Source organism: Meles meles, chromosome 20 (assembly GCF_922984935.1).
Source record: "Meles meles chromosome 20, mMelMel3.1 paternal haplotype, whole genome shotgun sequence".
Lineage (NCBI taxonomy): Eukaryota > Metazoa > Chordata > Mammalia > Carnivora > Mustelidae > Meles > Meles meles.
In genome coordinates, this window is record NC_060085.1 from 17,908,485 (window position 1) to 18,196,842 (window position 288,358).

The following is a 288,358-nucleotide window of genomic DNA, read 5'->3' on the forward strand; positions in this document are numbered from 1 at the left end:
TATGGGAGGCAGCCAATAGCACCAGGGACAAGTGAGGAGGTAGCCAGTGCAATTAAGCTCAAGGCCGTCAGTGTACCCAAAGATTGGTTACTTAAAGGGGGATTGAGCAAATAAGTAAATATATTGAGGGAACTGAGAGCCAGGTTTCCCACAATATGGCCTGGAGAAGGCTAGAATGAGGCTTGTGGAGATGGACAGGAATTGGAAGTATTGGTGTGAGTACACAGAGAAATAGAGTTGTAAGTTTTTTTTTTTGTTTGTTTTTTTAAAAGATTTATTTATTTGACAGATAGAGATTACAAGTAGGCAGAGAGGCAGGCAGAGAGAGAGAGAGGAGGAAGCAGGCTCCCAGCCAAGCAGAGAGCCCGATGCGGGGCTCGATCCCAGGACCCTGGGATCATGACCTGAGCCGAAGGCAGAGGCCTTAACCCGCTGAGCCACCCAGGCGCCCTAAGTTTTTTTTTTTTTTTAAGATTTTATTTTTTTTATTTATTTGACAGAGAGAGATCACAATAGGGAGAGAGGCAGGCAGAGAGAGAGGAGGAAGCAGGCTCCCTGCCAAGCAGAAAGCCTGATGCGGGACTCGATCCCAGGACCCTGAGATCATGACCTGAGCCAAAGGCAGCGGCTTAAACCACTGAGCCACCCAGGCGTCCTAGAGTTGTAAGTTTAAGTTGTAAGTGTATGTACACACACACGCTTAAATGAGTGTGTGTGTGTACATATACAGTGACAGCTCATTAGCAATGAACACAGCTAGTATCCAGATCTTGGTTTCTATAGACCCTTACTCCGCTAAAGGGAAACAGAGCTCCTTGGGGAAGTGGCTGGTTCCAGGGCTAGGACATAAAACTATAAGATCAGTATGGTTCATCTTATGTTACAAAGTCAAAAGGTACTCAGAGAATGATGGGAACATGTTGAAAGGACAATGTGAAGGGTTTCCCACTGGACAAATCTGAGACAATTTGAGTATCAAGTAACGAGTGACAGTTATGGATCGATTACCCACCGAATAAAATGGGAATCCATGAACACGATGATGATATAAATAAATGAATCAATGGATAAATGGAGAGACAACATTCTCTCTTCCCTATGGGAGAAGACAACTATAAATGCAGAATGATGGGATTAGAAAATCACTATTTGGCAACCATCATGGTAAAAATTGGTTCAGACAAGAATCACCAATAGATTCTGAAGGAGTGGTGAAATCTTTTTGGAGGATTGAGATGTTTACCTGGTTTCAAAGTATCTTCCCATTAGATAGTTACTAATTACAAATTATGTCATAGTGAAGGAAACAGGAGACAACACCTTAACCAAGTGATCAAAATCAATAAGGCCAGTGTTGGGGCAAATCAACATTGCATGTCTCATGGTAAGAACACAGTTCACTTCTGTGACATTCCTGCCAAAATGCTTGACTTACATCTGTAAGGACCTATTTAGAAACTGTCCCTGCCCCCCCTTCCCCCAGGGGATTTACTTGGAAACAAGTCCCGGAAACCAGCTCCAGGTAACAAAGCCCAGATACAAGGGTGGGTCAGGCCAGATGGAAACATCCGATCAATGGGGGGGTTGCATACTGTCTCCTTAGCTACCAAGGAGTAGGGATCCCCGCCCTTTGGGAGCCTTTTGGGCGCCAATCCCAATCAAGGTGTAATAGGCTGGTTCTAATGTCTACTAGGGTAAATTGTAATTCAATTGGTCACCTAGCATCACTGTGGAGTTTCCTGTGTGTGTTACAATCTCATTGGTCACCTGTGCGTGGCCAGGCCCAACCGGATGGTCTTTGCCCTTAAAAGCTAGTCTGTGAAACAGGGAAGGGTCGCCCTCTCTTGTAAGAGGTGCAGCCCCGAACGTTCGGTTAGATTCTTGATGCTTGGCGCGAAATAAAGCTTTGCTTGACCTTCGCTTTTATATCAGTCTCGCTCCTTTAATCACGGACCCATTATTGGGGCATAACGCATCTACTCGTGAGGAAACACCAGACAATCCAAACCAAGAAGCAGTTGGAAAAGTAACTGGCCTGTGCTTTTAAAAACTGTCCGGCTTGTGACAGACAAGGAAAGTCTTAGGGACTGTTCTAGATTGAAGGGGATAAAGGGACCTGACATACATATGCAACATGTGATCCTGTGATCCTGCACGTTATTGGGAGAACTAGCAAAACTGTGAATACGGTTTATGGATTTCATGGTATCAGTGTTAAATTCTGGATTTGGATGGTTACATGTAAAAGATTGCCCTGATTTGTAGGAAATACATACAATTCAAGGGTCATTGGGCATTGAATATGCAACTTACATTCGAAAGAGGAAGAATGTAAAGGAAAGGCAATAAAGACAATAGGGACATTGGTAAAGGGTATACAGGAGGTCTTTGCATTATTCTTTATACACTTCTACTGATGAAATTACTTCAAACTTAAAAAATATGTACTTCAAACTTAAAAAATAGATACAGCTGAAACTACACTCCATGCCTATGACAAGTGTTTGATATCATAGTAAGGACAATAATTTTATAAGGATCAAACCAGATTCATTAATTTGTTCAGGTGCTGGGGCGCCTGGGTGGCTCAGCGGGTTGAGCCTCTGCCTTCCGCTGGGGTCATGATCTAAGGGTCTAGGATCGAGCCCCGCATCAGGCTCTCTGCTCTGTGGGGAGCCTGCTTCCCCCTCTCTTTCTCTGCCTGCCTTTCTGCCTACTTGTGACCTCTGTCTGTCAAATAAATAAAATCTGAAAAAAACATAATTTGTTCAGGTGCTGAGTGTGGTAATGGCTCCCAGAGCATTCCCAGTCTCCTTCTCAGAGCCTACATGGCCTGGGAATCAAATAAAAGCCCAGAAGACACGAACATTCCAACATGAAACATAACGTACACTATCCTCAGAAGGATAGTGGTGACATCACTTCAAGATCCTCTGAGTCTTGGCTGGAATAAACCCGGGAAGAGCCACTCTCTGCAGGGCCTCCCAAAACACAAAGGAACTAAAAAGTCTTTCAAAGGCAGGGTAAAAACTACCCTGGAAAGGTTTCCTTTACCTGATGGAACTTTAGGATGCAGTTTGGATGAAAGTGAAGTTTAGTAGAGAACAATTTTTTAGAAATTGTGCTGGAGTACGATGCACTTACAGAAATGCCTATAAATCGTAAGTGTAGGGCTTGACAGATTATGACAAAGTGGACACGCCTGTGTAACCACTGCCTAACTCATGAACTGGAACCTGGGAATCAGCCCAGAAGCGTCTCTCCATGCCTTCCCCAATCACGACTGCTTCTTAATCTGAGATTGCCATTCTCTCGACTTTCTGCACCAGATATGTTTGACCACTTCGGTAGTACTTTACATTGCTCATTTTTAAAAAGATTTCATTTATTTATTTGAGAGAGAAAGAGCAGGAGGGTGGGATGAGGGGCAGAGGGAGAAGCAGACTCCTCGGTGAGCAGGGAGCATGATGTGGGACTCGATCCCAGGATCCCAGGATCATGACCTGAGCCAAACACAGGTGCTAACCACCTGAGATACCCAGGCGCCCTGCTCAGGGATTTTTAAATTAAATTAAATTTATTTATTTGACAGAGAGAGAGAGAGAGAGATCACAAGTAGGCAGAGAGGCAGGTAGAGAGAGAGGGGGAAGCAGGTTCCCTGCTGAGCAGAGAGTCTGATGTGGGACTCAATCTCAGGACCCTGAGATCATGACCTGAGCCAAAGGCAGAGGCTTAACCCACTGAGCCACCCAGGCGCCCTTTCTGCTCAGGGATTTTAATACTGAATCTTACTTTGGAAATTAGACTTTGGCTTTTTTGCATACAAATACTCCATACCCAAGGTAGAAATTCTTAGTTCACTACTGGTATTTTATTATTCTATTCTATTCTAATTTTATTTTTACTACTGGTTTTAAAATTTTAAGAAATTAGGGTGCCTGAGTGGTTCAGTGGGCTGAGTGACTGACTATTTTACCCCAGGTCATGATCTCAGAGTTGTAAGATCGAGCCCAGCATCAGGTTCCACACTGAGCATGGAGGCTGCTTGAGATTCTCTCTCTTTCCCTCTCACACTCTCCCCAACTCATGTGTGTGCATCCTCTCTCTCTAAAAAAAAAACAACAATAAATAAATTTAATTAAATAAACTTTAACAAAAGGCACAGTTCATTTCTGGAAAGAGCATTTAACAAATGGTGAATTTTGCAGCTCAGCATATACAATGTTGTATACATTGGGACACCTGGGTGGCTCAGTCAGTTAGGTGTCTGCCTTCAGCTCAGGTCATGATACCAGGGTTCTGGGATTGAGTCCCACATCGGACTCCCTGCTCAGCGGGGAGCCCGCTTTTCCCTCTGCCTGCTGCTCTCCCTGCTTGTGCTCTCTCTCCCTCTCTCTCTGACCAATAGATAAATAAAATAAAAAAAAAATAAAAATAAAAGTTCTATCCACTGGTTGGTCAAACCTGAAAGAAAAGATTCCATTAGCCAATTCATCCTGATTCCACAAAGTTATCAGACATCTATGATGGGCTATAATAATAGGTCTTAGCAACACAACGAAATTATGTTCCCAGATGACAGCATCAGATGAAGTTCAAATGGGCCACTGTCTGTTTAAACACAAGTTAAACATAATTGCTGGTTTTAAACTCAGTCCAATTAACCAGATATTCATTGTAGTCCGTAACTATTGACTAGTAGCCACTGCCACTAGAATTATAACATAGTAAAGACAAAAGTAAAGGTGAGATTAGCAAAACTGGGCAACTGGTCAGAGCCGAAGGGTACGCCCTTTATAAATCCCTGTTCATCTCCTGCTTCTTTTTTAAAATTTTATTTATTTTTTTATTGAGATTTTACTAATTTATTTGACAGAGAGGAGAGAGAGTGTGTGCAAGTACGCAGAGTGACAGGAAGAGGGAGAAGCAGGCTCTCCATTGAGCAGGGACCCCGATATGGGACTCCATCTCAGGACCCTAGGACCATGACCCAAGCTGAAGGCAGACACTTATCTGACTGAGCCACCCAGATGCCCCTCAACTTCTGCTTCTTCTAGAAGGACTTAAAACACAGTCCAGTAAGCTTGTGATAAAATAGAAGAGATGAAAGTGAGGAAAAGAATCCTATCTGGTAACATACCTCCCAGACCGTGAACAAGCCCACATGATTTTCCATGGTAACTGTTAGCCAGAAAGAGAACAGCCTTTCAACAATGGCAAAGACATTAATTTGCATAAATCTGGCTGTCCTTAGATCCTATGAAGGCTCTCTAGGTGTATATGTCCTGTCTGATTCATAGCTAAAGAAGCTGTATTCACAAGAACATCTAACGAATTCCCATCAGTTAAGAGGTGCAATCCATAAAGAGGCTGGCCTCCGCACCTGTAGATCTACCAGGCACTTAAATACATTCTTGAGTGACTCCTGGGTCATGATCCCAGGGATCGAGGCCCACATTGGGCTCCCTGCTCAGCAGGGAGGCTGCTTCTCCCTCTCCCTCTGCCTGCTGCTCCCCCTGCTTGTACTTTCTTTCTCTCTGTGTCAAATAAATAAATAAAATCTTTAAAAAAAAACACACACACACAACAAAATACATTCTTGGCAACTATTTTGAGTAGCTGAAATTCTAACTGCTATAAAATTTTAAAAGTGATTTTAGAGGGAGAGAGAGCACACGCACATGCGGAGGGAGAGAGAGAATCCTAAGCAGACTCCCCAGTGAGTGTGGGAGCCCAATGTGCAGCCTGATCTTATGACCCTGCATGACCTTAGCCGAATGAAGAGTCCCATGCTCCATTGACCGAGCCACCCAGGGGCTCCAAATTTTTTTTTTTTTCAATTTGGAAATGATCCTTAGATGAAAGATTGTATGTCAGCTCTAAAAGAAACGCATTCCTGATCCAAGACTATAGCCAAGTCATACAGGGAAACAGATTTGGAAATATATGTTGGGGACCTCTAGTGCTTAATAGAAGAATTACATTTCCTACTCAAAAGACCCAAACAGCCTGGTACCAAAAAAACAAAACAAAACAAAAACAAGGGAAAACCAAGAAAAAAGACCCGACTGGCTGGATAGATAAAATTTCCTTTAAAAAAATTTTTAATTATTTATTCGTCAGAGGGAGAGAGAGAAAGAGCCAGTGAGCACAAGCAGGGGGAGTGGCAGCAGAAGGAGAAGCAGGCTCCCCGCTGAGCAAGGAGCCTAATGTGGGACTTGATCTCAGGACCCTGGGATCATGACGGGAGCCAAAGGCAGCCGCTTAACTGACTGAGCCACCCAGACATCCCTATAAATAAAATTTTCTAACAAAATCCCAAGTTAATTATTGTCTTTATCTTCCTTCTGCAAAAGAACTGACTCCTCTGGAATCAGGGTTGGGCCTGTTTGCCCTAAGGACTGACTCTTTCCCCGTGGGCAGGGATAAAGTCACAAAATGATGTCCCATTGTGGTCAGTGGAAGATGAAAAGGAGTCTTCTGAATCTTTATGAGAACCGCTAAACCCGCTTGCTAGAAACCTGAGGACAGGGCCCACTTTGGAGCTGGAAAGCAGAAAAATGTAAAGAACCTGGGTCCCTGATGACATTACTGAAACCCTGAATCAGTCGACGAGGCTTTGCTGTACTTGAGGATTTCCTGGTATGTGAGACAATGCACGTCTCTACACGCTAAGCCAGGCTGCAGTCAAGGTTTCTCTTTCTGGTTGCTCCAAACATCCCAAATGACACATACCTTTGTATTCTATTTTTACCTAAACTTTTAGTTCCAACCTTTATTTTTACATGCACGCACACAAAAAACCGATTTTAATAGTAGGTAGTAAACCCACTCCTTTCCATTGGGTGTTTTCTTCTGAGAAGCACATTTTCTAGTTCTTTCAGTGAGGGTCACTGGCTAAGACCATCTCTTACTCATTAGGGAACAGAAAATGTATTTACCTTTTCCTCATTCTAGCATGAGTTTAGCTAGATATAGAATTCTTTTTTTAAAAAAAGATTTTATTTATTTGACAGAGAGAGAGAGATCACAAGTAGGCAGAGAGGCAGGCAGAGAGAGAGGGGGAAGCAGGCTCCCTGCTGAGCAGAGAGCCCGATGTGGGTCTCAGTCCCAGGACCCTGAGATCATGACCTGAGCTGAAGGCAGAGGCTTTAATCCACTGAGCCACCCAGGCGTCCCGCAACTTATATTATGCACTTACACTGAAGCCCTTCAACCTAGCCTTCATGTTTATTTTTATTTTTAAAGGTTTTATTTATTTATCAGACAGATGAAGATCACAAGCAGGCAAAGAGACAGGCAGAGAGAGAGGAGGAAGCAGGCCCGATGTGGGGCTCTATCCCAGGACCCTGGGATTATGACCTGAGCTGAAGGCAGAGGCTTAACCCACTGAGCCACCCAGGCTCCCCTAGTCTTCATGTTTTTTTAATTGTTCTTTTTAGTTTTTCTCTTAGAATGAGCTGCTCATTCAGAATACGACATAGGGGCACCTGGGTGGCTCAGTGGGTTAAACCTCTGCCTTCGGCTCAGGTCATGATCTCAGGGTCCTGGGATTGAGCCCCGCATCAGGCTCTCTACTCTCTACCCCACTGTTTCCGTTCCTCTCTCTCTGCCTGCCTTTCTGCCTACTTGTGATCTCTGTCTGTCAAATAAATAAAATTTAAAAAAATTTTAATTTCTAGGATTTCTATCTGGTTCTTTACATATTTATCTGTCACCTTTTCATTTCTGATGACTTTTATTTCATAATTTCTTATTCTTTTAAAATAGGTATCCTTCCTTTATGTCTGGATACTCTAAAATACATACTTTAATGTTATTATCAGTTTTTTTTCATTTTAATTGCAGTGAATTCATCTCCTGATGCTGATTTTTGTTGGCTCTTTCTTTTAGCTAGGTTTGCTCGTATGTTTTGAAAGCTTGATATATAAACATCTCACGAATGGGGATCTTTTCCCCCCATACATGTATCTCCTTCTCTGATGGTTTTGTGATAATCTCTACTCGATCATCCAGGAAATCCAGCCAGAAACAAGTCTTACATTAGTAACTTGAGACTCTGTTCCCACTGTAAATTTTGGGTGACAGGGGAATCCATGCATCAAATGAGGGGGTAACTGGATTTAGGTCTGCATTCAATGTCAAGTCTACTTCCTAAGTCTATAACTTCCTATAAGCTAAGTCTTCAGGTATGGATGGGTTGTAGATTTTTCCAGTCTCTTGTTAACTTTAGGGAGCCCCACCTAAATTCATAAATGCACGCACTAATCAGGGCCCAGTCATCCACATTACATGTGGCACTCGTCCCCACCCACTCAATCATATTACTTTATTGGTTATAAACTTCAGACTACCTCTATTTCTGGATCCACATCCCAGCAAGATTACAGCTCTGTTTCCAGTAAACATAAATGTTTATCTTGTTTTTTAATATGGATATGTCATTTTAAGCTCTTATTAATTTTAACATGTGTTTGAAACAAAGGAGTGGCATCAGAGTGTGGACGAAGCTACCTTGACAAGGAGTCAGTTTCAGGGGCGCCTGGGTGGCTCAGTGGGTTAAGCCTCTGCCCTCGGCTCAGGTCACGATCTCAGTGTCCTGGGACTGAGCCCCACATTGGGATCTCTCTGCTCATCAGGGAGCCTGCTTCCCCCTCCCCCTCTGCCTGCCTCTCTGCCTACTTGTGATCTCTCTCTCTCTATCAAATACATAAGTTAAAAAAAAAAAGTCAGTTTCAAACATGTTTTTAAAAAAGCCCATATTGGGGCATCTGGGTGGCTCAGTCGGTTCAGAGTCTGCCTTCAGCTTGGGTCATGGTCCCAGTGTCCTGGGATGGAGGCTTACATCAGGCTCCCTGCTCAGAAGGGAGTCTGCTTCTCCCTCTGCCTCTGCCTCTTTCTCTCTCTCTGCTTCACATGAGTAAATAAAATCTTAAAAAAAATAATTAAGAAGCCCATCTGTTGTTCCTTTGGCAGTACTATGGTTAACAGTGATGGCTAAAAAGCAGCTTGGGGGGGGGTGCCCAGCTGGCTCAGTGGGTGCAGCACGCTACTCCTGATCTTGGGGTTGTGAGCTGGAGACCCACATTGGACATACAGCCTACTTGGAAAAAAAAAATAAAATCACACAAAAAAGGAGCCTCGGAGCTATACATTCTCCTATGTTAAGCAGTAAATATTTTCTTTTCTTTTTTTTTTTTTAAAGATTTTATTTTATTTATTTGACAGAGAGAGAGAGATCACAAGTAGGCAGAGAGGCAGGCAGAGAGAGAGGAGGAAGCAGGCTCCCTGTGGAGCAGAGAGCCCGACGTGGGGCTCGATCTCAGGACCCTGAGATCATGACCTGAGCCGAAGGCAGCGGCTTAATCCACTGAGCCACCCAGGCGCCCCAGCAGTAAATATTTTCTAAGATTGAGAATAACTGATTTGTACAATTCACTGCATACCAAAAAATGTGATACTCCATTACCCAAATCTCCCTATTTCTGCAGTTTAGGGCCAAAAAATTAGCCTAAGGCTTTGAAAGAAGTACACATATAAATGAAATACATTCATGTTTCAGTGTTGTAGTGATACCAAACACCAAACACAAAGGACAGGGATAAGTTTTCATTTACTCAAAGGAATTTATCTATATTTTAAGCATAATGTAAATGATATTAAGGATTTACTGGCCATCCAAGGTATAAAATTGGTTTTGTGATTGTGCTGAATAAAAACTTAGAGAGATGCACTCTGGTTTAATTACAAATTAAATGGTATGATTTAAAAAATCTGGGGTGGTAGACATTGGGTCACCGTCAGGAACTTCGCAGATGCAGGTCTAGAATTTTACCCAATTTACAAGCTAAACTAGTAGCTATCCTGTTACCATTTCATAGGTGCTGACAGAAGACACGAGACTCCTGGGTCAGACACAAAGGACTTTAACTACAGCAAAAGTGGGGCACCTGGGTGGCTCAGTGGGTTAAAGCCTCTGCCTTCGGCTCAGGTCATGATCCCAGGGTCTTGGAATCAAGCCCCGTATCGGGCACTGTACTCAGTGGGGAGCCTGCCTCCACTTCTCTTTCTCTGTCTGCCTTTCTGCCTACTTGTGATCTGTCTGTCAAATAAATAAATAAAATGTTAAAAAAAAAACAAACACTATAGCAAAAGCAGTAGCCATATCTTCATGTTGGTTTGTAACAGTTCCCTATGCCCCCAAGTTTCCTGGGTGTGATATGAAAGCATTGACCATAGTTGTCTGCTCACATAGTGTTCATTATCAGAGGGGAACACTGAGCTTGGGAGATTCCATTTTTACAGCAAGTAGAAGTTAAGTTTGCCTTTTGTCCAAGGGGAGACAATACTTCATCTCTCAAGGTTTCTTTCTTTTTTTTTTTTTAAGATTTTATTTATTTATTTGACAGACAGAGATCACAAGTAGGGAGAGAGGCAGGCAGAGAGAGAGGGGGCAGCAGGCTCCCCACTAAGCAGAGAGCCCGATGCGGGGCTGGATCCCAGGACCCTGAGATCATGACCTGAGCTGAAGGCAGAAGCTTAATCCACTAAGCCACCCAGGCGCCCCTCCCTCAAGGTTTCTTACTGAAAACAACTCTGAGCAAAAGCCCAGGCGTAGAGCAGGTAGGGTGTTAAACTCTTGGTATAACCAACAAGAAATTGCAGGGACACTAAGGGCCATGGCATAACATACACTATCTCATTACTCTGTATATGTTTGAAATTATTATGGAATTATTATCTAATTATAATAGAGTAAATATACATTTTAAAAAGAATGTACATCTGAGTTTAATATATTTGAAAATGCATGCATGGCTAGCTATCACAGGTGTGTTAATGGCTATCATTATAACCAAATGTCTTTTTCAGGAGCCCTGTATATTCTAAATGCTTTATTTTTATTTTTTCATTACCATAAAAAGAATACATACTTTTGGGCACCCAAAATCCACAATGTAGAAGAGTATAAAGTGAAAACTAAGACTCTGATGTAGCTGCACAGTTAACAGTTCTAATATAGGGGCGCCTGGCTGGCTAGTTCAGTAGAGCGTGTGACTCTTGATCTCTGGGTCAAGAGTTCAAGCCCCATATTGGACATAGAGCTTATGTAAACAAACAAACAAACAGTTCTGAAATATTTTTGCAGAAATGTTCTATGCTTATATAAGATTATGTATAAACACACGGTCTTTTAAACCCACCGAGCCACCCAGGCGCGCAACACATGGTCTTTTTAAAAACACAGTTGGAATTATAAACATACAATCATAAAACATGACTTTCTAAATTCAACATTTCCTGGATAGTTTTCAGCGTTTGCACACTAGACCTAACTCATTCTTTTAAATTGCTGCATTTAATTGATATTATGGACTGATTTGTGTCCCCTCCAAATTCATATGCTGAAACCCTAGCCCCCAATGTGACTGTGTTTAGACACGGCCTTTAGGGAGGTAATTAAGCTTAAATGAGGTCATAAGAGTGGGACTCTAATCTGATAGGACTAATGTCCTTAAGAAAGGAACAGACACCAGAGACCTCTCTCCACCAGCCCAGAGGAAAAGTGATGCGAGGGACAGCAAGAAGGCAACCACCTGCAAGCCGGGAATAAAGGCCTCAGCAGAAAGCAACTCTGATGGCACTTTGACTCTGGCCTTCTAGCCTCCAGAACTATTAGAAAGTAAATTTCTGTTGTTTAAGCTGCTCAGACTGGGGTATTTTATTATGATAGCTGGAAACCAATACAGATACATTCTATTTAATGCAATCAGCCTCTTAATAAGGGATAGGTAGGTTTTAAAAAAAATAAATATTATAAATAATGCAGCACTGAATTTTCTTTTTTTTTTTTTAAAGATTTTATTTGAGAGAGCATGCATGTGTGCACACAACCTGGGGGAGGGGGAGGAGAAGCAGACTCCCCACTGAGCAGAGAGCCGGATGTGGGGCTCCTCAACCCCAGGACCCTGAGATCATGACCTGAGCCAAAGACAGATGCTTAACCAAATGAGCCACCCAGGTGCCCCAGCAATGAATTTTCTTACATGTATATGGGGGTATGGTTAAATAAACTCCTAGAACTGAAATGAGTCAAAGGGTATGAACATTTTAAATCTTATACTGCCAAACTACCCTCTGAATAAGTACTACCAATATACGGTTCCCGCAACAGTGTACGAGTGCTTGTCTCCCAAGTGGAAGGGCCCATCCAGAATTTACTCAGCACCTACTTCTCAACAGTGCCAGATCTTGTGCAAGGTGCTAGGAGACAGTGGTGACAAAGAATTAAGTCCCTGCCCTTGAGGCCTTGACTCTAGGGGAGAAACAAGTGAAAAGTAAGGATAACACAAATAAATACACGAGGCGGTCTAGGAAACTGTCTCTGAGATAATATCTGAGCAGAGACCCAGATGAAGAGAGAAAACAAATCTTACAAATCATGTGAAGGAAGACTGCTAAGTGGGTTCCATAGTTTTAATTACCTTTAAAAAATAAGCAAAGCTGTGGGGCACCTGGGTGGCTCAGCTGGTTGGGCGTCTGACTCTTGATTTCGGCTCAGGTCATGATCTCAGGGCTGTGAGATGGAGCCTGGTGTCGGACTCCTTGCTCAGAGCAGACCTTGCTTGAGATTCTTTCTCTTCCTCTGTTCCTCCCGCTTGTGCTCTCTCTCTAAAATAAATAATATGAATAAATCTTAAAAAAAAAAAAAAGCCAAGTTGCAATTCTACTCCTAGGTATGTACCCCCAAAGTAAAAACAGGCGTTTCAACAAAAACGTGCACACCCGTGTTCACAGCAGTGTTATTCCCAATAGCCAAATAGCCAAAAGGTGGAAACTACCCAAATGCCCAGCAACATATGAATGGACAAACAAAATAGAATATTATTCAACCACAAAAAGAAATGAAGTCCAGGAGGCCTGGCTGGCTCAGTTGGTACAGCATGCAGCTCCCGATCTCAGAGTTGTGAGTTTGAGCCCCATGCTGGGTATAGAGATTACTTAAAAATTAAAAAGAAAAAAGAAATGAAGGACCGACATATGCCACAAAACAGATAAACCTTGAAAACATGATGCTAACTGAAAGAAAGCCAGATATAGAAGGCCACGTTATATGATCTCACTTACATGAAATATCTGGAAGAAGAAAATCCATGGAAACAGAAAGCAGATTAGTGGTTGCCAGGGCCTGTTGCTGGGGAGGGTGGGAGGAGGATGGGGAATGACTGCTTAATGGGTACACATGGGGCTTCCTTTTGGGGTAATGAAAATGTTCTGGAACTCGACAGTACTGAGAGATAGTACTGATGGTTGTACAACATGTACATGTACCAAATGTCACTGAAATGTACACTTTAAAATTGTTAAAATGTCAAATTTTATGTTAGGTGGTATTTTGCCACAATAAAAGTTAATACATTAAAAAAAAAAAAAAAAAAAAAAAAAGCAAGGCTGAACTTTCTCTTCCTAAACCTTAGGGCCATATGCAACGCATTTTTTGGTCACTTCCTTTCATGCCCAATACCCATTTTCTATTGCATTATGGATGTTAAAAAAAAAATTAATTTGTAAGCTCTCTTTGCATATGAAGTAAATGAATTCCCCCACCCTAATAAAAACCAGAGTTTATGGAATTTTCCCTATTTACATAGAGATCTGAACAAGCACCAGTTAACTTTTTTTTTTTTCCTTAAGATTTTATTTATTGGGGCGCCTGGGTGGCTCAGTGGGTTAAAGCCTTTGCCTTCAGCTCAGGTCATGATCCCAGCATCCTGGGATGGAGCCCCACATCGGGCTCTCTGCTCAGCAGGGAGCCTGCTTCCTCCTCTCTCTCTGCCTGCCTCTCTGCCTACTTCTGATCTCTGTCTGTCAAATAAATAAATAAAATCTTTTTAAAAAATGTATCTTGGGGGTTGCCTGGGTGGCTCAGTTGGTTAAGCAACTGCCTCGGGCTCAGTTCATGGTCCCGGAGTCCCAGGATCCAGTCCCACATTGGGCTCCCAGCTCCAGGAGGAGTCTGCTTCTCCCTTTGACGTTCTCCCCTCTCATCCTTTCTCTCACTCTCTCAAAGAAAAAAGAAAAAAAAAATGTATCTTGGGTGCTACCACGTGGGGAAGAAGAAACTGCTAGAGGGCCTTACTGCTAGAGGAAGTGGAGGAGTTCTAGAGAGAGATGTTAGCCAAAAAGTGAAATCTAGGGACCGGATCCAGGAAAATAAGGTAGTGACAAGAAAATGAGCAGGAAACAAGAGGGGAAATATTTGCGAGAGGGGGAAAAAGATACTCATTGGCACTCACCTTATTATAAAGTGGATCACTTTATCAACTTCACTAGATACAACCACTCATTAAGAATAGATCAAGGAAAGTTCCTTCGGAAAGAAAACTGAAAACGGAAAATCTGCAACAAGGAAAAAGCACCATGAATGGTCCACTTGTGCTTCTTTTGCAGGTCTTTCCTGGGCCTTAAGACTTGGGGACCTGCTTTTCTCATTCTGTCAGAACATCTTTTGCAGTAGGGACCACATGTTCATCACTCACATGTTCATCGCTTAATGTTCCCAACAGCATTTCAAACATAATCTGTATGAAGCAGAATCCATCACCTTCTCTGACCGCCCTGTCCCTTCACTACGGTAACAGTGCACAATCCTCCCAGTCCCCTGGCACAGATCTCAGGCACCGCTCCACACACCTATGGCCAGGGATCAGCCTGATGCTTTACCATCACCCTGTCATACCTTTTTCTTGCCTTTTCCGCTCCTGAGCACAGTTGAATTCCTCGATACCTCTCATCTCATTAGTTCCCTTGCTTCTATTTTTCCAGCCAATTCTACCCTAGCACTTTTAGAATAACCTTCTTGAAATCCGATGCTTATGTTACTTTCCTATTTAGAACTGTAAAAATAATGTCTTAGAGTAATTGCATACAAATAAAGTCAACGTCCCCCAGTACAGCGTTCCCAGCTACACTTTCTGGTTCTATTGCCCTTAAAGCCCATACGCATATCCAACCCAATCGTGGGCACACGAAGCTACTGCATATTCTTAGAATTTGCCTTTTGTGCCACTGCCTGTCTTCGCTTCTGTGGTTCCTTCTCCTTCATTTTGCCACTGATTAACTGTTCCTTCCTCTCAACCCTCTAACACTTGATCCCTCCTCTCCAGCATTTATCACTTTCTTTTTGCCTCACATAATGTTTTCATCTTGCCTACCATGCCCAAAGCCCCTCCAGGGAAGTTTGTTGTACCCTCACAACCTGCTTATAACAATTGCTATACAGTTCACTCAAGTATCTGTACAGGGATCATTTCCCACACGCCATAGCACGGCACCATGCCCTGCTCAGAAAAGGTAGTAATTATTTGAATGAGTGGATGATGCTCCACGCTCACCTCCCCCACCCTTCTGGTCTAATGTAGAGAGAAAACAAACAAACAAACAAACAACAAAACAAAACTTGTTGCATATAATTGGATAAAAATGACGGGATATGGTACTAATTCTTCATATATCCTGAAAGGCCACGTCTTAAAAGCATATTCTAGGTCGTTCCTACTTGACCCAGCCTCAGAGGAACCCCAGCTGAGTTCTCCCCTTTAGAAGTTGGATTCCACCAAACTCCCACGAGAGCCTCATCCAGAGGACCTTCGGAGGCCAGCGGGCGGGGACGAGACCTCCAGAGCAGCCCAGCGGCACTCAGACCAGCAAGTGCCGCCTTGTTTTTCCCCAGTGTTGTACAGTTTCCAACGTGCCATCGCGTTGGTCTCCTCCTAACAATGTCGTGAGGCGGAAATTCTCACCTCCCTAAACAGAAGATCGGAGGAGAGCGGGTAGGAGAGGGTAGGAGAACGGAGAGGGTAAGGTAGGGTAGAGTAGGAGAAGAGGCGTGGCAACGGGCTGTGGCCGGGAAGGCGGGTGGAGGTCCGGCGCTCGAGTGGGATTCCGTCCCCGGCTCAGCCCTGACTGGCCGCGGGCCGCGAGGCGGGGGCGCAGAGCTCGCGAGGGCCCTCCTCCTCTCACACTGCCGGATGCTGAGGCGCTGGGAGGGGGCGCCGTGTGGGGCCCTGGCCCCCGCAGTCCAGACCCGTTCCCTCCACCGCCCCAGAGGGGCCCGCGCGCCCACCCCCTCGGCGCCTCTGCCGGAAGTCCCGCCTGCGCCCGCCGCGGCCGCCCCCCATTGGGCCCGGCGCCGGGGTCTCGCCGCGGGTTGGCCGCCCAGCGGCGTGAGCCCTGGGAGGCCACTGCGAGCCCCGGGTGGGGGACCCGCTGGAGACCCGCTCAGACGCGGGGTCGGCGCGGGAGGCGGGGCGGGGAGCGCCGGGGCGGCCGGCGGGACTTCCGCCTCGGGACCCGGAAGGGGCCGCGCCGCCGCTGGTGGGAGTTGTAGTCCGGCCGTGGTTGGGGGGGCCCGCGGCTCATGCGCGGTGCACCGAGGCTTGTTTCACATCTGTAACAACAGGTGAATTGGGCTTTTTATTCTCCCCTTTCGTGTCCCCTTGAGGAGCTTGCCGCGGCCGGGGGTGGTCGGCGCGAGGAGGGGCCCGGGGCCGACCGCCGGCTTGGCGGAGAGTGGGGCGGAGAAGCGGGCGGGCCCGAGGAGCAGGCCGGGCATCCTAGGCCTGCCCGCGAAGCCGGCCCGGCCGAGCCGTGGGCAGCCAGGCCTCGGCCTGCCGTTGCCATGGAGCCTGGGCGGGGGCGGGGGCCAGGCGGGTCCGCTGGGGCGGGCCTGGTAGCCAGGGGCTCCACCGGGACCGCGGGAGAGGCCGCTTCATTGGCGCAACGACGCCTCCGCCTCAGTGGATGCTCCGTTCCCCGAGGCAGGGCCTGGTGGAAGCCCCCGGAGTGCCCCGGGACCTTTGTCTGTCCCCTGTGCCGCCTGGACCGTTCGTCCAAAGGGAGGCCTGGTGCATTCTGGCCCCCCTGGTTTGCCCCTTTTTGCACCGACCTTGTCACTGGGGGAGGCCAAGGGGTGAGGTGTTCTTTGTTTGCTGATGGTGACTTGCCCCATTTCGCAGGGGAAGACCTAATGCATGTTGGGTCCTTTGTTTGCAGTGAACTGGAGTCCCAGGGGTCCTCAGAACCCCCAAGCCCAGAGTATGGCGTCAGCATGCTGTCTAGCTAGTCCTCTTGTAGCAACATTGGTCACCTTAATTGTGATGTTGCAAGACAGAGATTGTCCCACTTTGCAAACCCAGTCTACAGGGGCTTGCCAAACACTGTAGCAGGTGGACTGCAGATGGCCAGGTGCAGACTCTCAAACTGTTTTTGGTTGCAACTTACTGGCCAGGGGGAAAGGAGACATTGTCTGATGGTTTCCCTTGCAGTTTCTTTGAAAGCAATAAAGCCCCTGTCATTGTGGATCTTGACTATAAGAATTTACACTTAAATCTTGGAGTGTTGGAGTTTCCAGGAGGGAGGCCTCTTTTCCTGATAGAGTTTATGATAGTGCTCTTTATTTGCAGAGCTTTTTAAGATGCGGGAAATACATCTTTTGCTGCAATTTTTTTTTTTTTTTTTAAACCTGGTAGGTTGCCCCTTTACCTCCAAAAGATTTATCCTCCAAGCATTTTAACTTATGAAGCCATGGTCCAAAGCTTATCAGTTGGACCCAGCCTGCCCCTGTCAACCTTTATATCACTGTAAAATATTATTTCCAGGAATGAACCATGGGACATTTAGGCAACAGCATAGTATCATGGAAATAAGAAAAATAGTGTCGTATAAGCATGGAAAGCTCTGGAGTCCAGTACCTAAATGGGGATTTTCATTCTGTCCTGAGTCAGCTAAGGGATCTTGGGCAAGTTGTATAACTTTCTCTGGGAAAATCTGCCTCAGTTTCCTTCTCTGGGAAAGAGAGTTTCAACCTCTCTGGGTAGTTTCATAGATTAAGTACTATGAAGTCTATGCTTCCATACTTTGTGAACTATAAAAATGGCATTCAACATTTAGTTGTCATTTTCCTAATCTGTAAGAGCTTCTTTATCTACCTTATGTAGGGTCATAGTAGGGTCATTATGGGATTAGAACTCAGAACTGAAGCGGGTTTTGCTCTGGGCTTGGAGAAAATGCTTTCAGGACTATAAGCCCCTCTTTACCATGACATCTCTTTCTTGGTATCTTACAGGTGCTGGTGTAGGACAGCTCACAATTTGATGGGTCGTGAGTCTGTCATGGTGGGTCCTGGAATGAGGCCAATGCGTCCAGTGTGCGCTTCATGCCATTAACAAAACTTGTTGTTAGAGTTAGTAAATGGATTTCAGTGGTCTGCAGCAACTTTATTTTCCCCGTGGGACCCATCACTTTAGTGACCCAACCTTGTATTTTTTAGGAGGAGGCCCAGCCTCGTGATGAGGAATAGCAAGGAGAGAATTCAGCTCCAGTTCAAAAGCCTACAAAATCTGAGACTGTCACTGCTCGTGTAAGGTAAGTCGACTTAGCCATGCACACAGAACAGTGGCACACCTCATGCTCAGCTACACTGTAAAGCAAAGGCACGTATTAAATCCATTTGTGACTGTCTTGGAAGAAGGGTATCATTTTAAATTAGTCATTATGGAATCTCTCTGTCCTTGAATCATCCCATAGTGACTCTACTTGGAGTTAAGTGGTGTTTCATTATGCAAGAACTCTTGACATAATATTATTTTACTTACCTTTGAATTATTTAAGAGAAACTCCGAATCATAAAAGTTTCCAACATAATTATATTTCAAGGAATGCAACTTTCTTTTCAGTCTCTATGAAATGTTCTAGAGCTCAGTGAAATGTCTTAAAACATCCTATCTTGAATATCATACATAGTTTTTAGACTGATAGAGGCAAAGATAGTGTTATATGAGCGTTGGAGAGGGTTGGGGACTTTTTAAAGGCAGAGCAGTCTGTTTGCAAGCAAATTAATTTACTCTTTCTTAGCAGGAAAGTATTGTCTCTCAAGTAATAATCACTTAGATGGTTTAGATTTTATAGTATTCAGGTTTTTCTTTAAGATTAGAATCTCAAATTGCACCCTTTTTCTTTTAATTTGGAAAGAAGGAGTCTATAGGATGTAACTTCTTAAAGTGAATTGTATCATTGTTGATATTGTATTGAAGTTTTCTCTCTGAGCTACCATATGCTATCGGCTGAAATTTCCGGCATCCCTGGGGGAGAGGAGGCCATCAGGGCAGACCTGCTATGGACCTGAAAGATTCGGCCCCAGGTCAGCCCTCCACCCCCATCTCCCCGCCATTTGAGAATTAGATGGGAAAGCAGTCAGGAGCAGAAATGTAGGCCCTATTAGACTCCTTGTAATGTTGGACATTATCCTGGTTTGCTAAAACATTGTGTAGATGTTTTTAAACTGAGGCCACAAAAGGTTACTATACCAACCCAGGAGTACTACATTCTTAAAAATGTCTATAAGTGAGTTTGAGTGTTTTTTTAAAAACAAAATCGTTAAACCGGAAGTGTTTTTAATCTGTGTGTGTGTGTGGTGTGTGTGTGTGTTTTAAGGTTCTAGGTATACTCCTCAGTTAAAAGAACAAAATGTACCAACATTTTTGCTCAACAGTTGAACTTTAACTTAATATTTGTTATTTAATAAACTCCACTATGAAAAGCTTTTTATTTTGAATTACGAAAGTTACTCCTTGATACAGCCATCAAGTGCCATCCCTGTGGGGCTTTCTGTGAAAGCCCCATAAACTAGTTTGTCCGTAGGGTAGTTATCAGTCCCGCTCGCTGATGCCACATGAGAAAGGGGGTCCATATAGAATTTCCTTTCTTCCCAGAAGTCCCAGGAAAATTGCAAGTATTGCGATGAGGTGGAAGTATGTCTCTCAGGATGAAATGCATCTCGTTCTGTTGAGCGGGGCTCGGGGAGTTTAGGACAGAGAAAAGAAGAAAGCTCTCAGTGAGAAAAAAACAAAGCCATGTAATTACTCTAGAGTGGAGATGGCCCTTCCATCCTTAAGCCTGGGAGCAGCAGTTGGGGCTCAGTAGTGAAGAGCTTCATTTTTCTTGCCTTCTGGACAGCCCTGTCTGTGTTATTGAAGTCTTCTCTTTGGGATCCTGGACCAAGAATTGTAACCATTGCCTCTTGACCCTCCTTCTTAGGATTCCAGCTTTCCCTCCTGGCCAGAAATGTTCAGCCTGGACTCATTCAGAAAAGGTAAGAACATGGCTGTGCTTGGAACCTCATGCCCTCCCTCCCTGTGATGGGCAGCTGTGAGGGCTGTGGAGGTCCTGTACCAGTGTGTAGCCCTTAGACCCTTTCTTTGCATGACTTACCAAAGTCCTTTCTCTGCCTTCCCCTTGCATGGTGCTTATAACCCAAGGCTGGGTCCTTGGCCAAGTCCCTGTGTTCATTTGCTCTCCGCCCCTTGAATATCCTCTCACACATACTCACTGCCCATTGGATTCCCATCTGTTTTTCTAAGCCGGTGTTTTATGACGTTTTCTCCATGAACCGTTCTTGATTCTATCAGCCAAATGCAGTCTCTCGCCTCTCTCTGATTTTCCTCAGCACCGCGTCTGTACCTTCTTGTGCTTAGTCTGTTCTGACCATCGTATCTCTAGACTAGAGGCTCCCGGCACCCAGGGTCTGCTGTGCTCCTTTATCATCTGCGGCACCTGGCACAGCCTTCTGCACAGGGTAGGCCTCAGCAAACGCTGGGGAAGGTGGCTTGAGTCATTGCTATATTGGTGGTCATAGAAACTGTGGCAAGTTTTGGAACCTGTGCTGTCCAGCAGCTGGGGTCAGAGGACTGTGTAAGCAATGGCAGAATTGAGCCTCGGCTGGGCTGTAGGCTAGCATTCATTCCTGCTTGCAGGAAGTCAGCTATAGCTGGGGAAGCCTTCACGGACCACATTCCAGAGGGCTTTGCATGTTTTAGGAGCAGGACTTTCCTCCTCTGAGGGAACAGTGAGTAAAAAAAGCCTGTTATCTCTGTTGATGCTGACTGTAAGACTCCTCTCAGAGCATAATTTACAAATCAGTGAGAACCATTATAGACCTTCCAAAACCTCTGATTCAAAAGCTCCTCCCCTGTCCTCCCAACCCTCCCATCCCCAGCCCCGAGCGGCTCAGTTAGTAGAGCTCAGTCAGTAGCGCATTAAAAAGGTCCTCCCCTATCCTCCCAACACCCTCATCCCCGCCCCCAGGCGGCTCAGTCAGTAGAGCGTTGGACTCTTGATCTCAGGGTTGTGAGTTTGAACCCGATGTTGGGCTCCACAGTGGGTGTGGAGCCTACTGGGAAAAAAAAAAAGAGTCTTCCTCCCACGGGGTCTCCTCTACCACTCGTGTTCCTAGAGGCCCGGAAAACCTTGGCTGAGTGGTGTCCTGTTGAATGGGGTCAGAAGGAGGGCTGGATATACCAGGGCTCAGAACAGCCTCTTCCTGCCTCCTTGTTTCGTTGGTTTGTTTTAATTTTATTTGACAGGAGAGAGCAGAAGCAGGGGAGAGTTGCTGAGAGAGAGAGGGAGAAGCCGGCTCCCCACTGAGCAGGGAGTCTGATTCGGGGCTTGGTCCCAGGACCCTGGAGTCATAACCTGAGCTGAAGGCAGACGCTTAACCAACTGAGCCACCCAGGCGCCCCCTCCTTGTTTGTTTTTAGTCACTCTGTGTATTTTCATAGTGCATGAAAAAATTAATCTCTATCGTCCTGGTTTCATTGATTAACCGACTGGACATAATTGGGTTTGAGATTAGTGTGGACAGCACATTTTGAGCTGAAAATTAAGTACACTTTGTGTTTACTTATTAATCAGCGGGCTTTGTTGTCCGCCCACTTGTGAAAGCTGGATGAAAATAGATTCTCCCATGGCGGGAGTGTCTGAAGGAATAGCGCTGATTTTGTAAAGACACGGAGGTCCCAGTAAAAACCATGATCCTCCTTTTTTTGGTGTTATTTCACTCCCACGTGATAGGGAGATGGTACCAGGTGAGAGGGTTGTGGCAAAATTCCTTCAGAGTGTTTGTAATTTTTCTTTCTAGGCTTGGGATTGATTTGTTCGAGAGACTTTTCACCAGGGGTGACGTTAGCATTCAGTTCCATGGGAGTCAACAGAGCCTCTCTGTGCAAAAGTTCTGGAGCCAGAGGCCTGATTCCCATCACACTTCAGCACCCGTGCTGGCCAAGGCCCGGGGCAGGTGATTGGGCCTCTGTGCCTTCATTTCCTCCTGATGTAAGTGAGCCAGATCCTAGGACCTGCCTCCCACAGTTGTTCTAGCGATCAGAGGAGTTAGTTCAGATAAAGAGCTTAGAAGAGGGCCTGACACCTGGTAAATTCACGGGTCTGTGGTATTAAATAGCTTTAGGACCTAATAATCAGACATAGTCTGATTTGGGGCCTTGCTTTCCACACAGGTAAGTGTTACATTCTTACCAACAACCACTTTATGCTTGAAGTTCTCAGGGAAAACCATTAATCAGAAAGAGTTTATTGCCTTGGATATTTTCCTTCAGGCAAACCTGCCCTTTCTTTTCTGACGGTTAGGCTGAATGCCCTTTCCTGGCTTCTGAAAGCTAGTATCACTTGCGGTTTGCACCATGACCTTGGCAATTGGTCGTGTGTGGCCTCGTGACATTTTCATTGTTGTATAGGACTGTTCTTTATCTCTTATCTAGTTTTTAGGTTTCTTTGCTCCTCATGATGGGATTATGAGCTCCCTAAGGTGTCATGAGTCCTGAGGGGGAATGTCACATGGTATCAAGCTTGAGTCAGACTCTCTGGGGTTCATATCTGGTCCCCATTAGCGCTGGCAAGGTGTTAACTTACCCGATCCTGTTTCCCAGCCCCTGTCTTCAGAGGTATGATGAAGATGAGAGAGAGTACGGGAGGAGCACCTGGCTGTGGTCTGTCTGCAGCCCTCAGTCTTGAGTTGGCAGGCCCTTGATAAATGTGAGTAGTTGGATCTCTCTGGGGTGCAGCCCTGTAGCTGGTGTTTTGCCAGAGAGGGACAGCCTGGCCCAGCATGCAGCGTGCTGTGTGGCTGCACGATTGGAGGAGACAGCTGGGTGTCAGAGAGGCTTTCTTGCACTCTGGGGCTTAGCATCTCAGCGGGTCGGGCCGCTGGCTGCTTCTGAAGGTGAGAGTTGGAGCAGTGCCCTGCAGCTTGGTGGACAGTGGCCCACTGGGTCTGCGGCTGCCGTCTTTTCTCTAATGTAATTCAGCGCAGCTGCCGGTACCGCCCCACTAGCGAGGTCATGAGTGCCTAGTGGCCTGTTGCTGCCTTTGCTGGCTTCTTAGCACAAGTTTCTTGTCTCTTGGAGGCAATGCCATCAGAATCAGGCCACAGAGAGCAAGCTGAGTCCTTTACAGTCAGCACAAAACTTTGGAAAACACTAGATCAACAGCAAGAATGTGCCATTTTCCTCCTCCAGCTCCCTGTTCAGAAGAGGGCTCTGTGATGTGGAATTTTAACAACTCCCCCTCTCCCCCTTGCTGAAAATGCTTTATGAAACAGATAATCATCAGATCACTTACTTCTTTTTTCTCAATCCAGCATCCCTGGAAATGAACGAGAACCCTTCTCAAACAGGACTGGAAAGGTTGAGCTGATCATTTTCCACCTTAGTTTCAAGATAAACCTTGACCCTAGGCACTTTGTTCCAGAAGACCCTACAGGCATTTCTCCTGTATCACTGGATGGGTTTTCTGCAGAATCACACACCTCTCAAGTCATCAGAGGGCCTGTGGGGTACAGCGTAACCTGGTGGCCCGAGTGCGCAAATAGCGGTCACTGGGGGCTGGGAGGAAGCTGTGGACAGCCAAGGCCCGCAGCGCAGCGCAGTGCCAACAGTGTACAGGGCTGGCAATGCCGAGGCCGCATGGGGGACAGCAGGGATCTGAGCCCGTGGGGCTGCCAGTAGGGCGCTTGCACCTGGCGGTGTCGGGGAGGAGGACCTCGCTGCAGTCTCACAACTACTGAAATGCTGAAAAAACTGTAGAGTGAATCCACACGTATCTATCACTTCCATTCCCTACAGGCACTCCGGTTCAAGTTTTAAAAAAATAAGTTGAGGGGTGCTTGGGTGGCTCAGTGGGTTAAGCGTCTGACTCTTGGTTTCAGCCCAGGTCATGATCTCAGGGTCGTGGGATCGAGCCCCATGTTGGGCTCCATTCCGGACATGGAACCTGCTTAAGATTCTCTCTCTCTCCCTCTCCCTTTGCCCCTCCCACCCCTGTTGCATGTGTGTGCTTGCTCTAAAAAAAAAAGTTTATATATATATATATATATATGTATATACACACACACACACACACACACACACACCCATATATGTATACAGATACATATATACATATGCATGTTTGATAGGGTCTTTTGTTTTCTTGTTGAAAATTACAATTCTACTTTTGCTATTTCAGTTCCCTTGCCTTAGGAAAATCACATTTGAACTGAGGGTTCACATGTTTTACTGATATTTCCTCATGTACTGACTGTGTATGAGCCGATTTGCATTATGGAAATGGACATGATGGCAGCCAAGCAGGCTGTTGGGTGTAGTGTGTGTGTGGCTGCCTCGCCCTGCTCCTCTCCTGCCCCGTTTATCATTCTGAAACCAGCGAGGCAAAGAGCAGAGGGCTTGTGTACCTTTTCCCCCAGACCCAGTGATTCAGTGACATCGTCACCACGTAGGTGGCGGTCAGCATGTGAAACCTGACTTCCCTGTACATTCCCACCTTCCCAGGCAACAGTGATGTTCATGCATATCAACATTTTGGAACGTCTTAAAAACATACTGTATATGTCACTGAAAAGTAGTATTTAGTCTCCAAATGAATGGAAGTATTTGGAATAGCAAACCATTGACTTTTATAAAGCGAGAGAAGGCTGGTAAGTGTGGGTCTGGTCTTGGCTTTGGGAGGACCCCAACAGCCAGTTGGGCCTTTTCTTGCCCATTTCTTAGAGGGAAAGAATAGTTTGAGACGTGGCCATCTGGGAACCAACAGCAGACACAGGGATAGCTAAGATACGCAGAAGACGGGATTTTTACACAGTACCGTGGTTTTTCAGTTTTCAGTTATTTTCTTGTTTCATCCTCACTACTCAGGAGTCTAGAAAAGGAAGTGGGATGGATGTTTGACTCACACAAGGTGGCTCAGGGAACAGGGAGAGTTTGAGGGCTGTTTTGAGAGTCAGGAAGGGATCTCTACAAATTTATCGTGTATCCCGTCTATAGTAGACTGTTGCCTTCTTTCTGTGTGGGATTGGTGGCACTGTTTGTCAGCCTGTGACTGGCTGCATGCACCATCCTGCAGCCCTGCCACGCAGAGCTCCTCTCAGATGCTCTGGCATGAGTCTGTCCAGGGGTCTGCGACTGTGAGGGGTAAGAACACGTCACCCTGATGCCCTCTCTCTTTCCCCAGATCGGGCCCAGCACAGGCAGCGTCAGTGCAAACTTCCCCCACCCCGCCTTCCACCCATGTGTGTCAACCCTGCCCCTGGAGGGACCATCTCTCGAGGTAAGGGAGGAGCCTTGCCTCCAGCATCAGCTTGGTGCAGGGTCTGTGGGGAGGCGGGCGGCATGGGAGCCCGGGTGCCAGGGTCACGGTCCTCTGGAAAGCAAGTGAGGCTAGTGGAGCTGTTGGAACCCTCAAGGAGAAATCATCTGGAAAGGTCCGGGCTTTTTTAGGATCCTTGGCCCCTGGCTTAGACCCCGTGGTCTCCTCGGGCTTCCTCGTGTGACCAGGCATACAGCCTAGCCTCAGTCTGGGTGTTCAGCATCAGTGTGGAGAATCTGCAGGGCTTGGATCTTCTAGGTGGTCCCTGGCCCGGGTGGTTCAGGAAGCACAGGGCACCTGTAGCAGGGCCAGAACAGAGCGCCCTTGCCAGGCCCTGGGTCCTCCATCTTGGAGGCCCTGGGATACCTGGTAGATTCTCCCCCTACCTCCCCCCAGCTCCTCAAAGCACTTTACTGACACTAAAATCTGTCTCTCAGTCCATTTGGCAGGGTAGGCTCACCTTTTGACTGGGGAGGATGTCCGAGCACCCAGACAGGTGATAGCTCCCCTCAGGTCCCACTGGTACCCCAGGGGTGGGGCCCATAAGGGGACCCAAGGAAGCATCCCGCCTGTGAGTATCTCCGCCCCTCCCTCAGACTTCGCTCTTTTCCGGGTCTGCTAAGACCAGTGCTCCTGGTGGCTTCTTGTTCGTCCTTTGACAGCTGCCCCCTCTGTCCCGTTGGCTGTCCGTTCACGCCCCGATGCCAGCTGTCTAGCAGAAGAACACTGTTTTAGGTCACAGAGTCTTTGCCTCATGCGGAGACAGCATGTCCACTTTAGGTTCTGTCTGTAAAGTGCTTTGAAGGTCAAGAGCTCAGGACGGGTCGGGCAGCACAGAGCAGCTCAGTTTCTGCTGCCCACGCTGCTGCCCTGCTCCCGCTCAGTTTCCACCCGTGATGCCTTCCCACGGCAGTGGCCCCGACTCCAGACAGCAGCGTAGAAAGAAATACTTGCAGCCCCTCTGACCATTTGACTTAGGTGTTAAAGAAATGCCACCCCCCTACCGTTGCCAAAACAAGAGTTGATTGCCCTTTTTTTTTTCTTTCTTAAAATGCCCTGTAACTCGAAAAGGCTGAACGTTAACATTTCCAACATGGCAGGTGAGTGGCTCTGAGAGTGTCAGCTGTGCTTTGGCTAAGCTTGAAGATGGTTAGGTGGGATGAACCAGGCAGCACGGCTAGGCAGTGCCTCCTTGAGCACATGCAGGGGAGAAGGCTGCTGCACTTGGGGGACAGCGGCTCCTGGTAGGGGACAGTCCCTGCGCTGTCTTCCCTGGGGGGAACACAGACCCTCTGAGCCTGATTGTCTCCTCACATCTGCGCCTCCAGAAGGCACCCATGGGTGTATGCATCTCTGCCTCCTCTCTCTCTCTCTCTCTCTCTCAACCTAAAAAGGGTCTTGCCTCCACTTCTTCATCCCAAAAGCAACAGACTTTTTAGTCCACACATAACTGTTGGGCCTTTCTGCCATGCTTTCTGACTCCCTTGTGACTTCACAGCCTTTAGAAGGAAGTTTGTGTGGCAGAAACAGTGTCTCTGGTGTTCGGATAGGAAAACAGTGCTCACAAAATGGGGCCCACCCGAATAGGTTACAGTGTCCATCAGACTCAGATTGGAATTGGAAAAAACGCTCACCTCCTTTGCCAGTCTCCTCCTACTCTACCGCCAAGCTCTTTACCTCCTAGGTAAAGGATGAGGAAATTCAGAGCCTCTTCTGTCGATCTTTCCCACCTGCCCTGATCTGAGACACAGAGCACCAGAAGGCAGCGTGGGATAACAGAACTTCTGGCAGGATCCTTCGTAGTACTAGTTCTTCCTGTCCATTCCCTCATACACGTGTCCCCTCTTCTCGGTACGGTGGTTTACCTCAAGGGACCTGTGGCTTTACATAGGTGGATGGAAGAGCCCTGCGGATGGGTAGGGCAGTCAGGGTGGCCGTCCGGCTCCTGGGGCTCCCTTTGCCTTTCTTGTCGCCAGCCAAGGGGACCATGTCTAACCATTCTAACCACCCACAAAATCTAACTGTGGTCAAAGGCACTGACAGAATGGTTGACTGAGATGCTCCCTCTCACTTGCCCCCCGGAAGTTTTCCCGTCTGCCCCACGTCTGGACTATCTTGGGCTTCCTCTTGTGGCTTTTTCCTGGGGCCTCTAAAGTTTAGGGTCCTAAAACAGCCTCCTGTGTATTCAGCCGATCCCTCACACTTTAATTTCACACTCTCAGATGTTGTTGTTCAGCGCATTTAATACCAGATGTCGTGCTTGATTCAGAAATGAACAGAGAGATCCCTGAGCCAGTAAAACATTTTTTTCCCCCAAAAGTTTCTTCCTTTTCATAGGCAGAGGAGTCAACTTTCTCTCCCCAAAGAATGGATAGTGGAGGAGAAGTATTTAATGTTGGTGGAAAGGAAGAGGGCATCTCTGAGCCCTTCTAACTTTCTTCAACGTTCTCTAAGGCAGGAGATGGCAAACTTTCTTTAAGGATCACAGAATACATATTCTAGGCTTTCTGGGCCATACGGTTTCTTTTGCAGCTGCTTTGCTCTGCCATTGTGGTGTGAAAGCAGTGATAGATAATATACCAACAGTGAGAATGGCTATGTTCCAATAAAACTTTATAAAAACAGGCAGTGGGTGGATTTGGTCTGCAGGTTGGAGTTTGGCAACCCCTGCTCTGGACCAATGGGCAGAAGATCACAAAACCAGAAGGTTTTTAGACCTGGTGTAAGAGTTTCCCTCATGTCATAAGAGGCAGGGAGGTTTCTGGAAGTGAAATATTTGTTCAAGGTGATACCAGCTGTTAGAGCCCAGATGCAGTAAATGAAATAGGAAAGGGAGTTCAAGGAGCTCCCTGAGAACCAGCTAGTTGGTTGGCATCACATGGTGCTTTTTTTTAAAATACAGAATTTCAAACTTCTGTTTGAAATAATGTTTTCTAAAATAGAGACAATAGTATGGTGAACCCCAAGTACTTAACCCCCTGTTTGACCAGTGAACAACTCATGGCCAGTCTTGATTTGTATCCATCCCTCTACTTTCGCCCCTTTGGGAGCAGATCTAAGAATCAGAGCATCCTGACCTTAGCCTAAGTGGCTGTCAGAACAGAGTGCTGTACTGGGAGCTTGCTGCAGTACCACGATGGGCCCAGGCCCTGCTTTCTGGGGGGTGGGGGAGGTGTCTTTCTGTCTAGGCTTTTGTGTTAGCTCTCAGACACCACCATTTTCAAAATTTGGCCTCAGCCCCTAATGCCATTATCAGGCTTGTTAAGTTTCTAGATTCTTTTGAGGGAATTTGGGCTGCTAACAGTCCTTGAAAACTACCCTGAAGCTGGGTGGATGCCTTGGCTTTTGGCTAATTAGAGTGACACTTGGCCAAAGTCAAAGGCATTGTGGAATCATATTCTTCCCCAAGGGTCTCGCCATCCCAATGTGGATGATCTGGATAGGGGCGTTTGATACGGATGGTGGTGTCCCCTTGTGAGGTCAGATCACTGCTGCCAAGGTCACCTTCCCTTTTGCCCCCTTCGAGCTAAAAGCCCACTGAGGAGGGAATAGAGGAGTGGGAGTTGAAGCTGCCCCATCCTGCCCCAGGTCTGTTGTTCCGGACCTTGGTGGAGAATTCTAGAGAATTCTCTAGAATGCACTATACAGCACTCTGCTGCCTTCCAGACATTCCCATTTTATCCTGACCACAGCCATACCAAATGAGTAGATCAAATATGTCATTTTCCCCACTGATGAAATTGCCCAAGGTTCACAGCTGGCAAGTGACAGAGCTTGGACTAAGCCCAAGCATTAGGACTCATAGCCTGTGCTCTTGCCATAAGCCAACAGTTCTCAGAGCGACGTCCCAGACCAGCAGTCTCATTATCATCTGGAAACTTGTTAAAAATGCAGATTCCTGGGCTCCACTCCAGACCTAATGAATAAGAAACTTTGGGGTGACTCCGAGCATTTGAACAAGCTCTCCAGGAGTCTTCAGAATCAGATCTACAATTATAAAACAAACACACAAACAAAACCCTCCCTCCCAGCATATCCCCAGCTGCACTGCCAACCTCTAACCAAGCCCCTTGTCACTGCCTCAACATGCAGACTCAGTGCGATTCCCAGCTGAGCCAAGTTTCTGTTCCTCAGTGCCATATACCAGGCAGAAGGGGAACGAGCCTGGCTAGAACCCAGCCATAGTAGTTTGGAAATAGCATCCCATTTGGCTTTCAAGCAAGTAAGGAACAGCAGCTTCAGACTCACACTGCTGGACCAGCTCAGTTCTTGGGCACGTTATCCAAGTCTGGTATTTTTCATCTTTGACTCCAGCCCCGGAATTAAAAGTGGTTTGCTTATGTTCAGGAGGTCTTACCTGTCCCAAATCTGGATTCCTCTTCAGGTTTATTTTGTAAGCCTTTAAATGAGATGGGGGTGCCCTGGGTTAGCGGTTATCCTCCCTCTTTGGTCTGGAGTGCAAGCCAGTTTGCCAGAGCACGTGAGAGGTATTTATGAGCAATGGGTGGGACCTAGAGGGAACCTGGAGTTCATCTCCGTGGACGTACGTTGATGGAGCTAAGGCCTGAACTTTTCCCCAAAACTCCCCTTCCATCTTCCTGGCCCCGATTCAGACGACGAGTCTGTGGGTTTGGCTTTGACGGGGCGTGAATTCAGCTGGGGGCCAGCCATCCCAGGCTGCCCACCAGGTGACAAGCCCGGCGTGTGGGAGGAGGCCCCGGCTGAGAGAGAGGGGAACTGGGCGCCGGGACCACGTCCGCTAGCTCCGGTCCCTGGTCCTCCCAGCCGCCAGGCGGCGCGCGGGTTGCTGCTCCCGCCCTCTCGCCCTCCCGCCGCGTCCCTGCCCGGCTCCGGGCCCGCGGGGCCTGGCGGGAGCGCGATGGCGGCCGCCAGGAGGCTCATGGCGCTGGCTGCCGGCGTCTCCCCACGCCTGCGACTCCCGGGCCACCGCGCCACCGGGCGACAGGGACGCTCGCGCGGCCTCTCGTCAGGCTGCGCCCACCCCGATCACACGAAGGAGGCCGCCGAGGCCGAGGCAGGGGTGGCCCCTAGCGGCCCCGGGGAAGGTGACGGAAGCATGGTGAACGGTGAGGGTCGGTCGGCCGGGCCGCGACGCCCTTGGCTGCCGGGGCTGTCAGAGCTGGGAGCACGGGCCGGGTCGGGCCTGGCGGGCTGGGGCCCCTCTCCACTAGTGGCCGAGACCGCTGGCCGTTGGCGGGCCGCAGCGCTGCTGTTGTAAAGCTCAGTGTGGCACAGGCCCAAATGGACCCCGGGCACGGAGGTTCGGGGACAGGAGCGCCCGCACCAGGCAAGAATAGGTGAGAGGCGCGGGACCTCGGGAGCCTGGGGGAAAACATCTACCTACCGCCCAAATGGGTGGTCAGGGGTTGGAGCATCAAGGGTAAGCGCATCCACAGCAGAGTGGTAAAGAGCCCAAAATACACTTGGTACTTCAGGATTTGAGGTAGAGACAGAATGAGTCCCAGCGTTGTGTCTTCCTGAATAGTGCAGGGAATGAGACTGGTCAGAGCATCCCTGCCTATCAGCGGTGGGTAGAGAGCCAACCTCCTCCTGCCCTGTAGAGCTGGAGAGGGGACCAGTGCACATCTGTTGTTGTGCCTGGGGGTCTGGTGGGCTCCTTAACTTTGGGTCCCTCTGTGGGAAGCCCTCTGAGTCTACTTAAATGCCAGTCTTAACTGCTTGAATCTCAGTTGCTTTATAAATTCCTTTTTTTTAATTATTATTTAAGATTCTGCTTATTTGGGGCGCCTGGGTGGCTCAGTGGTTTAAGCCGCTGCCTTCGGCTCAGGTCATGATCTCAGGGTCCTGGGATCGAGTCCCGCATCGGGCTCTCTGCTCGGCAGGGAGCCTGCTTCCCTCTCACTCTCTCTGCCTGCCTCTCTGCCTACTTGTATCTCTCTCTGTCAAATAAATAAATAAAATCTTTAAAAAAAAAAAAAAAGATTCTGCTTATTTATTTGACAAAGAGAGATCACAAATATGCAGAGAGGCAGGCAGGGGGGGGGGGGACCAGGCTTTCCGCTGAGCAGAGAGCCCGATGTGGGGCTCAATCCTGGACCCTGAGATCATGACCTGAGCCGAAGGCAGAGGCTTAACGCACTGAGCCACCCAGGCGCCCCGCTTTATAAATTCTGTAGAGGGAAACAGTCGGGCAGAATCCTCCTTCTTGGCTAGTTGACACAGTCATCTGCTTCAGGGAAACAGTCTCAACCCAGGATTAGAGTTACATCAGAACTCCTGGGGGGAGCTTCGTCAAAATACAGAGGCTTCCCCAACATCACCACCATTCTCAAGTGTCTGATGAGGGACAGGGTGGCCATTGTGGTGAACAATCTCCCTGGTGGATGTATGACCGATGCGGGCAGGGGCACATGTACAAAGGTTCTCTTTTTGGAGCTGGTTTAAAGCCGAATATAACAGCAGAGACTGCGGGTGGTGAATGAAAAGGTTTCCCCATCTCCTCTGCCAGTCTCTGGGCCTGCATCTCTTGAAGGGCCACTTTGGTGCTTTGGGGCCCTTACTTCTGTTTTTAGCTGCTCCCACCAGGCTTCTTCATGGCCTGGCTGAGCCTTGTGTCTGGCACAAGCTGCCTCTGGTTGGATGTCTCACCCATTTGTACTCTGGGATTGATCCAAAGTACAAGTGAAAAAAAGTGAGGTGCTTCTCAGCGTATCTGATGCATCCAGTCTCCACTTGACTCCAGCAGACTTGGGGGAGAAATAGCTTATGCATGTCTCAACTGTGGAGATCCCTGATCGATGTCCCTTCATATAATCTGGCTCTAAGTGGCCCTTTGCAGGATGCTAAAGTGCAAAAAGAGAGCTAGGGCCTGGTATTCAGACTTCGGGACTAACCCTTTTGTGTATTGTTTGTTTTAGGAGGGGCCTTGCATTGTCTTGATCTCCAGTTTGTGTGTGTGGTGGAGTTTTGTTTTGTTTTTTTGTTCAGTACCTTCTTTCAGACAAGGGGGGTTGCCGACTAGGCTTCAGTAGCTGATGTTTTAAATCAGGAGCTTATGGGGAAGAGGATGGAGGCTGGTTCTCCTCTATGGTGTGTGGGTCCCTGGTCCTCCTTCAGGAAATGGTTGTGCAAGTGGGTCTGATTGTGCACGTTTACTGACCCCTGTAAACCTGAAGCCATTCCTCCCTCTACCAAGATGCTCCTGGGTGGTTTGGGGGTCATGAGCCAACATCCTCAGTATCCAGCCCAGGGTTGTCCTGATACAGACCCCATGGAGTTTTTAAAAGAAAAAGAGCAGCTATAATGCTTCTGTTCTTATTTTCTTAGCTTCTAGGGACCTATTAAAAGAGTTCCCACAGCCCAAAAACCTTCTCAACAGTGTAATTGGAAGAGCCCTCGGCATCTCACATGCAAAGGACAAACTGGTCTACGTGCACACGAATGGACCAAAGAAAAAGGTAAGTCACTGGTGACTGGGGGAGGTGTTGGTGTGACTCTCAGGAAGGAGGTTGGCTGCCCTTTTCTCCCCCCGGGTTTCTTGGTCAGGCAGGCCATAGAGTGGGTTTTGTGAATTGAAAATGGTCAGCAGAGACTCTCAAAGCAGAGCGGGGTCTGAAAAACAGCCTCGTTTGGAGAAAGGGAACATGGGAGATGAAGTGAGGAGTTCCTCTCTTGGGTATGCCAGGCCTCTGCACTGACCCCTGGTTCTGGTCCCTGTTGAAGAACTGGGACTGCAGAGGGTCAGAATTGATAAAAATTCCTGTTCCTAGAGTCTCGTAGGTCCTGGGACCCACAGAAGCATGCAGGCAAACCATTCTGAGTGAAGATTTTTAACAATAAAGATGGGTCCCACCTTGCTCTCTGGCTAGAACATGGCACTTTGAAGAAGCAAAACAACTTGAGGTGGGATGAACGGCTTGAGGATGGGAAGGTTGAGCCTCACGGGGGTTAGCCGTGGGCGTGGGCTGCAGCCTGCACTCGGCTCATCTGCCATTAGGCCCCCGCAAATCCCTGTGATCTGTGGCAGCTCTGTGGTCTGCAGAGGCCAGGGGCCTGATTCTCTCTTCTCTTCCCCAGAAAGTCACCCTCCACATAAAATGGCCCAAGAGCGTGGAGGTAGAAGGCTATGGCAGCAAGAAGATCGACGCCGAGCGGCAGGCTGCAGCGGCGGCCTGCCAGCTGTTCAAGGTGACCCTTCCCTGGCAAGAGCCAGGCCGACCTCTGTCCTGGGAAGGCCCTTGCCCTGGGCTCTGATGGGCTCTCTGGTACCAAGTGCCTCTTGGTGGAGGCTCACGGGTGTTCACTCACTCACCTGTTCTCTCCACCTCGTTTTTTTCTTGCTGTGCAGCAAACAAGGGAATACTTGGGTGTTTTGGTTTGGTTTGGATTTTGCCATTGTAGTTACCTACTTTCTGTGGTTTCAGAAAACACAGAGGAGAGCGCTTGATAAATGCTCCCATCGCACAGCACCGTGGATGTACTTCCATTTTGGTTTCTGTTTTTCTTTTCCCATGATTTCACGTGGGTGTTCCTGCACCCACACGGTTTTCTGCTCCTCGGAACAGAAGCACGGTTGTTGCTTCTCTCACTTCCCAGTGGTAGGGCATGGGCTGCTTTCAGGTTCTTGGTTACCCAGTATTTAACTAGCCCTGCAGCGCTGCTCACCAGCCTTCCCGTCCATCCCTAATGGGCTCCCTTTGTGTCTGCGCCAACCTTGAGTCTTGCTTGGGCTCCTCCGTCTTTGTTTCTGCTCCAGTGGGGACAGAGCTGTAGGGCAGTTGTTCCTTCAGATTCTCTCCCACTGAATCCCCAGGCCCTCACTGTCCCCGCCTGCTCCCTGCATCTGAGGAGGAAGGGCCGTCTTCCTCACCGGGGCCCCACACCCCCCCTTCTCTTGTCTTTGTCCCCTTTCTGCCCCTCTACTCCGTCCCCTCTCCCACCCTTTGCTTTTCAGATCCTTCCTCTTCTGACTCTTTTCTCTGGACTTGGCATACACTTACTTCAGTGTCCTGACTCCCTCCCCTTGGCCCTGATTCCACAGTTGCCAGAGAGCAGACAGCGCCCGGTGCTTGTGGTGTGCATTCTCCCTGCTGTGTGTGTGTGTCCCTTGTCCTGCTCACTAGTTGCCTTCTTCCCGCAGTGGCCGACAGATAGCAGTGGTCACCAGGTGACTGTTGAATGACTGGAACAACGCTTTTTCTGGCCAGCCTTTTGGTCCTTGTCTTGCTTGAGTGTTTCGGGCCTGGATGCCTCCTCCCTCCCCTCTCTGGGTCACTACAGGCTCTTCTCCCACCTTCTGTTGACATCTGTTTTCTCGCTACTCCTTTCTCCTGGGGAAATCTTAGCTCTTAGTGGTTTAGCCACCATCTGCTGAATTCCTCAGAAGTCTCCCATCTTGCAGAACAGCTCTACCTTGGGGAGTCTCAGAAGGCTTGAGGGGGGAATCTCAACAGGGGGTTGGGGGGACGGATCCGGACATGGATTTGGCAGCGTCTGGAGACATTTTGGGGGCCACAGCTGGAGGAGTGCTCCTGCTGAGAGGCTGGGGATGCTTCTAAAGGCCCCACGGTGCACAGGGCAACCCCCTCACAGCAAAGAATTAGCTGGCCCCAATGCCAGTAGTGCTGCGGGTGAGAGATTCTTCTCTGACCTGTGAAGGGGCCTCGGTGCAGCAAGTCTTGGTCATGTCCCTCCCCTGCCCTCTCTCTGTCCCTGTCTCTGCTGTGTTCATAGCCTCTCTTTTGTTGATTCGTTTGTTGAATTGTGGTAAGTTACACAAAATAAAAAATTTACCATCTTAACCAATTTTCAGCGAACAGTTGAGTAGTGGTAAGCATTGTGCACCCAGTCTCCAGAACTTTCTCACCTGGCAAAACTGAACTTCCAGAACCATTAAATAGCAAATCCCCTTCCCCTTCCCGTCAGCCCCTGGCAACACTGACCTGCTGCCTGATTCTATGAATTCGACTCCTCTGGGACTTCATAGCCTCATATAAGTGGAATCCTGCAGTATTTGTGTCTTTGTCTCTGGCTTATTGGACTTGCATGGTGTCCTCAGGGTCCATTCATGGAGCTTGTGTCAGAACTGAGGCGCACTCCCTGGTCTGGCCGTGCTGCATTCGGTTTGTGCGCTCACGCGCTGATGGCCACTTTGGTTGTTTCCAGCTCTCAGCTCTTGTGGATAACGCTGCTGCGAGCACGAGTGTACAGTGAGTCTCCTCAGGACACTGCTTTCAATGCCCAGAAATGGAATTGTTGGATCATATGGCAGTTCTCTTCTTAATTCTTGTAAGGAATTGCTGTGCTTATCCCACGGTGGCTGTAGTGTTTCACGTTCCCACCCACAGGGCACAGGTTTGCTCTGTCTGTACCGGTGCTTCGGGATGTGGGTTTTGGCAGCTGTCCTCATGCGTGTCAGGTGGGAGCTCTTAATTTTGACCGGCATTTCCCTAATGCGTACTGATATTACTGATATTAGGCATCTTTTCTTTTCTATCTCTTTTTTAAGGTAAATTCTTAAGTTTTGTGTTAACTGCACAGAGCTTTCTCTGTAGGTAAGAGGTCACATCCTAGTGGGTAGATCTTGGACAGATTAGCTGGAAAGGACAGAATGAGCTGAAGAGAGTGTTTGCTCTTCATATCCCCAGGCCTGGTCCTTGACCGTCGGAAGGAGGTAGCTCTGTCGGTCTTCACAGCTCCCAGAAGCATCTTCGCTCACTGTCCTTCCGTTGCCTTCCCCTTGGGAAACACACAGCTTCAGAGCACAGGGAGCTGCGTTAGAGCCGAACGGAGTCTCCTTCTGAGACATGTGGGGGGAGGGGCCTGCTTTCATCAAGTCTTCCTGCCTTGATGGAGTTGAGAATGAGGCAGAAGTTCTAAAGGGCAGTGTTAAACCAAGTCAGCGATGGATTTGTGGAAAATGAAGTTCCGTAGTCACATACAGTAATTGGTTTTTGAGGGGGAAAAAGTTTCTCCCCCAGATGTACCTAACGCAGGCAGGAGGAGGTGTTGGGGATTTGTGCCCAAATGTGTCATCTCGTGCCGCGCCGCGACCAGCTACAGTTTCGGAGGCCGTGTCGGCATCTTGTGTTTATTCCATTTGTGTCTCTTTGGAGAAACGTGTGACGTTCTTGGCCTGTTGTTGAAGTGGGTGGATGTTAAGCAGGAGTCCTTTCGGTATTCTGGAGTTCACAGCATTTCCGTTCCCCAGCGCCTGCGTTCGGTTCCGCAGCTCCTTCCGCCCCCTGCCCCCGCCAGAGCAGTGTGTGTACGGGCATTGCCGTCCTGCTCGGTGCCCCTTGCCGTGGCACAGAGGTCACTGGGAGCAAAGGCCCGAACAGCTTAGCCAGACTTGAATTGGAATTACGTTCCTTACGTTCATCTGGCTTCTCTGTTTGTGGTTCCTTAGACCCTGGTCGCCTGTGTTTCTGTTCTGCCTCATGGATTTGGAGTTTCCTGTGGGCAGGGACTGGGTCTCGTCTCTCCTGGTGACACGCGGGGGAGCCAGCACGTTGCTTTGTGCATGCTGGAGACTCGGCACGTTTTATTCGGTATTCTCTCTGGAAGAGAATGAAGCTGTAATACATTTTAAAATAAGACATTCTGTATGAACGGCTTTACAAGCATCCCAGGTTATTTTTAGAATACGCTCTCAGCATAGGATTCTTTGGTCAGACCGGAGATAGATCTGTTTTGTAGGGTGGGCTCCATTTCTCCTAACTGCGGTATTCACCTAAGCTTTCTAGATCACTTTGTGAATGTATCAGCTTTCCCATTGCCCGTGGGTTTTTTTTTGTTTTTGTTTTTTTTTTTTCAGTTTTTCTGTCTAATAGATGTAAGAGTTTACCGTGTCATTTTCATGTGTCAGAGCTAGACATTTTATGTGCGCTCTTGATACCCAGTTCTGGCCTGGGGGCTGAGGCGGGTAGATGGGTGCAAAGGTATGGCTCCTGCGTAGGAGACTTACAGTGTAAGGGGGGAGGTTCTGGACAGACTGAGGCGTGAGGATGCCCCCTCACAACACTCCTTCTCCCCCAGGGCTGGGGACTGCTGGGTCCCCGAAACGAGCTGTTTGATGCAGCCAAATACCGCGTGCTAGCCGATCGCTTTGGCTCTCCGGCTGACAGCTGGTGGCGCCCGGAACCCACCATGCCACCTACTTCCTGGCGGCAGCTGAACCCCGAGAGCATTCGGCCAGGGGGCCCTGGGGGCCTGTCCCGCTCCTTGGGCCGGGAGGAAGAGGAGGATGAGGAGGAAGAGCTGGAAGAGGGGACCATTGATGTCACTGACTTCCTGTCCATGACGCAGCAGGACTCCCACACCCCACTCAGGGACTCGAGGTATACCTGGACGTGGGGGATGCAGGGAAGCTGGCTGCACCTTGACATAGGGATGGGGGTGTTCCTTGGGAACCTTGTTCATATCGGTACGTCAGTACATCTGCCATTGTGCTGTGTGGCTGGGCTTCCGCAGAACGGCAGCAGGGACCCTTCCTCCGGGCATACTTGGGTCCCGCTGAGGCCCAGCCACTACTCTGCTTGCCCCTGGGCCCCTACCCCCTGCCCGCAGTTACCTGTCTCGGGGAGCGGAGGGAGCGCCAGTCATGCTTGTGTGTCTGAGAGGATCATAGGCCACGCGACGATGCTGGGCCTGCCATCTTTTCCGTGCCTCTTGCTGCCTGCCACGCCTCTGTGCTGTCCCGGCCCCCTGGGCCTCGGAGCCTGAGGTGAACGGGCCCAGGAAGAGAGAGATTTTTCACCTGAACTTTTGGTCCTCCCAGGGGGGGTTCCTTTGAAATGACAGACGACGACAGTGCTATTAGGGCTCTGACCCAATTTCCGCTTCCCAAGAACCTTCTGGCCAAAGTGATTCAGATAGCAACATCGTCCTCCACAGCTAAGGTGAGTCGGGTCTCCCCGAAGCGCGTGTGGGTGGGGAGCTGGCTTGGTTGTGTCTGCTTGTCCCTGGGACAAGGTAGGAGGGGACCTACAGGTATGTGTGAGCTGTGCCCTTAGCCCGCACATAGGCCAGGCGGGGGGCTCGGGGTCCTTGGACTATAAAGAAGGTGCTACAGCTGGGACAGAGTGGCAGTTGGTGTGGGAACTCGGGGTGGGCTGGCTCCGTGGGAATGGGAGACCCGAGTTCGGTCCGGGGTGGCTGGCAGGAGTGGCATAGGGGTGGCGCTGTCTGGCTGAGGTTAAGTTTCATCTCTGTGGCTGGGGTCCGGGCTTCGGTTAGCACAGCTTCTCCCTGGGGCTAACGGCTTTGTGCACCCCCAGAATGTGCCTGGTTCTGGCTCATGCTGACAGGTTCGACCCACAGCTGCCAACATCCCTGTTTGCTTCAAAGGTGCTGAGAGCACAGTGGGCTTGGAGGGTAGGTGGCGGCCCTGGCCAGACACTATCTTCTGCTTTGAAACCATGGGATGGCTGGACACACCAGCCCTGGGCTAGGGAGCCACAGCCCTATCGGGGCTGGCTTCTGCTGCCCAGTGGCCCATCTCCTGTGGCCAGTATTTGGCACCTGCTGAGATGGGGGTTCATTTTCTATTGCTGGGTTCCTTGGGATTCTGAGAAATGCATTCTCTGCCTTCCTATAGCCATCTCTCTTGCCTTCCATGTAGAACCTCATGCAGTTCCATACTGTGGGCACCAAGACCAAGCTGTCCACCCTCACTCTGCTCTGGCCCTGTCCCATGACCTTTGTCGCCAAAGGACGCCGCAAAGCGGAGGCTGAGAATAAGGCGGCGGCCCTGGCCTGCAAGAAACTGAAGGTGAGTTGGGGCGGTGCGGTCCCTGGCATAATACGTGCGAGGTCTTGGAGCCCCCCTACCCTTGGCAAACTGGTCCAGTTCTCCAGGAAATGGAATCCACTACACCAGGCCTTTGGCCTGAGCACAAAAGCATCTGATGTCCAAGCCTTGCTTGTCAGGCCGTGTGGCTGCTGTTCCCAGGAATATGCTACTCCCTCCGAAGGTGCTTTGCTTGGAGCTCAGCCTTATTGGTCGTGTTGCCAGAACCCAGGTGAAGCAGGGAGGGGACATGGGTGTTGTTTTGAATGGCACAGAGCTGGGGGAATGGTGCCCTTGCTGAGAGGCAGACTTGTTGTCTAGAAAGATCTAGATTACCTGGGCTTTGTGGGCAAAACAGATCATAAGGCGTTATCTCCGTGAGCCCCAAGGTTAGAGGCTTCGGAGTCCAGCTGTGCACAGTGGTGGGAGCCAGCGCTGCCGTGACTGTCCCAGAAGTGGGTGATCTGAACGCACATCAGCACGGTTTTGTGTGCAGGGGAAGAGGGCGAGGAGGCCCTGCTCTTTGCTCTGGTCAGGTAGACCTTTGGTGCATATTGGGCTCTGGGAACCCCATTTTAGCCACAGCTGCTGGTGAGAGGTAGTGAGAGCCAGGAGAATGGAGGAGGGATCAGGGTTCCTGGGGGTGCAGTCCGTTAAGCATCCGACTCTTGGTTTCAGCTCAGGTCATGCTCTCAGGGTCCTGGGATCAAGCCCCGGATGTTGGGCTCAGGGCTCAGCAGGGGGTCTGCTTGAGCGTCTCTCCCTCTGCCCTTCCACCAGCTTGCGTGTGTGCGCTCTCACTCAAAGAGGTGAATGAATGAAACCTCAAAAAAAAAAAAAAAGAGGGAGAGGTACGGTACCTGTGGCTCTGGTGACAGATGGAACTTTGTGGAAGTCTTGCGTCTTAGCTGGATAGACACTGAGGATCAGGAGCCTCGCAGTGTGGGCGTGCCGCAGGAAGGAGCCAGCTCCCAGGTGGCAGCTATTCGGAGAGCGCAGCTGGCTGGCCGCTGGTTAGAGGCCGCGGGCAGACCCGCAGGCCTGGGAGAGGTGGAAGCCCGGGAGCGAGGTGGCTATGTGAGCACCTCCGTGCCCCAGGGACTAGATGCTTGCCCTTGGGGTCGGCCAGGAGTCCAGAGGGAGTTGGTGAGCCCCGTGGGGGTAGTCTTCCTGAAGGAGGGAGTCTTGGGGGGCAAGCAGTCCTGATAGCACAGGGGACAGGAGCACGGGAGTAGGGGAAAGACCGGTTTTGCACACCTGCCTGAGGTGTTGGGACACCTTGGCTTGGGTTTGGCGAGGTGACTTGGGGCATGTGTTTATCAAGTTTTATGAATAGACATTCCTAAGAAATTCTGTCTACGTTTGTATGATGGGGTCACAGGAGGAATGGGTGCCATGTGGAGACAGGGCGGGATGGCAGCTGGACCAGAAAGGTTGCAAGGGGTGGGGTGTGCTTGGGAGGTAGTGAAAACAGGGTGCTGTGAGGCTCTGATGGGGTCAGTAAGGGCCCGGCCCTCCTGGCTTAGAGGTCCGCAGTGGGAATTCATAGAGGTGAGGTTGGGCTGCTCCAGGAGAAGTTTCTGAGGGGCATTTCTCCTGGACATGTCGGGTCTTGTTCTTGGGATGATTTTTAACTAGTTATGTTTTGGGACAGGGTGGAGATTATGTTTTCCAGGTTCCTAATTGCTCTTCTCTGTACAATGTCTGCTAAAACCCAAAATCTCTTAGAGAAACATTTGCTCTGCGTGATTTCACTCAAGCTCCTGAGGAGCCTGTGTGGGCTGGTTCTGGGGTGGCAAGGGCCCAGAGCAAGCCATGCGTGTCCCCTCTGCAGAGCCTGGGCCTGGTGGACCGCAACAACGAGCCGCTCACCCATGCCATGTATAACCTGGCCTCTCTGCGTGAACTGGGTGAGACGCAGCGCCGGCCGTGCACCATCCAGGTGCCTGAGCCCATCCTCCGAAAGATAGAGACCTTCCTGAACCATGTAAGAGAGCCCAGAGAATCCCTCCCCGCCCCTGCCCCTGGCTCCATCCAGCTGCTCCTGACTGAACGCCTCCGGGTGCAGTGGGCATTGCCACCCATCCCTTGTCCCCACTGAGGCTGGAGCCCGGGAGCACCCTGGTCCCAAGCAGCCCAGTCTCGCCCGCGAGTGTCCTCGGGCAGTTGTGCACGGAGTCCCCGCCAGCGGGCTGGGCCACGGCAACCAGCCTAGGTGAACCGTGTGGAGGGGCTCTCGAGTGAATGAGGAAGAAAGTGTCTGTCCTTCACCGCTGTGCTTGCTTCTCCCATCCCTCAGTACCCGGTGGACAGTTCCTGGATCTCCCCGGAGCTCCGGCTGCAGAGTGAGGACGTCTTGCCCCTGGGCAAGGACTCAGGGCCCCTGAGTGACCCTATCACAGGCAAGCCCTACGTGCCCCTGTCAGAAGCAGAGGAGGTACGTCTGAGCCAGAACTTGCTGGAGCTGTGGCGGCGGCGAGGGCCAGTCTGGCAGGAGGCCCCCCAGCTCCCTGTGGACCCACATCGGGACACCATCCTCAATGCCATCGAGCAGCACCCAGTCGTGGTCATCTCTGGGGACACGGGCTGCGGCAAGACCACGCGCATCCCCCAGCTGCTGCTGGAGCGCTACGTGACCGAGGGCCGCGGTGCCCGCTGCAATGTGATCATCACGCAGCCGCGTCGCATCTCCGCTGTGTCCGTGGCACAGCGGGTCAGCCACGAACTGGGCCCCTCCTTGCGCCGGAACGTGGGCTTCCAGGTGCGGTTGGAAAGCAAGCCCCCGGCCCGCGGCGGGGCCCTCCTCTTCTGCACCGTGGGCATCCTGCTGCGGAAGCTGCAGAGCAACCCCAGCCTGGAGGGCGTGAGCCACGTCATTGTGGACGAGGTCCACGAGCGGGACGTGAACACGGACTTCCTGCTGATTCTGCTCAAGGGCCTGCAGCGGCTCAACCCAGCCCTGCGACTTGTGCTCATGAGCGCCACGGGCGATAACGAGCGCTTCTCCCGCTACTTTGGTGGCTGCCCTGTCATCAAGGTGCCGGGCTTCATGTACCCGGTCAAGGAGCACTACTTGGAGGACATCCTGGCCAAGCTAGGCAAGCACCAGTACCCACACCGGCACCGGCACCACGAGGTGAGGGACCCGCCTGCCCCCGCCCGCCCCGGCCTTTCCTCTGGCTTCCCCGCCTCCCTGTCCCTGTGGTGCCGTGGCCTTTGGCGAGGCTGTGCTCCCAAGTCTGTGTCTTGACAGAAACAGAACGGTCAGGGTTCCTGGGCAGGGGGGTAGTGAGGGTTGGGCAGGGGTGACCTGTTGAGTGCCTTGGCCTCGCTGAGTCACAGACCAACTGTGTCCTTGCCCTGGGCCTGTGACTGTGGCCTCTCCCCCCAACCCCCCAGTCTGAGGATGAGTGCGCACTCGACTTGGACCTCGTGACGGATCTGGTTCTGCACATTGATGCCCGAGGGGAGCCAGGTGGGTGCTCTCCCCTCTGCCCTGTGCCCACCCTGACCGCCAGCTGCCGAGAGTGACAGCTCATGCCTGCAGGGCCCCTTTACAGGTGGAATCCTCTGCTTCCTGCCCGGTTGGCAGGAGATCAAAGGAGTACAGCAACGCCTCCAGGAGGCCCTGGGCATGCACGAAAGCAAGTACCTCATCCTGCCAGGTGAGAGCGGGCAAGTGAGGCACGATGGCCCCTGGACGCCGGTCTTGCCCTCTGGCCTGGGGACTCTAACCCAGCGGGGACTCAAGGGGCCTGGGTTTCTGATCAGGCTGCCCTGCTTTTGCTGGCTTTTCCACCTTGAGTGGGCATACACAGTCTTGATTTGGGCCTCAGTTCCATCAAAATGGGATCAAAATCCTTGCCCTGTGGCCTCATCACAGGGAGCAGGAGCTGTGCCCATAACCAGCATGTTCTTGCTGCCCACCAGTGCACTCCAACATCCCCATGATGGACCAGAAGGCCATATTCCAGCAGCCGCCGGTTGGGGTGCGCAAGATTGTGTTGGCCACCAATATCGCGGAGACGTCGATCACAGTCAATGATATTGTGCATGTGGTGGACAGCGGTCTGCACAAGGAGGAGCGCTATGACCTGAAGACCAAGGTGGCACCCATCTCCTGGGCCCAGCCAGCCCCTGGGGGAAGAACTACAAGCCCCCAGCCCAGATCAGCCTTGGACCTGCCGTGTGTGTCCGGAGAAGGCCACACTCGTGGGCTCTCGGTGTCTCTGTTGTGGGAGGGCCGTTGAGGGATTAAGTGAGGTGAAGGCCAGACGAGGGGCAGTGCTGAGGAAGGCCTGTTGGCCTCTGCGTCGCTGCTCACCTGCCCCCTCCCCCAGGTGTCCTGCCTGGAGACTGTGTGGGTGTCACGAGCCAACGTGATCCAGCGCCGGGGCCGGGCGGGCCGCTGCCAGTCAGGCTTTGCCTACCACCTGTTCCCGCGGAGCCGGCTGGAGAAAATGGTCCCTTTCCAAGTGCCGGAGATTCTGCGCACGCCCCTCGAGAACCTGGTGCTACAAGCCAAAATCCACATGCCTGAGAAGACGGTGCGCCAGAGCGGGGGCTGGGCTGGGGCTGGACTTGGTGCGGGGCAGGTGGGATGTGGGGCTCAAGGCCCACATCTGGCTGCTGCTTGCTGTAGGCAGTGGAGTTCCTTTCCAAGGCCGTGGATAGTCCGAACATCAAGGCGGTGGATGAGGCTGTGATCTTGCTCCAGGAGATCGGTGAGTGGGGCCGGGGCGGGCCGGGCAGGGCTGCAGGGTGGCTCTGAGGGCGAGTCTGACCGCAGAGCTGTTGCAGGGGTGCTGGACCAGCGGGAGTACCTGACCACCCTGGGGCAGCGCCTGGCCCACATCTCCACTGACCCCCGGCTGGCCAAGGCCATAGTGCTGGCCGCCATCTTCCGTTGCCTGCACCCGCTGCTGGTGGTCGTTTCCTGCCTCACCCGGGACCCCTTCAGCAGTAGCCTGCAGAACAGGGCGGAGGTGGACAAGGTCAGACCCAGTCCCTCCCCCACCCCGTCCCGAAGCTGCCATCGCCTCCGGCCCTCACCCTGTGGCCTCGGTGTCCCCTCCCGCTCCCTCCCAGGTGAAGGCACTGTTGAGCCATGACAGCGGCAGTGACCACCTGGCCTTTGTGCGGGCCGTCGCCGGCTGGGAGGAGGTGCTGCGCTGGCAGGACCGCAGCTCCCGTGAGAACTATCTGGAGGAAAACCTGCTGTACGCCCCCAGCCTGCGGTTCATCCACGGTCAGTGGCCCTTCCCCCACCCCACCCCCACCTGAGGCCCAGGCCTTGTGGTTCCCCAGCCTTGTGGCTTAGGGGTCACAGGCTTAGCCCACCTTCACCTCCCCAGGACTCATCAAGCAGTTCTCGGAGAACATTTACGAGGCTTTCCTGGTGGGGAAGCCCTCAGACTGCACCCTGGCCTCTGCCCAGTGCAACGAGTACAGCGAAGAGGAGGAGCTGGTGAAGGGTGTGCTGATGGCGGGCCTCTACCCCAACCTCATCCAGGTGCAGCCTCCTTCCCCCCTCCCCCATCAACCCCACCCCCTAGCGCCCTGCTCCTCGCTCAGCCTGCCCGTCTCTCCTTGGATCCTTGCAGGTGAGACAGGGCAAGGTGACCCGGCAGGGCAAATTCAAACCCAACAGCGTCACTTACAGGACCAAATCAGGAAACATCTTGCTGCACAAGTCGACCATTAACAGGTGGGAAGCAGGCGGGGATGGGCGGCTGGCCTGGTCGAGAAGGGTGGGCTCATCCCTGCCTTCTATTCCGTAGAGAGGCCACACGGCTGCGGAGCCGGTGGCTGACGTATTTCATGGCTGTCAAGTCCAATGGCAGTGTCTTCGTCCGGGACTCCTCCCAGGTGCACCCGCTAGCCGTGCTGCTGCTGACCGACGGGGACGTCCACATCCGTGGTGGGTACTCACCTGCCTTCTGCCCCATCGCGGCTTGGGCTGGTCTGCGTCCCCTGGTGGGGAGCCCCCGGCCTGGCTTCACCTCTGTGCTCTCTCTTCCCCCACCCCCACAGACGATGGGCGCCGGGCCACCATCTCCCTGAGCGACAGTGACCTGCTGCGGCTGGAGGGGGACTCGCGCACTGTGCGGCTGCTGCGGGAGCTGCGCCGGGCGCTGGGCCGCATGGTGGAGCGGAGCCTGCGCAGCGAGCTGGCCGCTCTGCCGCCGGGCGTGCAGCAGGAGCACGGGCAGCTGCTGGCGCTGCTGGCGGAGCTGCTGCGTGGGCCCTGCGGCAGCTTCGACGTGCGCAAGACGGCGGATGACTGAGCCCCGTTGTCTGCTGGGGCTGTGTACAGAGTGCAAATGTTTATTTAAAATAAAGTTCTATTTATCCCTTGTGAGCATTGCTCTCCGCGGGGGGCTCCTCTCTCGGGGGCCCGGCACCCACGCTCCTGCTTCTTGCGGGGCCCAGGGCTGCTGCCTTTTCTGGGCCAGGACCTTGGCCTCCTCCCTCAGGGCCAGTGGTCTGCTACGGGCTCTTCGCGAATCTTCACCTCCTGGCCCCGTGAGCAGAACCAGGGAGAAGTTCCACAGGCAGCTTAGGCCACTTGAACCTTAACCTTCCAAGGGCCTTAGATGGTGCAGCGGCCCTTCTGTGAGCTGCGACTTTGCTAAGGTCATCAAGATGGCATGGTACCCAGCAGCCCGTTGAGGCCAGTGGATGCACTAGGGGGCAATGTCAGGGATCCTGGGGCTGAAGACACCAGGATGGACAGAAGAGACGGGGCCTGTGCGGTAGGACATCATGAGCTTTATTGACTCTTGAGATCAGTACAACAGAATCACAGATTGACACAGGCAATGGCTGAGGCAGAAGCAAACTGGAGGTGCAGAAATGCACCCACATGCTGTCAGGGCACCTTCTTGGCCTTGGGGGACTCTTCAAGGGAGCTGGGACCACACCAGCCCACACAGACTGTTCCCCAGGAGGCTCACCTCTCCCAGCCCTTCCCTCAGACTGAGCTGGCAGTCACCTGCCTCAGCATCTGGGCCCCGGGGCTAAAGAGGAGGGCACAGGTACTTTCCGGCCCTGCAGGGCCTACTGCTTCCTCCCCAGCTACCTTACGTCCCTTTCTCCTGCTGACAAAACACGGGTGCCCCGATGTCCTTGGCATATGGCCCTCTAGTGTCTGGCGCGGGGTAAGGCTTTCTCTACCAGCCCCCTGCAGCACGTGCTCGGGGAGCTGCGGATGTGGTGTCCCACCTCCCCGAGGGAAATGCTACCTCCGAAGTGGGAGAACCTGCCGGCCCAGATGCCCTTCCTCTACATGGAGGTCCCATCGGAACCAACATCAAGGACCCTTCCTCCTGGGCTCCAGGAAGGGGGACAGCAGGCACATGGCTGGGTGGGGACGGCGAGGGGCCAAGTCGGGCGGCCTCAAGAGGCAAGTCTGCGCTGCAGGAAATGCTCCTCCAGAGGGGACGCCCTCGGAGACTCCCGGCCATTTCACTACAAACTGTTACATTTTAATCCTTTATTAGAAACCATGCAAACTTTAATACAAAAAAAAAAAAAAAAAAATACAAGTGCAATAAGAATCTTCGTGTCAATACAATTCCCGGGATTTCTCATCATTGCAGCTGTCCCAAGACCGGGCCTAGCTGGGACACCCCTGCACAGGCTGGCCTCACCTCCCCCCTCCCCAGTCAGGCTGTTAGAGGTGGGGGAGATGGCCTGTCTCATGTCTTTTTGAAATTTCCACACCTGATTCCCCAAACCCCACACGAGTCTGGACATCTTGGGCTCCCTGATAACAGGGCTCTAGTGTCCTAGGCCTGCCAGTCTGGAGGATTGTGACCTCCAGAGTCCTTCCCTGTTTCTCCAGCCCCAAACTTGTACCTCCCACTAGATCCCAGGGAATGAGACAGATAGAGATGCCAAAACCAGCCTCTTGGTTAGAAAAGAAAAGCAGCATACACACAAAATACCAGAACAACCAGACCACACTCTGACCAGTCCCTAGTATGCCCTCCCTGCTCACCAGGCCACAGCCCTGCACCTCACCTGCTGTGCCCACACCTTCTCCTGGGCGCCAAGCTGCCCAGGCCAGGGCAGCCCCTGATGCCTGACCTCCGGGCTGGAGGCTTAAGGATCTCCCCTCCCTGTTTCCTTTAACACCTACTGAGGACTTTCATTTAGACATGGCTTCAACCTGCAAAACTCCTCTATCAGTTTTTTAGGTTATTTAAAAAAAAAGAAAAGAAAAGAGAAGAGTGTGTGACAGCAGCGAGGCGGGTATGGGAAGCAGTGAGGACAGTCAGAGCTGACCCCTAACTAGCTTGGGGCAGGGCAGCAAGAGGTGCCTGGCCCCACCTGCACAGTGGGCACCACAGAGGGTCACAGGGAGAGGCAGTGGCTTAGCGGGCTCCGGGGGGTGCAGTCAGCATCCTGCCACCGTGCGGCTGTCCAGCTCCACTCTTCCCTCCAGGTGGGCCCAGTGAGGAGGGTGGGTATGTCAGTTTCTCTTGGGTTTGGTCCGAAAAACCCAAAGAGGAGGTTGGAATCCAGTTCCCCCCCTTCCTAGATCCCATAAGATCCCAAGTTGGCCTCCCCAGCCCATTCACCTCCCAACCTCGTCTGCAGAGCGGTGCGCAATGATGGGACAGGAACAAAGCAAGTAGCGGGCCCAGGACGGGGAGCAGTGGAGGTTTGGGGGTGGGTCTGCGGCTGCCCGGGGCAAGCAGGGCGGGGGAAGGGGGTAGGGCCTGGAGGACTGCCCAGCATCCAAGCCGTGTGGGGTCTAGATCGCAGCCCGGGAGAGGGAGCCAAGGGCCCGGGTGCCTGAGCTGGGGCCGCCAGGGAAGTAGGGGGGGCGGGAGACAATGTCAGCCCCGTGGTCGGTGCGAGCCCTGGCGTTTGCCCGGAACGTCAGCCTGTAGGTCTCAATCTGCAGTGACACGGGAGGAGGGAAGGGAGGGGGGAACAAGGGACACAAGAGGGGGAACACAGGGGACGGAAGACGAGACCAGAATGTCATCATTAGATGCCTGGAAAATAAAAGGTTGCTTGGTTAAAATTTAGGCCACACTCTACTCCAAAAAAAAAAAAAAAAAGTTTCAATTTGCAGCCAGTGGCAGGGCCCCCGGCTGGCCCTCAGGCCAAGCCCAGCCACTTACTTGTCTCCTGGATCTGGCTGTCCAAGGTCTGGGCCTCCCTTTGGTCACCACCCCCTGCCAGGGTGGTGTGGCCACTGAGGCCACTGGCTGAAGTGGGGGCGCCAGCTTCGGGCGCTGGCTCAGGGATGGCCGGCTCCTCCCCAGCGGGGGGGCCCGGACACGGAGGGGCCTCGCTGCCACCGCCCTCAGTCTACAATGAAACAGTGGGGGAGACAGTGCAGGGTCAGTTGGGGAGGAGGTGGGATGGGTGATGGTGGTGGGTTTTACACACAGTCCCCGCCCCACCCCTGCCCCCAGTTGGCCAAAGAATCTAGGCCAGGTACTCCCCACCCCGATCCCCCACCATGAGGCGACTCCTGACCCCGAGGCCCGGCCCAGCGCAGAGCAGCAGCACAGCCCTAGGCCCAGCGTGCAGCCTAGCTAGTGACACACTCCGGGAGACTCCTCCGCGAAGGGCAAGGTTTCCTGAAGTCTTTCTGGGGTGAAAGGTGAGAGGGGCAGGCTTCTCACCCACGATGGCACCAAACCACCATGACAGTGGATCATCAGCAAAAACCCGGGGAACGATCGCTAGTGTGTGGGTCTGCAACTAGCTGGGAAGCAGGGGTGCTGCAGGCCAGCTAGTGAGCTCTGGGAGCCTGAAGTCGGGTTGGAGGGGTGCAGCCTGCCACCTCTGACCCCGTGAACTCTAGACCACTCCCACCGCAGAGGGGCTGCGCAGAGACGCTCTCTCGGAAACTCGGGGGCAACCCTGCCTGTTCACCTTAGCCGTCTCCAGACACGGAGGCCTCTGCTGTGCTGGGCGGCGTCCTGGAGCCTGAGGACATGGGAGGGGTGGCCAGAGAGGTGTGACCCAGGGAAACTTTGGGGCCCCGAGGGCTTCCCAGGAGGAGGATGGCGTGGGCGGTGAACACCCAGTATGAGTAAAGCAGAAAAGGGAAGGCCAGTGGGGAGCTGGAACCCCTGGGCCCCAGAATGCCCAAAAGGGGACAATGAAGACTCCACAGTGGTTTCTGATCACAACAGTGAAGGAGACAGGCCTCTGTATCGGAAAACAATTCCAGAAATAATAAAGGGAGATGAAGTGAATCAAGAACACAGACTTGGGGTCAGAAGGCCCAGGTGCAAACCCTGGTCCAGAGAACCTGCCACGTGGCCTCGGACAAGGGACGACACCTGAGCTAGTGCCCCACGAGGACGGATTCGGGAGTGGCTCCTCACAGGGTCTGGAGGCATGACTGAGAGCCTGTGACAGGGCCAGGACCCCAAATATGGGATCACGCACGGAAGCTGGGACAGAAGCTGGGCTGGGCCAGGTGGGAGGGAAGGCCCACCACAGCTGCTCTTCACCCTCACCCTGCTCCCCTTCCCCTGAGCAGCTGCAGCTCTCCTCAGCAAGCTGCTACTCCGGGGTCCCCCCCGCCCCCGCAACAACACGGAACAGAGGACAACAGCATCTTGGCACAAAGGGTCTCACGGTGCTGTGGAAGGAGGGAGGAAGGGAAGGCGGGAGGGAGGGAGGGAAGGCAGGCAGGAGAGGCCCAGCCAGGCCAGAGAATGGGAAGCCCTGCCCACCTGAGCGCTCTCCCAGAGCCCCAGCCTGGGTGGGCCTGGCGGTTGAAGCCGTGCTACCCTGCTCACTGGCCCAAGCGGAGCCTTGCATGGAGCCCATCCCCACGTGCCTTCTCATGAGGTACACAGGGACAGTCAGGCCACGCAAACCACCCACCTTGTGGGGGAGTAGCGTCCCAGCTCACAGGCCCTTTGGAAATGGCTGAGATGGGTGCAGAAAGGCAGGCCGTGGCTCTCAGGAGAGGCTCTCCCCAGGTGGACAGGGCAGAGGCCGCTGGACCAGGGCCTTTTTACCTCTCCTGCCTTGCTCGGGACTGATGATGAACACGGGGAACACACAACGGCGTGGGGGAACAGGACTCCTGACGATACTGAGGGGCGGTGACAGGCACCCAGCTGCTGGGACCCCTACTCCAGCTGCGCCACCCCACCCACCCCGGCCGGGCAGCGTCCCTGCTGCGGCCCCCGCTGCCCCACTCGCTACCTTCACGGCACCTCCTGCAGGCAGGTGGCCCACATTATCGAGGGATCCCACCTTCGCCTGGGCCTTCTCCTTGAAGTTCAACTTCTGACTTTCAATCTTGACATCTCCTCCACCTGGAACCAAAAAACCACCGGTCACACAGGCCAAACAGGGAGGCTGGAACAGGAATCCTAGCTTGGCCGAGGACCTGCTGCGTGCCCAGTACAGACACCAACGTGACCTGCTCCCAGCGGCTCTGGGGACAATGCAGGAAGGACAGTGACCGTACCTGTCACAGAGGACTCAAAGTGAGGCCGACAATCTGCACCTGGCCAGCGGGATCACCTCCACAGAGAAGCAAATCACCCTCACCTCTGCCAGAGGCCCGAGGCACGGCCTCCAGCCGAACATCTGCAGGTGGCTCGAGGGGGTGAGCTTTTAGGTTCCCTTGGCAGTGCAGTGACTCCCTCTGACTGGGGGGAACAGGGTGCCCCAGGTTCCTTTCAGTCTAGGAACTGTCCCCGTCAGGGTTGGGATCCTGGTTTCACAGCTGCTAGAGCTGATGCTGGAAAAGATGAATGACTTGCCCAAAGTCACCGTTAAGCTGGTGACGGGCAGACAGGACGGAACTGTGGTCTGTCTGAGCCGCTGAACTGAGCTGCACTGTAGTGACAAGAAGGAAAGTGGAAAGCGGCTTCTCTGCAGTGCAGGAAAAGGAGGAGCGGTGGGAGTGGTCTTGGCACTGAGTTTAGAAAGGACAGGCACAGGGTCCCGGGGCCCAGTGCCCTTTCCTGGCTGGGGCATGGAGGTGGCCTGCATACCAGGACAAGGTTCAGAGCTCACAGCCACCGTGTGGCCACAGGATCTGGGCCCAGGCTGCTCTGGTGGGTCCACACTGCTCCAGGGCCTCGCAGCTGGGCTTCCCCCACGCAGCCGTCTCCTCGGCTCACGTCCCAGCTTCTTGCCACGTTCACCAACTCACCCCCACCCTGAAGTCCATCCCATCCCACCCCCCCCCCCCCCCACCGGCAAAATCCGGGCCTCTAGTTGTCAGCAGCCCTAGGGAGGGAGATACCACACAAGAGCAGATTTTCCAGATAAAAAGGGGAAGGTGACATTGAGTTAAGGGCCAAACTTTTCTGATCCTTTTAAACAGGATATGTTCTCTAATGGATGACGACACTTTCTGCTGAGGGAACTGGCCCCGGTGCCTGGCCTCTGGGAAGCCAGACCCAGGGTTGGGGCTGACCGCACCCCCACTGCAGCAGAGACACCCCCAGTCGTGGCCGGTTGCTGAGGTTCCACTGCCTCAGAAAAGCCTAATCCGACAACTCCTTGGGCACCGGGTCCTAGCCCGAGACCCGGGAGGGCCAGGCCCGCGGCAGGTGCTGGAGACAGCGATGCCCGGGCCAACGGCAGCCTTCACGACCTGCTCCTCCTCAGAGGCCCCGAGGTGGTGAGCGCCCAGAGCCCCCTTCCCGACAGGCACTGCACTGCGCAGTTGGCATCACTGCCTCCTGGGCGGGGGCGGCTCCAGGAATCCTGAGGGAATGACCGACGCAGCCGGCCTTGGCAGGACCACAGGCCCCAGGCATGCTGGGATTGGGGTGTAGGAGGCAGCACTCACCAGGTTTGTGCTTGATGTTGGCCTTGGACCCACACTTGGAGGAGACCTTAGAGATGTCCACCTTCTTATTCTGAATCTGAACCTGAGAAACCAATCGCAAGAAGAGCACTGCCTCAGAGAGAGGTTGCATCCCAGGGCCTGCAGCCTCCGCGCCCACCCCGGGCGGACCGAAGCGGTGTTCCCACACACACCGGGCCGCTCCCTCCCCGCCGCAACGGTGCACCTGCTGGGCAGCTCTTCTCCCATTTGTCTGGATCCAAATCTAAAGTGTCCTTTTGTTCCACCTGAAATCTTACCCATTAACCCCTTGCTCAGAGAAAATCTGGAGTAATTTTTCATGTTCTCCTGCCAGTTCTTCTCAGTGCGTGTGTCCCTCCTGGGTGACCACACAGCATCTGTCTAGGATGCGTACTCCTGCTTCATTCATGTTACAGACGTTTTCCCACAAAAGTTGAGAATTGTAAAGAGGGGCCACATATAATAATCTATCCTCAAGATCTTACATAAACCTAACCCATGTCTGATATCGAACATTTGGATTTTTTCTAATTTTTCACCACCGAAACCGTGGCATCAATATGGGCACCGAGGGGGCACGGCTGGTTGGATGCGCCATCTATCTGACTTGCTTTCAGCTTGGGTCATGACCTCAGGGATGTGGGATCGAGCCCCATGTTAGGCTCCACGCTCAGTGGAGTCTGCTTAGGACTTTCTCTCTCCCTCTGTACCCCGACTCCTCTCTCTCCCCACAAAAAAATCTTAAAAAAAAAAAAAAACAACCCACCATGGCAGCAATAAATATCTTTGTGAACAGAAGTGACAATTCTGATGACCCTGTAGGCAGGATGCCCAGAACTTCAGTCACCTGGCCAAAGGTTTAGACTGTATGTAGTAAGGTTCTTAAGCCATGGGACCTAACTGCTTTCTAGAAATGTGACAACGGACATCCACCACCGAGCTGAAGTGTTTGTCTGGCCACATCCCCCTCCCAGCACTGGACATTCCCATTAAAAACAATAACAACGCTCTTCTCGTAAGCAGTTTTGAAGTGATCTCTGAAAATGGCTCTCTGTTCACTTGACCCAGAAAACCCTACAAAATCAGGCAAATCAAGAGGCTCAAACCTTCACGTTCATTTTAAGAACATGTGAAATGGCCCAGGCCATCCAGGGGAGGCATAAGAAAAGGCGCCAAGTATCTGAAAGGAGTCCCTTTGCAGGAGCCACGCCGCCGCCGTCCCCACCATGGAGGAGGGGCGGAGGTGGGATGCAGGCCCAGGCCGAATGGCAGGGCCGGACACAGGGTGGGTGGCCCCAAGACAGTGCTGAATTCTTACTGCCCATGCTTAGAGAGGCAGAGTCATGCTGAACTGAAAGGGTGGGAGTCAGATTCCCTGGTCACAGAGCGAACAGGAGAACAAAGCCACTAAGACGGGGCGTGGAGCTCCGGGGGCTCGGGGCCTGGGTGAGCCCACACGGCGCTCTCCCTGCTGCCCAAGCTGCTCCTGACTGGAGGGGGCAGGCCATTCCTAAACCAGAAGAGGCAGCTGCTCAGAAGAAAACGGGATCCCAAGAGGACCCGAAGAACCAGAACCTGAGGCCCTGAGGACGTTCTGCATAGAAGATGTGCAGATCAAAGTTAAAACAAAAACCACCACCACCACCACCACCAAAACTTTGCTGATTTATACGAGAACACTGCTCAGTTCTGCTGCTCTGCTCGTTGTTCAGGGAACTCACGCTCCCCTGCACGACAGGCCCCTCACCCTCTCTGGGTGCAGAGCCCATGCGAGCAGCCGCGGGTCCACAGCTGCAGCGACAGAGCGCAGCCTCCAGGCTCCATGACGCTTTGGCTACCCTGACTTCCTACTCACCGCTGGGGAGTCATCAAAGGACGACTAGCCTTCTATCTGACAGGAATCCCGCTGGGGTGAGCACTTCGCTACTGGGACTGAGGGCTTGTGTTTCATCTACAGGTGGGCACCGGGTTCTGGGATGAAGATTCCAGGGTCCTGTGAGTGGCCCAGCTGCTCCCCGGTTCTGTGGAAGAGCCCAGCTTTCCACTGCAGTCAAGTCCTCCGGGCAGGGGCCCAGGGAGGCCAGCAGGTGCCGCACCCGGGGTCACATCACCTTCTAGGACCCTCCCCCTCTCATCAGCGTGAGGAAATACGGTTCTGACTGTCCTCCAAGAGCACACGGGCGATGCCGACTGCATGTTCCTACGCCCGCCTACAGCCCAGGGCCGGTCGCAGAGTCATTTCCCGTAACCCTCAGCTTGCGTCAGCCATTGTCACTCGCTGCTCATACTGCCCCCTCGCCTGGCAAGCCCACTGCGTTCTCCTCCCCGTCCCTCAAAGCCCAGCTCAAGGGCCACCTTCCTCAAAGCCTTCCCGGGCTCTAGCTTCACTCCACCTCTTCTTCACATCAGGAAGGGACGTAGCATCAACAGGACACTAAGCGGTTCACGCGTTCAGTCGTCATTTACGAAGGACTTATCACCCTCAAAACGACAGCCTCCACGTTGTCTCCTATTTCCAACAAGGCTGCAATTCTCTTGAAACGAGAACACAGGGAAGTGCTTTTCCAAACGTCTGGCAGCCACCGAACCCAGACAGATGTGTCCTGCAGCAGCGGTGGCAAGCTCATCTCGTGCCAAGCCTGAGACAGCCGCGCGCAGTGACGGGGCTCACTGGCCCGGGTCTAGAGCCCACGCGTTTCCTGAGCCAGCGTTCTGCCACTGAGACCACCACTTGTTTACTTCTTGTCTGGTCCTCAAGTAAACAACAGCTGGTGAGGGGGCAGTTCTGCTTTACAGACATGCTCCAGCCAGCGGACGAAGGAGGAAGGAGCACAGTGCACCCCTACTGAACGCATGGCTCTCGGTACTGGCCACCCGAGAGAGGGAGAGAAAGGATGAGAGAGAGAGAGAGAGAGAGAGAGAGAGAGAGAGAGAGAACCAGAGAGGGAAGCGCAACGTGAAATACCACCACGACTTATGAAAGTCTTGCAAAAATCTGGGGGTGGGGGAGATCAAACCTGAGTCAATGTAAAGGCTATCAAGGGACACAGGAGTACACTAAATGAAACCATGGGGCCGTCATCAGCAGAATCCAGATTCGAGGACAAGCGACTTGGTTTACACATGAAAAATACCCGAAAGGGGCCTGCAGAGTAAAAAGAAACTTAAGACAAGAGACACATCAACCAATCACAGTTTATGGGCCTTACTTGGATCCTGATTCAAATAAGCAAACCTGTTTAACATGTCAGTGGGAGTCCTACCACACGTACGTACACACACACACACACACGTGACGAGTTCTCATCTTTTAAAGTTATAAACTGAGAATCTGCAGACGAACGATGTATCTAAGACTGCGCACAAGGAGGGACACCTGGCTGGCTCGGTGCGACTCCTGATCTCAGGGTCACAGGTCTGAGACCCCCACTGGGTGTAGAGATCACTTAAAGAAAAGGCTGGCCACAAGGATAATAAAGGAAGCTGGGTAAAAGTTTCATCCAGTTCCCCGTAGTGGTTTTTTTCCCATTTTTGTATGTATCTGAAAATTCTCTACAATTTCAAGTTTTAAAAAGTGTAACTGTGTCCCCCTCACTTAATGAGGCCCGCTGCATCTGAGACGAGGCGGCTGGCACGGAGAGGAGGCACAGTCCCTTCCAGATAATCCTCCCCGACTTGCCCCAGCCCCCCGCCCACTAGCCACCACTTGGTGCTTTAGGGAGGCACGTGACGCCTCCCTGACCTAGGACATGTGCCTCTCAGACATGCTGCTCCAGCGGAAGCCACGCCGCCTCTGTGGTCCTCTTGCTGCCCCGCCACCTGCGGAGGCCCCGCACCCCGCTCTAGCTGTTCGCACCATCTGTGCCCCCACGACCCCGGCCTGTGACACTCCGAAGCCCACCGCAGGCAGTGGTAGAGGCTGAGATGACACAGCCACCAGGTCTGTAAGAACCCATCACACAGGTCTCTCCTCAGGAGGGTGAAATGACAGAAAAACGGTCCCAAAATCTTCAATCGGGGGAAAATCTGCTCTGCTCCCTGCCCTCTCGTGTCCTGGCTCCCAACAAGGGGGACGTGTGTACGGGTGGCGGGGGGCTCTGGAGCACTGACTGGGGTCCTACTCCAGGCCTTTCCTCGGGTGTCCGCCTCAGAATCTCTATCCAGGAGGGGACGAGGTTTGTGTGTGACATGGGACACGGCTCAGCCTGCACGGCGGGTCCACACTTTCTCCACTGCACGTGTGTCTGTGCTGGCTTCATGGAGGGGCTGAGGGAAGGAAGGACAGTGCCTCCGTCCAGGCCGTTTACCCTCCTCTTGCCGCCCCCAAACACTGCTCCCAGGCGGCTTCCGGGTGCCTTGCTGTCTAAGGGGGCTTCGCCCCACAATAAAACGTTTACGGGGCGCCTGGGACTCAGTTGGTTCAGCGGCCAGCTCTGACCTGTGGCTCAGGTCATGAGACTGAGCACAGGGTCTGCTTATCCCTGTCCCCCTGTTCTGTCATCATGTGTCTCCCCCAGCTCATGCTCTCTAATAAATCAATAAAATCTTTCAAAAAATGCTTTTAAAAAACTTTTGAAATCATGCTTAAGCAGTGTTGGAAGAGCACAGGAGGTGGCGAACGATGCCTATGTCCTGAGCTCGTGCGCAGACCGCACGCCATACCGAGTGCATTTCTGTCACACACACAGTGACAGATTCCTTCAGACTCTCCTGCCCACCGGTCTTCATCTAGGCCAAAGCCTAAAAGGAAAGCTAAAGCCGGTGCCCACCTGGGGCCCTCATAAGCGGGATCTTTATCACCTGAAGCAGATACTGTCTTTAAACGCTTCACCCACACCAGTGGCTCCTGTCGGGCCAGCGCCGGGGCCAGTTCCCAAGGCAGCCGGCTGCCTCCTCACCCCGGGTGTCCAGGTTGCCATTCCTGCCCAAGCCAGAAGAGCCACCGGTGGGGAAGTGACTCGAAGGAGATGCAGTCAGGGGGCTTGTGTGGAGCAAAAAAGGGATGCCCTGAGACGAAACCTCACAGCAGAGCCTCTGGGGGTGGGGTGGGGGAGTGCTGGTAAGCCACGGGCAGGATGGCACGGCCACTGAAGGGGCAGGAGGGACCGAGCCTGAAAACGAACAGGGCGAGCAGAGCAGCACTCAGGCCAGTTCTGGGCAGGAAGGAGAAGAGCAGAGTGAGCAGGACGGAGCAGGATGGGCTCGCTCCCTCTGCGGTGGGGAGAGAAGCGGGTGAGGAGCGGCGAAGGTGAAGGCCGTTCCACATACCCACCCCTCCAGCGCGTGCTGGACTCACATCTGCCTCTGCACAGTCACGGGGACACGTGCAGAGCGAAGAGGTATTCTTCACGCTAGACCAGGGCCCCCCTGTCAGCCGGAGCCACCTGTGTCCCCCACACAGAGCTCAGGGCTGGCACAGAAGGGCAGCATGATAAAGGAGCGTGTGGATGGAAGAAGGAAGAGGACAAAGAAAAGGAGCGGCTGAGGGAACACGAGAGGAAGGATTCAGAAAGGCGACAAGTCGGGGAAAGAGAGCAGACAGGAAAGAGGGGTGAAAGAATGCCAAGTGGGAGTCACTGGGTTGTTTTATTAAGGGGTTCCCCGACACAGCCAGTCTAAGCACACCGCGACACTGAGGCCTCCCCTCACTCCGCTAGCCTATGTCTGGAAGGAAGCCCCTGGGCCAGGCTGCCATGGCCCTGTCAGTGTGGGCAGGTGGCCCTCTCCCCAGGGTGCCCACGGGCTGTGCCTCAAGACGCCAGCTGTCCAGAGCTCATACTTACATTACCACCTCCAGGGACATGCTTAATATTGTCCTTGGAACCACACTTGGACTGAATATGGCTGTAGCTCACTTTTTTGGAGACTATCTGGACCTGGAGTGTTAGAGAACAGAAAAAAAAACAACACAAAGGGAGAGGGCTGGTTAGAACCGACACGGGGAGTCCACATGTGATCACAGCGGCCAACAGAGTGGGGTTACAGCTCCGGCCCACCTGCAGCAGAACAGCTGTGGAGAAGCACGGGAGAAGGAATCTGAGGGAAGCGGGAGAGGGAGTGAAGACAAGAACAGACAACACGAGGACAGAAGCAGAGATTGCAGAAGGGCTAATGGTCCTCCTTGCTGGTCCTTGGGGCCAGGCTGTGGTTCGAGAGGCCCAGGCAGCAGCAGGCCCCGGATGCCCACCCCGGCACAGCCCCGATCCTTCTCCCACCTGCTCTCTCCCCAAAAGCTGACGCAGTGTCCGGGGACTCCTCTCTGCAAGGGTCCTGCTCATCAGACTGGTCCTCACTGAAGCTTGGCCCTTCCCTTAAAGCTGGGGCTGGGAACTGCGGCAGCCAGACCCCACTCTGGGAAGCAAAGGCTGCTCCGAGAAGCACCGGGCATCTGGCTCACAGGGCACAGATCTGATACAGGAAGGAAGGGACATCATAGCTCAGTTATGAATGCAAATGGACCAGAGGCCACTGGGCCTGCCATGCGGAATCTGGACGCCAGGGGGAGCACACGCCACGTTATCGGCAGCTCCACACTCCAGCAGCCTGTTAGTCTCGGGCCTGGAGAAAGCACAGGACGGGTGAACTTCTGGTCTAGATTTTTTTCAACTAGAGGGTAAAAACACTTCCTTCAATCCTCCACATGCCCGCTCCTGTGCTCTTTGAGTTTCGAGCGCGAAGAGAAGTGGCTCCAAGCAGGGCTGCAGTGATGCATTATGGGGCAGGCGGGGGTGGGTACGGGGACTGGACACAGCACACTGTAGCGCTTCTGAATGGCTCCCCTTGGAATGCAGCCACACAAAGGCCCAGGCTCTAAGGGCTGGAACAAAGAATTCTCTTTGAGCCTTCTGAAAAAGAAACAGTTGCCAGCTTCCTTCCTTCCTTTGCTTCAGAGCCCTTCACAAATGAAGCAGGCCCCAAGCTGAAGAGTTTTCCACACAGTGGAGAAATCGACCACGAGAAATTCCGACCCAAATACCTCACAGTTTTGTGCCTTCTTTACAATGTCAGTGATGAGTAACTGGTTAGCAAACTGTTTCCTAATGAAACCCTGCTTTGAACCAGAGGCCCACAGGACCTCTAGGAGTCACCTAGAAGCCTCACCGATCGTACAGGTTCCTTGGGCTAACACTGCCCACCTTGGGCCCTGAGAGCTGGAGGTTAGGCCCCTCCAGCGGGCCCTGGCTGGAGTGACCACCGACATGCCACAGCTAAGGGAAGAAAGTTCCCACAGCAGGCAGGAGGGGCCTGGTTCCAGGATGTGGAGGCAAAGAGGAAAGAACCTAGAGTTTCTGCTTACCTGTGCAAGCCCTAGGCTGAGTGGGTTTCCAGAGGGAATGACTATCCGAACCTTCAGTGAGGAGAGGACATGGGGAACCAGAGCAAATGAAGCTATCTCCTTAGCATGTTATGTGAGGGGCCTTCTGGGTCACTTTAAAGCACCAGAGCTCCAGGTGCTGGAGAGTAACCAATGCCATGTCTCCCTAAGGCAGGACCTAGGTGCTCGGTGTGCATGTTTCCCTTGCAAACGGGTGGGGTTTCACATCAAGGTCAGTGGGAAGGAAGTGGCTGAAGGTCTTTGGATCCATGTTATCTGGTTGAATAAATATTCCCCAGAGGGTAACGGGCTCCCAACTCCGTTAACTGTCAGGGTTAATACAGGAATTTTTCTGATGGCTGAGTCATCAAACAAAGAGGAGGGAATGCAGGGGCAGTGTAGAAACTAGTTCAGGACAGGAAGAAAGTGCAGAAGGGAAAGTGACTCAGGCTGGAAGAAACAGTTTGTCATCTTTCACCTTCAAGAGGTAAAAGTCTAAATAAAACTCACTTTCCCAGCAGGTGGTTTCTGCGCACTCGCAATGGGACCGGCTGTTTTAGCGACTGCGTTAGGTTCAGGCTTTCGAGCCGGAGCAGATGCCTCTGTTTTTTTCTCTACTTTGGCCTGGATGGAGATAAAGGGAGGGCACATTTCAAACCAAGAGGATAAGAGCCCAAATGCCAAGAAGGGAAGAAAGCTGTAGGGGACTCGAATCCAGGCCAGGCCACCAGGCAGAAGCAGGTCACCCTGTGCTCCTAGGAAAAAACCACCAGTTTCCAGGGTAGACCGGCCAGGGAGGAGGAGCTGCAGTCCAGTCCTGAGACCCAAGGAAGAGCTCAAGATAGCGTTCACAGAGAGAAGGCAGGAAGGAGGGCTGAGTTAGGGATTCTCTTTGGAGTGTGTGTTTTCCAATCAGGATGCTGTCCCACTCAAATGTCTTCACCCCAAGCAAGCTGCCGTTGTCCACAGGAAGCTGCAACTGCGGCTGGGAGTGTCACCCGACTCAGCTATGTTGGAACAGAAAATAATCTGATCACCAGGCCGAGTCACTCAACTCTCCACCAAGACCACCTGCAACTGTTTGCCCACGGAAAGGCTAAAGAGAGTCCAGAAGGGGGAGATGGGTCACAGTCTGGGCACACCAGAGCTGCAGCCTCTTAGTCAAAGCAACTCTCAGGCCCTTTTTCCAGACTAACCTCAGTTTGCCATCACTGTCTTCCCAAAGTACCAGGATTCTGCCTCATTTTGGACCCTGTATTCAATTATTTAAAGGCTCGGGGTTGAAGCAAATTAAACTCTCCTACCCCGTGTGGGAGGGGCGGTGGATTATTGTTAGAGAATGACATAGGAAATGAGAAGGTTCCTGTTCCAAGGACTTGGACTGGGACTTTCGCCACCACCTTTCCATATACCAAAGTCCCGCCGTTGCGAAGAGCTGACCGTTGCTAATTCTGGGATGGATGCCACCAGAAAATCCTGAAGCGTGAAGCGCCAGGGCCTGCCCTGCCATCCTCCGTCACAACCCCCTGTGGCAGCCCTTCTGATTAGGAAAGTGGGAGGCCTGCAACGGCGAGTCCCCCCCAGTCACGGCCACAGCCACAAGAGGACACCCTTTCCTCTTCCAGGAAGAAGCCTCCCCTCCCCACATCAAAGCTTCCACCTCCTACAGGTCCTGCCGCTCAGACAGGGTAGGGTGGGGAGCACGTCTGGTCTCCCACCTTCACAGGGTCTCACAGTCCTCTTCTGCTTGTCTTGTTAAGGGGAAGAACCCTTTTGCCTCCAAACAAAAATGTAAGCCTAAACCCCACAATACAGAACAGGAGCCCCTCTGATGGGGATGGGAAGAAAGAGCCTGCTGCTGGGACCTAGAGCCCAGGTTGAAAGTCCCTGGCACTGAACCCAATGTCCCGACCGCCCTTCTTCTTTGGTGGGAGCCTGGGTCTGATGTGAGGACGCGCTGGAGGATAGCAGGGGCGTGGGTGCGGGGGTGTGTGTGGCAGCGGAAGCAGCAGGGGCCGGCATGCCGAGGATCCCCAGCTCCCTGGACTCACCCGGCCTCCTCCAGGCTGATGCTTGATGTTTTCTGTGGAGCCAACCTTGGAGCGGACATTCTTCAGATCAGGGGCAGAAGCGTTGGTAGACAGGCGGCTCAGCCTCGGGGCAGAGGAGCTGGGCTTGGCTGATGTGGGCTTCTTGTCTGAGGAAGGCGTCCCGGAGGGCCGGGGCGGGATGGGTGTGGGCTTGGCTCGGCTAGAAGCCACCCCTGCCACGGGGGCGGTCCCAGGGATAGTGGTGCTTTTCTTCACGGAGCTGGTGGACGTACTCTTGGAGCGACTCAAGTCAGCTGCAAAGGTAGGAGTGAGCGAGGACACAGGGTCAGGGGGAGAGAGCAAAAGGGAGCCTCAGAGCCGCAGAGAGGCAGGGGTTTATTTTAGGGTTCCACGAAGTAGGGCATGGGGTGTTACCTGGTGTAGACTGTGTAGCTGTCTTCTTCATGTCTGCAGATTTTCCCTCGGTCTTGATGGCTGCACAGACATGCATGTTTTAACACTGAGCGCTTACAAAGTGACTTAGTGAATGGCTCATCCAGTCTTGAGATTCATTCATTGATTCAGCAATGACTGAATGACCCTTTCAGGCCATGGGCTGTGCTAGTCACTGGGACTAAACGAGGAGGAAGTCAGCCAGACTGTGCCCTCTGGAGCATTCACGGCCACCCACTCTGTCTTGTCCTTTTCTACAGGCTTGCCAGTGCCTTCCACATGGCCTCAGAAGTGGGTCATCAGTACACGCCAGTGGAACCGAACCATCTATTTCCTGTCATGTCCGCCCAGGACCATGATGTGCTGAGCGCTGTGAAGTAACTAAGAAAGGAACAGTAAATCCTACCTAGGAATCCCTAAGAATTCCTTTCACTCAAGAATTTTCTGAATATACATACTTGCTAACCTCATGTGGAGACCAAGGATCCACTTTTCGAGGTACCCCATGAAAGAAGAGTGCACAAACAGGGGTGCATGGCTTTCTGTGGCGTTGGCTGGAGCTACTGACCGTGGCAAAGCCAAGGCCCCGCCCTTCTCCCCACTGGCTCCTGCAGGAATGAAGGGTGACAGGACTCACCGGTGGGCCTCCTGGGCACAGGCGTTGGGGGGCTTCGACTGCTTGGCCCAGCTGAGGCAGGACTGGCAGCGGCTGAGGCTTTTGGAACAGTCTGGGTGCTCTTGGAGCCAGGCTTGAGGGCTGGAGCAGAGGCAAGCTTGGACGGCGAGGTCCGTTTCTCAGGAACCTTTGCCTCCGCAGCAGGCTGGTAACAGGGAAGTGGGGATAAGAACTGCAGGTCAGCAAGAGCCCTGGGAAGCTGGCGGACCCCAGAAACCCGGCAACAGTTTACGCTGCTCTGAGATCTAAGTCCTTCAGACAACATGAGAAATGGGCTGTGCAGGGCTCTGTGTCAGCCGGGGTCAGCAAACGGGGAGCCTAACTATCTGGATCCAGCCTGAACCAGTGAGAATGAGCAAACTGGAAAAGGATACTACATCGCGGACGCAGCTTGTCTCAGGATCTAATGTATTTAAATACATTAAATACATCAGTATTTAGTCACTTGACCAAAGGTAAATAAATACAGAATACAAAAAATTAAAGATTAAGTTCAATCAAATTCAGGCATCCCTCTGGCTAAGATGCACCCTGTGAATGCGGGGTTAGGGCTGCAAGTGGCGAGAACACTGGCCCTCGCCAGTTAGATCAGAAGCCTGAGCTCTAACCCCAGTCAGGCCCCCAGCTCACAGTGTGTTCCTGGGCAAATCACAGAGCCTCTCTGGGCTTTACTTCCTCAGCTGGATAAAGGAGATCAAACGGAGGATCTCTGAGGACCAGCTTTGATGCTATGCAGTGTTAGGGGCTGGAGGAGGCAGGCCTGACCACCAGACGGGAGAAGCACTGATGTCCCAGCTGTGACTGAGAGCAAAAGGGAAGAGTCACGCAAGTGCATCTGGGTCACTCTAATTCCTCTTCCAGGGAACATCCTCACTAGTAAGGAAGGGAAGGAATCAATCTAGCCCGGTTTCTATGGAAACAGAAGTACCAGGTTACTCAAGAGAATAAACCAAATCATAGACACAGCGGACCCCGCTTTTACTCCACAAGAAATGGCCACACAGGGCCGTCTGCTGGTGGGGACAAGCACCATACAGCTTAAATGGAAAATCGGTCAAGACGGTGCTCAGAAATGTAAGGGCTGGCATCCAACTAAAGTCAAGTCCTGAAAGTGCAGGGTCATGACCATTTCTACAGATGAAGTCCCTGAGTATGGCAGGAACTGGGTTCAGCTGCCAGCTCTGTTCAGAACAGATCACAGGATTTTATGCAGAGGGATCCCTCCCATCGGCTCTAAAATCTGAGTATAAACCAGACATTCTCCAAGGTCTCCTTCAAATTCTCAAGATTCGGGCTACGATTCAGAATAATCTAGTAGGGTCTTATTTTGCTAGTAATAGCGGTGAGTTGGAAAAAAGATATAAGGGATAGAAAGCTCTAAAAAAATGTGACACCTTTGATTCAGACTTAGGCTCCTGGCTTTGGCGACAGAACCAGCCTGCGTCCGTAACTGCGGTTAGGCTGCTCCTTCTCAATTTAATTCAACTGAGAATTGAATTGAGAATGCAATTCAATCTCCGTTTTCTTCTCTACCAGAATCCTGGATCTACTTATTTTTTCTAAGTAAGTTTCCCCCCCACCTTTGTCTGCTTCTTCAATCTTTCTACCAAAATAAGGATAAAAATAAATTTCATTAGACTTTAGCTTTTAATCAAGCTCCCAAAATATCTTCATCTGTTTCTTATCTAAAAAACAAACAGTGGTAATAACTGGAAGGCAGATCAGCTTTTCAAAAAGGTTAGCTGTTCTCAAAATGCTGTCTGAAAGCTGTAGGGCAGAAGCCATGAAAGAAGAATGTTGACAGAGGCCCTGGACATCAGTGTGAAGAGTCAGTCCCAAGTTCAAATACTGCCTCTGCCACTTACTAGCACTGGACCTTAGGAATGTTATTTCACTGAGCTATAAAATGAGAATACTAATACCCACATCATGGGTTGTTCGGAGAGACAATCAAAGGAATTAGCTTCTATAAAGGAACCAGTAGAGGACACTTTCATGATGATTATTACTGCAGAGTGAAATTTCACTAGACACCGCCCTCCTACACCAGCTTCCATCAGCTCTAGGACTTTGGGTGCCAGGGCTCCAGTCGCCCTTCCTCTGCCCTCTCATGCTAATAGGCTGTCTTCTCACGATCAAGAAAGCAGTCAACTGGGTAAATGAGGAGGGTCAGAGAGCTATATATTTTACCATTCTTAGTCTGTGACAGGATTTCTCAGTTTGTTGGCCAGGTTCCAACCTAGACTACAATTCCTAGGTTCCACCGATTTTCTTTACAAGATTACATGATACACTAACATGATACACTAACATTTTAACATCAGCAACTACTGCCCACCATGAATTTAACCAGTAACACTGAGCTGACTGAAAAGCCCTTCGCAAATGAAACAAGACGTTAAGGAAGGCAGCCACAGACTCCAGCGGCCCTTCTAGAACGATCCTGTTGGAGCGACTTCTCCAAATTGACCAGCTTCTAGGCAGCTATGTGTGGGTGACCTGGGAAACTGAAAACCCGCAGGGGAGCCTACTGAGAGAGGCCCAGTGTCAAAAGCAAAGGAAGTTGTCACATGTTGTTGGAATCTACAGAGGTCTGCTAGAAGACCTTATTCAAAGAAGTAACAGGCAAAACTCACTTCTGCCAGACGATTAAAGAGAACGACAAGGAAGCAAATTTGAGGTATCTGATGTGGGAACTCTACCCAAAAAAAGTATGTGACAGTCTCTGGAGGAGGGCGAACTGGCTAGTAAGTGCGCAAACTGGGGAAGAGTACTACGGGGGAGCTGGGAGAAAGGAAAAGAAGACAAGGCAGATGCAGTATTGCCTCCCAGCAGAGAAAGGAAAGGTACAAAGTCTAAAAGGCCTTCAGATGTTATGGCTGCATCGTGAGCCCCCAAGATTTGCAAGTGACCTTTCTCCCCTTCCCCCAGTTCCACCAGCTTGACTACACTGCCAGGTAGCAATGAGAGCGATAGGACCCTTGCGGGGAGAACGTCTCCCTGGCACAGGGCTTAGGTGGCTACTTACCTTGGGTTTTGCGTCTTTTGCAGGTAAGGTGGAAGGCCTGGCAGTGGCGGCAGCAGGGCGTTTGGGTGGGGCAGCCGGCACTAAGCCTGCAGCGAGGCTCATAGGTTTTTTATTCGACCCACCAAAGGTGGTGGGAGCCGACTGCTTAGGGAGAGGAGTGGGTTGAGTTTTGGCTTTCGATGTTGAAGTCTTTGCAGGTTGAGTGGTGGCCAAAGGCTTTAAGTTGATGTGTTGTTTTGTTTTGTTTTGTTTTGTTTAAAAAGTCAACATCAAACACACAGACAAAAATAAAAACAAATTAAAAAAAAGTATAAATTGCACAATTCAAAGTAAAATTATAAGCAATGAGGATATATGCAACTGAAAAGCAGCATTCTGTTCTTCTGAGCTCGGTAAGGGGTAAAAAGAAGCCGTGAGAAAGATAGAGAAAATTGGGAATTCACTCTTAATGACAACATCGCAAATTCCAGCAGTTCGGTGCCTGAAGATTTGAATTCAGTGACGCTTTAAACAAGCAACTAACTTTTGGTGGCTGCAAAAATTCTATGAAGCAAAGTCATTAGCAAGTGATTAAATGGTCATTATTTGTGCCTTGATGAAGTGTCACTTGTGCTCGCCAATGAGCACCAGTGAAAGTGCCTGAAGCTTTGACCCACCTTAAAAATCGGAGTTCCCTTTTTACAAGCAAAGACTGCAGAATCTATTTCTGAATAGTTCTGCAACATCCCATTATTGCTGCCGTAAAGGGGAGCAGAAATAAGCCCTACAGAACATTTCTACACGTAGTTAAGATCATGGGGTCAAAGACAGAGATTGTAAGGGTTGAGTTAGGCTACTATGGTAAAATAGGAATATAAAATATTTTCTAAGAATGTCCAAAATTGGAGAAGGCCTACTAACAGCTCAGAAAAAAGAAATTTCTTTCATGATTCAAGCAATAATAGCAGAAGATGGGGTTTTAAAAAATGGTAGCCAGAGAAGATAACCCACCACTCTGGTGCCTACCTTTGTTTTCTTCTCTGGGCTTGGTGGGAGCTCCTTGTTTGGAGGGGCGGTGATGTCATTTCCGGTCACACTCCCAGCAGGCCGGCCTTCTTCTGGCTTACTTATTCCTAAGTGGGGGTAAAGTCATGCTAAGCAGATGTTTTTCATACCCATTTAGAAAAAGCAAGTCTTAGGAGAGAGAGACCACTGACTAGCACTGCATTCTGAAGAAAATCCACAGGGCTGTGCTCTGAAATGTGGACAAGACTCCCAAGTTCCTCTCATTGTGACAGGGCCGTTTTAGATTCCAGAGATGCAGGCAGCCAGTCCCTGTGGAGAAGCAACCTAAGTGGGATTTGCACAAATGACCAATGGGAGGCAACAGCCCTTAAAGTTTGGTTTCCCTTCCCTGGAGACCGGCAAAGGGGTTCTGTCACCTAAGCACTAACTCCCAGAGCACATGGGACAAAAACCTCTTCTACCAGAGTTTATCTCTTGGAATAAAGGTTGCTGAAGATGGGACACGAGCCAGAAGATCATCCAATGTCCTCCCCTTACTTCCTTTCCCTGCAAAGCACCACTTTATGGAGGATGTGAGATTAACCTGATCTGGTTCTAGCAGTGACCCAGATTTCCAAGCCCGAGAAGACCCATGAAATCAGACCCAAGGCCAGAAATAAAGTCTATGCCTAAGGCTGGGCCCAGCAGCACCACTGTGGGGAGGTAACTCCAGATTTCAATAGGGCTACACCCGACTGCACTGAAATACCATGAAATTTATAACCTGGGTGTGGCGAAGACCTTTTTGAGTGGCACAAAATTCCAAAGGCACAGAAGATCGGTCTAAGGAAAAATTTTTAAAAAGTCAATGTGGGGGGGGAAAACAAAGTCAGAAAGCAGACAATAAATAGGAAAGAAATTGAACATCATATCAAAGACAAACAGCTTATTGTATAAATTACACCTACAAATCACTAATTCCCACAAAAGCCAACAACCCACTGGAATAATGGCCCAACGATTATGAACACAGCTTCCAGAAGAAGAAATAAAAATCGAAAGTAAGAAAAGGTGCCCAATTTTTTAGAGAAATGATAGCCTCTGCCTTCGGCTCAGGTCATGATCCCAGGGTGCTGGGATGGGTCCCCATTGGGCTCTCTGCTCAGCAGGGAGCCTGCGTCCCCCCCCCCCCCGCTCTTTCTGCCTGCCTCTCTGCCTACTTGTGATCTCACTCTGTCAAATAAATAAATAAAATATTTAAAAAAAAAACAAAAAACAAAAGAAACATGATTTCAGCACCGTGGCAGAAATACCAATGCAATCTTTGCATCTGAAAAAATAAAGCATGGCCAATATGGAACCATCTCTATTAAATGAAGAAAAAGAGTAAGGTGCAGAATAGTAAGATAATACGAAACTAGTAAGAAATACGTCTAGAGAAGGGGGTGGCAAGGTACATTTCTAATGCAAATACACTTCTGCGTGCATTTTAAAAAGGCCTTTGGAAGGAACTTAATGTGTGTACACTTGACCTCGCCTCCCCCACTACCACCTCCTGCAGCAGTACAGCACGCTATTAAAACCAGGACATGGGAATCGGTACAGTCCGCAGAGCTTACTCCCATGTGTTCAGTTCCACGTGCACTCATTCGTGAGATGTGCACACGCACACACACAGTGCCGTGCAATTTCAGCACGTGTAGTTTTACATAACCACTCCTAACAATCAGGACAGATAAGTGTGCCATTACCACAGGGCTCCCTCATGTCACCCATTTAGAGCCATCCCCTCCCCTCCTTTTTTAATCCTTAAATCTCTGGCAACCACTAATCTGCTCTCCATCTCAAGAATATTACATAAATGGAATCACACAGTATGTTCCCTTTTGTGTCTGGCTTCTTTTCACCCAGCGTAATGCTTCTGAGAGGCATCAGTGTTGCTCCACGGATCAGTGGTTCGTTCCCCTTTATTACTGACCATACTGCGTAGTACATCTCCACCACAGTTTCGCTCACTGCCCACCGAGCGCAGCTCCAAACACTGAGGCACAGGATTTTTATGAAGATGGCATCACTGTCAGTACGTGGAAATGCAGTTAATTCTAGCCTGTGACCCTGCTGAAACACTTAGTAGTTCTAGGAGTTTTTTTTTTTTTTCAAAGATTCCTTGGAATTTTCTATATAGACAATCGTGTCATCTGCAAAGAGAGCCAATTGATTTCTTCCTCTCTAATCTAAACACCCTTTTATTCCCTTTTACTTTGTTGCGCTAATCAGAACTTCAAGAATTCAAGTAAGCAGGGATGGTGAGAGCAGGCAATCTTGCCTCTTTCCCAGTGTCACGGGGAAAGCACTCAGTATTTCACTGTTAAGCGTGATGGTATAGAAGGTTTTTTGTAGATAAGGAAGTTGATCAAGTTAAGAACACTCTCCCTCTAACCTTTGATGAGTGTTTTATCATAAATGGGTGTTGGGGTTCTGCTGAATCCATTTCTATGCTTATGAAATTTTAGACTGCTGATATGGACTTACATTGGTTTGGTTTTTGATGGCTGAGCCAGCCATACGTATCTGGAATAACTCCACTAGGCTGTTGTTTGCAATTTTTACATATTGCTGGGTATGATGCTAATATTTGGTATCTAAGTTCATGGGAGACAATAGTCTGTACTGTCTTTGTCTCGTTTTATACAGATCTCATAATATGACTCAGAAGTATTCCTGCCTCTCATATTTTCTGGAAGAGAATGTGTAAAACTGGTGTTAATTATTCTTTAAATATAAGGTAAACCCCTACAGTGAATCCCTCAGGACATTTTTAAATAAAAAATCTAATTTTAGGGGCGCCTGGGTGGCTCAGTGGGTTAAGCCTCTGCCTTCAGCTCAGGTCATGATCCCAGGGTCCTGGGATCGAGCCCCGCGTTGGGCTCTCTGCTCTGCAGGGAGCCTGCTTCCTCCTCTCTCTCTGCCTGCCTCTCTGCCTAGTTGTGATTTCTGTCTGTCAAATAAATAAAAAATATTTTTTAAAAAATCTAATTTTATTAATGATTATTCAGGTTATCTATTTTACCTAGGTTGAGTTTTGGTAATCTATGCTTTTCAAGAAATTTCTTCTAAGCTATTGAATCTGGGGCTGTAAAGGTGCTCCTAGTGTTCACTTTTATCCTTTGAATAGCTGTAGTAATATCCCTATCTATTCCTGTTGTTCGTGGTTTGTGTCTTCTCTCTTTTTAGCTGTCAGTTTTGTTCCAGGTTTACCAGCTGTATTGGGGTTTTGAAGGGTCAGGGGTGGGAGGTTGGGGCCACCTGAGGGTTTTGCCTTCCTGTGGGTTACTTGAGGGGAAAAAAATGATACTTGAACATTTTTGTAAAATCCTGTTTTAACTATTTGCTTCTGAGTGTATGGTTTTCCATTTAGGATGTTTTGCTCTCCCCGCTTTTAAACATGTCTTAGGTATTCCTTTTCATACACGGAGCATCACATCAGATGGTACTGTAATTATTGTTTTGCTCATCAAATACGACTTTTAGAACTCATGAGAAGGACAACCCATTTATATTTACCTCCATTTTTATCCATTCCATTGTTCTCATTGTTCCTTCATTTCTGAAATTCCAAGCCTCCTCCTGTTATGGTATCTTATCTTTTTGGAGAGCTTCCTTTAGCCTTTCTCTAAGGGCAGATCTGCTGGCAACAATGCTCTTGGTTTTCTTCTAAGAATGTAGTTACCTTCCCTTCATTCCTGAAGGACAGTTTTCCCAGATATAAAACTTGCAGTTGACTGTTCTTTGCCTTTAGCACTTGAAAAATGTGCCAATTCCTCCTGGCCTCCAAGGTTTCTGGTAAGAATCACGCTGTCATCTGAACTGCTATTTCCAGCAGCTAATGAGTAATTTCTCTCTGTTTTTTTTTTTAAGATTTTTTTTCTTTGTCTTTAGTTTGCAGAATTTAATTATCATATGTCTTGGCGGAGACTTCCTTGAATTTTTCTCTTTGAGGTTCATTCAGTTTCTTGAATCTGCAGCTTTCGGTGTTCTGACGAATTTGGGAAGTTTTCAGTCATTAGTTCTTCCACTAGCTGTCCAGCCTCACATTCTTTCTCATCTCCTGGGATTCTAATGATATGAATGTTAGATTTTGTGTTACTGTCCCCAAAGTCTCTGAGGAGCTGTAGTATTTTTTCAGTCTATTTTCTCTCTGTTGTTCAGCCAGAATAAACTCTATTGATTTGTATTCAAGTTCACTGATTCTGTTCTCTGACATTTTCAGTGTACTACTGAGCCCATCAGACACGTTCTAGAATTTTTAAAAAAGATTATTTATTTATTTATTTATTTGACAGAGATCACAAGTAGACAGAGAGGCAGGCAGAGAGAGTGAGAGGAGGAAGCAGGCTCCCTGCCGAGCAGAGAGCCCGACGTGGGGCTTGATCCTAGGACCCTGAGATCATGACCTGAGCCGAAGGCAAAGGCTTGACACACTGAGCCACCCAGGTGCCCCTATAATTTGATTATTGTTATTTTTCCTATCCATAATTTCCATTTTGTGTTTTTTTGTAACTTCTATTTCTTTGCTAATACTTTCTAAAAGTTCTCCATTTGTTTCAAGATAATTCATCATTGCTTACTGAAGCAATTTTATAGTGGCTGCTTTAAAAGTCCTAATTTTGTATGTTAGCAGTTAATCATTGTTTAAATTTAGGGTGCATGTTCTGGCTGCAGTTTCAATGACAATTTAGTTTCCAGAGCCCTTGTAATGCAACTCTGGCCTGCTGTGTTCTTCTGGCTGCAGGAGACTGTCACTCAGTCCCTGACGGTACTTCTAACAAGGGCTGAAGGCACATCCCTGGGCCAGGTGGTTTCACTAGGTGGGGGCTGAGTGATGCTGGACCCATAGAATACAGTTTCTCTTGACTTGTTCTCTGGCTGCCTGGTGCTGGCAGACTTTCTGTTTGATTCTGCAGGAACTGCTGGAAGCAAGAAGCACTTACCTGGCCTTTTGCTGCTGGAGATAAGGTTGTAGGAGGTAATGTCCTCCCCCTTCTCTCCCAGACAGAAAGCTAGAAGATACCAGGCCTGTGGGTGTCACTGGCACTGTCACCTGGTGGGGGACCAGGCGTAGATCGTATCGTGATGCTGTCAGGCGTGGAATGGGCAACAGGTAGGCCCTCATGAACATTGTTCAGTGGGACTGAGCCCACTGCTATTGCTGGTTACGGTTAGCAATAGGGCTTCCTCTTTCCTGGTCTTTTGGCAAGAAAAAGTTGGCTTTTAGTTCTTTCTTTTTTCCCTTCTTTTCTCTTTCTTCTTCCTTTTTTTTTTTTTTTTTTTTTTTTTGAGGGGAGAGGCACCTATGCTAGTTGGCACTTCTAGATTGCAGGTACTCCCCAGGGCCCAGACCCAGGTACATGGGGATTAGAAACAAAACCCAGGGAACTCACTGCACACTGTTCTTCCTCAGTCTGCCCTCTCATTTGCACCTTTCAGATTCCTTTTGTAATTGTCTGAATTCTTTTCAGAGTATTTAGCTGTACTCAGAGGAGAGGAGCAAAAAAAAGTCAATCAACTGGTCTTCTCTTGGTAGAAGTTTTCCTAATGTATAGCATTCTGTACTTTTTAATGTTTGAAACCCTATGTATTTTTAGTCAAAACTGAATTTGCTTTGTTTTAAAAATATGGGGGCACCTGGGTGGCTCAGTCAGTTAAGTGTCTAACTTTGGCTCAGGTCATGATCTCAGGGTCCTGGAATCCAGCCCCAAACTGGGCTCCCCGCTCAGTGGGGAGTCTGCCTGTCCCTCTCCCTCTGCCCCAGAGCTCACGCTCCTTCTCTCAAATAAATAAAATCTTTTAAAAAAATATGAAGAAGAAAAAAAGTTTTAAAACCACACAAGGATGCTAATGTCTTTTTCTCCCCTAGAGCAAGCCAAAAGAGTATCTTACCAAATGCGGGACTTACTATCATTAGTGTTTTCAAGAGGCACAGGATTTTTGGTAAACAATGCGAACACAAAGTCACACTGCCTACCATACAAGCATGTTAACATCTCAACCTGTATCATAAGTACTCGTCACCCAGGGAAGAACATGTGACATACACGTAAGCAGAAGCTGCTACGGCCCACCCAGACGGTGCTTCTCACCACGAACCCCCATCAATGTCCCTGTGGTTTCGAAAAAGAATGCTCAAAACAGAAGTCATAACTGATCCACAGAACTTCTCCCTTCAGCTGGATTTTTCCAGTATGTGTGTCTGCTGGGAAACCCAGGCTCAGTGTCAGAGCACCACTTTGACTCCTCTCCGTCACCCTCCACATCCAGTTTTCAAGTCGAGTTGATTAGCTGATTTCACCGGCTACTCCTACATGAATCAAGCTGCTGTCACAAGAATTTCTGCCTTTAGTCATCTGTCCTCCAGTTCATCTTATCCACTGAGAACAGGTGAGTCATCCTAAAGCTGACTCTGGGCCCCTTTATTGTTATAGGCAGCTACCCTTTTTAAAAAGCATCTTAGGGGGGCATCTGAAGCTTGGGTTCTAACCAACTTCCTAGATTTGACCTCCCATTATTTCCGGCCATGTACTTACAGATGACTGGGACATGTTTGTTCAACCCACACTCTTCTCCCAAGAAGCCCCCAGATGAATGAGGTAAACAGAAGGGATGTAAGGTAGCATGAAGTGGGGCACAGAGCCCAAACCATGGCAACCCCATGCCCTGTGCGGACCAGACCAAAGCAGCAAAATGCAAGAGATGGCAGAATAAAAAACAGTTCCCAGAAGGGAAGAGAATGGAACACATGTTTAAGGCGAAGCAGATGTCCTGAGAGGCACACAATGGCTGCAGCCCGGCCACACTTCCTGCAATTGGCTTCCCTGAGACTCCCTATCAATGAACACCTTTTTATAAATTTGAGTTCCTCTGAGTGTGTTTCCGTTCTTTGAAATTAAATAATCCTTACAAGGGTGCCCCATGAATACTGGTCATTGTTCTTTTACCTAATGTGAGCTGTCTGGGCTTCACACCTTTGTTTGCATGAGTTCCTTTGCCTGGAAGGCTTTCCCTTGCAATGTTAGACATTCAAGGCTTCCAAACCACCTCCTCCAGGTAACTGTCATGATTCATTGCTCTCTCACAGTCCCTTTCCCCACCCCAATTAGATCATAACTTGCCTGACAATCTAACGACAATATCCAGTGCCTAGATAGTAACTGGCAGATTGGAAGCACAGGAAGTAAATGAATCTTTGTCTAGTTTTACCTACATGGTGTTTTGCACTTAAGAGTTGGCGCTTAAATATTTTATGAGGTGGGTAGGTCACTGAGGTTTGCAAGTTACTTGATTTTTTTTTTCTACCACCATGAACTTCTGTCAGCGTGAACTAGGATGAACTTGTTTTGAAATAAATGAAACTCTGCACTCATTACCGCCTAGAAGGTCTATGGCATGGAACCGGATTGACCGCAGCAGATCAACAAGAAGATGACACAATCGTATCCACAAGGGGCTTGCAGTTCCGCCCCAGCTAGAAGTAAGCAACAGCATAGTGTACCCGAGTTCTTGTCATCTTGGAGTCGTAAGTCACAGAAGAGATATGCAGCTTCTTTGCCCATCTCCATTAAAAAAAAAAAAAAAAAAGCTTTTCCACTTCCCCTTCCCCTAGAAAACACCACTTCTAATTTTAAGAGAAAATGAGTAAGAAACTTCATGAAAATATACTAAGAGAAATAAATATTAGGCGCAGAGGCTATTTTTGACAGACAACACACGGGGTTTAAATCCCCATTAAGCAGCTTGTGAATCACAGCCCTTTGTGCTCAAACTAGACTCAGAGGAAAACAAGCTTTTGTAGACCACCAACAATAAGCTGGGGGGGGGGGTGCTGGGGGGGAGGTGGCGGACGGGGAAGAGCAGAGCCAGGGAAGGACACAGAAGGCAGCCACAAAGACTGGGACCGTTAGTTGTTTATTAAGCGCAAGTCTCTCCTTTCTCCTTTCCCTTCTCCCCACAAATTCTCCCCACACACATACAGAAAGAGAAGACCAGAAGCAAGATTGGGGCAAACATGAAGAACCGGAAAAGAATATTAAATAGCCAGCTTTAAAAGGCTCTTTTTCCACTTGAACAAAAGTAAAATGTTCTCACAAGCGAAATGGAAAACGGAGCTTGCACCCAGGCTGTGCTACTTAATGAGAGGAGGCTAGAGCTGATACGCCCATTGTGAATCCACACAGTGGCAGATTTTCAAGCAAGGAAATCAATCAGTTGTGACTGGATGATTTAGGGCTCAGGAATCATCTGGTTCAAACCAACAGGGAGCTCAGGGGTGGGAGGATGGGGGATGGGGTGGGCAGGGTGACACTGAGGTCGAGCAAGGGGCTCTATTTCTTCTGCCCGCCACCCTCCGGCCCCGTCGGCCCCCACCCCAGCCCCACGATCCGTCACGCCAGCGGACACTCAGGCTGACCTAGCTAGATTCCCTTCGTTCACTTTCTCGCCTCACTCCCTGCAACCTTCCAACGCGAGGAATTCAGCTTCCCCAGGCACACAGACTCCAGCGGTAACAAGCTGCCTAACGCTCCTGCTGGTAATCTGTCACTTTGGTTTCTTCCTTGCTGTCTGCTTGCTCCCCATGGAGGCAAAATTTAGAAACATACCATCACGTGGGGTCTCTTCACACAGGAACGATGGAGTGCTCTGGGTTGCAGTGACCTCGATTTCTTTCTTCCCCGCCAGAGCCGTCTGTCCTGGCTGTTTCTCACCTCCTTGGCAGACCTGGGGGCACAAATCTGTTCTTGTTTCACTAACATCTTCTAGTCCTTTCTCCTTGCTGCTTACTTCAGGAATCTGCTCCAGCTTTCCATGCAGACACAACCCAGCCGGGCCCAGTTCCTTCTTCCCAGAGCTGCTGCCGCTGCTGTTGCAGAAGGGGGTCAGTTCTTCTCTCTTCTTGGCCACAGGCTCCTCACAGATGAAAGGAGGCATCTCTTCAGGAGACGGGATGGGCAGTTCCCTGGGGATCAGTCCGTAGTTAGCTGTCTGTTCCTCAGCCACCGTCATGGAGCGCCTGACGGCAGGAGCCCCCGCTCTCCTGGGCGCAGGACTTGGCACGAGGCTACTGGTAAGAGGCGGCAGGCCAGAAGAAAGCTCTTCTCGGCCAGGGAGTTCAGGATACTTCTCTGCAAGGTTGACAGCTGGGGGAACCGAGAGGTGAGAACATTCCGACAGGGCCCGGCGCATTGCTTTCTTCTGCTGGGGCACTTGGTCGAGCAAAGCCCCCTCCTCAGGAGAACTCAATCGTTCCAGCTCCTTCTCATGGTCTCGGTCATGAGAGCTGACATTTACACACTCCTGGGGGAACTCCACCATAGTGATCGGTGGAATGGCAGTGGCCGAAGGCTCAGCTGTGGGGGCTGGGCATGCTATAGCCACAGATGGGGAGGACTCACATTCAGGTGGCCCAGACTTATCCTTCGCCACCCCTGTCGCCCGGCAGCCGGCGGTGATGCCATTCTTTCCAAGAGTTGCTTCCCTCGAGCCCTGAGCCACTGCATGGAAGTTGGGGTTCCAAACACTGGTTTCTTGCTCCTTAGCATACTGGGTGGGGATGTCAGCAGCCCCAGGGAAACCCACATCTGGCTGGCTCTTGGTCTCTGGCCCATTCTTCCCTGCCACCGTCCCCTGAACTGTATATGCTTTGTTCTTGTCTGGACCCTCTCCGGGTCCCACATGGAACTCAGCTGTCTTCTGCAGGACCGAGTTCCCCTCCGAGGAACGGCAGGTTTCTGAAATCACATACCTGCTCTCAAGGTGACCCGAGGCTGCCTGATACTCCTTGTCCGGCACTTCAATGCTGAGCTCTTTGTCTAGCTTCCCCTCAAAGAAGCAGAGCTTATTCTGCTCCAGGAAGCTGGCATTCTTCACAAGCCCGTCTTTCAGCTGCCCGTCCATGCTGACATTCAGTCCGATTTCATTCAGTTTGCCCTCTGTCCTCTGCCATTCAAATCCAGCTTGGCTGATTTCTTTTGGGGGGTCCATTCGGCACTCTGCAGGCTTGCCCTTACAGAGCTGGCCGTAAGCGGCAGTGCGAGAGGCAGGCTGCTTGTCTGAGAGCGACATCGTCTCTTCGACTGCTCTCCCCCCTCGCTCCTGGAGCTCTAACACCACCTACGATCACACAGAGCTGGCAGTGACATCACACCAAGTCCCCAGTATTCATGACAAAACCTATCTTTCCCCCCATGCTCCCCTCTCCTCCAGCAGCTGGGTGCTGAATGTATTTACTAGTGTGAAAGAAAGAACGAGAAAGAAAGAGAAAGGAAAGAACCTGCTACTTTCTGCACAATCAAATGCCACTGCCAAACTGAAACTGTAATTTCCTGTTAGCTAGCACTCTGTTTAGATCTGCAATTTACAACACGGTATGGTGCCAATCTGGGTACTGAGGGTAGTAATTACTCCGGCTTTCACTGATACAGATACATGCATACCCACACGTTCACTTATCTGACACTATGCCCACACTTCCCCATTCACCCACTCAAAAAACCGTTTTAAAAATAGGCAAGACTCATTTGCCAGTCCCCAGTCATAACCTCGAGAACAATGATTTCAGAAAATGGCTCAGAATTTCACTTAAAAAAGACCTTAATGTAGTATCAAAATTGGAGGTGTTCATTTCTCGGAGCACGAGTGGGTTTGCTGTCATAGCAACTTATCAAATTCACTTGAAAATTGACAAGTGGAGTCCCCAAAGCCCAGGGAGAGCTTCATCTGTAGCTCTGCACTGTGGCAGAGTTTAATAAACGGCTCCTTCCCGGATTTCAGCAATCAGGGCTTTGGAGATGTATATCCCAGTAAAAGACACTTCTGTGACAACATACCCCCACCCCCACTCCTTGCACTCTGACTCCTGACCCTGCTCCCCTCGGTTCCTTGGAAAAGCGGGGTCCCTCCCTCCTACACCAGCCCTGCTTTTTCCAGCTAGCTGACTGCCATGTGAAAACACAGGGCCAGTGGATTTTCCTCTGACCTCTACAGCATCGGGACTCTGGCAATCTGTGACAGGGTCCAGGGTCCCAATTTAATCTAGCACAGTCCTTTGCTGCGCTGGCCTTTCAGTTTATAAACTGTACATTCAGGACTGAAGAATCCATAAAAGAAAATGCTTGAAAAAGAAAGTTACAGTTAAAGGACAGGCCATATTCTACCTTGAACATAGCTGATTTTCGTTGCTTCCCCTGTGAGTCACCATCATGGGCTAACATAAGATACTATGAAATATTCTATCAAGAATACATGAGACGCCTTGTTCCAAGACAAAGAAAAGTCAAGCTGGATTGTTTTAAAGCCATCTGCCATCAACTGCACTGATCTGGTTATCGTTTTATAATAGTGCTTTTAGAAAAAAAAAAGGGGGCAAGTTAAGATTGTTCTCTTTGATCTATAAAATGTGACAAGATTAGCAAAGCGCAGCCCAGGAAAGTTTCCTTAACTGGAATCCCTGTCTCCAAACGCCCATTCTCTACTACTCATACCACTCACACAGCTTCCCTCGAGTCCCCACCTACAGTGCAGGAACCAACTGTATACGCCTTCTACGGTACCTAACACTAGGCTATATGTTCATGATCAGGAGTGGTGGCGTTGAAATCCTCCCCCCCCCCCAAAAAAAAGTGCATTTCCATTTAACCTCTGTCCTGAACATAAACTAAGCTTCTCGTTCTTCTTGACCTTAAGCAGTTTAGTAGCAATACATGTGAAAGCCAGTGAACATTCACTGGCAAGGAACCAAGGTCATCTTATTCTACCACAAAGCTCCAACCAAGGAAAGGGAAGTGAAGATGCATAATGAAATGAAGGCGGTGCCGAAGGATTACGGATTCTACTAAGTAACTGGGGAAAAACAAAGATGAGAACCTTAGGTACAGAAAGTCTTGGTAACGAAACACAGCTGAATCCTAGCTTTCTTATATACATACACATATGATATAAGTAAGTACATGTATGATGAAAGTTAAGAAAGTCTGGCGGGAGGCTGTTGCTGCAATGCTGTCCAAACAAGCCAGAGGCAAATTTCAGAAGATACCTTAGGCAACAGGTATGCCTCAACAACCCCATCCACTCAGAAACTAGTCACTCCCTGCCCCCAACATGCATGCGCAGTCTCAATTCACTGACACCTTCTATCTTTGGTTTGTGGGAGAAAAATATTAATCTGGTTTTGAGTCAGAAGACCAGGTTTTAAAATCTCTCTGTGCTACTAACAGTTAGGATTCTGAGCACTGCACTTAACTGTTCCTAGCTTCAGTTTCTTCATCCATAAAATGCAGGGAATCTTGAAGGTGGCTTCCGGTCTCTCAGTTTTAACATTCTTACATCTCATGAGAAGGCTGAAATGTGCATCAAGGAATCGTAGGTCTGTTGCTATGTCCAACTCAGAGGGATTTAACTTGGGGCTCCCGTGGCCAGTATGTTCAGTAGACCCCGCCCCTCCCCATGCGAGGGTGCTGCCTGTTGGAAGAGGCATGATGGGGGCCGTAGCAGCATGTCTGACAAGGCAACTCAGCAGTCTGAGTTGGCTGCCATATTCTGGAGGGGCAGAGAGAACCCAGATGAAGAACAAGCATGGAAACTTGTTCCTTAGAGTCCAGTGATTTTTAATTCTAGGCAGATACTCCAAACCCTCTCACTGGCACCAACAACAAACAAAACAAACAAACAAAGCTCAGGCAATAACAAGAGTTGCCAGTCCCTGGTACCGTCAAATCCCACATATCTTGTCTCAGTGACTCAATCTATAAATAGCAAAATGCGAGTCAGCCAAAGACCAGGAGCAGGAACCTGGAGAATGAAGCTGGCCGGTCACAAGGGAGCACATATTCTGGACCGTAGTTCTTACTGCTTATCAGAAATGTGGCAGCCTGAAAGAAGACAATGATGTGGCATCTGGCTATTGGCACCAAGCAGAGGCCTCAGAGTTTATAAGGCTCGAGAGTCAGCTCAAGAGCTGAAGGGGCAATGTGAGGGATCAGTGCCCAAGTGGTATAAGCCCAGACAGGAAGCCCAGAGTACAGGGGCGTGCCCAAGACACCACGTCAGCTAGATGCTCCAGCCTACACACAACAAGCCTGGTGTCACCACAGGGTCTGAGTACAACAGGAGAACATAAGGCATGGTATGGTGATGCCCGCAGAATCCAACCCTTGTGCAGGGGTGAAGTAATATAACATAAAAAACATTTAACACAGAGAATGTACCCACTGATGCTAGCTTAAAAGAAAAAAAAACCAACAAAACACTAAGAAAATGTTTCAGGTACGAAGTAGTTTTACCACTTCCAGCTGGGAATTTGATGTGAAACAATAAAGCGTAAACCCTTACACTGGAGAATTACCGCATGAGGTTCCCTCTGACAAAGGTAGGCAAAAATAAACCACCACCACCAAGAAACACCATACAAACCCCCAATTTCAATAATTAACAGATAGGAGAAAAAGAAAAGCTAGTTAGCTCTCAAATTCGGACGAACTGCCTGAAGAAAATAATATTCTATTCTCCCAATCTCTGAGGACAAGGATCATTTTATTCTACTTTTACATTTTTATTATTGTTTTCTAAGGTTTTTTTTTTTTTTTTTTTTTTTTTTTTTTTAATATTTTATTTATCTGACAGAGAGAAATCACAACTAGGCAGAGAAGCAGGCAGAGAGAGAGGAGGAAGCAGGCTCCCTGCGGAGCAGAGAGCCCGATGCGGGGCTCGATCCCAGGACCCTGGGATCATGACCTGAGCCGAAGGCAGAGGCTTTAACCCACTGAGCCACCCAGGCGCCCCGTTTTCTAAGGTTTTATTTGAATTGCCCGATGCTCATCACAAGTGCCCTCCTTAATGCCGGTCACCTGCATCCCCCATCCCCCCCACCTGCCCTCCCTTCTGGTCACTTGCTCTCTATAGTTAAGAGTCTATTTCTTGGTTTGGCTCTCTTTTCTTCTGTTTGCTCCTTTGTTTTGTTTCTTTAAATGGATAAGGATCATTTCATAAAAACAGTAGTGCAAGGACAATGAACCATGTGCTACAGGACAGGATCAGAATGCTCTAAATCCCCTAACTTCACCTGCTCATTTTACAGAAGAGCGAACAGGATCGAGAGGGGGGAAACAACAGTGGTTTGTCTGAGATCACATGGTGAGTTAATGGAAAAGCCACATGGAAGATGCCTGGTTTTGGACCACCAGTCTTCCACACTGCTAGGCCGAACTTCACCTTGGTCACACTGGATGCATCCCCTTTTCATTGCTTCTGTTTTGTTCAGTGAAGACTAGTAATACAGGCTTTAATTTAAAATGCTCATAATTTACTTCTCTGTGATCAATTCAAAACTTCCAAATTAATATCCATGTGTATACACCTATGTGTTTTGTGGGCAAAGCAAGCCTGAAATAAAGGAGAAAAAGCAGCACTGCGTTTAGTTTTAGTGTCTATACCTTCATCGTGGTCTTGCTTTAATTCTGCAAAGAATGAGGAAGGTGTGAGTAACTTCTTCCTTAGCAATCTTGGGTTATGAGTTTCCATTTTCAAGAGAACTTAATTTTGTTATGTTTTTGTATAGGGCCTCAACACTGTGAGCGTCCCTTCATGGGGCTTCTGAATAGGCAGGCGGGTCCTGCTTCAGTAAGAACAAGGACAGATCCAGAGATGGGGAAGGGGACAGAGTGGCTTATACCAACACATACCGAGGAAGAAATCACGAAGAATAAGAAGTAATGGGTTTTAAGATTCTCAAACGAGACGAATGCTACCTGGATCACAAAGATGGGGGGAAAGCTAGTAAAGAAGAATTAGTAAAATCCGAGGATGGCTCTGTCAGTGCTCTGGTCCAGTTCAGAATTACAGACACAGCTTCACTCCGGAGTTCATGTTCACCCACAGGGCACAGCTGTAGCAAGAACTCAAACATCCCCAGCCACAGTGATACTCTATCAAGTTGGTGGGTGAGGAACTTACATTAAGTCTTAAAAAGGCTGAGCATGTCCAGGCAAAAATAAACGTACTTAGGAACCAGAAGGCTTCAATTCTAGACTCAGCTGCCACTGGAATTCCTTTCCGCTAGGTTCTACTCCTAGGCTTATAGAACTCCCTTCAATGTCACCTCGGTGAAGTCTCCCAGACCTTCACCCCCAAACTGACTCACTGATGTTTTTACATCGTACTTGCTCTACTCCATCTTAGGATTTGGCAACTACACCATGATCGTTTACTTATGTGCTTTTCCTGGGAGCTACTAGAAAGCAATGGGGGTGGCCCAGCAGTTGCATATACATTAAGTTTTCTGTAGTTAAGTTCTCTCAGTGGAAGGATGAATGGACTCCTTTTATATGGACTTTATCATTTGACCTCACCCTTCCCATCATTAAACTCATCTAGAGACGTTCCATTTTGGAAGGTCCTTTGGGTTAAAGACTTTTACATTCCATTCTGAGTCTAAGCAAAGTGCAGAGATTCCCAGTGTCTGGTCAGCTGGTGGCTTCTGAGGCTCGTTCATCAGGCCATATATTGACGTGTCTAGGCTCCAAGCATGCTGGCACAATTGGCAGGTCTCTGACCCCAGCAGATGCACTGGCAGATGTTTTGGGTTTTGCCTGGGCCTTGAGCTAGTACTCAACCTGTTCAGGGCCTTGGTTTTGAAATGTTCCACAACTGGTTTCTCTGCATCTTTCCTATCCGTTACCAAGGCAACGAAGCTACTTTCCAGATTGACCAAATGTTCCCTGTTATTGTCTCCATGAAACAATTTCTAATAAATTATCATTACAACGACAGTCGATGATTCTACTGATTACAATGACTGATGACATTCTTTACTAATAGAACACGAAGGGTACGAAGTTGCAATCTACGTTTCTTACCTGGGAGGAAATGATGTTTGTGTTTATATGCACAAAATTATATGCAGTAACATTTCAAAGCCATATTCTACTGAATTTCAGATACATTTTTTAGTACATGTTTAACTCAAGGAAACTGTGATTCTCCCTAATTAAGTTTCAAAGACCGGGAAGTAAACAGTATCAAAAAACTGAAGTGAGGGGCGCCTGGGTAGCTCAGTTGGTTAAGTGACTCAGCTGGTTAAGTGACTGGCTCAGGTCATGATCTCAGGGTCCTGGGGTCAGTCCTGCACCAGGCTCCCTGCTCAGCGGGGAGCCTGCTTCTCCCTCTGACCCTCCACTTCTTATGCTCTGTCTCGTGCTCTCTCTCATTCTCTCTCTCTCAAATAAATAAATAAAATCTTAAAAACAAACAAACAAACAAAAAAACAACTGAAGGGAGCCACCTAACTTACGTGACTACTGATAAAGATAAATCACAGACTGGGGACCCACAAAATGGAGGCCTGACTCACATCAAAAATCTGAAGTCTAAAACTCTAAGTCTGCACTTAGAGTGCACTTAGAGTGCACTTAGAGTGGGAAACACCTCACTGCCAAGGAAACCCAACATATACCAATCACATCCCTCCAACTCAGCTTTAGAGAATAGAACCCACTGCTAGGCTTGTAAGGAGGTCTCCGCCCTCCTAGTCACGCTACTACGCACCACTACTTGTAATGCTCTAGAAAACGTGCTCTAGCCCCAAATCCCTTGGGCAGAGTGTATCTCTGCTTCTTAGGCACTGTACTTCCCCAATCCATGGACTGTTTTCCTTTAAATAAAGGACATCAAACTCCTTACTAAAATGTATTCTTTTTGTCATTTGACACCGTAAAGCATTAAAATGTTTATAGATGAAAAGTCCCCCAAGAAGTAGGACTTGGAAATTCTAAACCTTTGTTCTTTTAGCATCATACTGACCCTCCAGTGATCTCCATGAAAAAGAAAAGAGAATCATCCAACTACAATAGGCAAACCCATCCACTCCCCTTACCATCTCCTCCACCATAAAGTCTAAGATCTTCCGCTTATGGAGGCAACACATGGGCTCCCAGACCTGTCAAGAGCTTATATTCCTCCTCTCAATCTCACCTCAAACTATTTCACAGATCTCCCCGCTTCCCTACTTGACTTACATACCAGCCACTCCAGAATGTTCGCTACTGCTCAAACATTCCATGCACTTGCACTTCACTTGCACTTCACTATGCCTTTACACAGTCTGTGCCCCAGAATGCTTTACTCGCCTTTGCTCTAAAAACTTCTAGCTCGTATTAAAGAACTTCTCTCACTGGAGTAAATTATCTGTTTGTGTGTCTATCTCCCCACTCTAGAGTCCTTGAGGAGTAGAGAATGTGTCATTAACCCACCTTTAGAATGTGGGAATAATGTTACCTGGTGTATGTTGAATGAATGAATGAATACTAAAAAGTCCAAATCGCGTTGCGTGTCCACTATTTACAGAGCAATAGGCAACATCGGTATGACAATTACATTTCTGTCTAAACTTAAATTGCCATCACTGCTAATCAGTTTTAAAACTAACAATTTCAAACTGCTCGTAGCTGAGATAACCTGCTTCAATATCTTAGGTTAAAATAAAAGGTAAGGACGGGGGGCCCCTGGGTGGCTCAGTCGGTTAATTGTCTGCCTTCAGCTCTGGTCATGATCCCGGGGTCCTGGGATGGAGCCCCTCACAGGTCTCCTTGCTCAGCAGGGAGTCTGCTTCTCCTTCTCCCTTGCCTGCTGCTCCCCCTGCTTGTGGTCTCTCAGTGTCAAATAAATAAAATCTTTTAAAAAAGCGGGGGTGGGTGGGTAAGGGAAATAAAGAGAAATACGATAAAGGGAAGACCTCTTTATTGTCTACTTCGTATTTTATTTTATCCTATTACTTTTTAAGATTTTCTTAAAATTTTATTTGAGAGAGCGAGCGAGCGAGAGAGAGCACAAGTGGGGTGAAGGGCAGAGGGAGAAGCATATAGACTCCCTGCACAGCAGGGAGAGACGGATGTGGGGTTTGATCCTGGGACTCCAGGATCATGAACTGGGCCGAAGGCAGACGCTTAACCAACTAAGCCATGCAGGCAGACCTATTTTTTAAGATTTATTTTTCAGTAATCTCTACACCCAACATGGGGCTCAAACTTAGAACCCCCAGATCAAGAGTTGCATGATCTACCAAACTGAGCTGGCCAGGCACACCTGTCCACTTCATATTTTAAAGAAGTAAATATTTCTGCAACATCAAAATTCAGAAGCTACACTGTTTATCATCTGGTTTCTGAATCTCCCAATGCTATTGTCACCCAGGGATAAAAGTGACTGGTGAAGGAGTGTTAAGGGGAAGAACTTCATCTTAAAGTAGAAAAATTAATATTTGCTGGACTTATTTCAAAGAATATTTACATGCATTGGTTCCAATAAGGCAAATGGTAGCCCCGGATTCTTTGAGGTTTGAAAGAGTTTAAGACAGTGCTGAGCATCCAAAAATGGTAGCAATTTTTAGTTGTATGACATATAGAATTTCCCATTAAATTTCTCTAATATATAGCTATTTTTTAAAAATGCCAGAGAATGAGCAGGTAGGTGGGAAGAAAGCAGCAGAAAAAAGATATTACCAAATAGATACTTCTCCAGTTGTAAAATTGTAGCAAGTTTTAAGATTACAAATGGTTTTTTCATCTGCTGAGCATATTTTATTTATAAAACTGTTAGGATCTGAGGTTTATAAATTACTTCGAGTTTCATGCCAAGAGAACTTCCTACCATAAACTGACATTCCCAGCTGCTGGAGGAAGGGCTCAGGCAAACTAAAGAAAAAGAAATGAAGCCAGGAAAAAAAAAAAAAAAAAAGGCCAGTTTCTAACTATGGCAAATGGAAGGGCCTGTCTACAGGGATCCATGGTGACTGTCACACTGTCCCAGGACAACATGCCAAGTGCACTGTCACTCACAGCTCTACCTGGCAGCCAGGGAAGCAACTGGAGTGAAGTGACAGCACAGACCTGAGTCCAGTAGAGGGTTGTCCTTTCACACCTGCTCTTTCATTCACAAAAAACAGTCCCACGGGAAGTCCTTTTCTGACAAAGTGAGCTTAGATTTCCCAAAGTATCACAATCCTCCCTGCCTAGAATATACTTCAGAATATGTGACAAAATCTTCTGCTAAAGTTTCCGTAAACTTGAGAGTGGCATGAAAACACAACAGGAGAAAAAACAATAAGAGAGTACATAGTTAGCGATATATTTACTTTTCATATTTCCAAAGAGGATAAGACTGGGAAAAGAGAATTCATTTAGGGGCACCTGGGTGACTCAGTCGGTTGAGCAGTGACTCTTTTTTTTTTTTTTAAGATTTTATTCATTTGTCAGACAGAGAGAGCACAAGCAGGGGGAGAAGCAGACTCCCCACTAAACAAGGAACCCAATGTGTGACTTGATCCCAAAATGCTCTATCATGACCTGAGCTGACTGTAGACACTTAACCAACTGAGGCACCCAGGCATCCCGAGTGGCCAACTCTTGATGTTGGCTCAGGTCATGATCTCTGGGTTGTGGGATCAAGCTCTGCATCGGGCTCCACGCTCTGTTTAGAGTCACCTTGTCCCTCTCCCTCTATTCCTCCCCCCCCCCAAAATTAAATGAAAATTAATTCATTTGTAATTTTAAAAATGTCATTAGATGGCATATATACGTAAAGCTCAAAAGTAGCTGCTAGGGAAAACATATGAATAAATCAAACACAGCCTCTGCCTGGAGAATAAAATGCTAGATGAGCCAAAAGACCTAGATCCCAAACCCAAATTAGCTTCTGATTCAAAATTTATGTCCTCATGATGTGTTTCCATTTCTCTACCTAAAAAAGTACTTACTTAGTGCTTAGCTATTAAAATAAAAAAATACGACTGTCAACCTTCATCTGTTTCTTTTCAAGAACCTAAAACTTCTGGAACATTCCTCTGAGGCAAGAATGAGAGAAAAGCACAGGTCTTAGTGTCAGAAAGACTTGGGTTCAAATTCTACCTCTGATATGATACGATCTGCATGAACTTCATGGCGAGAGTCGCCATTTTCTCATCTGTAAAATGGAGAGAAGACTTCATAGCATAGTCCAGCGCCGTGTGTATAAGACTACCTACCTACCTACCACCAACGTAACTAGGCACCTGGTATCCACTCAATAGATGGCACTTGCTATTAGCCACTGGCAGTCTGGGGGCCAGACTGAACAAGGCCAGGTCTAGAAGCAGTCATGGATGAAATCTCAGAGCCTACATGACCAAAGGTGCTTGAGTAGAGGGGCCACACTACCTAGTTCCCTATCGCAAATCACTACACTCCCCATTCCACTCAGCTCCATGCCTCAGAGCCCCAGGCTTGCCTAAAGCTCTGTATCTGCACATTCACCTGCTTCCTATCATCTTGGAAGAAGCCTTACTAGAAATCTGCATGCAAGATCTTCTTACTGGAAGATCTGCATGAAGAAAACATCAAAACACCAGTGAGGGAGGAGGGCATGCAAACCTGACCATGGGAGGTTACTGAACATGGCACAGGACTGTGTGGTTGGATAGAAAACCTCGCCATACAAGACATCACCCCTCCCTAGGATAACTGACACATTTAATGTGATACAAAAGAAAAATGCTGACTGGATTTTTATTTATCTTTTTATAAAACTACACAAGTTAATTCTCAATTTTATAGGTAGTAATAAATAGGCAGAAGAGTCAGGATAACTCTTAAAAGTAGTCATAGGGTGAGGAGTGGGACTAGACCTCTTAGATATGAAAATATACTATTAAGTCACATGGTGCCACTGAAGCCAAAGTGGAAAGACCAGTGAGTCAGAAAACAGCAAAACTCAGAAAACACCTGGGTGGCTGAGATGTTAAGCGTCTGCCTTCGGCTTGGGTTGTGAGCCCAGGGTCCTGGGATCGAGCCTTGCATCAGGCTCCCTGCTTGCCAGAAGTCTGCTTCTCCCTCTCCCACTCCCCTTTCTTGTGTTCCCTCTCTAGCTGTGTCTCTCTGTCAAATAAATAAAATCCTTAAAAAAAAAAAAAAAAAGAAAAAGAAAGAAAGAGAACAGCAAATACATACAGGACTGTAGCGCCTGACAAAGGCGGCACTTTAGCAGGCGACAGATTAGACACATGTTGGGAGATGACCAAGTAATCCTATGTCACATCTCATAAACCACACAAACATACACATCAGCCAATTCTACATCGATCAGAGATCCAAACTGTGAAAAATTAAAAACAGAAGTTATTTTTATAAACTCACAGTAGGGATGGACGGACGCTTAACTGACTGAGCCACCCAGGTGCCCCTAAATGAATTCTCTTTTGCCAGTCTTCTCCTCTTTGGAAATACGGAAGTAAATATACTGCTAACTAATGCTCTTTTACAAACTTGGTGATCCACAAGGAAGTCACCAAGTAAGTAAAACACAAAATATATCTATGCCAAGAAATAAATGTTCACCTATAAGACCAGCAAACATAACAACAACAACAAAAAAACGCACTAGTGGAGAAAGTACAGAAGAGACAGAACGGGCATTTGCCAAGTGTGAGTACATCTCTGCGGCCTCTGTTCGGGTATTTGCTGAGTGTGAGTACCTCTCTTTTGACAGTGTGGCAACACCTGTCAAAATTACCCATCCACAGTCTTCAAACCAGAAAGTCTACTCCAGAGTCCCTTTTTATTACACAGATGTATTAGCAAAAGTATGACATTCTGTCTAAACAAGGACAGTCTATGGACTTTGTTCTAATAAAAGAAAAACTAGGAAACACCTAAATGCCCACTGATAAAGAAGCGGTAAAATACATTAGGGTATATCCACGTGATGAAAAGACTATACAGCAATTAATTAAGAATGAGGCCCCCCCTTCTTTGTACTGATTTGTGAAGACCTTTAAAATAATTGTTAAGTTTACAAAGCAAGGCACACACCAGTATGCATGGTAGGTCTCCTCTGTATAAAATCCACAAATGTGTGTGTCATTCCTTCTTTATGCATAAACTCTCTGGAAGGATATATAAAGACACTGTTAACACTGGGTGCCTGTGGAGAGGGAAATTTGGATGGGGATTGATGGAGGGAGACAGACTTACGTTTAAGTGTACACCTCGTCACCATGGGAATGTACTGATTCAAAATTACCAAAAAAAATTTTTAACTATTAAAAAAAGTATAGACTGTCCTTAGGGGAAACGTGTGATATAATTACAGAGGAAATAGCAACTTCTGCCTGAAATCCACCATTCGCTCCTCAGCCACTCTGCAAGAGCAGCCCTAACAACACAGTCTCTGAGCTTGGCTTGGCCAAGGAAGGGTCCTGAAAGTTCTCAAACTTCTGCTTTGCTTACTCAAGAATCAAAACAAATCCTCTTGCTACATTTTTTGGGAAATATGGAGAAAAATGAAATGGCTAGCGTTCAGAAAGCTTACACGTCACCCTCTGTGTCACTGTTCAAACTGAAGAACCAGTCTAAAAAGTAAAAGTAAAGAACTGGCTAGAACGCTGGAAATCCCAATGAAGGCTGGAAAGCCCTCTCTATGTGACTTCATTTTCTGCCTTGGCAAGAGCGTAGCTAATTGAAGAAAGATAAAAACAGAAAAGATGAGAATGTCTTCTGCAGATAACGACCTCGAGTATCCTCTACTCACACAGCACAGTAATCCTCACTGGGCACAAAATTCATGCAAAGACAAGCTTCACCCAAAACAGGAAGTCCCCATCATGCAGCACATCCACCATTCCCTGACGAAGGCTGTCCAAAACCCTAAGGCCAACTGGTGTTCTTGGTTGCTTTTTTTTTTTTTTTTTTTTTTTTTAAATGTCTGGAGTTAGTAGCTGCATCATGCAAAGTGAGAAACAGCATCATCTGTAGGTGGCAAAACCCCAAAGGCTAAGAAACGGTTTTTGAAGGTTAGGCTCAGGGAAGCCATGATTAGGTGTATACCTTTCAGGAAAAAAAGAAAGAAAACATTTCTAAACCTCGAAGGAATCATTTCTCTTAATCTCATTCCAAGTACTTGACGGAGGAGATCCAAAAAGGGCAAAAACAGGAGGAATCCCACATTGGCCAGTGTTAGACCTGTCCGAGGATGCACACTATGTCTCACGGACAAAGACCGTGCCCCGAACTCCACCCAACATGCAACGGTGGCTAATGGCTGTGAACAAACTGGCAGAAGATGTGGCTGCATTACGGAGAGATCATTTCCCACTTCTAGAAACAGAGTCTGTGCCTAGCAATGCCGGTTGGGAACTGGTTACCATGTCCTCATGTGGGGAAGACCATTTTCACTGACTCTGAAAGCAATTTGGATATTCAGTCCCACCAGCACAAGCTACAAATATATACTGACAAGAAAATAAATCCCACGCATACAGCTAGACCTGAAATGTTTTCTTTCCTCCTGTGAATCCTGACACAAAATAAAGATTAAATCTGGTCGTAAGCTTTACACACAGGAGGCACGTTTTTTGTTTTTTTTTTTTCCAATTAAGAATAGCGGATGGTGACGGGCCTTCTGCTGAACAATTCATTGTTTGAAATTCAACTTCCCCTAAAACTCAAGGTTCAGTGCTGGGTAAAAAGGCATGCAATGTAGCTACCAGCCTCCTCAAGCTGGACACAAGGCATGCCCTTGGCTGCAGAAAACACGTAATTAGCAGTTACACATTTTCATGCCAACACACCAATGATTAAGAAGGATGATTAGAGTCTGGATGAACCAAAGCACAAGCTCTTTGCCTTCCGGACGCAACTCAAAAGCCCCAAGCGCGCACACGTCCCCACCGCGGGGTCATACCGCTGGACTTCTGTTGTCTGGCCCTCTCTCGTTCCTGGACGGTCGACTTTGGCAGAAGTGGAGTAAGGCCTCGGGACTTGGTAGGTCTCATGTAGCCTTTCAGCGGCTCTGCCACTCTGCTCTTATCTTCCTTGTTTCCTTCTCCTGGTGCCTTCCGCTCAGACTTCTCAGTCATTTTGTCAGGGGCCTCCGAGATCTTATCCTTGGGTTCTGGGAGTTCAGGATCCTTGGGAGGAGGCGCTACCAACTTATCCACCGCCGGCGACGGAGTAGCCGCAGCCCTGCCATCTAAGAAATCTGACTGGAATTCTGGTGCGGCCACGGAAATATGTCCGGATTCAGTGATTTCAGAAGCTGGGCTAAGTTCTTCCACTTTCTTCTTTTCACTTGTTGGAGGCAAAAGGGCTCTATCTACCTCCTTATTCAAACTGTCTGGGTCCTTGGAATCTCGACCATCAGCATTTTGGTCCTCAGAGAAACTGGGCTTTTGTGCTTTGTCTCCCAGTAAGTCAGGAATCGGAACTGGAGCAGAACCTTCCTCAGACTCTTTCTTTTTGTTAACTGGGTGTGTTGGAAAATTATTCCTTTCTGCACATGCTTCTAGGACTCTGCCCTCACCTTGTAGGCTCTGGTCTTCTGGCATTCCAGAAAGGCATCTCTCTGCGACCTCTGTGATTTTTTCTATCATTTGCTTAGATGCAGCACTGGGCACTGACTCAGATCCTCCATCTATCCCTGCTTCAGTCTTCAGGGGACCAGCAAGCTCACCTTTATTCTTAAGAGCGTTACCTCCCTGGCTGTTAACGGTGTCTATAGCTGCTGTGAGAGTGAGGGCAACCTCTCCTCCTGTGCTTGCGGAAGGTGTGACAGCAGAGGGGGCCTTGGGTCTTTCCTGAGCTGGGACTCCAGCTCTGCTGCAATTATCTACCACTAATAATTTGGACAACTGGGCTGAAGTGGTCTTCTGCCCACTTTCTGCCAAGGGCTTTGGAAAAGATTCACCCTCCTTTACTACTTGAGAAGCAGGAGCAGGCAGTCCTTCACGGGCTGCTGACTCCAGAGCCTCTGGAGGGGCTGACTTATTCATCAACCCTGGGAGTGTTCTGGGGCAGGTAAATGTGATATTTCTATTTTCGTCCACATAGCCCATTCCTTCAGTTCTGTGGTCCCCTGTGGTTTCCATGGGAACATGTATTTCTGATGCATCTATCGTATTCTCCAGAAGATGCTTCTCGGGAAAACTATTTTTAACCTTTTTACTTTTTCCATCATTGCTCCTTTCATTTGGTTTGTCAGCCACTGCAGTGTGGCCCTTGGCTGCATCTGTCTTATTCTCTGCAGACAGTACTGCAGGGACAAATCCTGCCCCCTGGATTTGGTCTTGGCAGCTCACATCTGTCACCTTGGTAGCTGGTTCAGTAACAGCGGCGTCCTTCACTATGTCTGTCTTGTTCCCACCAAGAGCCCCAAGCTCAAAAGAATTAACCTCATCGTTCCTCCCCTTCTGTTCACCTACTTCCACTGTGGGAAGAGCTGATGTACGTGAGGACAAGGGACCGTGATTTAAGGGGGAAGAGAGTCCTAAGTTCTTGTTTGGATGAGGAGTACTGCCAGCATCTCTATCCTTCCCTACAGAAGGTGGGGTGGGGGTTTCTTCCTTGTTCTCCATTCTAGCAGGCTGTGTGGAATAATTATTTTTGAACTTTTTGTTTTTGCCCTCACTACCCCTTTTTTTAGGCTTTTCAGAAATCCAGGGAGCTGCCTCACTACCCATCCAAGGACACGCTCCTTCCTTGCTCTGGTTACTGACACCCCTATCTACAGCTGCGGCCCCCCTTTCTGTTCTAGCGCCGGAAGTCTGAGTCGTGCCTGACTCATTTCCCCAAGGAATCAACATGTGCGAGGTGCTGGGCCCCCTCGCATCACCCGTCTCCACAGCCTCCCCGCTTACCACTGCCTCTGTGAGACTCACTGTGGTCCCTGGTTGCTTTGGAGAACTCAGTTCCTCCCTCTTCTCCCCAGCAGGCATTCTTTCGGTTTTAGGGGCCGCCTCACTTGGCCCGAGAACAGCTGGGCCATCCTTCCAGCTGTCCGTAAGAAACGGGGGCTCAGATCTTGCTCTTCCCTTCCCAGAACTGGTTCTCACTTTCCCAGAACCTGCCCTTGCCTTCCTGTTTCTGCCATCCCCTGCCGTTCTCTGAGACGGCGGATTCTCCAGCCCATGCCCCTGAACTAACACCTCATCCTGCAACTGCTTAGAAGCCAAGATGCTCATCTCTGGACCTGGCTTGGGAGGAGCTTCCTTTGTTAGTTCTTTAATCTCTCCAGCTCCTTTAATCTCTTTAGTTCCTTCAGTTCCTGTCTGCCTGTCTTTCTGCAATTTAGTCACTTTACTTTCATCATTCGCTTCTGCTGGACTAATTCCTAATGAGGTACCTGATGGCAAAGTGGGCACCGGATTAGGCAGTTCTTTTGCGGCTGTGGGTTTTGAAACCCCACCCATAGCCTCTTGGTACAAGACAGGAGAGCAACCCTCTTTGGGCCTGATCTCCAAAGGAATTTCTATTTTGTCTGCAGAAACTTCTGTCTGGGGTGCTTTCAGAACAGACGAACCTATTGTCCAGTTTTCAACCACGGGACTCTTTAGGTGGGGTGCAGGCTCTGGTTTGCCTTCACCTGGCTGTAGCCATTTCTGGTCCTGGCCCAGTGGTACTGCCTTGTTACCACCGACTTCCACTTCTATTCCGGTCTTGGACTGAGAACTTCCTGCAGTTTTCAGGGATTCTTCCAAAGGACACAAGGGCACGCTGAGACTTTCTGAGACGAAGTTTTCTGCTACCAGTTTGGCAGATCTGGACTCCACTTGACATTCCTTTTTTAAGTTTTCTCTGGATGCCAGTCCATATTCCATGCCTGCAGTGGTAGGCAGGCTGGGGAGAACCCCTGATTTCTGTGGGTCTGCTGCAAAGGGATGACCTTTACGGTCGTCTGCACTGTCGTCATCCCAAGGTCCCCCAGCTCGGGGTTGAGAATACCTTTTTTGCTTTGGTTTCTTCTTTTTTTTCTTCATCATCATTGGTGGGCTCTCTGTATCCCAGGCCTCCCTGCCAAGATCTCGCTTGGGTTCAAGGAAGTCAAGATGAGTAGTTTTCCTTTGGTTCCCAGGCTCACCATAGGTAGACGGACCAGAGACCCAACCTAATTCAGACAAAGAGCAGGGGCCCAGCCCGGTATCGAGAGTCTTCCGTGGAGAAGAGCCTCCTAGCAGCTCAGGAGGGACCCTAGCAGGCCTGGGCCGAGTAGACCTGCGGTCACTGGGTCTGTACACTTGTTTGCCTTGTGTGGGAGGGGTACCTGTAATACATGAAGTCGGCCAAAATTCCAAAAAAAACAAAACAAAACAAAACAAAACCTCCTTGTTATTGTTTCTCTAAGAAAAAAAAAAGTCCATTTACTGACTCAGTTAAGTCTGTTTTCACCAACCCACACTCTAAATCATTTAGGAAAATAGATTTTTCCAAAATATTTCTCATCCTTAACTGGGATTAGCAAATTAACAAAGTTCATCATCTCAGGTAAAGAAAAAAATTCAAACAGTTCTTCTAACTTTCTATAATAAGTAATGCCTATAAATCTCATCTGATACTTATTTGTCATTATTTTTAATAGGTACGTAATTCCCAATTCTCCAACAAGATGATAAACCCCTATCTTTTTTGGTGACATTTGTTAATTAACTGAATGCAATATATAGGATTTTGGACAAAATTTGTAATTCTAAGAGTCTGTCACCAATATTATACTAATTACTTGTCAGGCTAACCAGATCAATTCTGGGAAACAGACCAGGAGGCCAGACTTATGCTACTGGGGGGCGGGAGGGAAGGAAGAAGAAAAGAAAAAAAAGATATTATTTGGCCAAAGAAAAACCCTCATCATTCCAGAATCAAAGCCTCCTACTTTGAAAAGACAAATGTGTTAGACTTTAATGTTCTGTTCCTAAATGTACTTCCTGAAAGACAGAAAAATATACATAATGCCCAGTAGGGTAATGAATTAGAACAATTAGGATAACCACCCTTAGAAAAGTTTCAGGAAACCAACTGCACCAACCTCCTATCTCCAAGTCAATGCAGCACGGATTCAAGATCCTGGGAAAAGTCCCACTAAGACCAGGTCAGGATAGCTCTTGTCACGTCTGACCCAATAAAATGACTTCAGAGAACATTAGAACACTTATATAATACCGTTTGTTATTGTTTTTACTCTCCAGTGTCCTGCAAACCCTACTCTTGATTTAACATCTTGGGTTACTGCTTCTCTCAAAAAAGTGCTAGGCTTTAGTACCCCACAACATTTATAACATTTAATTTGGCAAACCAGCAGCTATCTGGTGCCATCTTTTATACTACTTACTGAATTATTATATAAATCTTTGGTTTCAGAGTTTATGCCTGGCAACTTTCCTTGCTATCCAGGCTATGATACAACAACACAAGGGCAAGGACCAGACTTAACTATCTATGTGCCTTAGCATGGTGAACTTTGTACACAGTAAGGACTTGATAAATCTTTATTGATATGTTGTGTCACTAAAACGACATTTAAAAAGACTAAACTTTATTTAGCTCCTACCTGGGGCTAGACAGTATGTAAGCACTAGAAAATCTCAGTGCCATAAGTCAGGGTCCTTACCCTCAAGTTCATATTCTAATCAGTCATAGAAAAGCAAGCAGAGAATCATTAAGTTGATAAGCTTTGGGTTTACATCAAAAAACATGTCATCTTAAAGTTCACTAAATGACTGAACTCCAGGTTAGAAAGTAACTTGGAGCGGTGCCTCTCCAAACTCAGTGTATTATCAATTATCCAGAGAACCTGCTAAAATGCGTATGAAGGTCTGAGGTAGAATCCAGGATGATGTCTTTCTAACAGACCCCCAAGCAATGCAGGTGCTGCTGGGCCACGAAACACACTGTATCTAGCAAGAGTTTACTAGCAAAGGTTTACAGTATATTTGAACAGCACATTCCTCTTATAGCTGAATAAACAGAGCTACAGGGAAGTTAAGTAACCTGCCCAAGATCACACAGCATAGAACAGTGAACAGTGGAACTGGGTTAAAATTTCGATGTCTTGAGCTGATGTAGCTCTAATTTAAAAATATGTAAACAGCTGACTCTCCGCCTAAACAAGACAAAAATCTGCCTAAGAAAGAGATTGGACTTCATGAGCAATACTAATTACCACCACAAAACCAGGGACTACGTCCACCACCACCACCCCATTGCTCCTAGTTCAAGTGGTTTCAAAGAGTCCGCTGTGCTTCCCTCACTTACCCGAGGTCTCTGAAGGAAGTTCAGAAGGTTGACTACCGAATGGTTTCTTTTGCTCTTGTTTCTCTAACACAGAATCCTCATCTGCTGGCAAGGTGGACTTTTGCCCCACAGCTGTGACTGGTTCTAAACGCAACAGTAAAAACCACACAGGTTTTAGAGGAGTGCTATTTCAGCTCTTTTTCCACCTTTCAGAAGCTGGAGGCAGGAACAGTTTTGGAGGAATGAGGGACATTCCTCCGAGGGCAGCAGAGAAATAGAGTGGCAGCTGGAAGGTGAAGTTGGGAAACTTTTTGTTTTGGTTTAAAAGGGAAAAATAGTATTTGTAGGTTGGTGAGAATGATTCGAAGGACAGGGGAAAAACTGGTGAGTGGCAAGAAAGGAAAAAATGGCCAGGGCATCCTTAAGTAAGGAAGCGGATGTGGGATCTAGGAGCAAAATGGGAGAATGGCCTTAATTAGGAGCAGGGACGGTTTACTTCCAGTAGTGGGAGTGAGGCAGAGACTAGGGATCCAGCAGACAAGTAGGTAAGTGAGGTGGCCAAAGTCTGTGAACAATCCCTTTTACTGTTGGAATTATCATAAGGAAAACGTATCAGCAGAGAAGTAAGGAGGAAGATGCTGGAAACTGGAAGATGACGAAGGTGAGGAAGATGGTCTAGAAGAGCAGCGAGGTGTGTAGACTTGCAAAGTACAGTGTCATTGTCTTTATTTTATCTGGTACGACGTTTGTCCCTCACCTCCCTGGAGAACATACACTGACTGGGAGACAGAAATACTGAGTAAACATAAATCCATACCTGGAGACATGATCAAGGTAGGTGCAGCTGACTGCCCCTCGTCCTTGAGAGATTTTAACTGGGACTCCTCTGTTTCTTCCCATGTCCCTGCAGCATGCACATCCTTAACTGGAGCCGGTGCCACCTCTGTTTCTGAGAGCAATGCGGCAGCCTGGGCTGGACTCACACTGTTGGCCAGAGTCCCCTCTGTCCCAGGGGGTGGAGCCACATCCGAAGCCAGGGATAACTCTGTTTCTGGAGGCACGGGCATATCCTTGACCGGGGTTACTTCTGTTTCTGGGGGCACAGCCACATTCTCGCCCAGGGCCATCTCTGTTTCTGCAGGTGAAAGCATGTCCTTGCCCAGGGCCAACTCCGGTTCTGGGGATGGAGCCACATCCTTCACTGGTGCCTTTTCTGTAGCTGGGTGTGGAGCCATATCCTTGACCGGGGCCACCTCCGTTTCTGGGGGCAGTGCCACATCCTCGGTCAAGATCACCTTGGTTTCTGGAGGCAGCACCATGTCCCCAGTCAGGGCCGCCTCTGTGTCTGGGGACAAGGCCACCTCCTTGGCTGGGGACATTTCTGTAGATGATACAACATCCTTAGCCAGTGCCACTTCTATTTCTGAGAGAGATACCGCACCCTTGGCTGGGGCCATCTCTCTGTCTGTAGGTGGTACCATGCCCTCATCTGGGGACACATCCATTTTTATAGGGCTTACAGGTGGGGCCATCTCTGTTTCTTTGAATGGTAATACATCCTTGGCTGGGGCTACCTCTGCTTCTGTGGGCAGTACCATGTCCTTGGCTAAAGATACATCGGTTTCTGCAGACAATACAGCACCCTTAACTGGGGCTTCTTCTGTTTCTCTGGGTAGTACCATGTCCTTGACTCTATCTGATTTGATAGATGATTCCACGTCCTCAGCCAGTGTCTCATCTGATTTGGTAGATGGTTCCATGTCTTTAGCCAATGCCACCTCTGCTTCTGTGGCTGGCGCCATGTCCTTGGCTGGAGACGTCTCTGTTTCTCTAGATGGTGCCATGTCAGCAGCCTTTAGTCCCATCATGATTTCCACCGCTTCTGTTGGTGCCCTCTCTTCTGCTGATGTCACTTCTACCTCTTTGGCTAGTCCTATAGGAAATAAGTAGGCAACTCAGGACCCATCATGATGCACTCATAGCTCCGCATTCAAAACGTACTTTCGGAGAGCACAGGAGTATCTAGATTTTGTGACCATAAAACCCTAAACATAATTAAAAAGCTATCTAATTAATGTACTTGTGCCTACTCTTTGGTAGGCCCAGTACTGAGAAAAACAGGGTACTGAGAGAATAAAGAGTGGAGGAAGAAAGGAGCAGGAAAAAAAAAAAGCACAGGTTTAAAAACAGCAACAACAGCAACAACACAGGCACACAATTATTTTAAGAACGGGAACCTGCAGGACATCCGGGAAAAAAAACCTCTGAGTCCTAAGTCTGCACTGAATTAAAAAGGGATTTTCTCTGCCCGTGAACTCCAAGTGTTGTATTTCAACCACACCTTCATTCCTTCAGCTGTGGAATCAATAATTTAAGGGATACAAGTATTTGTGATAGTTCTGGAATTTTTATCTGTACTATTCCACACAGCTAAAAATTAAGTCTGATGATTTGGATTGACTAAGATACTGGAACCAGTAAGTGATAAAGACGGGTTCTAGTAACTTACCTGCTGTGGGCTGCAGAGGTTGTGGTATGGCCTCTGGCAAAATGAAGGATTCTGCATATGGAGAGTTTGGGGCTTCCACGGGCCACCCCTGAGGTACGACAGCTGCAGGAGCAAAGGTGTCACAGGGAAATAGACCTGATATTAAAACACAAACAAACAGATTCTTGAAACTGCGTCAGTAATAGGGAGAAAAAAAGTATTTGATATTTACAATCAGCTTTATACATCTGCCTCCAGCTCAGGTCATGATCCCAGGATTCCGGGATTGAGCCCCAGCATCGGGCTCCCTGCCACTCCCCCTGCTCATGGGCACATGTTCTCTCTTTTTCTCTAATAAATAAAATCTTTTTAAAAAATCAGCTTTATATATTGCCATAATGACACAGACCTAAGGACCAATGAAAAACAAGGCAAGAAAGTTTTAAAGTAGAAACTGTTTTTTTTTTTTTTTTGAAACTGTTACCATTCTTCAGGTTTTGGCAAACTGTTAAATGGCTGTCATGCTGTTAGTCAGCATTGATTGGCTACCTTCTACAGTGTATTGTGAAGAGTCCAAATACCAAAGACTGAATGCCAGCACCAATGAATATTACAACTGATACAACGTAACATAGAGTAAGGAACTGTGAGTCTTGATCTCCTTCATCTGTAAAATGAGATCAATGTCTCCCTCTGCAACATTACAACAGTTTCATGAAAATGCTTTATAAATTATTAAAAGCTAGACAAATGTTAAAGGATTATTATTATGCTGTACTCTGTCAGACATAATAGGGGATTTAAAGTCACATGGTCCCTGCCATCAAGAGTATTGCAATTTAGCTAGAGAGCCACGTATCAAATACTGTATAGCATGGACTAAGTACTCCAAGAGTTTAAAAACAACCACGAGGGGGCGCCTGGGTGGCTCAGTGGTTAAAACCTCTGCCTTCAGCTCAGGTCATGATCCCAGGGTCCTAGGATCGAGCCCCGCTTCGGGTTCTCTGCTTGACAGGGAGCCTGCTTGCCCCCTCTCTCTGCCTGCCTCTCTGCCTACTTGTGATCTCTGTCTGTCAAATAAATAAATAAAATCTTAAAAAAAAATAAAAACAAAAACAAACAAACAAACAAAAAAAACAACCACGAGGACCAGAATAGTCACAGAAGGCTTCAGAGGAGAAGCAAGAGCAGGAAGAGAGGAGAGAGTAGTCAATTTCAAGGACGGAGAACACTGCACAAAGGAAGGTATGAAAATGCCAATAGGACCAGAATGTTTCTGTGACTGTGAAATTAGTTGGAGTCAAGCAGATGCTGCATACCAGAGAGGGAAAATAGGATGAGGACAAACAATGGAAAAAGGATCTGGAAAGCCAGAGAAATTTAGACTTGAAGAGCGAAAAAACAGAGTGTCATAAGATCTTAATGAAAATGAGATGATGAATACAGAACAGGGACCTGGTGACCAACACAGCAGGTATATTTGGAATGAATTTAAAAGGGGGCAGCCTAAGTATGAAGTGACAGAGGCTTTATACGGGGGAAGGCAGAGAGAGCACAAAAGAAGAGAAGATGCTGTAAAGAAGTCAAGGGGACTAAATGACTCACTAGCTAGTGAGCTGAAAAGCATTAGGAGACTACAACGCTCAATGCTTCTCTTTGGATGGTACATCTCTAGGGGGAAGGCTGTTAAATGGCTTGAGAAGCATAAATGCAACACATGATTAGCCATGATCTTTACAGATACAAAAGTATAAGCATTGTGGGAAGTGGGACTTATTGATGATAGGTACTGAAGGAAACCTCAATGTCACCCTCAAAATACGGCTCTTTGACATAAAAAACTATTTTGAACTGAAGGCAATTAGGGAGCAGTAAACCTAGAAAAAGCTCCTCACATTCTGCTTAAAGGCAGGATATAAATTCTCCTCTTCCTGGAGACAGACTCTTACGAGCCCAGAGAGGGCAGCGGAGGAAATGTGCAAACAAACCTTACTGTTAGTGCCCTCCCATGCATTTTCTTCCCATAGTCTGCCAGTTATGGACTATGAAAACTACTTTCCTTTGTCTTGTCATTTCTTTACACCTTTACTGCTCTATGTTGAAGATGCTACAGAAACCAAAATTCCGGGGCGCCTGGGTGGCTCAGTGGGTTAAAGCCTCTGCCTTCGGCTCAGGTCATGATCCCAGAGTCCTGGGATCAAGCCCCGCATCGGGCTCTCTGCTCAGCAGGGAGCCTGCTCCCCCCACCCCCCGCCTGCCTCTCTGCCTACTTGTGATCTCTGTCTGTCAAATAAATAAATAAAATATTAAAAAAAAAAAAAAAAAAGAAACCAAAATTCCAAGCTACCGCTTTGAGCCACTTTTCGCCCATACAATAGATGCTGCAGATGTTAATGAAAGGTCTGTCTCCTGTTAATCTGTCTTTTTCTTGGAGGCCCAGCTGAAAACCTAAGATGGGAAGAAGTAAAGTTTCACCTCCCCCACAGTATCCTGGTTACATTCATGTTAAAAGTTACACAAAACCAGGAATAATGATACTACTAATTGAGAACTAAGATCTGTTTAATATTTATGTATGTATTTATTTATTTATTTATTGTTTAATATTTATTAAGTACCATGGGGCGCCTGGGTGGTTCAGTCCTTAAGCCTCTGCCTTCAGCTTGGGTCACGATCTCAGGGTCCTGGGATCGAGCCTTGCATCAGGCTCCTTGCTTGGCCGGGAGCCTGCTTCCCCTCTCCCACCCCGCTGCTTCTGTTCCCTCTCTCACTGTGTCTCTCTCTGTCATATAAATAAATAAATAAAATCTTTAGAAATACATATTTTACTAAGTACTACCAGATGCTATGAGAAGTGCTTTTACAAAGTTATTTAATCGTCACCACATCTTTAAGGTAGGAACCATATTATAGATAAATCAAAGTTTAGAGTGTATACAACGTGCCCAAGGTAATGAGCTAGTAAAATATGGAGACAGAATCTGGCCCTATCATATAGTATTCAAGATCCCACGAGAGGAGGTGAGCAGACCCTGAGCGCCCCAACTGCTGAATTCTCTCCTGAGACCAATCTAGATAAAGCCTTGTTACAGGTAAGGCCAAAAAACATGACTTTGCCTAGTAGTTAACTTCAAAGGTAATGGGTAAAAGGCCACATTAATTGTTGGAGTTAAGCAATAAATCCAGTTGATGACATCATACCATAACTGTCTTGCAGGGGAACATTTCGTTCTGCAAATCCTGAAGTATTGGCTGTTCCACTGGGGAGAAAGAGAAAATCCTCCAGGCCATCATCATGGTGCATCTTAAAGGGATCTGAAAAAAAGAAGAAATTTAAAACTCATTCTCAGTGAATACAACTAAAAAGCCTAGCAATTCCTTATCCAATGATGAATATTGTAATCTAAGTTAAACAAATTGAGATATGTAGCTGAACATGGTAGAGAAGAACTACTTCCTTTGTTATAAGTTAAAATACATCATCTCATATTCTCTAAGATTTGATTATCTGAATCCGCCAACAAATAAACTTAAGGGTACAACTAATGCTCAATTCTATAATATGCTAAGAGGTGAAATTACAGATGTAATTAAACTCCAATATATATTTAGACATTCATTTTAGGCTACTAAGAAAAAAAGAAAAAAAAAAAAGACAGCCAGACAAGTAAAAAAGACATTTCCACCCATTGACATCATGAAGAAAACTACTTTTAAAAAGTTGCTGAGTGGGGGGCACCTGGGTGGCTCAGTGTATTAGATTTCTGCCTTCGGCTCAGGTCGTGATCCTGGGGTCCTGGGTTCAAGCCCTGAGTTGGGCTCCCTGCTCAGCGGGGAGCCTGCTTCCTCCCCACTCTCTCTCTGCCTGCCTCTCTGCCTACTTGTGATCTCTCTGTCAAATAAATAAATAAAATCTTAAAAAAAAAAAAGTTGCTGAGTGAACCAAGGTGAACAGCTGGCATCTTAAGAAGAGAAATAAACTCCAGAATCATGAGTTGCCATTAGTAAAGGCACTCAAAACATCAGGGAAACTCTGTGCCTTCTTACATAAGAAAAAGAGCAGAGCCAGTCAGGCCAAGCAAGAATTCTGCTACTAAAGGACACTTGTTAATGATGAGCCCTGGGTGTTTTATGTAAGTGATCAATCACTAAATTCTACTTCTGAAACAATATTATACCCTCATGTTAACCAACTAGAATTTTTTTAAAAAAGATTTTGTTTATTTGAGAGAGAGCGAGAGCAGAATGAGAGAGAGTATAAGCCGGTGTGGAGGGGCAGAGGGAGAAGAAGCAGGCTCCCCGCTGAGCAGGGAGCCCAACTCAGGGCTTGAACCCAGGACCCTGGGATCACGACCTGAGCTGAAGGCAGACACTCAACTAACTGAGCCACCCAGGTACCCTTTACTAACTAGAATTTAAATAAAAACTGTGCTGTGTCCTCACTACTACTCGCAAGTCTACTTCTATCCTTGAGCAGATGGATCAGCATGTATTCTAATACAAGTAAAGGATAATCAGTCTTTAACTATGGATACTGTTTCCTAATTTATTTAAAGTTGCCTCCTTTCTTTTTGATCTTCAGTCATGAAATGCTGACAAGACATTTCTCACCCTTATGCAGAAATGAAATATTAGGAATGCCATGGTCAGGGTCAGGGTATTCCCTTTCTTACTATCTCTCTCTGTCAAATAAATAAATAAAATCTTTAAATTAAAAAAAAAAAGAATACCATGGTCAACAAGACTTAGAAATGGAATAAATGATTTGTGATTTAATCTTCCTGATATTCTAGGCTGGGAAATTTGTGATCAGCATTGGTTTTATTCTAGGTACTAGGAAGGGGGCCAATAGTATGTTTATTCCCTGCCCATAACAGTGAACCTGCCAGTCCTATAATGAATTCTTCATCAGAGGAAAAAAAAAAAAAAGAATTCTGCTTCTAAGAAGGTCTTCTCAAAATTAGCACTCATCTGAATTACCCTGCAGCCTTAAAGAAACACTGATTGCTAGACCCTAAGAATCTGCATTTCTCAGTAGTTCCTTGATAGATACTAGTGACTCATTCGCTTAAGATGCTTCATTTGTCAGAGGCAAATGCATAAAAACCTAAGCCCTGGGAGAATGTTCATGCCTTTGACTCTGAAGTAGCTGTATCACCCTCTTCTAGTAAGGCATGTCATGATCAAGGGAGACCGTGGCACTGGGAAGTATGAACAAATACAAGGCAAACTGAGAAACTGTTGGGGGTGGAAGAGGTCCCAGTGCTGCTTCTCCAGAACAGCAGAGGAGCTGGGCCATGATAGAGATGAGTACCATTCATTCTTCCTGGTATCGCTTGGTCTGGGGTGGCTGCTGCTTGCTGTGCTTATCACACTTCCACGGAAGGAAAACAGAATGCCGAAAGCATCAAGGAGAGTAACTGTTATATGGGTTTGCACACTAGAATGGGAGACTTGTCACTTGCATGTAAAAATGAATGGTTTCTACCAAGTTCTCGCATTTATTTATTACTTTCTTTCTGGGTGCCTCTAATATGGCAGAGTTTGTGTGCTCTAAAACCCAGAAATGCATAAGGTCAAGGCTGAATACATTTAGCAGAGGGATATTTTAGTTCAAGCCAAAGATCTTCACCTGATAAATATTTAAGCTGAGAACTGAAGGACTGAGTGGTTAAAGGGATGAAGACCTCTTCTCTATCTACATCCCCCCTTAGTGATCTCATCTAATCTCATAGTTTAAAATTCTGCCTATAGGTTAATAACACTCAAATTTGTACTTCCAGCCATCTAGACCTCACCATGGCACTGGGAATTTGACTGGGAATTTGATTTGACTTTCATATCAAATTGCCAATTCTTAATGTATAAAATAAAGCTGAAATGTAACATGTTTCCCAGACCACCCCTCATACAATCTTCCCATCTCTAATGGGATTCTATTTTTTTGGTCAAAAACATTGGAGTTGTCCTTGACTTATCTCTTTCATAAGCATTCCCAATTCATAAGAAAATCCAGCTAATCTGACCTTCAAAATGTCCCCCAGAATTTTCCATACCTCCACTGATTAAGGTGTCTTGCAAGGTTGTAGTCAAGGCACTGGCCAATGCTGTGATCATCAGAAGACTTGACAGGGGCTGGAGAACCTGCCTAACACAATGGCTTCCTTACATGGCTATTGATTAGAGGCCTGTTTCTCCCCTACATGGGCCTCTCCATAGCAGCTGGTTATCCCCAAACTAGTAAACCAAGAATAACCAAGATGGAAGCCACAGTGTCTTTTATAACCTAATCTTAGAAATGACATACCATTATTTCTGCCATCTATTCTACTGGTCACACAGACCAAGCCTGGTATGATGTGGGAGGTTACTACATACAGGTGTGAATATCAGGAGTTGGGGATCACTGGAACCATCTTGCGGGTTGACTACCACACTGGCTTTCAAGACATTATACTCTTCTGAGTTTTCTCCAATCTCAAAACTGGCCATTCCTTTGACGTTACCCTTGCTGGTTCCTCTTCTTCCTGACTTAAATTAGTTTAGTAATTTAAAACTACTCACAAAGAAAATCTCTGGCTAAGATGGCTTTGCTGATGAATTCTACCAAACATTTAAAGAAGAATTAAAACTAATTCTTCATTAAGTCTTCCAGGAAAAACTGAAGCAGGGAGAACACTTCCAAAGTCATTCATTCTCTGGTTGGTATTATCCTAGAATGGTATTACCCTGATATTACTCTGAAACCAAAACTAGACAAAGACATCATAAGGAAACTACAGATCGGCATCTCTTCTAAATATGGATGCCAAAATCTTCAACAAATATGTTTATGAATGTGCCAGAAAATCACACAAATTATACACCATGACCAAATAGGATTTATCCCATGAACGCAAGATTGGTAACCAATAAAATACAAACATATTGGCAGACTAAAAAATAAAACCACATGATCATTGCAACAGATGCAGAAAAAACACAGGATAAAACCCAACACCCTTTCATGATAAATCAAGTACTTGACAAATTAGGAACAGGAGGCATTTTCCTTCATCTGAAAAATGGCATCTACCAAATACCCTCTACTGATGCCATACTTAACAGCCACAGACTGGATCCTTCCCCTCTACCGAAAGTAACAAAAAGAAGGATGTCTGCTCTCACCACTTCCAGTTAACTGTTGTACCAAAGGTTCTAGCCAGGACAATTAGGCAAGAAAAAGAAATAAAAGGGATCAAGATTGGAGATGAGGAACTAAAGCTACAACTGTAAATGACACATCTTACATGTGAAACTCCTAAGAAATATACTAAACAACTACAAGAACTAATGAATTCAGCAAAGTTGGAAGATACAAAGATCAATATATGAAAATCAACTGTATATCTATATTCTCCCAATGAACAACCTACAAATGAAATTAAGAAAACAATTCCATTCACATAATGAAAAAGAATAAAATATTAGGAGTAAATTTTACAAATGGGAGCATAAAAATTTATACTCTGAAAAGTACAAAAATATTGTTAAAAGAAATAAGATATAAATAAATGGAAAAACATTCTATGTTTATGGATTGAAAGACTTAATATTGTAAAGATGGCAAAACTCCTCAATTTGATCTACAGATTCAACGCAGTTCCTATCAGAATCCTAGCTGACTTCTTTAGAGAAACTGAGAAGCAGATTCTAAAATTCATATGGAATCATAAAAGACCCAGCCAGAATAGCTAAAACAATCATTAAACAAAAAATAACCCACAAAGTAGGAACACTCATTATTTCCTAACTGCAAAACTTACCACAAAGCTACAGTAATCATGACAGTATAGTACTGGCATTAGAACAGACATACAGATCCAATGGAAAATAATTAAGAGTTGATTAAAAAAACAAACAAACTATGTATCTATGGTCAACAGATTTCAGCGGATGCCAAGACCATGAAATGGGGAAAGAACAGTCTTCAAAAAAATGCACCTGGGACTACTGGATAGCAACATGCAAAATAATGAATTTGAATCTCTCTACCTCTCTTAACCATCTACAAAAATCAACTTACAATGGATCAAAGACCTCAGTACAAGAGCTAAAATTATAAAATTTTTAGAAGAAAATGTAAGGATCGGACTCAGATGGGTGGCTCAGATGGTTAAGCATCTGCCTTTGGCTCAGGTGATGATTCTGGGGTCCTGAGATCAAGTCCTGCATCAGGCTCCTTCCTCAAGGGCAGCCTGCTTCTCCCTCCCCCTGCCACTCTCCCTGCTTCTTCTCTCTCTAAAAATTAAATAAAATCTTTAAAAAAAAAAAAAAGGGAAGGAAGAAAGAAAGAAAAAAACATGAGGATAAATGTTCATGACCTCAGATTTGGCAGTGGAGTCAAAGCTATGACACTAAAGCATGAAGCATGAGCAGCAAAAGAAAAACAAGATAAACTGGACTTCCTCAAAATCAGAAACTTTTATGCATTATAGGACACTACCAAGAAAATTAGAAGACAATCCACAAAGTGGGAGAAAATATTTGTAAATCATACATCTGATAAGGGTCCAATATATAAAAACTCTTCCAGGACAACAAAAAAGACACACCAATTAAAACTGGGACAAAGGATCTGAATATACAGTTCTCTAAGGAAGATACACAAATAGCCAATAAACATATGAAAAAAGTGAAAAGATAATCAACATCATCAGCCAACAGGAAAATGCAAATGAAAATCATAACAAGATACTACTTCAATATCAATTAGGTTAGGTGTAATTTTTCTAAAGGGAAAACAAGGATTTTCAAGGATGTGGAGGAATTACAAACCTAATCCACTACTGGTGGGACTATAAAATGGTAGAGTTGCTTTGGAAAATACTTGGGTAATTCCTCAAATGATTAAACACTGAGTTATCAAATGATCAGCAATACCCATCTAGGTAAAAACCCAAGGGAAAAAAACCTGTACATGAAGGTTTAAAACAGCATTACTGACAACAGTAAAAAAACCGAAAAACAAAAAACAAACAACCCCCCCCACCACCACTCAAACAACCTATACATTTATCAACAGATGAACAGATAAAGAATATACAGTATATCCATACAGAGAATATTATGAGTTCCTCTGAAAGAATGAAGTACTGATCTGTGCCACAAAACACAAAGATCCTTGAAAACTTGCTGAGTGAAAAAGGTCACAAAAGACCACATATGATTTTATTTACATAAAATGTCCAGAATAGGTATATTAAGAGAGACAGAAAGTAGATTAGTGCTTAGGGCTGGGGTGGATAAGGAGATAGGGAGTGGTATCTAAAGACTACAGGGTTTGTTTCTAAGGTAATAAAAATTGATTCTGGTGATTGCTGTATATATACATGAATATACTAAAAATCCACTGAATTGTACATTTCATTTTTAAAAAAGATTTTATTTATTTGAGAGAGAGAGAGAGTGGGGGTGGGGGTGGGGAGAGGAGTGGAGGGAGAGGGAGAAGTAGACTCCTGCTGAGCAGGGAGACCGACTGGGGGCTTCATCCCAGGACCTCAAAATCATGACCTTGAGCTAAAGGCAGATGCTTAACCCGTTGGTGGAGCCACCCAGGCGCCCCTGAATTGTACATTTTAGTGTGAACTGTATGGTGTGTGAATTATATCTCAATAAAGCTGCTTTTAAAAATTACCATTTATCGAGAACAGCCAATAACTGGGAAATTATAGAATATCAAGTACTAGATTTTTTGGAACCAACTATGAGCACCTGGTAAGTTAGATGGTAAAAAAAGAAGTCACATATGAGTGCAAACCAGAAAACTGAGCTCTCAACCTGGCATGCAGGCACTGATGTTACTCCTCTGAGGTCCTACTGCAATCCAGTTCTGCCACCATTTCCAGCTCGAAGCAACTACATATTATGCTTTTTGTCTCTACAGATTAATTTGGCTTTATAGAAATTAGGTTTGAGTCCTAGTTCTCCCTTCTGTCAAATGAGGATAATATACACTTGCAGAGCTAGGTAAGAAACACAGAAAATATGTGTAAAAAGGCTCTAGCCCCTGTGCCTGACACACATTCAACGAATGGTGCTACTATTACAGTAATAACTCCTTTTGGAAGAATTAAGGTTCCTTTTTTTTTTTTTAAGACTTTATTTATTTGACAGAGAGCGCACAAGCAGGGGAGGGGGAGCACTGAGCAGCGAGCCGGATGTGGGGCTCAATCCCAGGACCCTGGGATCATGACCTGAGCTAAAGGCAGTCGCTTTACCAACTGAACCACCCAGGTGCTCCTGGAAGAACTAAGGTTCTAAAGTACTACTGACTATTTAGTCTTCAAAAATTATGAATTTCAGTTAACCTACTCAAAACAGTCTTCAAAAGGGAGGGACCTGGACAAGCATGTGCCTCAGAAAAAGGGGTCGAGAGGAGAAAGGGTCAACTAAATGTTCAGGGTAAAGGGTTATACTCTGGTTGTGCTTTGCAAGCTATATATAAACTAAAAAGTTTTATCTGAGTGGTGGCTACAAATTTTTCATGATTACGTCATCACTCACATTGAACAGTCACAGGCAAGCCTGCACTTACCAGTCTGGGCAGGATTCACCAACTGTTCTGGTTCAAAGCAAAAGTTTGTATTTTCTGGCCAGCTCTGGATGTTCTGATATCCCTGGTAGGCCATTTTCTCTTCAAGAAATGGAGTTGGAGAACCTTCGAATAGAAACACGAAACCAAAGTTACATGGTATTAATGACTTCTCCTCCACTAGAATTGAGTTCCTACTAGTATCACAGTTAACAAAATATGATAAAATCATACCCACCTAGTGCCTTTCAAGACTTTATTTTTTTTTTCAAATTTTTAAGACAGAAAAACATAATCAAAACTCTGGAAGCATAGCCTGTTACAAAGTTAAAAACACTGCAGGATATCTTCTGGTTACAGTATGTGAAAAGGTTAGTGATGTTTACCCATAAAGAACAAGTATAAAATTTTATAAAATTGTCAACAGCAATCATTTCAAGTCACCAAAATTTTTAAAAACGTCAGAGCTAAATAAAAGGGGAGCTATACTATGTTCATGAACAGAAGACTCAATATTGTTAAGATGGTCATTCTCAAACTGATAAGAGATTCAAGGCAATTACAATTCAAAGTCCCAGGAGAGGGGGCGCCTGGGTGGCTCAGTGGGTTAAGCCTCTGCCTTCAGCTTGGGGTTATGATCTCAGGGTCCTGGATGGAGCCTCAGTCCTGAATTGAGCCTCGCATCAGGCTCTCTGCTCACCAGGGAGGCTGCTTGCCACAGCCCACCCCTACCCCGCCCCCCGCCTGCCTCTCTGCCTCGTGATCTCTATAAAAAAAATAAACAAAATCTTTAAAAAAAAAAAAAAGTCCCAGGAGAATTTTCTGAAGGTGTCAACAAGCTCATTCCATAATTTATATGGAAATGGAAAAAAAAAACAAAAAACAAAAAAACCCAAACCAAAGAATAGCCAAAACAATTTTGAAGAAAAGCACATTAGAGGACTTAAATTACTTGATTTCAAAAGTTATTACACATGTATAATAACCAAGTCAGTGTGGTATGGATGACACATTAGATAAATGGAGCAGAACAGAGTTCAGAAAGAAAACTACGTAGTTGTGGACAACTGGTTTTTACCAGAGGTACCAAGGTAATTCAATGGGGGAAAGGAACATTTTTTTTCAACCAATGATACAGAAACAATTGGTCACTTACCCTTCACCATATGTAAAATCTAACTCCAAATAGATTCAGAACCTAAAACTAAAAACTAAAACTAAAAGAAACTAAAAGAACTTGTAGAAGAAAACAGGAGAAAAAAATCTCTGTGACCCTGGACTAGACAAAGACTTCTTAGAAATGTCATCAAAAGCAGTATCCATGTAAGAAAAAAACTAATGAACTGATGAAATTTAAAACTTTAAAAAAAATTCTGAACTTTTGCTTTTCAAAGATACCATTAAGAAAACGAAGAGAAGCCCAAGACTGGGAGAAAATATTTGCCAATGACAAATCTAATAAAGGACCTGTATGCAGAAGAGATTAAAATCTCTTACAACATAATTATGTTTACAACCGACATTAGGTAAGTTTCGTAAGAAACAAGTTCATTTATCACATTAAGAACAATATTTATAGCTAACTTAAATTACTGGTACATACTGTATGTTCAAAACTGTGTTTAGACATTTAATATGGGGGAAATAGCTACTTCAGTTTTTTTGTTTATTTTTGTTTATACCTGCAATGAACAATGTGTAAGGTCTTAATCTTATTTCCCTTACATCGTACTTGTTCTGATCATACTTATTAAAATGTTATTCTTTGTTGAGTCTAATAATAAAAAAATTAAGACTTGGAAAGAAATCTCTAACAACGCAATTATAAGACAAGCAACTCAATTTTAAATGGGCAAAAGATTTCAATAGACCTTTTCATCAAAGAAAATATACAAATGGGTAATATGCACATGAAAAGCAGCTCATCTTCATTAGTCGTTAGGGAAATGCAAATTGAAATCACTGTGAGATGCCACAGCACTACAGAACCACTAAATCAAAAAGACTGGCAATACTAGGAATTTGTGAGGATGCAGAGAAAAAGGAAATTTCTTTCATTCCTGGAGGGAATGTTAAATGGCACTACTTTAGAAATGAGTTTGATGGTTTCCTTTTCTTTTTTTATGAACAGCTTAATTGAGATATAATTTATCCTTTTAAGTATGTGCAGAATCCGGTGAGTTTCAGTACATTCGCTGAGTTATACAACCACCACCATCTAACTTCAAAGCATTTTTATGACTCCAAAAATCCTATAGCCATTCCCTTTTCCCACCACCTCCTAATAATTACTAACCTACTTTCTGTTTCTGTGGATTTGCCTATTCTAGATGTATCATGTAAATGTCATGAGACAATATGTGGCCTTTTATGACTGGCTTATGTCACTTAGCACAGTATTTCCAAGGTTCACCCACGTTGTGGCATTTGTCAGAATTTCATACCTGTGTGCGGCCAAATAACATACCTTTGCATGGATATACCATAGTTTATATGTTCATCTATCAATGTCTGATTGTTTCCATTTTTGGCTATTTACATAATGCTGCTATGAACATTAAATGTATGTTTTTGTGTGGGCATATGTTTCTAATTCTACTGGGTATATGCCTAAGCGAATTTCTAGGTCATACAGCAACTCTTACATCTAACATTTTGAGGAACTGCCAAACTGTTTTTGCAAAGAGCTTACCCCATTTTACAATCCCAACCAAGAATGTATGAGTTTCAATTTCTCCACATCGTCACAAAACTTGCTGATCTTTTTTATCTTAGCTACACCAGATGTGGGTGTGAAATGTATCCCACTGTGATTTTGATTTGCATTTCCCCAATAACTAGTGATGTTCTGCATATTTTCACTGCTTATCAGTCATTCGCTTTTTTTTTTTTTTTTTTTTTAAAGAAATGTCTATTCAAGAGGTGCCTCGCCGCCTGGGTGGCTCAGTGGGTTAAGCCTCTGCCTTTGGCTCAGGTCATGATCTCAGGGTCCTGGGATCAAGCCCTGCATCAGGCTCTCTGCTCAGTGGGGAGCCTGCTTCCCTCTCTCTGCCCGCCTCTCTGCTTACTTGTGATCTCTGTGGGTGTGTCAAATAAATAAATAAAATCTTAAAAAAAAAAAAAGGGTGTGTCTCGCTGGTATAGTTGGTTAAGCATCCAACTCTTGGTATGGCTTGGGTCATGACCTCAGGGTTGTGAGATAGAGCCCTGCAGAGTCTGCTTGGGATTCTCTCCCTCTCCCTCTGCCTCTCCTGTTCATGTGTGCTCTCGCTCTCTCTCAAACAAATAAACAAATCTCAGGGTGAAAAACAAGAAATGTCTATTCAAATCATTTTATGTATTTTTTTAATTGAGCTCTTTGGGTTTTTTTTTTTTTAGTTATCGAGATGTAAGATTCACTTTCTTTTTTTCTTTTTTTCTTTTTTTTTTAGATTTTATTTATTTATTTGACAGATAGAAATCACAAGTAGGGAGAGAGGCAGGCAGAGAGAGAGAGAGGAGGAAGCAGGCTCCCTGCCAAGCAGAGAGCCTGATGCGGGGCTCGATCCCAGAACCCTGGGATCATGACCTGAGCGAAAGGCAGAGGCTTTAACCCACTGAGTCACCCAGGCGCCCCTCACTTTCTTTTTTTGATTCAAGCACAGTTAACATACAATTTTATTAGTTTCAGGTATACAATACGACGACTCAACAGTTTCATATATTACTCAGCGCTCATCACAGGAAGTATACTAATTTCACCCAGCCCCCCCAACCCACCTTTCCTCTGGCAAGCACCAGTTTGTTCTCCATATTTAAGAAGTTGTTTCTTTTTATATTTGTTTGTTTGTTTCCTAGATTCTACATATGAGTAAAATCGTATCGTATTTGTCTTTCTCTGACTGATTTATTGCATTTAGCATTATGCCCTCTAGATCCAAGAGTCATTTTCTTGATGATATCCTTGGAGCACAAAACATTTTTAATATTGTTAAGTCCAGGGGCGCCTGGGTGGCTCAGTGGGTTAGGCCGCTGCCTTCGGCTCGGGTCATGACCTCAGGGTCCTGGGATCGAGTCCCACGTCGGGCTCTCTGCTCAGCGGGGGCCTGCTTCCCTCTCTCTCTCTGCCTGCCTCTCTGCCTACTTGTGATCTCTCTGTCAAATAAATAAATAAAATCTTTAAAAAAAATATTGTTAAGTCCAATTTTTTAAGAGATTTTATTTTTTAGGCATCTCAATGTAGGGCTCCAACTTACAACTCCGAGACGAAGAGTCATATGCTCTTCTCACTGAGCCAGCCAGGCACTCGGTTGAAGTCCACTTCACCTGCTTTTCTTCTGTCGCTTGTGCTTTGGAGTCCTAAGAAACCACTCACTAATCCAGGTTCATAACAGTCTATGCCCACATCTTCTTCTAGGAGATTTATCATTTTGCCTCTTATATTTAGGTCTGTAATCCATTTTATTTTTTTATGTGGTATGAGGTAGGGGTCCCAACTTCACTCTTTTACATTAGATATCCAGTTTTCGCAGCTGCATTTGTTGCAAAGACTATAGTTGTTCCCCCTTCCTGGTGGGGGGTATGTTCCAAGATCCCCCTCCCCAGTGGACACCTGAAACTACAGATACTACTGAACCCTATGTATATTATACACTATGTTTTTTCCTATTCATACACATCTATGATAGAATTTAATTTCTAAACCAGGCACAACAAGAGATTACAATAGCTAGTAGTGTAACAGAACAATCAGAATATACTGTAAACAGAAGTTATGTGAATGTGGTCTACCAAACTATCTTACTGTATTATAGTCACCCCTCTTGTGATGTTGTGAGATGAAAAAATGTCTGCATGAGATGCAGCGAGGTGAACGACGTCGGCACGTCTATTGTAAACGATGCTGCAATAAACACAGCATGTATCTTTTCAAATTAGTGTTTCTGTTTTCTTTGGATACTCAGTAGTGGAATAACTGGATTGTATGTCATTTCTACTTTTTTTTTTTTTTAAAGATTTATTTTATTTATTTATTACTTATTTGACAGATAGAGATCACAAGTAGACAGACAGGCAGGAAGAGAGAGAGAGAGAGGAAGAAGCAGGCTCCCTGCCGAGCAGAGAGCCCGATGTGGGGCTCGATCCCAGGACCCTGGGATCATGACCTGAGCCGAAGGCAGAGGCTTTAACCCACTGAGCCACCCAGGTGCCCCATCTACTTTTTAATCTTTTGAGGAAACTTCATACTATGTTCCACAGTGGTCGTACAAGGAAGGGTTCCTTTTTTTTCCCACATCCTAGCCAACATTTGTCATTTCTTGTCTTTTCTGTAGACGCCACTTTTAGGCAACAGGCCTGAGCAAAGGAAACTTGAATAAGGCAAAAAGGCACACAAGGACCACGGAGCGGAATGCAAACAGACTCATGAAGCTACCACCTTAAAACAGCATAGGCCCTAACGGACCGATTACAACCAGGCACAAGATTCCCAAGATTCCTAAAAAATGGAAAATCCTATCCTCCTCCCTACTCTCTCACTCCACCCTCACCACTGCCTCAAGACAGTCTCTCCTTTGCTGTCAGGTCCCTGGCTCCCTTGGGGTGTGGTCAATAAACTTCTATCTCTTTTGGTCTGCATTGGATGAACTCTTTCACCACCCAGACTGCCAGCCCCCACTCAACTAGTATGCCCCACATTTGGTGCCCCTCCCACCCGATCGGAGCATCCCACATTTCTGATACTAGTCATTCTAACTGGGGTGAAGTGATACTTCATTGTGGTAGAGAAACAAAAACAAGAACAAAAAACCCATCTTTTTTTTTTTTTTTTTTTAAAGATTTAAGTAATTTCTACACCCAACGTGGGGCCTAAACCTATAACCCTGAGATCAAGAGTTGCATGCTCTCCTGACTGGGCTAGCCAGGTGCCCCCAAACCCAGCTTTTAATCAGAGAAGTGAATGCATTTTCCTTATACATTCTGGGGAAGAAACCTGCATCTCTGGTTTTTAGATGCAGAAGGCACTGGTTATCGTCCCTCCACAGTGGTGCTGCAGCACCGCCCAGAGCAGCTCTCTCAGGAGCAATGCTGAGAAGAGCCAGCCCAGCCAACAGTATTATTAATGAACAAATCTGACAGAGGCTCACTCCCACATCTTCATTCAATGCTACTGACCTAGATTTCCTCCTTAAAACTCCACAGCAAAAGCAGGCAAACTCCCTTGCAGGAACAACAGCCTTCAGAACAAAAAAAAAATTTTTTTCAGCATAACTACAATCTACTCAGAGAATCTATTTCAGTTTTAAAAAAAGGAAAGAAAGAAAGAAAAATGAAATTCTAAACAAGAAGCAATTTACATAATGCAATGGCAACAACCCTAGATACCTTGGTTCTCCTAAAAGATTTTAGAATGGGAAAAAATAGGGGCCAGTTTCTACTGTGAAATTGGAGCACTTAACAGTGAATGCAACTGGTTAAATATTAAAGCACCAACTAATCAAGCAGTAATATCTGTATATCAAAGCCAGAACAAGTCTATCAAATAAGACCCATTCCAACTGTGAAGACAGACCAACAGATTTTAATATAACAGAATATAAAATGTTCATTGATAAGGCTTTAAATTCTACATTGTGAAAACCAAGAAACTACCACTTGTCAAGTTTTAATGTCAAATCAAAGAATATCCAGTTACCTGAAAAGGAGCTGTCAAAATACTCCTCCTTTTAACTACATATATGGGAGAAAGATTTTCTTCATCTTCAACTCCAACAACATGTTGTGACAGACTGAATGCAGAGGCAGATCTGAGTATCCAGCTACCTTCTATTCAACCCGATAGTCAAGACATTTAGAAAAATGTAATACATAGCCCTTCCTACCAACTTTTTGAAACTGTACTTATTAAAAATGTTAATGATCATATTTTAAACTAATAAATATTTTTTAAAAATCAGCTTTAATATCCAATTTGGTAAATACTGGGAGATGTAACCCATATAAACAAAAGCTCTTTGAGGTCCTTAGTAATTTTGTAACCAGCTTTACTGAGGTACAACTGACAAAACAATGAGCTGCATATATTTAAAGTGTATAGTCTGATCAATTTCGAGGGATGCATGCCATCACAAGAGAGTGAACATATCCACCGCCCTGAAAAGTTTCCTAATATTTATGCATTAGGTCACCTTGGTATCAATAGGTTTGAGAACTGATGACTTAAGAAAGTATTTAGAGACAGTCTCCCTCTAGAGAATATTACTATTTTTTAAAAAAGATTTTATTTACTTATTTGAGAAAGAGAGAGAGCACGCGCATGCATGCACAAGTTGGGGAGGGGCAGAGTGAGGACAAGCATACTCCACACTGAACATGGAGCCCCACATGGGGTTTGATCCCAGGACCCCAAGACCATGACCTGAGCTGAAACTAAGAGACAGATGCTTAACTGACTGAGCCACCCAGGCATCCTGAGAATATTGCTATTTATTTGGAGAGAAAACTAAAAGGATAAACAAGGAGAAACAAGAACACTGGGCAGAAAGACTCAGCTTTGGTGAGACCTTAGTTATTAGCTCATTTCATGCCCATGAACTTCAATATCTCACCTATATTATGAAAGGATTATACCAGTATCTGATCTTTTAGCTTCCTTCCAGTTCTAAAATTATATTAGTCCACAACTCTACATACATACTGTAGACTCATGAGTAAGGATCGCCCTTCCTTTCCCCAACACCCCACCAATCACCAAGAAATCCAACAAAGTTCAGGCTTTAACTTAACATTAAAACTTGACAAGTGGCTGTTCCTTTCTCCTTTCCTTTGCTTATCTTTTCTTTCTCCCTCTTTCACTCTCCCTTCTTTCTTTTTTCCTTCCTCCCACCTTTCCTCCTTCCCTCCCTTTGTCTCTTCCTTCCTTCCTCCCTCTCTTTCTTTCTTTAAGATTATTTATTTGTCAGAGAGAGAGACAGACCACAAGTAGGGGGAGCAGTAGGCAGAGGGACAAAGCAGGCTCCCCGCCGAGCACGGGACTCCATGCAGGACTCAATCCCAGGACCCTGAGATTATGACCTAAGCTGAAGGCAGATGCTTAACCATCTGAGCCACCCAGGTGTCCCGACAAGTGGCAGTTTCTTAAAGGTTTTCACAATGTAGAATCTGAAACCTTATCAGTGAACATTTTGTCAGAGAAAGACAAATACCATACGATTTAACTCATACATGGAAATTAAGAAACAAAACAGATGAACATAGCGGAAGACAAGGAAAACCAAAATAAGATAAAAACAGAGAGGGAGGCGAACCGTAAGAGATTCTTAACTACAGGAAACAAACTGAGGACTGCTGGAGGGGGTAGAGTTTAGGAGGATGGGATAACGGGGTGATAGGCATGAAGGAGGGCACCTGATGAAATGAGCACTGGGTGTGATATGCAACTGATGAATCACCAAATTCTACCCTGAAACTAACATATACTATGTGTTAACTAAACAGAATTTAAATTAAAAATTTAAAAAAATTTTTCAGTATTTCTATTTTCTACAAATAGAAAGTGATGAAAAATCTAACTCCTCATATTGTCAGCCAACTCCAATTTTTATAATAAAATAGATTTAAATATTCATATCCAACTATATGAGGATGTCCTTCTCTGTACTAAATAAGCAAAACAACAACAACAAAACCCACAAACCTTCCTGATCTGAAAATTAAACAATCTTTGACATCCTAAGATGGCTGATAGATTTTTTTTTTTAAGAGTTCACAGTTCTAATATTTGAAAACACTGAAGCATTGAAGGTCTTGAGTGGGAAGGAGATGATGACTATATGTTAATGTGTTTCTTTTTGGTTCACTGTAAAACAAACCAGCACACTTGTCTTAGAAATGTCCTAAGAGACCACACAATATGCTTGTTTTGCTTCAACCATAAATCCTGCAGGATGCTTCCCGGAGGGGGCAGAAGTGAAGGACTCTGCTGTGAGGCCAGAGCACATCCTAAGGGAGGAGTGATTTAGTTATAAATGCTACACTGTTTTCAGTTGTTCCTTTTACCTCCCATCACACTCAATTTACTATCATACTGAATGTACATTGTTCCTATAAAAACATGTGTCTCTACACTTGCTTTCTCATTCTTCAAAGAGTTTATTACACATATACTCTCCTCTCTAGCATCCTCCATCCCATCACATAAGCTCTTACTTATGGAAAATAATATTCTTCAACTGCCCTTTCCTCTACCATAAACTTACCTACATGAGTCCATCATTACCTCTTTCCTTCCTATTAATGGGAAGTATAATCCTCTACCTTTATTTTTTTAATTTGGAAAAAAAAATTCTAAACCAGAGAGAATATGAGAAGTACAGGCCACTCTCTTTTCCAAAGATACCACTTATGCAAGTATGTCCTTTCCCATCTCCTTTATCATCAAGTCCTCCAACCACCATGACTTGCTTTATCCCTTCCCTCTTTATTTCTTCTCCTCTGGTTATAAGCACAATTAAATCTCTAGCGTCTTTTTTTTTTTTAAGTAGGCTCCATGCCCAGCACAGAGCCCAATGTGGGATTTGAACTCATGACCCAAGATCAAGACCTGAGTTGAGATCGAGTTGGAGGCTTAACTGACTGAGCCACCCAAGAGCCCCTAAATCCCTAGCATCTTTAAATGACAAACAAAACCCAAATTGTGTTAAAGAAAAAAAAAACTCCCATAGATGAATCTATGGATTAAAAGAAATTTACATTCTAATTTCAAAAAACCAGTTACTACAGGGAGCCTCGGTGGCTCAATTGATTTAGTGTCTGCCAACCTTGGCTCAGATCATGACCCCAGGGTCCTGGGAATCAAGCCCCGCATCAGGCTCTCTGCTCTGTATCAAATCTTCTTCTCTCTCTCCCTCTGTGATTTATCTCATTCTCTCTCTCTCAAATAAATAAAATCTTAAAAACAACAACAACAATAAACCAGCAACCAGTTATTAAAAAACAAATGAGACAACTGGGGAATATCGTGGTGAATGGACATCTGATATTAGCAACTGGTGTGTGTGTGTGAATGGTACTATAATTATGTTTTTAAAAGGAATCAGTTTGGGGTGGCTCAGCTAGTTAAGTGTCTGCCTTTGGCTCGAGTCATGATCTCCTGGGATCAAGCCCTGTGTCAGGCTCTCTGCTCAGCATGGAGTCTGCTTCTCCCTCTCCCTCTGCCTCTCCCCCTGCTTGTGCTCTCTCTGTCTCTCTTTCCCTCTCTTAAGCAAATAAAATCTTAATAGAAAAAAAAAGGAATCATTATTTAGAGAGAAAGACTCTCTCTATCTCAAGAGATAGAATGATACGATGTCTGAGATTTGCTTCAAAAAAATGTCTAGGGTTGGGTAGAGGGAATGAGTACAGAAGAGATGAAATAAGACTGCTGAGGGAAAAATCCAATGAAGAGGCTTCTTCTTCCTCTCCCCCCCCCCCCAGATTTATTTATTTATTTGACAGAGAGAGCACAAGCAGGGGGAATAGCAGTCAGAGGGAAGAGGGAGAAGCAGGCTCCCTGGGGAGCAAGGAGACTGATAGAGAGCTCTATCCCAAGACCCTGGGATCATGACCTAGGTCGAAGGCAGGCACTTAAGAGACTGAGCCACCCAGGTGCCCCTCTAGTCTCTCTCAACATAAAACTTGTTTCTATAATTCTCTGGTTTAAACTCTTCAATGTTTCCTTGTAACCTAGAGATTGCAGGGTAAATCTGTCTTACACAAGATTCTGCACAAGCCAGTCTCAAATAATGTTTCAACATCATTAATTGTCCAGTCCACCTCACGCAGTCCACCTCCCAGCTAATCATACTAGTCCTTCCTCACACCCTTCTACCATTTTATGTAAGCTACTCCACTCATCTAGAACACTTTCCTTAGCTCCCCCCACAGTCTGCCTGCCCAGGGCTTACTCATCCATTCTTTCAGGGTCACGCTCTAGGAAGTAAACCCATGTACCATGCCCTCTTATAAACTCAAGGACCTCTCCCATTGCAACCTATGTGTACACTTAAGCGCCAATACAAACTTGGTCCACGGTTAGCCACAGGAGGATCAGGGCTGTGCCTCCCCACGCAGTATTCCCAGCACCATAAACTATGCTTTGACGGCAAGACAGTGCACAAAAATGGTTTTGTTGAATGAACAAATGATTGCAATTTGCAGGGGGGCAAAAATTTATCTGGAGGTAAAAATACTGGTACTCTGCTGGGTTTTTTCTTAAAGATGCAACCTACAAATTAAGATTCTACTTTTTGCACCACTTTGTTCCACTTTATTATGTTTATTATATTTTTGCTGAATGTTAAAACATTATAATCAGTGGGTAATTTTCTTTTTCTAAATGTTCAGGCCACTAAACAATAGAAATTAACATTAAACTAAATTGGCTCATTCAAAGACTTAAATATGCCTGGTCAGAGTAGGCCAAGACACTTGAGAGTAAAAGGAGCAAATAGTAATAATTAGGTCACAGCCAATAGGCATAATTAACCATGACTGTCATATACCTAGGACAAGATATATAGCAACCCTAATTAAAGGAATATAAAAACTAGGCTCTTCAGACAAAACAGGAATTAAAATATTTGCTTAAAATGTCAATAACTCACAATGAACTCCATCTCTATTTCACATTCTCTTAAACCAGTTATATTTCTGTATTTAAGTTATGGCAGATGTTAAAAAGATTTTGGTTTAAAGGAAGAAAAAAAAGATTTACAAGTACCCATATTCAAAATTCGGCTGTGAGAGACATCACATGTGAACGTTAAACTGCATTCATGTCCACAACCATATTTAAATGATTCTACTCATTTGGCCAATTTCTTCCAGATGACTATGGATAACTGACATTCCAGTTCTAAACTGAAGATGAAAAACCACTTTCCCAAGTAGGGCAAATTATTCATGGGTACTTACTCTTCTCATTACAGAATTTTATTTGGAACACTGAAACACAAATGAATCAAAGAGGAAGTCAATGTCCAAACATATCATTCTCTTCCTGTTTCTCGTTCCCTCAGATTCTGAAGGATTTTTTCACTCTGATCAAGTCTGTCAGGAGAAAAGGTCTGTGGGAGGGCCTGGTCTCCCATTGCTTTCGCACCCCTTCCTTCTCCTGGCACACAGCTGGACATGTGATGAGATCGTCCACCCTGAGGCCGCACAGAGAGGCATTCACTCAGGCAGAAGTTTAGGTTTCAAACCCTGGTCCTCTCACTCGAAGTTGCTCTCACAGGCAACTTTCCTTCCTACACTGCCTCACATCCTGTTACCAGACAAGGGATACCAGATGAAATGATCTTCCAGGATCCTCCTAGAACGGACAAATCTCTAATTCCTTGGTTTACTAATGGTTAATAAAAGGGTATCACTGCAAGCACCTGTTGCTATAGCCTTCTCTTTACTCCACAAATGCAAGAAAAACACAAGTGTTGTTCTTTGCAGTCACTGGGCATAACCATGGCCCACTATTTAGAAAAGTGTGTTAACAGTGCATGTGAACACACACCAAGTCTTCAGAAGAGGGGTCCACTGGTGCCCTAAAAGGTGATCAATTTTCTTTCAACCGAATGAAGTAAGGTAACTTTTAACTCAATCATTCAGAATTTCATATTTATCCATTTCAGTTGGTTGACCAAGTCAAACTGCAGGGATTTTTTTTTAACTAAGATGAATGAATCAAACATAACAAAGATATCGATAATTTTATTCTCATTCATTCAAATACAAAGTTAAACACCTAGACTACGTGCCAGATTCCAGTTCTTTTCTCTCTTCTTGATCCTGTGGTGCTCCAGTGGTATGGGAGACACTCAATGGTGCTCACCCCCACAAGTTTCGGTGGCACTCCACACATGGCTTTATGTGAGTTCTGCTGTCACCCCAGGTAGCTTCCTAGTACAGCCAGCCAGGGCGGCTTTCTAGAAAGTTCTGTTGGTTGCCCAGAAAGTGGCATTCCTCCTTGCCAGGCTCAGCCTGTGGCATCTCAGGATCTTCTCCACACTCCAGTGGAGTACAGACAGCTGTACCTTCTTCAAAGAGGTCTGAATCTCAAGCTTGGGTAGGCTCTCTTCCAAACGCATCCCTTTCTTACATACTCTCTGTCAGGCACAAGACGTAGTTAACTATTACCCTGTATCTGCTATTTCTATATTCTTCAGAGCTCTTTCTGCCCCTTAAATTTCTTACTAGTTACTAATGCTTTATTTTAACTTTCCCTTTTCCAAACTACTTTGTTTCTGTTTCTTAACTGGACCCTGACACCGAACTGGTACCAAGAGTCAGGCAATCCAAGAACATAAACTTCCAAACATGGAATACGGTGGCTGGTTTAGTCAGGCCTTTGGGTTTTACGTGCAGCGCTAGTAAGAACCTTGTCAATGGGGAACAGTACAGAGAAGGGGAACAGAATGCTAGGGACCCAGGGCCCGCTGCAGCAACACAACTAATTAAGCTCTCTGTGATCGCTGAAGCGCAAACTGAAGCAAGTAGCCGGGGATCCCAAGCACATTCAGGCAATGATGCGGCCTACAACAGCTGCAATACAAGTGAATTCTCTCCACAGAACACACGCAGTGCTTACTGAAACGCGGTGACAAACTCAGGTCTCTCAAGCTCTGAGAGTCAGTCTGAGAACCAGCGAGTTTACATCACAGACTCAAATAATCTCTTATTTCCTATTAGCCAAGGCTACTACTGTTAAGGAAAATCAAACAAAAAAGTTCAATACAAAAACTGGAACTCACAGTCTCACCTAGTGTCTCGTGTGCAGTCAGGACACAGACTGGAAGGGAAGAGAATAATGACACTTGGAATGGAGACATCTGGTTATATCCAGATAAGAGTGATCATCCTGAAACCCATGTCACTTGGAGCCTAGCCTTCCAGTGAAGGAGCCTGCCCTCTGATGTTTGAGGGTGCTGGTCTTTCTGATTCAAAACCCCAAGAAAAGTTCAGCTGGGGCAGAGGCCTTGAAAGGGGATGCTCATCTTCCTCACAGCCTACCACAACTACCCTCTGTTGCCTCTGGACCTGTAACTATGGTCAAATCTCAACATGCTCTAGGGTAGGGCTTGGCAAGCTACAGTCCATGGGCCAAACGTGCCCTACCATCTGTTTTCGTACATGGCCTGTGAATAATTTTTACATTTTTAAAAAACAAAACTTCATTTTTAAGAATAGTTTTAGGCTCCCAGCAAAATTGAACAGAAAATACTGAGATTTCCTATAAACCCCTCCCGTATACAGCAACCCCCACCACCATCAACATCCCCCAGAACCTGGGTACATTTCCTACAATCCACGAACCTACACTGACACATCATTATCACCCAAAGTCCACAGGGTTTTTACATTTTTAAATGGTTTAAAAATATAAAAGGAAAATTTTCTGACATGTAAAAATTATTTTAAAGTTCACATTTCAGTGTCCATGAATAAAGTTTTACTGGAACATAGCCTGTTCGCTTGTTTATGTATTATCTATAGCTGTTTTTGTGCTATAGTGGCAGAGCTCAGTATCTGTGACAGAGACTGTATGGACTGCAAAACCTAAAATACTTAAATATGGACCTTTGTAGATAAGTGTGCACCAACCCAGATCGAGGAGGACAGGTATACACTATGATCCTGAAGAAAACAGCCTGTGCACCCCCCCCCAAAAAAAGTATGATTCTGATAATAAAACCAGGGGAACATGTGTAAGAATAGATTCTAAGGATGTCTGACCACAGAAGTAGGATCTAGTTCTATGTTGGGCTTAATATATTGGTACGGGTTCACTCACTAGAGATTCCAAATTTAATGTGTTAGCTTATGCAGCTCAAAGTAGCTCTAAGCAGCTCATTCAGTTGGCTGACTGAAATGTGGACTCAAAAGTGAACTACATTTAATGAGGTAGAGATGCCAAAGCTTCCCCAGCAAGATGTAAAAGAGAGAATCCAAAGGCTTAGGGAGATAAAAGTGTTAGAACAGATTTTTCATGCATGACCTAAGCCACACAAGAAGGCCCAGAAGAAACTCCTTTAACTAAGGGAATTAAGAAACATATTGGGGCGCCTGGGTGGCTCAGCGGGTTAAAGTCTGCCTTCAGCTCAGGCCATGATCTCAGGGTCCTGGGATCGAGCCATACCATCGGGCTCTCTGCTCAGCAGGGAGCCTGCTTCCCCCTCTCTCTGCCTGCCTCTCTGCCTACTTGTGATCTGTCAAATAAATAAAAATCTTTTTTAAAAAGTGTTAAAACATATATATGTATTAGTGGGGGTGCCTCGGTGGATCAGTCAGTTAAGTCAGGTCATAATGTGGGTCGGGAGGCTGTCTTGGGATTGAGCCCCACATGGGGCTCCCTGCTCAGTGGGAAATCTGCTTCTTCCTCTCCCTCTGCCCCTCCCCCTCCATGCTCGCTGGCTCTATCAAATAAAATCTTAAAAAAGATTCTCCCCCTCCCCGCTCATGTGCATGCACTCTCTCAAACAACAACAAGAAGAACCCAAAACACTAGTGAAGGAGCACCCGCATCCTTGAGAAGCTCTGTGGTTACTCTCCTTTGTAGTATGTACCTGTCCCCCTAGACCTGTGTTGGCAAACTTTATCTGTAAAGGGCCAGGTGTAAATGTTCTATGCTTTGCAAGCCATACACTCTCTGTCATAACCCCTAGGTATGACCATGAAGGATGTCTCACTGAAGAGGGTTTCCTGATTCCAATAAGGAGCATGGGATCTTAAGACTAGCAGAAGCCAACTGGCAGTACTTACCAGTCAGAGACAAGTGGCTACTACACCTACCATAAAAAGCAGTCAGGTTATAGTGGTAATCAGAATGCCTCGGCCCACCAGGATTTAGTGGTACTAAACTGATCACAGCATTCCACAGGCAGCCTACTAAAACATGGATTGATCTATATAATTGGGAAAAAAAACTCTACCTCAGGTGGTAAAAAACCACTTCTGAAAAGTCATAACCTCTCAGAAAACCTTAAGGACGAATCCTGCAGTTCCCACAAGTTCAAATTGTCAATCTTTCTCCAAGCTTCCTCAATAAACCATTTACTAGAGTGAATGGATAAGAGAAAAGGAAATACCCAGACTTTTCAGGGATTACTAATTCCTGGGGGCCCAAAATGCCACTTACCAGTCAAAGGGAGAGCTTCTGGTAGTCAGGCTACAGTGGAGCGCTTAGCTCAAGTCCAACTCACAATGGACCCAGTTGTTCCATGGGCCCACTTTGTGGCTATTTCCTTAGCTCCTGGAAAAGTAACTGGGAACAGACATACTTGGCAACTGGCAGAACTCCCACACTGGCTTCCTTGACACACACAGTACCAACTGGCTAACTCAACTGACAAAAGTCGTAACAGGGAGGGCTAAGTGGGAATCCCCTAGGACTTCTCTTCCCTAACACAATACTAAACCAGAAGAAACCCCCCAACCCCCAAGAGAATTAAAGACAATAATGCCACAATCAAAGACTTGGAAAAAACAAAGGCAGTGATATCTATCACATCCACAGTTAACTCACCAGTCTGGCCTGGACAGAGGTCAGAAGGATCTTGAAGAATGACTAAACTCTATCCTAAACTTAACTGGAGGTTATTCCATCTGGCAGCTGATGCCCCTGATGTAGCATCTTTAGTGGAGCAAATCAACATGGTCCTGGTGCATGGTACATGGCTACTGACCTGGTTAATGTCTTTTTCCCAATACCAACTTGCAAGGACCACCAGAAGCACTTGGCTTTTACCTGCCTTTTACATGCCTGTGAGCTTTGCTGCAGATCTACATCAACTGACCTTAGAACAGCCCAGAGACGCTGAACCTCAAGGCATTCCAAAAAATATCACGCTAGCCCACCATACTGACATTATGCTAAATGGGTCTGATGCATAGGAAGAAGCAAATACAGATGCTTTAGTAAGATTTATGCAAATTAAGAGGATGCGAGATAAACCACAAAAATTCAAGGGCCCTTCAAAAGATTTCCCTTCCAAAGTAAATGATGAGTTGCAACAACTCATATCACCAACAATGAAAAAAGAGGTACATTGCGTAAGCGGCCTTTTTGGACTTTGTAGTCAACAAATACCACATCTGAGTGTCCTTCCTTAATCCATCTACCAAGTACCTAAAAGGCTAACAGTTCAGGTGAGGGCCAGAGCAAGAAAAGACTCTGCAGCAAGTCTGGGCTGCAAAGCCAGTTTGCCATTTGCACCTTATGAGCCAGTAGATCCAAAGATATTTGAAGTGTCCACGGCCAACGGGGTTGCTGAATCACAGCCCAAACTTCTAGAATTTTTGAGAAAATCTATACTCTCTCCTGCAGACAACTAGTCACCTTTTCAGAAATGGCTTCGGGGGACGCCTGGGTGGCTCAGTTGGTTAGGCGGCTGCCTTCGGCTCAGGTCATGATCCCAGCGTCCTGGGATTGAGTCCCACATCGGGCTCCGTGCTCGGCAGGGAGCCTGCTTCTCTCTCTGTCTCTGTCTGCCACTCTGTCTGCCTGTGCTCGCTCTTGCTCTCTCTCTCTGACAAATAAATAAATAAAAATCTTTAAAAAAAAAAAAAAAAGAAATGGCTTCGGGCTTCCTACTGGGTGTAGGTATAGAATACATGCCTAAGCATGGGCATGTAACCAAGTAACGAAGTAACCAAGCTTCTTACCATGAACCAGATGTTGTCTAACCCACCTAGGCATAAATCTGGGCATATGCACTACCAATCTATCATCAAGAGGAAATGATATGTGAGACACTAAATTCAAGCAGGTCCGAAGTTATGAGTAAGCTGCGTGAGCAGCTAGCTCGGAGACCTGATGCAACACCGACTCCTGTCACGTTGCCTCTTCTCCCCAAACCCAAGCCAACAGCCTCCTAAGAGTTTCATTCAGATTCGCTAAATAAAGAAGAGAAACCAAAATCTGGTTTATACATGGGTCTACAAAATATGCTGGTGCAGGCAGAGCACACAGACTCACTTAAAGGTAACCCTGAAAGACAGCGGCAGAACTCTGAGCAGTACATTGACTGTCCCCTCTGCCTGGAGTGGGATGGTCAGAGCACAGATTTAGACTGATTATAAACACTTATTAAGGCTTTTGTTGATTGTGTAATGACTTAGAGGGACATGGTGACAAGGAAATCTGGGGAAAATACAGGTGGACAAAACTCTCACAATGAGCACAGACTAAAATATTTGTGCCCCATGTGAATTACTGAATTAATAAAAAGCAGGCACTGTGGAGGAAGCTGTTCATAACCCCAGTCAACAAAATGACATACCCACGTCTATCAGTCAACCTCTTTACCCGAGCCACGGAAGTGCTTCCTCAGTGGACCCATGAAAAACTGGCCATGCTGGCAAGGATGGAAGTTACGCATGGGCTTAACACCATGGACTTCCCTTAAACAAGGCTGACCTGGTTAAAACTACTGCCAAGTGTGTAATCTGGCAATGGTATAGGCCAACACTAAGCCTCCCAACGTGGCACAACTCCCAGGGAGACTTGCTACCTGTAGCCAAGCTGATTATACCGAACACCTTCCATCATGGAGAAGGGGAAGAGATTTGTCCTTACTGGAATAAACATGTATTCTGGATATAGATTTGCCTTCTCTGCCTACAATGCTTCTGCCAGCACCACCACCCGTGGACTCACAATATGCCTGATCCACTAACACAACATTCCATAAAGATTACCTCTGATCAAGAATGCCATTTCACAGCAAAATTAAAAATTGGGTTCATGCCTGTGGAATTAACTGGTATTATTACACTCCATCACCTAGAATGGCTGGCCTAATTACAAGATGGAATTGCTTACTGAAGACTCAGTTACACTTTTAGATCAAAGACATCCTTAAAAAAAATGGGGTATTACTTTGACTGCTTTGGATTGAAGACTGTTACAGGCCAGATAATATGTGGGTCTAGGAATCAAGGGGAATCATTGTTATATCCAATAACCCACTCATAGAATTTTTGCTTCCACTCCTGACAACTGTGAGATGTCCTAACCTGAAGTTCTTAATACCATAGGAGGAAATGTAACTGCCAGCATACACACTAACAGCTCAACTGAATTAGAAAATTAAGATTCCATTCACAGACCTGTACCCCTGGAGATAAAAATACATTATATGTTTATTAAAAAAAAAAATTTGGAAGGGGAGGCGAACCATAAGAGACTATGGACTCTGAAAAACAACCGGAGGATTTTGAAGGGTCAGGGGTGGGAGGTTGGGGGAACAGGTGGTGGGTAATAGGGAGGGCACGTTTTGCATGGAGCACTGGGTGTTGTGCAAAAACAATGAATACTGTTACGCTGAAAAAATAAATAAAATGGACTCTGAAAAACAACCTGAGGGTTTTGAAGGGTCAGGGGTGGGAGGCTGGGGGAACAGGTGGTGGGTGATGGGGAGGGCACGTTTTGCATGGAGCACTGGGTGTTGTGCAAAAAGAATGAATACTGTTACGCTGAAAAAATTAATAAAAAGGGAAAAAGAAAAAAAAAAAAAAAGAAAGAAAATTAAGATTCCCACCTGGCCATTTGGGACTCTTTATTCCACTGAACCAAAGACAGAAAGGGGGGTTCCTCTACTGGCTGGGAAAACTGAGCCTGATTATCCAAGGGAAATTGGATTGCTACTACAAAATGAAAGGAAGGAAGACTATGTCTGGAACCCAGAGGATTCACTGAAGTACCTCTAATACTTCTATGTTCATAATGAAGTTAATAGAAAACTAGAGCTCCTCCCAAAAAGGCCGAACTACTAAGCAAATCAAAGTCTGGTTCATTTCATGAGGTAAAGAACTTCAACCAGCTGAGATTCGGGGTGACTGCAAAGGAAACAGGAATAGGAGACAAAGATATCAGGGGCCTGAGTGGTCAGTTAAGTGTCTTTTGGTTTCAGCTCAGGTCATGATCTCAGAGTTGTGGCACTGAGCCCTGTGTCGGGACTCCCAAGCTCAGTGGGGACTCTGTTTGTGATTCTCTCTCTCTACCTCTCCCCCCACACTCTCTCTCCCTCTCAAATAACTGAGATCTTTTTTTTTAAAGACACAGATATCAATTATGTTCTCATGACTAATTACAGAAATGAGACCGTGATGGCTTTGCATATTTTCTCTTTGTTCTATTTTGTGTTTATTTGTATAGCCCAACCATTTTTCTTCTACTCTTCTTCCTTCTTCCCATTATAAGTTGCCAAAGGTTAACTTTGCAATCAGCCTCCTGACAACAGAAATACTCAGTGAACCGTGATTTGAGGGGTGAATAACATGTCCAGTAATGGAGACAGTGACTATAGCAACTAAGCATACTCTTACTTGGGAAAAGGATGAGAGCTTCTCCATCATGAGAGAGAGTTCTATTTTGTTATGTGGAAATGTAAGAGTTGTTCTGTTGATATATGAGAGCTCAAATGTTTGTAGGAAAGTACGTGTGGAAGCTAAGTGGCCAAAGGAGCATACTGTCCCAGGTAACCAACCTGCTGCCTCTTACACTCAGATCTTCCCTTTACTGCCTTGCTTGTGATACTGGAGCTGGACCCTGTAAATGCTTCTCCTCTATCAGTTGGCATATTAGCTTAGCAGAGAGTGCTAGAGGAAGGGGCTTCTCTTCCTGTTTCCTGTGTGCTTTTCCATCTCTTACTCCCATGGTGCTCTGCTGGTGTTTTAGTGGGCACTCACGTGGGCATCTTCCCAAGCAAGTTCCACCCATGACCCAAAGGGGGCCATCTGGTGATTCAGCATGAATTCACCTCCATGTATAGTTTCCCGACCTTGGCTTACATCAACTCAACAAAACATCTTTACCATCCACCAAAGACACCTAAGGTAGGAAACTAGCTTTAGGGGAGAAGAGCACTATTCCAAATCTTTCCTTGTGTATTCTGCCTGGGTCCTGGAGGTAGTAACTGTTCCCTTTATCTGCTATTTATGTATTCTTAGAGTTTCCTTTACCCTTTAGAAGTTAATTCCCTGTTTAAATTACTGTGTGGTCTGTCTCCTGACTAGACCCACACTGATCACAGATATTGAAAGAGTTAAAAAACTGTGAGATGGGGGGGCGCCTGGGTGGCTCAGTGGGTTAAGCCGCTGCCTTCGGCTCAGGTCATGATCTCAGGGTCCTGGGATCGAGCCCCGCATCGGGCTCTCTGCTCAGCGGAGAGCCTGCTTCCCTTCCTCTCTCTCTCTGCCTGCCTCTCTGCCTACTTGTGATATCTCTCTGTCAAATAAATAAATAAAATCTTTAAAAAAAAAAACAAAAAACTGTGAGATGCCTAAGAAAAAAATGGGGAAACGAATGATATTTAAACCAAAGAAAATAAATCGGAAGGCACATGTTAACTTCTAATTAAAACACCATCGTGTGCATGAAAGAACATACTGTATCTTTCTGTTCAGCACCAATAACAGCAGCAGCTGTTTCAACAACAGAAAAACCTAAGACTAGAAATATTAACTGATATTAACCAGAAAGCAGACCTCTTTCATGAAGACCTGTAAGGGATCGAACATCAATACTTACATTTCCAATTTGCACAGCTTTGTGTCTTCTCTGATTTCAAATTTCTGAAAACCTACCAGAGATCCAGTCATGCCAGGTTTTTGCAGACTAAGTCCTAAGTTAATTTTCTCACAAGAAACAAAAGCCCTTCCTTCAGTTTGCCTGGAATTGGTTTAAAGAGTCACCTTCAGTTTTGTTCTCTAGAAATAGAGCATCTCCAAAGACACAATGGACACCAGACATGTTCTAGTTACAACCAATTAAAATATTGTTATGTAATCATTTAAATAGGAAAGAGGGCTGATGGCCAGAGAGCGATTTATTGGCCGAACCACTTCCTGGGTTGGACCTGTAAGGGCTTTCGATGTGGTGATCATCATCCTCATATCCTCTTACATTTATTAACCCCTTCGACCGTGTTACAAAGTACCGAAATTATTTTCTCTCTGTTAACCCAAACAATTCTTTTATTACTAGCTCGCCTTTTACAGAGGAGGAAACTTCAGCTCGAGGAGGGCTAATAACTTGCCCAAGAGACCCAAGCTTATGGGGGTAGATCTATGCCTGCTCTTCCCACAGCCTCCTCAAATCTAAACAAATCGGTAGGAGGGACTGGTCCCCAGAAAGACATGTACTGATACCTGACAAAAATTACTACAATTGTATGTACCCTTGCTCTTTGATGTCTTTTCCCATGAAACCTAAAACAAACAGAAAGAACCACCTGCTCAGAGAAAGACGCTGGTTAAGAGAAAAGGAGGAAGCATGATCAAAATGCTGGCGGCACATCGCAATATATAAAATTTAAGTCGGGTCCTGGTTCTCTTTATACACGAAAGAGCAAGGTGGCCCACTGCTCTTCTCAGCATTAAACACAACAGCCATTACAGTCTAGACAGAAGCTTGTGATTTTTTTCAGTAACAGAGAGAGATCATAGCACAAGGTTTTATTATTACAAGTATTTTTCTCAATGTTGGTGACAGTGTTTTAGCCATGAAAATGAATTAGGTAAAGAGGAAGGCAGAAAGTCATTGTAAATCTAACATTGTTAGGGATATGGGAGTAACGCCAGAGCAAATGGGCTAAATAACACACATGCAAAAGACAGGAGAGGCTACATCTGTATCCTGGATAAATTAAAAAATTACCTGCTACATCTCTTAAATGCTACAGAAACACAGCAAGGGATGCTACGGGGGGAAGCCTGATATCCTTAAGAATGAGCAGGAAATATGTAATGACAGAAATACCCCTCTGGGGTAGGAAAAGAAAAAATGAAAGAAGATGGGATTGGGAGAGAGACAAACCATAAAAGACCCAATCTCAAAAAACAGACTGAGGGTTGCTGGGGGGAGGGGGGTCGGGAGAGGGTGGTGGGGTTATTATGGACATCGGGGAGTGTGTATGTGCCATGGTGAGTGCTGTGAAATGTGTAAACCTGGCGATTCACAGACCTGTACCCCTGGGGATAAAAATACATTATATGTTTATAAAAAAATTTTTAAATTAAAAAAAAAAAAAGGAAAAAAAAACGCAATGAGATACCATCTCATACCTGTCAGGATGGCTAAAATGAACAACCTACGAAACAAGGGTGTTGGCAAGGATGTGGAGAAAAGGGAACACTCTTGTACTGTTGGTGGGAATGTAAACTGGTACAGCCACTCTGGAAAACAGTATGGAGGTTCCTCAAAATGTTAAAAACAGAACAACTATCCTATGATCCAGCAATTGCATTATTACACATTATCCAAAGAATACAAAAATACAGATTTAAAGGGGTATACACAACCCAATGTTTATAGTAGCATTATCAACAATAACCAAACTATGGAGAGAGAGCCCAAGGTCCATTGCATGATGAGTGGATAAGATGTGGTATGTGTGTGTGTGTGTGTGTGAGATGGAATATGACTCAGGCATCAGAAAAATGAAATCTTGTCATTTGCAATGACATGGACAGAACTAGAGTGTACTATGTTAAGTTAAATAAGTCAGCCAGAGAAAGACAAATACCATATAATCTCTCTCATATGCGAATTAAAGAAAGAAAACAGATGAACATATGGGAAGGGGGAAAAGAAGGAAATAAGAGAGGGAGACAAGCCATAAGAGACTCTTTAACAATCAAGAACAAACTAGAGGTTGATGGAGGAAGAGGGTGGGAGATGGGCTAGATGGATGATAGTATTACAGAGGGCATTTGTTATGATGAGCACTGGGTGATATATGCAAGTGATGAATCACTGAATTCTACTCTGAAAACCAATACTGCACTGTATGTTAACTACCTAAAATTGAGATTAAAAAATAGTAAAAATTAAAAAAAGAAAGATATATCCCTCTGCTCTCTGCTTTCGTCAGTGCCTCGGTGGGTACACCTTCCCCGTGCCCCCGTCACCTACTTTACATCCTTCCAACCCCTCCATCTTAGTAGAAATATCATTGCCAACTTGGTACAGACTTTCTCAGCGCCACATTTCTTTCCTTCAGGACTTTTTTTTTTTTTTAATTATACATTCAACAAGATGATTCATTCAATTGCTACTGAGCACATACTATGGTGCCAAACGCTGTTCTAGGTGCTGGGCCATGGCAGTGACCAAAACAGAAACCCTATCCCTGTCATAATATTTATCCTCTAGTGGGGAAAGTCAGACAATAAGCAAGACAAATCATTAAGCTGTATAAATTATAAAGTGACAAGTCCCGTGGGGAAACAGAAAGCAGAGAAGTTGAGAGAGAAAAATGGAAGGGGTGTAATTTTTGATAGACTAGAGAAGGCCTCGCTGCTAGAGAGTGAACTATGAGTCTATCTGAGGGAAGAACAATCCAGAGAAAACAGCCAGGGCCGAGAGCCCAAGGTAAAGGCCCACCTGGCTTGTTCAGTAACAGCAGCAAGAACACCAAGGGAACAAAGCTAGCAAAGCCCTCATGGAGGGCTGACAGGAGTATTACACAGCCTTGCGGCCACTGGTAAGAACTTTCGCTTTTACATTAAGATGGGAACTCACTGGCGAGATTTGAAGCAAATGAGTAACGTGATCTATATACAGGACCCCTCTGGATGCTGTTGAGAACACACTGGAGGGAGCCAACAAATGGAGGTGGGAGACTAATGGTAGGTTATTACAACAGTCAGGTGAGAGGAGGTGGGTCCAATCAGGGAAAGAGCAGTGGGGGTGGTGAGAAGTGGTCAGGTTCCAGGTCGATTTTTCTGACAAATTAGGTGTGGGGTCCAAAATAAAGAGATAAGGGAAGCCAAATGTTTAGGCTGAGCAACTGGAAGAACATTCTATTTCCATTTAATGAATGGAGAAGCAGGTTTTGATTTTGTTTGTTGTTTTGATTTGGGGGCGGGGAGGGGGGTGGAACCGGTTCAGTTTAGGACACCTCAGCTTAAGATGTCAACTTCATATCCAAATGGAGATTTCAAATTCTAATTTCAAATTTCCCTAGTTCTCATCCAAACCTCCTCATGGAATTTAACTGTTACTACACATCTGTTCTTACCAAATGTTCCCTATAACTCTTCAGCATTTAACTGTTTACATATTTGCGTACTTCTCTCTGCAACTGGACAAACTAGAACAAATCCACGAGACAGCTAATATATAAAGTATTACTTTAATTCTAAATAGGTCTGTCGTGTACACGATGGTTAATTTGAAAATCATCTTTTTTATTGAGCTAGCTTATTTTTATCATTTAAAATTTTTACCATTTTTAGGTGTACAGTTCAGTAGCGTTAAGGACATTCACAAGGTTGTGCAAACGGCACTGCCATCCATCTCCAGAACTTGTCTTATCTTGCAAAACTTAAAACTCTGTCCCAGCTTTCTGTGTCTCTGAATCTGACTATATACGGAACCTCATCTAAGAGTAATCATGTAAGTGAATCAGTATTTGTTCTTTTGAAACTGGCTTCTTTTAGTATAATGTCTTCAAGGTGCATCCACGATTGAGCATGTATTAGAATTTTCTTCCTTTTTAAAGGCTGAACATCACTCCTCTGTATGTATATATCACATCTGATTTATCCATCCATCCATGAGTAGGCATAGGAGTTGCTTCCACCTTTGGCTACTGTGAGGAATATTGCTGCGAACACCGGTGTATAAATAAGTTCAAGTCTCCGCTTTCAATTCTTTGGGGTATATATCCAGAAGTGGGATTGCTGGATCATTCAGTAATTCTGTTCCTAATTTCGTGTAAAACTACCAATTCGCATCCTATGGTGGTTGCACTATTTTACATTCCCGCCAATCATGCACAATGATTCCAGTTTCTCCACATCCCTACCAACACTTGTTATTTTCTGTTCGTCTGCAGTGTTTGGAGAACAGCCATCCTCGTGGACGTGTAGTGTTATCTCACTGTGGTTCTGAATAACATTTCCCTAATGAGCAGTGATGCTGAGCATCTTCTCACGTGCCTATTGCTATTTGCAGATTTTCTGTGGGGAACTGTCAATTCCAGTACGTGGCATATTTTTAATCTAGTTAGTTGTTTTTATGTTGTTGAGCTGTAGGAATATTTTATATATTCTGGAAATTAATCCCTTATTCAGACATGTTTCGTGAATATTTTCTCCCATTCTATGGGTTGCCTTCTACTAGTGTCCTCTGATATACACAAGTTTCTGAGTTTATCTATTTTAACTTGTGGCCTATGTTTTGGGGTCATATCCAAGAAATTACTGCCAAATCCAATGTCAGGAAGCTTTTGCCCTACGTTTTCTTCTAAGAGTTTTATAATTTTGGCTCTTATGCTTAGGTCTTTGATCCCTTTTGAGCTATTTTTTGCATATGGTGTAAAGTAAGGATCCAATGTCATTCTTTTGTGTGTGGATATGCAGTTGTCCTAACACCATTTGTTGAAAAGACTATCTTTTCCCCCACTGAATGGTCTTAGCACTCTTGTCTATAATCATTTGACCCAATTTGCAAGGGTCTAAAATCATTTGACCATATTTGCAAGGATTAATTTCGGGGCTCGCTATTCAATTCCTTGGTCTATAGGTCTATCTTCATCCTAGAACCATACCATTTTGATTTCTGTAGTAGCACTGTAATTAAGTTCTGAAATCAGAAGTGTGAAACCTCTAACTTTCTTCTTTTTTAAGATTGTTCTGGCTACTTAGGGTCCTTTGAGATTCCATATGAATTTTAGGATAGATTTTTCCTATTTCTATGAAAAAAAAAAACCAAAGGAAGTGGTTGGATTTTGAAATAAAAAAATCATCTTTTGAAAAAGCATTTTCATCTTCCTGCCAGTGATTGACATTTTGCTACTGCTTTGGAAGCTCCTAGAAGCTCGTAGTTGTAGTAATCATTTGTTTACATCCTTTTATCCAAACCTTGGAATTTTTTTCAAAAGGAGTGAATCTGTGAGCAATATAAAAACCATGTAAGAGTTAATTATATTATTCGAATTTCTCCTTTAAAACATTAGAGCCCTAAAATACATGAATAAAAAAAATAATCAAACTGAGAAATAAGACAGTTCAACAATAATTATTAGAGGCTTCAATACCCCACTTCCAATAATTAATAGGACTAGACAGAATACCAATAAGGAATAGAGGGCCTAAACGACATTATCAACCAGCCAGACCTAACAGACATTTTATAGCACATTCCATGCAACAGCAGCAGAATATACATTCTTCTCAAGTACACACAGAACATTTTCTAGGACAGACCATATGTTACGCCATAAAACAAGCCTGAATATATTTAAAAGGACTGAAATCATAACGAAGTATGTTCTACAACAACAATGGAATGAAATTAGGAAATGATAACAGGAGACAATTTGTAAAATTCATAAATATGTGGAAATTAACAACACTTAAATTATCAATAGATCAAAAAAAACACAAGGAAATTAGAAAATACTTTAAGATGAATGAAAATGGGGGCACCTGGGTGGCTCAGTGGGTTAAGCCTCTGCCTTAGGCTCAGGTCATGATCTCAGGGTCCTGGGATCAAGCCCTGAATAGGGCTCTCTGCTCAGCAGGGAGCCCGCTTCCCGCTCCCCACCCCCTGCCTGCCTCTCTGCCTAATTGTGATCACTCTCTCTGTCAAATAAATAAATTAAATCTTTAAAAAAAAAAGAATGAAAATGAAAACATAACCCACCCAAACTTATGAGATGCAGCTAACGCTGTGCTTAGAAGGAAACTTATATCTGTAAATCCCTACATTAAAGGCGGGGGGGGTAAAAAAAAAATCACAAGTCAATAAAATAACTTTCCACTTTAAGAAACCAGAAGAAGACCAAACTAAACCCAAAGCAAGCAGAAGAAAGGGAATAATGAGAGTGAGAATAAATGAAATAGAAAAGAGAAAAATAGAGTAAACTCAATAAAACCAAAAGCTGATCCTTAGAAAATACCAACAAAATTGACAAATATTTAATTGGACTTATCAGGAAAAAGAGCTAGGGCTCAAATTAAAAATAAACTAAAAAATGAAAGAGGAGATGTCAACACCAAACCTTATAGAAATAAAAGGGTTTATGAGAGAGAATTACAAATAATGGTATGTCAACAAATTACAAGAAGAAATGGGCAAATTCCTAAAAAGGCAGGAACTACTAAAACTCATTCAAAAAGGAAAACATTAGGAATGGGAAATTCCAGAACTAACTTTTGTGATTAGTTCTATAGTTTCTAACAATTAGGCTTTGGAAATTAGTTCCGTGATAGGTGGAATTCTTTCAAATTTCTCTCTATAGAATACAAGAACCTCATTCCTCATAATAAGGCAAAAGCAGATGAATTTTTTGTTTACTTAACCTCTTGGTTAGTTGGACACCTCTTGTGCCCAATCCTCCATGAAAGTCCATCTTTCACTCCACCTGCAACAGCGGCATTCAGCTGTATGTCAGTGTGATCTGACTGTTGGCTGCCTCATGCCATCCCTGGTCCCAGAGATGAGGCATCTGCAGTCTGCCATGGCCAAAGTGCAAACCCAGAAGCACAACCATCAACCAAGAGATGGCACAGGATGAAGGCCACTTTGTCCACAGAAGTGACAAAGTAATACCTCATCGTACTGGCTTTTCCTCTTTTCCAATTTCACTCTTCCTGTCCCCTGCTCTTTATTTCATGGGATCACTTCTCAAACTGAACTACCTACCTACATACAAAGCTCTTGCCTCGGCCTGGATTTTCTCCCAGAGAGTTAGTGCCTAAAAAAGGTTTGAAAACAGGAACGGGCCCTGAAAGGTCCGGTCCTTCCAACTGCCTCTGTGACACATGGTTAGCACTCATAAGACCCACTGTGATATGACATACTGTGATAGAGAGGGCACAGGCCTCAAAAGCCTAGGTTCAGTTTTGAGCTCTATTATTAACCTAACTTCAAATTCTTCAAATGAAAAATGGATATACTATTACACATTCCAAAAGAGTTTACAAACTCTAATGTGTTATACAAATAAGTTATCCTTATTATTCTTAAGATGTATCAGAAAAACCTGTTCAAGTCTACATTCAGGTGAAAATACAAGATCAAGTTACAGAAGCTGTGTGGGAATATTAGTTCTTTTAATAAAATTCCTCTGGTCTCTGACAGAGATGGCTATATCTATAATGCTTAATTTCTTTTAGAAAGGAGAATGTATTCATATATTACTTAAGAAATCACAAATAAAAAGGAAAAATATTCTGTATCTACATATGCCTTTTGGCATAAGTGGAGTTTCATTCCATAAAGAAAAGCAAATCATACTAAGTTATGGTTTAAAATCTTGGGGTTTAAGCCCCTGGGGGTACTCAGTCAGTTAAGCATCCGCCTTCAGCTCAGGTTGTGATCCCAAGGTCCTGGGATTGAGTCTTGCATTGGGCTCCCTGCTCAGCAGAGAGTCTGCTTCTCCCTCTCCCTCTGCCCCTCTCATCCCTGCTCATGTCTCTCTCTGTCTTAAATGAATAAAATATTTCTTAAATTTAAAAATAAGTAAAAATAAAAAGCGTATCAGAATAATGGATTCACTCAAAGCTCAGAAGAAGCTGTCGTCTTATTCAATACCAAGCTCCAGTAGAAACTGGAATCAAAGGTCTCACTGTACAATTAAATGCTCAGTGTATGAGCTGGTTTTCAAGGGAGTCCTATATATTCTAGAAGGGAATGTAACATGTTGTGTTAATGGGTATATATGGAATTTTCTGATTAGTTCTACATTTTTACCAGAAAACCATGAAAAACAACAACAAAAAACTTCAAGAAACATAAGGTTTCATATTTTATTCATGTGTCTCCAATATGCAACTCCTATCTGGAATATGAAAGAAAGAAACCAAACCTTTGTTTTCAGGATTTGGGGAGAACGGAGGAAAGGATGTCTTGCTGTGTCCACATCTAGGAACACAGTGTGCAGCTTTATGTTCAGGCTTCATTTATAAGTTAAATGCCAACTTAGATGTTGATTATAATAGCTGCTCAGAAACGCTATTATTTTCCTGCTAAGATTTCACATTTTTTGTTTCTCAGATTTTTTTTTTTTTTTTTGAGATTTTGTTTATTTATTTGACAGAGAGAGCACAAGCAGGGGGAGTGGAAAAGGGAGAAGTAGGCTCCTCTTTGAGCAAGGAGCCTGATGCAGGGCTCAATCCCAGGACCCTGGGATCCTGACCTGAGCTGAAGGCAGACACTTAACTGACTGAGGCACCCAGGTGTCTCTCTCAGAATTTTTCTAATGCTAAATTCCTTGTACCTTATCTGATGTTACAGGAGACACTGATCAAACACATAGGATCTCATTTGTGTCTTGACATTGTGACAAGGCAGTTTTACCATTTCCCTGCAGGTATGACCTGAGGGATTGATAGCACGTCACATTCAGAACTGTTGTCACAATAAAAAGCCACCTTATCTGTTCACAATGGAAACCACCAGTAACACTTGAGGCACTTAGTATACTGCATCCAGCTTAGCCTCCATGGTAGCACAGATGTTTACACCACCAATAGTTTGTGGTTAAGTCTTGTTAAGCCTTCACTGTACTGGAAACAGCATCAATATAAAATTGAGGATAATGCACTCTTACACATTACTTAGAAATGAAGTTGATATTCTGTACCTGTGTCTTTGTTCAAATCCCTCTCTAGCCTCCCGTCTCCATTCACCATATTATCAGGTCAACAAGAGGGAAGAATCCAATGGTACCCAGGTTTCATCTTTTTCTCCCCCCCTCTTTTTTAAAAGATTTCATTTATTTATTTTGAGAAAGGGCGGGGGGGGGGGGGGGACAAGCGGGAGGAGGGAGAGAATCCTCAAGCAGATTCCCAACTGAGCCCAGAGTCAGATGCGGAGCTGTCTCACAACCCGTGAGACCATGACCTAAGCTGCAACCAAGACTCAGGCATGTTATTGATCAACTGAGCCAGCCAGGCACCCGTCATCTCACTTTCATCAAAATGAATATACTAAAATCCGAGAATTGTCTCCATCTCACCAAAAGCCTTAATACTAGTGTACTTAGAAGAAAGTTAGTGAGGTTTCTGAATTATTATTTATATTTTGAAATTCTGGTGCTTAAAACCTAAGAAGAGATTGTGTTAAGCCCTCTTAATAAAAGAAAACCTAAGAGGGTGCCTGGCTGGCTCAGCTGGTAGAGCCTGTGACTTGATGATGGGGTTGTGAGCTCGAGTCCCACATTGCGTATAGAGATTACTTACAAACAAAATTTTCAAAAAGACACCTCAGAACATTAAAGTGAGTTTTCTTAATAAAAAGAAATGTCTTGCCAAGCTAAAAAAGTTATTTATGCCATGCAAATTACCTTACACATAGAACCTTTTCAATGTCTCAATTCGGTCAATATACTGCATTTCAAATCTACGTACTGTAAAGAAATACTAAACCAGAGTGGGTGGGGAATTGGGCATTTGGTTGAATTCTTCCCAGCTGCAGCATAACAAAGTTACAAAATAAAATGTCATTGAATGTTAACAGTTTCGATTGATAATTCAGGACGTATTTTAGGAAGATCATGAACATGAATTTGAACTAAACATACATGTAATATTAGAAGGCATCTAACAGTAATTGATATGCCATGAAACTCTTTTGGGTTAACGGCATACTGCCACTCTGCCAACTGTTTTTCTCACCAGATGTTATAAAATATCAGTCATTTCGGCTTGTGGACAAAAAGGAGTTGCTCTGAGGATCAAAAATGACACTGTAAGTGAAAACGAAAATTCCTGGCAAAAACTAAAAAGTCCACACAATTATGAAATTATTATGGGTAGGATTGGAAGTTTAGTTAGAACAAGAACTCATTCTTCAAGAGTCTTTATTTGCCAAACTTATGTCTTAGTCACTTTATACTTCAATAATTAAGACTCCAACCAAAATCCAGTCTGTAAGGTGTTAATGTAAGATGTTTATTAGTGTAATTTATTCAGCACAATGATCACATTAAAATGTCCCAATATACAAACTGTTAAAGTCTGAAGTCACAAAAAATATAAACTCAGGTGCATGAACGAAGTTATATAAAATATTATTTGTAAACAATATTCTACATCTTCAACATTGGGCCGAAAAAGGAAAAAAAAGAGAGAAAGAGAGAGACTATATATAATAAATATCGTATTTCAACAGAGCAACCCTGATCAGTCTGGTAACCTCACACTTGGGTGTGACCACGATGGCAACACAGCATTTCCTTACAGCACTGGCTGCTTTATACAAAGCTATATGCAAAATAAAATGAAACATCCTAGTGAAACAGACAGAGCTAACAATATATACCACATTTTAGCTGGCTAGTAGTAGAAAATTTCAATTCCATTAAAAAAATTAAAAAAACAAAAGTCAAGCAAAAACAAAGCAAAACAGAAATAAAAGTGAAATAAATCAATGTAATAATGGAGTGTGTGTCCCTTTGACCACTGCCAGAGCAGAGCTGCACCCAGGTTTCTCCAAATACCTGCTACTTAGACAAACTGTAGAGACCGGTTAGAGGTGATAGAAAAAATGTCAACCATGATCCTTAAAAAGTTAGCACTACCAGTTTGAAAATTTCCCTAGCCAAAAAACTAAAGCCAAACCAACCAACCACACACAAAGAACCAAGAAACATACTGAACAACTGCACACCAAAGGGAAAATGCTATGTTCTATTTGATGGGTGCTCTCCCGTAGTAAGAGTTTTCATATTTTATCAACTGCTTAGAAGGGAAACATCAGCATTTCCCTCTAAAATGTGCCTCCTCTGGGAATCTTCTCTCCAAGAACTCACAGGAGGAATTCTTGGCAGCATGGCCCCTGCTTATGATCAGAAGAGGGAATGAATGCTTCCTAAATTCCAGAAGTCACAGGGACTCAGTTTAAACTTCCATAATATTCTGATTTTTCCATCTCAAAAGCAGTCTTATGTCAGAGGATCTAAAATAATGTACATCTCAAAATCTCCCTCAGAATACACTGCCAATTATTTAATTTGAAACAATAACTTGGTGATTGTGATAACCTCCACAATCAGTAAGAGCATAGAAAATTCAAGAGTACATCACATTCTGGATCTTAAACCAGAACTCCTTTAAGATTTCAAAACATGGTCCAGGTTTTATATTCTATTTCTCAAAATCCAATCAAAGCTTATTGTCTGAAAATTTCTGCAGTACTTCTTCCAAATGGTTCTTCCAGGTTTTTTAGCTCTTAGTGTGGGAAAAGGAGGAGTGAGAATGAAAAAGTCCCAATGGGACAACCCTCAGAATACACGGAGTATAAATGCTAATGTTCATGGTAAAGGTCTTCCCATGTGACCCACCAATCCCACTGGTATGCTGCTCCAGAGAGCAAAGGGATCCTGGACACTACCTGAACCGAGTGTGAGTCAATCTGATAACCATTTCATTAGGAAACAGATAAGCTGGTTGTGGTTCTTCAGTGCACTGCAGTGTACTTTCATTCTCATGTTTTTATGCAAGAGGTTGTTTTCTATCTGTATCAATATCCCAGTAGTCTGACAATACAGGGTTGCATTTTCTTTAACTTCTCAGTTCTTGTTTTGATAGCTCGTGATCATGTTATGAAAGTAACTTTGCTTATAAAATTTCATAGACAATAAAAGGTTGTCAGATTTTCAAAAGAATCCAAGACTCTAGACAAATAAACCTTAATTTCGTCATAGAAACCATTTCAGCCCAACTTGCAAATAACAAAATAAGGTTTAATTTGAGGAAATGCTTTTCAAAGTTTAATCAGAGCTACTCTAAATGAGAAAACTTTAAATTAAAATTGCTATCGTCATCCAGATTTTAGTAAGCTGGAGAGATACATAAGTAGCCTGAAAGATTACCCTTCCCTAAAAGCAAGCTCACAGAGGCAGAGGAGGGGGAGGAAAGCAGAGGGTCGACTGCAGTACTGGTGGACTCAATCCCTTTATGAAAGCACACATTCTCATTTGGTGTTACGAGATCCTGATTCATTATGAAGATCTGAAAACCAAATGGAAAAGGCCAACTCAAAATGTTTAAAGAAAAGAAAAAACGCGAGATTGAATTAAATGATAAAATGGATTTTAAAAGAGAACAAGAAATAAAAGACCTTGGACGACCTTTATAAAATACTAAAAATTAAAAATAATTCATCTTGTACTTTGTGCTCACAAAGGGAAAGGAGGTTCCATCAAGCCCTGCAGAGCACAAAAGGAAGCAGGTGGTTTGCTCAGGCATCAGCAGAAAGGCCCCGAAGAACTACCCTCCGCCTCTTCTACACCGTATCCAGGAAGGAAAAGCAAAGCTCTGCAAAATGCTGAAGGTTTTAGAAGTGTAACGGTGCTTAGGAAAGATCACTGGTCTGGTGTTGCAGCAGCCCCAGTGTGGAGAGACACGTTAGGCTTCTAGGAGGAGAAAAATAGAAAGGGAGGAAGAAGTAGGAAGGGGAAGGAAAGGGCAGAAAAGCACAGGTCATTAGTAAACAGCAAGTTCAACATAGCAAGATGCTCATAAACCCTTTATAAGCTATCAGTGGAGCTGGTCTGCAATTAGGACTACAGACATCCTGAATGAAACAGAAATGGGAATTTTCAAAATGGCAATAAGCTACGTGCTCTAGTTTAGTAATGGCCAAATTAGAATGAGGTCACAACATGCTCCAGAAACATGCATTCTCTGTCCCCTCCCCACTCCTTCCCATCCCCAGTGAAACATGCATATTTTCAAGTAGCCAAATTCAGAATGTGAACATCTTGCCATATGCAAACTATATTCTACCTGTTGCCATAATGTCATTGGGTAGTTCATAAATATCTGGGTTCTTGCCACCAGGGGACTAACAGTCTTGAAACAGTAAGGGCCAGGCTGTATGTTTTTCCTGTTCTTCTTTTCTCTGTGCTCCAAGAGTTGGCAGTGGGAAGCAATTACTACACAAAGTCTCTTCCGGTCATACCTGACATCTTGCTGGAAAAATCTACCCTAGTTTTGATAGCTATTTCCTTTCTGGATGAAAAAGGCATCCACTCTTCCAACTGGCTAATCAAGTCAATGCCCTTCCAGCCTTTCCTTTCCCTGGCATTGCCTCCTTGTTAAAGAAAACTGAACTTACTCATTTTTTTTTTTAAAGTTCATGTTCAAGCTTCTCCTTTAATCACAGGGACATTTCCATAAATGTATCCTTAAAACTATTCTACACAGATGATGTTGCTTTCAAAGCAGGCACAGGAACAGTCAATAATACAACAAAGATTATCAAAGAAATACAAAAAATTCAGTTCACAAAACTGGAAGATGAGGCGGCACTTCTGGCTGCTTTTACCTTATAGAGTCTCTGAGTCATGAGCTGCTAATAAGGATGTTAATGTCACTGGGCAAAACTAACATTCACAACAAATGGAAACCAGCCATCAGTCAATCAGAGGTCCAAAGATATATACAACATTTCCGAAGGTCAGAGAATAAAGAATAAATCCTGGAGTAATTGCTGTTGCTAACAGAGGCTTTCTGGGAGCCTTAAAAACTGAGCAATCATACGGTGGCTCAAGGAAAGTCTTCTCCAGGCTGAGGCAGGCTTACGCGAGAAACACAGACACAATCCTATCTAGTGCTCGCCTCCAGTGCAGTAGTGTGAATCAATGTAATGCCCCAGTTAAGAGCACGCTCCGCACCAGAGAACAATTTACTTGGCTGTTAAGATGTCTGTTCATTTGGGTCAACTGTGTCAGCCTGATCACAACTGCAAAATAAGTGCAGTTATTTACAGAAATACACGCTGACTCCCCTGTCAGCTACCTAACAGAAGATTTGCATAGTACAACATTCCTGTGACCTCACTACTGCTTCGAGAACTCTGCTCAAGACAAATACACTGGGGGTCAGGGGTAATGAGGTGCTAGTTACAAGGTGGGAAGCCACAGGGGCTCAGGGCTCGCTGATGGGAGTATCAAAGCCCTAGTTAATGGGCTAGGCATTAAAGTTAAAGACAGATTTCAGAAGTAACAGTTAACGGGGGAAAAGAATAAAAGACTGAGGGCAAAATCAAACGGGAAGAACTTTTAATCTGTAGGGTCCCTAACACTGAGCCATGCATGGAAAGCAAGCTAAGTGCAGGAGAGAAGAGCCTGTATAAAGAGCCACAGTGTCAAAGGCCTCCAATGTAACATAGTCTAATGATGATTAGTCTGCATCTATAAGTGTATTTTTAAGTTTGATCCAGCTCTTGGGTGGTGTAATTACAACAAATACTCAAGAAACAGCAAAGGAAATTCATTCATTCTTTCTGCTGTTGGACATGTTACATGGCAGAGGACCCTGGACTTGAATACATCCAACAAGAACAATACCCTTAGAAATAGTTCAAGTGATTCACGGCCATGTTCCTTAAAGGACCTCATCAAGGTGTTTACTGTGACTGTTTCAGAACCACATCTGGGGAATCCTGGGAACCACTTACCCGTAGTTTCATTCCCTTCTATTCCATGGTCACCATTGGCTAGCCCTGTTGGCTTGGAGGGAGTACCTGCAACAACCACAAAGAGTAATTACCATGGTGACAGCAACAGGAAAAACAGCTTCAACGCTATGTAACCAGGTGGAATTTGTGCCTCTTCATGGCATGAGCCTAAAGCAGGTAAAAATCTGTCCAAAATGTAAAGAGCCAATAAAAGGAAATCAAGAAACAGAACAGAATTGAGTCATTCAATTTTGCGACCCTCCCTTTTCCTTCCCCCTCCTCTCTTCCTCTGTGAAGAACCCTTCTTAATAAGCAAGCTGAAATCTTTTCTGTTCCGTAAACTGTTGAAGATCACCATTATATTCCACTCCAAAACCGTTTCAAAGCACCATAGGTTTTGTATCTGTGATTCAAATCCAAAACTACAAGGGCACAGGGCCATAAAACAATTGCCACATCAAAAGTCCAGGGTTTCGGGGCGCCTGGGTGGCTCAGCGGGTTAAGCCTCTGTCTTCGGCCCAGGTCATGATCTCAGGGTCCTGGGATCGAGTCCCGCACCGGGCTCTCTGCTCAGTGGGGAGCCTGCTTCCCCTCTCTCTGCCTACTTGTGATCTTTGTCTGTCAAATAAATAAATAAAATCTTTAAAAAAAAAAAAAAAAGTCCAGGGTTTCATCCTTACTCCTCCTGAGGGTGAGAATTACCTGGTCACCAGGATCACCTCTGGAAGCAGAGAACTGTTTTTGTTTTTCTTTTAATCTTAGTTGTTCTAATATAGTTGTGTCTCATTCCCTAATGACTAAAGATATTGAGCATCTTTGCATGTTTATTTGCCATCCCTTTCTTTAGTGAATTGAATGGTCAATTTTTTTCATCGTTTTTATTTGGGTTGGTTTTTTTCTTATTATTTAGTCCTTACATATTCTGAATACCAACCCTTCATCAGATGAATTCTGCAAATATTTCCTCCCAGCCTATGACTTGCATTTTCATTCTCTTAGCTGTGTCTTTGCAGAGCAAAAGTTTAAATTCTGATAAACACTAATTTTTCACTTTTTCCCTCATGCTTTTTTTATGTTTTCAGTGAAGTATCTAAGAAATCCCTGTCTAGGGCCACTTGGGTGGCCCAGTCAGTTGTGTGACTGACTCTTGATTTCAGCTCAGGTCTTGATCTCAGGGTTGTTAAGTTCGAGCCCCACGCTGGCCCTGTGCTGAGAGTAGAGCCTACTTAGAAATTTAAAAACTTAAAAAAACTTTGTCTAACCCCAAGGTCACAGGATTTTCTCCTATGTTTTCCTCTAGAACTCTGTAAGTTCTCAAATTTAGGTTTCTATTGAGGTCTATGATACATGATAAATTTCGTGTATGACAGAAAATAGGGGTCTAGATTTGTATTTTTGCATATGGACATCTAATCATTCCTGTATCATTTGTTGAAAAGACTATCTTTATTCACGTTAACTGCCTTTGCACCTTTGATGAAAAATCAATTTACCATACCATGTGTGGATCTATTTCTGGACTCTCTCTCTTCTATTCCACCAGCCTGTATGTAAGTCTCTTCATTTTTCCAGTACTATACCACCTTGATTACTGAATCTGTATAGTCTTTAACAGAGATCATGACAGTCCTCTTAATTGGGTGTTTTCCAAAACTGCTTTGGTTGTTCTAGGATATAAAACCTTTGGTTGTTCTAGGATATACAACCTTTTCTTAAAGGCTCTGGCTAGAACATTTCAGCAACCGATCTAGCCCTGCCATCAGCTTGCCAACCCAAGTTTCCCAACTGTCACTGTCACGAACCTAACAGAGATATTTTTCATAAGACAAGTAAAAATCTAGAATATATGCTATAAAAATATAAAATGCAAGATTTTACTTTGAAAGATAAGAAACTACACTGTCCAACCTATTGACTCCTACAAATCCAAAGCAGAAATCTTTCATTTAAACTCACAAAAGATCTTTGATTCTGTTATCTCAGATAACAAAGGATCGGCTATAGAGAACAACCTGAAGAACAAGGCAGACTTAAAGGAGAATATGAATTACCTCCAAGAAAAAGGAATATAGGACTGAAAGAGAATAGACTTCTATTAAATACCCACTATGCACAATGCTAGGGCTTCACGTATTCTGTTTTACTTCTCCAGAGAGATGCCAAAAGTTCTATCCCATATTTATGCCAAATATGGGACAGAACATGTTTGGCATAAATTTGCTTTTACTCCCACAAAGTAAGCTTATAAAATTTTTTCTTCCTAGCTCAAGAAAGAATACATATTTTAAAAATCTGCCTCATTTTAAAATGCAGATTGTAAAAAAATAAAATGCAGATTACAGGAAAATGCAAATCATAAAAAATACCATCTTCTGGTCATGAGAATGATAAAATCTTTTTAAAATTTAATAATAGCCACTGTCAGCAACTGTGTAAGAAAATAGGTAATCTCATTATACCATTGGAGGAATAAAAATTGGAACATCCATTTTATGAGACAACTTGGCAGTCTATCAAATTCTGAAATACTTAACTTGACAATCCATTTTAGGTGTGTAGTTCAGAGAAAGACATAAAAGTACAGGGGCGCCTAGGTGGCTCAGTGGGTTAAGCCACTGCCTTCGGCTCAGGTCATGATCTCAGGGTCCTGGGATCGAGTCCCGCTTCGGGCTCTCTGCTCAGCAGGGAGCCTGCTTCCCTCTCTCTCTCTCTGCCTGCCTCTCTGTCTACTTGTGATATCTCTCTCTCTCTGTCAAATAAATAAATAATAAAATCTTAAAAAAAAAAAGACATAAAAGTACACAAAAATGAAAGTTAATGAGATGTTTATTATAGCATTGTTTAAATGCCCATTGACAGATATCACTAAATTGTGAAATAATATGTCATTTTAAAAGAAATAAGGTAGCTTTTCATGTGCTGAAATGGGAAGATTAAGGAAAAAAAAAAAAAAAGCATGGGGCACCTCGGTGGCTCAGTGGGTTAAAGCCTCTGCCTTCCGCTCATGTCATGATCCCAGAGACCTGGGATCAAGCCCTGCATCCAGTTCTCTGCTCAGCGGGGAGCCTGCTTCCCTTCCTCTCTCTTTGCTCACCTCTCTGCCTACTTGTGATCTGTCTGTCAAATAAATAAATCAAATCTTAAAAAAAAAAGAAAAGCAAATATGGCATAACAGCATTATAAAACACACAAACAGAACACATGCGCATGCACACACAAATAATCAGGAAAAAAAAAAGGGAAAGAATATGTACCAAACGCCACTGATGGGGGACCAGAGATAGGGATAACAAGGAAAACTTTCATAGACACGAGGTCCTATTTTAATTGAGCACCTTAAAGAATTACTTAAGAGCAAGGATGCCTGACTGGCTCAATCAGTAAAGCATGTGACTCAGTCTGAGTTTAAGCCCCACAATGGGTGTAGAGCTTACTTAATAAAAGCAGTAAGGGTGCCTGGGTGGCTCAGTCAGTTAGGTGTCCAACTCTTGGGTTTTGGCTCAGGTCATGATCTCATGGGTGGTGGGACGGAGCCCCAAGTCGGGCTCCATGCTCAGCGTGGAGTCAGCTTGTCCCTCTCTCTCTGCTTCTCCCCAGCTCATGTGCTTATGCTCCTTCTCTCTCTCTCTCTCTCTCTCTCTCAAGTAAGTAAATAAAATCTTTAAAAAAAAAGGTCAGGAAAGATGGCTTAAAAGAATAAAGAAATAAAAGACCTAGAAATCCAACACCAGAAACTACAAGGAATATTCTAGAAAATGAAAGCAAATGGGATCATAATGAAGAAGAAACCACAGCCCAAAGAAGGTACAGAAAAGCAGGACGGCAAGGTGCTCTATGCTTATAGACAGCAGGGATGATGGGGGCTCCATTAAAAGCTGTCAGTCCCCATTCCCCCTTACACTTTCCTTCTCTCACCCCTCAAGTCTGCCTTGTGCCGACCCCAGATGGAATGGTGAGCCCTCACACCCCACCTGGCAGCACAGTTATATCCCTGTCAGAGGCAAGTGGGAGATCTCAAACAGACAGTACTGCCAAATAACAGAGGAAAACTATTACCAAAAAAGTAAGACATCACATTCAAAGAAAATAAATATGACTCAGGGAAACAATGTTGATACAGCAAATAGGAGACTTAAAAAAAAAAAAAAAAAAAAACTACCTGATTTCCCTCAGAAGGATAAAAGAAACAGATTCATGAAACGAAAGCAAGCCCCCCAACAAAGTGAATTGCCTACTGACTAACAAGTCCTCTTCCAAGTTAAACAGTTGCCAGTTCTTCGCTTTCATCAAAACTGAAAGAGGTTATAATGTAGTTGCTTTCTGATAGGACACTGAAAATAATTTTTTTAAAGACTTTTTATTGGGCGCCTGGGTGGCTCAGTTGTTTAAGCGACTGCTTTCAGCTCAGGTCATGATCCTGGAGTCCTGCGATCGAGTCCCGCATCGGGCTCCCTACTCAGCAGGGAGCCTGCTTCCCCCTCCTCCTCTGCCTGCCTCTCTGCCTACCCGTGATCCCTTTCTCTCTGTCAAATAAATAAATAAAATCTTAAAAAAAAAAAGACTTTTTATTTTATTATTTGACAGACAAGAGATCCCAAGCAGGCAGAGAGAGAAGAGGAAGCAGGCTCCGCGATCGAGTCCCGCATCGGGCTCCCTACTCAGCAGGGAGCCTGCTTCCCCCTCCTCCTCTGCCTGCCTCTCTGCCTACCCGTGATCCCTTTCTCTCTGTCAAATAAATAAATAAAATCTTAAAAAAAAAAGACTTTTTATTTTATTATTTGACAGACAAGAGATCCCAAGCAGGCAGAGAGAGAAGAGGAAGCAGGCTCCCTGCTTAGCAGAGAGCCCGATGCAGGGTTCGATCCCAGGACCCTGGCTAAAGCAGACACTTTAACCCACTGAGCCACCCAGGCGCCCCTCTAATTGAAAATAAATTCTAATAATATTGACGTATAGAATTTTTTTTTTTAAGATTTTATTTATTTGACACAGAGAGACACAGCAAGAGAGGGAACACAAACAGGGGGAGTAGGAGAAGAAGAAGCAGGCCTCCCGCCAGGCAGAAAGTCTGATGCAGGGCTCAATCCCAGGACCCTGAGATCAGGACCTGAGCTGAAGGCAGACGCTTAACAACTGAGCCACCCAGGCACCCCTGACTTATGGAATTCTTAACATATAACTCAAAGAATGGAGGACACTGCCATAATAAGACTTCCATTCCCACATACTTAGCTATGTGAATAAAATTTTCTGGCTATTATGTCTATTAAAACAATAGGAAGAGGAGGGCGCCTGGGTGGCTCAGTGGTTAAGTGTCTGCCTTCGGCTCAGGTCACGATCCCAGGGTCCTGGCTTCTAGCCCCACATCCGGCACCCTGCTCAGTGGGAAGCCTGCTTCTCCCTCTCCCATTCCCCCTGCTTGTGTTCCCTCTCTCGCTGTTTCTTTCTGTCAAATAAATAAAATAATTAAAAAAAAAAAAAAAACAATGCAAGAGGAGCGCTTGGGTGGCTCAGTTGGTTGAGCATCTGACTCTTGATTTCAGCTTAGGTCATGATCTCAGGGTCACGGGTTTGAACCCCATGTCAGGCTCCATGCTCAGAGAGTCTGCTTGAGATTCTCTGTCACCTTCTGCTCCCTTCCCTGTCTGCATGCACTCCTTCTAAAATCAATCAATCAATCAATCAATCTTGAAAAAAAAATAGGAATAGAAATTGTTAAATTCTCTCTCACCCTAGCAAAAAATAATGTTCTACAGATTCATGATCTGAGAAAAATATTAGTCCCCATCATCAAGAAAAACATTTCCAATCAAATTCAACTTTTATGGTTAGTTATGATTTACCAAAAATTATAATATATGTGACCAACTGGGTGCTACTAGTAACTGTGATCATAAGTCATCTTCAGGACCAAGTAAATACCTAAAGCCTTATGGTTATAGCAATTTTTTAAAATTAAAATTTAAGCTTATATACACATTCTGTTATAAAAATACAGTAACGGGGCACCTGGGTGGCTCAGTTGTTAACGTCTGCCTTTGGGTCAGTCATGATCCCAAGGTCCTGGGATCTAGCCCCACATCAGGCTCCCTGCTTGGTGGGAAGCCTGTTTCTCCCTCTTCCACTCCCCCTGCCTGTGTTCCCTCTCTCGCTCTGTGTGTGTGTGTGTGTGTGTGTGTGTGTGTGTGTGTGTGTGTCTGTCTGTCTCTGTCAAATAAATAAATAAATAAATAAATATCTTAATTTAAAAAAACAGTAACAATCAAGAAAGACCTTTCAAGTATAAAAATGTATTCTACTAAGATAAAAGTCTATGACAGACACAGAGAAGTAAGAGTTCAAGGAATCAAAAGAAGGATTTACATTTCCAATGATAAAGAACAGCTTGCTCATGCATTTTTTAAAATAGATGATGATGAGAATCAAAATGCTATATATTTAGAAGCATTTGGATACACTGAACAGAGTGGTGTAGCTTATTTTTATGTGGCAAAAGTAAAACACTTGGAAAATGACAGCTTTACAACTACCACCTCTAGCCAAAGCTTTAAATACCATCAACCTCCAGATTGGTATCTCCAGCCCAGAACTCTCCTCTGAACCCCAGACTCTTTATCTCGCTACCTACTGCTCTTCTCCACTTCAGTATCTTCTCTGCTGTCAAGTAACTCACACTTGATAATTCCCCAAATTCCCTGAATTTCTTACATTACCCTCAAAATCTACTCTTTCTGGAGCCTTCCCAATCTCCAACGATGGCCATTCCTTCCTTTCGGCTGCTCATGCTAAAACCCCTGCAGCCATCCAGGACTCATCCGTAGTCATGCAAAGTAGCAATCACGGCATGGGCTACTGTACCACGGGAGGGGGGTCCAGACAGAACCAGACATGTAGTAGATCCATCTTTTTCAAAGGAGCAAGAAAAAAAAGAAGTAAATGAGATGGGCAGCCGGTTGAGATCGGATTTTCTTACGGAAGGGAAAAATTACAGTATGTTTGATGCTGCTGATCCAGATAAAACAGAGGAACTGCTGATGCAGGAGACAGAAGAGACAACTGTAGCAGCTCCTGGAGCGAGAGCACAGCTCACCTGAACAAGAGCAAGAGCAGAGTAAAGGGCAAGGGGACAGCGGGTTAGGAGGGGATGCAGCAGGGGGACTGCGCAGAAGTTCTCTTCTGACTGAGTCTATTGGTTTTCTGTTGTAAAAGTCATTGGCTGAGAATATAAACAGGAGAGCAAGTGCTGGAGGTTGGAACAGAAAGAAGATGTGAGAGTTGTCTAGGAAAGTGGAAAACTACAAATTCATATGAATTCGTAGCAAAGTGCTCAGGTTCAAAGTTCAAGTTCTTTATACAAATGAAATAATGCTCTCATTTCCATTTCCTAAAGATAGTACTTGCATGTCTAATAATTTTGCCTTGAGTTAAATAAGTGAATCTTTAGTTCTGAAAAACAGAATCTGTAAGACATTAAATTAAGCAGAAAGTATGCATCCATGAAGATAATTTCACAGAAAGAATGCCGGGTTTAAAATCAGGAGACAATGGGGCTCCTGGGTGACTCAGTGGGTTAATCCTCTGCTTTGGCTCCGGTCATGATCTCAGGGTCCTGGGATCCAGCCCACATTGGGCTCCCAGCTCAGCAGGGGGCCTGCTTCCCCCTCCCTCTCTGCCTGCCTCTCAGCCTACTTGTGATCTCTCTCTCTCTGTCAAAAAAAAAAATAAATAAAATCTCTAAAATAAAAAAAAGGGGGGGTGCGGGGTGGCTCAGTGAGTTAAGTCTCTGCCTTTGGCTCAGGTCAAAATCTCAGGGTTCTGGGATCGAGCCCCTCATCGGGCTCTCTGCTCAGCAGGGAGCCTGCATCCCCCCCCCCCCCCCCGCCTGTCTCTCTGCCTACTTGTAATTTCTTTCTCTGTCAAGTAAATAAATAAAAATCTGGGGTGCCTGGGTGGCTCAGTGGGTTAAAGCCTCTGCCTTCGTTCAGCTCAGGTCATGATCCCAGGGTCCTGGGATAGAGCCCACATCGGGCTCTCTGCTCAGCAGGGAGTCTGCTTCCTCTCTCTCTCTCTCTCTCTGCCTGACTTTCTGCCTACTTGTAATCTGTCTCTGTCAAATAAATAAATAAAATCTTTAAAAACAAATAAATAAAAAATAAAATCGAGACACCTGGGTACAGTTGTGGTCTGTCACTGTTAACCAAATGATCAAATGCAACTCCCTTGTGCTTTCTAACCCTTAACAGCCTCCCCTGGAAAATGGGATAATATCTACTTCCCATGCTTATCATGAGGACTAATAATACTGCAGGCAGTACCGTGCCAATCGTAGTGTTAAGAAAACGTTAACAACTATTCTTATTCTTGTTGTTATTAACCACAGATACATCAGCTCAAGACTGATTGATCTGCAGACCAACTATAGATTAACTGGAGACTGATCACTAAACTTTAAAGTAAACTTGGGGGGCGCCTCAGTGGCTCAGTGGGTTAAAACCTTTGCCTTCGGCTCAGGTCATGATCCCAGAGTCCTGGGATCAAGCCCCACATCTGGCTCTCTGCTCAGCGGGAGCCTGCTTCCTCCTCTCTCTCTCTCATTCTGTCTGCCTGCCTCTCTGCCTACTTGTGATCTTTGTCTGTCAAAAAAAAAAACCAAAAAAACTTTAAAGCTTTAAAGTAAACTCGGGAGAATAATGAAATTAATTTACTTTTGCCTTCTATAAAAAAAAATCTAGCTTAAGTGACATTACTAGACTAAGTAATAATTATGACTCTAAGAAAGAAGCAACTCACCAGAAGAAAATAAAAGCCAAACAAGGAGGTCAGAAGAAAATAAAAGAGAGACTGAGATTCTACCATACTTATGACACCTAACAATCTTTAAAAAAAAAAAAAAAAATCCAAGCCCAGGAGAGAATGAAAACAAACAAAAAATCCAAAACAAATAAAACATTACAACATAAAAACAACAGGTTTTATTTTTAAGTTCTTTTTTTTTTTTTTTAAAGATTTATTTATTTGAGAGAGAGAGAGAGAGAGAAAAGAGCAGGACAGGCAGAGGGCAGACTTGAGCAGACTGTGCTGAGCATGGAGCCCAGGCTTACCACCCTGACATCAGGACTTGAGCTGAAACCAAAAGTCAAATGCTCAACCGACTGCACCACCCAGGGGCCCCAATAATTAGGCTGTAAAGTAGGAAAGAGGTTCATGGTACATTACTGGGTAAGTCCTAATTCAAAAGATACTACACTCCCTTCTTTCTCTAATTCCCCTAGAGGGATACCCATTTCATGAAATGAGAACATTCTCAGCTAAACACCTATAGCACTGAAAAAAAACCACAACTAATCATGCTCTGAGAAATAAAGATATTAGAATTCACTGTTTTGTTTAATCTCTTCTTTCACAGGTGATTTCTGAGTCCCACAGCGGGCAAACAAACCAGTCTGGCAGAGGTTAGTAGCAAGAAGCTGAGAGGGCATGTATGCTGTGAGGAAAACAGCCACAGTGAGTCACTTTGGGCAAAATGGGGGGGGAATTCAGCATGATCTCAGTGCAAGGGCACCTTCCAGTGCAGAAGTCAGGCCTGTTCCAACACTGCCCTCTGGTGGCCAATAAAGTTGGCTGCGATGATCTGTGATAGAAGGTGCAGCAGCCGAACAAGAGGAAACTGCATATCTAGTTATCAACCTTTCTAGCACTCATTTCGGCCCTTTCTCCTAGATCAATGTTTCTCATCTTGGGTACATCAAAGTCACCTGCAAGAGCTTGTTAAAACAGAGACTGCTGAGCTCCATACCCAGAGTTTCTGATTCCATGTGGGCCCAAGTGAAAGGATACTGCTGATCCAAGGACCACACTGGGAGAACCACTGTCCTATGTTAATACATTTTACAGAAACAAGCTGTTAGCCATGAAAACCTCCTGGAATGAGGGGAGAGGGTATTCTCCCACTCCCACAAGGAGAACTATCTAAGCACAGAGTTCAGAAAATTTAAGTGACTTGTTCACAGATTTGCCAACTATTTGTGTCTAAGCACCGACAAAATGCTAGATGCTCATTCAAACATCTATGACAATGTTTTGAATGAACAAAAGTCACAAAAGTATTATTGTTTTGTTATTTACATATAAAAGAAAGCTGTCTTTTGTCTCCCTGGACTAGAAAATAAAGTCATAAAGAGCTAACCATGAACAATGATTAGGTAGATAACATTTCCGAAGAAGAAAAAAAAAATCAATAGATACATACGAAAAAGTATTTTGAGAACTGTTTCCCAAGGTGACAGGCATTTCTGAAGTAGTATGACACCAGTTTTATTTCCAGGTATTTGGCTATTTAGATGTTTTATGGGGACAATAAGATAAAAATACTCATGGTAAAATGGAAAAGAGTATAGCATACCCACAAAAAAAAAGGCCTAAAAACAATGACAAACTCAGTAGCAACAAGCCTTTCAGAAATCACTATTTCCAGGTCTGGAGCAGACATTGTACAGGAAAAGTAGGGAGCAACTTTTCCTACTCTGTGTTAAGTGTCCTAAGGCACCTGCTTGCTTATCCCTCATTTTTAAGTTGAGGGCAATTAGGGTGGGCATGTGAGAATTCAAAGAGAAACACCACTATCCTAAGAGTTCTGTTACATGTAATGCATTCAACTGCCCTCTATATGCTAGATGCAGGAAGTGGTTGATCCATTTCCACCGGCCAGCCTACGTGAGCCTGCTGCAAAATCACATCCAGAGCTCCACAAATAATTTACTGAATCTCATCCAATAACAAAATCAAACTTAAAGTTGGACACACAGTAAAACATGAAAATAATGAAGTCTAGGGCCCTTCCATCACTTCTGAAAAAGTATTCAGAAGAAAAAACACCTTATTTAGAACATTCTCCAAGCAAAACACAAACATGGAACCTATCATTTGGGCAAAACCGATCAGTCTGATAATCTATAAGAATCAGACTCACAGTAGGGAAGCCCCCATTCACTGAGAGCTCACTCACTACCCCAGATCTCTTCAAGACCAAAGAAATCCCATTCCTTTCTTCTTCAATGTCCCCAGCTGCCTCTCCTTCCCCCACTTATTCTTAAACAAACCTACAAATAAGGTTGTATGAAAAAAATCAGAAACTTATAATTTAGTTCTAGTCTAGTTATAAATTTTATATTGTTCTTTTTGAACAAGTCAATTAGTAAATGCATGTGTACAAAACCCAACTGATCCAAAGGGAGATACGGTAAAAATAAGGCTCCCTCTCACCCCTACACTCCAGCCAGCTGCTACTTCCTGGAGTAACCACTGTTACCAATTCAAGAGTAATCTCCCTGAGTTAATGAACTCTTAATTATAGTATTTAATTATAGGTTGTTCACATATTAAAAATATTAGGAGAGATTTAGTATTTCTTATAAGCAAAATAGTTTCTAAAAACACTTTCCTCCTCTGGGGTTAAATTAATGGTACACAGGTCAAGTCACCCAAGATGAAGCATAAGAAAATCTGCGGCCACATCATTATCCTCACCCACTTAAGCTGAGTCCCAGGTGGCGGAAGCACTGCTAAAGGAAAAGAGAAAACGAAATCCAAAGCAAGACACAACCTCCAGGAGACAGGGAGGTCAGCACTGGCTGTCCTGTGTCAGCGCATGTGAAGGAGAGACACAGGGTGTAACACCGGCAGGTAAGAAGAATTCAACTAAAAAGTTTAATGACAGGCTAAAGGCTAAGTGAAGGGTTGCATGAGAGTATAGGGTCCCTGGCATCCACAGACACAAGAGGAGTTCACACCCACTGCACAGATTTACCAGATGCTCACAAGACCACAAGCAGAGTGGGAAAGTCTCCTTTTGCAGACTTCGGAGAGAGCCACCACTAGAGGAAAGGTGTGCAGCCCTTCTACCCTACACAAACAAAAGCTGAGCTGCGGTGGGGGGGGGGGGGGGGTCAAACCAACAGCCCCAGGGCCTGGGGAAACACCCACTGGAGCTGGGGAAAGAGTTAAGAAAATATCCTTTTACCCTAGGGGAGGAGCAGTAAATCCAACCCAGGATCCTGCAGGATACCATTAGAAGACCCTCCCATTGTAAGAGGCGTATTATGGAGACAGACTCCAACCATGCAGAGGATTAAGCCTAAACCAGGACCAAAAACCACAGATAACAAAACTCCTGTATACTTCCAAGCTAGCACTTCCTGATAAGGGAGGGTCTAGCACGTGGAGAAATACCCTTCAAGGGCACAGGTGCACAGGGAGATCAAAAGCTAAGAGTGGCACAAGAACATTCAGAGAAACCTTTCAGCACCACACTCCCCACTCTAAGCACAAGGAAGAGAGGAATCCGAAGCCAGTACTGCACTGAGGACAATCACAGTAACAACAAAACTCAAATCTAACTCAGCCCTAGCCTAAATGGACTCAACCCTTGATATTATCTAGTTGAAAAAAAAAAAAAAAAAAAAGACATGCCCACTTCTAGGCATAAATATTTTATCTCAGTCACTACTGTTTTACATGTGAAGTCCAGCATTCACTCAAAAATTAAGAGACACACAAAACGTGCCAAAAAACAAAAACAAAAAAAACCCACCGTCAAGAGACAAAACGATCAAACTGAGAAAATAACCCAGATATTCAAGTTTAGCAGACAAGAGTTTTAAAGTAATTATGAATACTGTTAAAGTCTATAGTGGAAAAGATCAAAATATGCATGAACAGATGAGGGACTTTAGCAGAGAAATGGAAGAGACTGTAAGAAAGAGTCCAACAGAAATGCTAGAGATGAGGGCGCCTGGGTGGCTCAGTGGGTTAAGCCGCTGCCTTCCGCTCAGGTCATGATCTCAGGGTCCTGGGATTGAGTCCCGCATTGGGCTCTCTGCTCGGTGGGGAGCCTGCTTCCCTTCCTCTCTCTCTGCCTGCCTCTCTATCTACTTGTGATCTCTCTCTGTCAATTAAATAAATAAAATCTTTTAAAAAAAAAAGAAAAAGAAATGCTAGAGATTAAAACCAGAAAAGATACTCAAGACTGAGGGCTCCACATTAGATTCAACAGAACCAGGCAGGAAGAAAAATCAGAGAACTTGAAAACAGGTCAAAAGAAAGAACCCAAATGAAACAGAGAGAACAAAGGGGGGGGGGGGGCGCAGAGAGCATCCAAGAGCTATGAGGCAATACCCAAAAATCTAATGAAACTGTCATGGAATCCCAGGTGGAAAGAGAATAAGGCAAAGAAATACTTTTAAAGATAACAATCCAAAAATTTCCAAACTTCACAAACCACATCAAAGCACAGATCAAGCTCAGAGAGCCCAAGAAGGACAAATACCAAGATTCTACCTAAACATACCATATTCCATATTCCAACTGCCAAAAACCTAAGATAAAGATAAAATTCTGAAGGCGGCCAGAGCAGGGAAAAGGAACAAAGATCAAGATTACAACAGACTCGGGCGCTTGGGTGGCTCAGCCAGTTGAGTGTCTGCCTTTGGCTCAGTTCATGATCTCGGGGTCCTGGGACCAAGCCCCATGTTGGACTCCCTGCTCAGGGGAGAGTCTGCTTCTCCTTTTGCCCCTCACCCTTCCCATGCTCTCTCTCTCTCTCAAATTATTAAATAAAATCTTAAATTAAAAAAAAAGATTATAACAGACTTCTCATCACAAACTATCCACGTGGGAAGACTAACTTTCCTAAATGAAAGAAAAAAGTCACAAAGAATATACACCTTGGAAAGGTATCTTTCAAAACTGAATGCTAGTTTTTCATAAACCAAAGCTGAAATAACTCACTGCTAAAACACCTGTGCTGTAAGAAATGTTAGAAGAGGGATGCTTGGGTGGCTCAGTTGGCTAAGCGGCTGCCTTCGGCTCAGGTCATGATCCCAGCATCTTGGGATAGAGTCCCACATTGGGCTCCTCGCTTGGCGGGGAAGCCTGCTTCTGCCTCTGCCTCTGCCTGCCATTCTGCCTGCCTGTGCTTGCTCTCTCACTCTCTCTCTCTCACAAATAAATAAATTAAATCTTAAAAAAAGAAAAAAGAAATGTTAAAAGAATTCTTTCAGACATTAGAAGTATGGTACTAGTCAGAAATCTGGGTCTACACAAAGAAATAGAGTGCCCAAGATGATAAAAATTAGAGAGACTGTAAAACATTATTTCCCAAATTTTTAAACTAAAAGGTAACTGATAATCTAAAGCAAAAAGATAAAAATGTAGGTTATTAACATTATTAAATTAGGTATATGACAGCAAGACAAAAAATGAGAGGAACTGGACATTTACTGTTTTGGATGGACTCTTACACTATACATGAAGTTGTACAATATCACTGGAAGGCAAAGTGGAAAAAATAGATGATACACACTGTAAACAAAAAGTCAAAAATAAAATATTTTTTTAATTTAAAGATTTTATTCATTTATTTAGAGAGAGAGAGAGCAAGAGGAGCAAGAAAATGGGCAAAGAGGGAGGGAGTGGGGGAGGGAGAGAATCCCAAGCAAACTCCATGCCAAGTGCAGAGCCCCATACGGGCCTGATCCCATGACCCTGAGATCAAGACCCAAGTGGAAACCAAGAGTCAGATGCCCAACTGACTGAGCCACCCAGGTGTCCCAAATATAAAACAAATTTTAAAGGAAATATACATAATAAGCCAATACTGAAGTTAAAAACAAAAACATTAAAAAAACTGAATTAATCCAAAAGCAGATAGATAAAGACAATAAAGAACAGATGGAAGAAATAGCAACTAGCAAAATGACAGATTTAAATCCAATCATATGAATAATCACATTAATTATAGTCTAAAATACCAGTGAAAAGACAGGTCTTCAGACTGGTCAGAAAAGCAAGACCCATTTATACTGTGTCTACAAGAAACCCACTTTATTAAATATTAATAAAGAAATGCACTGAAAGTAAAAGGATATGGACAGATACACCATGTCAACACTAAACAAAAGGAAGCTCTGGCAGCTGTGTTAATAGGACGAAAATGAGACTTCAGAACAAACAGTATTACCAAAAATAATGGGCTACTACATAACAGTAACAGGGTCGATTCATGAAGAAGTGTTAACAATCATGGGTGAAGGGGATTAAGAGCACACCTACCCTGATGGACACTGAGTAATACATGGAAGTGCTGAATCACTCTATCGTACACCTGAAACTAGTATGACCCTGTATGTCAACTACACCGTTCTGTGCACCTGAGAACAGATCTTCAAAATACAGGAAATAAAAATTGGCAGAGTAGAAAGGAGAAAGAAACAAATCCAGAAAATTCTGTGGAGACCTCAATGTCTCTCCCTCTGAGAAATCATTACAAGTAGATATAAAGTCAGTAAGGATACAGAAAACCTAAACACCACTATCAGCCAACTAGACTCAACTGACACAGAAGGAGCATTCCGTACAGTAACAGCGTCATGTTACTTCCAGTACGCACAGAACACTGCCCATGGGGGCGCCTGGGTGACTCAGTGGGTTAAGCCTCTGCCTTTGGCTCAGGTCATGATCTCAGGGTCCTGGGATGGAGCCCCGCATCAAGGCTCTCTGCTCAGCGGAGAATCTGCTTCCCCCTCTCTCTGCCAGCCTCTCTGACTATTGTGATCTCTGTCTGTCAAATAAATAAAATAAAATCTTAAAAAAAAAAGAACACTGCCCATGACAGGCCATATTCTAGACCATAAAACAAAACATGACAAGCTAGAATGAACTGAAATTTCAAAGGATGTCTTCTGACCACAAAAGAATTCAACTAAAAATCAATTATAGAAAGATATCTGGAAAATCTCCAAATATTGAGAAACTAACATATTTCTCAATAACCATGGCTCATGGGGCACCTGGGGTGGCTCAGTGGGTTAAAGCCTCTGCCTTCGGCTCAGGTCGTGATCTCAGGGTCCTGGGATCAAGCCCCACATTGGGCTCTCTGCTCCGCAGGGAGCCTGCTTCCTCCTCTCTCTCTCTCTGCCTGCCTCTCTGCCTATTTGTGATCTCTCTCTATGTCGAATAAATAAATAAAATCTTAAAAAAAAACAACAACCATGGCTTAGGGGTGCTTGGGTGGGTTAGTGGGTTAAGCCTCTGCCTTCGGCTCAGGTCATGATCTCAGGGCCCTGGAATCGAGCCCCACATCAGGCTCTCTGCTCAGCAGGGAGCCTGCTTCCCCCTCTCTCTCTGCCTACTTGTGATCTCTCTCTCTGTCAAATAAATAAATAAAAATCTTAAAAAATAAAATAACCATGGCTCAAAAGGAATTCAGAAGGGAAACTGGAAAATATTTTGAATTGAGTAAGAATTATAACACTCCAAAATCTGTGGGGCACCTAAAAAACCACGATTAGAGGGAAATTTGTAACATTTTAAGTGGTTGCCAGAGGTAGGAGGTAGAGGGTGGGCAAAATGGGTGAAGGCAGACAAAAGGTACAAATTTCCAGTTGTAAAATAAGTCAGTCCTGGGGATAAAATGTATGGCAAGGCAACTACAGTTAATAACATTGTATTGTATACTTCAAAGTTGTTGGAGAGTAGATCTTAAAAATTCTCATCACAAGGAACAAAAACTTGTAATTATGGGGCACCTGGGTGGCTCAGTGGGTCAGGCTTCTGCCTTCAGCTCAGGTCATGATCTCAGGTTTTGGGATCGAGCCCCGCATCGGGCTCTCTGCTTGGCAGGGAGCCTGCTTCCCCCTCTCTCTGCCTGCCTCTCTGCCTACTTGTGATCTCTCTGTCAAATAAATAAAAAAATTAAAAAATTTGTAATTATGTGTGATGAAATGTTAATTAGACATGTTGTGGTGGTTATCTAACAAGACACAAAATAGGAAGTCATTATGTTGTATGCTTTAAACTAATATAATATTTTGTGTCAATGATGAAAAGAAGAAATGTTTCAAATCAATGATCTAAGGTGCCACCTTATAAAAAACAGAAAAAGCAAATCAACTCAAAGCAGGCAGCAGGAAGGAAATATTAAATATGGACAGAAATTGAAAATAGAAAAATAGGGGGAAAAATCTATGAGACCAAAAGCTGGATCTTTAAAAACATCAGTAATCGATAAACCTCTATCCAGACTCATCAAAAAGAGAGAGACACAAATTACCAATATAATAATGAAAGAGGGGGCATAAAATAGATCCTACTGACATTAAAAGAATCAGGTAAGAGTACAATTTTATCTCCATTCATTTGACAACTTAGAGGAAATGTGCCAATTCCTGAAAGATACAAACTACCAAAGCTTACTTAAGACGAAATAGATAACCTGAATAGTTCTACATCTCTTAAAGAAATTGAATTCCTAATAAAAAACCTGACCAAGAAAATTCCAGGCCCAGATGGGTTCAGGGACCAAGTCTATCCAACATTAAAGACAGAAACATCAATTCGACACAAACTATGCCAGAAAACAGACCAGGAGGGAACATTCCCCAATTCATTTTATGATGCTGCATGACCTCAATTCTAAAATCAAAGGCATCGCAAGAAAACTACAGACCAATATCCCAAATAAACATAAATGCAAAAATCCTCAATGAAAGAGTAGCAAATCTGGTCCAGCAACATATAAAAGCAGCAAACCTCTTTTAAAAGATTTAATCCACGGTTTAATCCTGACCTAGAATTACTCCCAAAGACAAAAAGTGGTACCTGATTCCATTCCAAATTCAGTCTTGATGTAAACGTAGAATTTTACATATCTGACTGTTACAAAGTCACGGTCAAAGTAAAGGCAGAGCAGATAGTTTAATTTAGGAAATTAGGCAGATTATATAATAGTTGAGACTTTATAGAAGAACCTTTAGATTAAAAGTTATCTACAGTTTCATGAACACATACTCAACTAAGGGGTAATGAACCTACATCTTTTTTTGAATTTCTGTTAGAAACCAAAAAGAAAGTGACTATCTTATGCTAAAGAACTCAATTCAGTTTACTCACAGTTTTTAAGATTATGACCCAAGGCATAATCCCTAATCTGCTTTCTCAGCAGCTTGGCTTAACTACTTACCTTCAACCTGGCTAGTATCTGAGCATGGTTTTTTCTTTGACTCTGAATTCCCGGTTTTCTCATCAACATCCAAGAGAGGAATATAGTCCGTTTTTCCAACAGTTTCTCCCACAACATCATCAAAGGCCTCTGCCTCCAGCGTGGCAATAAAGTCCCGTTTTATCTCTTCCTCAATTTCTGGAGGTGGCTCTGTTAATGCATCTGCAAGACTGAGGTCAGCCATTTTGCACCACTGCAACTGCCTGGTTAAGGGGGAAAAAATATTTCATAAGATGAGCACTGTGCAAAGGGAAACACATTCCTAAAAACGCTTTTCAGTTGTTCTAAACAAAAAAGGAAATAAAATCTAAATCTAGAAGAGGCTCTCTCATTTCACACATTAGAAAATTAAAGCTCAGTTGACAGTCTTACCCAAAGTAAACACTATCTCACATCTCTCCCAAGTAAACAGAGCAAGAGCCATTTTGTCCTTTCCATTAATAAAAAAAAATTATAAAGAAAAAAAAATCAATTTATCCAAAGTTACAGCCAATAAGATTCAAATCAGGTCTTTTGATTTCAAGTCTTATAAACTTATCAACTATCTCATCCATCTTCATTTCCAAATCACATCCCAGAATATTTCTTAAAAGAATATACAAAAGTAGGTCAGATTACATTATATTCCCATTTAAAAAAAGGTTACATTACTATCAGGAGAACGAAGTCAACTTTCTTGACAAAAGACTTATTTTGTTGAGGTTAAATAATGCTTCTTCATGAATTTCTTGTGGATAGCTCCGTTAACCAAACTATACCTAGCCCTGTTGGCATGAAAAATACGGACATGTTCCCTGATTAGCTAGGGGTGGCAGCCCCTCTGTGTGGTCATGTGCATCACCATCTCTTCAGAACATGAGGCTCTCCAATTTTAAACACAACCTGAAGTTAAGAAGCATAGCCCACTACAGGCAAAACTGCAGGTGACTAGCCCAGAAATAGTGTAGTAAAAATGCCAAAGGGCCTGCAATAAATTGAGCTCCCGATACATATATAGCACAGTGGGCAATAAAAAAAGTATTTCGGGTACTGTGTCTGCTTTCAAAAGGTCTAACTTAATAGGGACTCCAAGAGACTCAGAAAGGTAAGTGAACATAGGAGCTTTCTTAAGCAGGCCAAGGTAAATCAAAGAGAAATCCTTAGCTGCATAGGGGCACATGGGTGGCTCAATCAGTGAGTCTCCGTTCCACTCTTGATTTTGCTTCAGCTTGTGATCTTGGGGTCCTGGGATGGAGCCCAAGTTAGGTCGGCTTGGGGGTTCTGTCACTTTCTCTGCTGCTCCCCCCCACCCCATATGTACAGCAGTGGGCACATGTACGCTCTCTCTCTCTCTCATATGAATAAATCGATCTTTAAAAAAAAAAAGATTTTACTTATGTATTTGACAGTGATCACATGTAGGGAGAGAGGCAGGTGCAGGGGGAGAGGAGGTGAAAGCAGGCTCCCTGCTGAGGAGGGAGCCCGATGCAGGGCTCGATTCCAGGACCCCGAGATCATGACCTGAGCCGAAGGCAGAGGCTTAACCCACTGAACCACCCAGGTGCCTCTAAATCAATCTTTAAAAAAAAAAAAAAAAAAAAAAACCAACTAAACTAAAAAAGAACGAAAGAAATTCTTAGCTGCATAGTATGACAGCTACTGCTTCTATCTGCCTAGAAATGTATTCTTCCTTATCTCCCCCGATATTCACTAACAGCCACCCCAGTGGTGGTGGACACATGACCAGGAAGAAGATGGTTGGAAAAGGAGTATCTCATAATGGAAGACCCACCAAGCGGCAGCTGTTCAGTTGCCCTGGTTGTCTTCTTTCTCGAGTCGAAGCGAGCAACCTTCCATCTTTCTTTCTCCTAATTTAGTCAATCTACTGCTTGCAAGCAAAGAATCTCAACTAATACACAGTCTTTCCTCAACCCAAATTTTTAAAAGCCAGAATCTACTATGATTCGAGCCATGTTTAAAGGCTCTCCTTTAAAACTGTCCTCCACTGTCTACCTCTCTCCAGCTAAATTTATTAAGGAAAAAGAGATACACACCAAGGTGTACAGTGACTCTATCTTCAACTTTGTCTCCACACACGAGTTCCTATCATAGTCATCAGTACGGAGCAGCACACATACAACCCATTTACTACACATGAATATGGATGGGCACTCCTACTCTATATGCCACCCAGGCCACTTTACATGTAAAGTATGATCGTCTCTCCAGATCCTGCCAGCAAAAATGCTGAAAGATGACTCATTAAAGAACTTTTTAAAAGCCTGACAAATTTAATGTCAATAAGTTCCATAAAAAGTAACTGCCTTTCGGGGCGCCTGGGTGGCTCAGTGGGTTAAGCCGCTGCCTTCGGCTCAGGTCATGATCCCAGGGTCCTGGGATCGAGTCCCGCATCGGGCTCTCTGCTTGGCGGGGAGCCTGCTTCCTCCTCTCTCTCTCTCTGCTTGCCTCTCTGCCTACTTGTGATCTCTCTCTGTCAAATAAATAAATAAAAATCTTTAAAAAAAAAAAAAAAAAGTAACTGCCTTTCCCTTTTTTATGATAACTATTATTACCAGTTAGCATTTGAAACCTATTATGAACCAAAAATAATAAAGGATGGCTATAATTAAACAGTTTCAAGGTCAAAGAACATTTTTGTACATTTGTACCATCCCTAACAGTAGCTCTATTTTTTTCCATAATACAACCTAGGACACCTTTTCCATGTAATCCACTCAAACTCCCTAATTTAGGACACAGGTAAAAATACAGATGGAACCAACAATACCTTTCCAATGTCATTTACCTGAGTGCATATTCTCTAAGGGCAGCTCTTTATCCACTGCAATTTTTCCCTCTTCACCCCCACCCCAACCTCCCAAACCACTTCCTGGGCCGACATGCAGTTCATGGACTATGAATAGTGGCTTAAATTCAGCCTAAGAAGGTAAAATTGATAGAAAATTAGACAGCTGGAAAGCAGGAAGGTAATTTGGCTCTGAGTGCATCTAGCCAACCAGCCAGCAACTGTATCTCAACACAGCTTAGATATTCCTTTCTTGTCACTCCATATAAATAGAAATATGATTTACACACACACACACACACACACACACACACACAATTTACTTATGAAAAATGAAAGTACTGGCTTTTATCCAGGAAGCCCCAGTTTTTAATAAATTAAACAGATGATTCAATTTTATAGTTATTCTATTCTAAAATATATACAAGTATAATAAATTAAGTAAGTGTTCCACAGGTTTGTTAAACCGGTTTTGCCACTGTTTTGGAATAGATTTTAATGAATTCATGGCTGAATTTCATCCCACACTTACGGAACCATTTAAGGTCACTTAATATTCAGTTATGCCTTAAAATGATGAGTTACATAATTTATGGACAGAAGGGTATGGCACAATGTTATTCTCAAATCTGGATATTCAGGAAGATCCAAAAATGTACCCTTGTGAATAAGGACTACCTACTAAAAAGAAATGATCTCTTCTTGACTATTTATACTATACCTTTTTTTTCTTTTCCAATAAAAATAAGCATTTATTATCCTCCATTACAGGAGTCCCAAAAGAAGGCAGTATCATGGCTGATCAATTCAGTAACTCAATGACTTTCAAGGGCCCAGGTTCTTTTCATCTTCTTCTTTTTTAATTTTTAAAATTTTTATTAACATATAATGTATTATTAGCCCCAGGGGTACAGGTCTGTGAATCGCCAGGTTTACACACTTCACAGCACTCACCATAGCACATACCCTCCCCAATGTCCATAACCCCACCACCTTTTCCCTCCCCTCTCCCCTTTGTTTTGTGAGACTAAGAGTCTCTTATGGTTTGTCTCCCTCCCCACCCTATCTTGTTTCATTTATTCTTTTCCTGCCCCTCAAACCCCCCACGTTGCATCTCCACTTCCTCGTATCAGGGAGAACATATGATAGTTGTCTTTCTCTGATTGACTTATTTCGCTAAGCATAATACCCTCTAGTTCCATCCACGTCGTCGCATATAGTATACCTTTCTTATTTGTATAAAGTTTTCCTTTAAAAGGCTTTGTTTCTGGGAGGCAAAAAAAAAAAAAAAAAAAAAAAAAAAAAGAGCTAGGTACAGAAGTTTCTATGCCTCACTGAGGCACCAGTTTAATCTAAAGCCTCCAGTGAGTCACGTTCAGGAGCTGAGTTCCCAAATCTGTAAAATGAGAGTGGTATGTTAAATGATTCCTGAGGCTGATTATTCTATAAGCTGCTTATAATTTAGATTCATCACTTAAATTAGAAATAAATTGCACACAGAATCTCAATGTGCATGCCTGACTTATATGTCAAGTACTCCCAATTATAACTGGGTGCAGATTTATTAAAAGGCAAAAGCTTTTTGGCAAAGGGAGAGACTAAAAACAAACTCATCACTGCACAGTGCCCTGCTTGAGCAAATCTGACTGGAGCTTAAGAAACTCCACCCAGTTCTGGCTACCATCAAAGGAGACTTGACACCACTCTGCCAAAAAATAAGCTCCATATTATTTAACCAGGCACCAAGAGAACACAGTTTTCAAGCATATCGCTTTGGACATCTGATCTTTCATTCTGACTACATGCCTGAAGTGAAACTATCTGCTGAGAAGAGTTTTGAAAATATGTAAATGAAGACAAGAAGAAATGACATGACAAGATGATGAAGCACAGAACAGAATTTTGGGCTCTTGACTAGCCTCTGACTATTAATAGGCATGTACTCACGCGGAGTAAATAAGATATGATGAGCTCACAAAGCATCTCCTCTGTTGTATGGTTTACTTTAGATTACACACTCTGGAATTAGTTACCGAACAATTTTCTACGTCTATAGAGACTGGTGTTCGCAATTAATTTAAATACACAGAAGTATGGGCAACTTCTCAAGGTCCCAAAATTCCTCTTAAAAATATTAAGTCAGGGGCGCCTGGTTAGCTCAGCTGTTAGGCATCTATCTGCCTTTGGCTCAGGTCATGATCCTGGGGTACTAAGATTAAGCCCCGCATCAGGCTCCCTGCTCCATGGGAAGCCTGGTTCTCCCTCTCCCTCTCCTCTTGCTTGTGTTCCCTCTCTCGCTGTGTCTCCCTCTGTCAAATAAATAAATAAAATCTTAAAAAAAAAAAAAAAAGAAAGAAAAGAAAATGTTAGGTCAGTCTTACCTATAGTCAGTTAGTCACTCACTCCAGATCTGTGTTCATTGTGTCTGATAAGAAATTACCATTAGTGATCTAGTCTGCAAATGGCCTGTTGCTGCCTTTGTCCTCCGGGATCTACTTCCTTTGCCCTGGCCCCTCTGCCCTCCCAAAGGTGCTGCTTTGAAGCTAAAGTGGAGCAAGAAAACTTATGATGAAAAAGAGAAACAGAAGCCTAGTTCCCACCAACATAGTGAGACACTTTTCACAGCCACTGTCACATTTTCATTTCACTGTCACTTTCGCCAAATCTGTACCAAGTTATTTGTGGTGGTCAGCATTCTCTTTTTAAAAGTGTAGAATCCTGTTTCACAATTTCAAAGGGGGTAAAGGGACTTACATCCCAGAAGGCCCATCATTCCACCTTAGTGTGAGTTCAGTTCTTAGCAAGTTAACTTTCCTCTTAATCCCAGAGATCAATTCCATGGAAAGTATCTGAGTTTTTGGTTTTAGTGTGAAAAGGGAGAATACTAATTTAGCAACACAGAACATTTCAGGGAACAAAGCAGATCTGGATAAGGTATAAAGTAGAGAGAGGATATGTGGTCCCAGAGGTCCTAGGATGTCAAAGAAAGGAAAGTAATACAATGTCAAAGGCAAGTTCTTTTAAAATACTACCTCCTGTTAGTTTTAGAAGAAAAAAATTTTCTTCACAGTCACCTGAACTAGTTGAGAAACAAAACTATTGTTTATAATATTGTATCTAAGGGAAATGCTTCTGAGTTCCAAATAAACAATTTAGTAAATAAACATTTAATTGGGGCACCTGGGTGGCTCAGTGGGTTAAAGCCTCTGCCTTCCACTCAGGTCATGATCCCAGGGTTCTGGGATCGAGCCCCACATCAGGCTCTCTGCTCGGCAGGGACCCTGCTTCCTCCTCTCTCTGCCTGCCTCTCTGTCTGCTTGTGATCTCTACCTGTCAAATAAATAAATAAAATCTTTTTTAAAAAACATTTAATAATAACTCTGAAAATGGCAGAAGACTGGGGCGCCTGGGTGGCTCAGAGGGTGAAGCCTCTGCCTTCGGCTCAGGTCATGATCCCAGGTTCCTGGGATCGAGCCCCTCATCGGGCTCTCTGTTCAGCGGGAAGCCTGCTTCCCCCCTCTCTCTGCCTGCCTCTCTGCCTACTTGTGATCTCTCTCTGTCAAATAAAAAAAATTAAAAAAAAAAAAAAAAGGCAGAAGACTGCTCATAATGTTCCGCTTAAATTTTCTCCATGATTAATATTCTATCAGTTTTGGGGGGTGAGCGGAGGTGGGGGGGAATTATGGACAAGATATAGAACTAAAGAGATCCGTGGGGCTCATATTTTCTTCCTTTTTTTTTTGGCATGACTGATGTAAATGGCAGAGAATTCTGAGGCCACACTAAGCTGCTATCCCAGGACATTAGTGAAAGTGCTGGGACCAAAATGAAGTGCTTGTTCCTCAGGCTTGGAAGAAACCCAGGATCCCAGCCAGTTCCAGAGACCATTTATAATCTGACATGTTGGTGGTATAGCCTGCATCATAAAGATTTCATATTCAACATGAGATTTTAAGTTTGCCTAGTGAACTTTCAGTTACTAAATGGGGACTCTATTCCTCAGATCAGTTTTTTGCTTTTTTGTTGTTGTTCTTGTTTTTAAGATTTTATTTATTTATTTGAGAAGGAGATGAGAATGGGAGAGAGCGTCAGAGGGAGAAGCAGGCTCCCTGCTGAGCAGGGATCCGGACTCGGGACTCAATCCCAGGATGCTGGGATCATGACCCGAGGTGAAGGCAGATGCTTAACCAACTGAGCCACCCAGGCACCCCCTCAGATTGGTTTTAATGAAGTCCTTTCAGAGGTCTATTACATAGCAAGCTGACCCTTATTTGTCTGGTGTCTGTGTTCTGCTTTCAATTTATTTAACTAGAAAACTAGTTTGATTTATACTTTCAATCAGAATGGTATTTCATTCAAAGTAAAACCAATTTCTACTTGTTGTAAAAAACCAATTTTTATTCCCCATACAGCTGATTCCTGTATGGGAATCAGCTACCATCTTTTTTTTTTTTAAGATTTTATTTGTTTGTGGGGCGCCTGGGTGGCTCAGTGGGTTAAGCCGCTGCCTTCAGCTCAGGTCATGATCTCAGGGTCTGGGATCGAGTCCCACATCGGGCTCTCTGCTCAGCAGAGAGCCTGCTTCCCTTCCTCTCTCTCTGCCTATTTCTCTCTGTCAAATAAATAAATAAAATCTTTAAAAAAAAAAAGATTTTATTTGTTTGTTTGACAGAGAAAGAGAGATCACAGGTAGGCAGAGAGGCATGCAGAGGGTGGGGGAAGCAGGCTCCCCGCCGAGCAGAGAGCCCGATGAGGGTCTCAATCCCAGGACCCTGAGATCATGACCTGAGCCAAAGGTAGAGGCTTAACCCACTGAGCCACCCAGGCGCCCCATCAGCTACCATCTTACAGAGCCCACAAACACATGTGATCCCTGAGGCTAATCAGAATTTCTCCTGCTCTTCCCCAGAACCAGAAAGACAAAGGCATAGCTCAGCAATGTCTTGACTATCTTAGCAATAAGCCCCAAACCCCTGCAGAATATATTGTTTCCACCCCCAGGTACCTCCCTACACACTTCAAGGACAACAGCTGTACTATTATGAACGGATGGTATTTGCAGGCTCCACAGGGTTCCGTTCAGAACCACCACTTGTCCTGTTCATCACAGGATTGCAACAGGAGAAAGCCCTTGATTACTAGAATAGCTGAGGCCATTGCCCAGTGACATTCCTGTATGGAAGAGCATGTGATTTTACTTCCATGTCGTCCCCAAAACAAAGAGTTCCTTTTCCCTATGCGATTTTAGGGAACTCTGTCCTCGAAACATACAAACACTGCACACACATGCACACACATATTCACATACATAAAACTTTGCAGCCCGAGCCTCAGTGCCTAGCTTGCATACTTACAGGAACTATGCAGGCAGTCTGTGTTCAGTCCTGACCGATTGCATTTTGGACCTCTAAACAGGCACCTGCCTGCCACATTTCTGTCCCAGTAAATTTAAACCTATTTCTCCAAGAAGAATCATCTACACCAGATACCTCCCACTGTTAGCCATGTGATCCACTCAGCGTGATGTCTGCTGAAGTCTGGTAATAGGCGCCAAACAAGAGGCGACAATGACACAGCACTTAAGTTTCTGCTCTAACCATCCTTAAGAGCAACTCTTCAATTTTATTCCAATTAAAAAAAAAAAGTGAATCTTAGGATGATTCTCAATACCTATTGCCCCCGAATTGTGGGGGAAAGATAGTTTTTTTTTTTTTTTTAATGTTACTATTCAGGGACACCTGGGTGGCTCAATTAAGCATCTGCCTTCAGCTCAGATCATGATCCCAGGGTCCTGGGATCGAGTCCCACGTCAGGCTCCTTGCCCAGCATGGAGCCTGTTTCTCCCTGTGCCTGCCACTCCCCATGTTCCTGCTCTCTCTCTCTCCTCTCTCCAACAAATAAATAAATCTTAAAAAAAAAAAAAAAAGTTACTATTCATCCCACTTATCCTTCCTCAGTCTAATTAAGAACCAAACACATTCAGAGTTTCCCTACGCCTACCCAAAAATTATTTCTGAACACATAAGATCTCTAAAGGCTTTTATAAAAACACCAGTTCAAATAATCTAGATTCCAATTCCCTCACTTTAACAGCCGACAAAAAAAGGAACCAGAAGAAACAAGTCATTTATAAATAAAACTAGACTGAGGATCAGGCTAAGGGGAGACCCAGCAAACACCAGAAACACAAGCAGAGTGTAAAAGAATTGACAGAATCTTGGAATTTTATAGTTTCTGTTTTATCTGACACAATGACATCACTATACTTCCAAATCTATTTTTTTGCCTTACCTTTTCTTCTTAAAGTATAACGCAATTGGGAGGAGTCCTAAAGATCAGCGGGAAAAAAATCTCAGCTGATTTAAAAGGACCCCAACCCCTATTAGGAAAAAGAACACTCCAAACTCCTTTGTGTGATATCCAGGTCACATAATCCTATAGGACCCAGACCTAGGACCTACCACAGCCATCAGCAGTTTGCCCTGGAGGCGCTCCCTGTACTTTAGTGAACACAGGACCAGCTGCCATCTTATGAGCCCATCACCGACATTATCACCACACGGCCTTGCTCATACTGCTCTCCACACGACACATCCTCTTCACTCCTTCCTCACTTGCCAGAGTCTTGAAATCAACTATCATCAACCATCAGCTTTTCTGTGATTTCATTCTGAAATCTGTTCTCCCGGCACCATTGAGAACTAACAGCTCACCTGTATTTCTATAGTAACAGTACAGTTTGATCTGTACTGTAGTTCGTTGTAGGTACCAGTGGCTCCTATAACTGCTAGATCCCAAAGGGGAAGGACCGTGTCTAAGCAATGTGTGTATCTTCTCTTAGTCAATTACTTTACATAGAAGATGGCTAAAACAACAAAAACCAACAAAACAAAGGGGTTAGCTGAACAGAATTCTAAGATGGTATGACCAAAGTTAATAAAAAGTAGGAACACCTTTGTGGCTCCATAGGTTCTTTGCCTTCACCTAGCTAAAGTCCTAGGATCAAGTCCCAAGTTGGGCTCCTTGCTCAGAGGGGAGCCTGATTCTCCTTCTGCCTGCCACTCTCCCTGCTTGTGTACACGCTCTAGCTCTCTCTCTTTCACCAATAAATTTTTTAAAATCTTAAGAAAAAAAAAAAAAAGTAGGTCTGGGGCGCCTGAGTGGCTCAGTGGGTTAAGCATCAACTCTTGATCTCAGCTCAGGTCTAGATTTCAGGGTCATGAGTTCAAGCCCCGCAGTGGGTTCCACACTGGGCATGGAGCCTGCTTTAAGAACAAACAAACAAACAAAAAAACCAACAGAAAACAAGTAGGTCTAATTTGAAAATTAATCAGAGGTGCTAAAACAACAAAAAATTCTTCAGAACTAGAAAAAGAATAAATATATTCAAGGCTGAAGGGTCACCATTAACTAGCATACACGCCTCATTTCTTCTTTCCAAACATAGCTTTATGCCGGAGCAATCAAGTGTCTGCAATCATGAAAAGAAAGCCAACAAGGAGTACCCATACTAGCCAGCTCTCCATGCTGGTCATCTTATCATTATTAGGCAGGCAGTAAAAATAGCCCTCTGCTTTTAGAAAAGCACAACAACATGATGCAATATGGTCGAAACAAATAGCATTTAGTTGAAGAGATAAGCTACCACCATCATGTTAGTTAGCATCACTGTATAAAACATATTTTGTAGTTATTAAAATGTGAAATCTCCATCGTACCAGCTCACATCTATCTGCCAAGTAGTAAATATACTGTGTAATTTTAAGATTACCTGGTGTTGGGGAAACTGGGTGAAGGGAAAAAGTATTCACACTTCATCAGCACCCAGCTCTTGAGAACTGTGTAAGAAAAAAAATCTCTCCATCGAGCCAAGTGAAGTGTCTCTCTTAAGCTCAGAGCCAGAGCGTGCTCTATTTTATTGTTTAAGATGTCAGTGAACATAAAGGAAAATGAAAGACTGAATTAAGAGGAGAATGAGGATCTGTGCTGATAATTCTGTAATTATTTATCACACACACAAACACAATGTGTGTCTCCTCCAGAGTCCCACTGGACTCGGGAGTTCCTAGATGGCAGGGACACATCTTTTTCACCTTTTAACCTGGGCATCTAGTACAGTAGTGACACCTGGTCGGATCTCAGCTGCACATTCATCCTGCTGAGTGTGTTCTATTCCATATCATGACACAGCCTTCTCTCGCTGGACTTGACACTGCCTAGCTCAAGGACCCTTCTGGCTCTTCCACTGTGGGTCCTGGGCACAGAATCAGCATTGGGGTAGAGCAGCCCTGCTCTTCTGAGCAGGAGAGAAGAAAGCACAAACTCTACAGGAGTAGTTAGCAGGCGTTTTGTATAAAGACCTTAGTGGTGGTAGTAAATGACTTGCCTTTAACATAAAAGTGCCTTATGGATACTTTCAAATAAGGAAAGGGGGTAAAAAAAAAAGGGGGGGTGCCTAGAAGTAAAAATAATAACACTAAGTGAAAACTGAACAAGCAAAGTGAAAATCAAAGGAATCTTTCACGTTAATAATTAACATCACTTTTAACATTTTACCTGAAACAGAAGTAAAGATCTGAGTCAAAGTGAAATGTCACTGGATCAGAATCATTCAGGGACTGAGGGGGGCATTTTCAGTTTTTAAGTGTTGATTCTGAAGGGCACCCATGATTGAGAGCTACTGAATTAATCAACAACCTACTTGAAGACAAAGTTCATTGAAATGAAACATAAGACAGAATTTGTAACACTTAACACTAGAAAGAGATCAAATTCTCCCTTTTTGAGAAGGTGGGTGCTTATTAGATAGAGTTTTTTAGAAGTAGAGCCTGACAGGGATTCTATACAAGCGATTTACAGAGGGAGTGCCTTCAGGAGCAATCTGTAAGGGAGGGAAGAGCAGCAAAACTACTGTTTCAGCTAAAGGTTAGCCTAAACCTCCTGTCTGGGAAGCTATAAAGCACAAGGGAGCCAGGTTTTTGCAACCCTCATCAGGCAGTCACTGGCTGAGAGCCACGTGAAGGGAAGGGACGTAATCCCAGACATCCCTAGGAGAGGTGGCTCCTACATGCTACGGCCCTTCCTAACACTCATAGCAGTTGGGGGTTAGTGTGTGTGTGTCTGTGAGAGAGAGAGACTCTAAGCAAAAAATCCACTGGCAGAAATAAAGTGACAAAAAAAAAAAAAAAAGAAAGTGACAAGTTCAATTTGCTATGACTTACCAGTATTTTTTCATTGACCAATATTAATTACTAACCTTGTGTGAACCTAGCAACATGGCTATTTTAAAAACATAACATTTCATCCAAAACAAAAATAATTTGTTTATTTGTATAAAAGGCATAAATTTGTTTATTTGTATAAAAGGCATATACATCCCTATGTTTACTGCAGCATTATTTCTAACAGCCGGATATGGAAGCATTCCAAGAGGCGAACAACAGCTGAATGGATAAGAAGATGTCATACATACACATATACACATGCACGCACACACACAAAATTTCGTTATTACTCAGCCATAAAAAAGGATGAGCTCTTGCCATCTGCAACAACATGGATGGACCTAGAGGGCATTAGGTTAAGTGAAATAAGTCAGACAGAGAAAGACAAATACTGTATGATTTCACTTTTATGTGGAATCCAAAAACAAAATAAAACAACAACAAAAACATAGAAAGAGACCTATAAATTCAGAGAACAAACCCATGCTTGCCAGGGGAGAGGGAGATAGAAGGGATAGAGAGACTCTGTTAGGAACATACAAGATTAATATTTAATACTGGTAAATGGGTGAAGGGGAAGGGGAGTGGGTTTCCATGCTTCCAGGCTGGAATACAGGCTTCCAGATATGATATGAGTAAGTCATGGGAGTAAAAGGCACAGCATAGGGAATATAGTCAATAATGTCGTAACAGCACCATATGGGGACAGATGGTAACTACACTTGTGGTGAGCACAGCATAATGTAAAAACTGGTCCAATCATTAGTTGTACAGCCAAAACTAATGTGACATTGTGTATCAACTGTACTTCACTAAAAATTAAACACAAACATAAAGCTGCCGTTAATGAGGAGAAACAGATGGGTCCTCCTTCACAGGGGGATACTGCAATACACCTCCCTCAGTAATTGACACACTGTGTAGACAAAAATCAGTAAGGACATATAATGTCTGAACAACTCAATATACAAGTTTCAGCTACTGGGACTACAGAGTACACTGGAAAGAAACTTTTCTGGCACACACAGGACATTTCATTTGTAAAATAAACGTATGGGGGCGCCTGGGTGGCTCAGTGGTTTGGGCCGCTGCCTTCGGCTCGGGTCGTGATCTCAGGGTCCTGGGATCGAGTCCCGCATCGGGCTCTCTGCTCGGCGGGGAGCCTGCTTCCCTCTCACTCTCTCTGCCTGCCTCTCTGCCTACTTGTGATCTCTCTCTGTCAAATAAATAAATAAAATCTTAAAAAAAAAATTTCTTTAAACGTATGCTAGGACATCAGACAAATCTCAAATCTTAAAAATCATTATTGTAAGAGAACAAACTGGTAGTTACCAGAGAGGAGCTGAGTGGAGGGATGGGTGAGAAAGGTGATAGGGACGAAGGAGTGCACCTGTTGTGATGAGCACCAGGTGTTGCGTGTAAGTGTTAAATCACTCTACTGCACACTTGAAACTAATATCACACTGTGTTAACTAACTGGAATTTAAATAAAAACTTTATATAAAAAATCATTATTGTACAATATACATTTAGGAAACATCATAAATAAGTTAGAGATAAAAACTTGAATTTTTCAAAAATTTATTAGGAAATTTTAAAACACATGGCAAATAACTCATCAAAATAGAAATGAAAAAAACACTTAGAACTGAATAATAGCAAAAATACTACATACCAAAGCTTGTGGAATATACTTAAAGAGAGAATTTGAGGAAGTCTCCAGCCTTAAGTGCTTTTATTAGAAAAAGAAGGATATAAGTAAGTTAGTTAAGATCCATCTTTAAAAAAAAAAAAATCCATCTTAAAGAGTTAGGTAAAAATAAATCTGAAGAACACCAAAGGAAGGAAATAAAATCTTGAACCAAAAAAAGGCGCAAAGAAAGAAAAGAGAAGATCAGCAAAGCAGAAGTCCTCTTTGAGGAGTAATAAAGTTAACAAACCTCTGCTAAGACTGACCAAAAAAGAAGAGAGGGCATAAATGAACAATTTTAGGAAGGAAAAGAATAACACTACAAATGTGGCAGAGGAAAAAGAGATTATCAACAATTATGCCAACAAATATGAAAAATCAGATGAAAAAGACCAGTTCCAGGGCGCTTGGCTGCCTCAGTCGGTGGAGCATAGGACTCTTGATCTTGGGATTGTGAGTTTGAGCCCCCCAGTGGGTGAAAGATTACTTTAAAAAAAAAAAAAAAAAAAAACTTTAAAAAATGACCAGTTTCTAAAAGAGAATATATTACAATAATTGATCCAAAATTTTATAATAAACAGAAAACCTAAATAGTCCCAAATCAATTAAAGAATTGAAACAATTATTTTTAAGTCTTACACACACACACACACACACACACACACAGATTTTATAGGAGTTCTAACCAATATTCAAAGTGCAGGTAACTCCAATCTAACCCAAATTCTAGAAAATAGAAGATTTCTCACCAAATCATTTTATGAGGTTAACAGAAGTATAATGCACTGATTAGAGGCCCACATTCCAGCCAGACTGCCAGAGTTTCAAAGTTGGTTTCTACCACTTAGTATCTATGTGACCCGCAAGTTTCTTCACCTTTTTGCTTCAGTTTCCTCAAATGTTAATTGGGGTAACAGTGTTAACTACTCTCTGGATCTGTTAATATAGAAAATAGGGCGTGGAACACTGTATGTGTTTTACATATTTGGTATTGTTTATATGATTATTGATAATATGGACCTGCTACAAAACCAGACAAGAAGAACCCAATAACGGGAAATTAATAAGCCAAAATAAACTTACAAACTTATTTCAGGGGTCAGCAAACATTTTCTGTACAGAGACAGAAACTAAACTATTTAAATTCTGTGGTCCATGCACTTTGTCACAAATACAGGCGGTACTTGCTTTGCATGGTTCTAACATGCACAAATTTCAGTTACCACGATTTAGTTAAATAACATCACTCCCCAATAACATGGTTCAAGTTTCAGTCACCATGGTATATTAACCGCGAGTAATCGCATGAAGTACAAAATCTGCTGTTACCTCTTCAGTCTACAAAAATCACTATATAAATAACAGGTGCACATGGAGATCAATTACCTATCCCATTACTTTTTTTTTCTTTAAGATTTTGTTCAGTTATTTTAGAGGGGAGGGAGAGGAAGTGGGAAAGGGAGAGAGACAATTCCAAGCAGACTCCCCACTGAGCGAGGAGCCCCCAGGCAGGGCTCAATCTCACAACCCTGAGATCATGACCAAGATCAAGAGTCAGAGGCTTAACCCAGGTACGCTTCACATCACTTCTTCAAAGCCTGTTGGTGACTGGTCACTGAGCATCTGTTATTCAGTTCCTACATAAATGGTGGTGTTGCCTCCTCATCTCCCAATGATAAACCCATGTGGTATTTTACAAAAAACAAAAATGAATAATTGAAAGAGGGAACTGGCCTACAAAAATGAATGTGCAGCAAAGATCAAAAAGTAGTAATTCAAAGTGCAATTCAAATCAAACGTAAATGTAGTCACAGAAAAAATAGCTCACTGGGGGAATGCTGACACTACCACCATTCAAAAGAGTGTCTGGATATGCTGCCAGAGAACTGTGAGGGTAAGCTTATCTCCACAAATGAGGACAATAGTTTGGTGAAAAAAATGAAAATGCCTTAGAGGAGGTGATGCTGGCAAGAAGTCGCACATCAGAAGAACTCTGACGGGGCACCCAGGTGGCTCAGTGGGTTAAAGCCTCTGCCTTTGGCTCAGGTCATGATCTCAGGGTCCTGGAATCGAGTCCCACATCAGGCTCTTCCCTCGGCAGGGAGCCTGCTTCCTCCTCTCTCTCTCTCTGCCTGCCTCTCTGCCTACTTGTGATCTCTCTCTGTCAAATAAATAAATAAAATCTTTAAAAAAAAAAAAAAGAACAACAACAACAACTTTGACAATACTCTGTGGCAATGAAAACACAAAGGATAAAATGTTGGAAGCTGATCTAAATTTAGAAAGGAGTAGAAAAGACACAGAAAAGATGCCCACTCCACATCACAAATTATATGGTAAGAAGAAGCCTGATACTGTTCAAATTATTCCTGGTAGGTTTTTTCCAAAGAAATAAAACGTTTCAATTCTCCATGTTTTTAATGTTTTGAATTACAGTGTACTAAATATTAACTTTACCCTAAGAGATCTTTTAAAGTTTTTAAAGATCACAAAACAATCATAATTTTTCCAACTGATTATTAACTTTGCTTTGCCTGCATGGCCATTTTTACAGTCCTGAACTACTGTGCAAAGCAAAAACTGCCTGGACTCAACCCTGCCATTATAGTATGAAAGCTCCCACAGACAACACACAAATGAATGAGTGTGTCTGGGTTACAATAAACTTTATTTGTAGACACTGAAATTTCAATAGGGTACATCACCTGTCATGAAATGTTTTTCTCCTTTTGATTTTCTGTCAATTATTTTAAAATGTGGAAAACATTCTTAGTTCATAAATTTTTAAAAAAGATTTGTTTATCCATTAGAGAGAGAGACAGAGAGAACACAAGCAGTGGGGAGGAGCAAAGGGACAGGGACAAGGAGACTCCCGGCTGAGGAGAAGCCCAATTCAGGGCTTGACCTCAAGGATCCTGACATCACAACCTGAGCCAAGACACGCGCTTAATCAACTGAGCCACCCAGGCGCCTCCTCTCTCTCTCTCTCTCCCTGCCTCTCAGCCTACTTGTGATCTCTCTCTCCCTCCCTCTCTCTCCATCAAATAAATAAATAAATAAATAAATAAATAAATAAATAAATAAATAAATCTTTTTAAAAAATTAGTAAATGAGGGACACCTGGGTGGCTCAGTTGGTTAAGCGGCTGCCTTCGGCTCGGGTTATGATCCCAGAGTCCTGGAATCAAGTTCCGCATCAGGCTCCTTGCTCAGCGGGGAGCCTGCTTCTCCCTCTGCCTCTGCCTGCCACTCTGTCTACCTGTGCTCACTCTCTCTGACAAATAAAATCTTTAGGGGCACCTGGGTGGCTCAGTGGTTAAGCCGCTGCCTTCGGCTCAGGTCATGATCTCAGGGTCCTGAGATTGAGCCCCGCATCGGGCTCTCTGCTCAGCGGGGAGCCTGCTTCCCCCCTCTCTCCCTACTTGTGATCTCTCTCTCTCTGTCAAATAAATTTAAATAAATAAATAAATAAATAAATAAAATCTTAAAAAAAAAAAGTAAATGAATTTAATTAGCAAGATTGTTGAACTCCAGGCAAATTATTAAAACACAACTGTATTTCCACATGCTAGCAAAAACAATTGGAAGATTTTTTTAAAATATCACATACAGTGGCATTTTCTTCAAAACTTGTAAGAATAACTTTAACAAAAGATATCCTGAGGGTGCCTGGGTGGCTCAGTTAGTTAAGCAGCTGCCTCAGGCTGAGATCATCTGAGCCCCACACAGGGTTCCCTGCTTAGTGGGGAGTCTGCTTCTCCCTCTATCTTTCCCACCTGCTTCTGATCTCTCTTTCTCTCTCAAATGAATAAAATCTTTTTAAAACTAAAAAATTAAAATTAAAAAAGATATCCTAATTGCTACACAGAAAACAACAAATTGAGAGAAATTAAACATTTAAATAAATGGGGGATATATCATGATCATGTACTACAGACTGGGAGACTCAATATTTCAAAGATGTCAATTATCCCCAAACTGATCTACAGATTGAACCTTTACAAGCAAAATCTCAGTAGGTTTTCTCTTTTTAATTCAAACTGATAAATGGATTCTAAATTCTATACAAAAATGCAAGCACCTAAGACAGTCTTAGAGAACTTAGAAGACCTTAAGCTACTAGATATCAAAACGTACTGCTGGATTAAACCATATGAAATTGCCAAAAGTGATAACCTACAAATATGACAACTTCATATGTTTCAACTAATATTTATAAATATTAAATTGAAGACATTAAGGTGCTGATACAACCACCAAGAAAGAGGCCAATACAAGTGAACAGTTTCAAAGCAGAACCACTATACATCGTTAATTTATAACAAATGTGACACTTGCAGGGCAGTAGGTAAAGAACTGTTTTTTTTCAATAAATGGTGCTGGGTCAACTGGATATCTAATTATAGGGGAAGATATATTCTTGAGTTCAATCCCACACAATGCACAAAAATCAATTCCAGGTAGATAATAGGCCTAAATGTGAAAAATAAGATAATGAAGCTTCTAGAAGATAACAGGGAAAATATCTTCATGACAGTGGGAGTAAGTCAAGATTTCCTAAACAGGTCACACAAATCACTAACCATAAGGTATTAAAAATAATTAATTAAAATTATTAATTAGACTACATTAAAGTAAGAAAATTTGTGTTCATCCAAATATCCCATTAAAAGAATGAAAGGCAACCCATGGGTTGAAGAAGATATTTGCAATACATAAAAACAACTCATATATAAAGATTATATAAAGAAATCCTACAAACAAAAAAAAAAGGGGCGCCTGGGTGGCTCAGTTGGTTAAGCCACTGCCTTCAGCTCAGGTCATGATCCTGGGGTCCTGGGATCGAGTCCCGCATCCGGCTCCTTGCTCGGCAGGGAGCCTGCTTCCTCCTCTCTCTCTGCCTGCCTCTCTGCCTGCTTGTGTGTATCCTCCTCTGACAAATAAATAAAATCTTTAAAAAAAAAAAAAGAGGGCGTCTGGGTGGCTCAGTGGGTAAGCCGCTGCCTTCGGCTAGGGTCATGATCTCAGGATCCTGGGACTGGGTCCCACATTGGGCTCTCTGCTCAGCGGAGAGCCTGCTTCCCTTCCTCTCTCTCTGCCTGCCTCTCTTGTGATTTCTCTCTGTCAAATAAATAAATAAATAAATCTAAAAAAGAAAGAAAAGGCAGGGGTGCCTGGGTGCTCAGTCAGTTGAGCATCAATTCTTGATTTCAACTCAGGTCATGATCTAGAGGTCATGAGATCAAGCCCCATGTAGGACTCTGGGATCAGCACGGAGTCCACTTGAGATTCTCTCACCCTCTCCCTTTGCCCTTCCCCCTGCTTTGACCTTCTCTCTCTCTAACAAATAAAATCTTAAAAGAGAAAAAAAAGTCACCTTTTACAGGAGACTATCCAAATAGTGCTTACTTTAATCACAAGGAAAGGTAAATTAAAACTACACTGAGATCCAATAAATAGATATTTCAATAACAGAACTGCTAAAATAAAAAAGACAATATCAAGTGTTAGGAAGGATGAGCAGCAACTGGACCTCTCATACACTGGTATAAATTGGTATACTCATTGTAGACAACAGTATGTTGTTTATAAGGTAGAATTTGTACAAATCCTCTGACTCAGGCCTTCCACTTCTAATTATCTCTGATAAACTCTTACATCCTTTTATAAAAATGTCAAAGCAGCATTATTCATAAAAAGGATCTATAACAACCCAAAGATACATCAACAGAGAATGGATTAAATTTTATATTAATGAAATACAGCATTGAAAATGAATTTACTATAGATATACACACAGACATGGATGAATTTCAATAATACGGTGCTTAAAAAAATCATACATTTATACTCAAACTATTAAAAATAACACGAGAGTTGCCTGGGTGGCGCAACTGGTTAAGCATCAGACTCTTGATTTCAGCTCAGGTCATGATCTCAGGGTTGTGAAATTGAGCCCTACACAGGCCTCCATGCTCAGCATGGAGTCTGCTTAAGATGCCCTCTCCCTCGCCCTCTCCCTCTGCCCTCCCACTCATACTCTCTCTCCCTCCAAAATAAATAAATAAATCTTTAAAAAAAAAAAAAACAACACAAGGAAAGGCACAAACATCATGTCAGTGATACTCTGAGGGGAAGAAAAACTCAATAGGGAAGGGACAAATAGGGGCTTAGGAAAGTCCAATTTTGTAAGGTGGCTGGTAGAATCATGGATATTTATCTTTTTATTCTTTATTTTTTTATTCTTTTTATTCTTTAAATTTCACATATATATTGTTTTACATACAGAAAGATGCATAAAAAGTACCAGAACAAAAAAAGGGGGAGGATGGGGGAGACAGGGATAATGGAAAGAGCAGGGGGACAAGGATGTGAGGGGAAAAAAGAGAAAAACATAAAGAAAATTCCCCAAATAGTACCTACCAAATTATAAGAAATAGATTGGCTTATGATTTCTAATAGTAACACTAGACACTGGAAAGCAATGGAAAGATGCTTCTAAAATGGAGAGAAATTACTTTGAACCTAGTTTTATACCCAACCCATCTACCAAGTGAGGACCAAAATGGGAAATTCAAACATGCAATAAATCTAAAAAGTTTATTTTTTTAAATACTCTTGCTGAAAATTAACTTTCAATGCAGACAGCAAGAAAATGATAAATGAACACATCATCACAGGAAGACCACAGTATCCAAGTAATAGGACAATTAACCTGTAAGAGAAATGAAAAGAAATTCCAGGATGATGGTTAACACACTAGATCCAGAGACAACTCTGTACAAAATTAACCTTTCCACAAATAGTATGATTCTAAAAGCTGAACAACCTTAAATACCTGTTTTGGCACATATTTTTCTGCCATCAAGGGAAAAAAAGGCAAAAAATAGGCAGGGATGGGGCACCTGGCTGGCTCCGTCAGAAGAGCATATGGCTCTTGATCTCAGGGTTGTGGTTCAAGCCCCACACTGCATATAGAGATTACATAAAAATGAAATATTTTAAACACAACTGTTCAAAATCTGTGGGACACAGCAAAGGCAGTCCTGAGAGGAAAATATATAGCGGTACAAGCCTTTCTCAAGAAACAAGAAAGGTCTCGAGTACACAACCTAACCCTACACCTAAAGGAGCTAGAGAAAGAACAGCAAAGAAAGCCTAAACCCAGCGGGAGAAAAGAAATAATAAAGATCAGAGCAGAAATCAATGAAACAGAAACCACAAAAACAGTAGAACAAATCAATGATACTAGGAGCTGTTTCTTGAAAGAATTAGGAAGATTGATAAACCCCTGGCCAGACTTACCAAAAAGAAAAGAGAAAAGAGGGTGCCTGGGTGGCTCAGTGGGTTAAAGCCTCTGCCTTCGGCTCAGGTCATGATCCCAGGGTTCTGGGATTGAGCCCCACATTGGGCTCTCTGCTCTGCGGACAGCCTGCTTCCTCCTCTCTCTCTCTGCCTGCCTCTCTGCCTACTTGTGATCTTTGCTGTCAAATAAATAAATAAAATCTTTAAAAAAAAAAAAAGAAAAGAGAAAAGAAAGGACCCAAATAAATAGAATCATGAATGAAAGAGGAGAGATCACAACCAACACCAAAAAAATACAAGCAATTATAAGAACATATTATGATCAACTATATGCCAGCAAATTTGACAATCTCGAAGAAATGAATCCATTCCTAGAGATGTATAAACAACCAAAACTGAACCAGGAAGAACAGAAAATCTGAACAGACCCATAACCAGTAAGGACATCGAAGCAGTCACCAAAAATCTCCCAACAAACAAGAGCCCAGGGCCAGACAGCTTCCCAGGGGAATTCTAGCAAACATTTAAAGAAGAATTAATACCTATTCTCCTGAAATTGTTCCAAAAAATAGAAATGGAAGGCAAACTTCCAAACTCATTTTATGAGGCCAGCATTACCTTGATCCCAAAACCAAAGAGCCATCAAAAAAGAGAATTACAGACCAATATCCCTGATGAACACAGAAGCGAAAATTCCCACCAAAATACTAGCCAATAGGATCCAACAGTACATTAAAAGGATTATTCACCACGACCAAGTAGGATTTATTCCAGGGCTGCAATGTTGGTTCAGCATCTGCAAATCAATCAATGTGATACAATACATTAATAAAAGAAAGAACAAGAGCCATATACTATTCTCAATAGTTGCAGAAAAAGCATCTGACAAAGTACAAGATCCATTCTTGATCAAAACTCTTCAAAGTGTAGGGACAGAAGGTACATACCTCAATATCATCAAAGCCATCTATGAAAAACCCACAGTGAATATCATTCTCAATGGAGAAAAACAGAGAGCTTTTCCACTAAGGTCAGGAACACAGCAGGGATGTCCATTATCATCACTGCTATTCAACATAGTACTAGAAGTCCTAGCCTCAGCAATCAGACAACAAAAAGAAATTAAAGGCATCCAAATCGGCAAAGAAGAAGTCAAACTATCACTCTTTGCAGATGATATGATACTTTATGTGGAAAACCCAAAAGTCTACTCCAAATCTGCTAAAACTTGTACAGGAATTCAGTAAAGTGTCAGGATATAAAATCAATGCACAGAAATCAGTTGCATTTCTACATACCAACAACAAGACAGAAGAAAGAGAAGTTAAGGAGTCAATTCCATTTACAACTGCACCCAAAACCATAGGATACCTAGGAATAAACCTAACCAAAGAGGCAAAGAATCTGTAGGCAGAAAACTATAAAGTACTCATGAAAGAAACTGAGGAAGACACAAAGAAATGGAAAAATGTTCCATGCTCATGGATTGGAAGAAGAAATATTGTGAAAATGTCTATGCTACCTAAAGCAATCTACACGTTTAATGCAATCCCTATCAAAATACCATCAATTTTTTCCAAAGAAATGGAACAAATAATCCCAAAATTTACATAGAGCCAGAAGAGACCTCCAATAGCCAGAAGAATGTTGAAAAATAAAGCCAAAATTGGTGGCATCAAAATTCCAGACTTCAAGCTCTATTACAAAGCTGTCATCATCAAGACAGTATGGTACTGACACAAAAACAAACATACAGATCAATGGCACAGAACAGAGAGCCCAGAAATAGACCCTCAACTCTATGGTCAACTAATCTTTGACAAAGCAGGAAAGAATGTCCAATGGAAAAAAGGTAAGTCTCTTCAACAAATGGTACTGGGAAAATTGGACAGCCACATGCAGAAAAATGAAACTGGACAATTTCCTTACACCACACACAAAAATAGACTCCAAATGGATGAAGAACCTCAATGTGAGAAAGGAATCCATCAAAATCCTTGAGGAGAACACAGGCAACAACCTCTTGGACCTCAGCTAGAGCAACTTCTTCCTAGAAACATCACCCAAGGCAAGGGAAACAAGGGCAAAAATGGGACTTCATCAGGATCAAATGCTTTTGCACAGCAAAAGAAACAATCAACAAAGCCAAAAGACAACTGACAGAATGGGAGAAGGTATTTGCAAATGACACATCAGATAAAGGGCTAGTATCCAAAATCTATAAAGAACTTATCAAACTTAACACCCAAAGAACAAATAATCCAATCAGGAAATGGGCAAAGGACATGAACAGACATTTCTGCAAAGAAGACATCCAGATGGCCAACAGACACATGAAAAAGTGCTCCACATCACTCATCATCAGGGAAATACAAATCAAAACCACAATGAGATACCACCTCACACTAGTCAAAATGGCTAAAATTAACAAGTCAGGAAACGACAGATGCTGGCGAGGATGCAGAGAAAGGGGAACCCTCCTACACTGTTGGTCGGAATGCAAGCTGGTGCAGCTGGTCTGGAAAACAGCATGGAGGTTCCTCAAAAAGTTGAAAATAGAGCTACCCTACAACCCAGCAATTGTACTACTGGGTATTTACCCTAAAGATACAAATGTGTGATCTGAAGGTGCACATACAGTCAAGTTTTATAGTAGCAATGTCCACAACAGCCAAACTATGGAAAAGAACCTAGACGCCCATCGACAGATGAATGGATAAAGAAGATATGGTATAAACATACAATGGAATACTATGCAGCCATCAAAAGAAATGAAATCTTGCCATTTGCAATGATGTGGATGGAACTAGAGGGTATTATGCTGAGCGAAATAAGTCAATCAGAGAAAGACAATTATCATATGATCTCCCTGATATGACGAATTTGAGAGGCAATGTGGCGGGTTTGGGGGGGGGAGGAAAAAATGAAACAAGATGGGACTGGGAGGGAGACAAACCATAAGAGACTCTTTATCTCACAAAACAAACTGAGGGTTGCCAGGGGAGGGGGATAGGAAGAGGGTGGCTGGGTTATGGACACTGGGCAGGGTGTGTGCTATGGTGAGTGCTATGAAGTGTGTAAGCCTGACGATTCACAGGCCTGTACCCCTGGGGCTAATAATAAGTTATATGTTAATAAATTTTCTTTTTTAAATAAAATAAAATCTTTTTTAAAAAACGTAGGTGGGGGGGGGTGCGGTGCACCTGGGTGGTTTAGTCATTAAGCATCTGCCTTCAGCTCGGGTCATGATCCCAGAGTCCTGGGATCAAGCCCTGCTTCAGGACCCCTGCTTAGTGGGGAGTCTGCTTCTCTCACTCCCCTTGCTCATGCTCTCTCTCTCTCTCTCTCAAATAAATAATATCTTTAAAAAATAATAAAATAACTAAAATAATAAAATAACTAAAACCACCACGTGTTTAAAAAAATAGGCGGGGCTATTACCGCAGGGGGACTACACAAAAAGTACTGATTCAGGGGCACCTGGGTGGCTCAGTGGGTTAAGCTGCTGCCTTCGGCTCGGGTCATGATCTCAGGGTCTTGGGATCGAGTCCCACATGGGGCTCTCTGCTCAGCAGGGAGCCTGCTTCCCTCTCTCTCTCTCTCTGCCTGCCTCTCTGCCTACTTGTGATCTCTCTGTGAAATAAATAAAATCTTTAAAAAAAAAAAAAGTACTGATTCAAATATAACGCAAATGGAGCCATAGCATTATCTGGAGCTAATTATTTTAAGAAAAGAATGAATTTAATACTTAGGTTTAGAACATTCTCATCAGATTTGCTGACACAGGATGGATCTATGAAGAATGGTATGTTTTATACTTAGGTACAAAAGGTATATATAATATCACAGAAAGAAAAAAGGAGGGAGAGTAGACAGGGATAACTCTCAAGTAGCAGCTGAAATCAACTGAAAAGACTTTTGCTGACTCTCCAAATTTAACCTTAAGTGGGCAGAAGAGAAAAAGAACTTTGCCTCCTCATTGGAATGTGCTTCTCTATTGGCCTGCAAGTCTGCATGTGCTGACCTTTAAGAGACAGTGTAAGGTTTGTCTGTTCTCCCTTCTGCTAGTGGGTTGACAGACTGAACATGGGAGGACAATGACTTGGTTGCTCTGATGTTGGCTGTATTCAATATTCTACTGTGTTTCTTGAACACTGGGAGATTTTTGCCATAAATGCATTTTTAATCCTTAAAAAAATAAGCAAGGCAAAATGAGATAAGAGAGTTTAAACCAAAAATGAAATTAAAAAAGAAACAACATGATAGTACCATCTTGGGGCAGGGGGAGCTGTTTTAAACATAACCACCACCAAAGAGTTTACAAACCAAAATTGCAAAGACTGGGGCGCCTGGGTGGCTCAGTGGATTAAAGACTCTGCCTTCGGCTCAGGTCATGATCCCAGGGTCCTGGGATCCAGCCCCGCATGGGGCTCTCTGCTCAGCAGGGAGCCTGCTTCCCTCTCTCTCTCTGCCTGCCTCTCTGCCTACTTGTGATTTATCTCTCTGTCAAATAAATAAATAAAAATCTTTAAAAAATAATAAAAAATAAATGGAAAAAAATTGCAAAGACTTTCAAACTATACTTCTAAGAAATCTGGAAGTAAATTCTGAGTAATCAAAGGTACAAAAAGTAACATGTAGGGGCACCTTGGTGGCTCAGTCAGTTAAGTGTCCTGCTATTGATTGCAGCTCAGGTCGTGATCTCAGGGTTCTGAGATTGAGTCTCGAGTCAGACTCTGTGCTGGGCATGGATGGAGCCTGCTTAAGATTCTCTCTCTCTGCCAAGCCCACCAGCCCCCCCGCTTTAAAAAAAAAAAAAAGTGACATGCAATAGGGAATACAGAAGACAGAATTAAAGACAGTACAAGCTAAGTAAGTGTGGCAGAGATGTGCTCAGTGCTCATCAGTCTTGTTTCTTCTTCCTGGGTACTGTTCCTTCTTCCTGGCTACTCACAGAGACATTTTCTACCATGCTTACAGTTTCAAGTTGAGACCAAAGACTGGGTTCTAGTCAATGAAGTGACACCCTAAGTAATATGCTACCCCAAAACATTAAGAAGATCCTCCTTACTGGTGCTTTTTGTTGTCAACCAAATAAATACAGAGGATGCATCGGAAGATTCCAAGACACCAAATGGAAAAATATGGAATTCTTCAATCATCAAATGAAGCAAGAATACTGTATTGAGCCTCTAAAATGCTACATAGGTTAAAGTAGATAGCATTAATTACCCCCAACACAGGGATCTTACACTTCTAACCTCCTCGTTTTACAAATAAGCAAACTAATGAACAAAATAACTTTCTAAAAATTGTACTTGTTGGTAGAATACAATGTCTCCTGACATTCCATCAGGAACTTTTACCCAGTAAAAGATTTCCATGCTAAATTTTGAATATTATTATACAAATATTTGCTACAAGACTACAAAAAGGCAGCAAGACAGTTTCTCATATAAAAATGAGGAACCTTAAAATTTCTACAAAAATGCTTATGAAAATCTCAGAAGTATCCATCCCAAATACTGTGATTGACACTCTCTCACATTCTGACTTGTATCAGCAAAATTTGGCTGAGGTTATTTAAAACTTTATATAGCACAAGAGAGTAATAAATTATATAAAACTAGATATAATAATTTGTTATTCTACCCTCATTTTGTAAGGAGTATTTTAAAAGTATTATACTATCCATCTAAGCATATCATGTGAAAATGGTATCTGTTGCCATTTCTATGGAGAGTGCTGGGCATTAGGCCCGTGGTCAAATACATAGCTTCTGATTACACCTTTATTAATGCAGGAGAAGAAGGGGGAAAAAAAAATCCACCAAGCTTTTAACAACTCAAGTCAATGGGGCACCTGGATGGCTCAGTTGGTAAAGGGTCCCAGGATCCTGGGATCCCCATATTGGGCTCCCTGCTCAGCGGGGAGTCTGCTTCTCCCTCTCCCACTCTCTCTGCCTATGCTCGCTCTCTTTGTGTCACATAAATAAGTAAAATCTTTAAAAACAAAACAAAACAAAACATTCAAGTTAGATTAAAATTCATCACTGAGAGATCACCTGGCCTCTCTTTATCTCAGCCATGACCTAAATATTTTAAGGTCTCTGGCAAGTCACCTCATTTTATTTATAAAAAGAATTATCCAGGAAGTCCTTTGGAGCCTTTCATTTTCACTATGATTTGACTCTGGTCAGGTCCACAAAATGTACTGAATATTTATTAGGTGGAACCAAAAAAAAATTGTTGGCATTTGACTTTTTTACCAATAAAATCTACATTTTCGTATAGCTTAATCTAATACTAAGTACTAATCTAATACTTGATCTAATACTAATACTAAGTGCCACGTGCTGTCATTTTAAAAAAATACTAATTTTTTTAGGTAGACACTTTTTTAGAAGAAAAACTTGTATGCTGATTTAGGGGTTCCTAAACTGTTGTTGTTAGACATTTTACACATTTTACAGATTCTCTTCTCCTGAGTACTTGCAGCTCTGTGCTATTTACAAAGAAACTACACAAATTCAGTTAATTAATATATTGGATCAGAATACTAATTCAGATGTTTAGGCCAAAACTGCTGCAGTTACAGTGTAAACATAAATCCTACTTATTCTATCAGTTTTGACTTCTTCTTAAAGATTTAGGATTAGGGGCGCCTGGGTAGCTCAGTGGGTTAAGCCTCTGCCTTCGGCTCAGGTCATGATCCGGGGGTCCTGGGATCGAGCCCCGCATCGGGCTCTCTGCTCAGCAGGGAGCCTGCTTCCCCCTCTCTCTCTGCCTGCCTCTGTGCCTACTTGTGATCTCTGTCAAATAAATAAAAATCTTTAAAAAAAAATTTTTTTTTAAGATTTAGGATTAAGGGGCACCTGGGTGGCTCAGTGGGTTAAAGCCTCTACCTTCGGCTCAGGTCCTAATCTCAGGGTCCTGGGATCGAGCCCCACATCGGGCTCTCTGCTCAGCAGGGAGCCTGCTTCCTCCTCTCCCTCTGCCTGCTTCTCTGCCTACTTGTGATCTCTGCCTGTCAAATAAATAAATAAAATTAAAAAAAAAAAAAGATTTAGGATTAAGGGGGCACCTGGGTGGCTCAGTCATTAAGCGTCTGCCTTTGGCTCAGGTCGTGATCCTAGGGTCCTGGGACTGGGCCCCGCATCAGGCCACCTGCTCCACGGGAAGCCTGCTTCTCCCTCTCCCCCACTTCCCCTGCTTGTGTTCCCTCTCTCGCTATGTCTCTCTCTGTCAAATGAATAAACTAAAAATAAAATAAAATAAAATAAAATAAAAAGATTTAGGATTAAGTTTGCATTTGACTTCCAGAGCATTCATTACATTACTTATAGTCAGCCATTCCCATGAAAGCTTAATTGTGAACCCTCTTAGAATGTCCCAATCAAACACAAAGTTTTCCCTAAAAATTTTCACCATCGCTTCTTGGCCTTTTGACTAAAATCAAGTAAAAACTTTCACCATCCATACAAAACAGGAATTTAGATCAGACCCCAAGATATAGGTCTGTTTCTCACTAAATCCCTTCCACCAACACACTATTCCGAAGACAATGCCCAGAACCCAATCAACATACTTTTATACAATCACTTAAGTTCATCTAAGTATATCTAATGAATACCATTAACTTGTATTCTTAAGAGCATATGAAAAATTAGGGTGAAGTATGGAAGTGCTGAATTACTACTACACTGTAAACCTGAAACTAATTTAACACTGTATGTTAACTAACTGGAATTTAAAAGAGGGGGGGCACCTGGGTGGCTCAGTTAGTTAAGCATCTGCCCTTGGCTCAGGTCATGATCCCAGAGTTCTGGGATCGAGTCCCACATTGGGCTGCTTGCTCAGCCGGGAGTCTGCTTCTCCCTCTGCCTGCCCCTCCCCCTGCTTGTGCTTTCTCTCTCACACACACAAATAAATAAATAAAATCTTTTTTTTTAAGATTTTATTTATTTATTTGACAGAGAGAGATCACAAGTAGGCAGAGAGGCAGGCAGAGGGAGAGGGGGAAGCAGGCTCCCCACTAGGCAGAGAGCCTGACACGGGGCTCTATCCCAAGACCCTGAGGCTGGAATGAAAGGCAGAGGCTTAACTCACTGAGCCACCCAGGCGCCCCATAAATAAATAAAATCTTAAAAAAAAAAAACAAAAAAAAAACCAGGGGCACCTGGATGGTTCAGTGGGTTAAAGCCTCTGCCTTCAGCTCGGTCATGATCCCAGGGTCTGGGGATCAAGCCCTGCATCGGGCTCTCTGCTCAGCAGGGAGTCAGTCAGCTTCCTCCTCCTCTCTCCTCCCTGCCTCTCTGCCTACTTGTGATCTCTGTCTGTCAAATAAATAAACAAAAATCTTAAAAAAAAAAAAAAAACTTAAAACATGTATGTAAAGGGGCGCCTGGGTGGTTCAGTGGTTTAAGCCGCTGCCTTCGGCTCAGGTCATGATCTCAGGGTCCTGGGATCGAGTCCCACATCGGGCTCTCTGCTCGGCGGGGAGCCTGCTTCCCTCTCACTCTCTCTGCCTGCCTCTCTGCCTACTTATGATCTCTCTCTGTCAAATAAATAAATAAAATCTTTAAAAAAAAAAAAACATGTATGTAAAAATTTATTTCCCATCTTATTTTTCTAGAAGAATTTTAAATCTTCAAAATAAAACCACCTTCTGGGTAAAATGCAGTCTGAAGTCAAAGTCAGAGAAAACCGTCTTATCTCTGTAGACTAAACGCTAAAACATAGTTTTTCAGATTTCAGTTTTGCTCTTAGAGTAAGTGGTGTTAGTCTTCCTGCAATCTTATGCAAATACATACATCGTTATTTCCATATACTAGTGCCACTGATTAGCTTTAACTAAAAAGGAAACGAATCAAACTATAAAAATGATTATGTCTACCATAATTATGAAAATACTGTCCATTGTCAGCTTTACTGTTTCCTCTCATCACAACTACCCCAAAGCCCCACTAATCAATATAGCTTTCATTGTATTACAATCAATTACCATTTACTTGAAGAAACAGAAATATAAAAATGCACCATCGAGGGTGCCTGGGTGGCTCAGTGGGTTAAGCCTCTGCGTTCAGCTCAGGTCATGATCAGGGTCCTGGGATCGAGTCCTGCATCAGGCTCTCTGCTTGGCAGGGAGCCTGCTTCCTCCTCTCTATCTCTCTGCTTGCCTCTCTGCCTACTTGTGATCTCTCTCTGTCAAATAAATAAAATCTTTTTTTAAAAAATGCACCATCGATTAATATGTGCGAATCCAGACTGGGGAGGCAGCAAGTATGCCAAAAATTCAGGTAAGCAGGAAGACTCCTCTGTTGCCTACAGGAGGCTACCTTTGGAGAAAGTGTAACATCTCCTCTATTACTAAGGCACTTAGACTAATAAAATTTCCTGATATCCTGGAATTATGAATGGTCAGTTTCATAGTTCAAGTGAAATACATGCATAATATATAAAACAATAAAGAGTAAGGGAGGGAACCTTAAACTATCCAGTTTACTCTCAGACTTTTAGAACTAGGAAAGTGAGATCCAAAGAGGTCTCCCCTGCCTAAAGGCATCTGGCTAATTAGTGGCAAAGCCATAAGGTCAGAAACAAAGTCTGCCAACTCCCACCCAGCCCAAAGTTCCCTCCCCAGGGTGAGTACTCCCTGAGCCTGCAAGAAGAGTTCATAAAGTCGCAACGCTAGGTCTAACAAGGCCTTCCATGTGCTGGCCTACAGATTGCTTTGGGAAATCTGTGCCAACATCTCAAAAATCAGGAATTTTTGCATGAAGTACACACTTACATCTTCTTTAAAAGAAAAAAAAATCATACGATCAGAAAACCAAAATGCGTTCACACTCAGCAATAATATACTGGAGCTGAGAAATAAAATGCCCTCCGTAAACATCCGCTACTCAGTGTGCTCAGCATGATCTGTTATTTCAAGCCAGCTTCGCTCCTTCCCCTTCACTGCCAGGATGCTGTAGGAGATTAAGAGACTCCTGAACTAGAGCTATTTAAGCCATCATCAATTCTAAACAGTTCCTAATGGTGGTAGGATTTTTGCTACGTTTTAGTGGCTGGGTGTAACTAAATCACAAAGTCACTAGATAGGAAAGATGGGAGAGGGAGAGAAAACTGGAAAAAAAAAAAACAAAAACCCAAAACAAAAAACAAACCTACACTATGAGCACAAGCAGAACTCAATTCATACACCTAAAAGGTCTTACTTTCCTAAGAAACAATAACCACTAACTCCTCTTTCAAGTTGTAGTCAATGACAATGAAAAGCTCCACTCTGACACATCTGCTATAAGGAAAGAGCAAGAATGCATGCTCGTGGGCGCCTGGGTGGCTCAGCTGGTGAAGCATCTGCCTTTGGTTTGGGCCATGATCCCAGGACCCTGCTCGGTGGGAAGCCTGATTCTCCCTCTCCATTTCCCCTCTGGCCCTCCCCTCCACTTTGCTTTCTCTCTAAGCTCTGCTCTCTCAAATAAATAAATAATTTTTTTAAAAAATCCATACTCCTATTTCCTAAAACAGTCATTTTGCTGGTTTAAGATCCTATGTATTTTAGCTACAAACCACTAATATATGCCATTTTACATGGTATTTTAAGATTTACTACCACAGTTGCCCCTTAAACAACTTGGGGGTTAGGGGGACCAACCCACACATAGTAAAAAATCCATATATAACTCCCGACTCCCCCAAAATTACTTACTAATTACCTACTGTTACCCAGAAACCTTACTGCTAACATAGTTGATTAACTCATACTTTGCATGTTATATATATTATGTATTATAGTCTTACAATAAACTAAAGAAAATGTTAAGAAAAATCATAAGGAAGAGAAAATACATTCACAGTATTGTCCTGTATTTATCCAATAAAAACTGCAGTTAAGTGGACCAGGACAGTTCAGGCCTCTGTTGTTCACGGGTCAACTCTATTAGCTTTCCTCCCAGTTGCCCTTAATAATTTTTTTAAAGATTTTTAAAATTTATTTACTTGACAGAGATCACAAGTAGGCAGAGAGGCAGGCAGAGAGAGAGGAAGCAGACTCCCTGCTGAGCAGAGAGCCTGATGCCAATCCCCTGAGATCATGACCTGAGCCAAAGGCTGAGGCTTTAACCCCCTGAGCCACCCAGGTGCCCCATTTTTTTTTCTTTTTTAAGATTTTATTTATTTGTCTGAGACAGAGCAGGAGCAAGACAGAGCCAGCACCAGCTGGGGGTGGGCAGAGGGAGAGGGAGAAGCAGACTCTCTGCTGAGCAGGGAGCCTAACACAGACACAGGGCTCAATCTGAGCCAAAGCCAGGATCATGACCTGAGCCAAAGGCTCAACCACTCAACTAAGCCACCCAGGTCCCCCTCTTTTTCTTTTTTTAATCAAGGTAAAATCTACAGAAGACACAATTAACCACTTTAAAGTGTGCCATTCTGGGGCATCCACCTCTCTCTAGTTTCAAAATGTCTTTAATATTTTTAACTAGAGATGCACTACACCAAATGTAGAAGAGCCACTGTGTTTTCAATTAATTCATCACATCTCAAGAAAGGCCTAAACTCACGTTCCAAACCTAAGTGTATCCTGAGCCTCTCTATCATTCAAATCTCTTTCTACACGTGGCAAGCCAGAGTGAGTAGGTACTGTGCCAAGCATCTTTCACCTTGTACCTATCAGTAGTATTCTATCAGAAAACCCACACTCCTGCCCTGAACATAACCACAAAGTCAGGCCTATTGTGAGCTTAGCCTACCCAGCCAGCTTTTGTTCCAACAAATACTTCAGACATTGCAAACTACTTAGGAAGGAATGATCTCATCCTACTGACCCAACAGCCAACTTTATCAAAAAGCTTTTTGTTACAAGCTGTGATAACCCAGGAAACCAGATCTATTTTTGTTTGAGCAAGGAAAAGGGAAAGAAATCTTAGGGGATAAAACAGCTCACATACTGACCATTAAAAAAAAATCACTTATTCTACAGAATTTTCCCCTTTCTTTGGTGTCTGACCACAAGTGAACAAAGAGAAAGACTTTCAGAATTGTCTAATGCCAGGGAAAAAAGTCATTATTACAGCAATCAAAAAGTAAAACTTCATATTCTGCTCCAAAAAATGAACCTACCTTGGGCCCAATTTATATAAAGAAAAAAGTTTCCTTCTCCACTTATATTCTAGATCACTTCATTTATATTAATTCAATTGCTATGTTAAATGTTTCTAGTACATAAGTACATTATTATCTCTATTTAAAATTATGCACCTGGGTAGCTCAGTCAGTTAAGCATCCAGATCTTGGTTTGGGTTCAGGTCATGATCACGGAATCGTGGGATCAAGCCCCATGTTCGGCTCTGCATTGGGCATGAAGCCTGCTAAAGATTCTCTGCCCCTCTCCTTCTGCCCCTCCCTGCCCTTGCGTGGTGCATGCTCTTTCTCCCCCACCTAAAAAAACAATAATTATATAAAAAATGAGGACACCAAGATACTTAGATGGTAAGTAACCTGCCTCAGGTTACTCAGTAAAGTGGAAGACCCCAACTCTTAATTAGTGTCTCTCACAGCAATTTTTATTATTTTTTTTAAGATTTTATTTATTTATTTATTTGACAAAGAGAGTGAGTGCATGAACACAGACAAGTGGAGAGGCAGGCAGAGGGAGAAGGAGAGGCAGGCTCCCTGCAGGGTAGGGAGCCCGATGTAGGGCTCCATCCCAGGACCACCGGATCATGACCAGAGTTGAAGGCAGCCTGCTTAACCAACTGAGCCAGGCACCCCTCACAGCAATTTTCATAGTAAGCTCTAGGCAGAGCTAAAAGAGCATGAAAATGCAGAGGCAATTTAAGTACCGTCTCCCACCACCTCCACCTCCTAGTACCCACCCCAACTCCCAGCCCCTACAACAGATAAAAGGACATCTCCCAAACTGAGAAGTATAGTCAGAGAGTAGGAATGGGGAAATGAGCAGGCTAGTATACAGGCAAATATAAGGACTTCTTGGCCTTTGACAAGGCCTATCTCGATGTTCTAGATAGGGAATGTTGGCACAAAAAAAGATATGGGGGAAAGGAGGTACTTAGAAAAGCAAAATCTTACTACTGCTGTACTATTTTCCAAGGATCTGGAGAGCATAAGCAATCTAGTCACTCACAGTATTCTCTGCTGGGGGAAAACAGATTTTGTCTAGCTGTCCTAGAATTTAGTTCAAACAGTCCAAATTACCCTTGCTCTGAATCCATGCTCACCTAGCATCCTCCTCATTTAAAACAAGCCAAGCGGCAGCACCTGGGTAGCTCAGTGGGTTAAGCCTCTGCTTTCCGCTCAGGTCCTGATCTTAGGGTTGGGGCTCTCTGCTCAGCGGGTAGCCTGCTTCCACCTTTCTCTCTGCCTGCCTCTCTGCCTACTTGTGATCTCTGTCGAATAAATAAATAAAATCTTAAAACAAACAAACAAACAAACAAAAAAAAAAACAAGCCAAGATAGGGGCTGGGGAAGAAGAAGAAAAATATCAGGAAAATGTAGCATCCTAATCACTCAAAGTCAGTCTCATCTGAAAAGTCAGTACCTTAAGTTAAAAACTGTAACCTAGATCCTGAAGGCTGGTAACCAATCGGCTTCTCCCACCAAGACTGCTACTGACCTGATCCCCAAAATGTGGTATCTTTCAACATCTACCAAAAAATTACAACTGCTTTTGCATTAGCATTCACTGTCTATTAATTTTATTCCTCCTATTTTTTTTTAAGATTTATTTGAGAAAGAGAGAGCATGTGAGCAGGGGGAGGAGTAGAGGGAGAGGGAGGGACTCCCCAGCAGACTCCCTGCTGAGTTGGAAGCCCTACACAGCGCCCTACAGCAGGCAGGGCCCAATCCCATGGCCCTAAGATTAAGACCTGAGCCAAAATCAAGAATCAGACACTTAACTGACGGAGCCACCCAGGCACCCCAATTCCCCCTATTTTTTAGTCTTAAAACCAGTTGTCATTGATCATTTTCTGTATTACTGCTGCCCTAAAAAGACATAGATGTGCCTCCTCTCTGCTTAGCTCCAAGCAAGCATCCCGCTGCCTATGGAGCTATGGCTGAATGCTTTAACAACAGGGTTCACACCTCAGACCCCTGCCCGAGCAGTGCTTTCTGCTTAGGTGGTCAATAATCAGTCTCTGCTCTAAAACACGCAGGAAACACAAAACTGATCAGGAGCACTGTTTAGAGTGAGAGCTTCCTAAATTTGCATGTGTCAGTGTGCACGGGAGAACCAGAAGACCGAAGGCGGCTGATATAAACAAAGGAAACTAGAGCAGAGGATGATAAAGAACAAACACTAAGGTAATCTCTTCTGGTTTGTGCACCAGCTATCTGACATCTAAAGGTGAATGCTGTCCTGCACTAAGATAAAACAGAAAGATGACTCTACCGCCTACAGAGGTGAAGACTAAATGAGATTACTGGCCTGTAGCCTGAAAAGTATTCTGAAAACAAAAGTAGATGTGGAGTTTGCATAAAGCCTTCCCTGCCCGCCCCCTTCTCAAGTATACCTCCCCACTGTCTTGGACATTTAGTGGTTCCAAATACATTCAGTGAAGACAGTAATACAACCACCAACATGAAATAAAATATCTGAAAAGGAGGGGCACCTGGCTGGCTCAGTTGGTAGAGTGTACAACTCTTGATCTCAGGGTTCTGAGTTTAGGCCCCACTTTGGACAAGGAGCCTACTTTAAAAAAAGAAAAGGAAAAGCAAAAGCAAAAGAAAAAGAAAAAACGAAATGCAATGGCCAAATAACTTAAACCACGTTCTTTAAATTAAAAAAAAAAAAAATCTGAAAAGGAAACAGGTAAACTCCAGTAAACAAAGTTCTGAGGAAAGGAAAGAAAGAATGCCTTCAGGAAGAGGAAAGGCTGTTAAAAGAGTTACAGAACCTCCTTTTCAACTCCTGGTGCAGGAGCTCCACCAGGATGAGTGGGTAACATATGAGTAAAAATGGGTAAGTATCTCCATACACCAAATCACATATTTACATCGAATCTTCCTCTTCAATTCTAAAGTAATGCTCTCTTGCATAATAACTAAAACATCAATTTTTTCACCTTTTCCAGACCATCCTCACTACCTCCATCTCTGTGAAAACCTCCTGACTTCCAGAGCCCTCCATGTGTTACATGCTTCCAGCACACCACTGACAAACTATTACTTATATGCCTACTATCCTTTATAAACTGTGACTCAAGAGCAAGGGTTTTCAGTGATCTCTGGGCACCAGCATCAGTTCCAGGAGCATGGCAGATACCAAACAATGTAAAGTAAAATAGCTTGTACATTTTTCTTCCCTCTCCCCCTTTTTTAAAGATTTATTTATTTGAGCAGGAGAGACAGAGGGAGAAGGAGAGAGACTCTCCAGCAGACTCCCATTGAGCTTGGTGCAGCCCCTGACCCCGAGATCACAACCTGAGCTGAAACCAAGAGTCAGAGGCTCAACCGACTGAGCCGCCCACATGCCCCTATGTTGTACATTTTTCACATTCTGAGGTCTTCAATTTTTCTGTTTTGATCAAGACCCCTAGGTAAAAAATTCACTTTCTATAATGACCCATATTCATCCACATACACAAACAAATGAAACAAGTTTCACGAATCAATATTAATCTTTACTATGTAAAATGTACTGATATCTTGTTTGTTAGCTTTTTTAAGAGCTGCCTATGAGCCACAATTTGAAAATTTCAACTCTGGCAAAAAAAAAAAAATCTGGAGGCAGACAATTAAAAGCAGTTTTCAAACTGTAATGGGGGTCATCGCTGGGAAGCTGGTTTACAATAAATTACAGAGTCCTATTCCCAGAATCTGATTTGTTAGGTCTGGGTAGAAGGCCCAGAATCTGCATTTCAAATGACCCTCAATGGTTCTGATGAAGATGATTAAAACTGTAACTTATCAGAAACATGCCTACACTAAGCTACAGGTTAACCAGGGTATGTGTAAGGGGCTCCTACTTTGCTAATAGGTATACCGATTTTTAATCTGAAAGCTGTCTGGCTCAACAATGCTTTTATAGACTTCCTCTAATACAACTTGGTAAACCACTAAAATCTAAAACTGTTCCTCTTAACTACAGCTCTTGACACCACGAAAACAAAAGAATGATATGAATGAAAGGCATTTTTGTTGCCAAGTCATTTGCTTATAACTGAAAGGGCTTTTGAAAATCAGTCACATTTACCATACAACTGGCATATTTAGTCATCAGTTTGGAACTCCTAAGTACAATTGGCCTATAGCTCAAAGGCGATCAACTAATAGCTCAAAGTCTGACCACAAACTGTTTGAAAGCCAAGGATGAAATAAAGCTTTCGTAAGAGCACCCTACTATACAAGCCTCCACTTCTTGTAATTACAAGCCAGTAAGAAGACCTTTGATTCCTCAAAGTTTTAACTTCAACAAAGTCAGTATTAGAAGAACACAAAACACTTGCAATCAACAATCCAAACAAAAATTAAGAAAACAAATCCACTTACAACAGCATCAAAAATAACTTACAAATAATTTAACAAGAGAAGTGTAAAGCTTATACTCGGAAAAAAAAAAAAAAAAACCACTGGTGAAAGAAATTAAAGATCTAAACAAATGGAAAGACATCCCAAGTTCATGGGTAAGAAGACTTATGGCAAATATTACCGAAACTCATGTACAGATTCAACTCAATCCCTTTCAAAATCCCAGCTGGCTTCTTTGCAGAAACTGACAGGCTAATGCTAAAATTTATACTGAAATTCAAAGGACTAAGAATAGCCAAAACAATCTTGAAATTAGAAGGATAACTCTGGAGGACTCACAGGTCTCATTCTGAAATTTACTACAAAGTTGCAATGACCAAGACAATGTGATACTAGTGTAAGCACTGACATAAAGATCAACAGAACAGAATAGAAAGTTCGAAAGTAAATTTTCACTTTTACAGCCAATTAATTTCTAACAAATGCCAATATAACTCTACAGAGAAAGAAAAATCTTTTCAACAAACTGTGCTGGGACAGCTGGATATTCACATGCAAAAAAGTAAAGTTGGACCTCCTAACTCACTTCATACACAAAAATTAACTCAAAACAAGGAAAGCTACAAACTAAAACTTAGAGAAAAATACTGATACAAATCTTCATGACCTTGGATTTGTCAACGGTTTCTTAAATATGACACCAAAAATGCATGCAACAAATGTAGATAAATTAAACTTCATCAAAATTTAAAACTTCTCTGGGGTGCCAGGGTGGCTCAGTTGGTTAAGCATCTGCCTTTAGGTCAGGTCATGATCCCTGGGTCCTGGAATCGAATCCTGCATCCAGCTCCTTGCTCAGTGGGGAGCCTGCTTCTCCTTTCCCTCTACCTGCCGCTCCCCTTGCTTGAGGTCAGCTCTGTCAAATAAATAAAATTTTAAATAAAAAAAAAAATTTAAAGCCTTTCTGTTTCAAAGGACACCATCAAGAAAATGAAAAGACAACATACAGAATGGGAGAAAATATAGTCGACACTTAAAAACAGAAGTCTGAACTGTATAGGTCCACTATACATGAATTTTTTGATACTATACAGTACTGTTGTGTTTTCTCTTATGATTTTAATATATTCTTTACTCTAGCTTACTTTAAGAATATAATAACACATATAACATACAAAATATGTGTTTATCTTGTTTATGTTATCAGTAAGGCTTCTAGTCAGCAGTAGGCTATTAACAGTTAAAGCTGGGGGAGTGAAAAGTTCTATGTGAATCTTCCTCAGCACTCTTGACCCCTGCACTGTTCAAGGGTCAACTGTATCTATAAGTCATATATCTGATAAGGGACTTATACAGAGAATATGTAAAAAACCTCTTACAAATCAATAATAAAAAGACAAAATAATCTAATTTTTTTTAAAGATTTTATTTATTTATTTGACAGAGAGAGATCGCAAGTAGGCAGAGAGAGAGAGATAGAGGAGAAAGCAGGCTCCCTGCTGAGCAGAGAGCCCGATGCGGGGCTCGATCCCAGGACACTGGGATCATGACCTGAGCCGAAGGCAGAGACTTTAACCCACTAAGCCACCCAGGCGCCCCCAAATAATCTAATTTTAAAATGGGCAAATAGGGGCACCTGGATGGCTCAATTGGTTAAGCATCGGCCTTTGGCTCAGGTCATGATCCCAGGGTCCTGGGATGGAGCTCAGGCTCCCTGCTCAGCAGGGAATCTGCTTCTTCCTCTCCCTCTACTCCTCATCTGCCCCCAGTCATGTTCTCCCTCACGTAAATAAACAAATAAAATAAAAATAAAAATAAATAAAATGGGCAAATGATTTGATTTCCATATCACACAAATAGCCAATAAGCAATTAGTCATCAGGAAAATGAAACTTAAAACCACAATGAGGTGCTACTTCATATCTCAGAATGATTATAATCAAAAGGACAGATACTAATAACGATGTTTACAAAGATTTGGAGAAATTGGAACCCTCATATACTGCTAATGGAAATGTAAAATGGTGTAGCCATTCTGGAAAACAGTATGGACACCAATATCCCACAAAAGGTTACAGAGTTACCATATGACCCAGGAATTCCACTCCAAAGTATAAACCCAAGAGAAAAAAAAAATAGGTCCACACAAAAGCTTGAACACAAATGTTCACAGCACAATTATTCACAATAGCTAAAAATTAGAAAGTCACCATGAGGCAGATGGCAGGTTCACCTGTCAGTAGAGCAGGTTCTTGAACTCAGAGTTATGAATTCCAGCCCCACCTCAGGTGCAGAAATTACTTAAAAAGCTTAAAACAAAATGCAGAAACAACCCAAACGTCCATCAACAGATAAATGAATAAGAAAAATGTAGTATATCTATACATCAGAATATTAAGTATCCATAGAAAGAAATGGAATACTAATATAAACTACAAGGTTTACTTAGAAACAGTGTTAAGTGAGTCACAAAACACCACATACACTACCATTACATTTATATGAAATGTCCAGAATAGGTAAATCTACAGTGAAAGAAATATCAATTGTTGCCAAAGGTTTGGGGGGTGGGAGAGTTTGTGAAAGAATTAGGGGCTAACGAGTGTGAGGTTCACTTTTGGGAGTGATGAAAACGTTCTAAATTTGACTGTGGTAATGGTTACACATATATTTGAATATCCAAAAACCACTGAATTCTACACTTAATGCGACTCTTGAGGTTGTGAGTTTGAGCCCCATGTTGGATGTAGAAATTACTAAAGAAAAATAAAATAAAATCTTGAGGCTCCTGGATGGCTCAGCTGGTTAAGCAACCAACTCTTGATTTCAGCTCAGGTCGTGAGAGCTACAGGGATCCACAATGGGCATGGAACCTGCTTACAATTCTCCCTCTCTTAAGAAAAAAGGAAAAATTTTTTTTAATTAAATAAATAAATAAATATAACATTTTTTTAAAAAAATAAAAAATAAAACCACTGATTTCTACAGTATTAGCTGCCTTCTTCTCATCGTATAACTAAGATACAGAATGGGCATCTTTTCTACGCCATGGCAAATTGTCCTACTCCTTTCTAAATTTAGATCAGCTTCCAGAATTTTATCCTTTATGCTTTTAATGCCACAAAGTACCTTCAGAGTTCTTTTAAGGTGAAATGCTAGCATCACTTCCCCCGGGACATCTTCATCTGTTTCGTCAAACCACTTCTTCATTTACTCTGAGAAGTTCACCTTCACTTCCCCCAGCTGCCTATCCAGAATCTTTGAACGGCAGCAGCATCATTCCCACAGTGAGCTATTTTTTCTATAACTCCATTTATGATCAATTTGGACTTCCAGTGTTATTCTTTTTTAGTTGTTTTTTGCACTTTCATCTTTGTTGGCCAGTCCCTCTTTCAACTCTCCATTTTTGTAAAATACTAACGTGAGTTTATCATTGAGAGATGAGAAGACACCACAACCACGCACTTGGCTGTCTGTGCACACACTGAATAACAGATGTGCACTGACCAGTCATCAACAGGCTTTGAAAGAGGTGAGGGGTGCCTGGTTGGTGAAGTCAGTAAAGTCATGATCTTGGGGTCATGAGTTTGTGCTCCACACTGGGTGTGGAGCCCACCTCTAAAAAAAATAATTTTTTTAAAAAGATTTTATTTACTTATTTGACAGAGAGCACAAGCAGGCAGAGAGGCAGGCGGGGGGGGGGGGGGCGGCGCGGAGAGGAAAATAGTTTTATTACAAATAATACTCAAAGGGGCGCCTGGTGGCTCAGTGGGTTAAAGCCTCTGCCTTCAGCTCAGGTCATGATCCCAGGGTCCTGGGATCGAGCCCCACATCGGGTTTTCTGCTTGGTGGAGAGCCTGATTTCCTCCTTCTCTCTCTGCCTGCCTCTCTGCCTACTTGTGATCTCTCTCTGTCAAATAAGTAAATAAAATCTTTAAAAAAAAAAAAAATAACAAATAAGAAAAAAAGAAAAAATCAGGAGTGCTGGCTAAGCATCTGACTTCAGATCAGGTCATGATCTCAGGGTCCTGGGATCAAGCCCCATGTCTGGTCTTAATTTATCACAAACTTTTTAAAAAATACTCACACATGTCAAATTCTAGAAAAATTTTTGAAAATTAGAAAACTCCACATGTGTAACTTTTTTGTGGGTGATGCAGAGAGGAAAGGAAAAGAATCTCAAGCAGGCTCCACGCCCAGCACAGAGCCTGATGATATACAGGGCTCAATCCCCCAACCCTGAGATCATGACCTGAGCCAAAATCAAGAGTCAGACACTTAACCACCAACTGAGCCACCCAGGCACCCCCACATTTGTAACCTGTTTTGTTTTTGTTAAAGATTTATTTATTTATGTTAGCAGGGGAGGGGCAGGAGAGGGAGAGAGAATCTTAAGAACACTCCCTGCTGAGCACTGAACTGGACATTGCTTGATCCCTCGATCCCATGACCCTGAATAACCACGGGAGCAGAAACTAAAAATCCAATGCTTAACCGACTGCACCATCCAGGTGCCCCTATAACTGTTTTTAAAAACAGGGGTGCCTGGGTGGCTCAGCTGGTTGGGCAACTGCCTTCAGGTCAGGTCATGATCCTGGAGTCCTGGGATGGAGTTCCGCATCAGGCTCCCTGCTCAGCGGGGAGTCTGCTTCTCCCTTGGACCATCTCCCCTATCATGCTCTCTCTCCCTCTCTCTCAAATAAATAAATAAATAAATAAAATCTTAAAAAAAAAAAAAAAGGTTTAGGGGTGCCTGACTGGCACTCATGTGAGTATTGATCTCAAGGTCATGAGCTCAAGCCCCACATTAGGCATACACCTTTCATACATACATATATAAATGTGGGCTTAACTGCAAAATTCACTTCAATAAATCACTCTTTTCCCTATAAGAAATAAGTTACAGTATTCACCAATTACACATCTAACTTTTCTCAATAATGCTATAAAATTTAAAAGAGGTAACTTTTACATTTTCTTTAATCCCTCGAATTGCCAAATATAATACAAGACAAAAGTTGACAAACATGGAGAAAAGAATGGAGGAATGAGGGAAGGGGGTAAAAAAACATCTTGGAGCCACTGTCAGTCTTACTGAATAGCATCACCTCTGAAAACCACAAGATTTCAAACACATGCACATATCCTCTGCCAGTGAACCATACCACAGCCAGTCTCCAATTTCACTTAAAGGGCTGTTAAGACTTTTTTTTTTTTTTTTTAAGATTTTATTTATTTAGTCAGAGAGAGAGAGAGAGTGCATAAGCAGGGGAGTGGGAGAGGGGGAAGCAGGCTTCCCACTGAGCAGGGAGTCTGATGCGGAACTCAATCCCAGGACCCTGGGATAATGATCTGGGCCAAAGGCAGACGCTTAATGACAGAGCCACCCAGGCATCCCTGTTAAGACTTTTAAAAGTGATTTCCATTAAAACAATTTCTTTGAAATAATAAAGTCAGATTCTCATGCACATTCTTTTATGTGATCATTAATTTTGGTGAGGGAGAGGAATTAAGGGAGGAAGAACAGTCAATACAGTTATGTGGAGTCTACCAATCCAGACATTCATCAATCATGAATAACTAAACTGGGGCGCCTGGGGCGCTCAGTTATTAACCGTCTGCCTTTGGCTCAGGTCATGATTCCAGGGTCCTGGGATCACACCCCGCACTGGGCTCCCTGCTCAGCGGGAAGCCTGGTTCTCCCTCTCCCACTCCCCTGCTTGTGTTCCTTCTCTCGCTGTGTCTCTCTCTGTCAAACAAATAAATAAAACCTAAACAAAACAAAACAAAACAAAACAAAAAAACAATAAATCACACATCTTGCTCACTGAACAAATATGTACCAAATGAGACTCTGGGCCAGTATCCACTTCTCTCACTGAATACATACATTATACTACACTAAACTAAGTCTCTTAGGTGCCTAAGGTTCACTTCTCTATCTGTGAATGCTCAATAAATTCAAAGATTTGATATAAATTTAAATCTGTCATGTGAAATAATATCTTACTGCCAATGTGAGGGCTAAAAATTTGATCTTGCAATTGTTAAATCGAACTCTCTTCCAAACCAGAGTTTCTCAATTCCTGTATTACTGACATGTTAAGCCAGGTAACTCTTTGAAGTAGGGCCTGTCCTGTGCATCATAAGATGTTTAGCAGCATCCCTGTGCTCTATCCACAGATGCCAAGAGCACTCTCCCAGCTGGGAAAATGAAAAATATCTCCAAACAATGTCAAAAGTCCCCTAGAAGGGCAAGATCTTATCTCTATCCGAGCCCCACTGAGAACTACTACTATAAACCATCATTTGACAAACTTTTTTTATTCCGATTCTACACTTCACACCTGCTAGGATGAATACAGTCAAAAAAACAGGTAACAAGTGTTGGCAAAATGTGGAGAAACTGGAACCCTAAAATACTGCCAAAGGGGACTGAAAAACGGTACAGCCACTTCAGAAAATAATATGGCAGTTCCTCAAAAGATTACACATAGTTATCACATGATCCAGAAATTCTATCCAAGATAAATGAAAACAAATGTCCACATAAAAACATATACTAGAATGTTCATAACAACATTATTCATAACAGCCAAAAAGTGGAAACAACCCAAATGTCCATCAACCTACAAATGGATAAACAAATATAGATCTATCCATACAACAGAATACGACGTATCCATAAAAGTAATGAACTACTGATACATCCTACAACACAGATGAAATGTGAAAACATGCTAAGTGAAAGAAGCCAGTCACAAAGACCACATATTGTATGATTTCATTTATATGAAATGTCCAGGAACAGACAAATCTATAGAAATACAAAGTTCCTTAGGGCTAAGGGGAGGGGGAGAGAAAAAAGGACTGCCAAGAGGGCAGAGTTTGGGGGGAGAGTTTATCTCTTAAATTGTGGTGATGGATGCTTTATCCTGTGAAAATACTAAACCCCACTAAAATGTATACTCTTAAAAAAAACTTTTTAAGATTGTTTTATCAAAAAAAAAAAAAAAAAGATTGTTTTATCCACACATGGGAGAGCAAGAGAAAGTGGGGAGGAGGAGCAGAGGGAGAGGGACAGTGAGAGAGAAATTCTAAGTGGACTCCTCAAAACTTAACACAGTCTCAATCTCACAACCCTAAAATCCCAACCTTTCTTGAGAAACCAAGAGTCAGATGCTTCACCAACTGCACCACCTAGGCGCCCTGAAAAAAAAATTTTTTCAGGGCGCCTGGGTGGCTCAGTGGTTTGGGCTGCTGCCTTCGGCTCGGGTCATGGTCTCGGGGTCCTGGGATCGAGTCCCGCATCGGGCTCTCTGCTTGGCGGGGAGCCTGCTTCCCTCTCGCTCTCTCTGCCTGCCTCTCTGCCTGTGATCTCTCTCTGTCATAAATAAAAAAATAAAAAATAAAAAAAATAAAAAAATAAAAATCTTTAAAGCAAACTCTGCCCTCAATGTGGGCTTGAACTCACAACCCCAAGATAAAAAGTCACATGCTCTACCAACTGAGCCAGCCAGGTGCCCCTAGAATATATTTTTTAAATGGATGAATTAATTGTACAGTATGTGAATTATATTTCAATAATCTGTTTTTAAAAACTCAGATTCTGGACTTTATAAAAAAAAATTTTTTAAGTTTATTTAAAAGTAATCTCTATACCCAATGTGGGACTCAAACTCATCACCCAGAGACCAAGAACCACATGCTCTTCCAACTGAGCTAGCCAGGCGCCCCTCTTTTTTCTTTACAGTTTTTTTAGAATGCCAAAATTATTTAGAAAGACCCTACAGGGGCGCCTGGGTGGCTCAGTGGGTTAAAGCCTCTGCCTTCAGCTCAGGTCACCATCCCAGGGTCCTGGGATTGAGCCCCAGCTGGGCTCTCTGCTCAGCAGAGAGCCTGCTTCCCCCTCTCTCTCTCTGCCTGTCTCTCTGTCTACTTGTGATCTCTGTCAAATAAATAAATAAAATCTTTAAAAAAATAAAAAATAAATATAAAGACCCTCCAGGTTATCCCAATGAAGCTGGTCTGGGACACTTAGGGTCCATTGCCAGACAGTGATGAACATCCTAAACCACAAGCTGCGAGACCGGCAGAGCAGAGAGGGCTTGCTCAGCACTTATCAATGGCTAACTTTTTCCCCTTAATTTATTTATTTATTTTTAACTAATCTCTATACCCAACATGGGGCTTAAAATCATAACCCCAAGATCAGGAGTCTCATGCTCTTCCTACCGGGCCAGCCAGGCACCCCTCAATTGTTAACTCTAGTAAAAGAATATGAAAACTAGAAATTTGTTATTTTTCCCTGCTTCTTCTAAATTAATTTTTTTCGAGTACAGCTGATATACAATGTTACATTAGCTTCGGGTGTACAATTCAATGATCTGACAAGTTTATACATTCTGCTATGTTCACCACAATAAATTTTTTTATAGCATTACTTACCACTTTTGCAAAGAAAATAGAAAATATAGTTATAATTGTTTTAAAGATATAATCAATAACATAATTCATCGTTCCATGTTAAGTCGAAAGAACAGCTACCTAAGCAAATGACACATGCATATTCCTGTTTCAAGAAATACAAACTAAAAATAACTCCAAATATTATACACAGAACTTTTAGATCTATGTTAATTTTTTTTTAAGATTTTATTTATTCATTTGAGAGGGAGACAGTACATGCAGAGGGAGGGGAGAGAAGCAGAGGGAGAAGCAGACTATCTGCTGAGCACAAAGCCCGACCTGGGGCCCAATCCCAGACCCCAGTATCATGACCTGAGCTGAAGGCAGACACTTAACTATCTGAGTCACCTAGGCGCTCCTGATCTATGTTCATCTGTAAAGTGATTTAATAATTATTGGTTTTGATTTGACTTACAACCGAAGGTACTGACATCGTGCTAAGAAAAAAATTATACAAAGTAAGAAAAAAATGAAATTGGGTAATAATTTTTTAGTAGACCTGTTACATGAATCTGGATAGTTAATACTAAAATCCCAAATCTATGAAATCTAAGCTCCCCAATAAATCTGAACATGTGGAAATATACCGCACAGCAATTAGAATAAGCTGTACTACGGAAAAAGATTTAAGTCATCCTGGCTTATGTTTTGCTGTTCCAGCAAAAAACTAATGCTAGGGTTCACTGAAACAAACACTGCCAGTATCTCCTATTTCCTCCAAGAACAAACAAGAAAGCCATTATTATCTCTGATTTTCTCCTACAAAGTATAATGACCCTTCATGATATTATGGAAAACATGAACAAGAATTTTCATGAAAATAGCATTTGTAAAGACATGTGGATACTTTTTAAACTTTAAAATCTAAACACCTACCCAAACACCCAGAATTTCTGAAACTAATGGCTAAATCTAGTCTACTTCAGACTTCTTCAGTAAAAAAGCAGTGCCTCAACACTGAGATTCACATGAAACAGTACCTCCTTTATTTGTACAGGAACTCTCAAGCACTTACCTTAGGAAAGTAATAGATGCTAATTATCTTGTGAATATACACATTACAACCTAATCGATACCACAAAAAATGGTATTATACAAAAGTATTTATTAACAAGAAATGATGCTTGTAATATACTTAAGTGGAAATTTCTTTCTTTTTTTGGGAAAATTTCTTAAATAGTATAAACAGTTCTTATTTTAAAGATTTTATTTATTCGTCAGAGAGAGATTGCCAAGCAAGGAGCCTGATGAGGAACTTAATTCCAGGACCCGGGGAACATGACCTGAACGGAAGGCAGACACATAACCAACTGAGCCACCCAGGCATCCCTACAGTTCTTGTTTTATTAAGAAAAATGTGTATGTATACATATCCACAGAAAATAGCTAGGAAAAAATGTTTATCAAAGTGTTATTCTCTTCTGTACTTTTTGTATATTCTACATTAAATATTAACTTATGAATAGAAAAATAAATGTCACTTTAAAACAAATATGGGGTACCTGACAGGCTCAGTGGGTGGAGGGTACAACTCTTGATCTCAGGATTGTGAGTTTGAGCCCTACATTGGGCACAGAGATTACTTAAAAATAAAATATTTTTAAAAAAAGAAAGAAAAAAACCAACTACATAAAAACTCTTCTGCTTTTGGGAAGATAGAAAAGATTTACTTTTCCCTATTCCTCCCATTAGGTATACCTAACATTATATATAAAACAAACAGATTCTGAAAGGTGAAGAGAAGAAAGCAAAACAGCTACGGAACTTAGGAACCAAGGAATAATACAGTGACAAGTTTTCTTTTTTGGGTTTTCTTTTTCCTTATTTATCTCGGAATTAGGACTGACGAAGCTGGCAAACCAGAAAACAGAATGCAGGCAAGAAAAACTCCAATAAAATCCTGCTCTCTTTTAACCAAAGAACCAGTAAAGGGCCAGCCTAGCAAGACAAAACTTAGACAATAGCCACCCCACAGCAGCCAAACATCATAGAAAATACTATAGCTCAACACCAGGGATTCACCCTCTCCAGGCTAGAATGAAGCACTTAACATCCCCTTCAGAATGGAGTCAGAGATGGCCAAGGAGGGGAGCCAGGACTTTAATCCCTGCAGACCCATAAAATAAGGCAACTGCGTTGTCAGTGAAGAGCAGGGATTTCTACCATATTGTGTCAATATAAATGGCATCTCTTTAAAAACTAAACATACAACTGCCATATGAGCCAGCAACTGCACTTCTAGGCAAAATGCCAAACTTTTCCAGAATGACTGTACCATTTACATTAATGGTTTCAAAGTCAATACCCTGGTTGTAATACTGTTTTGCAAACTATTACAAGGGGCGGGGCTGGGTAAAGGGTACAAAAGATCTCTCTGTATTGTTTTCTTACAACTGCATGTGAATCTGTAATTATCTCTTAGTGTAAAAAAAAAATAATAGAATTTAAAAAACAGAATTGAGGGGCGCCTGGGTGGCTCAGTGGGGTAAGCCTCTGCCTTCCGCTCAGGTCATGATCTCAGGGTCCTGGGATCCTCTCTGCTCAGCAGGGAGCCTGTTTCCCCCTCTCTCTGCCTGCCTGCCTCTCTGCCTACTTATGATCTGTCTTGCAAATAAATAAATAAAATCTTAAAAACAAAACAAAACAGAATTGAGGGGCATCTGGCTGGCTCAGTGGAGCACGTGACTCTTGATCTCAAGGTTATGACTGCAAGTCCCACATTGGATGTAGAGATCAAAAATAAAATCTTTAAAAAACCAGAATAGAGAAATTATATTAAAAACTGATCAATATATTAAATATTTGAACTTAAAGCTGGACTATAAATTACTAATCCTTATATACTTAGTATCTTAACCAAAACCTAGGACATATAAAAAAGTCAACGAATACTTAATAAATTAGATTAAATAATATAATCAGCATTTCAAAATTATAAGATGCTTAAAAACCTAGCAGTTTCAGGGTGCCTGAGTGGCACAGTCTGTTAAGCACTGGACTCTAGGTTTTGGCTAAGGTCATGATCTCAAGGTCATAAGATCAAGCCCTGTGTCGCACTCCATGCTCAGCGCAGCATCTGCTTAGGACTTTCTCTCCCTCCTACTCCAATTCCCCCACCAGCTTTCTCTATCTCACACACAAATAAGTAAATAAATCTTAAAAACAAAACCAAAAACCTAGCAGTTTCATTTCACTGGCTTGAAACCAAGCAACATCTTAAAACTCAAGTACAAAAAGCTGCCTTCAAAAAAATAAGGTATCCTGGAGTTTTTTCACAAAGAGAACAGTGACTCATTCTTAGACTATAATGAGCTAGAAAGATATTACCTCATCATTTCAGCTAGTTTATTGCTGTCTTGTTAAAAAGCAAGCAAGCAAACATGCAAGCAAGCAAGCTTGTAGGGCTTACAAGTGCTATGTATATAATGTGAAAATCTGCATAAAACAGATTCTTTAGAAATGGAGAAGCAAACATAAATACAATGTATACCCACCCACTTCCAAATGTTTTTTAGGCCAAAAATCTTATTCGACTTGCCTAACTTTGATCAGTATATCTGATTTTAAGAGTCTGGCTGAATGGAATGATGTGTCTTCAACAGAATTTCCTAAAGACTAGCTGTCACAGGGCGCCTGGGTGGCTCAGCTGGTTAAGGGTCTGTCTTCATCTCAGGTCATGATCCCAGGGTCGTGCCTCTGCTCAGGGGAGAGTCTACTTCTCCTTCTCCCTGCCACTCTGCCTGCTTATTATGCTCTCTCTCTCTGTCAAATGAATAAATAAAATCTTTTAAAAAAATTTTTTTAAATAATTAACTGTCACAATTGGTTACCAATTCCACCAAATAATCCCTTTTATCTGACAAAACTGTCATTCAATAACCAGTCTCTTTTATTTTACCAGAAAGACCTACATAATTCATTAATTAAAAAGAAAAAAATGGGGGCACCTGCTGGCTCAGTCAGTACATGCAACTTTTTTTTTTTTAAGATTTTATTTATTTATTTGACAGAGATCACAAGTAGGCAGAGAGGCAGAGGCAGGCAGGGAGAGAGGGGGAAGCAGGCTTGCGGCTTTGCAGAGAGCCCGATGTGGGGCTCGATCCCAGGACCCTGGGATCATGACCTGAGCCGAAGGCAGAGGCTTTAACCCACTGAGCCACCCAGGCACCCCAGACATGCAACTTTTGATCTCAGAGTTGTGGGTTCAATTCCCACATTGGGTGCAGAGATTACCCAAAAAAATAAAATCTTTAGAAGTGGCTGAGTGGCTCAGTTTGTTGAGCATCCGGCTCTTGACTTTGGCTCAGGTCATGACCTTTGGGTCTTCAGATCGAGCCCCGAATTGGGATCCCGCTCAGCAAGGAGTCTGCTCAAGATTCTTTCCCTCTCCCTCTGCCCCTCACCCTGCTCTCTCTCTCTCTCTAATAGATAAATATTGTAAAATCAAATAAAATCTTAAAAAAAAAAAGAAAAAGAAAAAAATGTATATGGGGACCTGTATTCACTTTGTTTAAAACAAACAAAACAGCTGTGTTTTTTGACTTAAGTTCCCCTGCATGGTACCTGATCTGAAAATCTAGGAGCTTACTTTAAGCAGCCTTGGTGATTAATAATGGAAGTGAAAGTTAGCTTAACAGCCAATCAACAGACTCCATGACTGAATAATAAAAGTAAAAGTACAGAGCTATGAGCCAAAACTACATGAACTAACTAGATAATGATAAAAACCCCGCATGATATCAACTTTAGTACAACAGCAAGCCATGCTTATTTTGATCCTTTAAAGTCCGTAAGTCTATGGACATAAGTGTTAATTACTTCAAAATCAAAATACTCTTCTCTTAAACCTCTGGTCTTTAAAATTCCAATCACAAAGGGACACCCAGCTGGCTCAACTGGAGGAGCATGCAACTCTTGATCTCGGGGTCGTAAGTTCAAGGCCCACATGAGATGTAGAGATTACCTAAATATAAAAATCTTAAAAAAAAATTCCAATCATATAACTTTTAATATACATAGGTTCAGCAATTGTCAGTCTGCAGTCGAACCCTGCAAACAATACATAGTTCCATCATCAAAAAGTACCTGGATCAGTCACTCATACATTTACTAATACATTTCCTTTGGACCACTATAACAGAAGGCAAGGTATTATGCTGACCTTTCTTGCCTACTAAAAAGTCTTATCATTTGTGCTCATGAGTGATAAAACTGCTACAGAATAAAACCTAGAGAACCAACCAAACTACTGAAGATTAAAAGAAACTACAGAAATTAAAAGATCATAAGAATAATGGACCATAGAACTAAATATAAAACACAAAATTAATAATACTCCTGAAAGATAACTTAGGAGAAAAGGTAGGTGACCTTGAGTTTGACAATGACTTCTTAAGGAAGAACACCAAAAACATGATACATTAAAAAAAAAAAAAATTGTACATTGGGACTTTACTAAAATTAAAACTTCTTATTTGCAGAATATACTTGTTAAGAGAATGAAAGGACAAGCCACAGACTGGAAAAAAGTATTTGCAAAACACATGTCTGATAAAGGACCGGTACCCAAAATGTACAAAGAACTCTTAAAACTCAACAGTAAGAAAAAGAGACTGGGGGCACCTGGGTGGCTCAGTGGGTTAAACATCTGCCTTTGGCTCAGGTCATGTTCCCAGAGTCCCGAGATCGAGGCCCTCAGCGCTCCCTGCTCTTGCTCTGTATTTGTTTCTCTCTCTCTCTCAAATAAATGAATAAAATCTTAAAAATAAATAAATAAATAAATAAATAAGGAGACTGGCAAAAGATGTGAAAAAAACACCTCACCTAAGAAGCTATATAGTGGCAAATAAGAGTATGAAAAGATGCTCCACATCACACTTCATTAGGGAACTGCAAATTAAAATGAGATACCGGGCACCTCGGTGGCTCAGTGGGTTAAAGCCTCTGCCTTCGGCTCGGGTCATGATTTCAGGGTGCTGGGATCGAGGCCCGCATCGGGCTCTCTGCTCCGCGGGGAGCCTGCTTCCTCCTCTCTCTCTCTCTCTCTCTCTCTCTCTACCTGCCTGTGTACCTGTGATCTCTGTCTGTCAAATAAATAAATAAAATCTTTAAAATAAATATAAATGAATAAATAAATAAAATGAGATACCACTATTCATCTACTAGAATGGCCAAAATCCAGAATACTGACAACACCAAATGCAGACAAGGACGTGACACACCAAGAACTCTCACTCAGGGCTGGTGAGAATGCTAAATGGTACAGCTGGAAGACAGTCTGGCAGCTTCTTACAAAACCAAACATACCATTATCATTATCATCCAGTCCAGCAATTGTGCTCTTTGGTATTTACCCAAAGGAGCTGAAAACGAACTAATGCACTCTGAACCTTCAGAATCTCCATTACAAGACCGTGATTTATACATACACTAAAATCTGAGAACCCCTAATCTAGAGCTTCAGTTCAAGGGCCACACAGGACAAACAGGACAGAAATCAGGGCTCTCCCAAGGTTGTCTTTCTTATATAGAGACACCCCACTATACCTCTCAAGGTGAACCAGCTCTAAACCAAAGCCCAAATTTCCCACAACCACAGGAGATAATACAAAAGCCTGCCTTAGTGGCAAAAGGACCAAAAATTCCTGAGAAATTATGGCCATGGAATACCCCTCTTGTGCACTGGCACCCAAAGTTCTCCTAATCTGAATAAACCAAGGACCCTCAAATTATAAACATAGTTTGGGATAATCAACAACTAGTTATGCTATAGAATTCTTGAGGGAAATGAACACCAAGGCTAAGGGCACAACAGCAACAATGTAAGCCAGAAGACAGTGGAATGATAAAGTCAATGTGCTGAAAGAAAAGAAAACATACCACTCTATACCCAGAAAAAGTGTTCTTCAAGGATGAGAGTAAAATACACATACACAAACCCAGAAGCTTTTTCTAAGGACAGGGTCTTTTTTTTTTTTTTTTTTTTTAAGATTGTATTTATTTATTTGACAGACAGAGATCACAAGCAGGCAGAGAGGCAGGCAGAGAGAGAAAGGAGGGGAAGTAGGCTCCCTACTAAGCAGAGAGCCCAAAGCAGGGCTTGATCCCAGGAGCCTGGGATCATGACCTGAGCCGAAGACAGAGGCTTTAATGCACTGAGCCACCCAGGCGCCCCAAGGGACGGAGTCTTTGCTGTCAGATTCTTTATTTTTTTCAAGTAATCTCCACACTCAATGTGGGGATTCCAACTCACAACCCCAAGATCAAAAGTCACATGTTCTATCCTCTGAGCCAGCCAGGCATCCCTTTGGGTTAAATTCTTAAAGGGATCTGTACCCAATACCAAGAACAACTTATCAAAATCTTGAGGATCACTGAACCTAACCACCTTCTCAGTATCTCTACAACACCGCTCAGGCTCTACTTTAACATGAATAGTCATAGGAAACTCTCTGTCATCTAAGAAGTTCCACTCCATTTTTCTCTTTAACTTCTACTTGATGGTACTAGTTATGCCAAAGCAACAAAATACTAAAACTAATCTCTCTCTCACTTGCCAGATCTTGATGTATTTGATAAAAGTTGGCCCCACCTGTTTCTTCACCAAGTGAAAATCTCTAATTCCTTAAACAGTGCCTCAAGTCACCTAATTTTTCTTTTCTTTTTTTTTTTTTTTAATATTTTAGTTACTTATTTGACAGAGAGAAAGAGACAGCAAGAAAGGGAACACAAGCAGGGGGACAGAAAGAGGGAGAAGCAGGCTTCTTGCAGTGCAGTGAGCCCAACATGGGATCCCTGGACTCTGGGATCATGACCTGAGCCAAAGGCAGATGCTTAATGACTGAGTCACCCTGGTGTCCCTCAAGTCACCTAATTTCTACTTTCATCACAGTCTAGACTGTTCTCCTCTGGAAAGGCTCTCAATTGTGCATGTCTCTGAAAATGCGTTTTGAAAACACAATACTGAAAATACAAAGTTATTATGTTCCACTCTAAGAGTGCTTATATTTTCAATCCTAAGAATCTATCATCTTTACCCTTCTGACTGATAACACCATCTCCCCATTACTGTCTCAAAGGCAATAAAGAAGCATGAGGAGAACTGTTTTAAAGAATAGATAGGGGGCTCCTGAGTGGCTCTCAGTCAGTTAAGCAGCTGCCTTCCGCTTGGGTCACGATCCCAAAATCCCAGATGGTGCCCTGCATCAGACTCCCTGCTCAGCAGGCAGTCGGCTTCCTCTCTCCAACTGCCTCTCCCCATCTTCCACCCTACCCCACCCACCACTCCCCCTGCTCTCTCTCAAATAAATAAAATCTTTTTAAAAAAAGAATAATGGGAGTGCCTGGGTGGCTCAGTGAGCCTCTGCCTTCAGCTCAGGTCATGATCTCAGGGTCCTGGGATCGAGCCCCGCATCAGGCTCTCTGCTCAGCAGGGAGTCTGCTTCCTCCTCTCTCTCTCTGCCTACTTGTGAACTCTCTCTGTCAAATAAATACATAAAATCTTTAAAAAAAAAAAGAAAGAAAAAGAATAAATGGTAACTATCTAGCTCTAATTAAAATTAATAAAAAGACCTGAATCCTTGGGCATGAGTCAATCTAACAAAGCACCTTTAAACTACATAAAAGGTAGAGTCAAAATTTGTAGAGCATTTACAGTCTGTATCATGGTAACACTATTAAAAGTCAGTGTGTCCTCTCTTCCATTTTACAACTTACTTTAAAAAAATCATCTGCAGCACTTATCTGCTATACACCTAGAAGATACATAAATATCTGTGGTATTAAACTGAACACAGTAAAAAGAATACTTGAAATTAAAGTTCAAATCCAAGAGGCGCCTGGGTGGTGCAATTAAGAGTCAAGACTCTTGGTTTTTGCACAGGTTGTGATTTAAGGGTTGTGAGATAGAGCCCTGTGTGAGGCTCCACACTCAGCACAGAGTCTGCTTGAGTTTCTCCCTCTCCCTCTCCCCCTTTGCCCCAAAATAAATAAATAAATCTTTTTTTTTTAAATCAGGTAGCAGTGATAATGTGATGACTTAGTAAATATACTAAAAACCTATGAAAGTGTGAATTTTATGTTGTGTAAAGTATATCTCAATACATCTGCTTTTTAAAAAAGAATCTATCAGGGGCGCCTGGGTGGCTCAGTGGGTTAAAGCCTCTGCCTTTGGCTCAGGTCATGATGCCAGGGTCCTGGGATCGAGCCCCACATCAGGCTCTCTGCTCAGCAGGGAGCCTGTTTCCCTTCCTCTCTCTCTGCCTGCCTCTCTGCCTACTTGTGATCTCTGTATGTCAAATAAATAAATAAAATCTTAAAAAAAAATAATCTATCATAATACCTGAAATATAAACAAGATCCTTATGTATAAAAATAACCCAAGATGAAAAAAAAGTCTATATGAAATAACAAAGGAAAACTAAGTAAATCAAACCCCATCCATATGATGCAACATTATGCAGTCATTAAAGATTAAACAGCTTTTAAGGCAGCTAGGTGGCCCAGTCGGTTAAGCCTCCAACTTTTTTTTTGTAACTTTTTTTTAAAGATTTTTATGTATTTATTTGACAGAGAGATCACAAGTAGGCAGAGAGGCAGACAGAGAGAGAGAGAGAGGAGGAAGCAGGCTCCCTGCAGAGCAGAGAGCGGGACGCGGGACTCCATCCCAGGACCCTGAGATCATGACCTGAGCCAAAGGCAGAGGCTTAACCCGCTGAACCACCCAGGCACCCAGCCTCCAACTCTTGATTTTAGCTCAGGTCGTGATCTCAGGGTTCTGAGATCTAGACCTGCACTGGACTCTGCGCGAAGCGGGGAGTCTACTTGGGATTCTATCTCCCTCTCTCTGCCCCTCCCCAAGCACTTGCTCACTGGAGTGTGCTTGCTCTCTTGCTCTTGCTCAAAAATAAGTAAATCTTTTTAAAAAAGGGTAAATAGCTTTTACTAACACAGGAAATCACATGACCTTAAGTTTTTAAAAAGTAACAGAGATAATTATTTATTAGCAGAAATATCTAAGTAAAAAATGTGTACACCTAGAAAAAAAGACTGTAAGGCAATATGCCCAGTTGTTAAAGTGGTTACCTCTGGGAGACAGTGTTCAAATGATTACTTTTGCCTTGATATTTTTCTGTATTTTCCAAATTTCCCGTTTTCCTCATAGAACAAGTAACAATAAAAGATCATTTAGAAAAAGAACAATGTGTGGTCTTTAAGAAAACACATGAAAAACTTCTAATTTCATGTTCACTATCGCTTTTTTCAGACTTTTAGTATGTCCAGGGATCGCTTCTATACAGATCAGCATTCTCTGATGAGCTGAACTAGTTCACCTGCTCCCCCCAGCCCTCAATCTGAGTAACACAAACTGCTAAACAGGAGGGTTCAGCAATGTTCTTCATCCTTATCTTGTCAAGAAAAACCTGAAACTGGTAGAACACAGTCTCCTTCAGAACCAAAATGCTGTAATATATATTTTTAATTATTTATTTATTTGAGAGAGAGATCAACAAGCAGGGTGAGGGGCAGAGGGAGAAGCAGGCTCTCCACTAAGCAGGAAGCCAGACATGGGTCTTGATCCTGGTACTCTGGGATCACAACGCCAGCTGAAGGCAGATGCCTAACCGACTAAACCATCCAGGCACCTCCAAAATTAAGTAATATATTGACATCAGTACTATAATGCAGGTCCATATCGTATTACTCACAAGCTTAAATGACATTCTCTTATGAACTCCAACACATTTAATGATTTTTCTTAGAATGGAAATTAAGAATAAGGCAGGCATCCTGCTGGAACAAATCAGACCTCTTGGAGATTTAAAGTTTACAAGAAATACATGGGCAACTGAAAAACGTTAAATACCATCACCAACATGCAAGTAGTAAAATTCAGCATATTAAAAGTTCTACATGACAAATGACTCAGTTTTTTCAATATAAAAATTACAAAGAGAAAAACATATGAAGATACTTAAAGGAGACTAAAGAGAGGCACCTGGGTGGCTCAGTGGGTTAAGTGTGTGCCTTTGGCTCAGGTCATAATCTCAGGGTCCTGGGACCAAGCCCCACATCAGGCTCCCTGCTCAGAAAGGAGTCTGCTTGTCTCTCTCTCCCTCACTCCATTTATGCTCTCTCTCTTGCAAATGAATAAAATCTTTAAAAATTGAAAAAACAGGGGCGCCTGAGTGGCTCAGTGGGTTAAAGCCTCTGCCTTTGGCTCAGGTCATGATCTCAGGGTCCTGGGATCGAGCCCTGCATTGGGCTCTCTGCTCAGCGGGGAGCCTGCTTCCCCCTCTCTCTCTGCCTGCCTCTCTGCCTACTTGTGATCTCTCTCTGTCAAATAAATAAATAAAATCTTTAAAAATAAATAAAAGGAGATTGAAGAGACCTATCTACCAAATGACAACCTTGTTTGCACCCTATTTGAATTGACAGCTATAAAAAAATCCCCAAAACAGAAAACTTTTGATATTAACTGGCTACTTTTATATTTAAAGGTTCTCCAGTGATTGTGATTATACTTAAAACAGAAGTACTATCTTTTAAGACACATCCCACGATATTTACAGATGATATGGTGTCTTGGATCTTCTTCAAAACCCAGTATAGAATGGTTGAGGAATAAGAGAGGATACAGATGAATCAAAACTGGTCATGGCAGGATGTCTGGGTGGCTAAGTCAGTTAAGCATTTGTCTTTGGCTTGGGTCATGATCCCAGGATCCTGAGATCAAGTCCCGCTTTGGGCTCTCTGCTCAGTGGGGAACCTGCTTCACCCTCTGCCTGCTGCTCCCCCGTTTGTGTGCTCTGACAACAAATAAATAGAATCTTTTTTTTAAGATTTTATTTATTTATTTGACAGAAATCACAAGTAGGTAGAGAGGCAGGCAAAGAGGAAGGAAGCAGGCTCCCTGCTGAGCAGAGAGCCCTATATGAGGCTCATTACCAGGACCCTGGGATCTTGACCTGAGCTGAAGGCAGAGGCTTTAACCCACTGAGCCACCTAGGTGCCCCTAAATAAACAAAATCTTAAAAAATGAAAATAAAAATAAAAAGACCCCCTGATCTTCCCACTAAGGGAAAGTGACCTTGCCTAAAACAATCCTCTAAAAAAAAAAAAAAAATTGGTCACGGATTGATAATTATTAAAGACAAGTGTTCTTGGGGTGCCTGGATGGCTCAGTCAGTTATACATCTGATTCCTGACTTCAGGTCAGATCATGACCTCAAGGCTGTGAGATCAAGACCTGCATTGGGCTCTACAGTGCCTACAGAGCCTACTTAAGATTCTCTCTCCCTCTGCCCCTCTCCTCTCCCTACCACACACACGTGCATATTCTCTCTCAAAAAATAAAAATAAAAAAATGAAGAGAAGTGTTGAGTACTTGGGGTTCATTTCATTAAACTAATCTCAACTTCTGTGAAGGATCTGAAATTTTACATTTTTTTTAAGATTTCATTTATTTATTTGACAGAGGGATAGAGAGCACAAGTAGGCAGAGCAGCAGACAGAGGAAGAGGGGGAAGCAGGCTCTCTGCTGAGCAGGGAGCCCGATGCAGAGCTTGATCCCAGGACCCTGGATCATGACCTGAGTTGAAGGCAGCTGCTTAACTGACTGTGCCACCCAGGCACCCTGTGAAATTTTTCATTTTAGTAAAGTTTCCTACAAAAAACAGGAGGTATACAAAAATTACTATTATGAAATCAAACTCACAATTGATAGGGCAATGCAACTGCGGGATGTTTGAGAAATAGGGACTTCAGTAATGACCTAAAGGTTTCCCTTTAAATAGGCGAAGTTATAGAAGGACACTACCAGATCACATCTTAGAGCTGAACTAAGTAGGACAGACTTAATAATACAGGTATATCTTATACCGCTCTATTTTGCTACTAGTGCTAAGAAACGGATTATAGGAGCAATTACATACTCTTGGTTTCCTCAACCACATAGCCATGCAGCTTATGGCTACTTTCAGACATTTCTAATCTGGCCTAGCCAACTAGCTATCTTGACTGCTGACGACACTAAATTTTTAATAGCAGATACAGAAATTTTCAAAGACCCCAGAATTTACATGAATTATTCACCACTACTACTTTTGCCACAGCCAATCTTCTACACTGAGAATCCATTCTTCAAGAAGTCATTTTAATAATATCAGTTTGCTACACCTCCTCTTTCTGAAGAACAGGATGCTTTTAAAAAGCATTTCTTCATGTCTACTAAAGAAAGAAAGAATAGTAAAAAAATAACAGGTCAGATCCTGCCCTTTGACAGCCAATGTTTTGCATCCCTTGTCTCTCTGTGATTTAGTGATAAGGAGGAAAATGAAAATGAATGAACTTAAGTTTACACACGAAATAATGTGAACACAAAATTAACAACCAACATAGCCAAATGCATCTTAAGTACTCCTATGTTCATCAAAGAACTATTCTTGAATAAGGACAGAACACATTTCCCTAGAGAACATATAAAATCAAATTAAGGTTCCTATTCCAACACACACCATTCTGAGTTCCAGTAACAAAGGGTAATTAGAGGTAAGTGTACAGAGGACACATAGAAGTAAGATGCTTGGGGCGCCTGGGTGGCTCAGTGGATTAAGCCGCTGCCTTCGGCTCAGGTCATGATCTCAGGGTCTTGGGATCGAGCCCCGCATCAGGTTCTCTGCTCCGCAGCGAGCCTGCTTCCTCCTCTCTCTCTGTCTGCCTCTCTATCCACTTGTGATCTCTCTCTCTCTGTCAAATAAATAAATAAAATCTTTAAAAAAAAAAAAAGAAGTAAGATGCTTGAACTTTTTTGGACCTTAGGAAACATTTTATAATAGGTAAAATATTCTTTTGTTTAAAAAAAGATTATTTATTTATTTATTTATTTGAGAGAGAAAGAGAGCGAGCGAGCAGGAGAGGGGAGAAGGTCAGAGGGAGAAGCAGACTCCCCATGGAGCTGGGAGGCCGATATGGGACTCAGTCCCAGGACTCCGGGATCATGACCTGAGTCAAAGGCAGTCGTTTACCCAACTGAGCCACCCAGGCGCCCCTAGGTAAAATATTCTTAACAATACTCCACTTTCCCTCTGCGCCATTTTCTGTGACATTATGCTACAATGAATTCCACTACAATGGCATTTTTATACCAGTGTTAACTGAATATACATTTGGTAACAGAGAAATCACCTGTCACCCAAAGAAACATTCATACCCCAGTACAAACTATTCCAAGGAAAATATGATCTACCTATAAGAAGAGGAGTAAGGGCTCTCTTGAATCTTCCCAGTGTACTTCTATTCCTCACACAGAACATGGATTAACCCAAATGAACATCTGATCAAGAATTTCAGACAGTCTTAAAAAAAAAAAAAAAAAAGAACAATCTCAGGCAGTTTAACAAAAAAAGAGCTTAGAGAGCAGTTACTTTAGGAAGCAACATTTTTCTTAAGGGTCTCTAACTTCTTTTTTTTTTTTTTTAAAGAATTTATTTATTTATTTGACAGAGAGAGATCACAAGTAGGCAGAGAGGCAGGTAGAGAGAAGGAGGAAGCAGGCTCCCTGCCGAGCAGAGAGTCCGATTCGGGGCTCGATCCAAGAACCCTGAGACTACGACCTTAGCCGAAGGCAGAGGCTTAACCCACTGAGCCACCCAGGTGCCCCAAGGGTCTCTAACTTCTATTACCAATCACCACTATCCACAATCTCTCCTAAATTTTTCATTCTATAAATTAACAAATCTTAAAAAAAAAAAAAAACAAAAACAAAAAACTAGCTGTGCCTTCAGAGTTCAAGATGTAAAATATTTTAGGGGCACCTGGCTGGCTCAGTCAGTAGAGCATGTGACTTTTTCAAGATTTTATTTATTTATTTGAGAGAGAGGGTGCATGAGCTCTCTAAATGCAGGGAAAGGGGCAGAAGGAGAGGGAGAGAATCTCAAGCAGACTCCCTGATGAGCTCAGCCCAATGCTGGGATCATTCTCAGCACCCTGAGATCATGACCTGAGCTGAAATCAAGAATCCAATGCTTAAATGACTGAGCAATGCAGGTGCCTGAGAGCATGCGATTCTTGATCTTGGGGTGGTGAGTTCAGGTCCCATGTTGGGCATAGAGATTAAAACAATCTTTTTTTAAAAATGATATAAAATATTTAATTATAATTTTGTACATAAACTATAGCAGAAAACCAGAGCCAAAATCTTTGGAAATACTAAGGTAATAAAAGTCAGAAGTAAGGAGAAAATAAAGTATTAAGTTTTACCTCTAATTTATCTCTAATTACATATAAGATCTGATCTTGGCACTCTCTTGGCGAATGTTTTCTTAATGAACTCGTCAAAATAGAGGAAGAACATATCTAAATTATAGACACAGGAAGGGTACCAAGGCACGTGATAATAGAATCAGGATTCAAAAAGCCTCCTTTGGAACAATGGACAGAAACTGGACTTACAGAAAGAAAACAGGAGCATAAACAAGTCCAACACATAGAATCAGAAAATCAACCAATCAAGAATAAAGACGTGGGTTAACAGCAACTCTAAGGAAAAATACCTAGAAGGGAGCTTTTACTACCAGACAAGTATAAACCAACACTGAAAAGTGGATATGGAAAGAAAGAAAAAAATTATTTCAAAGCAGAAGGGGTAGAAACTAAGTGGAAAGGGGTCATTCTGAATTCCTTAATCACTTCCTTTCCAGGGCCTAATACAATATCTGGATCAGACCACATCTGACAGAATGACAAACTGTAGCATGTCCACAAGAGATGCCCAACATAGTAAAAGGTTTAGAAAGCACATTTCCTAAGAGGTGGCTGGGGGAAAAAACTGTTTAGTCTGGAAAAAACTTACATGGGACAAAAAAATTCCAGAAAAGAAATGACTCCTGCTGTCAACGCTGTCAAAGTTTAAAAAAACAAAACAAAACTCTAAAAACCAGAAACTTCTTTAATTAAAAGGAGCAATCCCACCAACAAGGGACAAAGGCTGACTTATTAGTCAAGATACTTGAGAGAGATGGCTTTGCTTGGGATCAAGCTAGCCCTGGGAGTGAGAACAGCTCATCCATTCCAGCTGCAGTCACTCACTTCCTGTTTGGCCAAGGGCAAATGACATCACCTCTCCACTGAGGCTGAAAAACAGTCATTTAAAATACCAATATTATAGGAGTATAATTTAAATTAGGTAACAACTGCAAACTGCTTTGGAAATGGACTTTATTGTGATAATGAAAACTCCATTTTCCTACCTTAAACATACACTGAGGTTGAACAGTTAAGTAAATCTATTATGAATAACTAGAGCCAAGTTTCTGTCAGGGAAAAAAAGTTACAAATAAGCAAGGAGAGGAACCCTAGAATGAACCTGTGGTACTGGACTAGAGTCAGAGAGACCAGTACGACCGCATCATATTTATATACTGATAGATACGGAAATAAACATACATGTGTGTGTACCTGGGTCAGTATACATGTACGTATATGGATACTGTAAGCAGTATACATATATGTAGTTCCTAGGTCTGCCCTAAGACATCTAGAAGCAGTGATAACCCAGCAGCAGTGAGTACATCCAGTTCATTTAGAAACCAGATCTGGGTTTCTAAATATTTTTCTCCGATAAAAGAACCCAGGGCTCCTTGGAAAAATGGCTGATTTTTGTGGGGGCTGGGGCAGGGAAAATCCAAGATGAGACTGGAGCATCATGCAGCACCAAAAAAAGAAAAAGAGGACATATAGAAAGAACTTAAGTACCAGGGGCGCCTGTGTGGCTCAGTGGGTTAAAGCCTCTGCCTTCAGCTCAGGTCACGGTCTCAGGGTCCTGGGCTCGAGCCCCACATCAGGCTCTCTGCTCTGCAGGGAGCCTGCTTCCCCCCTCTCTCTCTGCCTGCCTCTCTGACTACTTGTGATCTCTATCTCTGTCAAATAAATAAATAAAATCTTAAAAAAAAAAGAAAAAGAAAACGAACTTAGGTACCAAATGGCCAAAGCCAGAAGAATATGAGCAACAAAGCATGGTATCTGGATTACAACCCAAAAGAAAAAGTATTCACGAATCCATACCGATACAAATGAGTAAGTAAATAAACTGCGGGGGGGGGGGGGGGTGGTCGTGTACATATCTTCCCTTCAGAAGAATTCCAAATAATGTAGAAGGAATGAGGGAAACAGAAAATCACCACTACAATTACACGGTAAATGCCACTGCAGCCAAATTTCACCGATGAATGCTAAAATTCGTGGATGAAACTTAGATCTTTGGGTAGCCTCACAGAACCTCCCCCAAATATTTATTCATTACTGTGGGTGATTCTAACACAGGTTCACAAATTCTTTGATACTCATCCCTTGAAGAGGTAGAGCTTACTTCCCTTCCTCCAGAAATGGGCTTGACCTGGCGACTCATTTCTAGCTTCTAACAAATGAAGTAAGGAAATGGAAAAATAGTCACTTCAGTGACACCAGACAGATACCTTAATCAAGTTATCAAAGTTAACATCAGTAATAAGTCACATTGCTATCAGGTATCCCCTGAAATGCAGAATGACATGACAAGAAGAACATACCATCTCTGTGGTACTCCTCCCCGAAATTCAGGCTTCAGACTGAATCAAAACAAAATACCAGAAAACCCAATTAAAACCCAAATAACTGACTGCTACTTTTCAAAGGTGTCAAGGAGAGAAAGGCAAGGAGAGACTCAGAAACTGTCACAGATTGTTGGAAACTAGGGAAACAGGACACCTAAATGTAATGTGGTATCCTGGATCAGATCCTGTAATAGAAAAAGGGTATCACTGGGGAAAAACTAGGGAAATGAGAGGAGAGCCTATATTTTAGCTAAAATAATATTAAACTAATATTGATGTCTTAATTTTAATAAATGTCTCACTACGGAAGATGTTAAATTTAAGGAAAGCTAGATAAAGATTATATGAACGTTCTGTACTATCTTGACAGTCTTCTATAAATCTAAAATTATTTCAAAATAAAATATTTTTTAAACTGCCTTATTGTAAAGTCAGAAAGAGGGAAAGTAATACATTTTTTTTAAAGATTTTATTTATTTATTTGACAGACAGAGATCACAAGTAGGCAGAGCGGCAGGCAGAGATAGAGGAGGAAGCAGGCTCCCTGCCAAGCAGAGAGCCCGACGCAGGGCTCCATCCCAGGACCCTGGGATCATGACCTGAGCCGAAGGCAGAGGCTTTAACCCACTGAGCCACCCAGGCGCCCCGAAAGTAATACATTTTAAAAGAAATTTAAATACATGCAAACCAATAAGATAGGTTTTATGGTGAGAAGATTAACATTTTCAAGTGCCTGGGAGGTACAGTAGGTTTAAGTGTCAAGACTCCAGGTTTCGGCTCAGGTTGTGATCTCAGGGTCGTGAGAAAGAGCTGCGCAGAGTCCCACCTGGGATTCTCTCTCTTGCTCCCCCTCCCGCCCTCACCCCTACAGGGGCACATGCTCTCTCTCTCTCTCAATTAATTAATTAATTAATTCCCTCCCCCCCCACCGGGGCACCTGGGTGGCTGGCTCAGTTGTTGGGTGTCTGCCTTCTGCTCGGGTCACGATCCTGGGGTCCTGGGATTGAGCCCAGAATCAGGATCCCTGCTCAGCAGGAAACCTGCTTCTCCCTTTCCCACTCCTCCTGCTTGTGTTCCCTCTCTCACTGTGTCACTCTCTGTCAAATAAATAGATAAAATCTTAAAAATATATACATATATTAAAAAGAAAAGGAAGATTAACTTTTCTACTGTATAAACAAACACCAAAGTAAACTGGATTGACTTTCAAGCTCAAAAATTTAATGACATACAGGGCGCTGGGGTGGTGCCCTCGGTTAAGCCTCGGACTCTTAGTTTTGGCCCAGGCTGTGATCTCAGGGTGGTGAGACTGAGCCCTGGATCCCTTGGCACTCAGCTAGGAGTCTGCTTAAAACACTCTCTCTCCCTCTCCCTCTGCACCCCCACCCCATGCACGCACTTGCACGCGCTCTCTCTCTCAAAAATAAATTAATCAAAATTTAATGACATACAAAACAATTCCCATTAGGTCTGTGTCGAGAGATTAGCCCAGCAAGCTCTAAAAAGGTAGTGAATATGATCCCTCATATATCAGTTTGCTTTAACCCCTTTCTTGACATAATTGTCCTCAACACATTCCTAGCAGTAAGTCTACAGAAACCTGGTTCTAAAAGTGCCATTTAGAAGAACAAAGTGAAATCAGTGATATTTACTCAGTTTCCTTTTCAAATTGACCAAATCAAATGAACCACCAGATGACTTCCATTAGGTCAAAATGTTCCTCAGATTTTCTTGCTTTTTAAGGAAAAATAAAATCTACACATCAACTAACCATGCTTAGTATTTAAAAAAAGAAAAAGGGGGGCACCTGGCTGGTTCATTTGGTGGACCGAACATGCAACTCTTGATCTCAGGGTCCTGAGTTTGAGCCCCATGTTGGGGGTAGAGATTATCTAAAAACAGTAGTTAACAGTAAGTTTAAAAAGAAGGGAAAAAAAGAAAGAGGAGGAGAAGAAGGAAGAGAAAGAGGAGGAGGAAGATGCCCTAAATATGAAGGGTCAACAGCAAAAATTTCAAGAGACAAAGATGGATCAATTGGGAAAAAGAACAAAATAGGAAATCAGGAAGAACAAACTGACTAAAGCTAAGTCACCTATCTTGACAGGGATGAGAGGTTCAAATCACACAAACACACCCCCCCCTTTACACAAGGGGACACTCACTTCCACAAACACCCCCACCCTATAACCAAAATTAAAACCACAAGGTAGTATCTTTCCCAGATCTCAATCCATTTCAAGCAAGCTTGGGAAACCTGTCCTACTCTCCCCTGAACACCAGAGTATGCAATTAATAAAAAGTTTTCATATCCTCAAGAAAAATAAAAAATAGAGCTAAGCCACCTGGACATAAGAATCCAGGTGCTTCCTTCATCGTCAGCGAACAATGGAAAATGACTTTTTAATATGTAACGTAAACTTACTTGTAAATGTGAGAAATTTAACACAGGTTAAATAGGCTGAAATGGTAAGTATTGGAAGAGATGACTTAAAAAAACAACAACGACACTGAGACAGGGTGGGAAAATGTTTTTAGAATCTTCCCAGCACTGTCACCCATTAATGTATTTATTCACACAATGGGAAAAGAAGGGCAACTCACTAGGATTCAGTAACTTGATTAAAACATCCCTTAAGAACATCCAGGGTCCTTAGTTCCCATTCTATAATCAATTGCCTTTTTATTACTGATTTGGCTGCCCAGAAACAAACGAGGTGTCCTAGTCAGTGGATAATTAATTCCAATTGTGTACATGGCATTTTATACTTTCGGTGTAAATAAACTCGTATCTGGTTTATCAGTCTCTGGTGAGATTACTTTGCATGAATAAATTCTCAAGCGCTTGAGTCACCCTTGCATGAACCAAAAATTTCATGTATCTAAACTAGTGGGGGGTCGGGGGGAATCCAGAGAGACCTTGACTTGGATGCCAGTTCTGCCACATAACTATCCGTGTGAGTCCTTATTCCCATCAGTCTCAATTTCCCCATCTGTAAACAAATACCTACGGCTAGTGCCTAGAAGATGGCAAGTGCTCACAAGGTGATAACTTTATTATTTTTAAGCCAAACTGGAGAGGAAGACTACCACTGATACAGGAACATCTCACTTGAAAAGGAGTAGTCTAGAACATCAAACCAACACACTGCAAAGACACCCCCTGAAGAGAGAGGTCCAATCTCAGAGAGGTGAGAGGAGCAAAATTAAAAAGTTGCAAGTAAAGTAAATACCTGCTGCACTGCACAGCTCTCTCTTAGCAACTCCAATGTTGTCTACCAAACACCCAGCCGGTAATAGTTAGAGCATGACAACTGTTCACTCTAAATCCATGTGCTCAGCTTGGATTCAGGACTGATTTATAAAAATAGCTGTTGTTGCTGCTCTTTCAATCTCTTTGAGCTGATGACTGGGCAGTGTTACCCTATAGGCCTAGAGCAGCTGTATTCCCTCACCACACCCATTTCTCTGCCTACCCAGCTGAGCTGACGGTACCCCCCTCCCATCTCTGCAGCATACTATTCTCCCTCTTCCTGGGCTGAGTGAGCAAATTACAAGCCCAAATATCCCCTGATGCAATGCCACAACCATCCCTGGGAAAGAGCAGAGGCAGTTGCCAAAAGTGCAGCAGCAGGGAAACGGGCGGGAGACACACACACACACACACACACACACATTCACACACAGAGCAAGAAACACTGCAATGCTATGCAGCCCGGGAGAGCGAATCGAGAGGCCCTGGGGAGCAATAGTGTAACCGAACCAGAGGAGGGAAAGGAGAAAGGGAGTTTCCAGGAGAGAGCTGGGTAACACTAACATTCCCGAGAAGCACCTTTCACGCCGGGTCTGGGTGCTAAAACACAAACCTAAGCGTAATGACTGCCTCCTCCCTAAAGTAGCAAAAGCATTTAATTTACACGTTCCTGGGTGGAAGCAAAAAACCAAAAAACCAAAATCAACGTCCCCCCTCCCCCGGGGTAATTTCACCAAAAAAGAGCTCAAGCAACACCAGCGGAGAACCTGGTCCAAGTGCTAAATCACCAATCTCGGTTCTGGGTAACGTTTCCAACTGCCCCCTCCCGGTCCCAGTCCCAATCCTCCCATCCCCACCCTTGCTGCGACGGCTTTGCCCTCCCGCAGCCAGACACACGCTAGTCCCCCAGCAGTGCGGGAGGGGACGAGCGCAGAGAGCCCAGGCTGGGGCCCGGTTCTCCAGACCGCCCCTCAGCCCCGCCCGTAACCCCAGACTGGCCACTCTTTCTAGCTCACATCAACCCCACCTCAACTGACCCCCGAAGTCTCACGGACCTTTAAGTTTTTCTACGTCCCCGAACCCCACCCAGGGCCCCAGACCCCAGCCGATCCTCGTTCCGCGAGCGCAACCCCATCCTGAGCCCAAAGCATGCCGCTCGGCCCCACGCTCCAGACGCCCGAAACCCCGGTCCTCTCAGCCCGGTCCGCCCCGAGGCGCCCCCAGATCGCTCCTCGAAGGCTCGGAAGATCACGCCCGCAGGCCCCCAGCCCGGCCGCCCCCGCGTCCCGCAGGCCCGCGGCCACCGCCCTTCCCAGCCTCGGGCGGGCCCTGCGGGGTCCCGGGCGGCCGCGGGGCGCGGCTCGGGCAGCCCCCGGGACAGTGGGGAGGCCGCCCCTCAGATCGGGCCCCGCCTGTCGCCGCACCTACCCGCCGCCGCTGCGCCGGAGCCGAAGCCGGAGGGAGCCGGGAGACGGCCGGGAGGAGCCGGGAGGAGCCGGGAGAAGTCGGGAGGAGCCGGAGCCACCGAGCAAGTCCGTGGGGCGGGGCACAGGGAGGCGGCCGCTTCCTCGTCGCCCTCTTGAGGGCCGGCGCGAGGGAGGGGCGCCGCCACCGCCTATCCCGCGGGCGCCGCTGCTCCGACCAATAAACGCGGCGAGGGGGCGGGCGGAGGCCTGAGGCAAGCCAATGGGCGTCGGCCCCGCCGCCTCGACCTCGCAGTGGTAGCGGCGCGAGCGGAGGGCCGTTGGGGGCGAGGTACGCATGGGGGCTTCTGACTCCCGCCTCCCGCCGGCTAGCGCCCGGGCGGCCGGCGGGTAGACCGACCGCCGCCGGGGATTTGTAGTGGACGTTGCTTCCTTTCAGAACTTGGGTGCCTGGAGCGGGGAGGAAGTGAGCGGCCGGGTACACGCGGCCGGGCCCCGGGTCTCCCCGCCTGCGGGGCCTGCGGGCTCTGTGATGTAACCTGGGCGGGGCGCGGGGCGGGGCCTAGGGCGCGGGCCAGCTGGTCGCGGGAAGGAGTTGTGGGGGGACGGGGACGCGGGTGTTGGGGCCCCTCCAGGGCTGCGCTGCCACCAGCCACAAGCGACGTGGCTGTTTCAAGTTGAAATGTGCTGTAGGTGTAGAGTACACATCGGATTTCCAGACTTAGCACCAAAAAATAGATCTCATTCATAATTTTATTTTGATTATAAACTGGACAGTTGATAGCAAAATTGGTTATTACCGTTTTAGATCGATTTGATTAAAGAAAACACATTTAAAATAGTTTCATGGTGTTTTTTTGTTTTGTTGTTTGACTTTTAAAATGTGGCCACTAGGAAACTTAAAATTGCTGTTTGGGTCACGTTATACGTTTGCTAGCTAGCAGTGGTCCAGAAGGAAAAGTGATGGCTCACGCCTACTGAGTACTTATTATATTCTAGGCACTCTCGTTTAAGTGTGTGACACCTAATAACTCCTTTCGCTGTCACAAGGATGCTCTACAATTGGTGTTAATTTCCCATTCTCATTTTACAGATGAGAAACAAACCCAGAAGTTTGGTAATTTACCTAATGACCCGCAAGCCAGCAATCAGAGTGGTGCTTTAACTCAGGCAGCCAAGCCTTGGGGCCATGTAGTCAACCCCTAAAGCTGGCTGATTACCTGCTCTAGAAAGAACACTGAACTTGCTCGAAAGCCCTGCTTGGAAGTCAGCGCTGCTACTTTGTGTGTCACCGTGGGGAAGTTCAGCTTCAGCTGCCTTAGTAAAAGTGAGATAATGCAGTCACTGGCCTCTGTCATAGTCCCTATTAGGGTTACCTGGAAGTAGCAGAATGAGGTAGTTAAACTTGGACTCTGGACCCTGAGTCCCTGTGTACAAATCTGGGGACTGCTACTTACAAGTTATGTGAGCTTGCGGGAGATATTTCATCTCTCTGCTCCTCATTTTCCTCAACTGTAAAGTGGAGAGTAGTGGCACCTAGTTTATTAGGGTTGTTAGGTGGGTCATATGTGTTGATATATATAAAGTGCTTAGATTGGTGCCTAACATTTAGAGTACTGCTCATAATGACTATGAAGGAGTACATATGGCCTATACAAATACAGAGGAATGAGGAGTAGAAGGATAAGTGGAAAAGGCATAGTTCTATGAATTTGGAGCCCTGGAAAGAACTTCAGGCCAGTCACAGAGAACTGAAATGACTGATCTAGGTCACAGACCAATTCATAACGCAGGTGTTGTGGGACCAAACTCAAAAGATTTTCCCCTCTCTCACACACAGACTCCAAGGCAGGGGAACTGCCATTGCAAGCTTGAATTCTTTCATCCAACAGACACTGAATGAGTACCAGCACATCAGGAAGGACCGCACGATGACAGTCACTTAGTAAAAAGTAAATAAAATGGACTTCCTATCCTAATGAATTAGCATTACTTCATACATTACTTACACAGCTTTTTGTCCAAACGGGAACCTAGCTGTTGTAAGGGAAACATACAGGTGGGAAATAAAAAGTTACTCTGATCCTTGCTGCCTAGAGTAACCAGCCCCAGTGTCTGTCCCAGGCTTCAAGAGTGGAATTAGCTTTGCGTTCCTTAGAAGTCAGATGACTAGGAAAATTAAAAACTGTTAGAATATTGGGGCGCCTGGGTGGCTCAGTGGGTTAAGCCTCTGCCTTCAGCTCAGGTCATGATCTCAGGGTCCTGGGATCGAGTCCCACAGATCTGCTCAGCAGGGAGCCTGCTTCCCCTCTCTCTCTGCCTGTCTCTCTGCCTACTTGTGATCTCTCTCTGTCAAATAAATAAATAAAATCTTTTAAAAAAATGTTAGAATATTCCATTCCTTCTTTAATAAAGTCACCATGTTATGTGTATCACGTATCCCAAGATAGTCACTCGAGAATCATTCTCAATTATTCACCCCTTCTCCCCATCTCAGGCCTTCCAGATGCTCCTTCTGCCTCAGAAACATCTCCACCAACACTGATGCTGTTCTGGTTCAGTCCCTTTTCTCTTTTCTGCATACTGCCACAGCCACCTCCAAGCCCTCCCTCCCGCCTGTTTCAGTCCCAGTTACACAACCTACATACCACCCTCTCCAGTTCATACACTCCTCCTGCACACCTCCTACATGCCTCTCTGGTACAGCACTCACCACATATGTGGAATCATTCATGTAAACGTGGATCTGCCCTAATAGATTGTTTCTCAAGGTACAGTCCCTTCTGTTTCCCCACCTCCAATGGGTAAGAACACTTCCTAAGTGGAAAGCATAGAATGCCAGCAACAGAGTTGGAAAGGATCTTAGCAAACATCCAGTTCCATGTCTAAGGATATATTTTTGAGGTTCTACAAGTTCATAATAAGGCATTTTAGGGTGATCTAGTGAATTTTTTATACATGAAAAGTGTGCTTTATATTTATTCATCCAAATTTTGACCAAGGACCAGGACATAGACAGGAGCAGAACCCAGTGACTTACCATAGAGATTTCCCTCCAGTTTTAACAGAAACTTCTTCAGTGACTTCCCATTGCATTAAAATCCTTGGTTTTCAAGACCCTGTGCAATGATGCTGTCTCTGCAGCTCCCCTCATCCTCTGCCTTCATCTCACTATGCACAGCATCATCTGCCTTCCTTGTTTCTTGAACTGTCCCTTCTCAGGACCTTCCTCATACCACACTGCCTATTCCAATGTGTAGCTAATGTGATTTTCTGCGTAGGAAGTTGGGGGAGAGCTACAAACTATTAGAATTAATAAGAGTTCAGCAAGGATATTCCATATAAAGGTAATATACAAGAAGGAATAGCATTTCTATATACCAATAATCATCTATAAAATATGATAGGAAAAAATAAAATCAATATGGTACCTAGGAATTAACCTTAACAAGAGAGTTGTAAGACTTCTATGGATAAGCATTATAGGGGTGCTGGGTGACTCAGTCAGTTAAGTTTCTGCCTTTGGCTCAGGTTATGATGCCAGGATCCTGGGATCGAGCCCCACATTGCACTGGGCTCCCTGCTCAGTGGGGGAGCCTCCTTCTCCCTCTCCCTCTGCCACTCCTACTGCCTGTGCTCTCTTGTTCTCTCTCTGTCAAATAAATAAATAAAATATTTTTTAAAAAAAGAAAAACATTATAAAATTTGACTAATTTTATTTTATTTTATTTTTTTGAGAGAGAAAGAACACAGAGGCAAGGGGCAGAGGGAAAGGAAGAGAATCCTAAGCAGACTCAACATACAGCACGGAGCCCAATGTGAGGCTCAATCTCACAACCACGAGGTCATGACCGGAGCCGAAATCAAGAGTTGGATGCTTAAGTGACTGAGCCACTCAGTCACCCCAAAAATTGACAAAGTTAGAAGGAAATACATTTATGGGGGCGCCTGGGTGGCTCAATCATTAAGCATCTGCCTTCGGCTCCGGTCATAATCCCAGGGCCCTGGGATCGAGCCCTGCATCGGGGGTCCCTACTCAGCGGGAAGCCTGATTGTCTCTCTCCCACTCCCCCTGCTTGTGTTCCCTCTCTTGCTGTATCTCTCTCTGTCAAATAAATAAATAAAATCTTTAAAAGAAAGAAAATACAGGGGCACCTGGGTGGCTCAGTGGGTTAAATCCTCTGCCTTCAGCGCAGGTCATGATCCCAGGGTCCTGGAATCAAGCCCTACATCCAGTTCTCTGCTTCCTCCTCTCTCTCTGCCTGCCTCTCTGCCTGCTTGTGATCTCCTTCTGTCAAATAAATAAATAAAATCTTTAAAAAAAAAAAAAAAGGAAAGAAAATACATTCACGGAGCTATCTTGATGCTCTCAAGGTAGGAATTTCTAGCTGAAATTTCCTGGTACCAACACTTGTCAGATAAATACACAACTTTAACATACCAATTATTATCATAATTTATGACATTTATGTAAGAATTCCATGGGGAGAGGGAAGTAAAAGTACATGGATTGGAATTTGAATAGAATAGGATCATAGAATTAAGAGCCAGAAGATCTTTCGGGTCATTAAGCCCAAAACTTTTTCAAGTGAGGTAATTGAGACATGATAAAGACCCACAAGAAAGTGGCAGGACCCAGACTTGAGCCTATTTTCCGATCTTCAGGCAGGAGCTTGTTGCACCCACCCCTTCTTTCATCTTTAAAATGGTGTAACATATGGAGCCCCTAGGTGGTTCAGTTGGTTAGGCGTCTCGGGTGGTGATCGCAGGATCCTGGGATGAAGCCCCGATTCGGGCTCTCTGCTCAGTGAGAAGCCTACTTCTCCCTCTCCCTCTCCCTCTGCTACTCTTCCTACTTGTGTTCTCTCTTTCTCAGTCAAATAAATAAAATAAGATAAATAAAATAAAATAAAATGGTGTAGCCTAGGGATGCCCGGCTGGCTCAGTCAGAGGAGCATGTGACTCTTGATCTCAAGTTTGTAAGTTCAAGCCCCATGTTGGGTGTAGAGATTACTTTAAAAAATAAAATAATAAACAAACAAATAAATAAAATGGTGTCGTGTAGTGGTGCAGCAGACATCTGCTGCTAACTAAAGCTCCCGGCAACCTCCTACTTTAGTACCTGGACACTTAAAATACTTACCTACCCTGACTCTCTTGCAGTTGGGATGGCTTTGTGCCTCACTGGATGGAGCTTTCAAGTTAAGTCTTTATAAAAAAACAAACTCAGGGGCTCCTGAGTGGCTCAGTGGGTTGAGTGTTCGAGTTTTTATCTTAGCTCAGGTCTTGATCTCAGGGTCAGGAGTTCAAGCCCAGCGTGGAGCCTACTTTAAAAAAAAAGAAAAAAAAAAGGAAAGACAAACTCAGCTGCATAGAATACAGACACAAGGTATAGAGGTGATGCAGGCCATCTTAAGACAGTAAGGACAAAAGTCATGGGCTAAGGGTGAGGAGTAGGAAGATAGGAGGAGACTAGGTCCTTAGCATCCTTTAGCAGCTACACTAATCTGATTGTCCCCCTCTGGACCTCCTGTAAAGTGAGAAAAGTAACCCCTATCTCTTAAAGCTGTCATTAGTTAATAAATCTCCGTTGGTGTAAGCCACCATTAGTCTCTCTTACATGCTGCCATATACAATCTGAGCTGGCACATACAGTAAAAGCCCTGGACTATAAGTTCAGAAACCCCATTACAGCCCCCACTCTGCCATGAACAAGCTGTGTGCCCTTGGGCAAGCCATTGCCCTCTCTGGGCCTCAGGTTCCTCATCTTTATCAAGGGAAGTAGAATAAGATGGTCTTTTCAACTCTCACAGTGATTTCATCCATTGTACATGCTACGTAATATGCAATGTGGGACTTTCTTTCCTTCAGAACAAGACTACTTCTTTCAAGGTTTGCTAAGTGTTTCCTTGTTCCAGTAACCACAGGACTAGTTACAAAGACCTGTCCCTTTCAAGTGAATGTGATGAAATATACACTTCTGGGGCATTTCCTATACACAAATTCCCCCAGTAGGTCCCTATTACCTTTTCCTTTGGCTAGTTTCATTCACCCATCCCTAGAGGGAGCTCAAAGGGGATTCTACTCTAAAACTAATGGAACTCGGCTCCTGGGTGGATCAATTACTAAAGCAGCTGCCTTCCGCTCAGGTCATGATCTCAGGGTCCTGGGATGGAGCCCTGCATCTCATCACATCAGGCTCACTGCTCAGCGGGGTGTCTGCTTCTCCCTCTGCCCTGCCCCTGCTCATGTGCTCGCTCTCTGTCTCTTAGATAAAAAATAAAATCTTAAAAAAATAAAATAAAATAAAACTAATGGAGCACTATGCCCACCTCTGACCTAAACATGCTATGTAATTTCTCTTCTTGGGGCCTCAAACTCATGGTTTGTTAAATGAGAGGGTTGCAGACCCTCAAAGGGCCCTTCAAGCTCCAGAATTCTGAGACTAAATTACACCTTCTAAATTTCATCTCGCTTTGGGATAGTGCTTCCCTAGTTGCTAAGGGCTTTGCTGTCTGGCATTGTAGATTAACCTTTCTGTAACTCTAAGATAGGCAGGGCTTACATTATCATCCGTATTTTGAAGTTGAGGAAACAGATTCAGAGATGTGGAGTGATACGCCCAAGAGCACACAATTAGTAAGTGGCAGATCTGGAACTAAAAACCACAACCTTTGATTCCTTGCTCCGTAGTCTTCCCACTACATCTTGATTTTTGAAATTTTTTCTCTTTCCCTGTTCTCTCCAGGATCCACTTCCTGGCTGCAAATTACAACTGCTCTTGGCAATGACCCCAAGACTACTCACAGTAATGACCTCAGTTGCCGGCACTTGGCAGTCTCTCCAGATACCTGCCTTCTTCCATCCTCTGTCCTGATCCCTCAGTCCCAATAACACCTTCTGGTTACTTCCCAACTGACTCCAAGCATCCCATCCCATCTAGGGCTCCACTGGATACATCGATGTCTTGAACCACAGTCTGACCCTTTGTAACTCAATGTACTTGAGGCAGCTCTCACTTTGGTTCCGTTATTCTTCTTTACCTCAGTCTTCACTCCATCCAACCTCTTGTTCATCATCTAAACTCCCTAAAGAGAGGGGTACATGGTAAAAGAAGGTGGGAACTGGACAGTCCTTTGAGATCTTCCAGTCCAAAGGCCACGCAGAAACTGTAAGTGAGAAAGCTGATTGGTTATAATCTAAAAGAGTTGGGGGGGCACCTGCGTGGTCAGTGGGTTGACCATCAGACTCTTGGTTTCAGCTAAGGTCATGATCTCAGCGGTCATGGGTTAGAGCCCCGGGTCAGGGTCTCTGCTGCCCCTCCCCCAATTCTCCTCAAATAAAATATCTAAACAATTAATTAATTAAAATAAACCATAGTGGGGCGCCTGGGTGGCTCAGTGGGTTAAGCCTCTGCCTTTGGCTCGGGTCATGATCTCAGGGTCCTGGGATGGAGCCCCGCATTGGGCTCTCTGCTCGGCAGGGAGCCTGCTTCCCCCTCTCTGTCTGCTTACCTCTCTGCCTACTTGTGATCTCTCTCTCTGTCAAATAAATAAATAAATAAAATCTTAAAAACAAAAACAAAAAACCATCGTGTAGGACAAATACATCTGTGGACTGGTGGCTCTTGAGTTGCCAACTTGCAACCTCTGCTCTGGTCCAAACCCATCACCTCACTGATAAGGAGGCTGACGTTATACAGCAGATCAGTGGGAGACAGGGAGGCAGGACCCAGATCTCGGACCTATTCAGAGCTCACCATCATCCCTCAGAAGCTAGAAAGCAACTCTGCCTGCTTTCACAAGCCTCTGGTGAGAACCTGGTCTGGGGAAGATGTTCTGACAGGGGACAAAGATGAAGGGACTGTTTTAGAAGACGCCTGCCTTAGCTCCTTGGCACTTTTTCACTTAGCTTGGGATCACACATTTGGCAGCTTGGGACAGACGAACCTACTTAGGAAAGAGATGCTCACATCCATGGAGGTCTTGTGGGCACAGTCACACTGACCAGGATTCCAGAGACTTTGCAGGGGAGCATTTTCTAAACCTTTTGTTTGGAAATCATTTCAAACGTGTTGAAAATATGCAAGGATAAAAATAGTACCTATCACTTTCATATATCCTTTACCAAGATTCACCTCTTCTCAAAGCTTTGTCCTGTGGCTGTAAGTACTGCACACACACCAAACACAGATATTTTTGGAGCCATTAGAGTGTAGATCACATACATGGTAGCTTTTGACCCCTAAATACTTCAGTGTGTGTTCCTAATAATAAAAATCTATCTTATAGCTACAATACAGATATCAACTCAGTAAAATTTAAACGGACCCTGAGGTGTCTGGGTGACTCAGTTGATTAAGCATCTGCCTTCGGCTCAGGTCACAATCCCAGGGGCCTGGGATGGAGTCCTGAGCTCCCCGCCAACCCAGACCTTGTTGGGCTCCCTGCTCAGCAGGGAGCCTGCTTCTCCCTCTGCCCCTCCCATCTGACTCATGTTTGCTCACTCTCTCAAATAAATAAATAAATAAATAAAATCTTAAAAAAAAATTTAAACTTGACTCAGGAGTTTGACCTCATCTACCATACATATTCCAATTTTGTCACTTGACTCAATTATGGTTTTTTTTTTTCTCCTCCTGAACAGGATCCAGAGTGAGATCGAATAACACATTCAGCTGTTATGTCTCTTTAGTTTCCATTAATGTGAAACATCTTCACAGCCTCTGTGTGTGTGTGCGTGTGTGTGTGTGTGTGTGTATGTTTTATGACATTAACACTTTTGAAGAATACAGCCTTTTTTTTTTTTTTCAGCCTTTTTTTTTTTTTAAGACTATATCTCCTTTGGGCATCTGATGTTTTCTCATGGTTAGATTCAGCCTAGAATACTGCGGAAGTGAGAGTGTGTCCTTCTCAGGACATCATACCAGGAGGCATGGGGTGTCCATCTGCCCCTCACTAGTGACGTGAATTTTAACCAACGAGTCATGGTGTTTTCTGATTTTTCCAGTGCATTGTTACCGTATTTTCCCCTTGGAACTAATAAGCAGTCTGTGGAGAGACACTTGAAACACGCTGACATCCTGCCTCTCGTCAAAATTGTCCCTTAGATTTCACAACCATTCATGAGTCTTGCCTAAACCAGTCTCCACTGCGATGGTTGCACAGGGGTAGACTCTCCAGTCCACTTGTTTGTCCACATTTACCCGCTGACACTCAGCATTTTGAGGTAAACTGTATGCTTCCCATCTGGAAACTGCAGTGCAGGCCTCTGTCAAGGGATGTGAGTTCTGGAGTTCCACCAGAAAATGTATTCATGATTAACGGGAATAGAGGGAAGGGAGAGAGCCTACCTTGCCTCGTCTTTGGGAGTAGACAAAGGGTGAACTGCGACAGTCCCTCCCAGGGTTCCAGCTAAAGGAGCTGAGACGTTCAGAGAAGCAAAACAGTATAAAAGGAATATGCTTCCCACAGTGTCACTTTCTAATTCTGTCTCTTCCCCTTACCTATGTTGTGACCTCCAACAGCTCACCTAGATTCTCTTGGCCTGTTTCTTAAACTTGTAATGTGGAAGAATTCTTAGCTCAGAGGCTCATTAGAAGATTGAAAGAAGCAATGCTCATATGTTACTGGGCCCGTAGTGTGCTAAATGGGAGGTGCATGTTATACAGAAGATGAGAAAATTACGTCATGCTTGAGTTATGTTTCATTTCAACAAATGTCTACGGAGAACCCATGATGTACCAAGGCACTGGGCTTGGAGCTAGAGACTAAATGAATCAGCCCTCAAAAAGCTCACAAGCCAGAGAAAGAAAAAGACAAATTTAATTCTACCACTGGGTATGTAGCCAAGAAAATTAAAACAGGGGCACCTGGATGGCTTAGTTGTTTAAGTGTCTGCTTCAGCTCAGGTCATGATCCAAGGGTTCGAGTCCCATATTGGGCTCCCTGCTCAGTGAGGAGCCTGCTTCTCCCTCTCCCTCTGCCTGTCGCTCTGCCTACTTATGCTCTCTATCTCTCTGTCACATAAATAAATAAAATCTTTGATAAAAATTTAAAAAGGGGGGGCACCCTTGTGGCTCAGTCATTAAGCGTCTGCCTTCAGCTCAGGTCATTCATGATCCCAGGGTCCTGGGATCAAGCCCCATGTCCGGCTCCCTGCTCAATGGGGAGCCTGCTTCTTCCTCTCCCACTCCCCCTGCTTGTGTCCCCTCTCTTACTGTCTCTTTCTCTCTGTGTCAAATAAATAAAATCTTTAAAAATGAAATATAATAATTTAAAAAGAAAGAAAAAAGAAAATGAAAACATACATCTATACAGAATGTTCATAGCAACAATATTCTTTTTTTTTAAATGGTAGCTGACAATGGGCAACTCTATTCTTTTTTTTTTTAACATCTTAATTTTATTTTATTTTTTTTTCAGTGTTCCAAGATTCATTGTTTATGCACCACACCCAGTGCTCCATGTGCCCTCCATAATACCCACCACCAAGTTCACCCATTCCCCCACCCCTCTCCCCTCCAAAACCCTGTTTGTTTCTCAGAGTCCATAGTCTCTCATGCTTCATCTCCCCCTCCAAGTTCCCCCAATTCACTTTTCCTTTCCTTCTCCTAATGTCCTCCATGTTATTCCTTATGCTCCACAAGCAAGTGAAACCATATGATAATTTACTCTCTGCTTGACTTATTTCACTCAGCATAATCTCCTCCAGTCCCGTCCATGTTGACACAAAAGTTGGGTATTCATCCTTTCTGATGGCTGCGTAATATTCCATTGTAATATGGACCACATCTTCTTTACCCATTCATCGGTTGAAGGACATATCAGCTCTTCCCATAGTTTGGTGATTGTGGCCACTGCTGCTATGAACATTGGGGTAGAGATGGCCCTTCTTTTCAGTACATTCGTATCTTTGGGATAAATACCCAGTTATGCAATTGCAGGGTCATAGGGTAGCTCTATTTTTAATTTTTTGAGGAATCTCCACACCATTTTCCAAAGTGGCTGCACCAATTCCCACCAACAGTGTAAGAGGGTTCCCCTTTCTCCACATCCTCTCCAACACACATTGTTTACTGTCTTGTTAATTTTGGCCATCCTAACTGGTGTAAGGTGGTATCTCAATGTGGTTTTGATTTGAATCTCCCTGATGGCTAGTGGTGATGAACATTTTTTCATGTGTCTGTTAGCCATTTGTATGTCTTCTTTGGAGAAGTGTCTGTTCATGTCTTCTGCCCATTTTTGGACATGATTATCTGGTTTTGGGGTGTTGGGTTTGAGGAGTTCCTTATAGATCTTGGATATCAGCCCTTTGTCTGTAGTGTCATTTGCGAATATCTTCTCCCATTACATGGGTTGCCTCTTTGTTTTATGGACTGTTTCCTTTGCTGGGCAACTCTATTCTTAATAACTATAAATAGGAAACAGCCCAGACATCTATCAACAGATGAGTAGATCAACGAAAATTACAGTCCATCCATACAATGGAATACTACTCAGCAATAAAAAGGAACAAACAACTGCTTTTATGTAACGGGGCTGAATTTCAAAACCATGCTGAGTGGAAGAAGCCTTACGTAAAAGTACGCACTATGTGATTTCATTTATATGAAGCTCTAAAATAGGAAAAACCATCAGAAGAGTGGTTGCCTGAGGTGGAGGCAGGGAGGAGTTTGCTGGAGAGCGATTTGTGTGATGATAATGTTCTATATGTTAATACCGGTTGGGTTGAACAGGTATTGCACTTGTCCAAATTCAGCAAATGTACACTTAACATTTGTGCATTTCATTGTATTCAGATTTCATATCAAAATAGAAAGGGACTATTGGGGTGCCTGTGTGGCTCAGTGGGCTGAGCGTCCAACTCTGGATTTTGGCTCAGGACATGATCTCAGGGACTCTCGAAATGGAGCCCTGCCTGGGGCTCTGCACTTGGTGTGGAGTCTGCTTGGGATTCTCTCCATCTGTCCCTGCCCCCACTCGCTCATGCTCTCCCTCTCTCTCTCAAATAAAAATTTTAAATATTTTTTTATTAATTTGAGAGAGAGAGCACAAGCAGGGGGAGCAGCAGAGAGAGAAGGAGAAGTAGACTCCCCACTGAGCAGAGAGCCTGATGCGGGGCTCGATCCCAGGACCCTGAGATCATGATCTGAGCCGAAGGCAGATGCTTAACCCACTGAGCCACCCACATGCCCCTAAAATCTTTTTAAAAAAATAGAAAAAAAAACTGTAAAAAATATTGAACTCTGATTAATAGTATACATCTAGAAGTATTTCAAGAGAAGTGTACTAGTATCTAGAATTTATTTTGACATGTATCCAAAAACATGGATTAGTGATAGATGGAGAGCAGCATAGAAAGACAAATAGATACATAATAAAAACAAGCTTGATAAAGTGTTAACAGTAGAAATAAGATGCTAGAGAAATGGCTGTTCACTGTAAAATACTCTCAGCTTTGCTGTACATTGGAACTGTTTCATGATAAAGTGTTGGGGTGAGGGAGGAGACAAGTCCAACTTTGAGAAATAGTACGATAGAGAAACTGTTTCTGCTGGGGATAGATGGTAGCAGGGGTCAAGTGTAGTCTCTTAGAGGAGGAGTCCTAGGAAATGAGCCTGAAAGAGAAGATTTTAAAGGCAGAGGAAAGAAAGGGGAAGGAGGCCATGGTATTCCAGTAGGAAAAACAGGGCACTGGGAAAATGCAAGGCCCCTTTGGGAAGCTTTAAGGCAGGAAAGGAGCTTCGGGGACCGAGGGGCCGGAGAGGGGGCCAAGGCATTGGACTGTGCCCAAACTGGGACAGCCTTGAAAGACAGACAAGGGCATCTGGTTTTGCCACTGGAAACAATGGGGAGCCACCGAATTGGACAGGCATGTACACGTGCATCTGTGCTTGTGTGTGTGCGTGTGTGTGTGTGTGTGTGTGTGTGTGTGTAAGACTTTGTCATCTGACAGCCAGAGTAAAGGAAGGCCAGGGACAGAGCCCTCAGTGGGGAGAACAGCAGAGTAAGTGGTCCAAGGTTTCTACTGGAAACCTTAGCCAGTTGACAAGGAGGGCAATTTTTGTGACAGAAAAATGGTTAAGAGGTGAACTTCCCAGAGATCAGACGTCTTTAAGTGAGTCAGGAAGATAATTCAGTCTGTCCTAATTCCCAGCTCTCTGGGAACTTTGATCTCCCTCAAGACTTCCTTTTCCCTTTGAAGCAGTAGGCTGTCCGGTGACCTGCCCTCTGACCCTCAGCCATAGCCCAGAAGACGCAGCTCACCCTCCAGCGAGAACGCACTGGAAGTTGGAACTCCTCGTCTGGAAATTTGGGTGGTGCTGGCCTGCTTGTCCTCTATGGTTCCTTCCAGCTGCAAGATGCCTCTTTCCTGGTCTTCTCTCAACCAGCCCCCCAGGCTCTCAAACGTTCATTTTCCAGCTCCCTGGTGGTCAGTCTGGTGACAAGGAGTCAGTTTTCAAAAAGTGCATTTTCCCTTTGACTTGCAGATGTCTTTCTGATCACACCCCCATTGTCTTACCGGTACTTTTTGTCTCCTTCCTCCCTGTCACTGTCACTGCAGCGTCCAGCTCCAGCTCCCGGCTGATCTGGGAAGAGCCCTGCTAGCAAAATTGGGGTCTCTGAGCTTCAGGGGCTGAATGGGTGAAAGGCTGACCATTCCCACCTCCCTGAGGCCTGCTCCACCTCAGGTCCCCAGCTTCTCTCCTCCACGCCTTCCTTCCATGTCCCGAAGTCCACAGGGGATGCATAGTGACTCACCTGGATCGTCACAGCCCTTCTTTGCCCAGCAGCAGACTGTGTGGTGGTCCTCACACCAGCCCTGCAAGGACAGGACAGAAATGTGCCATTTTCTCAGCCCTCAGGGTTCTGAGAGATTCCAGCAGGCCCTGAAGAGCCTGCCCCGGGGTCCAGGTGTACCCACAGGAAGATGAGGGGAAGAGAGGGTTGCAGCAAATGGAAAAGGCCCAGAGGTGGTCCCCTCCCCCACCCCCCACCCCCGGGTACCATCAGAGTTCCCCAGACTCTCCCATTCACTGAGCAAATCCTGAAACTTGCCGTGAGGGTCAGCTGTTAAGGGGAGAAGGAGAGCGGTGGGGAAGGGTCTTCCAGACTCTCCCAGACAGAGTCAAGGAGCAAAGAAATGGCGAGGCACCTGCGGGGCCAGCCCATCCTGAGAAGCAGGGAAGACTTGAAAGAGGGGGAAGGACCTTTGACGGGGGAAATGACCAGAATTGCACATGCTCTTCTCCAGGGGGCATCACAGTTTCCTCAGGGGAAAATCCGGAGCCATCTAAAAAGCTGTGCACACACAGACAGTGGCCTCAGAAGGTCTCAGCAGGTATGGGACGGAGACAGCGCCTGCTGCCCTGGTCGCTGGGGATCCCTCCAGGCTGGCCCCTATGTGCATAAGCTTCTGTGGGGGTCCCCAAAACCAGGCCTGCAGGCTCAGTAAAAGCACTGGGAGAACACAGCTCAGAGGCCACCCCCAGGAGGCTTCCCCTGACTCTCCAGGGGGAAAAGAGCTTTCACATCCTTGGGCTATCTTCCCAGCAGACTGCGAGTGCTTCCTGCCTGGGGCTGAGCCACGTCTGAGTTCTCCGTGGCCAGCGGTGCTGTGTCTTCACTGCGTTGTTCATTTTTACTACCTCAGCTTTCTGTCACCGGGCTCAGGGCCTGCTGAGTAGATAAGACCAGGCAGGACTGCGGCTTCCCCCAAAGAGGCTGGGGTACCTCAGGGTCCCACTTGGCCCTGAGAAACCCTGAGTTGTGAGCAGACAAATCTTCCCACCATCACCATGGCTGTTTAAAATACAACCAAAAATGCATTTGCGATTTTTTCCTTTTCTTTCTTTCTTCCTTTTCTTTTCTTTTTTTTTTTTTTCAATTTTTTCCTTTTCACGGGTAGAGCCTGATTCCCCTCCCTTTGCCTGTGGGACAGACTTGGTGACTTGCTTCTAATGCATACAACGTGGCAGAAGGGAGTCTCTGACTGGGAGGTCAAGCAAAGAAAAGGTTCTAGAGTTTCCTCCTGGCTCCTTCCTCCAGGACGGCTCATTCTAGGCGAGGTCAGTCACTATATCCTTAGGAGGCCTGAGCAGCCCCGTGGAGAAGCCCCTGTGGGGAGGAAGCGAGTTCTCTCACCAAAGCCAGCACCAGCCCGCCAGGCATGCCAGTGAGCCCGTGCACTGGGGGGACCCCCAGCCTCAGTCAGGCCTTCAGATGACCAGCAACACATTTGTAGGGCTTGAGACCGCAAGCCAGAACCGACTAGCCAAACCACGCTCGAATTCCTGATCCGCAGAAACTGAGAGATAATAAATGTTTCTTATGGAATCAAGCCACCAAATTTGGAGGCAATTTGTTGCACAGCAGTGGATAACGAGGACATTATCCTTCTCCCCACTGCCTCTCTCCAAGCTCCCTCTGAGGCAGCCAAACTCCACCACTCACTGTTCAAAGCAATATGTTGGGTTTTTGGTTTTTTTTTCAAAGCAATATGTTTTGACTGAGGATCTTCTGTGTGCCAGGCCTGGCCGGACACTGGGGATGTTGGCACTGAGCTGGCTAGACCAGCGTGGGCTTTGTCCTCAGAAGCTTAAGGGGTCACACACTCCAGACATTCACAGATCTGCTTTGACCCATGCTGTGCCCTCCATCCAGAAAGCTCGCCCCTGCCCACCCCTTAAACAACATTCTGAACGTTCTTGATCTACTTTTCTCCTTCAGCGCTGAACCCAAATGTTGTCTCCTCCATGAAGGTCTTCTGATTGCCCGCAGGATGTTACGTTTCTCATCTCTGAACTCCTGTAACGCTTTCCTTTTCTTTCTTTCTTTTTTTTTTAAGAGAATCTTTTTTTAAAAAATTTACTTATTTATTTGACAAACAGAGATCACAAGTAGGCAGAGGGGGAAGCAGAGAGAGAGAGAGGAGGAAGCAGGCTCCCCGCTGAGCAGAGAGCCCCATGTGGGGCTCAATCCCAGGACCCTGGGACCATGACCTGAGCCAAAGGCAGAGGCTTTAACTCACCGAGCCACCCAGGCGCCCCGAACTCCTGTAATGCTTTAATTCAACTCTAGTTTGGCCACTTCATATCTTCTATGTGATTGTGTTTATAACCTCCCCTATTAGCTGCTTGAGGTGGGGCCTTATTCATATCTGTATTTGCCGCATAACCAGGGCTCAGAGTGCCATGTGCGTAGTCAGCATGCAAGAAATGTACATTATGCACATGAACATGTGAATGGCTCGTTGGTAGCTGAAGGCCAGCAGAGAAAAACAAACGCAATGCTAGGAAGTTGGGGGAGGGAGGTGCCTACCACTGGGAGAAAGAGCAGGAAGTGTCTACTGGACCCTATTAGATTCTAATAATATCCACCGTATAACACCTCTATGATCCAGCAACTCTTCCCCTAGGCACACACTTAAGAGAAATAGATGCATGTGTCCAAAAAAAAGATTTGTACGAAATGTTCAGAGGAGCACCCAGCTGGTTCAGTCAGAAAAGCATGCAACCCTTGATCTCGGGGTTGTGAGTTCAAGCCTCACGTTGGTTGAAGAGATTACTTGAAAAAAAAAAAAACACCTCACAAAAATATTCAGAGCATCTTCATGCATGACAAGCAAAAACGAGAACTAACCTAAAAATCCACAAAGGAATAATACACGAACTGTGGTCTAGTTATAAAGGGAACACTGCCCGGCTGTAAAAAAATAATTTACTACCGGTACACGCACTATCCTGGGTCAGTCTCACAAATACCGTATTGAGCGAAAGAAGCGGGACACAAAAATGTTGATAAACACAGTAGTTAGTGATTCCATTTACATAGCATTCAGAACCGGCAGAACTAACCTATGGTGAGAGAAGTTAGAACAAGGATTACCTCTGGGGGAGGTCATTGCCTAGGGCGGAGGAGCTGGAGGGAATTTTCTGGGGTGCTAACCTTCTTGATCTAGATAGTGTTTAAGTGGATGTATACGCAGGTAAAATGAATTTTCCCGTGCACATATTGTGTTTTTCTGTGTGTAAATTGTACCTTAATGAAACAAAACGAATAAAACGTTGGTAACCCTGTGATTAGCCTGAAACAAGGCAACTAAGGGACCCCATGAAAAACTGCGGTGCTGGCTCCTTTTCCTGCTTCCGTTCTTGCTAGGACTACCCTCTCCCCACTCCCCGCCACACACACATGCCTTATAGAGCCCATAACATAGGTCGGCCTTGTAAAGGTCAAGGATGTAATGATTTTTTTGGAGCCTTCAAGCACGTTAGATAACATCTAAGGAGTGGATGGGAGGGGTCGTCAGGAGCCAAGACCACTGACTCATCAAAACCCCTGGCTCCAGGACGTAAATTGGTTAGGGAGGACCTAAACACTCCTCTTTGTTCCTGGATTAGTGCGAAGACCTGTGCACCAAACACTGTCTTCAATAAAAACCCCAAGCCTGGGGCGCCTGGCTGGCTCAGCCAGAAGTGCATATGGCTCTTTTTTTACCTAAGATTTTATTTTATTTTTTTTAAATATTTATTTATTTGACAGACAGAGATTACAAGTAGGCAGGGAGGCAGGCAGAGAGAGAGAGGAGGAAGCAGGCTCCCCACTGAGCAGAGAGCCCGATGTGGGGCTCGATCCCAGAACCCTGGGATCATGACCTGAGCCGAACGCAGAGGCTTTAACCCACTGAGCCACCCAGGCGCCCCGAAGATTTTATTTTTAAAGAATCTGTACACCCATTGTGGTGGGGCTCGAACTTACAACCCAAGATCAAGATCTCATATTCTATCAACTGAACCAGCCAGGCACCCCAAGCATGCAACTCTTGATCTCGGGGTTGTGAATTTGAGACCCAAGTTGGGTGTAGAGATTACTATAAAAACAAACTTAAAAACAACAAGAAACCCCAAACCCAAGCGAAGACAGGGCTCACTTTACTTCCCAAGTCTCCCAGGTGCTCTGTCTGTATGGAGACTCTCTCTCTACGTCTTCAATTAACTCTCCTCTCACTTCCTCTTGGCTCAAGTTTGATTTCCATCCTGTGAGAAGCCTGTGAGAACGACCCTTTTGGCTGGTCCAGAGGGACCCCAGGCACAAAAGGATAAAATTTTTTTTCTGGGTCCTTAGACCCAAGCAGCTTACATCAACCTTGGTGCTCCTTACTAGAGATCCACAATACACACATGCTAAGTAAATCAATCAAAGCATATCAACCAATAGACCTCATCCTGTGTTCTCAGCCTTCTGACTCTGCCACCAATTCCAGTGTGCTTTCTCCCCACACTATCAAGCCATTCTCAGACACCAACTGGGTGTCCTACAATTCTGTTCACCTTCAGACACCGTTCGCAAGTGCAGATTGTAATCTGCTCTTCTGACTGACTAGCTGTAGATTGGAGGTTCCAAATATCTCTCCCTTGGGTTCAATTAATTTGCTAATGCGGCTCATGGAACTCTGAGAAACATTTTACTTCCTAGATTACCGGTTTGTTATAAAAGGATCTAACTCAGGAACAGGTGGAGGGAAGAGATATACAGGGTATATGGAAAGGGGCTCAGAGCTTCTAGGCTCTCTCTGGGGGTACCACTCTCCCAGCATCTCCACATGTTCAACAACCTGGAAGCTCTTCAAACCCCATCCTTTTATTGGGTCTTTATGGAAGCTTCATGACAGAGGCACAACGGATTAAATCACGGGCCACTGGCCATTGAGTCAACCTCTCACCCCTCTCCTCATTTCTGATGTCAGGGGGTGGGACTCAACGGTCCAGCCTTCTAATCGCCTGGTTAGTTTTCCGGGCACCCAGCCCCCATTCTTTTTTTTTTTTTTTTAATATTTTATTTACTTATTTGACAGACAGAGATCACAGAGAAGCAGGCAGAAAGAGAGGAGGAAGCAGGCTCCCCACTGAGCAGAGAACCCGAAGCGGGGCTCGATCCCAGAGTCCTGGGATCATGACCTGAGCCGAAGACAGAGGCTTTAACCCACTGAGCCACCCAGGCGCCCCCCCAGCCCCCATTCTTATGTGCTTCCCCAAGGCACTTCATTAACATAAACTCAGGTGTGGTTGACCATGGTTTGTTGTGAATACCAAGATACCTTACAGTTCTTATCTGTTAGGAAATTCCAGAGTCTTTTTTTTTTTTTTAAAGATTTTATTTATTTTTTTGACAGAAAGAGAGAGAGATCACAAACAGGCAGAGCAGCAAGCAGGGTGGGGTGGGTGGGGGGAAGCATGCTCCCTGCTGAGCAGAGAGCCTGATTCGGGGCTCCATTCCAGGACCCTGAGATCATGACCTAAACTGAAGGCAGAGGCTTAACCCACTGAGCCATCCAGACACCCCAAATTCCAGCATCTTAAGAGCTCTATGCCAGGAGTGGGGATGGAGACCATATATGTATTTATTATAAATCGTAATATCACTGTGCAAAATCTCATAAGAGGTAGGATTTCAGACAAGTATAGAGCAGCATTCTACTTGCCAGACTTACCTGATGAAGTAATAGCTTATTTTCCCGAGGGTTCTTGGTAGAGTTTGGTTTCAAGCATTAAGCTCTGGTGTAGTGAGTTTGGCGTTGGACTCTTGCTTTCGCTCAGGTCTTGATCTCAGGGTTGTGAGATCGAACCCCCGTCAGGCTCCGCCCTCAGGCTCAGTGCAGGGTCTACCTGAGTTTCTTTTCTTTTTTTTTTTTTTTAAAGATTTTATTTATTTAAAAAAAATAAAAATAAATAAACAAATATTTTATTTATTTATCTGACAGACAGAGATCCTAGGTAGGCAGAGAGACAGGCAGAGAGAGAGGAAGGGAAGCAGGCTCCCAGCTGAGTAGAGATCCTGATGCGGGGCCCCTTCCCAGGACCCTGGGATCATGACCTGAGCCAAAGGCAGAGGCTTTAACCCACTGAGCCACTCAGGTGCCTCTACTTGAGTTTCTTTCTCCCTCTCCCTTTGCCCCTCACCCCCAGCACATGCTCTCCCCTTAAATAATAAATAAATTAAAATTTAAAAATATACCTAACATAAAATTTATCATTTTAATCTTCTATAAGTGTATACAGCTCAATGACATGAAGTACATTCACAGTTCCGTGCAGCCAGCACCACCGTTCCATTCGACTCATCTCTAGAACTTCTTCATTATCCTATATTGAAAGTCTGTATCCATTGAACAAGAGCTCCGCATTCCTCCCTGCCCCTCCCCTGCCCCCCAGCTCCTGGTAATCACTGTTCTACTTTCTGTCTGTATGAATTTGACTACTCCAGATACCTCGTGTAAGTAGAATCAAGCAGTATTTGTCCTTTTGTGCCTGGCTTATTTCACTCAGCATATTGTCTTCAAGGTTCATCCACGTTGTTAACTCGTGTCAGACTTGCATTTCTTTTTAAGGACTTTAATGGCTAATCCCCCAACTCCACCCCACTGCCCCCACTCAATTACATCAAAATGTATTTAACACTTTTTATCAAAATTAATGGTTTTGTTTTTTGGTAAGATTTTTACTTATTTATTTGACAGAGAAGAGAGATCACAAGTAGGCAGAGAGGCAGACAGAGAGAGAGGGGAAGCAGGCTCCCCACCAAGCAGACAGCCCGATGTGGGACTCGATCCCAGGACCCTGAGATCATGACCTACTTAGGCTTAACCTACTGAGCCGCCCAGGCGCCCCTGAATGGTTTTGTTTTTAAGATTTTACTTATTTGTCAGAGAGAGAAAGCACAAGCCAGGGGAGTAGCAGGCAGAGAGAGAAGCAGACTCTCTGCTGAGCAAGGAGCCAGACGTGGAGCTCGTGGGGCTCGATCCCAGGACCCCAGGACCCCAGGACCCCAGGATCGCGACGCAAGCCAAAGGCAGGCGTTTAGCCAACTGAGCCACCCATCAATGGGACTTTGGCTTCTGAGCCTCCAGCCTAACTTGAGCTTTCCTTGATGCGTCAGCGTTGACATTCCGAATCCTTCTTCAGTCACTTGCCTCAGTTTCTCTCTATAATGAAAGCGCTCACATGGGTCTTCTTCATGGCTGTGACTATGGCTTTTGTCTTCCTGAAGTCTTGGGCCCTGACTCCATCTCTTCCTTGGGCAGGAGTGGGTGGACTGTGTGTTCTCTAGATAGTATAGGTTTTGGTCCACACTCTCTCTTGGCCTGGGAGGTCCATCATACGGGGCAGATAAGCACCATACAATGAATACGGACAACGATATTGTATTCTAATCATGTAATGTGATAAATATCATGACAAGGGCGTGGGGTGTTCTGATTGGATGGGCAGGGCCACCAAACGTGAGGTGCCCCAGCTGGGTGGAGGCCAGCAGCATGGGCGGTGAAAGAATGCACCCAGGGCAGAACAAAAGAGACAGAAGTTACTGAATCCGCCACAAGGGCAGGATGAGACGCGCGTGTGTAGGACAGCAGGAGAGAGGCTGCCTGCCACGAGGCAGTGGGGAGGGGCCACAGTTAAAGCGCAGAGTGATGGAATATGGGGACTTATGGAATTTTCCCCTTTTTTGGTAATCTCAGAAACTGCTTGTTTGTAATGGGTCCGGTAGGGTTCTTTCGAGGTGGGTCACTTAATGAGTCTGTTTGCATTCACCTGGGAGGTTGCTGTGGGCCCCTTTGCCTCCATCTACAATGAGCAATTGTGTTATGACGTATAAATGTATTAAAATAATACACTGCGCACCTTCAACTTACACAATGTTACGCATCCAATTTACTCAATAAAATTAATAATTAATTAAAATTAACTTCATTCCAAATAAGGGGCAGTTAAATCAGAGGAGGCAAACCCAGGCAGTCTGACACCACATCTGACTCTTTAATCATGACAAGCCACTCCCTGCCCTGCTCAAGCTGGTTGGGTGAAAGCCACCTCCTGGCATTTCTCCTGGCACACAGCTCCCCAGAACCCAGCCAGAGATCAGCACTGATGTCAGTGGGGAACCCCGGGCAGTTGGCACTCGGGTCCAGGATCCAGCCTGCAGAAAGGGTCATGGCAGCCTGACTTCGCTCTCCAGGGCACCCAGGGGAGAAAAACGCTGCCTGGAGGCGTAGTTAACTGCCTATGTGAGGAGGGAAGCCCCTGCCCCCAGAGAAGTTGGCTGTGATCCCACAGGCGTCTTACCAGCTTCTGCACCCGCCCGTCCCAGACCTGAGACCCACGGGTGTGCTCCACACCCTTCCTTAAAAGCACCGGACAGAAGGATGATGTTCTCCCTTCCAAAGTCACCTTGTATCTGGGCTCTAGCCCTGGCTCCTTTTTTATGATCTGCAATGCCCCTAGACGATGTGTGAAAGGTGGCAGTACGCCCTTGGCAAATGGAAGCAAGGGTCCTCCTCATCATCATCGTGTTTGAGCTCAGCTGGAGGGGAGAGTAGGTCGATCAAGACAGCTTGTGGGTTTTGTCATCCACAACATGCAAAATGCAAAAAAGCCTGATGGAAAGAACACAACAGGCAGGAGCCAAAGGCTGTTCGTTTCCAGGCTGCAGGTGGACCCAGGACGCAGGTCACGGCGACCAGCCCCATTCTCAGCCGTCAGAAGCAGCTCTTGCCCAGGTCACTTGCTCAAGCTGGGGACCCACCTGCTCTATTTATTTATTTATTTTTATTATTTTATTTTATTATTTTTTTAAAAGATTTTATTTATTTATTTGACAGAGAGAGAGATCACAAGTAGGCAGAGAGGCAGGCAGAGAGAAAGGAGGAAGCAGGCTCCCTGCAGAGCAGAGAGCCCAATGCGGGGCTCGATCCCAGGACCCTGAGATCATGACCTGAGCCGAAGGCAGCGGCTTAATCCACTGAACCACCCAGGCGCCCCTATTTTATTATTTTTTAAAAGATTTTATTTATTTATCTGACACAGAGAGAGAGAGAGAGAGGCAATGAGAGAGGGAACACAAGCAGAGGGAGTGGGAGAGAGAGAAGCAAGCTTCCCAGCTAAGCAGGGAGCCCGATTCAGGGCTCAATCCCAGGATCCTGGGATCATGACCTGAGTAGAAGGCAGATGCTTAACGACTGAGCCACCCAGGTGCCCCTACTATTATTATTTATTTATTTATTTGACAGAGAGATCACAAGTAGGCAGAGAGGCAGGCAGAGAGGGTGGGGGGAAATAGGCTCCCTGCTGAGCAGAGAGCCCGATGCGGGGCTCAATCCCAGGAGCCTGGGATCATGACCTGAGCCGAAGGCAGAGGCTTTAACCTACCGAGCCACCCAGGGGCCCCTATTATTATTTTTTTTAAGTAAGCTGTACACCCGACATAGGGCTTGAATTCATGACCCAGAGATCAAGAGTCGCATGCTTCAGCTACTGAGTCAGCCAGCAACCCCCTTCCCCGCCCGACCTGCTCACGTTAGAGGATCCTGCTCACGTTTGTTCAGCCAACAAGCAAGACAAATGCTCACACTTTGTTCCAAGATAGATCCTGAGGGGGTTGTGTTTATTTTTTTTTTTTATTTTTTTTTTAAAGATTTTATTTATTTATTTGACAGAGAGAGAGATCACAAGTAGGCAGAGAGGCAGACAGAGAGAGTGAGAGGGAAGCAGGCTCCCCGCGGAGCAGAGAGCCCGATGCGGGGCTCGATCCCACGACCCTGAGATCATGACCCGAGCCGAAGGCAGCGGCTTAATCCACTGAGCCACCCAGGCGCCCCATGGGGGGGGTTGTGTTTAATATGATTCCTCTGACTCCTCCCTGGGCCCCTGGGCCCTGGGCGGGGTGGGGGTTGGGGGTGGGGGGCTGTGCGATTCTTGCTCATTCATCAAGAAGGAAGTGAGGAGCAAATAATTTGGGGCCCGAGCATCTGGCATAAGCATGGCTTTGTCACTTACCAGCAGGGGATCTGGAGCAAGTCGGTCCAATTCCATGAACCCCAAACGGCTCATCTATCAACCAAGCAGGTGTACACCCTCCATCTCACAGGGTCTGTGAGACAGTCACAGAGATACCACATGAAAGTACTTGGTCAACGATGAAAATACACAAATGAGAGGGATTTTCATTACGAAATAGCTCCATGGCCAGTTCTGCAGGCTGGTATTGGCTCCGTCCTTACTCAGGCTAAGTCCCTTCCCCTCTTGGCCTGTTTGAATAGTTGGGCTAGAAAACCCCTTGTTGGATCAAGGCTGACGGTCAATGGTGACCGTGGTGGGAAAAGCTAGGGTTGTGAATTTTGTGTGGGAGGGCCAGGCAAGGCGAATGGACAGCAGCCACCCACGCTGAATGACCAAAAGAGGTGACAAAGGGACACGCCCCTCCTCTAACACGTAAAGCATCGAGTCAGGCTTCTGGCTCCTCTGGGTTTTAGCAGGGAGGCTGGGCTGGTCCACCTCAGTTTCCTGAGCGGCTCCAGGACACAGCCTAGTCCCTGAGAAGCAGGCCAAAGAAGGCCACTCGGAGCAGGTCTGGAGTTTGCAGGACAGGCAGACATTACGTCATTCGCGCATCTGGAAAGCAGAGACCCGCCCTCCCCAGGCCCTAGCGGCTGTCCTCCTTTCTGACCAGGATCTCTGAGTTCTACTCCCTGTGTGTCCTCCGTCCTTCACATTCCGGGCTCCCAAGGACCTGAGAGCTAGGACCTCCTGGGCTTCTGTCCAAGCAGCTTGTTCTGAATTTCCCCACCCTCTAGTCCCCTGGGAGTAAACAATCTAATGTTAAACAAAGCCGGCTGCTTCAGCCTTGAGGAAAAAATACTGGGCATGGAGAGTGCTAGGGTTATTGTTTATTTCTTTGTACCCACGCTCTGTTCCAAGATAGAACCTGAGGGGGCTGTATTTATTGTAAGTCTCTGTCCCCTCTCTGGGCCTTTGGACACTGGGAATCTTGGTCACGTTCACAAGGTCAGTGGGGGAGACGGAGCAGCCATGTTTCAGGTCAGAGACTTGAGTGTTAGATCATCCCAGCTCTGCCCCCTTATTCTCGGACAAGTCTCTCAGCCCGTCTGAACCTTTGTTTCTTTGTGCACAAAATGGGGCACGGTTGATAATAACACGGACATCACCGGGATGCTGTGAGGATGGAATGACTCAGGGCTTGTCAGGGAACTGTGTACAGGGAGCACTCAACATAGAGACCCACCTGCTGTCCGCTTCCCTTGCATCAGACCCTGGTCATCACCACCCTGGAGGCTTGTTCAAGCTCTAATTGCTGGCCTTCACCACCAGAGAGCATCTGATTAAGCAGTTCTGGGCCCAGGTCCGAGATGTGCATTTTTTTTTAAGATTTTATTTATTTATTTGAGAGAGAGAGAGTGAGAGAGAGCCTGAGAGGGGAGAAGGTCAGAGGGAGAAGCAGACTCCCCATGGAGCTTGGAGCCCTATGTGGGACTCGATCCCGGGACTCCAGGAACAATGACCTGAGCCAAACACAATCGCCTAACCAACTGAGCCACCCAGGCACCCAAGATGTGCATTTCTAACAACCACCCCCCCGGGGGGGGGGGCTGCTGCTGTGGGTGGCCCAGAGGCCACACTTTGAGAATCACCGCGTTAGACAAAGTCTGCACAGCTCTCCTCTCCTCTGTGAGGAGGAGGTGGAGGGACTGTGCCCTCTACTCCCAGCCTGGCAAGCAGGGAACCTCTGGGATGAACCTGGGAGAAGCAAAGGACTTCAGGTATTTGATGACATAGAACTGACACACCATAACTCTCACCCATTCTAAGTGCAGCATTTGATGAGTGTCCGTAAATTTACAGAATTGTGCAACCATCTCCACAATCCAGTTTTAGAACATTCTCACCACCCCCAGAACGTTCCCTCGGGCCCATCTGTGGTCAGTCCCCAAGCCCACCCCAAGCTCTAAGCCACCACTGGTCGGCTCTCCGTCTCTAAGTTTTGCCTTTTCTAGAAATATCACATACATGGACTCACACATATGTGGTCTTTTGCATTTGGGTCTTGCAGTCAGCCGCACGTTTTGGAGGTCCGTGCGTGTGTCAGGAAATCAACCCCTTCTACCGCCGAGTAGAGTTCCTTCGTGGGGGGGTCTCACAGGTGGTTTACCCACTCATCAGTGATGGATGCCGGAGTTGTTTTGCTGTCTTGTGACTGACGCAGCTGTGAACATTCGTGTGCATGCCCTCCAGTGGATATGCGTTTTCTTTCTTTTTTTTTAAAATTTTTTAATTTTTTTTTAATTTTAAAATTTTTTTAATTTTTAATTTTTTAAAAGATTTATTTATTTGAGAAAGAGCGAGAACGCACAGCGGGAGGGGAGGGGCTGAGGAGAGGGACGAGTCGACTCCTTGATGAGCACAGAGCCCCACACTTGTCTCCATCCCAGGATCCTGGGATCATGATCTAAGCCGAAGGCAGATGCTCAACCCACTGAGCCACCCTAGTGCCCCTGGACATGTGTTTTCAAATGCTGTTTTTATTTTTTTTTATTTTTTATTTTTTTTAAAGATTTTATTTATTTATTTGACAGAGAGAGAGATCACAAGTAGGCAGAGAGGCAGGCAGAGAGAGAGGAGGAAGCAGGCTCCCCGCGGAGCAGAGAGCCCGATGCGGGGCTCGATCCCAGGACCCTGAGATCATGACCTGAGCGGAAGGCAGCGGCTTAATCCACTGAGCCACCCAGGCGCCCCTCAAATGCTGTTTTTAAAGGTAAACGATGATTCCCCCAGACTCTTCCCCACTCCTCAGCGTGTCTGCAGCCAATGCCATTGGAGGCACGAAGCAAGGGATTGATTCCAAAGGGCTAATGGGAGAATCTAGCCTCTTCCACCAGAAGCTAAGCAGCTGAGATCAGACTCGGACCCCTCCCCAGGCCCTTCCCCCCTGAAGCCTCCATTACCCACTGACATTGCCCTCCCCCTCCCTCATACCCCAAAAATTATGCCACAACTGAGATCTGGCGATTAAAGGATTTCTGCCTTTCAGTTAAATTAAAACGCTCCAAGCCTCTGGCAGGGAAGAGAATTAAAACAGGATTGACCTATATCTCTTGAAAGTCCTGGGCCCTCTCATCCCTCCTGAGCATCCCTAGGCCTGGGATGTCCCCTGGGGATGAGATCCAAAATTCTGGTCCAAAAGTAGCATCCTGTATGCACGGCGGTCGGGGCAAACTGAGGCCCCAAACACTGGTCTTCTATCCCAGAGCCCCCCAAATCTTTTTGGCTATTCAGCTCCCCTGACTCGGTAGACTTCATGTCTAAAGCACTTAGCCTCTGTTACTTATGTCTCAGAGACATCCCAGCTGCTGTACAGGAAAGTCTTTTTCCTGCTACACTTCCAACCTCTTCCATCTGCCCCTCAGTGCCACACAGCACCAAGGCTACTACCCTGAGCACATAATCTGTCCCTCTCGGGGGCCTGGGAGAGATCAATAGAGCAAAGGCTCTTGAGTGGCCTTTGCCCTGAGCCCGTTCCAGGAAATCTCTCCTGTGTCCAGACAGTTTTTGGGCTCAAATCCTAGGCCAAGCCATTTGGTAGAGAGGGTTCTGAACTCCAAGTCCAAAGATCTGGGTTTGCATCCCTGGGCAGGCTTGTGACAGCAGGGACTTCAGGCCCTTTACCTAGGGTGGGGGTGATGCTTTGTCTCCTGCCTGTCTTCAGGGACAGCTGAGATACCAGGAAGAGATGGGGGAGGTACCTGCCATGAAACTCATATGGTAGAGACCCCTCATCTGAGGGATTCAGAGAATGGGAAAACTTTACTCCCAGCATCAGTGAGGTTAGAAACAAGGACCCTTTCAGGGAAACGGTCTCTCAGGAACTGCCATCCTTGGCTGGCTCCCCTGGTCTGCCAAGTCAAACACTGGCCCTGGGCCAGGAGTTAAAGATGTGCATTGAAGTGATGGTCAAAGTTACATTTTTATGTAGGAGTGAAAGCTTGGGGGACTTAGTGAAAGGTTGGGGGAAACTGTTGGGAAATGCCTGGGCATTTACTATGCTGTGGAAAAGATCATAGCAAGTGGGACAAGAATAAAGGCCTGGACTGTGAATCCCAGCCTTGCCACCTACTAGCTGTGTGACCTCAGGCAAGTTACTTAACATCTCTGGGCCTCAGTATCCTCATCTATAAAATGGAAATGGGCATCTTCCAAGGTTACTGTGAAAATTAAGTGAAAGAATCTATGTGAAGTTCTTAATTTTGTGCCAAAAGTGACATTTTTCTTCGAGTTTTCTTTTTTTTTAAAGATTTTATTTATTTATTTGAGACAGAGAAAGAGAATGTGTATAAGAGAGAGCAAGAGCGGAGGGAAGGGGCAGAGGGAGAGGGAGAAGCAGATTTTCCACTGAGCAGGGAGCCCGATGCGGGCTTGATCCCAGGACCCTGAGATCATGACATGAACCCAAGGCAGATGCTTAACCTGCAGAGCCACCCAGGTGCCCCACATTTTCTTTTTAATAAAGCATTTCCCGAGTGCCTGCTACGCATCTGATCCTCTAGTTGTGTGTTCATATGTCCATTCAGTAGAAATTTTCAAGGGCCAATAATGTGCTAGAATTTATGAAATACTCTACTAAAAAAAGAAAGTGGGGCACCTGGGTGGCTCAGTCGGTTAAGCGTCTGCCTTGGGCTCACGTCATGATCCCAGGGTCTGGGATTGAGCCCCATGTTGGGCTGTCCACTCAGCAGAAAGTCTGCTTCTCCCTCTCTCTCTTCCCATCTCCCCTGCTCACTCTCAGTCTTGCTCTCTCAAATAAATAAATAACATCTTTAAAAATATATATTATTAAAAAAAAAAGAAAGAAAGAAAGTGAAGGAGCACCTGGGTAGCTCAGTTGGTTGAATGTCCAACTCTTGGTTTCTGCTCAGGTCATGATCTCAGGGTCCTGAGATTGAGGGTCCTGAGATCAAGCCCCGCGTCGGGCCCCACCCTGGGCATGGAACCTGCTTAAACAGTTCCTCTCTACCCCTCCCCCTTCCCTAACGAAAGAGAAAGAGGAGTTTGAAAAGGATGAAGTGACAATTAAAAAAACAAAGTGAGGATTTATATGGCGCTGGACCGTTTTCAGAGCTCTTTTACACACACCGCCTTGTTTTACCCTCCCACATCCTTCAAGGTGAGGATGAGGAAACAGAGGCTCTGGGGATGTGGCAATTTGCCTAAGATACCGACGAAAACGTGCGACAACAGCCTTAAACTCAGGTCTTCAGATATTAAATCCAGTTGACTTTACAGGGCACCCCACTGCCAGAAGGACAGGGCAATTAATACATGAGTAAGACGGGACCCCTCCCTGCCAGTCTCCACCACTGATGCTCTCCCAGAACCCCGGACACCTCCCCTCATTTAGTATCTTCCGGGGTGCCCTATTATATTTACCTGCCGTGACTCATCTCCATATTCCAGGAGACTTCACCGAATGAGGTATCATATTCAGTGGACAATGCTTGAGTCCATCAGGTTCTTAGTTGCCAACAAGGGCCCAGGTCGTGGGTGGTTTCTGGGGGGGCACCAGTTTTGGGGGGAGTCCTCAAGTCCGACCTTGAGCATTCCAACCAACAGGGCCCTGCCTGAGCTGTGGGTTCCAGGGAACAATCCGGATTCCCCAGCTCTGACACCCTGGAAAGTACATAAGCCCGCTCCCCACCTCGGTTTCTCTAGGGGAAAACTACTGAGCCTAGGGAAGAGCCAGAGAAACAAGAAAAAAATGAGAGAAATGGCAGGATTAGGATAAATGCAAAATAATTGCATGGACAAGCCCGGGAGAGAGCAGAGGGAGAGGTGATTGATGTTACCCAGCGGAGTCTGAGAGAGCTGGTGTGTGTGTGTTGGGGGGGGGTGGACTGGCAGGAGTCCCCCCACAAAGCACGGGAGGGAAAGGTATTTTGTACGAGGGCACAGCACATTCAGGGAGAAAATTCTTCGAGCAGGCAAGCTGCTGAGGAATGCTGACCTGTTGGCTGGCTGGACGAGAGGCAGGAAGCAGGCAGGAAAGGCCAGTGGGGCAAAACGGGAACAGGAGACCTGGCTGTGACCTTCAGACAGGGGCCAAACGGCTTGGGACATTGAGCAGCTTTGCATGTGAAAGGGAAATTGGCATTTGTGCAGAGAAATAAATCTGTGTAGGTGGAGGGCCAACTCTGCTCCCTATGGCTTCCTGAGAACATTTTCTGTCACGCCCTGTGCCCATTTTACAGATGGGGGACGAGACATAGCAGGGGGTTTTCTACAGCAGTGGCTCTGGGTGAGCAGAGAGCTGGACAGAAGGGACCTTGGCAGAGCCAAACCACCCCCTTGAGGGTGAGGACCCCCTCTCATGGAAGGAAGCAAGTCCGAGTTGATTAAAGAATTCTCTCTGGGGTGCCCGGCTGGCCCAGTCAGTGCAGCGTGCAACTCTTGATCTCGGGGTGGCATGTCTGAGTCCCACGGTGAGTGTAGAGATTATATAAAAATTAAAAAAAAAAAAATTCTCTCTTCTGATCTTAAGATCTGAAACCTGGGTCCCCTCTCTGGGCCACCACAGCACCACCCTCAACATCTTAAACATCAGTCCCCAGACCGAGGCTCTTCGGTGATGGGGTCCACGGACCTGACGCTAGACAGACGCTTAGTGATAGCTGTCGGAGGAAGTGTCCTGTAAATAATGCTTTTGGAGGTCTCCTAGCTCTGGCCAACACCTTCAGGAAGTAATTCCCAGGCTCTCTGGTTCACCAAAGTCATGCAGAAAGGGAGGACCGCCATGCACTTCTGCAATGCTGCCCAGGGCCAGAGTGCTCCCTCCCCAGTCAGGCGAGTCAGGGAGGGAAGGCTTCCAGGAGTAGGAGAGGCCCAGCCCAGTGACCCACTGGGGGAAGGGGACCTGGGCTCAGGAGTGAGGACAGAGGCTGGTGGAGGCCACGTGGGGAAAGAATGTCAGCTTCTCACCTGCGGGGCCGTGTTTCCCCATCTGTGAAAAGCAGAGTCTCATACCTGCCTCAGCAGGCTTCTCCCAGGTGGTGGGTGTCTGGAGAGGGTGGAGGAGGGAAAGAAACCAGCCCTGCCTGAGCCAGCATATGGACCAGGTCCTCTGCTGGGCGGGCCACTCCGTACCTCCTTGCTACATGTCAGCCTCAGCTGGTTCTTTGTGGTGAGTCACGGGCCCTCCGTGCCTGCTTCCCCCTCGACCAAATGGGCTCCATAAGGACATTGACCTCCCAGGGTTTCATGACGTCTCGGTGTGAGGTGATTTTGGTTGCTATCTTGATCTTGTCTGCTGTTTTGTTGTTTTTTTTTTAAGATTATTTATTTATTTATTTGACAGTAGGCGGAGAGAGAGAGAGAGAGAGAGGAAGCAGGCTCCTGGCTGAGCAGAGAGCCTGATGTGGGACTCGATCCCAGGACCCCGGGATCATGACCTGAGCCGAAGGCAGAGGTTTTAACCCACTGAGCCACCCAGGCACCCCTTGTTTGCTGTTTTTGCAGCTCGGTAGAGGATAAGAGATGAACCAGACGCTGAATCTGCTGTAACTTACGTGTTGGGCTCCTAATACTCACACCTGGAACTTTTGAGCCCTTATAGGGACTGTTCTGAGTTCCTTGTATGTATCAAGTCATTTGAATTCCCAAACTGCCCTGCTAGCATCGAGTCTTGTAGGTCAGAAATCTGAAGCTCCCTTCCCCCGCTCCCTTATTCGCTCAGTTGCCCACTGAATCCTGTGCTCGCTAGGCGCTCAGTAGCCTGGCATTGGGTCAGCCCACACTTGTCAACACACCCAGCCCTTCTGGGCCAGCCAGGTGTCTGGGCAGGCCTTGGAGCTCCCTGTCGCCGCACCCTGTCTCAGCCCCACCTGGCCACCTTCCCTGCCCCGCTGGGTAGCTCAGCAGCTGCCAAGGCTTGTCATTCTTCCCCCTGTGTGCCCAATTGTTTGGGTGCCGGCAAATGCCAGGCAGGTAGGGAGCCGCAGCTCTCCCGCCGGCCCAGCTGCCCTCACCCTCAAGGTACAGGGTAGGCGTGGGGCACGGAGCAGGGGAGAGACAGGGTGTCTCCCAGGCTCAGGAGTGCTGAGACTGGACAGCAGCTGAATCATAGTGTTAACTCATCTAGAACTGGAACCCGGGAGAACAAATGCCTGTACGTGTCCATCTGGATCCAAGGAGAGACATGGCGTCCTTGAAACTGATAAGAGAGATGTCCTTCACCCAGGAGTGGGGACAACTGATCTCGCTCTTCAACCTAGAATTCAACGGGTCCCAACTTCTCCCCGGATTCTGAACCATGCAGGACCCATCAGGAACCAGGGAAAGAGGGGACAGCAAAACTTTCCAGCATAAATTAGGAAATTAAGTCTCATGGGAATTCAGCAACTTCCCAGTTGCCCGGGGTGGGGTGGGGGGTCCCTGAGCTCAAGAAGGTGAAGGCCAAACACAGAACTGAAGGCCAAGAGGGGTGGTCTGTCCCAGTCCTCAGGGAGCCAGTCAACCCCCACCTTGGCCCTTCCCACCACCCTGGGCGGCCTTGTGTTGGAGGAAGGAAATGTCCTATGTAAAAGTACTTCTAACAGAAAAAGAAGACAAAAATAGGTAAAGAATGCTATGAAGGACCTTGAAAATAACCTACCATCCATTCGAGGAGCCCTGTGTTCCTTGGTGGGGTGGGCTCAGCATGTTGCAGAAAGGGGACAGGGGCTCAGGCCTTAGGGAAGTTTCTCTCCTCCAGACCCTCTTCTGTGGGCCCCTTTCCTCATGGCCCTGCACACCTGGGGTACAGGTCCCTGGCTGCTTTCTCACCCTGGTGTTCCTGGAACTGCACCTGTCCCTTGACCTGCGTGTCCCTTTCACCTCCCTGTGGCCAGAGACCATGCCTTGACCGTGAGGCGGGGGTGGCTAGTGGCAGAGGTAAGAGGGCCTCAGAGGCTGGGCCCTCACTTTCCTGTTTGGGCAGCAGAAGCAATCACCAGGATGAAGCCTGCAAAATCCAGTATGAAGCTTTGTCCCAGTCACTCAACCCAAAGCTCCTCACTGAGGGCTCCTGGAAACGTCGCCTTCCCACTCTGCACCAGTCCGGTGTTGTCCGCAAGCACACTCAGCTTCGTGCATCAGAGCAAGTGGCTTCAACGAGGAGAAAGTCAGGAATGGCCCTGGACTTGGAACATGCTGGTTGTTAGCTCAGGAACCAGAAACAACGCACCCATCTTGCTGAGCCGGCATGTTCTCATCTGGGAAATGGGGGTAAATCTCACTCGATGAGACTCAAGTGAGACTGGCCCCATAGAAATCAGCAGCCCCAAAGTCAGCCCTCAGGAACTTAATTAAGTCTCATGAGAGTCTCCACGGAGAAAAGGCTTCTTGGGCATGGAGTTTGGAAAAAAACTGTATCTTCTCCTAAAATGTATGTTGGCAGGTCAAGGATTCTGGGAAGACCTGCCATAAAGAAACCAGGTGGAAATTCTTTAAATCAGGGTTTCCCAGACTTGCCCCAGAAATCATTTGTTTGTTTTTAAAAAGCATTCCATGGGGTGGTGTTCTGAGTGTCCTTTCGGCAAATGTTAGATGGCCGTGGGGTTTGGAGAATGGCCGCGAGTCCACCTTTGAGAGGGGAGCGCTCAACTTAGGAGGAGGGTGGCGGCCGCCTAGAGCTTAGTTAGGTGCGACTTCCACCTGCTCCTGCCCTGCGGGCGGAAGTGGATCTGACATTGACATGATGAAGGACACTTTGCACTGATTAAAGCGGTGAAGGCTTCCGCTCGGGTCATGGTCCCAGGGTCCTGGGATCGAGCCCGGCATCAGGCTCTCTGCTCAGCAGGGAGCCTGCTTCCCCCTCTCTCTCTGCCTGCCTCTCTGCCTACTTGTGATCGCTATCTGTCAAATAAATAAATAAAATCTTTAAAAAAATAATAAAGTGGTGAAGGCTCAGGGCGCCTCGCAGGCTGAGTCGGAAGAGCATGCAATGCTTGACCTTGGGGTCATGAGTTCGAGCCCTGCGTTGGGTGTAGAGATTATAAAAAATTTAAAAAAGACATTTTAAAAACGTTAAAGGCTCTACCACGTGATTGGCAATCACTTCTAGGAACTCATCCTAAGTAAGTCCTTGTGTTTAATGTATGCACAAGAACTTCAGCTGAGGCATCACTTGGAGAGAGAAAGAAAGAAGAAAGAAGGCATCCACCTCCAAGGTAATGACTGTCCGACAAGGTAATGACTGTCCTAACCTGTGTGCTTCAATGAAAATGCAAATCCCACTTACATAAAAAAGAACCTTTTCTTCCTCTGTGTATGTACACAAATACACAACATAATATATATGCCTTGTTTTGATGTTTATGAATGACGCTTCGGTGAACATTCTCGTATCTAGATCTCATGTAGCTACTACTTATATAGGATAAATTTCTAGAAGTGACGTTGTGTCAAAAAAACATTTTAAGGGGAATATACACAAACACAGAAAAATAAAGATAAATGTAGATATATGTCTGCATATATTTCCTTATGTACGCATATATGTGTACATATATGTATCTATGAATACACGTGTCTAAATACGGGGACACACACCCTTACCCATGTATCATGTGTATTTATATTCTCTATACATTTATAGATGCATAGAAAAGGGTCTAGAAAGGTGCATGGCCAAGTTCACAGGGGCAAGCTCGTCAGAGGGGTGGGGGACCAGGAAAAAGGGAAGGGGGAGAATAGTGAGACGTAGATGCTTTTCCATAGTTTTTGTTACCGTGAACATGCATGACTTTGGAAATTTTGGGAAAACTTTGGTTTTAAATTGGGGGGAAGAGCCCCTGAAAGTAGGCTGCAGATGATGGCTTTTGCTACGTAGCCAAGTTGAAGCCTTTGGTTTCCTGAAAACCTCAAGATCTGGGTGTTTGTTATGAATACAAGCACTACATGGCTGCTGGATCCTCGATTCACTGGCCTGTGGTTTCAAATAAAATCACTTTTTTTTTTTTGCTTGTTTATATTTAAAAAATACCGGAGATCACAATAATGCGTAACATACCACTTAATAGAAAGACGTCAGAGCTATGTTCCTTAACCTGCCCGGTCTTCTCTCTGGAATAATAACCTCTCTGGAGTAATAACCTCCAGTGGACAGGTTGGTGCAGATTCTTGGGAGGATTTTATTATTGTTGTTTATTATTATTATTTCTTAAAAAAATGTTTTTATTAGGTAAGCTCTACACCCAACGTGGGATTTGAACTCATGACCCCCAAGATCAAGAGTGGCATGCCCTCTTGCATTACTGACCTTCTTTCTGGGATTCTTGCCCATGCTTTGTAAGTATATCCTTTATTTTTATTTTTTATTTTTTTAAAGATTTTACTTATTTATTTGACAGAGAGAGATCACAAGCAGTCAGAGAGGCAGGCAGAGAGAGCGGGGAAGCAGGCTCCCCACTGAGCAGAGAGCCCGATGCGGGGCTCTATCCCAGGACCCTGAGACCATGACCCGAGCCAAATGTAGAGGCTTAACCCACTGAGCCACCCAGGCACCCTGGAAGTATATCCTTTAGAAGTTCATCCAGTCCTGTTCTCTTGGTGTGGACCTTGTTATTTTTGTTTATCGGTCTTTCTTTTTATTTTACACTCACTCATGCAAGGTGGCTCGGCTGGTTGGACTGTCCTGATTGAGAGAGATTTTCTGCATTTCGGGGGAGCGTTCTGTAAACTTCAGTCTCTGCCTGCTGCCGGTAAGTGGCCATTAAGCTGTCCCTGTGGAAGGACTCAGGCCTTCTAGGCGACCCACGCTCAAGATCCTATATCTTTGCCATTCTGCCCACATTGTGTGCCCAGCTGTGGATTTCTCATTTGCTCTGCTAAGGATTTATGAGTTTCTTGATTTTGTGTATTCAAGGTTTTCATCAGGCAGCCTTTTTTTTTTTTTTTTTTAAATCGCCTTTCCAGGGGCGCCTGGGTGGTTTAGTCCGTTAAGCGTCTGCCTTTGGCTCAGGCCATGATCCCAGGGTCCTGGGATCGAGGCCCACAACTGGCTCCCTGCTCAGTGGGAAGCCTGTTTCTCCCTCTCCCTCTCCCACTGCTTGTGTTCCCTCTCTCACTCAGTCTCTTTCTGTCAAATAAATAAAATCTTAAAAAAAAAAAAATCACCTTTGTCTATTCTCTTATCCTTCCCTTCTGGGACCCAAATTTGATGAAGTTCGACCTCATTATGTTCTGTTTCTCTCTCTTTCCCCCTCTTTAGGCTCTCAAGTAGGCAGAGAGGCAGGCAGAGAGGCAGGCAGAGAGAGGGGGAGAAGTGGAGGGAAGCAGGCTCCCTGATGAGCAGAGACCCCGATGTGGGGCTTGATCCCAGGACCCTGAGACCATGACCTGAGCTGAGGGCAGAGTCTTTAACCCACTGAGCCACCCAGGCGCCCCTAGGCTCGCTTGATACGTACTACCGATATATACCTTACTGTTGCATTCTAAGTAATTCCTTAACATACTTCTCCAGTGAATTCTCTTCAGTTGGGTCTAATCTGTATTTAACCCATCAATTGAGGTTTAGATTTCAATAATTATTCAGTTTTATAACAATAATGAGTTCTGGATGTTAATTCAGAAAACTCCTAGTTATACAGCCTCCAGACACGCGGATTTAATCCATGTGTTTGTTTCCAGAGTAAGTTCGTAACTTTTAGGGTATCATTTGAATTTGCTTCAGGGACAGTTCTCCTCTCCAGCCTCTAAGACAATACGCATGCCTATGTTTAAACAACCATTTCAAAATAAACAATGATAGCACAGTGATTGTGAAAACAAGTTAAAAGCAAAAACAAAAATCTATTTGGTTTAAATTTTATTTATGTATTTATGTATTTATGTATTTATTGGTTTAAATTTTAAAACATGAAACAGAGTACAAACAGCAAGTGTTTTTTGTTTTTGTTTTTTAAAGGAGAATCTATTCCCACCATGGAGCCCAGTGCCGGGCTTGAATTCAGGTCGTGGAGATCAAGATCTGAGCTGAGATCGAGTCAGAGGCTTAACTGACTGAGCCATTCAGGTGCCCAGAGGGTAATGTGGTTTTTTTTTGTTTGTTTTTTTCCAAAGGGTAATGTTTTTGATGGTGCAAGTCGTACTTTATACTGAACTATTTTACTGAACCTGCATATTGGTCTAAAATGGAAATTTATTTTCTCATTGTTGGTCTTTTTATTTATTATTATTATTATTATTATTTTTAAGATTTTATTTATTTATTTGACAGACAGAGATCACAAGTAGGTAGAGAGGCAGGCAAAGAGAGAGAGGAGGAAGCAGGCTCCCTGCTGAGCAGAGAGCCCGATGGAGGGCTCAATCCCAGGACCCTGAGATCATGACCTGAGCTGAAGGCAGAGGCTTTAACCCACTTGAGCCACCCAGGCGCCCCCTTTTTATTTATTATTTAATGGTTGGTATACTCTAACATTATTCATTATCGCAATAGGCCAATATGTAAATGTAAGTTTAAAAAAATATATGAATGTAATTAAAAATTATCAACCCACCATCTTTCCCTTCGTTGTAGTAATACTTTTATTTTTATTATAAACGTTTTTGCTGGCTTGCTTAAAGTTCAAGAAAACAGTAGAAGAAGAAGAAGTAGTAGCAGTAGTTCTGTGTAAAAAGAAGGCATTCCTCGGAGGTGTCAGCATGACATGTGTGAGGACATGTATCCAGGGATGGCACAGGAGTCCTGGGTTGGAGGGACGGGATTGTTGCCCAGGCTCATCCTATTTGGACGAGAGCTGTATGACCCAGAGAAGTTAAGTGTTTTACTCAGGGCCACACAGCTAATTAGGAGTGAAGTCAGAATTGGAATGTAAGCTTTATTTCTTGATTAGAGCCTAGCAATTGCTCGGGACCATCCAAGGGGGAAGGATTTAGGCATAGAAAAGACTGAGATGATTCCCACCCTGTGTCATCCAAAATAAACCCAACAAAAGGGCACCTGGCAGGCTCAGTAGTTGAAGTGTGTGACTCTTGATCTCAGTGTTATGAGCTCCAGCCCCACGTTGGGTGTAGAGATTACTTACAGATTGTAAAATCTTTTAAGAAAGAAAGATGGAAGAAAGAAAGAAAGAAAGAGGTGCTTGGGTGGCTCAGTCATTTAAGCGACTGCCTTCAGCTCAGGTCATGATCTCAGGGTCCTGGCATCGAGCCCCACACTGGGCTCCCTACTCAGTGACAAGTCTGCTTCTTCCTCTCCCTCTGTGATCTCTCTCACTCTCTCTCAGATAAATAAAAATCTTTAAAAAAAATAAATAAATAAAAGAGGGGCGCCTGGGTGGCTCAGTGGGTTAAAGCCTCTGCCTTCAGCTCAGGTCATGATCTCAGGGTCCTGGGATCCAGCCCTCCATCCCGCTCTCTGCTCAGCAGGGAGCCTGCTTCCTCCCCTCTCTCTGCCTGCCTCTCTACCTAGTTGTGATTTCTCTCTGTCAAATAAATAAAATATTAAAAAAAAAAAAAAGGAAAGAAAAAAGAGAATGAAAGAAACCCAACATAGATCTGGTGTCTTTCCACGAGGACCACTTTACTGTATTTATTAAAAATGTACACTGGGGTACCTGGGTGGCTCAGTTAGTTAAGCAACTGCCTTCGTCTCAGGTCATGATCCCAGGGTCCGGGGATCGAGTCCCGCATCAGGCTCCTTGCTCAGTTTTGTCTGTCAAATAAATAAATAAAACCTTAAAAAAAAAAGTTAAAAAAATATATATATACACTAATGGCAAGGCACCTGGCTGGCTAACTCCGTAGAGTATGCAACTCTTGATCTCAGGGTTGTACGTTCCAACCCCATGGTGGGTGTTGAGATTAAAACAAAACAAACGAAAAACAAAACAAAAAACCCCAAACACTGATGGGGGCATCTGGCTGGCTCAGTTGTAGCACACGTGACTCAATCTCAGGGTCTTGAGTTCAAACCTACATTGGGCGTGGAGCCCACTTGAAAGAAAGAAGTAAAAATAAATGACTAATTTTATAAAATATATATACACTGATAACCCAGCCTCATCCATCCTTTTTCTTCCTCTTTCGGTGTTCCTGCTTTGTGGTACGCGAAGCCCATGCTTGTACTACGCCTTTGGGAACTGCGGCCTGAACAAGGAAGAACAGCGCCCTTGCAACACTCGGGGCAGGCAAAATACCTTTAAATACAGCCGGAAGCCCGGGTGGCGTGGGGAGCTCCTGCAGAGACCCCAGCTCCTCCCAGTTACTGGTTCCGGGGAAGAGAAGCTGGAAGGTCTTGGTCTGGGAGGCTAAACTGGGGCACTATCGCCACCTGGTGGCATAGGCCGGCCATGGCCGTGTTCGTGGCCGCAAGCCCCGCGGGCGAAGTGAGAACAAAGGATGCCCGTGGGTGGAGGCCTCAGACTGGGCTATCTGCCTCTGCCGGAAGAGCTGACCCGCCCTGGCCATCGCTGGAAGGGGCTGCCTCCTGGTGAGGGTGAGCTCCCTGACCCGGGAGTGTGCAAGCAGGGAGCCCTAGGCCGAACTTGACACGACCTGCAGGCATGATCACTTGCAAATCTGAGTGGCCAAGGTCTTAAAAGATTAGAATCATCAAGGTCATCCGGACTTCCAACTCTCCCGCTAGGTCACAGTCACACGGAGGCTGAGAACAGGCCGGGATCCCCCCGCTCGGTGGTGAAGCTGTTTCTGCGTCCCTCCTAGGCGCTCCTCCGCCTCCATCCTAGTGTGGGCAGACTTTGTTCAACCAAGGTCGTGGGGCGCGTTGCAGCCCCAGCCGGCAGAGCTTTCCCTTATCTCTCGGGCCTTCCCGCGGAATGGCCCGTGGCTCCTCCCTTCCCGGTCCCGTCCCTGTCCCTGCCATCCTGCCCTTCGGCCTCTCACTGCTTCCCTAGGGCCCTCGGCGCCCCTCCCGCTCCGCCCCCGTCCCCCGCGGGGGACCTCTCGCGTACACCAATGCCATTTGGGTGCTTGGGACAAGTTGCTGCCACCACCCTGGATATTTCTCCAAGACCGTTCCTCAAGTTCATCCCTCGACCACCCAGGCTTCTGGACAGACGGCTGCCCACATCCGCCCTGTCCACGCAGGAGCCGAACCAGCAAGTCCTCACCTCTTAAACTTCTTTTGAAATAATTTCATACTTACAGAGAAGTTGCAAAAGCAGTACAAAGAACTCTCTTAGACCGTTTATCAAGAGTCACTGATTTGGGGGGGCACCTAGCTGGGTCAGCGGGTAGAGCTTGCAACTCTTGATCTCCAGGTTGTGAGCTCCAGCCCCACGGTTGGGCCTAGAGTTTACTTCAAAAAGAAAAAAGCCTTTGATTTTCCACACTTGCCCCCGCCCCACCCCCTGCCTTTTTTTTTTTTTTTTTTTTTAAGATTTTACTTATTTACCTGAGAGAGAGAGAGAGAGAGAGAGAGGACAGGCACAGGCAGAGGCAGAGAGAGAAGCAGGCTACCCCGTGAGCAAGGAGCCTGATGCAGGACTCGATCCCAGAACTCTGGGACCACGATCTGAGCCAAAGGCAGCTGCTTAACAAACTGAGCCACCCAGGTATCCCTCACACTTGTCCAATTTGCTTTCTCTCCTCTGTATCTCTTACACACACACATTTACATCTTTTTGTTATTATTAAACCACTTGGAAGTAAATTACATCACAGTCCTTTACTTTTTTTTTTTTTTTTTTTTTTTAAGAGAGAGCAAGCCTGGGTGTGGAGGGGAGAATTCTGAGCAGCCTCCTATATCCAGTGAGGGGCCTGACACTGGGTTTGATCTCAGGACCCTGAAATCATGACATGAGCCAAAATCAAGAGTCTGGTGCTTAAGTGACTGAGCCACCCAGATCCCCCCCGCCTTTTTAAAGTACGCTCCACACCCAAGTTGTGGTTTGAACTCAGAACCTTGAGATCAAGAGTCGCGTGCTCTCCTGACTGAGTCAGCCGGGCACTCTCCTGTCAAAGTCCTTAACCTTGAATGCAGTGTTATTTCCTGAGAATAAGGATATCCTTAGATACTTACCGAAATCAGGAACTTTAACCCTGAGGCAATCTTTCAACCTTGGTCAACAGTCCATATTGCAATTTTGTGAATTTTCCCAAAAATGTCCTTTACAGCACTTTCTTTTTGTTTTGGTCCAGGATCCCATATTTCATTTAGTTGTCGGGTCTCTTGAGTCTCCTTTAATCTGGAACGGTTCCTCAGCCCCTCTGCCCTGTGTGACACTAACATTTATGAAGAATCTAGGCCGGCAGCTTTATAAAGTTCCTCAAGGCAGACACTTCCTTTCCTCTTATATTTTTTGCTCTAAGTGCCAGCGATCTACTCAGTTCCTCAGGCTTCGCCTCTTGGGTGGTATGCTTCCTTCTGTCCTTCTTGAGCACTATTGGCTCTACACCTGTCTTGATCCCAGCTTCTCCTCCCCGGAAGTGTTACTCCCATGCGCTCCTGGTCTTGAAGGGACTATTTCTCCCACTAGTTGGTGAGCTCCTTGAGAAGAGCCTGCCTGTTACACATCACCTCATCCTAGGGGTCTACCTAGCACAACTGAAATGTCTTTTGAAGGAGCATGTGAAAGAAATAGCTCTTCTTCCATGGCTGCCCTTCTTCCCAGTAGATCTGAAGTGGGTACTGGGGCATCCAAAGACCCGAGTTACAGAATGTTGGGACAGGGGTAGCCACAGCGCAACATCAACTTCAAATGCCCTTTGTTACTTGTGAGGAAAGGCACCGGGGAGTGAAAAGTGATTTACTGGAGGTTCCTTGGCTGGAGAGGTGTGGCCCTTGAGTCATCGCTGGCTCATGCTTTGCTCTTTCTGGAGTCAAGTGGCCTTATGTGGTTCCGTGTGAGAAACAGGGTCATAGAAACCAAAGTGAGGGGGCGCCTGGGTGGCTCAGTGGGTTAAAGCCTCTCTCTTTGGGTCATGTCATGGTCCCGGGGTCCTGGGATCGGGCCCCGCATCCGGCTCTCTGCTCGGAGGGGAGACTGCCTCTCCTCGCTCTGTGCCTGCCTCTCTGCCTGCTTGTGATTTCTGTCTGTCAAATAAATAAATAAAATCTTAAAACAAAGCGAGGGTTGTCTAGGTGGCTCAGTCAGTTGCGTGCATCCAGCTCTTGGTTTGGGCTCTGGTCGTGATCTCAGAATCGTGGGATCAAGCCTTGCATCGGGCTGGGCGCTCAGCAGAGTCAGCTTGGGATTCTCTCTCCCAGCCTCTCTGCCCTTCCCCACGTGCATGCACACTCTCAAATAAATAAAATCTTAAGAAGTGAGATGCAGAAGAAGGTGCACAAAATGGAGACATTTATGCAGTTTTACAATATGAAAAGCAGTTCTGTATCTCGTTGCTTAGGAAGCAATCACAATGCCAATGGTAGCAGTTACCTTGCGGGGAATGGGTGGGACTGGACAGTTGACCATTAAGCTCGAATTCAAAAACCCCAAGCTCGAGTCACATGCTCTACCGACTGAGCCAGCAGGGTAACCCTGAACTTAAACATTTTTTTACTGAAACCAAGGGATTATGGTTTGCATACAACAGTTGCCCCAAATCTTTTTTGGTGAGCTGTCTTAAGATTCTCAGGGAACTAGCTCTCAACCAAATTTCCAAGCAAGGCTCCAAGGGCAGGGTACATTCTAGAAACAGAACTCTGCCTGTTATTGGAGCATAAGATGAACATAGGGTAAGGCTGGCTTTGTGTTTTAGCACATGGGCTAGAGTTCAAGTTTAATTTTATAGGCAACAAGGAGCCATTAAACTCTCCAGTGAGAATGGGCTGACCTAATTAGACATTTAGCAAGTTGATTATGGCAACAACAAGCTAAGCCAAAAAGCCAGTGGGCTTTTGCAATAATCCAGAGAAGTGTTACTTGCTCAGAGTAAATTTAAAGAGCAAAGTCAGGGAGGAGTGAGGAAGAGAAGACTGGCTCTGAGTAGATGTTGTAGAAGCTTTCTAATGGGCAGAAAAGTGGTTCATTATTCTTTTCGGAGTTTTCCATGGTTAAAAAAAAAGCCAATTTCTTGTCAAGATCATATACACTCACATGACATGTGAATCAAATCCTTATTATAAGAATGGATACTTGGGATAAAGTTTTCATAATGAACTAGAAAGATACAGTCCTCTCAAATAATTTGGGGTAAGATGGGTTCAAGGAAAGTAGTAAAGTCTGGAAACAAATATTAAAGCCTTTTTTTTTTTAAATTTTATTTTTTTTGACAGAGAGACAGCGAGACTGAACACAAGCAGGGGGAGTGGGAAAGGGAGAAGCAGGCTTCCTTTCAAGCAGGGAGCCCAATGTGCGGCTCGATCCCAGGACCCCAGGATCATGACCTGAGCTGAAGACAGACACCTAACCGACTGAGCCACCCAGGAGCCTGGTTTGGGTAAGCTTTTGATATCCCTATTTCATCTTGCAAATCAATCTGAATGCCAAGTTTCTAGAGTCAGGGTAGTAACTGGTGGTCATTCCGGCCATCCCTGGGACCATGCTACATAGGAGCCCTTGGGCCTCTTGAGGAAAGAGCCCCCCCCCCCCCCAATGGTTTTAGTCAAGTAGGGTCCCAGAACCTTAAAGGGAAACACAATTCTCTTAAATCTATCAAGAACTAGGCAGAGTATGGGTTCAGGATTGTTTTTATTTTCAGAGCCTGCAACAGTTGGTCACCCATGCGAGCTAAGCTGGTACAGTCCGAAGGCCATCCCGCCTCCCTTTCCAGGCATCCAACCAACAGAATCCCTACCAACAAGATTAGAGACCAATTGAGAAGCGTCTCAATCTGTGGTGAGAGGGGAAGAGGCCTTTCTCTTTCTTCCTGTTCCCCTCCTCCCCCACTGACTTTTTTCTAACAAGATTGTGTTATAGCCAAATATAACTCAAACCCATAACAACAGCAACAAACCATCTTCTGTACCACTGCTTCCCTCCCTACCTCCGGAGGAGGAAGGGAAGTAAAAGGGGAGACTGGCTCTTGTGTTTAAGAAAAAGTTGGCTACACCCCAGTGGAACAAAGATGGCGACGAGGCTGGTGCCTGTGTGGCGAGGGGACGAGCAGGAACCAAACAGGCCTGTCCAGAATCAACCAAGTCAGCCCCAGCTGACTTGAGACTGTTCCTTTGAGACCCCCATTTCCACAGGGCTAGATGAGGGGGCAACTAGTGACGATCCATCACTCCTTGTCCCTCAAATTCAAACATGATAAACTCAGAAAGTTTTACTTTCAAAATCCACCACGCTGCCTCCTGAGAACCACATTCGGTATCGTCATCTGTATGCACCCATGCCCCTCTCCTAATGCCCAGGACTTCCAGTCCCTCTCTTCACCCTTGGGTGGCCCAGCCAACACTGATTTGATACTCCCTGACTCATACAATGACTATTTTTAGAAAATCAAAAGCTATTCAAGAGTATCAGTAACAGAAGACACTCAGTGTACACTCCCCTCCCCTATCCCGCAGAGCCCCCCCGCCCTGCCCCCCCCCACTACTCTAGGACACCTACACTACCACATTCCAACGATGACCTGGGGGTGGCCCAATGGAAGCTGCCTGAAGTGCTTTCCTGACTGGGACTCCTATACCAGCCAGTGTCACAGGGAACCAGGGTGAGCAAGAGCAGGGTCACCCCCCCAACACACACATTGATCTCAGTGGCCTTCGAGGTAGGTCTGGGAGGTTTAGCTTATGTCCTGTAGTCAAGTCTGAGTCCAGTGCTCACTCCTACTGGTACCTCAGTCCTTGGCTTTAAATAGCAGCAGCCCCAGTACCACAGTGCCTCCTGGGGGTGACAGAGCTCCTACGTCTGTCCCTCGACACAAGTTTGCCTCTTCTCGCCCATCTTTTTTTTTTTTTTTTTTAAAAGCAGAGGTAGTCCCTGGGATGATAAAACCCTACCCAGAATGGCAGTATTATGACTTAAAGAAGCAGTTAAATAAAAGTCTCCAGGAGTTTAAAAAAAAATATTAAAGTGATTGATGAAGTTGAATAAATTAAAGATACGGGTTATCCCACTGAGACCGTTCCCTTCCCAGGCTGTCTTTGGTATCTGGCCAGCAGCATTTCTGCTTCCGTGACTTCTCTCTCACTCTCCGACGCCTCCCCTCCGGAGAGGACAGTGCCCCGTAAGGCCCCAGGTGGTCTGTCCAGCGGCAGGGGGTGGGCGGGGGGGGGGGGGTGAGAAGTCAGAACTTCCTGACTCTGTGCTCCGAACGGTGCTGTGGCCAGTGACAGCCTTGGCAGCCAGTCCCGAGGCAGAAGAACGTCTTACAGAAACAGAAGAGGCTCCCAGCCCGGGAGCGCAGAGGCAGGGGTAAGGCAAACCAGCCCCGGTCCTCTCTCCGCACATTGCGCATACGGCTGGCCCCTTCGCTCACGTTTCTCTGCAGCAAAGAGGGAAGGGGGGGAGGCACGGAGGGAAGCTCAGGCTGCTGTTGTCCGGCGTGGCCACCCTCACAGCTTCTTCAGACGGCTGTACATCTCCCTTTTGCTCTTCTCCCCTGCCCAGGTCCGGCTCTTGGTGCGGAACTTCTTCAGGTCTTCTTTGAAGTCCTCGTGGTGCATGGGGCGGTAGCTGGGGGGCTCACAGTGAGACTGCAGATGGGAGAGTGCGAGATGAGGGGCCCCGCCTCACGGCTCCCCCCACGTGCAAGGCTGGGTGCAGCGCCCACTAGGCAGTACGTTCCAGGGCCCTTCTCCGTGCAGGGCAGCTCCCCAGACGAGACCACAGCCATGCCCACCAGACAGATCGGACCATCTAAGCTGGATAAGGGGGCACTACGCCCTCCAGAGACTCCTCCTTACCTGGCATTTCAGGAAGAACTCCTTGTACCCGCCCTTCAGGACATACAGCTCGGGATAGTGGAGTTTGGGATACTCATTACCAAGCCGATCTCTCTCTCTCACGTATCGGCACCTGCGAAGAAGGCAGGCCAAAGCGAGGTGAGCCACGCAGCAAGCGCAGCGGTGCGGTGCGAACACTCCTCACACAGCTTCCCAGTCTCCCGGTCACTCGTGCAAACAGTGTTGAGCTGTGCGTTCCCAGCCGCCCGTGATCTTTAGGAAGAGTTCACAGGTGGTGGGAGGGAGACAGTCTCTCCCCAACGGTCCTTTCTCTGAGTTAAACAGCCTTACCGTCTGGCCCCTGCCCAGCGTCCTCCCTGCCCCCACCGGCAGCCCACACGAGTGACAGCTTCTGAGCCAGCTCCCCACTGCAGTCTCTGCTCCTGGCACATCCACAGCCTGGGTCCCTCCCTTACTTCCTGTGTAAGCCGGCTGCCTTCTTCCTGCAGCTTTTAAAGAGGCTGAGCTGGCTTCTGCCTCAGGGCACCTCCTTGCCCCCCTCTGCTTGGACTGAATTCTGAGTATCTTACTAATGCCCTCACCCGGCCGTGGCTCCTGAGCTCCCAATCCCTGGTACCAAAGCCGAAGTCCTCCCAGGGGCCCACAGCATGGTACCCCACCCCCGCGGCTCTCCCCCTCTCCCCACTCCGGCCACTCCTGCCGCCTTGCTGTCCTCCAACATGCTGGGGGCACCCACCTCTCATCTTACTTGTCTCCGAAGCACCTTCTAACACACTGAGTAGCTGACTTATTTTTTATCGTTTGTCTTTTCTGCCCACCCAGAAACGCAAGCTCCGTGAAGGCCAAGAGTTTTTGCTCTCCTATGTTTTGCTGTTCCCTGCAGTGCCCAGAACACCTTCTAGCAGGCGAGAGGCCACAGGAACTGTGGAGTGAAGGAGTAATCCACTCGTGAAGAACAGGAGTCCTCGCTGAAATCCTACCTCTTCCTGTGACCAGTTTTGTGCCAAGTGCAGGCCAAGTCCCTGTCCTTGGGAGGGAGGTGGGGAGACAAATTCCTGCTGCCGGTGCACGTGGGCCAGCGAGGCAAAACAGCAGCGCTGCTGAAGTCAGGTGAAGCACATGCAGGCAAAGGGCCGTTTTTTTGTTTTGTTTTAAGTTTGTTTGTTTTGTTTTAAGTTTTTTTTTTTTTTTTTTTTTTATATAGGGGCATCTGGGCAGCTCAGTCAGTTAAGCATCTGCCTTCGACTCAGGTCATGATCTCAGGGTTCTGGGATCAAGCCCTGCATGGGGCTCCCTGCTCAGCGGGGAATTTGCTTCTCCCTCCTCCTCCTCCCCTCTCCGGCACATGCTCTCTCTCTCAAATAAATAAATTAAAAAACAATTTTTTTAAAAGGAGATTTGAGTGTGTGTGTGGTGTTGGGGGCGGGGTGGCGGCAGAGGGAGGGAGGTAATCTCAAGCAGACTGCCTGCTGAGCACAGAGCCCAAAGCTGGGGGCCATGACTTGAGCCAAAAGGAAGAGTTGGGACTTTTAACGGACTGCACCCCCCAGGTGTCCCCATGTGGCCTGATTTTGAACTGGTTCAAAATGAAAAGGCTGCGTAAGAATCTAGGCCTGTGGGCCTATGAAAAGATTACCTTGGCCCATCCCGGTCAAAGCTGCACCCTGCCCTGCCCCAGCCCCCACCCCCCTCTCCAGCTGTCCCCCTGTTCTCCCAGCACAGACCACACTAGCATCTGAGACAGGGCCAGGCTGGAGAAGGCCCAAAGCCCTTGGCAACAGAAACTGCTAGGTCAAACCTATAAAAAGCCACACTCAAGGAAGCTGTTCATCAAATCAAATGACTGTTTAATAGATAAGAATTTGGGAAAACATCTGCTACACATGAATTTGAACTTTCACAAAGCCAACATTTGCATGCATGCAGGCGAGGGTATGGAAATGATTCAGGAGGTGTGATAGGGTGCTGAGTGTGCCGACGTCTGCCCCAAGCGCAAGCCATCCCCGGCCACATCCCCCCAGTTACCGCGGGCCCGCGCCCCAGAGCCCAGCGGCACGCAACACTCACATGCGAGGACCTCGCTCAGAAGAGAACTCGCAGTGGAACACGACAATGACGCGCTTGCCATCCGTAGGCACGATGGGCTTCTTGAGTAAGAAGTCCTCAACCTCCTCCTCCATGTGCAAGTTCACCGCACCCTGTGGAGGCACCAGAGACTCCTGGCACCCGTACGCATCACACTTGCCAGTAAGGATTCTGGGAGAGTCATCTTTAATTGGGTACCTCATATTCTGTTATGACTACGGTGGACATGACTGGTATTTGTGAATTCGGGACTTTTGAAAGCCACTGAGACAGTGGCAAACACGTACTGAATGTACTCCTTTACTGTGTATTTCAACACTATTTTATTGGTTAAAAGATTAAGCTGGCACAACCAGTCACTTTCGTCCTGGGAAACTGTGTCACAACACCCGCCCTCCATCCTGCGGCTTAATTCCATCACAGACTTAGAGGCATCACTAAGCCTGGTATAGATGGAGATACGTCCCTAGAGACTGGCTTCTGGTCAGGAGCTGTGGCATGCTCAGGCCTGGCTTAGCAATCAGTGGGTACCACCTAGAAATGCCCTGGATGGTGCCGGTGTGAGGCCTAGGACAGCGAGCATCTGTGGCAGTGTGGTGAGCAGTGCAGGCCAGGCAACGTTCTTCAGTGCCCCAGGAATCAAGGCCTCCTTCAAAAATTCTCATAACCAGGATGCGAGCTAATAAGCAGCCAGGTGTCACACACCGCCCCCCCTTTATTTTACTTTTTACTTATTTTTTAAGTAGGCTCCATGCCCAGTGTGGAGCCCTATTCAGGGCTTGAACTCACAATCCTAGGATCAAGACCTGAGCTGGGATCAAGAGTTGGAGGACGCTTAACTAAGCCACCCACACACCCTGACCATCCTGCCACCTTTTAAAAAATCACATCCGTGGGGCGCCTGGGTGGTTCAGTCTTAAGTGTCTGCCTTCAGCTCAGGTCATGATCCCAGGGTCCTGGGACTGAGGCGAGCACCTGGCTCCCTGCTCAGCGGGGAGTCTATTGCTCTCTCTCACTCTTGTTGTCTCTCAAATAAATAAATAAAATCTTAAATAAATAAATAAATAAAATCACAGATCCTGTCAGGGCTCCTTCTATGCCTCCCACAACAGCAGGGCTCACCAGCAAGTCTCAGGAACATACCTTGATGTGGCCTCCCTCATATTCATATGGGTATCGGCAGTCAATGATGACAAATTCTTTAATGAGGTTGGCAAACTTGCCGTTTAAAACAGATGCCATCTGTGGACAGAAAGCCCAGGAGAATCAACTTGGGCTGCCAGGAACAACTAGATGCAAATACCCCATGGATGGCAGGATCCAAAAAGACGACTTACAATTTCTGGAGAGATGTATTTTAAATCCTGATGCTTCCCAGCAACTGTATGAAAGAGATAACCCTTGGAGGGGAAAAAAAAAAAAAAGATACTTAGTAAATCTCAAAAGGCCTATAAATGCAACATTTACACTGCTAGCCTGCCTGGTAAGAGGCAGCTTTATACACAAACCTTAATAGTACAGGCAGGTTACTCATCTAGGCTGTCAACATCCTGACATCGCATGTTTGCTCATACCTAAAAGGCTATTATCCTCATTCTCATGTGTAAAGCTGGGCACCCTATCCGAGGTTAGCTAGCTCGTAAGCCAGACAGATGTAAATACAGAAACCTCAGGTCATTTCCTTCCCCCTCCTTGTCAGGAACCTTCATCTCAGTAGCCAGATTGGCAGGAGCATGGTGCTGGGCATTGGAGATGGGAAAAATGAGACCTGGCCTGGCCTTGAGGGGAAAGACAGGCACATCAGCAAGTACTCATTAGGGCAATTGGCTGAATCAAGAGCTCACCCGTCCCCACGGCCATTTGTAAGGTCATTAAGACAAATATAACTAACAGCTTCAATTCAAATGGAAGGTTCCATCAACGAGGACACACCCAGTCTCTGCTTGCTCTTCCCTTCAGATAGAATTGTCTCCTATTTTTAATCCCCTTCCAGGTCCCTATTCCTTCAAAACTCACCTGGCTGAAATGTGAAATATGGCCCAGACCCGTACCTTCCCCGATCTTCTAGCTGCAACAACCCGTCTTCATTTCTCCCAGTCTGCTTACACTACCCCTGACGTTCACTTCCATCTACCGTGCAGTCCACGGTTCACGGCATAGCAAGTCTTACTGCCCACATGAGAAGTGTTTTGAGGGAAGGGACTGGGTCTCATACTGGAATTTTTGCTTAATACGTAACAGTAAGTTACATAACAGTAAGTTACGTATCAAGTGCTTCAACAAATGCTAGCTACACTAACAATAAATTGATCTGGTAGCCTTCCCGTCCTTGTGGCTGAACCAGCTGCTACCTTCTCTGTCCCACCCTCGTATTTCACCACAGCCCGAAGGCTGCCAAGTCCTCCGCTCAGCAAATCTGTCTGTATCAGGCCATCAGATCTTCCTCCGCACTTCCCTGAGGGCCTTCCCCCTCAAAGACCAGGCTTCTCTGGACCACAGAGAAATGTGTCAACTTGGGATTTTCTAAGATAACCTTTTGATACACAGTCATATAGTGAGGGTTTATTCTTGCTTCTTTGTACTTCACTGCATTACTATTTTTATAATCAGAAACACAGTTCCCAAGGAGCCTGGCCTTTGGGTTGGAGTTGAGGTGGCTGGTTGGTGGCTTCCTACTTTGTCTGATCAGTACCGGTAAGGTTGACAGTGCCAGAGAGAGCAAGATACATCAGATCATGAGACTGTTTCCTTACCTTTAAAAACTTCAAACTGTGTCCCCTTGGGGGCACTGCAAGAGCCACCCCAGGGAGGGAGAAAGGCTGAGGGGGATTCTAGGAAACACCCCAAAGTCCAAATCACATAGCCAGAGCTCCTTGCGTCTGTTTAGAATTACCTTGGAGAAGTCTCCTATAAGGTCCCTTGGGTCATTATCCAAAATGTTCTCAATGGTGCCCTTTGGGGAAGATGCCAAGGATAAAGACTGATGTAGAAGCTGTAACAAATCAAAGGTGGAAAATGAGCCCAGGGTTCCGAATAGGACTTTTGAAAACATTCACCTAGAACATGTCACCAGGAGAGTGACATGTAAATGTCTATATTTAGCAAATAAAATATTTTCCTCTTTTGACTGAATCTAGAATGAAAAAGAGAATGTGGGTCACTGACTAGGTCTATTATTTCAGTGTCTAACTCAAATGTTCTGAAACTAAGTTTTTTTCTTCCCTTTATAAATTTTTAAAAATTTTAAAAAGATTTATTTGAGAGAGAGAGGGCATGTGCACACAATCTGGAGAAATAGCAGGCAGAGGGAGAGGGAGAAGCAGGTTCCCCACCGCACAGAGCCCCGTGTGGGGCTTGATCCCAGAGCCCTGGGATCATGATCTGGAAGGAAGGCAGCCACTTAACTGAACCACCCAGGCACCCCTCCCTACTTTTTTTAAAAAAGGAGAATTAAAATTAAGGCTAAGTCTAAATAAGTATTTTTTAGTTCTCTCCAACCGAGAAACTCTATAGAGGTACAATGAGCGTTCCTAAAGGATACTGTGGTCTAAATACTATTTTCCACTAAAAGAAACCAGGGTTTGAGGGTGCCTGGCTGGTCAGTCAGTGGAGGTGTGACTCTTGATCTCAGTGTTGTAAGTTGGAGCCCCATGTAGAGTGTAGAGATTACTTAAAAATAAAATCTTAAAAAAAAAAAAAAAAAAAAAAGGAAAAAAGAAAATAAAAGAAAGAGGCCTTTTTAAAGAAGCGATTGACTCCAGGTTGGGACAAGAAATGTACAAGATAAACCTGGAATGCCTTCTGATAGTAGCAAAGAAGTTACCAGACTAGTCAGGCCATGTGAAAAGGGCTAGTCATGGGGAAGTAAGGATTTCTTAAGCAGGACACAAAAAGCACTAAACAGAGATAAGACTGATTAACTGAAATACATTTAAAAATCAAGAAATTCTGTTCATCAAAAGAACAGTATTAAGAGAAAAGGCAAGCCAGAGTGGGAAGATATGTCATTTTTCAATACTACACAGCAATAAAAAAAAAAAGGCGGGGTAGGGGGAGGAGACCCAACCGTGGATATACAACGACTCTCACAAAAACAATGCTGAACAAGAAAATCCAGATATTAACGCATACAGTAGGACCCCAAGGATAGAAGGTTCGAACACAGGCAAAACTTGACCTCAGCAACAGAGCTCAGTGTTACTGAGGGGAAGCAGAGGAGGGCAGCTGCCAGGGCTCTTGCTTGGTCATAATTGGGTGTTTATGGGGGATGTTCACTTCAAAGAGATCCAGCATTCATTTTGTCTTTCCCAAGGGTGACCAAAGAGTTTGATGCGCCGAAGTTTCTCTTTGTGGGTGGTGCCTGGGTGGCTCAGTGGGTTAAAGCCTCCGCCTTCAGCTCAGGTCAGTCCTGGGATCAAGTCCCGCATCAGGCTCTCTGCTCAGCAGGGAGCAGGGAGCCTGCTTCCTCCTCTCTCTCTCTGCCTGCCTCTCTGCCTACTTGTGATCTGTCAGATAAATAAATAAACAAAATCTTTAAACAAAAAAAGAAGTTTCTTTTTGTGGGAACATTCTGCCAATAAAGGAAAAATGACAGAACTGCAGGACCAGTTTCTGAAACTTTTGTTAAATGAAACCTAGGCAATAATCACCAATGGCTGCCCAGTAGCGGGCCGCCTGATCAAAGTAAACAAATGACCCAGGAAATGCCAAAGAAATGGAACCACAATCCGATTAACCCTTCCCAGAGTTTAGGTGTACGGGCCATCCAGAGGATAGAAGACAAAGTCAGAATATCCCATAGGACTGGGAACTTCTCCAGGACAACTGGCCTGAGTTCTTCAACCAATAAATCTCAAGAAAGAAACAAAAAGATGGAGCACAGGGGCCCAAATAATAAGAACCTAGCACCAACTGCAATGCACAGACCTTTTATCAACCCAGATTTGAACAAATAAACTGGAAACGCATTTAGGGAACAATTACAAACGACACTGGGGCATCTGGGTGGCTTCATCCGTTAAGTGTCTGACCTGATTTCAGCTCAGATCATAATCTCAGGGTCGTGAGACCCAGCCCCCACGTCAGGCTCCTTGCTGGAGCCTGCCTAAGATTATCTCTTCCTCTCCCTCTGTCCCCTACCCTTTCTCTCTTAAAAATAACTAACTAACTAACTTAGAAATGATATTAAGAAAATAAAAAAGAGGGGCGCCTGGGTGGCTCAGTGGATTAAGCCGCTGCCTTCCGCTCAGGTCATGATCTCAGGGTCCTGGGATCGAGCCCCGCATCGGGCTCTCTGCTCCGCGGGGAGCCTGCTTCCTCCTCTCTCTCTGCCTGCCTCTCTGCCTACTTGTGATCTCTCTCTCTCTGTCAAATAAATAAATAAAATCTTAAAAAAAAAAAAAAATCTTTAAAAAAGAAAATAAAAAAGATAAATCCCTAGTATAGCAAGAGTATTGACAGACATAGAAACTAGAAGCCTTCTGGAAGGCAATTTGTTGGCATGTATAAAATGCAAAGAATCATAAATGTTCCTGCCCTTTAGTCTAGAATTCCGTTTCTTTTTTTGAGGGGGTGGTACAGAAGGAGAGGGAGAGAGACTCTTAAGCAGGTACCATGCGCACTGCAGAGCCCAACATGGGGGCTTTACCTCACGACTCTGAGATCACGACCTGGGCTGACATTAAGAGTCAGGCGCTTAACCAACTGAGCCACCAAGGTACCCCTAGAATTCCACTTTTAATAAGAAAAAGTAAAATGCAAGGTGCCTGGGTGGTTCCATTGTTAAGCACCTGCCTTAGGCTTGGGTCATCATCCCTGGGCCATAGGATCGAGCCCCGAATCAGGCTCCCTGATTGGCGGGAAGCCTGCTTCTTTCTCTCCCAATCTCCCTGCTTGTATTCCCTCTCTCGCTGAAATTAAAAAAAAATAAATAAATGAATAAATAAATAAAATCTGGGCGCCTGGGTGGCTCAGTGGGTTAAGCCGCTGCCTTCAGCTCAGGTCGTGATCTCAGGGTCCTGGGATCGAGTCCCACATTGGGCTCTCTGCTCAGCAGGGAGCCTGCTTCCCTTTCTCTCTCTCTCTGCCTGCCTCTCTATCTACTTGTGATCTCTCCCTGTCAAATAAATAAATAAAATCTTTAAAATAAATAAATAAATAAATAAATAAATAAATAAAATCTCTGTCAAATAAATAAATAAATCTTAAAAAAAAAAAAAAAGTAAAATGCTCATCAAGTATTAGGTAACCAAAGCCAATTATAAAATAGGAGACAGCAGGCCTAGGTATTTTTAATGGTGTCATCTAGCTGATTTTTTTTTTTTTTAAAGATTTTTATGTATTTATTTGAGAGTAAGAGAGAGAGCACAAGCTGGGGGGGGGGGGAGAGGCAGGAGAGGGAAGAGCAAACTCCCTGCTGAGCAGAGAACCTGATGTGGGGCTCAATCCCAGACCTATAGGTGTTCCCACCCATAGAAAGTTCATGATATATTATTAATAGAGAAAGTTCCAAAGTAACAGGAAAACAAACCATAACAAACTACGAGCAAACTGAGACGTTAGAGAATTCGATATGCTGAACTTGACATCAAAGAAGATACATATTGTTTGGAGCATAGGTAAACTTTTATAAAAATTAAACTTTTAGGGGCACCTGGATGGCTCAGTGGGTTAAGCAACTGCCTTTGGCTTGGGTCACAATCTCAGGGTCCTGGGATGGAGCCCTGCATCGGGCTCTCTGCTCAGCAGGGAGCCTGCTTCCCCGCCATCCCTGCCTGCCTCTCTGCCTATTGTGATCTCGCTCTCTCTGTTAAATAAATAAATAAATAAATAAAATCTTAAAAAAAAAAAAAAAAAATCAACTTTTATTAGGCCATGATAGGTCTGAATTAAAAGGAAACAATGGAACCAGAACACTTAGAAAATACTGAAAAACACTACACTGTTGTGAAACAAACTTAAAATAGCAGGTAATTTGTAGATCCAAACAGACCAGGAGACAGTGATGTAGCAAACTCAAAGTAGTAAGAAACCATAAGGAAAGTCTGTTCTCCCTAGCCAAAGGGAGAAGAAGGGCCGCCTATCAAGAGAGAAAACTGGACAATACCACCACTGTAGGCAACTCCAAGGGAAAACTGATGGCCCGACAACAGGCCCGGTCAGCAAGCAGGGAGCTAACTTGTTCAGCCCTTGTCCAGCTGTGATGAAGTGCCCAGTCTCCATTCCACTGGAACGGTGTCAGCAGAGCCCCTGTGGGGACCCTGAACCCCAACTCCTGCCCAACAATAATGAGGCTTTCCCCCATTCAGTGTGTCAAGGGAGGCTGTGTTGGGGGAACCTGAACTTTCACCCCTATCATCCCCGCAGTATAACAGGCCTAAAACAGAACATTGACAGAGACCTGAGTCTTATAATACCCTAACTACACAGGATAGGATAGAAAGATCACTTGCCATAGCAAAAACCAGGAGGATCTCAACTTGAATAGGAAAAGACAATCTACCGAACCCACCACGGCGACTCGGATGCTAGAATTATGTGGCGAGGATTTCAAAGCAGCCATCCTAAAAATGCTTCAATAGCCAATTGCTTTTGAGCCAACATGCTTGAAACACATGGAAAACAGTAAGTCTTGGCAAAGAAAAGGAACCAAACAGAAACTTCAGAATTGAAAAATACAGTATCATGCTCCTTGAACGAAGAGGCACCTGCCAGACCAACCTCCTGGGGCTTCTCTGGACTGGCTGTCTCCTCGGGACCGGTCCCAGTCATGTTCTTTCTCCGCTTTGTATTTGCGGGCAGGTGCTCCTCTTGAAATCGGTCTGGTCTTTTTAACACTGACCGGGTGATGGAGCTACACGTGGACGAAGAGTCAAACAGCTTGCATCGACTGCCCTACGGAGGAAACGAGAGACCCATCTTCCATTAAAACATGCTCACTTGAGGGGCAGCTGGGTGGCTCAGTTGGTTAGGCAGCCAACTCTGGGTTTCAGCTCAGGTCATGGTCTCAGGGTCCTGGAATCGACCAGAGTCACACTCCGTATGGACCCTGAGCATGGAGACTCCTGAGCACGGAGTCTGCTTCAGGATTCTCTCCCCCTCTGCCTCTCCCTCCCCAGTTGCTGGAGCTCTCCCTAAAATAAATAAATCTTAAAACCCAAACCAAACAAAAACCCCTGTTCATTTGGGATGGTAAAGAAGATGGGTCAAGGGTTTTCGGGAGGAAACAGACACCGTCCCTTCCTCTAGTCCCAGGGACTCCTGGAGGACCTGGCACACAGTAGCCACTGAGTACCTGATGCCCACCGAACATGTGCACAGCTGACAGGATACGGAGATAAGAAGACAATCAGCTCTCCAAAGCTGTCTACACAGAGTTCCAAAGGTCAAATCACTGTTACCTTCCCCTGGGAACACATTTTTGGTTTGCCTCCTCCCCACTGTTTAATAACCGGCACCTTGCTCTCAACCAGTTTTAATACCCCACCTAAATCCAGAAAAGGTATGAAGTTGCTAGATCATGCTAGAAAACAGGGCCAATGAGGTGTTAAGATAGGGCTAAGGGTGTACGTTTGTAAGGAACAGGGGTGCACAGAGGAGCAAGTGCCTTTGAAATTGTGGCCAAAAGTCCTCTCGAGGGGCATCTGGGTGGCTCAGTGGCTTGAGCCTCTGCCTTCGGCTCAGGTCATGATTTCAGGGTCCTGGGATCAAGCCCCGCATCGGGCTCTCTGCTCAGTGGGGAGCCTGCTTCCCCCTCTCTCTGTCTGCCTCTCTGCCTACTTGTGATCTCTGTCTGTCAAATAAATAAATAAATAAATAAATCTTTATTTAAAAAAAAAAAAAAAAAAAAAAAAAGAGTCCTCTCAACCTGGTCTTTCTAAGACTGATTTCCCAGAGTCCTGGGGCAGCCACTCTAACCAATGGTAGGGGCAGTCTAAACTCATGTGTCTGTTCGTGACTCAGTGTACCCTCGCTTGGCTTTTCCTTCCATGCAGAATCTACTTTCATATCCCAGTAAACCACTCCTTTTCAAGTTCATACTACAATTGCGATGCATCCTTGAAATGTTCCGGTTAATCCTTGGCAGAGTGTGCCACTCCCAAACCAACTTTCCCAGAGACCAAGACTATTCCTAAAAAATCTATTCCATATTAATGGAATGTTTTCTGAAAAGCGAGACCAGAGTTGTTTTTTGTTTGTTTGTTTTTTAACCTAGAAGAGCTGAAAGCA

The 288,358-nt window shown here is 44.9% G+C and overlaps 3 protein-coding genes across 20 annotated transcripts in view; 1 reads left to right on the forward strand and 2 right to left on the reverse strand.

Moving 5' to 3' along the window:
* Positions 1 to 16,330: 16,330 nt before the first annotated feature.
* On the forward strand, positions 16,331 to 45,614 carry DHX30 (DExH-box helicase 30). Of its 6 annotated transcripts, none has more exons than XM_045990877.1 (24): positions 16,331 to 16,462; positions 18,332 to 18,426; positions 19,095 to 19,201; positions 20,098 to 20,152; positions 25,357 to 25,452; positions 26,563 to 26,591; positions 32,800 to 32,930; positions 33,550 to 33,660; positions 37,510 to 37,811; positions 38,252 to 38,372; positions 39,095 to 39,244; positions 41,097 to 41,249; positions 41,562 to 42,398; positions 42,662 to 42,737; positions 42,823 to 42,927; positions 43,193 to 43,368; positions 43,603 to 43,809; positions 43,905 to 43,986; positions 44,063 to 44,256; positions 44,351 to 44,510; positions 44,617 to 44,774; positions 44,866 to 44,969; positions 45,043 to 45,182; positions 45,296 to 45,614. In XM_045990877.1, the coding sequence occupies exons 3-24, from the start codon at positions 19,177 to 19,179 to the stop codon at positions 45,547 to 45,549; spliced, it is 3,666 nt and encodes a 1,221-aa protein (XP_045846833.1). In that variant the 5' UTR covers positions 16,331 to 16,462; positions 18,332 to 18,426; positions 19,095 to 19,176; the 3' UTR covers positions 45,550 to 45,614. The 6 variants fall into 6 exon arrangements, with proteins under 6 accessions (XP_045846833.1, XP_045846836.1, XP_045846835.1 ...); XM_045990878.1 differs by lacking the exon at positions 16,331 to 16,462 and adding an exon at positions 18,228 to 18,244; XM_045990880.1 differs by lacking the exon at positions 26,563 to 26,591.
* A 403-nt stretch (positions 45,615 to 46,017) lies between these two features.
* On the reverse strand, positions 46,018 to 231,683 carry MAP4 (microtubule associated protein 4). 10 transcript variants are annotated; one of them, XM_045992055.1, is made up of 21 exons: positions 231,412 to 231,683; positions 163,142 to 163,383; positions 145,126 to 145,191; positions 108,702 to 108,824; positions 101,327 to 101,440; positions 98,147 to 98,281; positions 96,455 to 97,570; positions 95,655 to 95,781; positions 95,570 to 95,583; positions 90,320 to 93,673; positions 66,587 to 66,693; positions 65,582 to 65,797; positions 62,515 to 62,698; positions 61,860 to 61,919; positions 61,446 to 61,738; positions 59,905 to 60,018; positions 57,863 to 57,955; positions 52,062 to 52,143; positions 50,456 to 50,568; positions 48,400 to 48,589; positions 48,036 to 48,270 (listed from the first exon to the last, which is right to left on the reverse strand). In XM_045992055.1, exons 2-21 carry the CDS (start codon positions 163,362 to 163,364, stop codon positions 48,263 to 48,265), a joined length of 6,732 nt encoding a protein of 2,243 aa, XP_045848011.1. In that variant the 5' UTR covers positions 163,365 to 163,383; positions 231,412 to 231,683; the 3' UTR covers positions 48,036 to 48,262. The 10 variants fall into 10 exon arrangements, with proteins under 10 accessions (XP_045848004.1, XP_045848003.1, XP_045848011.1 ...); XM_045992047.1 differs by lacking the exons at positions 90,320 to 93,673; positions 95,570 to 95,583 and having other exon boundaries at positions 48,029 to 48,170; positions 95,659 to 95,781; positions 231,412 to 231,549; XM_045992046.1 differs by lacking the exons at positions 90,320 to 93,673; positions 95,570 to 95,583 and having other exon boundaries at positions 95,659 to 95,781; positions 231,412 to 231,548.
* A 42,832-nt stretch (positions 231,684 to 274,515) lies between these two features.
* Positions 274,516 to 288,358, reverse strand: part of CDC25A (cell division cycle 25A) — a 26,186-nt gene continuing 12,343 nt past the window's right edge. For all 4 annotated transcript variants that reach the window (XM_045992218.1, XM_045992216.1, XM_045992217.1 and 1 more), the window contains 7 exons: positions 286,850 to 287,023; positions 282,024 to 282,122; positions 280,468 to 280,530; positions 280,274 to 280,372; positions 279,113 to 279,243; positions 277,046 to 277,157; positions 274,516 to 276,835 (listed from right to left, as the gene is read on the reverse strand). In XM_045992218.1, coding sequence (XP_045848174.1) covers positions 276,695 to 276,835; positions 277,046 to 277,157; positions 279,113 to 279,243; positions 280,274 to 280,372; positions 280,468 to 280,530; positions 282,024 to 282,122; positions 286,850 to 287,023 — 819 coding nt within the window. In that variant the 3' untranslated portion in view covers positions 274,516 to 276,694. The remainder of the gene's footprint in view (positions 276,836 to 277,045; positions 277,158 to 279,112; positions 279,244 to 280,273; positions 280,373 to 280,467; positions 280,531 to 282,023; positions 282,123 to 286,849; positions 287,024 to 288,358) is intronic.

Bases quoted from the DNA above. Each gene is read 5' to 3' on its own strand.
- DHX30 (XM_045990876.1), top strand. From the start codon at position 30,371: ATGGCGGCCGCCAGGAGGCTCATGGCGCTGGCTGCCGGCGTCTCCCCA. The intron at 43,369-43,602 runs GTGGCACCCATC...CCCCTCCCCCAG, and splicing joins GCTATGACCTGAAGACCAAG to GTGTCCTGCCTGGAGACTGT. The intron at 45,183-45,295 runs GTGGGTACTCAC...CCACCCCCACAG, and splicing joins CGGGGACGTCCACATCCGTG to ACGATGGGCGCCGGGCCACC.
- MAP4 (XM_045992055.1), bottom strand. From the start codon at position 163,364: ATGGCTGACCTCAGTCTTGCAGATGCATTAACAGAGCCACCTCCAGAA. The intron at 98,282-101,326 runs GTATGATGTCAT...TTTTAATATCAG, and splicing joins TCCCCTGCAAGACAGTTATG to GTCTATTTCCCTGTGACACC. The intron at 62,699-65,581 runs GTAAGTAGCCAC...CCCTGTTACCAG, and splicing joins CAAAAGACGCAAAACCCAAG to CCTGCTGCGGAGGCAAAGGT.